Source organism: Monodelphis domestica, chromosome 6 (assembly GCF_027887165.1).
Source record: "Monodelphis domestica isolate mMonDom1 chromosome 6, mMonDom1.pri, whole genome shotgun sequence".
In the NCBI taxonomy this organism is placed as follows: Eukaryota; Metazoa; Chordata; class Mammalia; order Didelphimorphia; family Didelphidae; genus Monodelphis; species Monodelphis domestica.
The window spans coordinates 100,918,646-101,207,003 of NC_077232.1; the positions used below are offsets into that span (position 1 = coordinate 100,918,646).

The 288,358-nt window shown below is 36.0% G+C and overlaps 1 protein-coding gene across 19 annotated transcripts; it reads right to left on the minus strand.

The window, feature by feature from the left end:
- Nucleotides 1-9,102: 9,102 nt before the first annotated feature.
- LCORL (ligand dependent nuclear receptor corepressor like) lies at nucleotides 9,103-163,917 on the minus strand. 19 transcript variants are annotated; one of them, XM_056802456.1, is made up of 12 exons: nucleotides 161,572-162,695; nucleotides 158,255-158,380; nucleotides 156,049-156,289; nucleotides 146,210-146,304; nucleotides 116,924-116,989; nucleotides 104,341-104,420; nucleotides 103,330-103,459; nucleotides 78,506-78,757; nucleotides 51,647-51,740; nucleotides 38,975-43,770; nucleotides 31,317-31,394; nucleotides 13,411-13,561 (listed from the first exon to the last, which is right to left on the minus strand). In XM_056802456.1, exons 6-12 carry the CDS (start codon nucleotides 104,386-104,388, stop codon nucleotides 13,548-13,550), a joined length of 5,412 nt encoding a protein of 1,803 aa, XP_056658434.1. In that variant the 5' UTR covers nucleotides 104,389-104,420; nucleotides 116,924-116,989; nucleotides 146,210-146,304; nucleotides 156,049-156,289; nucleotides 158,255-158,380; nucleotides 161,572-162,695; the 3' UTR covers nucleotides 13,411-13,547. The 19 variants fall into 19 exon arrangements, with proteins under 19 accessions (XP_056658431.1, XP_007496741.1, XP_056658434.1 ...); XM_056802459.1 differs by lacking the exon at nucleotides 146,210-146,304 and adding an exon at nucleotides 157,842-158,092; XM_056802457.1 differs by lacking the exons at nucleotides 146,210-146,304; nucleotides 161,572-162,695 and adding an exon at nucleotides 162,708-162,846.
- Nucleotides 163,918-288,358: the final 124,441 nt, after the last annotated feature.

Below are 288,358 nucleotides of genomic sequence, written 5' to 3' on the forward strand. Positions count from 1 at the left end.
GAGACACCATTGGCACAGTTGAGACACAGGAAGTGAGGTAGAGGACAGCTGAGGAGTTCTGGGGACTTCCTGTGTGGAGGAGAGTGTGGTGATTGGAGCCTGGTGCTTGGAGTGAAGGCCCTCAGACTGTTTCTTCATTTTGGTCACGTGAGTGATAGGGACTGATCTCTTTTCTTTGCCTTGGCTATCCAAGGCCTTGGGCCTTTGGCCCAACCTAACCTTTCTTCCTACTGTTTGTAATTAAAGCTCCATAAAAGGTTGACTGCTGACTTGAATTTTCATTTAGGAATTACATAGCTGAATTCCTTGGCGACCTTAAATTAATATATATCAGTCTTTTAAAGTGATTTCCATATCACATTGTGGCTGACCACATGGAAGTGTAAAGAATTTCTCAAAAAACTTCGGAATTTTCTTGCCTTTTTACTTTACTTTCTCATCACTTAGTCCTTTTTAACAGCTAACTCGGCTTAAAGACACAGCTGCTAGAACAAGTGAGTATAAAAAACTTCTTCTCTCTTCTCTTTTCTCCTTAAGTTAAATTGGAATCAGCAGTTTTTCTTTTTCTTCCTTTTAATCTTAAGGGGCAGCTGGGTGGCTCAGTGGATTGAGAGCCAGGTCTAGAGACAGAAGGTCCTAGGTTCAAATTGGACCTCAGATACTTCCCAACTGTGTGACTCTGATAGTTAGATAGAAAACAGCTGTTTTAAATCTCAGCAACAGGACCCTAAAGTCCTGGCTGGGAGAGCTGTTTCTAAATATCCATTTCCTTAAGGAACAACTTCCTAGATTAGAAAAAAAAATGGTTCTCGTCCAAAAAATACTCAAGGCGCGAATGCCCCTCAGGGGGGTGCCCTTTAGGGGGGTGCCCAAGGAACTTCCCAAACACAGTGAAGGTGTCGGGGGGGGGGGGGGGGGGCTCTGGGGCACAGGAATCAGAGGATACAACCTTTGATTTTCTGGACCCTGATGTCCTACTACCCGTTGTCCCTATCCACTACCCCCCCATACTAATGAACCCCATGTTACTTTAAAGGTGGGTAATACCTATTATGATGGTCTATTAGACAGTGGAGCTTCCTGGTCTGTATTAAAGAGAACACCTGATTTACAATGTTATTCTGTTGGCTCAGAGAATATAATGGGAGTATCAGGAATAACCCAAAGAGTTAAAAGACTTCCTCCTAGAATGTTGTACCCCCTAGAGGTACAACACTCCTTCCTTTTGATGCCTGACTCCCCTTTAAATTTGCTGGGGAGGGACCTTCTATGCAAACTCAGAGCCACAATAACCTGCTCCCCAGATGGCTCCTTATCATTGGAAATACTGGAGGAATCTTTAAATTTACTCTCTGTAATTCTCTTAGAAAGTCAGGAGAAAAAAGGGCATCCCACCTTTGCAATACCTGAAGATATACCGGAGTCTCTTTGGGCCACATCTTCTTCTGATGTAGGATTACTTAAGTCGGCTGTTCCTGTGCAGATAAAAACTAAATCTAGCCCACCACCTTCCATTCCTCAGTATCCCCTCTCAAAAGAGGCAATTGAGGGAATTACCCCAGTAATTAACTCATTAATTGCACAGGGAATAATAATCCCTTGTAAATCTGAATACAATATGCCCATCCTGCCCATTAAATAACCAAAAAGAGGGCCTGATGGCAAACACCTCTATAGATTCCTGCAGGATTTGAGGGCTGTGAATAATCACGTTATAAAGAGACACTCTGTAGTTTCCAATATCGATACTATTTCTTCTATTCTTAGCACAGCTACATACTTTACAGTAGTAGACGTGTGCTCAGCCTTCTTTTCCATACCCATACATGAGAACTTGAGACGTATCTTTGTTTTCACCTGGCAGGGCCATCAATATTGCTGGAGTTGTTTGCCACAAGGTTTCGTAGACAGCCCGAGCTTATTTGAGCAAATTTTGAGCCAAGATACAGATAATATAAAATTTAAAAACAGCAAATTAATCAAGAACGTAGATGACCTACTCTTGGCCTCAACAGATGCAGAAACATGTCAGGAAGATAGCAAGCACCTTCTTTTGGAATTGCACAAAAGAGGTCATAAGATCTTGAAGGATAAGGTTCAGTGGTGCCTCCCTAAAGTAGAATATTTGGGGTTCATCCTGTCTGCAGGTGCCCTCTTGATTTCTCCGAAACGAATTGAGAATATTCAAAATTTAAGTGCTCCTACCACTAAGAAACAGTTGAGAGCAATTTTGGGAGCAACAGGGTTTTGTAGACAATGGATTCCTTGCTATGGGGAAATTACTAAACCCCTTATAGCACTAACAAGGGATTCGGTCCCTGTACCCCTCAAATTAGAACCAGAACACCTGTCAGCTCTATCAGATCTAAAAAAGGCTCTCCTGTCTGCCCCTGCTCTAGGCATCCCAGATTACAACAAGCCATTTACTTTGTATGTACATGAGTGAAGAGAGGTAGCTTTAGGTGTTTTAACTCAGACTTTGGGACCTTCTCAGCGCCCAATTGCCTATTATTCTGCCCAACTGGACCCAGTAGCATCAGGAGCACCACCATGTCTTAGAGGAGTAGCTGCTACAGCCTTACTAGTGACAAAAACTGTTGATCTAATATTGGGATGCCCATTGACAATTATGTGCCCACATGAGGTAGAAGCATTGTTGCTAAGACACGGAACACAGGCATTTTCTGATCAGCGAATTACAAGGTATGAAAAAACCTTGTTAAACAATGAAAACATTACCTTGAAGTGCTGTTCAACTCTTAACCCTGCCACCTTGCTTCCAGATTTACCAACTTCAGGAGAACCATTACATAGTTGTGAAACACTAGTGTCCATGGCAGAAAAGCCTCGAGATGATTTCTTGGACACTCCCTTAAACAACTCAGATCTGGTCTTATTTACTGATGGTTCTTCTTTTATGAGAGATGGCATACGCTACACTGGAGCTGCTGTAGTCACAGAATTCGCCACTGAGTGGTCAGCTTTGCTACCCTCTAATATTAGCACTCAAGGGGCAGAACTCATAGCTCTGAAACATGCCTGTATAATTGCCAAGGGAAAAAAGGCAACAATTTATACGGGTTGTAGATATGCTTTTGGCATTTGTCACTCAGTCGGGATGCTATGGCTCCAGAGAGGATTTTTAACCTCAGCTGGAAAATCCATAGCTAATGCAGAAATTATTAATGAAGTTCTTTCTTCTCTCAAACTGCCTAAAGCCCTAGCTGTAGTTCATTGCTCTGCCCATACAGGTGGCTCTGACCCTGTCTCTAGGGGAAATGACTGAGCAGATGCCGCTGCAAAGCTAGCAGCCATAGAAGGACCTGGATTAATTTTAACATTAACAACCACTGATGATTGAAATTTATCACTTGCCTATAATGAAAAGGAAGTGGAAAAATGGAAACAAAAATTTAAAGCAAAACAGATTAATGGAGTGTGGGTATCATCTGAAGGGAAACCCCTGCTCCCTAGAAGTTTCTATCACCAAATTTGCCAATCTGTGTGTAAAAATGGTCACTTTGGTACCCAGGGCATCGTGGACTCTGTTAAAAGAGTATGGATAGCTCCCGGTATAACTACTGTAGCCTCTAAAGTATGTTCAGCCTGCTCTACCTTCCAGGCATATAACCAACACGCCTTTCATGGCTAAGCTTTCGGTGGGCGTCCTCTGGCTTACACACATTTTGAGGACCTACAGATAGATTTCATAACAATGCCAAAGGCCGGACATTATAAATTTTGTCTAGTCATAGTAGATCAACTGACAGGAAGCATTTCCTGCAACCCGAGCCACGGCGGCTTTTGTTGCTAAGGTGCTTTTAAAAGAAATTATTCCTCGTTTTGGCCTGCCAACACATATTGATTCCGATAGAGGAAGTCATTTTACTGATTCTGTCTTAAACCAAATATATTCTTGCTTGGGGATAACTCCCAAATTCCATGTTCCATATCATTCCCAGAGCTCAGGCCAAATTGAAAGGATGAATAAAGAACTTAAAACTATGATTGGAAAATTATGCACTGAGACCCATTTAAAGTGGCCTGAAATTCTCCCTCTGGCCCTATTTTATCTTAGAAGCAGGCCTAGAGGAGACTTACATATTTCACCATTTGAGATGCTTTTTGGACATCCACCTATACAGGCTAAACCTTTCTCCCCGGCATATACATCACTATTAGGGGAAGATACTACTATTGCTTCCTATATACAGGAATTACAGCATAAACTGCATGAACTTCATGAATCTGGAGCTGCAGTACAAGCCGGACCACTAGACTTTTCACTTCACGACCTGAACCCAGGAGACAAGGTGTATATTAAAAATTTCCTGCGTACTGGAGCAACTCAGCCTTCGTGGGAAGGACCATTCCAAATATTGTTAACTACTCCAACATCTATAAAGGTTGGAGAATAGGACTCTTGGATTCATTGCTCACATGTAAAGAGAGCATTTTCTGCTGAGACTGATTGACTGTATCCTATCACATGCATTGAAGATAATAATCCATTGACAAGTGGATGCTGTTTTTTCAAAAACACATTGAATTCTTGATTTTTTTCTTCTTTTTCCCTTATTTTTTTTATTATTGCTTTTCTTTTGAATATTTGATTTTTTCCCCTTTTCTCATTTCTTGTACAAAAGGTACATACAATTAAATTTTTTTCCTCTCTCTCTGCAGTAATATAAGTTTAAATATACATACCCAAACAGCTTTAGACTGTGGGAACCTGCCATTTATTGATAAAATGTTATGGGACTATGATTAATGTTTGTGTCTGATTCTAGGAAATGGGATAAAAACAAGGAGCACAGACTTTACCTGAATAGTGCCAAAAGAGCACACAGGAAATACTAATGTGGACTCGAAGTTGAGACATTTGACATACCTTAAGTCGTAGGACTTCCTTGTATCTACACTCTTTATGAAGTACTCATACAAGTACAAAAATTTGACTATCATGCTGGGTCCCTATATCCTTGAGAATAAAAAAAGTCAGACCAGGGAATGAATCTTCCCTATCAAAATAAAATTCTAGTTCCTTTCCTTCTTATAATATGACAACTTCCTGTCATCTTGGCTGCAAGTGGGTAAGTGAAATATTACTGCATTCTGTCCTACAGACTTGTGGGATAGAAATTACTGTAAATTGGACCTTTACAAGGGCCCATTATGAAGTTATTCTTGTTTACTCAACATTTTATACATAGATTTTGGTATTTTGATTCTGATTTTGAATTTTTTTCTTCCCTTTCTCCCAAAAGTTTAACTTTCTTCCATATTTTTTCCCTTTATATATTTTTGTTTTTTTGTTTGTTTTGTTTTTATTGTTTTTGGATTCTTTTAATAACTGACTCATATACCCCCATAACTCAATAATGCATCCTGAGCTGAACTGGATTTTTTTTAACACCCACTTCATGGGGGATTGTATTTTAATAAAACTCCAAGATTTTGAAAAGTTTTTTTGTTTGAGAAACATCTTCAAGGAAGAAGCTTGCTAACTCCTAAATCCAGAGAATGAACTTTTGCAGAAAGATGCCAGAAAACCTACATTACATCAAGATCAAGAATGAACCTTGGGGTGTGGTTGCTTGAACTGAAGGTTGATTGAATTTATTTTGAATGTACACTCTTCTGTGAAAGGGGACTGCCCCCTAATTGGCTTTTGTCAATGTGCCCAGCAAAACATTGGTTTTGCTGTCTCTCTCTATCTCTCCTATTTTTCCCTTATCTCTAACTATTGTAATTTCATAGCTAGTATGTTTACAAGACCCATCAGAGAGGTTAGCCTTCCTTGGGCCTCAGGGGGAATTGTGAATTTCAAAACTACTCAACCCTGTTCAAACCATTCTTTAGAGGATGGGATTTGGCTATTTCCTGATCAATAACAATAGAGATACTTGGAATGACAGAATCAGGTCTTAGAAACTACAATCTCCACCCTACTCAGGGTAACAGGATTTAGGAAGGGCTGCAGCAAAGCTCAAGATTTAATTTAATTATTTGAGAATATGGCCTTCAACAGACATGTGCAAAGGGGACAGCTCTCTGGGCGGTCCTGGGTGAAGCTAGAGACACCATTGGCACAGTTGAGACACAGGAAGTGAGGTAGAGGACAGCTGAGGAGTTCTGGGGACTTCCTGTGTGGAGGAGAGTGTGGTGATTGGAGCCTGGTGCTTGGAGTGGAGGCCCTCAGACTGTTTCTTCATTTTGGTCACGTGAGTGATAGGGACTGATCTCTTTTCTTTGCCTTGGCTATCCAAGGCCTTGGGCCTTTGGCCCAGCCTAAGCAGAGTGGGTATTTAAGCCCTATTCCCTTCTCTCCCCTTTCTCTCTCTCTCTCTCTGTCTCTCTCTCTCTGTCTCTCTCTCTGTCTCTCTCTTTCTAATACCTCTCTTCCTACTGTTTGTAATTAAAACTCCATAAAAGGTTGACTGCTGACTTGAGTTTTCATTTAGGAATTACATAGCTGAATTCCTTGGCGACCTTAAATTAATATATATCAGTCTTTTAAAGTGATTTCCATATCACATTACCAAGACTGACTGGTCCTTCCCAACCTGCTTGTAAGCCTGCCCTTCCTGAAGGAGGACTCATGCCTGGCTCAGGGGAAGGACCTTGCCCGTCAGGTGAATAATGGTGGGACGGGGAAAGCTGCTCTGGAATTTGAACACACTTTTCTTGACTCCCAGTCTAGTGTTCTTCACATCATACAATTCCAAACACGTATAAAGATTTTACTAAAATGATCAGGTTTGGAGAAAAAACATAAAGGGAAGTGAGGAAATTTTGAAGAAAGCCGAAAAGGAAGAAGGAGATGATTACCAAAAGAAAGAAAAAAAACCAAAGGTCCATCTCCCTGAAATAACGGGAAGAGCAGTGGATGTGGAGTCAGGTGATTTATCTGAAGCATACCTTTAGGTCATGTGATCTTGGGCAAGTCGCCTAGCAGTCCAAGCTCCATTTCCTTCTTTGTAAAATGCAGGATTGGGTGGCTTGGTAGACAGAGAGTCAAACCTAGACGAGGGAGGTCCCAGCCTCAGAAACTTCCCAGCTGTGTGACCCTGGGCAAGTCACAACCCCCATTGCCTAGCCCTTACCGCTCTTCTGCCTTGGAGCCAATACACAGCATTAATTCTAAGAGGGAAGGGATGCGTTTAAAGCAAATAAACGAAGGACTGGATTGGAGGATCTTAATGTTGTGGGCCAGAGAGGACGCCCTCCCTGAGTCCATAAGAAATGCTCCAAACAAGCCAGTTAGCGATGAAGAAGGATGGGAGGACAACTTTACCCAGTCACTGCCACCCCTCTCCTTACCCACCTTTGGCCCAGGCTCAGGCTAAGGTGTCCTGACGGGCTCTTCTCTAGGATTCCTAAGTCTCCCATTTCCCTAGATTTGCACTACGATCTCTAAGACCTCCGCCCCAGTCCACACCTGAGGACAACGCACGAGGGAGCCTGAGGGCTTAGATGCTGCGGAGCGGGGCAAGCAGGGGCGAAAGCCTAGAAAGCTTCCTGGGCTCGCTCTGGGCTGACCTGGGCTGTCCAGGAGCTGTCTCGGTGGATGGGGAGTCTGCCGGCCAGGGCTTCCCAGGCGGAGGGAAATGGATGGAAGGATAGAAACGAGGCTCCTGTGTGTGTAGGGACGACAGGTGCCGGATTAGGGATCTTTCTACTAGAATGGGGGGCCAGGAAATGTGAGCTGGGGGACGGAGAGCCTTGAATGCCAGACTCAGGAATGAAATTCCAACGTTACAAAATTTAGGAGATCTCTGAAAGTCTCCAAGCTGGGGAATAAGGTGACAAAGAGACTAGTTGAGGGGAAATGGCCTGTCTGAGGTTCCCCATAATTTTCTGTCTCCTGTCTGTACCTAGGCATAGTGTCTCAAACATTTCGGCGCCTTCTACGGGCCCTGCACTTGTCAGGTACTGGGATACCAAAACAAAAACAGAACTCCCTGACCTCAAGAGACTTAGATTCTATTAGGGGAGTTCCTGGCAGTCTTCAGATACATACAGGGTAGAAGATGAGGGAGGGAGGGCATTAGCAGCTAGGGGCAATCCTGGAAGTGGAGCTAGAGCGGAGTCTTGAAGGGAAGAATTCCTTTTATGAGCTAGAGAGGCGGGCGTGCATTCAGGGGGACAGCGAGAAAGGCATTCCCTCCCCACCTGGAAAGCCTAGAGTCGCGCACCTCCTTGCATGAATCGTTCATTTGCTAAGCGGCTACTGCGCACTGAGTGATGCGCTTAGCCCCACGGCTCGGGTCGGACAGTTCCCGCTCTCACCGGATCTACATTCTTAAGGGAGAGAGCCCTCAAAGTAGGCTTGGACGAGCTCGAGCAGGAAAGTCGTCCCTGAGACCCACAGCGAGGGTCGAGGCTTGGTCTCTGCAGGTCCAGTTTTGGGGGCGCATGTGGAGGAGGGGCGGCCGTCACTTAGTCCCTCCTCCCCCGGCATCCCCACCCCCTCCCAGCGTCTTCGATAAACGAGAACAGACATCTCCCGCTTCGAAGAAGGTATCCTTTGTCAAATGGCACTTTGTGCTCATTCATCGCTAACGGACTTCTTTCTACCCGACTCTCCTAGCGAGGAACAGAGCAGACTTCCCCATTAGCCTTTAACCCGCCTTCCCTCCACCCCCCACCCCCACTCCCCAGTCCTTGGAGCGGGTCCTTTAGGACTCCTGCTGTGCCCCTTCAGACTCCTTCCGCTGGCACTCCCAGAAACCTAGATTCTTGCTTCCCGGATTCCCCTCGCCGCCGCCGCCGCTTGATATTTTTTCACGTTTATTGCCCTCAGAACCTTCCTTTCCTATTAGGCCTTCCGACCCTTTTCCGGCCTTCCACAGCTCACATTATTCCTTTCCACCCCAATCCCGGGGCTGATCTAAGGAAGCGTAGATGCGCCTGGTGACGTCCAGTCACACACGCATCCCGGTCTTCCTCGATCCACGCTTTCAGACCTCAAAAAAGGGAAGAGGAATGAACTTTGGAGTGCCCAATCGAGGAAAAGGGAGTTTCTAAAGGGGGCTTTCGATTTTCTCATCGAGGTGTAGGATGAAATCCATTGCTAGTACGCAGGAAGACAACTTGGAGTTCCTATTTGTGCCATGTTTTATTTTACTTTAATGGAATCCCAGTTCCGGCGTCCATGGCTATGGGGCTCTCTCTTCGTGGAGGTGAATGCTCGGCGCCCTGCGCCTGCCAGTGGCTTTGGACTCAGGCTCCATCATGCCGTTGGGGGTGGTTTCTTCCATCTTCCCTCTCGAAATCTGGAAGCCAAAAGGCTTGAAGAGGCTCAGTGACTGAAGTCCATCCTGGAAGGCACAGGATGCAGAGAAGGGCATCTACTGCCTCCAGTGCGGAGAGGAGGAAGGTGAAGCCAGATGGCTGTCTCTGTCTGGAATCTAATAATAACGGACATTTATCTAGAGCGCCGGGCACGGGGCTAAGTACTTTATACAGATTTCATTTAATCCTCACAACCCTGGTAGGTTAGTTGCTATTATTTCTATTTTACACATGAGAAAACTGAGGCAAACCGACTGCCCAAAAAGCTACACAGTGAGCATTGACATGAACTTGTGTCTTCCTCCTGCCAGGTCTCAGAACTTTCCCTTCCTTTCAGCTCTGCCCTCTACTCCTCATGGACATACTTCTGTTTCCTTGAGGCCAGGGACGGACTTGGTTTTCATCTTTGACTCCTCCGCAGCTAGCGCGAAGCTTCCCATCCCATGGACGCTGGGATTTGAGGTCAGACTGGCTATGGAGATAAGAGCCCGTAGCCGAGGCAACGAGGATGGTGCCGTTGCCATGGGGAGACAGAACATCGCTGCATGGCCAATCCTTTGGAGGGATTTGCTACTTCCAGCTCTGCCAAAATGGGATGAAGGAAACGATGGAGGTAAAAAGATGGCCGATTCTCTTGAGTGAAGACGCTGAAGCAGAAGGGCTTCCTCTTTGGGGCAGGAAGATAACCAAATGCCGAATCTGCCACATGAGAATTATTGATCATGAACAATATAGCGGGTTTTGTAATTCGTGCTTTAAAACAAAATCACGTTGGAGACGATGGCAAATGGGAGAAATGGACTTAAAAAGCAATAGAAAACAATAAAATGTTTACACATAAAACGACTACAATGTTTCCATTTGGGAATGCTGCTGTGAGTTTTTAAAGTGCAATATAGAACTATATACATAGTATATAAATTGGTTTCCTCAGAGTTTTGTTCCTTCTTCCCCATGAAAGAATTGTAACTAGGAGACAGCTGGGTGGCTCAGAGGATTGAGAGCCAGGTGTAGAGGTGGAAGGTCCAAGGACAGACACTTCCTAGTTGTGTGACCCTGGACAAGTCACTTAACCCTCGTTGCCTAGCCCTTACCACTCTTTTTCTGCCTTGGAACCAATACATAGTATTAATTCCAAGGCAGAAGGTAAGAAGTTTTTTTGTTTTTTAAAAGAATTGTTAACTATTGTTTTTCTATGAGAAAAATGGGATGAGTCGTATTATTTCTTCTGAAAGGAAATTTCCAAAGCTCAGAGGTGCTGGTCTTAGTCATGGAGTCATTCTCTTCCACTGGAACTTTGGATAAGGACTGAGAAGCACCAGAAAATAAGACAAGAGGTGGCAATGACCTAGTCCCTTATGTGAAAAAATAAATTAATCCTATTATCCCTTTACTGTGGTGCACCATGATAGAGCCGGGCTTTCCATCCACCCGATGCCACTTACTGCCTAAGGTGTAACCATGGGCAAAGCAATCATTTTGCCTTTCAGCTTAAGGGGCTTAGGCAGTTCTTCCGGTTTCTAGGTTGTAGGCAGATTGAACTCTGGGTATGAGGAATTCTCACAGCGGTGAGAGCCTTGATGCTCCTCAGTGCACCGAAGTATTTGTGGCAATTATGACTGAACCAGTTGTTTTTTGAAATTAACCTTCACCTGACTCCAGAAGTTGAGTGCATAAAATTGAAGTCTTTTTTTCTGAAAATATCAAACACTTAAGACAAAAGAAGCCACCAAAGAGTTTTTCCTTATTCCCCCTTTCATCCTCCTCTCCACCCTCCAAATCAACAGATTTCTTAAAAATTTATTCCCAGAACAGAAAATGTGACAGGGAAAATTTCCAACATAATGAACCTTTGTTTCTAGGAAAAATTGTGCATAAAGGATCGGAAGTATGTACACTTTATTTTCAATGGGTTATATTTGTTTAATGTGATGTTTCTGAGGAGAAAAAAAGTACTATAAAGACATCGCGGAAGGAATTGTATTCTAGAAACCAAAGTGTTTGCCATGAACCACCAGATTACTACCTTACAGTCACTAGAGAAACCAGAACCCTTGGGGGTGTCTGAATGGGTGTGAAGCTAAAAGACAGATGATTGTGAGGAGAAAAATTAAAAATTAACAAGATAATTTATTAGTCAGCAAAGAATCGTGGCTTTAGGGCTGGAAGGAACCCACAAGGTCGTCTAGTCTAACCCCTACATTTTTATATAGAAACTGAGGCCCAGGGAGGGCATATAGGTCATATAGTGACTGAGTCTAGACTTGAACTCACATCTTCTGACTTCCCAGTGTATCATCCTCACAGACATGCCTGAAATCCCTTACAGAAATTATTCTAAAGAATAACTACAAATTTCATTCTCATGTATGTTTTATAATTCTTGGGAGGAAAACTAAAGAAGAACCCTTCAGATGTCCCATGACAAAGTGCTTTGATTTAAAAGGCATTGGAGATACTCTATTAAGAAACGTGCTGTTTTTTAGATGTGTGTGGTTTTTTGTTTTACCTCCCAATTACCCAGTTGCCAGATTGTCAAAATGGAAAGAATCCAGCCTTGGATCCAAGAAGCTTTGATCCAAGGCTTCTCCCTGGTCCCAGTCAGTGAGACTTTTGTACACCCAAAGTCAAGCACAAAACCCAAAGTACTTTTATGCTTAACTTATCACAAAACCACTAAGAAACAGCATGGCACAGTGGAGACAGAAGCAGACTTTGAGTCAGGAAGACCTGTGGTTCAAATCCTTCCTCTGACACATACTCGCTATGTGACCATAACTTCTCAGTGTCTGAGGCGACTCTCCTAGATAGAGGTTATTAATCTAAGGACTGGGGATAGATTTCAAGGGACCTAAGAAATTGTACGAAGAAAAAATACATCTTCATTTCAATAGAATTGGTTTCCTTTGTAATCCTATGTATTTTATTTTATGCATTTAGAAACATTATTCACTAGTCTGCCAAAGGTTAAGAACAACAACATTGAGAAGTTAAGAGCGGCTGCTCTGTTAGAAAGTTTGCCCATCTTCATTGGTGAAAGTAGTTTCTACACCCAAAGTTTTGTATATTGATTAAATCTGAGGTCTGGACCAAAATCCAAAACAAAACGACAACAGAACCCAAGCAAATGATCACAGGATGACTGCAGAGGCTGTATTTGGGCTCCAAGAAGAGAGCTAGCAAAAATCATTGCCTTGTTTTAAGAAGACGACTTTTTACATGCTGAAATGAATTTTTCTAACACTGTAAACCAATTGACGTTCTTCATTTAGGACTGATGGAGAACTGTGAAGAAACCATGGGAAATATATCCCTCTAGAGAGTGACAATGATCCATCCACTCACACCAGACTTTGCTGAATGACAACCTTGTAATTAAATCCATGAAAATGTTTTTTCATAGATTTGCCCCCCCAAAACAAAAACTCAAGAGGAAGATGAACTGGCTGAAATCAAATGAATTAAATCCACTTCTAAAAGGAACTATGGGAATGAATGATATATCCTCAATGATTTTCCCATATGTGTAAAATATTTCCTTGGGGAAGACACCTTTTTCTTGCCTTTTACTGCTTTGCTTCGAGGTAGTTGGTAGGTGATCAGATGAAATAATGTATGTAAAGCACTTTGCAAACCTTAAAGCGCTTTATAAATGGAAGTTATTATCATTAACATTATTATCAGGCATCCAACTGCTACAAAATCATGTATGGGTTAGGTCATCAGCACAAACCTTTAAAATATTTGCTCTCCAAGTCACATAATACATTATATATTAAAACTTTGTGCACAAAACAAAACAGAGACAAAATCATATATTTAAACTCAAAAAGACATACAAAAGTCACAAAATACTATTAAAAGAGAAACATCAAGTTCCATTTATACTGCAAAATTCCACGATGGTCAGGTGCAAAACATAGAAAAATATACAAAGAGTAAATCAAATGAATAATGCTAGTGATTTAATATAAAGACAAATCACAAGATCGGAAATATCTCAAGAACAAGAAATGCTTATCATTGGGCAGAAATAATGTCCATGTACAAAAGGGGATAGTGCAAGAATGCTTCTGCGGCCTAGTTCTTCTCCTCACTGGGGAGCTCGTGGTTCGGAGCCGGCCAGCTGGCCCCAGGTGCGGCGGGGAGACTTAGATTCCACTCATTGGGCTGATTAAGGCACATCTTAATGGGCTTCAAAGGACTACTTGCTGTGTTTATGTCAGACAAACCCTGATTTTCATCAGTTTTCATTTGTAGCACGCTGGAAAAAAAAAAAAGTAATGCAATTTAGTTTTATTTTCATTTCAAGGCAAGCAAATCAACTTTCTGGCCAAAACCTGGTTATCTGGCTCTTTTTCTGAACCAACCTAGTGTGGAATAAGTAAAAATGGAAACATTAGCCTCCTAAAATGGCATTTATCTTTCCTGGGCCAGTTGTTTTGTTGAAGTGAAGGAATTTCGATTCTGTGACTGTAATAAACACCTACCCAGTATGGGGGTGGGGGTGAGAGGAGGAGGAATACATAGGTAAAAACTGTAAATCTGCTCTCTGGGAGCTCACATTCTATCTGGGAACAGACCGGCAAAGAGCATACAAAATAGACACTAAATGGCCGGGCCAGGGGCGCGGGGTTCTCCGGAGGATTCGCCGAGGCAGAAGAGAGGAAGGGGCACGGTGGGCGCCCAGGAGGTGGAAGACTGGATGTTTGGATGGAACAGAGGTGGCGTGAAAGAAAAGTGCTGGGGGAGGTCGGGGGAGGCAGGCTCAAACCCGAGGCTTTCACCTCCGGACTGGATGGACTGGGAATCGCCAAATCTTTCTAAGCTACAAGTTTGGGGACTTCTAGATTCCACGTTGACAGTTGCGACATGAAGATTTTGTCGGGAGAAGTCTGTCATTGGGCAGTTGAACTAGATTTCTAAAGTTCCATTTAATGGAGTGATGTTTTCAAGGCGGGCCTCTATCTGCATTTACTGTTCCCAAGAAGGAAGGAAGCAGCTTCTGGCATGGTGGATGACGGAACCTGGGGGAATGGCCCATCACGGCCAGCTGGAACAGGAGGCGGGGCCCGTGGGAGGTGGGACTTGTTGTGGGAGCACTGAGGGAGAGCTAAGGAGAGGGCTCCAGGGGGCCGAACCCTGCGCCTAACCGAAGGGATGCCGGAACTGGCCTGAGGAAGACAACGATGGGGCTCCAGTTAGCGCCCGTTCCAGCTCTGGGCTGAAAAGTGTCAAATGACCCGCCTTAAGGTCGCACCTTCAGGAGGTATGGCCGAAGCTCAATCCAGTATTCTTTCCACTAAGCTACTTTCACGTTGGAAAGAAAACCTTTAAAGCCGGCTCTATGGGTCACGCAAGGGCGGGCCCTGGCTTTCTTCCTCTGTTAGTCCAGGGGAGGGCTGCCTGCGCAGAGGCCCCTTGTAGTCCGCTCATTTTCCTTTAGTCACCCACAATCCTCCGGGCTCGAGAATGGTCACGTGCCCACAGCGGCAGGGTGATATAACAAGCAGTTCAGGCCAAGGCACATTCCGATTTGGGATGCTTCCACGCTTCTGCCCCTAAGCTGTGGCCCATGAGCCCGATAAACTTGATGGGGCGACCTGCGGAATTCCGATGGGAAATCAGACACAGGTCTGAGGAACTTGGACGCTACCATGAAGAGAGCTGCTTCAGAATCGGGTTTTGAATTTTCTGGCGCCGATCATCCGACTGGCCAAGTTTAGGAGTTAGCCAATGAAGGTAGCCATTGGAGGTAGCCAGTGAAGCCCTAAACTGTTGAAACGCTTTTAACCGAGGAAAGATTTTTCTTCAGTGAGGGTCCCCAAGACCTGTACTGCTCGATTTTAATTCGTGCCCACCTCAGCACAGGTTCCCTCAGCTCTCATCTGCACTCCCCTCCCACCTCGAATCCTGGGAGAAGGGGCCCTGGATTCAGGAGGAAGGGAGGGAATAGGCATTTAGCTGGTGCCTACTGTATGCCTGCCACCACCCTGAGTGCCTCTTACAAATCACATTATTTGATCCTTATAATAATCTTTTGAGAGAGTTGCCTTTATTATCCCCATTTTTTTAGTTAAGGAGCTGAGGTGTAAACAGAGGTTAAATGCCTTGAAGTTAAGTTGAATTTAACTCTTATCTTGCCCAGAACCAAGACTTTCTGCCACTTTCTGGCCATCTATATCCCATCCTGTCTTCCCCCTCCTTGCTTCTCCTCTAGATTGACCTTGCCTCATTAGAATGGAAGCCACCAGAGGGCAGGGAGTGGCTTGTCAGCTTCTATTAGTGTCCTCAGCACTTAGCACAGTGACAGGCTAAGTGTTTAACAAGTGCTCTAAAAGCATTCTGACAGTTTTCACTGGATGGGGAGACAATGCTTTATGATTGTGCCGAAATTTACTTCAGGTATGACCAACTATTTCCAGACTGTGACTTAAGATATAAGAATGAGAGACTTCTAGCTATGGAGAGAATACACTTAAGGGCTGGTAAACCTGTTTGTCTGGACTTTGCAAACTGATCCAAAGGGCTTTAAACTGAAAGGGAATGTGGAAAAAGATGCCTTTTGGTGGCTATAAAGCGAGATGACACAAAATGGGACATTGTAATGTAGAAAAGAAATAGGAAAGATAACCATAAAATTGCACAAGACATAATTCAAGATTGGATCCAGCAATAAAATCCATCATCAATATTGAACATCAATATTAAAGAAAACAAATCCAGAGTAACAAGGAAAGTGGACTAGAGATACAAGTAGGCATATTTGGCTTAAAAGGCATCAACTGAAATGGAGTTGAAGGAAATTCAGGACTTAAATATAATCCTGGGAAGGTATATCTTATCAAAAAAGAGCAAGATAGATCAAAGAGGGAGAAGACAATGGAATTCCATTGACAAAACCTACTCACATGTGGAAGTCCACAACCCAGAGTGAATTCCTCAAGGTAGTGAACACTGGGGAAAGACTGGAGGCAGAAACAGAAATGGTAATTTCATTGATGTATATTACAAACTATCTGCACAGAAAGAGGACATAGATGATGTTTTAAAAGGCCGAAAGCCTGAAACAGAGGCATAGTATTGTAGTCATGGGGCATCTCATTCCATAGGTGATCTGGAGATTTCTGCCCCAACCAGGGCAGCTAAGCACTTCTTGACTATGGTGGACAAATGGTGGAGGACAAACACAAAAAAACCACAATCTGTTCTAAGAACAGTGTCATGAGCACTAATGCTTAGAATGAACTGAGGCTAAGCAGGGTTGCTAAAGACAACAAAATCATTTTAGTGGAGAAAAAGATCAAAGAAAGGATGGGACTGCTGCCCAATTGGAATGGATGCCATATCAGGTAACAGAGAGCAGAGCTGCACAATTGCCATTTTGCTTCTGTCTTCTCAAAGAAATTTTTGGATGAAAGGAAAGAACTAAAACAAAAGCAGCTTTCTCAAGTAATACCCAGAAACCTTTAATGATTTTAAGTCACTAGGCCCAGATAAATTATATCCTAGGCCACTGAAGAACTGATGTGTCCATGAAGTCATTATTTGGATAAACGGTGTCCATTTTTTTTTAAACCCTTACCTTCTGTCTTGGAAACAATACTGTGTATTGGTTCCACCCCATTGTTTTTAATGGGGGAAGATGAAATCTTATATTGACTTTGATTCCTTGCAAAATTCTGGAACCTTCTGTTGCAGATACTGTAGATTAGGAGCTGGAAAGGACCTTAAGGGTTATCAAGAGTAACTCCCTCATTTTATAGAAGGAAAATAAAGCTAATAGAAGTCATGTTACCCATAGGTTTTAAATGTCTGACGCTGGATTTGAACTCAGGATTAACTGACTCCAAGCCCGTCATTCTATCCCCTGGATACCAAGCTGCCTGGTAAGTGAATATCTAGAAAAGTACATATTTATTTAAAAAAGTCATTATCATTTTATTAAGAAAAGGTTGTGCCCAATGAACCTTCTATTCTTTCCTGATAGGGCTGCTTGACTTCTGTATCTGGTGAAGGCTCTAGATTTAATTTATTCAGATTTTGATAAAGTCTCTTGTTTTTGCATAAAAGATTTTTTATGTGAGCTCCACAGCAGCACAATTCAGTGGATCAGGCCTAACTAAATAGTCATCAGGGGTTTAAAATCTCCAGTGAAGTGGCTCAGTGATTTGTGCATAAAATTTATCAGTGATTTGGGTAAAGATGTTTATTGGACTTGTATATGGCACAAAGCTGGAAAGGCTAGCCAAAACAATTTCAATAAGTTGTAATCTAATGGGAGGAAATTTAACAGCAATAAATGCATAAACTTTCACAGCTCTGTTCACAAGCACAAGACAGGGGAAATGTGGCCATCACAAAGTTCATCTCAAAAAAAGTTTGCTGATTTTAGTCAATGTGGCAGGCACTGAAGATACAAAGACAGAATAAATAAAATAAACAGCCCCTCCCCTAACAGAATTTACATTCTATGGAGACAGGTGAACATAAGAAGTATATGCAAAATAAGTTTATATAAAATACAATCAAAATAAATACAAGGCTATGTGGGAGGAGAGGCAGCAGGAAATGTCATAACCAGTGACATTTAAGTTGAACTTTTTCTTAAACCCTTACCTTCCATCTTAGAATCAATACTGTGTATGGGTTCCAAGACAGAAGAGTGGTAAGGGCTTGGCAGTGGGTTTTAAGTGACTTGCCCAGGGTCATACAGGTAAGAAATGTCTGAGTTCAGATTAGAACTCACAACCTCCCATCTCCAGGCCTGGCTTTCAACCCACTGAGCCACCTCGACTGCTAAGCTGAGCTTTGAAAGAAACTAGAGAATCAGAGTCAGAAATGAGGGAACACATTTTGGGCATGAGGGACAGGCTGGGGGCAAAGGCACAGGAAATGGAATGAGAACAGTAAAAAAGCACGTTTGGTTAAAATAAAGTACCTCAAAGTGAGGATGTGGGATTAGACTACAAAGATAAGAGTGGAACTAGTTTATAAAAAGTTTTAGGAACAAACAGGAGTTTCTATTTGACCTTAGAAGTAAATCCATTGACTGTTCCCTCAATACGAGACAACAGTAGGGCATGGCTGAAAAAGGTGATGTGATCTTGTGCTACATTGAGAGGCAGATGGTCAAGGTCTAGGGAGGTAATATTTGTTGTATTCTGCCCTAGTCAGATCACATCTGGAATATTGTATTCCATCCTGGGGCTCACTTTTAGAAGGATGATGATGAGTTGAGATACGGAAGAAAATCTGGAAGATGAAAGAGCTCAGAGATCAGGCCATATAAAGATTAGTTGAAAGAACTGGGGATGTTTAGACTGGGCATGGCTTAGGGTGGACATAACTGTCTTTAAGTATTTGAAGGGTGACTATATGGAAGAGGGATTTGATTTGTTCCACTCAATTCAAGAAGGCAGAACTAGCAGCAACTGCAGAAACAGATTTAGGTTTAATGTAAGGAAAAATTGCCTAGTTAGTGCTATCCAAAAATGGAATGAACGCAGGAATTATTGAGTTCTTGAATTCCTTGACAAGAGTTTTTATTGTGGCAAGCACCATACTGGGGAATGAAATTACAAAGTCAAAATCAAAACAGTCCTTTCCATCAAGGATCTTATGGTGAGTGGGGGAGTGGTGATGGTATGACAACATATACATGAATAAATGGAAAATAAAAAGGAGACAAGCTTTTTGAGGGGGAAGGTACTAGCAACTAAAGTAAGAGTTGAGACCCTATTTTTGCATCATGGTCCCCTTTGGTATCCTAGTGAAACCTTCAATTCTAATCTGTGAAAAGGTATTAATCTTGGGAAATATTTTTAAATGCAAAAAATAGGATTTCAAAGGCCAATTATATTGAAATACTTATCAAAAAAATTTTAAATTAAAAAAAAAAAACAACCCTTACCTTACTCTGTATTGATTCCAAAGCATTAGAGTGGTAGGGGATAGGCAATGGGGGTTAAGTGACTTGTTCAGGGTCACATAGTAGCTAGGAAGTATGCGGTCAGATTTGAACCTAGTCTCTAGGCCTGGTTGTCAATCCACTGACATACCCAGTCATCTCCCTCCCCATTTTTTTTTTTAAAGTTCACAATAAACTCTTAAAACTGTATCAGGTAGTATTTAAGTTGAGCTTGGAAGAAAGGTAGGTAGGCATTCTGTGGGTTAATGTGAGAAGGGATGGGAGGGATTCTGTATCTACAAAAAAGCATGGAGATAGGAGATGTAATGTCATGTGTGGAACAGCAAACAGTTGGGCTTGGTTGGAATATAAAGAGGGTACTGTGCAACAGGCTTGGAAAGGAAGGGTGAAGCCAGACTATGAAAGGCCATGACCATGAAACCAGAGGAATTTGTGTGTTATCCTAGAGACCAGAGGGAGTGACTAGAGGCTCTTGAACAGGAAGGAGAGGCTCATGGCAAACCTGTGCCTGACAGCTATGCAGGAAAAGAGTCTGAAGACCAAATAAAGATATCTTGACAGTCCAGGTGAGAGGTGAGGAAGCTCTGACCTGGGATGTGTGAGACAGGGATGCCCGTGACATCACAGAGGTAGAACTGGATGAGACTTGGCAAGTGATTAGACTTGAAGGTTGTAAGAGAGAAGGAATTCAAGGCTTGACTCCTAGATTGCAAAGGCTAAGGGTTGTAGAGGGATTTCTTGCTTCACGTATGGGTTGGATCAGGCCGTCTCTCTGAAGTGGGGCACTTCTGGATCCTAAAATACTCCTTTTATTGTTGGGGCAGCATTGAAAGGTGGAAAGGAATCTGGGGTTCAGTTCCCCACTCTATCATTTTGTGATTGTGGACAAATTTCAAGCCCTTGGGGACTGTTTCATTATCCACAAAAGTATGGAGTAGACTGGATGGCCTCTGAGGAGGCCTTCTACTTATTTCCCAAGATACTTACTTCTGCTTTCATGGCATCATTCTCTACTCAGTCTCCTCCGGTTTGACCACTCCTTGGTCTCCTTTGAAGGATCTTCATCCACATGAGGCCCGATAACCCTGGGAGGTCCTCAAGATTTTGTTCTAGGTCCTCTTCTCTCATTCATTTGGTGATTTCATCAGCTCCCATTCTTTCAAGTGACTGATCTATGCAGGTGACTCAGTTCATGCAGGTGACTCAGACCTAAACTTTCTCCCAACCTCCAGTCTTACAATTCCAACAGTCTCTTACATAGACCAAACCTAAATACTGTCTCCTTTCCTCCTCCAAACTCTACTTATCCATCAAAACCCACATTTTCTTCTCTTTTTCAGAAGCTTTCCTAGTAACCCAGCACTTCTATTTATGCCAAACATTAATCACAATTATAATTAAATGTTATCAGATTTATTTCCAACTAGCACTCTGAATAAAGGGACTGTCTCCTTGACAGTGGAAGTTATATGGGACAGAAGAAGCCTTGGTCTAGTCCTACTTCTCCCACTTAGTGACCTGTGTCTTTGGACCAGCCTCAAAAACTCTCTGAACCAGTTTATCTGTAACAATAGTTGCCCTGTTTATCATACCCAACTGTTGTCAAGAGAAAGATAAAGTATTTCATAAAATATAAAGGAGAATACAGTATTTTCCCCACTAGACCTATGATTTCATTGGTGGACATTACACTTTCCAACTACGCAGAGTAACAACTCATTTATAATGGAGTCTTAGTTGCTTGGGGCACTAAGAAATTAAGAGATTTTCCCAAGGTCTCACAGGTATTCCTCTCAAAGTTAGAACTAGAACCGAGTGCTAGGAACTGTACTCAGCTTAGGGGTACAAAGACAGAACTGTCCCTTCCCTGAGAGGGAGTTTACTCACTAATGGGGAAGATAACAGGGAAGCAAACAGTCACTTCCAGTGTAGGAGAAAGGTAACCTTATAGGGAGTCTCAAGTAGAAGAAAAAATTGGGAGATTCCTACCAAAGGTGGCATTGGAGCTAAATCTTGATGAAAGCCAGAAATGCCAAGAGGAGGGGTGGGTGGGTGGAAGTTATCACCGTCAAAGAGAGCAGCAAAGACAAAGATAAGGAAATGAGAAGAATGTCGTGTATAAGGACAGCACGTCACCCAGTACAACAGGATAGTGGCCACGGTGGAGTGAAATGTAAAGAGACAAGAAGAGTAGAAAAGGGTCACAACATGAAGAGCTGATGAAGATGCTGATAGGCTTTCTATGAGATCCTGGAGACAAGAAGAAAGGCTGATATTGTCTTCCCATATTTACTGAGAATATTTGTAAAGTGTGACACACATCTTTGGAAGGCCAGAGTACAATCCTCCAACAGACTCCAGAAAAAGATCAATAATGATCAGTGTTTAATTTGGCTACAGAAAAGTTTATTGAGTTTTCTAATAGTATATATATGAAGACACATACCTGTATGTATACAGATATGTATATTACATACCATCAGAGAACAAAATAAAAGTTGTTTGTTCTAGGATGTCAGAAATTTGATTTTTAATCTATATGACAAGAATATGCAGTTTTTCACATTATATAGCTGCCTGAATTACTAAGTAAGAATATCTTACTTGATAAAAGTACTAAGGCTCCCATTAGTCCTGATGAAATTCTCATAATGTTCCCATGTTTTCTTATTGGTTCTAAAAAGCAGTTAAAATTTAAACTGTGAAATAGAAAGGAAATTATTTCTGGCAATTTAAAAATTAATTACTGATTGCCTACATAGAAAATGGCCATGGGAACTCTTAGATGCACAATTACTGGAATTCGCTGAGTTTGGATGGCATATATCTATCTACAAATTAGTCTTCATGTAGAAGCTCCATAAATAAATGAAGCTCTTTTACTTCTGGCTGAATGTATGGTACTCAATTCAATTACCACTTGTATCATGCTGCTGTGTAAAGCGCAATTTGCCTTTATCATATTTGTTCCAATGCTTTTGCTGGACTTTAACTGAAATGGGGTAGGGAGAGCAAAGTTTTCAAGTTGTGAGGGGCAGGTAGATGGCTTTGTGGATAGAGAACTGGGCCTAGAGATGGGTGGTTCTGATCTCAAATCTGGCCTCTTTACAAGCTGTGTAGCATTGGGCAAGTCACTTAACCCCAGTTGCCTAGCTCTTACTACTTGATATACTCTGAATGGATTCTAGGACAGAAGGTAAGAATTAAAAAAAAAAAAGTTTTCAAGTTGTGTAGGTACGAAAGGTAAAGTTTGATTTTTAGGTTGACATAAGGCAGTTTCACTGGCTTGATGTAACGGTTTCTAGGTATTTCAGTATTATCCACTCAATTAAAACCAGTCATTTAAATACATTAATTTTCATTTTATTGGTTGAAAATTATATATATAGTGAACTGTCACTAGTTTGAAATAGAGCAATTCAGAATTTGTAATAACAGCATTGGGTATGACTTTTGAGTAAATATTTGGGCAACATTTCTTGAAATTAGGGAGATCTGGGTTAAAAATATAGACTGACAATAGATATATGACCCATGGCGTGTTGGTTAACCTTATATGCACCTTAGGCAGCTCCTTAAGACATAAGTCAGGTTGCATTTCAGAAATAGTATTTACAGTGTTCAATGTAATTGTGATTAGCAACTTATTTGCTGACATCCATATCTTTATTTGTAATGTCTACTCCATCTGAAAATGACACAGAATTTTAAAAATTAAGCTATAACTCATGAAGTCAGACAAGCTACTCCATTTCCCACCATTAGTGTGAATTTAGTGAATTTTTATCCCATGCATTATCAGCTCTCTAAGCCAAGGTTGTTCTTAAAACACTACGCCTACATTTGTTTTAAAAAATATTTTAAATTATTATTTTAACATAACTGGTCTCCTTTGTAACCTATGCATCTTATTTTATACATTCCAAAACATGATTCTGAGAAAGAGTTCATAGGAATCACCAGACTGCCACAGGTGTCCATGCCGCAAGAAAAAGTTCAGAAATTATTCTAATATCCATGTCATCCTATATAAGTTTATGTTTTTGGTGAAAGGAAAAATCAAAGAAATTAAAATATTATCAAGTTTCATCATGTGTAGGGAAGTTATAAATTTTAAGCTTGTCTTGGGGAACTAGTGGTCACTGATTTAATCATATCCTGCAAATGTGAAATTCCTAGTGGTAGGGATAGAGGCTGAGGCTTGTGATTTCTTTGGCATAAAGACTTCTTTGGATAATGAAACTCCTTATAGCAGTGCAGTTCTATATCCTTCTTGTTAGTTACCTAGAGCATTAAAAGTTGGAAGACTAATTTCAGAGAAAACATTTGAACTCTTCACTTTTTGATTCCAGGGCCAGATCTCTACCATACCACTCTGCCTTTCCTTTTCTTTTCAGCTAGGTAGTACAGTACAGAGTATTGGACTTGAGGTTGGACCACCTGAGTTTAAGCCCTGGCTCTATTTATTATGTATGGTCTTGGGCAACTAATTAGTTTTGGTTGTTGCTCTACTTGGGAAACGATATTCTAAGAACCAAGAGTTTTTTGAGCCCCTTTCGCAATTTATAAAATGGAGATATAACCTAGATTATTATGACAAATGCTTCATAAAGCGAAATAGGTCTAGTATACAGTTGTAAAGTAGAAATATTCTGATGATAGCATGTTCACAAAATCTGGATTTGGAATTGATGCTTAGAAGGTGGAAAAAGTTTATGTATACACTCTGACACTTCACCGTGGTATCAAATGACCCAAGGTACTTTAAGGCTATACCTTTGACTGCACAAGCTTTGGCAGGGACCAGACTAGTTAAGTTTGGAGAGACTCATCACCATCATGGCCACCTTCAATGATTTTTTTGGCCACAGGAAATCTAGAAAACCATCCCCCAAGATATAGTATTTCTATAGTCGGCATTGGTGGAGGAATTACCCATACTGAAAAAATTAGAGACCCTTAGACTAAATGTATCCACCCATTTATGTACATATGAGATATCTGTAAAATACTTAACGTACAGTATCTGGCACATAGTAGACTCTTTAAAAAATGCCTGTTTCCTTCACTTCCCTTATGTTTAGTAGGTTTAGTCAGTTATGTCCAGACACCTAAGTGTCAGTGCCTAAGTGGTGCTGAGTTCTAAAAGGCCCTGCCAGTAGAACTTAGCTCTGTTATGTCCTATCAAATTGAGAAAGGCTTAAAGTTTTGGGATTCAGTGACAGTGTTGTTCAAGGAAGAGCCTAGTTGGTTCAGAGAAGCTTAACATCAGGTTGGCCACAAAGTGATGAATTTTTCAACCAGAGTAACTCTTGAAGAACATCTACGAAGTTGTACTGGGGTGTCAAGCTTAATTGGTGGAAGATGCACCCAAATGGATGAAAGAATAGATCTCTGAAATAATGAAGTACATTTTATTTTAAATGTATATACACGTAAAAGACAAATACAATCTAAAGAGAATGTGCCATAGCTTGAGGATTCAGTCTAAGGAAACTTTTGTTTCAAATTTAACTAGTTTTGTTTGTTGCTCTATTTGGGAAGTGAAATTCCATGAACCAAGTAATAACCAAATATCCTATAATTTGAGAGGGAAGAGAGGCTACCTTATATAACACTAGTTTAAATAACTTAAAAGATTTTTTTTTCTAAAACTCAGTCAAGTAATATGTTATTATCCTGATGTGCAAATATTTGACACACATTTGTGTTCTGCTTATTCAGTAAAACCTTTCAAGTAAAACATACTATTTTTTGACTGATAAGAATAAGTTCTCATATTTCTAAGGGAGCTTGGGGAAATCTAGCTGCTTAACAATAAGACTGATTCTCTGGATATATTCATGATGGCTAGTACTAGTAGTTCTTAAGATATTTTGGTGTTGAAGAGCATGACACCATCACAAAGAGTCATACTGTTCTCACTACTTGCAATACTTGATATATCCTTAAAGCAATGCTTAGATCCTTCCTTGTACCCAAGAGATTAGCAAAATTGTGGGGTGGGGGGGTGGGGTAGAGAAATGACAGAGTTGGAGGGCTGTGTTCATTAAACTGCAAATGAATTGATCCAGTAACATTACTAGTAGAATTATAAACTTATAGAAATCAAAAACAAGAAAGGCCTCGTACAAACAAAAATATTTTAAGTAAATACTCTGGTAGTGGTGAAGAACTGGACACTAAAAGGATACCCAACAATTTAAGAATGACAGATCAAATTGCACTACGTGAATATAAAGGAGCAGTATTGGGCCATTTAAAAAATGATCAAAGGGACTCAGAGAAACCTGGGGAACATTTGTATGACGTCATTTAGAATGAAGTGAGGAGAATAAGAACAATTTAAGCAACAAATAAAGATAAATAACTTTGAAATCCCTGAGAATTCTCTATTCTCAATGCCTTGCATATAGAAGGGGCTACATATTTATAACTGGATTGAGCAAGATTAAGCAGAGAAAAGCTGTTAGAATATAGGGCTAGATTTGAATTCCTGGTAGCAGTCTAATTCCTAATAGTGTTTTATGAAACTGGAAAGAAGACCAAATGGTAGTTAGACTTTTAGACATAAAGATATCTCTAAGGGCTTTAGAGATGGCCCTGATCTTGATTAAACGTTGATTCTCAGTCCCTTATTTCCAAAGGGCTGTGATGGAGGACTTCTGTGGCCAAGTGCTTGAGTATGAAAGTATGCTTGACTTGAGAGGCAACAACCTTGCTTTATTCATCAAATATAGAGTATATAATATAGAAATTCTTAACCTGGGATCCTCGGACCATTTGAAGAACAATGAATTGGAGAGCAAAAGCTTTGATGAATGTATTTTGATCTAGTTTCTTTAGTAATCCTAGGTATCTTAAGCATTTATGAATTATTCTGAGGTCTGTGGGTTTTACCAAACAGTTAAAGGGGTCCATGACACAAAAAGGATGAAAAAACCTTGGTATATTGGAAAGAATATTGTACCATGAATCAGAAAACCTAGACTCAAGTCTAAGATCCATTACTTATTAGCTGGGTGAAATTGAGTAAATAGTAAAGTGTGTTGACAATGGAGTCAGAAGACCTTTGATCAAATCCTGCCATTTTGTTATCTATATCACTTTGGGCAAATTATGCAATCTCCCTGGGCCTCAGTTTTCTCATCTGTAAAAGGGAGATGGCCAAAATGGCCATTAAGCTCCCTTCTCGTTCTAAATATATGATACTATGATTAACTGTATGATAGAAAGTGAACTTGGGGGGCAGCTGGGTAGCTCAGTGGATTGAGAGTGTAAACCTCAAAATTTCTTAGACTTATAAATGTTGGAAATTTCACCATTGGGATATTTCATACTTGGAAAATTTCTTACTGATAGTCTATTGGAATGGGAACCCCATTGGCATGGGAGGTTCCTTCTCTTCCCTTCTTAAGATTACTTTAGGACAGAAACCTTTTGCTGAACAATGGAAAGGACTTTGACCTATGCTTAAGCATAGAACAAGAATTTCTTTGAGTCATGATTGATTTTAGAATTGATACAATGGAGATACTTGGAATCAATCTCCACCCTACTCAGTCCTAACAGGATTGAGTAAGGGCTGCAGCCTAGATCAAAATTTAATTATTCCAATCTCTACCCTACTCAGGTTAACAGGATTTAGAAAGGGCTGTAGCAAAGGAGCAAAGATTTAATCATTTGAAAATATGACCTTCAACAGACATGTGCAAAGCCTCTGGGCGGTCCTGGGTTAAGCTAGAGCCTCCATTGGCACAGGGAAATTGATGGACAGTGATTGGTAGATGTGAGAACTGAGGGGAGGGAACTTGGATGGTTTCCTTAAAGATCAGGGGGGGTCTGAAGACTCGGGGTGGTTGAGGAGTTTGTCTGAGTGGTGGTGTGTGCTCTGAGAAGCTTGCTCTGAAGGAAGCTGAAGGTGGGGGCCTCTGAGACTGTTTCTCCATTTTGGTCATGTGAGTAATAGGGACTGATCTCTTTTCTTTGCCCCAGCTATCTAAGGGCTTGGGCCTTTTGGCCCAGCCTAAACAGAAGGGGTATTTAAGCCCTATTCCCTTCTCTCCCTTTTTCTCTCTCTCTATCTCTAATTCCTTTCTTCCTCCTATTGTAATTAAACTCCATAAAAGACTGACTGCAGACTTGAGTTTTCATTAAGGAATTACATAGCTGAATTCCTTGGCGACCTTAAATTAATATTTATTAGCCTTTTAAAGTGATTCCCTTGTAACATGAGCCAGGCCTAGAGATGGGAGGTCCTAGGTTCAAATCTGGCCTCAGATACTTCCCAGTTGTGTGTGACCCTGGGCAAGTCACTTGACCCCCATTGCCTCGCCCATACCACTCTTCTGCCTTGGAACCCATACACACTATTGATTCCAAGACAGAAGGTGAGGGTTTAAAAAAAAAAAAGTGAACTTGGAGGAGCCCTGGGCTCATATTCCATACTCCCATCCTAATTATTTATGTGATTGGGCAAGTCAATTAACCTAAACCTTATTTTCCTCATCTATGACATGGCACTGTTAACACTCACACTATTAAAAAGATAAAACACTTATACAGTTACCTCCCTCACAGGGCAGTGGGCATGTTTTGTAACAACCTAGTAGAGAGGTGGTGGTATGCATTATTGCAAGATGAACGAGGCTTAAGAACAAAATCTGGTGTGGGCCAGAATCTATGTTCACGAATCAATGTGAAGAAAGTTAGTATGGGACAGTCACCAGTGCAAAATAATATGGGAATTCAGAAATGGAAAAGATTGTAATGATCCATAAAGTGAAGGGCATCTTAAAGTAAGTCTTAAATGGCATGGCTTCAAGAGCTGAGATGGAGGGTATTTTAAGCAGAGGCAATAGTCAGAGCAAAGAAAAGAATGCATAACATCTTCAGGAAATATTAAATGATCTAATGTGACTAGAGCCCAGGTGAGAATAATGGAAAATTGGAAGTATATATTTAGAGGTGGGGAGCTCTCAGAGGCCTAGTCTAATATTCCACCTCCACCCATTTTAATAGGCAGATAGGGAAACCAAGGCTGAGGGAGGACAAGTAGCTTATGATCAGTGTCACTGGGAGAATTTGAAACCAAGTTCTTTGATTACCCCCTGGAAGTAGGCTCTTTCCTCCATATTATGTCACCTCAGATCACTGGGGACCTTTCAGTCAGCTAAAAAGGTACAGAGAAATAGAATGCTAAAAGATATCTCTTAGTCTGATTTTCTCACTCTGTAAATTTAGAAAATGAGGTGAATTCTGGGCTCAAGACCTCACACTGTAAGTGGCAGAGCCCCTCAAACAAAAACCTTCTGACATAAGTCCTTCCCTCACCATACAACACTGCTTTGGACTTTACTCAGTCAATGGAGAGGGTTCAGTTAATCTGAAAGCAATGGAAGCTGGACCAGAAAGCAGAACAATGGGAAGGAACACTGGTCAGACCGCTGCGACAGAGGAGAAAGGGACTAGCGGATGCAGTGCAGCAGCCAGAACGAAACCACCGGCGACTTGCAACAAGGCAAGGGACAGGAGGGGGCGGAGGAACATGGTCCAGGTTTTGAGGTTCGTCGCTAGGAGAGACCAGGGATGTCCTTAACTGAAACGTTTGGAGTCAAGGCCAGTTAGCTATTTGGGAAGAAGGGCAGTAAGCTGGATTATGGCACTCAGAAAACCTCAGAGCACTATACGAATGTGAATTGTTACCTCTGTCATCACTAGTCATGTGGCATTACTGTTTGAAGCATCTGGGAGAATAATGGCTATTAAAGTATTCTAGGGATTGGTGCTAACACATACTCAGCTAAATAGTCGTTGGGTTTAACAGGGGACAGGGTGCATGAAGGCAACGACTTCATATTCTCACCTTCTTGGATGGTGATGATATCCTCAAAGTAGTGGACTGAATTCTGGGTAAATGAATTTCTTTGGCTGGCCAGTTATATGAAGTTCTGGGCTATGGGGCTGAAAGTACATTTCATTCAGTCACTTCTCAGTTGTATTGGACTCTTTGTGATGGGTTGTCATTTCCTTCTTCAGCTCATTTTACAGATGAGGAACCAGGGTACACCGGTAGAAGTGACTTGCCCAGGGTCACACAACTAGTAAGTGTATGAGGCCTCATTTGAACTTGGGAAGATGAGTCTTTTTAACTCGAGGCTCAGCACTCTACCTGCTGAGCCATTCAGTTACCCTTGCACTTGGTTTGCACATTTTGCCCCAAATTTACTGGTTTTGACCAATTCCATCTTTGGTAAAGGATTGGTTAGAAATTTGGGGAGCTACTTGAAACTTAGGCTCTCAGTAAGTCATAGGTTTGAGGGTTCTATTCCTATGACTTGTCTTTCATGAATTTATTGTTTATGTAGAGATTGGACAGGACTTTGTCATAAAGCAGAGTCATTAGTGCTAAGTTCTGTGATGACAGGCCAAAAAATGGTTTATAAAAATGAAAGTGAAAGCTTCTGGATTCCGACATGGTTCAGCTGCCTGATGTAAAGGCACCCATTCTTTGGGTCAAGGCTGTCAGCCCAAGTTAGTGCTAAAAGCATTTATTAAACATCTACAATGTGCCAGGAACTGGTTAGGTGCTTTACAAATACATGCCATCCTCATGACAACTCTGATAGTATCACCCCCATTTTACATTTGAGGAAACTGAGGTAAACGGAAGTGATTGGTCAAGGCCACACAGGTAGTGGCCAAGCTATTTTTGAACCCAGGTCTTCCTGATTCCAGCCTTAGCACCATTGTGCCACCGAGCTGCCCCTAGAGGGATACAATCTCGAATCATTTTTGACATTAGATGATTGAGAACAATAGAGGTGATGAAAGTAAAAGTCTTATATTTCTTTAATCTTGGAATCCTTAAAACATATGGCTCTCCAAAAAAGGCCTTTAAGTTTCTTGGGCAAGGCTTAGGTTCCAAATACCTTTATATTAGAATGAGTAGAGAGGCAATGGAATGAGGCAAGGGAGCTTAAATGAAAATTCTTCTGGCAAATATTAAAAAAGAATTTGATAGTAAAGATTCAAAACTTACGGGGGGTGGGGGGGTTGGGGGAGGGGAAGCTTTTAATCATACCTCTCTAGAGCCAGACTACCTAGAGAAAAATGGTATAGATTCTGATAAACTTGGAAGACATTTGAAAGTTGGGGTTTAGAAGCCCAAATTCCCTATATTGCATTCCAAAAACTTTCACTTCAATACCAATGGTTTCTGTTTGTCTTGATCTATTTTCTTCTTGCTAAGTGAATTTATAAAGGCTAATTCTGCTAACTTGGAGAAATCAACGACGAAACTAGAACTGGGTCAGTAAATACTGTTTGTTAAACAGTTCTGGGTCCCCCTGCCCCATTCCTAGATAGGAGGTATGAAATACTAATAAGACTTCAGTACTTTTAATTCCAGTGACTGACATTTAAATCAAATTTTCTTCAAGTTCAACTTAAAGAAATTAATATGAAATTTAAGATAGTACAAGAGGAGGCAGCTGGGTGGCTCAGTGGATTGAGAGTCAGGCCTAGAGACGGGAGGTCCTAGGTTCAAATCTTGCCTCAGACACTTCCCAGCTGTGTGACCCTGGGCAAGTCACTTGACCCCCATTGCCTAGTCCTTACCACTTTTCTGCCTTGGAGCCAATACACAGTATTGACTCCAAGACGGAAGGTAAGGGTTTAAAAAAAAAAAATTGTACAAGAAATGAATTTTTCTAATTTTCAGATTGCTTCGGTTTGGAGCAGTGAGGAATGGGAAGAGTAAGAAAAAGAGGAAAACAATGTCATGCCATTCCATCTTACTCCACTCCCCACCAAGGTGCAAATAGTTTAACCTTTTATTTCTGTGGACAAGACAAAACCAAGTCCTCTTATAGGAAAAAAAATGGGAGATTTTAGCATCTGGAAGAGTGAATTTTGGTAGCTTTTCATTACTAAATCAAAATAAAAGAAAGTAAACTTGTACCTCCAGGTCAGGCATTTGAACACTAAGAGAACTAGGAAATTTAAAGTTCCATAATGAATCAGGAGAAATGGGGAAAAAAAAAAGAAAAAGTTGGCCAAGGTAACTAGGTAACCTCTAGTTACTTACCTGAGAAAAGGCTGATTTGGAGTCTCCAGGGAGAAAGTGGAACTGGAGAATAGCACTCATAGGGCTTCCAATAGCAATCTATGGGGTAGGGGCAGTGGCAATAGGTCAGTTCCTATGTAGGCCAGGTCCTAAATTCTCACAATGCAAAAAAAAAGTTTTCTAGAGTTTTAGATGAAGCCTTGTTGACAGGGATCAAGCTAAACCACTGACTTTTATTCTAACAATAAAAAAACTGACTTGAAAATACCTCTGAAATTCATATACAATAGCATGGATTATTCCATCAAATTGTCTGCAGGGTGTATTGATCATGTGTTAAAATGATCACAACTTCTCCAAAAAAAACTCTTTTTGGCCAAAGATACCTATACTTTAAGTAATAATTATACTTTTAGAATGTTGATAAAGTTTTCTTAAATTAATTATGAGGTCTATATTTTTTCTATTTAAGTATATTTTATGGATGGCAACTTATATTTCTGGACTGGTCCTTACCAAAGCTATACCCATACAAAGTAACTGCATTTTAAAGGTTAAATTGATAAAAACTAGAACTGGCTTATAAATCAGTGGATTACTTGAATGACAAAAAGAGTTAATCTTTCTTAGAACAGTAAACTTTTGTAAAGCATTTGAAATTTAATTGGAATTTCACAAATTTGATTTAGGTGCAACTCATTAGGATCACAACTATTTGATAAAGATACATACTGATATTGCACTTTACTTCGATATAAACCCAGAATCTTTATCTTGCTGTTTGAAAATACTAGAGGTGTCTAAGGACCATGTGCAACAAAAGACTTTTTGTTTCCATGGATAGTTATCTCCTAGAGAAGTTACTTATTTATTTTAAAGGAGGAAAAAAGTAACTCAGGACACCAAGAATGAAAAAATCATTAAATGTTATTGATCTAAAAAACAAATAAAAAACTGGCCCCAAAATACACTTCAAATAATGAGTATGTTAAGTAGTATAATTTAAAGAGTTGGGGTTTAAAATCTGTTTAAAAAAAAAGCGGTTTAAATTAAATTAAAGAAATGCACTGTTATTTTTTTTTAATATTCTCTAGGGGTGAAAACAAAAGCTGATTACCATTCTGACTATGTGGTCATTATATACACGAGTGAAGCCCAAATTGTGAAAAGAAACTTATACACAAACGTGTATAAACAAACACATACCTAGGTATTCTGGGAGGCTGAAAATGAAGAAATAGTAGTGCTAGATACATTGTTCCTTAGTTGGCCAGATGAAAAATATATATGACATGAAGGGGGCAAAGCAGATGGAATGCTAGGCCTGCGGAGTCAGAAAGACCCGAGTTCAAATTCTGCCACTTCTTTAGGTGGATTACCCAGAGTAAGTCACTTAGCCTCTGTCTACCTATCTGAGCTTCCTCATCTATCTCCCAGGTTAATTGTGAGATCAAATGAGATAATTATAAGGGGCTTAGCCTAGTGTCTAGCACATAGTAAGCACTATATATTAGTTATCATAAGAATCAAATTCTATACACTCTACCTCCATGAATTCATTTGAAAATTTAATTCAGTCTGTTAACCTGAATTTTTAAAATCCATAATGAAATGGATGATAGGTTCCATTTACTAGTTTCACAGACACAGGAAAATCGCCACCTCTAAATTCCTTATACAATTCCCTAGGATTGTAATTAATTATACTGGAGATGGGTTGCAGTGAGTTGACGAAAGAAGTTTTCATTTTGGGAAGTCCCTATGTAGAAGTCACAGAGCACCTGGGTAAAACAATGTCTTATATTTAATTTCTAAATCAAGGGCAGAGTCTTTTGCTTTTTGTTTTTGCGTAGCTATATTAAAAAAAAAACAACAACTCCCAAAGACCCAGGACTTTTCCTGGGCAGGATGAGACAATGATAGGATCACAGACTTAAGAATTGGAAGAAACCTTCCTTTATAGATGAGGAAACCGAGGCTTACGTCAGGTGATGTCTAAGTGACTAAGCAAGATTTGAACCGACATTGATTCCAAAAGCAGCACTCTTTTCTTGACTGAGATAATTAGAAATGAGATGAGGAAGAACTATTAAGTTCTTTATTTTGCTTTTGATCTCTCTGTTAAGGAGAATGATCCTTGGGCTTAAAAGGACAACAAAAATGTTAGCAGGGAAGTGAAATCCAAGGTAATTAAGGAGAGAGTAGCTCCTCCCAATGAATTCAAGTCCCCAGCCCCAAATGCTCTACATTCCAGGGTACTGAAACAGAAGGAACTGCTAAATGTGATTATTGAGCGACTGTGCGATATTTGAAAAGTCACAGAGAATGAGAATTATTCCTGGCCAAATTCCTAGAATGACATAAGATCTTTTTTTAATATTTGAAAAGGGAAAAGGTTATTATGACGAGCTGGCATATCTTTATCAAGAACAGGGGATATCAGACTAACTTCATTTCTTTTGACTGGTTTACCAGATTGGTAAGAAATGTTAATATAAACAATTAGCTGAGCATGAAATAAATTTTTGCATGATATTTTATGAGCAAGAGGAAGCATATTACGAATTATGAAGACTTGGACACTCTATGAGTAACTGCCTTACTCCAAAAGTAGTCATTATAATGGATCATAGTAGAATTTCCAGGGATCTGTGGTTAGTCCTTTGCTCTTTCTTTTTTTTAAAAAGCATTTTTATCAAAGACTTGTGAAGAAAAGTATCAATGCCAATCTTATCAAACAGGAACAAATGATTAAAATGTTATGTATGACAGGCAAGATCCTAAAAGATTTCCAAACTCTGTAGACTAAGAACAGTATGCCAAATGAAAAATATGAAGCCTGGTACTTCACACATTAACTTGAAAGTAAAAGATGCAGAAAGCATGATTAGGCATTTTATCTGAAAAAGATTTAGGGGTTTTAGTGAATTACAAGTTTTCCCTGAGTCAACATTGTGCATTAAAGCAAAGAATAAGGTTGCATTAAAAGACACTATTGAGAACTAGGGTTCTGAATCTGGGATTCATGGACTTGTTTTAAAAAATATTTTGATAACTACATTTCAATGAAATTATTTTTCTTTATAGTTTTATATATTTTATTTTATACACTTAAAAACATCTTTTTGAGGAGTCTGAGATTTTTACCACACTGCTCTAGGGATCTATCATGCAAAAATGAATCAAGAACTTCTGATTTCCAGAATAACCAGGAAAAGGGGGAAGATAGGTGTCTCAGTGGATAGAGAGCCAGGCCTAGAAATAGGAGGTCTTGGGCTCAGATCTGGCCTCTGACACATCCTAGATATATGATGACTCTGGGCAAATCACTAAACCCCACTGCTTACTTCATATCGCTCTTCTGCTTTGGAACTAATATACAGTATTGATTCCAAGATGGAAGGCAAGGGTTTGGGAGGGAAAAAAAGAATAACCAGGATAGAGGTCCTCCATACTATGAGTATATTATATGAATTCCCCTCCCCCTTTACACCTTTACCTTCTGTCTTAGAACTGTGCATTAGTTAGGCAATGGGGGTTAAGTGACTTGCCCAGGGTCCCACAGCTAGGAAGTGTTTGAGGCCATATTGGAACCCAGATCTTCCCATCTCCAGGCCTGGCTCTCAATCCATTCAAGCACCCAGCTGTCCCCCTTTTAAATTCTGATAAACAAGATGCTTCATTTGGACAAGGCTTAGAGGGACATAACTGTTTTGTGAGAATGCAATAACAGAATCAGGTTGCTCCTCTCTCCCTTGAATCAAGCTAGCCTCTCAGGAGGCCAAGTATAATAAGATTGGTCTACAAAAATCAACTTTAGAAGTAAAGGCAGGGAGGTAAAAAAATTATGTTTATTTAAAATAAAGGGGCTTGGGTAAACCACAAACTTGCTCTAACTCAAGTGTGATGTAGCACTCATAAAAGTCCCAACAAGGAGAAATGAGAATAAGTGGCAAAGGGGCAAATTTAGACTTGTTCTAAAGAAATACTTCCTTATTAAATTAGGATTATTTAAAAAGTGGAATAGACTGTTTTAGAAAGTGGTAGATTCTCAGCTATCAAAGCCATTCCAGTGAACAATCTGGATGACAGGTTGTCTCTAAATGAAATCCTTCTTTAGAGAAACCATCTCTAACTACACTTGGAACAAGTTAAGCACCTCCCTTCTCGGTACCACAGAGACAAAGACCAAAATTTAACTGCACTTGCCCTTAAGGAGCTTCCATTCTATTTAGGGAAACAGAGTTGGGTGTGTGTAAATGCACACATATATACACAAAGTGACTCCAAAGTAGCCTCCTGGAGGTCATGTTTAACTAAGGATCCTAAGAAACAAAGAATGAGAAGGGAATTCATGGCAGGTAGAGTCTCTGCAAGGCAAAGAAACAGCAGCTGCAGAGCCAGGTGACAAGGATTACTTTTGATTCTAGGAGTAATAGGGAGCTACTGCAATTCAAGAAAACTATAGAATACCCCCCTGGTACTTGAAACCTAGTCTAATTGATTCTACATTCTCCCCCTCCATTCCCTGGCCTAACCCAGTCACTCCCCACCCGTCTGTATTCTTGGGTTTATTTCTGGATAGGAGAAGTTAGCAAAAGGCAATTATCAAGATCGATTGTGTAACCTACTTCATCCTTTTCTCTGCTGCCACCTTGGTACAAGCTTTTCTTACCATGGCGGTTGGAGCTTTTGACAGGTCTCCCTCCTTGCTCCTCTCCTCCACCACTGTTCGAGGACCATAACCCCAACCAACTCCACCTGGATCTGCAGTTCAGCCTGGCTTCAAATCCAGGGAGGCTCATCCCTCCTCCTCTCCTCACCCCTCCCCGACTTTGTCCTCCTCTGCACTGGGCCCGGGGCCAGCCCCAGCAGAGGGGAGCTTGGGGGGCCTCTGGCTGCCCCTGCATCTGTGCAGCCTCAACTCAAGCTGCCCTTCGGGAGGGACACACCCTTTCTGGCTTTCCCGTTAGTGGCAGCGCCTGGCATTCTCTTTCTTACTTGTAAGAGTGCTCAGCACATAGTAGGTGCTCGTCAGACCCAGCACAATCCATCCCCCCCCCCCAATTTCCCAGGGTTGCAGCATCTCTTCATTTCTGACTGTGCCTTGTGCTTCCATCCTTCCATCCATCCTTTATTCAGACTATTTCTAATCTCTGGAATGCCTTTGCTCCTCATTCCTGTGTATTGTCTAAAACCCAATTCAAATACTGCCTTAACAAGATCCTCATGCTAATAAAGAACTTCCTAACTGGGACTTCAGAGAACTTTCTCTCACTGCTTTTGAATCAATTTTTCATGTAACATGTGATTATCTGTACTTCGTTTTTATTCTCTTATTGCTGACAGACTAAAGCAGAGACCATTTTTATTTACCTCTAGACTTTGTCAGAAAGCATCATAAGGATCTAAATAAATGTTGAATAAAAAATACATTACAGAGATCATTCTTTTGAATTCAGAAATCCTGTCTATACCATTTAATTGGTACTTCATCATATGCCAATGTCTTACATGATTACTTACCTTCTTTTCATTATATATTTTCTCTCAATAGGATTATACATTTCTTTGCATCTCTCAAAGATGAACTAAAATATCTGCTGAGTCCTATGACTATTTCCTTTCCTATATGTGTATTTTAACATTTGGTCTATACAAATATGAAAAAGCATATTAAAAGAAATCAATTTTACAAAACTAAGACATCTCATAAAAATTCAAAACCAACAAAAAACTCAAATTCCTGAACAAACATTTCATCAACAGGTTTCCTTAACTGATCACACGCAAACCCTCAATTTTTCTGACAAAGTTGTGGGGTTAAATATTTTCCCCAAGGTTGGTCACTTACTATGCTATGGAAAAGAGCAATGAAAACAAATCTAACAATGAGATTGAAAATAATTTCAAAGAGAATAGAAAAAGGATGGGAAAGCAATCTAAAATAATGAAGTTTAAGAAAACACTTAAAAATCAGATATTAATGTAAAAAATGTTATTTAAAAAATAAAACACGACTAAAAATCTTCAAAAAAAAGGAAGGAAAGTTATCAGCAAAAGGTAAATAAAAATCTAAGCATAACAGGAAATTCTGGAAAGAGAAATGACTTATTTAAAAATGGGAAAACAGCATAAGGAACAATTCTAGTAATACACCCCCCCCCGTTTTTTTTTTTTAAAAAGCTGAAATGCAAAAGCTCTTCCTAGATTCATTAAAAAGGCACTGTTAACATTTTTCAATTTTTTTTTCCTGCAATGATTTCACATGCTTTTTGCTTGAGAGCATAAGATAAACTTTAAGAAGCAAACATAGTATTACATTAAAACTTTATGCAGAATATTTTACTTTTGGAAACTGTAACTTTATGAAATGAGTATGATATATTGGAGGTTGGGGGAAGGAAAATTAAGTTTCACATATTAATTGCTCAATTTCTTTATAGATTTCCATTTTCTTGTTAATTATAAAAACTAAATTGTTTGTTCATAATTACTGGGTATTTTTAAATTTTCTCCCCAAAGTTATTTACTGTCTGGCCTTGTCTATGCTAAAAAGCAAAAGCACATTTTAAGTTCAATTTCTTTATTACAATAGTGGAAATATTATTTATTAAATATTTCAATTTAATTTGAATGTTAGCATATTGTTAAAATTACTATTTTAAAATGCTTATTTCTGAAGAGTTAACTGTCCCATTTCATCATGTTAAAAGTCCCAAAACTAACCACATTACCTTTCATGTTTTCTTTTAATTATATATTATGTCTGTTTAATTAGTTTTTTAAGTTCTTAGTCTTAAATTTTATAGCATGATACATAATATTTAACTCATTCATTTCCAAATACAAAATTACACCCTTTCTTGTCAATGAATCAGCAGGAATCACACCAAAATGTCTTGACTGCTTGGCTTCAATGTGTAAACCAAAGCAAGGTTTGCCAGCTGTTAGACCAATACAGGAAATCAAATTTCAGCCAAAAAGCAGCCTGCTGGTTTGGAGTAGAGTCTCTGAAAGGCACCAATACTGAGTTTTCTTACAACTGATATGGTTTTTAACAGCTTGATTCTGTTTATGAGTAGAAGCAATAAAAGAAGTGAGAAGACTCTAAACTGAAAAAACTACTGCTCATTCTCTAATCCTTAAGTAAAATAGGACCTAATCTAATTCTCATGAGGGATACAGGAATAAGGAATGACAATGTAAATGAGATTCACACCCAAAATAATTGTGATGCCTTATCATCTGTAGCTATCAGCATTGCACTGGCACTCCACCTATGTGTGTTAAGTGAAATACATCTAAAACCCTAATGATGAAAAAGGGTTAATTTCTTTAGTCAGCTAATCAGGTAAATGTTTGTGGAAATGACTAGGAAACTGAAAAAATCATCTATTGAAAAAGATGGGACTTAAAAAAATTAGTCTAATTCATTCCTCTCCTACTAGGTTAACATGTTTATATCTCTTCTGTTTAATTCTTATTGACATTCTGAAAATTTGAAGACATAGGGAAAGGCTTATTTGGAATCTGATACCTCACATTCAGAAGTGTAGCTTAATTTTACAAATTTTTTTTGGGAGCCCCCACCCCTGCAAATAAGGCGTTCTTTACCTATTATACTTTGCTCATGGAGCCTACAATGAAATTTTATAATCAGGGAGAGAAAAACTTACCTAGTTGGTATTTTGAATAATAGTTTGCCATTTGTCCACTGTTACAAGATTGTCGTTTATGTCTTTTTGTTGACATTTCAGTGTTCTTCCATGAGGGTCTTTTTCTTTTGTTTAATTTACTAAGAACTTCAGAACTATCAGGAGCATTCTTATCAAACTTAATATGCTTGTCTAATTTATTGCCATCAAGTTGGCTAGCAAATGTGTCAGGCGAGGAATTGTTTGCTTTAGATTTTTCTATTGCTTCAGACTGCCTTTTAAGAGAATTTTGCCTGGCCGAATGGGATCTTAAGTTACAGGGCTTTGCCTCTTCAACATAAGTCTGATGATTACTTCCACTCTCAACAGATTCGGGAGAGTAAATGATTGTATTTAGCTGAAATTGATTTCTTTGTTCAATATGATTGATTTTCCTCAAAAATATCCTACAGTCTTTAAAGGTTTTTGACCTCCAAGAACCTGAACACACTTTTCCTTGTCTTGACACTTTCCCAAAATCTTTATGGCTGTAATTTGTTTCATTCTCTTTAGCATGTAATTTAAAAATGCTTTCTAAGCTAGCATGTGTGTTGTAGTCAGGCAATTCTACCTTCTGTTGCAAAAAAGCATCCCTGATTTCAGGTGCTAAGACTAACTGCTGGTTTTCTGCTTTGCTCTTCCCTTGAAGTGTGATGTCAGCATTTGTCCCCCCTGTAGTCTTATTTAAAAACTGGTTCTGGCAGAAAAATCTTAAATTTCTTCTTTTAGATTTCCAATCAACAGTTCCATGATTGTGAAGTTTTTTTACTTGTCTCCATCTTTCATGCTGTAGTCTCTTAAATTCAGTTCTCCTCAATCTGGCTAGTGTGAAATTACTTTTCACATTTAAGACTGGAGATCTAACAATTTTACGCAATATCTGTAATTTCCCTGCTGATTTTGAAGGAGAGGATAGTGCAAATTTTTTAAAGTGCTTTCTGAAAAGGCTAGTATTATGATCAGATTGTTTGTTTCCAACTTTGATTCCTCTGGTATTAATTACTTCCAAAGGATTTCGAGCATTTGCTTTTCTAACTAGTGAAAGAGATTGTGTTTCTGTTGTTTGCATAAACCAGGTACACAGCTCATTCATATCACACTTTTTCTGAAAAAGCATTTTTACAGGTGAGACTTTAAGTTCTAAAAGGCAGGTTTCCAAAGGGCTTGGCACTTTAAAACTACTATCTTCTTCTAAGTGGCCTCTTGCTTCATGAAGACAATTATCTGTTTCATTTCCACTGACTTGCACCCAAGCATTAGTTATCTGCTCAAATCTATTATTTAGCTCCTCTAACAAGGAAGCATTTGAAGTAGTAGTTGCCCACCACCTGAGAGAGGGGCTTGATGAGAAAATAGGATCCAATGACACTTCTTCATTGATAGTTGTGAATTTAGCATCATCAGAATTCTTTTTTGCATTACCTGAATTTCTGGTTCCTGAATTATCTTTGGAAGCTGATTTTGGATTTGAGTATTTGCATTTTTCTTTTTTATCTTTAGTTTTTTGGAAATGTAGTTTATATGACTTCCGTAGCAAGTTGTTTCTGTAAGCAAAGGAATTAGAAGATGCTAGGGAATGTAAAAAATGTAGTGATGGCTTTCTGTCCCTAACAGACTGTCTCAAAGGTACTGGAGAGGCCATGTTCTTTGATCTCTCCTCAAACAAATTCACTTGAGTGCTTTTTGCTTTATCCATTTTATTGCACTGGTGTTCATGCTTCTCTTCTGTTAAGCTTTTTTCTAATATACTGTCTTGATCTAAAGGAGGCAAGCAGCTGCTTATCCATACTTTTCTTTCTTGAGGTGAAACTCTATTAATAGTCACAGATATACCAGAGATTTTAACTTTTGCAGGTCTACCAGGTTTCCTAATTACTGTCAAAGGCTTCTGGCTTGTCCGGATAATATTGCTGTAAGGATGAGGTAACACAGATTTATTCTTGATAGGTCTGATGTGTTCATAGCCAGTAGTTAAACTTGGTACAGTACTCATTCTTTCATCCAAGCCCATCTCTGTTCCTTTATGTTTCAGCCCATTGTATTCATGCAAAAAATCAGCACTACTATTATTTAAAGTTAAAGCACTGCCAAAGCTACCTTCGGATACCTGTCTTTTAATTCTTCTTGACCTTCCATAAACAACAGTTACTGTGATACTTTTTCTACTAATACCCTCATTTAAACCTGACACTAGAGAGTCTGTGTTTTTCTTCCCCAAACTGTTGATATGCTCACTTCTTCTTATAGTGCTCTCTAGCTTATCAGTTTTGGGTTTTGGAGGCCTTCCAATTGGTCGCTTAACTTGTTTTACTACTTGAGGACCTATTTTTTTAGGCCTACCCGGTTTCCTTTTAAAAGATGACTCACTAGCACTGTTTGATTTATCTAGACATTCTTCTGGCTGCTTAGAACTATTTATGTCAGTTACATTTATTGAATAGGATTCTATAGGTTCCTTTACACAATTGGATTGTTCTTGTTCCCCTTGTGAAGTGTCACTTTCTGTATTACGATAATCTCCAAAATATGCACTTGGAATGCTCTTGCTTTTTTCAGCTTCTTTTCCTACTGATGAGCTAGTTGTACGTTTTTCAAAAGAACAGAGGTTTGCATTAGAAGTACTGACAGAAGTTAAAGTATATTTGACTCCTTCACTACTATTAACCTCTGAGAGAAACATGAGTTTAATAGGACTAGAGTAACTGGAAAAAGAATTCTCTACAACTTCAGACTTTGTCTTTGAAGTCAAACTACCCAAATCTAAGGGTTTTTTTTTGAGGCTATCAAGTCTTTGATTCATTACATCATTATGTTCTACTGCCACATGACAATTGCTTTTATTACTGTTGCTGGATGGCACTTTAGAATGTGATAAGAAACTCTGTTCTTTACATGTTTCATTCGCACAAAGGTTCAAATTTCCAGAAATATTTTGGTCTTTATAATTAACATCGTCTTTCAGTTTCTTAGTTATTTTATATCCTTCTGATAATGGCTGATTATCCAATGTATTTTTGGCTATGTTTATAGTATCTTCTAAACGCTCCACAACAACTTGCAAATTTGTATTCCTTGCAATTTCATTTATGTCTATGCTATTTGCTCTATCACCTTGAAGATCTTTCATCATATCTTTTTCGGTAGACTTCTTGGTCTTAGGAGATTTTTTAAATACAAAATTATTTGTTACATATACAGAATACCATCCAGGAGGCACAATATTTCGCCTACTTCTACTTAGAAGTCCAGTAATATCATCCTTCAGGGGAATATGATTCTTTTCTAATCTAGGATTTTCTCGATGATTTTGCATTTTCTTTTCGGCTACAAATTCTTTCTGTGGTTTTGTTTTTTCTGGTGGTGTAGCTGTAAAGCTTTCTGAAATTGTGTCAAAACTAGAGTTCATTTCCAAAGTATTAAGAGGTAGTTGCAATGATTGTATTTCATATACTGGCAAAAATGTAGATGCTTCTTCATGATGTGAATTTGGAATGATTTGGGGATTTTGGAAAGCAGAGTCTTCTAAAATGTATGATTCTTTGTCTGTTGATACTTTCTCATCATTGCGTATCAATTTCTTTGAAAATTTTTCAGAGGATGACTTTTTTCTTGCAAAATTTTGATCAAGGCTAGCAATTTCTCTCTTTATTTGTAAAGACTGCCTTCTAAACAAAGGTGAATCAGGCGAGTTATGCATTGCAAACAAGGTTTCCTGACGCTTTCGGAATCTTGTCTGTATAATTTTATTTTCTACTTTTTTATCATGTTGACTCAATAGCTCCATAAAACTATAATCACTAGCCTTTGCATTATGCAAAAGAGAAGTTATTAAATCACCTAATCTTAGATTATCATTTTCAGTATTACTATCACTACTAGATACTTTAACAAGGTTCGTTATATCTGTGGTTTCAATTGATTTTAATTTTTCATTAATCCGATCCATTAAATCTTGAAAAATTGTAGTACTTTCACCTTTTTCATGATTTATAAAATGGCTGCTTTCTTCAGCTATGAGCAAAGAAGAGTCATCTGAGTTATCAGATATGTTTGCTTTGCGTATTTTACCTTCATGTTCACAACTGCTATTGTTGTCTTCTGCTGGTATAAGAGATGGAGGCTGATTGATAGTTGCTTCAAGTTTGTTGTTTTCAAAAGCTGAAAAGCCTGAGATTGAATCTTTAAGTTTTTCAAATCCTTCAGTCTGTATGGGAGATAATGGTGGTGGTGAAGGACTCCGAGATCTGTTAGTATCTTTAACATTGATTGATAGATCACATACTTCAGGTAAGGAAAGAGAAGTACAAAAGGTTGATCTTGTAGAGTGATTGTTACAGTTTTGTAATAGCCTAGAACAGCACCTGTGGGAATTGTAATTGTTGGCAATTTCTCTATTAACTACTGTCTTAATGTGTTCAATAGCTACAGTTTGGCAAGATAAGCAATGAAAATCTTTAATACACATTGAAAGGGGTGATAAGCCAGGGCTTTGTCTTTCATTTTGTAAACACCCTCTTTCTGTCAGCCTATATTCACCACAACTACAGAATAGACCATGCAAATCATCTTCAGTGAGGGATTTTTGAGATTCTGAAGACAGAGCATGTGATGAATTGCAACTGCAAAGTGAAGAAGCATTTTGCTCTTGAATTAAAAATTTCAACATAGTCAAAATCTGTCGCTGATGATATGTGCACAATGATTCCAAAACTTTGTTTAATGTTGATTTTCCTTTTTCCATTTTAGTAGCTTCCTCTGATTTTGCATCAAGAGTTGAACTAAAAATAAAAATCAAACAAAAATAATAAATGACAGTAAAAGTACCAAAGGTATATGGGGCTATATAATTTAATGTTAAGAATGAAAAATCTTTGAATTTTTGGGGTTTCAAAACCCCAATACTATAAGATTTGCAATAACACTTTATTACTTAGAGAAATATATCAGTGTAAATAAAAGTTGATAATAAAGAAGTAATATGGCAAGAAATTATTCAATGTAAAAATCCCATTTTAAAAGAAAAATTAATAATAGTACATTAATATTATTTGAAAAATATTTAATTTCTCAAACATATACTTTTATAGACCTTAATGGTAAAAACTTTATCATGACTTTAGAAAATTTTGTGAGGTAGACATTTAAAAATTATTTTAATCATCTATTATTGGGCCATATTCTTTTGGTACAAATAAGGAAAGATATATAGAAGTAGGATCTTATCTTTCTTTTAAAAAAAAGAACTGTAACATTAATAGAATGTTAATGGAAATAGAAGTTTGCAAGAAAATATTTGTGTAATTTGGATCTTATAGAACTCAGATAGTTTTACCTATGGTTAAATCAAGATATTCTTATCTAATACAAATTTTGAAGGTATTTAAAATATTTTTATTAAACAACTTTTTGAACTGAAAGAAAGTTACTTATAACTAACTATATTACTTACCTATATAATTACTTAATTAGAAATGCTGGAAAAATGTTCATGGTAGAAACTAATGAAAATCTATCTTCATAAGTATAAGATCCAGTGTTGTATAGCAACTAACAGAGATATCTATGTGTATAATTTTTCACCCGGTACCCGTAGCAAGAAGAACAAAATATGTTAAAAGAATTCTGTTTCAGAAAAGTATGTATTTATGTTAAACATATCACCAAACTCTGAACATGAAACTAGCCTTTCACATACTAGATGTCTTATTTTTTCTTTATTTTTAAAGTCCATTTTATGGAACTTCTGAATTAAAATGTAGATATGCTGATAAATTAAAATATATCCTTAAGTTTAATATTTAGGTATATATTTCTATTGAGGGATATTATGAATATATTTAAGTATAATTACACATGTTTATTAAAATAACATTAATGTAAACATGTATTATTTGCCCGCTATAAATACCCACAGTATGCCTAATAGAGACGTCGATTAGAAGGTTCCATCTACATACATTTTATTTTTATTATAAATGTAACAAAGATGCTTCAACAAATATTAGGAAATATCTTAAAAATAAATAAATAAATGAACTTTTAGTACTCACTAAATTCCTTTCCATGTTGGTGTGAATTTAGTACTTATGACAAACTAATATACAAGTAGAGAGAATTGCTTCAAAAATAAGCAAATACATCTAATCTGTCAACTTCCTTGTGGGAAATAATTTGATACTGGGAAACCTAACCTGTTTAAAAATAATTAAAGCTAAACATCAATCTGTGGAGTTTGTAATAGTGGCACTGTCACCCAAGTTTTATTACAGACAACTATATATAAATATACATATAGGATAAAAAGAGCAGAAATTTAAAATATTAATTCTGGACATGTGTATTCTAATATTTTTCTATGCTTTAAGTGGCTTTAAATTTCACAAATTAACAAAAATAAATGTAGAAATATCTTATTTCATACAGTTTAATATTATTTGTATAAATATGTAAGAATTGTGTATGCATATGAGAATTATAATTTACTAAATATAATCAAATATAGTGAACTGATGAAGATAGATCTGATTATAGTGTTTTCCATGAAAATGTGTTCAATTAGATAGACTTCAGTGAATTTATTTAATGTCTTTAGGAGTACTAGTTTTTGAAATGGTCAGAAATCTGCTATTAAAATTCAAGTAGCAGATAAAAATAACTAAAGTTTTTGTATAAAAAGGAGCATAAAATATTTCAAGATGTTCATGTATGTCCTTTTTTCAGCTTTTCAAAAGCAGACTACACAGTTAAAAATGGGATGCTTTCTTAGCTTCTCTTTAAAAACACACTTTCTTAAAATATATGGAATCATACAAATTGATAATTTATCTACAGTATCTTTTTTTTACAGTTTCTTTGATATTGGAATCTCCAAGAAGAAACTAGTATGAGAAACATGAAAACTCAAAGTAAAGAACTTATTCTTTAGATGATATAAAAAAACTACCAAATATTTTCCCATACAAACACCTTCTATATTAGTATTTTAGAGGGAGTTTCTTTTGATAATGAAATTTTTACTAGAAGTACTCTTTTTGACTTAATGAATAAAATATTTAAAAACTTTTTATTTACTGTTACTATTTATTCTGTATACTATAAGTTCTTATTTTTATTTAGCTTTAGAGTAATTGTTTCCCTAGAAGTGAGTCAAATACAACAATGTAGTCATTTTTCTCTTCTTTTTTACTGAATGAGCAAATCAATCACACACCAGTGTTGTAAATTTATGTGCAAAAGCATTGAAGTGCTTTACTACAAATTACAACCTAGAAACACGTTAACTGAACAATTAAAATTCATACAATCAGATTTAGGTATATAACAACACAAAGAAGGAACAGAATTACAGTACATTTACAACACAAGACAGATACATGGAATTCATTAGAAAATATTGTAATAAATAATTCATGAATTATAGTGCAATTGATTTATGCATAAATATAACTAATTGCCTAAAAATCAGTTTATATTAACAAAATCTGTCAAAATCAAGGCAGCCACAGAGTTTTACTAAATTACTGCGACAATGGAAATACTGCAATTAAAAAACAAATACAAGTATTTGTACTGTAAACAACTAAAAAAATCAGTCTCACTAAAGTTAGTATACAATTTAATATAAAATTGTCATTAGCTACCAGAAATGGTTTAAACAACTTTACTGAGCAGTAGTTCTAAAAACAGAGGCACTGTTTTTTGTTTTTGTTTTTTTCTTTTTTAATATAAAATACTTGAGAAACATTCAAATAAGTAGAAAGCACAGAGGGGTTGCTTTCACCTTCATTTAAAAGTCTGCTGAAACTGGATTTTTCAGAAAATTGTCAATTAATAAGTAGTGACTGGTAACTGAATTATAAAGTAGTTCAAAAGTATAACATAAAGAACATTTTAATGGAATACACTAGGGAGAAGGGGAACCCATAAATTTCCCTGCCTTTCCTTGTTTGTAAAATCAGAGGTTAGCCCAATAATTAGAAACAAACACATTTTGCTTCTTTTAAAACGGTTATGGGTTGATCATTATCTATAGACTATCAAAAAATATTTTAATATACTATTTCTGACCAAAAATAAATAATGCAAGTACTAAAATGCTGCAAATTAATTCTAATATTACCTATAAAACTACTGATCACTGTGAAGTCAATAGTAAAATGATCCCTGATTTTATGAATCCTGTCAATTTTTGGTCAGGTCATCTTTTAAATGATATAAAAAGTGTACTGCATCTCTTCCCTTTACTATAAACTTCTCAATCAATTTATTTAATGTAAATATAGTGTGAGGAATAAAAAAGGTCAGTACAATATAAATATTAGGCAACGCATTCAAGTCCCCAAAGTTTTGCAAGTAAAATTCTATATAAAGAGGTCACAAAATTGAAACTTTTATTTTACTTTCAACTTGTTTTTGCAATGGGGGGGGATATAGTAAATAATCGATCATCGTTCTGGCCCTCACAAAATATGGCTTAATTCTTTAAAAAGAAAGATGACCCTGACATCTGCTGTTTTGTAATCTATTAGGTATAGCATTTCCTTTAAAAAAGTATGTGAGGATTCATATCCTATTACCTATCCAATAGGTAACAATAGTTGAAGAGGGTTCAATATAGACCTAAGAGACCGAATAACTAACAACTTGATTGTGCCATTTATTTTCTCATTTTTGTCACTTTAAAATATATGAGCAGTTTTTAAGGTTAATGACTGACTACTCAAGTATTATCATACACGTGAGCATTAACTTTCACAAACACAAGGGTAAAAAACCCAAGTATTTGAGTCGGTAGATATATTTTTTTAAAGTCACTTAAAAGCCCTGCTTTTGGACTTAGGAAAACTGTATTAGAAAAGTCATCTAAACCTGAATCTTAACAAAGAAGGACATTAGTTCAGGACTGAAGTTATATAAGGAAATCTCTACCCTTTTCATGTAGGGATTTGCTTTTACAACACTACCTAAACTGCATATTCCTTTAAATTCAACATGGATACTTTTTTAAAAAAACTGCTATATGAAGGTAACTGGTCTCTTCTAGTATCTAATAAAAGTTAAAATGTACTACCCAACTTCTAACTACCCAATTAGAGGTTTACATTAATGAAAGTTCAAAACAGCTTCAGTGTTTATATTTGTAATTCTATTCAAGACCCTGAACAAACTGCAAATTTGGTTATTAGCAAAATGAAATATCGCCCACCAAAATGAAAATCTGTTATTCATTTTGATAAACTGAAAATGTTTTGAAATGTCACAGCAGCAAATACGTTTAAAGTTACAGTGAGGTTTCAATAGCAGGAGTGTGACACAATCCTTAAATTAAATTTAAAAGTAGTCATAACATCAACTAACCAGCACGTTTAAACCAAAAATTACCATTCTCAAACTTTTTCTCTGCACATTATAAACATGCTCTAAGTTGCATTCAACCTTTCTTCTCTAACCTTACAAGTTAGCTTATTTTTTCAAACTAAAAAAGAAAATTAAGTCATTTTAATAATTAAATTATTATATGTTCTTTGTATTCCATCTTATAATATAAGGATTCTAGAACTTCTTGGGGTTAACTATTCTTGTCAGTTCTTTTAAGCATATATTTTGTAAACCCCAATTTCTTGCTAAACCAACAGTAAATTATAAATGTCCTGTTTTGCCTATTAAAACATACATTAAAATTTTATATTAATGGATGCTTTTAATGTATTTTGTGTTCTACAGAATATACTGTAGTATACTAATACTGCATGCATCCATTTTCCTTGTATGGATAGAAGTTTATTTTCTTTTTAAAAATTTTCCTTTGATTTACTTGAGGTGCTTACAATAACTGTAAATATTGTAATGTAAAATGTTTAAAAACCATTAATCATTTATTTCCATAATAAGATGGTTTAACTGAATGGCTGGGGTGGTCCTTCACCAATAAAAAATAATGCTTCACATGACATTTACTTGTTTTCCACAACATTTTATGCTATTGACTACTAAAGAAAACCTGAATTTTTTTCACCTATTTATACAAGGATTAAATAGAAACTATCAGAATTAAGTGAGGAACTCTATAATTCTGTCCACAGTGAAAACCCTGAATAAAACTTTTTTTCAAAAAGGCATGTATGTGGTTTTTGAACTGTAAAATTTCATGTCTCCTGTCAAAGTGAGCATATGTAATTCCCACACATGTATACAGACATACACATACATCCCAGTGCGCACACGCACACACACACGCACACTCACACATATACAAACAAACACACATCATTTTGCTAACAAGTAATCTACACAGGCTTGCTGCTATTTTTGCAGCTGCCAGTCCCTGAATCTGTCATATTAAATAACCCAGTGTCCGGTAATCGGAGTTTCTTCTTCGGCGGAGTCTTCAGTGTTCCAGATCTTTCCTTTACCTTGTATTCTAAAGTGCTGTGAGGTACCCCATAAATTCCTTGTGCTTTGGAAACACTCATTTTTCCACTCATTACCATTGCAATGGCCTCTTCCATTATTTCATGATCATACTGCCGATAGCGGCCACGTTTTTTCCTAGGCTGCTTATTATCTTTGCGATCCAATCCATCTTCTGTATTTTCAGAGGTTCCATCAACTGTTCCATTTTTAGAATTAAGACACAAAGGAGAGAGGTCCCCATGTAGAAAGTAAGAGTCAACATTTGAGTGAGTTACAGGCCCAGAACATTCTATTTTGTTCTGTTTAGGGAGTATATTTTTCAGTTTTTGAAGAGCTGATCCTTCTAAGACTGAAGAGGTTTTGGAAACTTGATACATAACATCCAGAAGACCAGAACCATCAGGTTGTGGTTTTGAAACAGAACTTACTCGTAGCTGAGGAATTTTTAACTGTACAGTAGGGCTTGAAGTTTCATATTGAAGGCTTTCATTTTTTTCTTTAAATTGAGTGACCATTCTCTGTAGAGTTAACTGGTGGAGGTAACTGGAAGCTGTTGGGAATTTTAATTCTGAGGTTTCAAGTAGATTGAGTTTACTTTTTTCTGTGCGCTCTGCTTGAGCTCTTGCCCATAAGGCTACTTTTTGCAGCACTGCACAAGTTTCTTTACTGTCTTTATATGAGTAACTATCATTGAAATCTCGAGTTTTGTTTTTAAAAGATGCAGGCTTTCCTGCTGGTAAGGCTTCTAAGTGGAGAAGTAAAGTTTTTTGAGGTATGCCATAAAGTATGCCTGCTTTATTTATGTCCAGTGCTCCAGACTGAATGTCTTTCAAAGCTTTTGAGAGCAAACCATCTGCAAACTCAGCACTTCTTTCCACATAGTCCTCTCTGTCTCTGTGTAGTCTCCTGGATGGATGGAATGAAACGATGGTAAACTGATGCATGAGAGACTCTCACACAGCTATGGAAGGGGAGGGTCCACTCCTTTATTATACTCCTTGCTTAGGTAACATCACTGCTTCTGACACTTTAAAGTCTTTGAGACGTGGTAGTTACTCCTTATCATAACAAATGCTATAGTCCTGGTAGGACAATGTGTCAATCATACGGTGGTCTCTACGGGCAGACCTTCCAAGAACTTAAAGTCCTAACTCAGTAATGCATAATATTCTCATGTTGTTGCTATTCCCTCTGATAGATGCTTGCAGAGCAACACTGATATAATTTATACAATTAGTGTTCCATTATTAAAATACCCAAATCCTAAAGGAGTTTTTGTTAGTAGAAACGTGACGTTACCGCTAAACAAGTAATAAAAGAGTCAACCCCTTTATAGGAAATTTATAGGAACATTACCAAACACAAACATCCCACACTTCCACAAGACTAAGTTTTCTATATCTAAAAACTTAAAATCTGATACTTAACTATAACCATATACCTGGATAAAACCCAGTTTTAGATATTTTAATATCTATTTATTATTTTTTTTGCTAACTAATATATAGCATTGTAAAATTTCCAACTCATACAAAAGGTTTAATGAATCTTATGACTCAGAAATGCTTGATATTCTTAGGTGGAACAAATTGTTCTCTAATATGTATCGGTGACAAAAGGGTCCTGCCATAGCTAGTAAGATGGGAAGATACCCGAACTGTAACAAAATCTAAAAGAACAGCATTTCGGTCTGGTTATTTATTTAATTTAACGGTAGCTTTTACCACATTAAATAAGTTTTTATGGTAACTGCTGAGTACATATACCAAGCAGTTTGCCACCATCATATACCTAAGAATAAAAATCAGTACTATGAGTTATTTTTTCATTAAGAATTATTAAATACAGTACTTTTAAAACTTGTTCATGTTATTTAAAAAATTTAAGTATTGAAGTTAAATGTTCAGCTCAAAATGTTTCCTACATAAATTTTTGAAGTAACTGAAATTATCTTTTGTAGTCCTGCTTCTTGGTTTGCATTCTGTGATTAAGCTTGCATTTTAGCAACATGAACTAAAGTTTGGTGATTGTTCTGATAACTTTTCTTTAACAGAAAGAGTAAAAAAAAGAAAGAAAGAAAAAAGACAAATGAAAGGTGTGATATAGACATTTATGAGTGGCAAAATTCTGAAGAAAAACAATGTATAATGTGTATTAAGTATATTCAATATATCATATAAACTCTGTCTTCGAAGATGCATTTTTGAATCAACTAATAATTATTTCCTAGATGTGGCTTACCCAGACATAGAATTTTCAGAAGATGGATCACATGTTGAGGACTCTTCAGATCTTGTGCTGGTTTTCTTTGTAGAGAGATCTAATACTCCATCCCCTATAATTTCAGAAATAAAAGGTTTTATAACAATTTTAAAATGCAGATTTTTATATTTTACATTTTTGTCACTCCATTTATTCAACTACATATAACTCTCTTATTTCTACTTCTTGCTTTTTTCTAACCTATCACTTATTAGCTTCCATAGCACAGAGACAACTGTTAGAAAAAGGCAATAATTCAGAAGCAAGAGGAGAAAAAAGGAGAAAGTTCTACTAGTAGGTACTATAAAATTCTGAGACAATGAGGATGGAGGATTGCATAAAAGTAAAACAGGCACATTTTACATACCAGTTCAATGATACTGCCTATTACAAAAAACATTATTACATAAAATCAATGTTCAGCTCTTCCTAACTTATTTGCTTATTCAAGCAGCCTTTTATATGCACTGTTTTTTTTTTTTAATGTAGTTGATTTTGGGGAGAAGGAAAGAGGAGAGTTGTGTTTAGGGTCAGAGATGTAAGGGGCAGGGAAAAAAAAGTAAAGAAATTTCAGACGAATAAGAGAAAAACATTTGAGGAAAGCTTTCCAAACTTTCACAATTTAAAGTCCTTAGTAAGATAAATTTTTAAGATACAATGATTATTTTTCTTTGTCAGAAGAGTGAGAGAACAATATAAATATAGTTCAAATGTCTATGGAATGATTTTGGAGTATTTGTTCGTGTTACCAAAAAATATATGGAGAAAAAGGAAGCATTAATTTCCAACTATTACTGAGATTTTTTAAAAAAGATAATAATCATGAGATTGTTATGTCTAGATTATTATTAGTCTTTGAAGAGTCTAAATTTAAAATAGCAGAGTTCTATTATCTCTCTATATATGGTACATTATTTTTATTGAAACCCATAATAAAGTGGTGGTTGTTAAGTGGAAAATAAGAATGGTTCTTTTCCTACACATGATAAACTTCTTGTCTGCCAGTTATGGGGACGGGGAGGAATAGATGTTTGATAGACCACCTCTTAATTATCTATCTACCAATTAGAGATGTCTTGGGATGTTCAAGGAATAGGTTGTATAATGAGTTCCTAAAACTTTATTAAGCTGTCTGACCCAGCTTTTGGGTTGGTAGGGCCATTGAACTTTATGTCACTTTATCAGTTATGATGCTGGCCTAAACAATAAATGGATATATATTCATCAATACTTATATTCTTGCCCCTAAGCCAATCTCTCTAATTTTACTCATAACAAGAAATAATTCTATTACTTTGAATTGTTCAGGGTTTGAAATTGCTTTTCCTCTTCTACATACTGTTGACTATGTCAGCCATTTGATATGTGTCCTTCAAGTCAGAAAAACAAACATCTCCCCACTCTCCTTCACCCCCCTCAAATTATAATAGTTTCTATTGGAAAACAGAATCTACTTTACAATACTGTTATCTGAAGCATATTAAGATGAAAACTGAGAATTGTGCGTTAAAATGTAGTTAACATACCACTCCATCATTTTGCTTCATGCAAATAAAATTTCAGTGTTGATCTAATGAAAAAGGGCCAGATTTTAAAATGGAAAACTGCTTAACTTATACAGAAGTAAAATAACAAACTGCTTTTAGCACATGAAGGGAAAATTTTAAACTTATTCATTATGTAATAGTGAATTATAAAAATCTATTATTTCTTAGAAAGATATATGTGCTAATTATAATGCTATCATCTAAGAAAATATTAAAAACCTAAGACAATGTATAGGATTTCATGGTTACAAGTATTATTTCAGTACCTATGATTATTACAAGAAAGCACTAAAGACATGCATATTATCATAACATTTAACAACCAAATTTAAAAGACTAGACTATATAAACTCTGAAGTAGTATAATAAAATACATTTCGAATCAGAAAGCCTGTGTCTGCTTTGACTCAATAGGTAGCAGTATGACTAAGGAAGTCAACAACCTCTATAAATACATGCTTCCTTTGATTCTAAAATAGGAATAATGAAATTTGTACTACCTATTTTAATGGTTATGAGGAAAGCATTAAAGAAATGTGGTTTATTTTTTAGATACACCAAGTATTCCAAAAGTCATAGTGCTGTTTAAGACTTCAATAGCTGAAAAGGAGTAGCAGTTTAGCCAAGTAAACTTTAGAACTGCACTAAAACTTTTGGGACACTTTGTATACATGCATATGTATAACTGAAACCCATGAATGTTCTACATAGTCAAATCTTCAGGATAGCTAAATGGTTTAATTCTTTAAGTTTACATTTTTTCCTTAGACTAGTGTACCAAAATTAGCTGAGATGCTAAAAGTTATCTAGTCATGGGTTCATAGTTCAACCCATTCCTTTTACAGATGAAAAAATTGGAGTCTGAGTCTAGAGATATTAGGTGATACATTTTCTGATAAAAGTCTCATATTGACACTATTTCAAATGTATAAAAAGCCATTTCCCCAAAAGATAAATGTTTAAAGGGTATGGAAATAAGTAGTTTTCAAATGGAAAGATCAAAACTATCAAAAATTATGTGAAAAAATGCTCTAATCAAAAAAACTCCATTTCTAGCTCACACCAATCAGATTGGAGGAGTTAAACAAAAAATTAACACATTTCAGAAGCTAATTCTAAAAGATCTTTGTAATTGTGTCAAAACTAACAGAGGTTAAATTTAAACTCTGGATACAATATTTCAAGGACTGAGAATTTGGAAGAACCTTTAAATTATGCCATTACAAGTACTGCTTGAGGGAAATGGGGATATTTAGCTAGGAAAAGAAAATGCTTAAGGGAGAAACTGTAGCTGTCTTTAAATATTTTAATAGTTGTCAAGTCAAAGGGGGTTTATATTTGTTCTTCTTGGCTCCAGGGGGCATAAAGAGGAAAATGGAAATTACAGAAAAGATAATGAATGCTGAATATAAGTACAAATCTAGAGGTAACCAAGAATGCAACAGGCTTTAGAAGTAACAGATTTTCCCTCACTTAATATGGTATGTAAAGACTAGATTGATTCCTGGCAGGGATACCATCAGAGAGATTCTTAGTCAGGTATGCGACAGACAATATGGTATCTCAGGTTCACCCCCAATTCTTGATGCAAATGAAGATCAGTAATGATTATGCAGTAGTAAAGTTATATCCTTGATTCATTTAAATAAATAGAGCTGTTTGACCCCAGTGTGAAGTCTCAGGATTCTTAGAGTACATTTTTTTTCTTTGGCCTCCTCTATATAACCTTTCTTCCTCTTCTTTTGTTGTAAATGTGGTCATTCTACCTACCATTGTGAAATATTCCCTTCTTTTAATTTGCTGCTTTGAGTCTATTCTAGCCAAGTAAGAGTATCTAGATTTTAGTACTTCCCTGTTCCTAGCTGTGTTCTAGGCGGGCACAGCATTAAAGATATGAACTATTCTATTTGTGTGCCAAATGGTCTTCATAAAATTTAAATTGTAGGCCATCATAAAATTGATAAAAGTTAAAAAAAAAACCCTGAATACACAGTCTGTTCCTTTTCTTTGAGATAAGACTGTAAAAAAGACAGGTTACATTTATTTAGAAATTTTCAGAAAAAGTCAACTATTTCTAAGTATGTTATTCTATGGTACCACAAGTCTGAATGTGTCCTTGACACTGTCTTCATATGCAGAACTTATTGCTATCAACTGTTAGAGATAAACAACATAATCCCTGCTATAATGGAGTTTTCTGTTCAAAAGGAGGTTGACATTCATAACACTGTACATGCATTAATGTTGCAAAAAAAAAAAAAGCACTATGTATGGTAAAAACAGAGCATATTCATATAAGGCTTAAGGTTTGCCAAGTGCTTTACACAGATGACATACACATTGTGCTTCAAAAGAACCCAGTGAGGCAAAACATAGGCCAAAATATCCAAGAGTAATCATTTCAGAATGTATACAACATTCTGTGAGAACCTCTTTATCTGTTCTTTGGAATCACTTCTGTTTAATTGTTTTTTTAATTGGTATTTTATTTTCGTATTACTTACATTTTCAATATTAGTTTTTCAATTTTAATAATCTTTTCACTTAAATTGCCATAAACTAAACTCTTCTGAAGTGCTACGGATTCTTATGAGCAAGTTTGGAAAATAACAACAACAAAAAAGGGTATTATTGGAAGGAATGTTTGTTTTGGAGTCAATGGATGATCTAGGGTCAAATCTTAGTTCTGGCTTAATCTCATTGGGTTTTAATTTCTTTGTTTATAAAATGTGGGAGCTGGACTAAATGACATATATATACACATATATATGCATATATATATAGATATAGATATAGTGTGTGTGTGTATGTGTGTGAGCTACAATGTCCTCTGCAAAACGGAATATCATTAATAGATATTCAGCATTAATAGAACCATTGTTTGTCTTTTGCACAGAACTCTAAGCCTAGCTTTTTTTATAACCTACTAGATTTCAGGATGTGGAGAATCACTGAAAAGCATCTCTACAGTTGCATTAATTATACAATCTATTGTTTTCCCCAAATTATGAAATGTAGTATGCAAATGTCGCTTTTAATTAAATGAAAAAATAGCTGGCAGGTCTTTGTAAATAGTTTTCAGCAACTTTAGATTCATTCTGGGCTTTTGCCAGCCTATAACATTTGCATTGGCTCCAGTCACATTCTCTAACTTCACTAAATGCCAGTAAATATCTAAACTCAAATCTACATAACAAAAGCCAAAGTTTGCCACTATCTTTAAGGCTAGTCTCTTATAAACAAAAAATCTTATTTTTATTGATAATTATTTTTATTATTTTTTGTTTTTTAAGATAGCCCATCTCCTTCCCAATAAGTCATTTTCTATAACCAAGATTTTTAATAAGACAAAAAATTAGGACACCATAAAGAATCTCATATTTAAAAAAGTTTCAATATTCCCTACATGTCGCTTAGTTATATGAACATAAACATGGAAAATTGCCTATGAATGCTTGCTGTTCCTTACCTACAGCTTTGCTGAGGATACTTTTCAGTATGTGCACAGGCTATCCTTGTTGGGTTTTACAAAGAGATGATAAAATGGGTAGGTAGCAGATGGTGATGTCTGTTTGAATATTCTTATTGTGCAGATATATAGACCATGAGCTTTCTCATTCTTTCAAATTTTTCTCCTTTCTGAAATTATCTCAACAATCTTTGAGTGTCCTTAAAATTATGTCAATTCCAGCCTAAAATTTTTAATTTTATACTTGGTTAGGTCTAGTCGCTCTTCCAAATGCATGTACCCATGTCAATCATGAAGTAAAGTTAATGGCTATTCTAAAAGTGCAAGAGAAAATAGGTTTCATTTCTCACTCAAGTGCTGTTCTCCTGGTCACATTTTATAAATATGTTCAGTAGGATCATCTGGTTTATCTGGATCGACATGTTTTGGAATGACAAGTTTTGGCATGTTCATTTTCTCATTATGAATATTATATATATATAGCTATTTTTCAAACAATACTGCTTGTAGTCATCCAGTATTTTCCTCCATAATGTTTTGCAGCTTGGCCAGTATTTGAACCCGGTGTGTGTTGGTTGACTTTTCTTGCTTGCTATAGATCAAAGTTTGCAGGCTAAATTTTTAGTGAGTTTCTATGTTGTTTTCACAGCTACTGATCTACATCTACATCTACATCTACTTCTTTAGTTAACAGTAAAAGTCACCCACTAAGTTGTACCACCCCTGGCAAGTCAATTAACCTCCTAGTGTCTCCAGGCAACTTTATAACTTCAAAGTGCAAGGCAAAATAAGCACTGGAAGAGGGAATTCATTCATTAGAAGGTCCACATATACAATGCAAAAAGGTTTTTCAAGGAAATAAAGATGAAATAAATTATTACTTTAAGAATAATTACTTTTATTAATGGCATAGAAAGACTTTTATGCTTCATTCTGTGACTGGTATGCTATCTCCAACTCTTATATCTAGAAAGTACATATAGTCCATATACAGTCTTTTTCTTCTAAATACAGCAGAAGCACCACTTTCTCTAGAAAGCTTTCCTGATCCTCTCATCTGCTAGCCCTCACCTTTTCAAAGGTCTAACTAAAATTCATTTTATTTCAATGCATATTTACAAAGGCTGTTGTAGTTGAAAAGATATCTCAAAAAGGTAGAGATCCAAATGGAAGATGTAAAATGGTAGCTTGTTTACTAAATAATGTTACTTATTTTTCAATCCTGTCCATCTCATCTACATAAAGGTTTCTGCTGAAATTCAGTTATTAAATTCTACCTTTCCTGATTTCTGGGAGATTCAGGTGAGGTATATATGGTTTCTGGAAGTCAGGTGCCAAAGTCAAGAGGGCAATTGTTCCAGTAATACGGTACAAAAAGTGCTGCTTTTCGAGTCAGAGCGCCTGGGTTTGAGATGACATCCAATATTTTACTTATGATCTTTCCGTATAGCTGAACCTTCACTTTTATGACCATTCTACCTTTCCATATTGGTTCTCCTCCATTCTCTCACCAAATCCTTAAATTTTCCAAGCTATAATTTTTCAAGTCCATTTTCCTCCCCTGTGATATGTAGTTGCTTTGTGAGCCTATCACTGGGACTATTTTTCCTTCTCCTTTTTCACATTCTTGGTCACCTTATGCCTTTATAAGCTAAGGCTTCTGGAAAAAAACAAAACAAAACAAGAGGAGGAAACAATCTCAAAAAGTGTCTCATATATAAAAACTCAATCTTCAAACTTAATGTAAATTGTAATCTAAGATGAAAAATAATTACGTTTAGAATGAAAAAGTTTAAATATACTTATGCTCATTAACTTCAACTAGGCCCTTACTATTGCACATAACATTTCTTTTTTTTCTTCCCTTACTGATCCTACCCCACACATTCCATATTGGCTAATACAGGCATTGTGACACAGTACCATGAGTTAATGGAAATCCTGAATTATATCTTTAAAGAAATGCATCTAAATAATCCAAAGTAAAAAATAAATTTAAATAGGCATTTGCTTTAAAATTATTTGCTTTCAATCACTTTTTTGCATTCCCCCCTTATACCTGAACTATTAAAAACTGTTTACATTCTAATCTGTCAAATTATCACAATACTCAACTTCTAAAAATGAAACCAACAAGGCTTTATTATTTAAGAACTATTTCATGCAATTAACTTTTAATTGACTGTTCATGTGACAAAGACTGCCTTCCTCTGTTGCCTTTTCAGTTTGCCAATGTTCTTCCTTAAGCCACAGTAATTAGAATAGAACACAATTCTCCAAGTGAAATCTGACAAGGGCAGTTTGTAGGAACATTACTTTCCTATCCTTAGTAATAATGCTCTTCTTAATTGCAGTCTTAAGATCAATTTAGCTTTTGGCTGCTACAGTACACTGATGATTCATACTGACCTTGAAGTCCACTAAAACCACCAGATCTTTTTCTGAACTGCTACTTATCTTTGTCTTATCCATTTTATCCTTTTTTTGGATCCAAGTGAAAACTTTAGCTTTATTCCCACTTAATTTATAAGATTTAAGTTTAAGGTATAGTCTGTTGATATCCTTTTAGATCCTGTCACTCTATGTTTTAGCTATGCCTCACAACTTTGTATCACCTACAAATTTGATAATTTATTTTATATACTGGAGATGCTGATAAAAACGTTAAACTGAAACAGGGCCAAGCATAGATTCCTAGAATATTCTGTCATAGATTTTCAGTAATGCTTACTCAAGTTCTGAGTCCATTGGATTCTTTTTTGTCTAATCCATAACTTTCCCAACTTCTCTACAAGAATGCTTTGAAATATTTCATCAAAAAGTTATGCTAAAAAAACTCCCCCATATCTATTAGTTTAGTAATTCTTTCAAAAGAGACGTAAATTTGGTATGACTTATTTTTGATGAAGCCATACTAACTCTTTTAATCACAACTTCCCTATCTTCTGACACTCTTTAGTGTCTTCTTTCCTGGGCCAAAAATTTCTTTCTCATCAAAAATGCCAATGCTAGGGTTTATATAGGACCATTTCCCTTCTTTTCTTTACACACTTTATACATTCTTCTAAGCAACTCCCATGAGTGTACTATTTTAACATAGAAAACTTCCAAAGTCACTTATCCAGGACAAATCTCTAACCTGAACTTTCATTCTACATCAACTTTGGATGTAGATAGGATGGTTCAGCTTTACTGGAAACCGAGATTGTGAGCTACCAAAGGAGATTCATTTCCCCTCCATTAAATTTCCCTGTTTTTCTTGAGGGCTCCCTCAAGAAACCCACCATTCTTCTAGTCACTCAAGGTTTGTGCTCTCAGGGCTCTTACTTTTCCTTTACCATCCCACTTCTCCAGTCTTCCCTTTCATATAGTTACTGCTATAATTCAGTTGCTCACAATCTCTGACCTTTTGATCACTGCAAAAATTATTAATTGTTCTTCTAGTTTCAATCTCTCTTACAAAGTGTTACCAAATCAATATTCCTAAAACACAGGTGGAATCATGCCATTCCCCTGCACAAAAATAGCTCAGTGGTGCTCTACTGACTAAAGAATGAAATATATAAATTTCCCCAGTCTGGTTATAACACACTTTTCCAGAATTATTTCAAATTATTTTTCTTGGCTGTTTCTTCTCTATGACATTCTTCTCATTTATCTTCACACATTCCAATCCTTACTTAGACATCAAGATTTCCTTCAAAACTCAAGACTAAAATCTTTCCCTAATCTAAAAAACTGAGAGAAATACATATTACAGAACTCTAAGATTCTATTTCATACTCTTCAGATTGGCAAAGTTGATCAAAAGAAAAATGAAGATTGCTGAAAGGGTTACTAGAAAATTGATATACAAAATTACTATTAGTGGAATCAGTACAGTCATTTTAGAAAGCAAACTGGAATTATGTGCAAAACTCCCAACTATCCAAAGAGGCCTATAACCTGAAAAATATGAGTGAAGAAAGAAGGAAAAGAGTCATATGTACAAAAATATTTATAGTAGTAATTTTTCTAATACAAATAAAGACATAAGTAGGTATTAAAGCAACCACAGCTCCAAAAAAACAATGGAGCAGCATGCTACATGACAAAGTTCAGTGCATTGAGACACACCTTTTTGGACATGTGAACATTTGTTTTGTTTTGCTTAACTTTGCTAATTTGTTACAATTTTCTTTTTTAACTTAATGGAGGGGGTTTCAGGGAGAGGAAAAATTACAAGGCTAAAAACAAAGGGTCATTATTATAGCATTTAAAAAAAACAAAATAGGAGGTTTGGAAGGAGTCCCAACTAGTATAGCATCAAAACTAATGTGTTTATTATATAAATATAAACATGAAATCAAAGATATATAATACAGATGCAGGGTTTCGTATTCATAATCCTTTCTATTTTATAATAAATGAAAAGGTTCATGTTTTCAATGCTTTCCAAGTTCAGAAAAAATGACTAGAATACAGCTTATTAATTTAATATTTGGGTTTCTCATTAACAGTATGGAGTGTATTAACCTTAGTTCTTAGAGAAAAGATTCACATAATTATTTAGAGTATGAAAACTTTTAAAGAGATCACTTAGAGAACAATTATGTTAAACATTTTCTTTGGCACATTATATTCAAAAGGAGCTTTAATCTTAGTTTCAATGTATCCTATTTGATTCTTGCCCATGTCCTCAGTTCACCCCATGGAACTATGCCACTTGCTGAAGGCTTCCTCAATTTCTTCTAATATCTCATAGATACCAGCAGATCATAAGGCCTATGACATATCTCTTGCCTAGCCTTGTTCTTTCCCTTCATTTACCTGTAGATGTCCGGTTCCTCTTAAGAGTTCTTCAAAGGAGCTATGTTATACTCTTATTATCACTATGTCCCTATTGCCCTTTGGGTAAAATCCTTTTAAAAATCTTCCAACTTTTGTATGTCTTGGCTAACAACCATACAATAACAGGAAGCAAGCATTCTGGTATTATGTGAAGCAAAAGAGCTATGTGAGAGTTAAAGGACTTTCATAATTTGCTCAGGGAAGATCAGCATTTCTTCTTCCATCTTTTAAGTCTGAGGTCTAACTTTCATTTTTGCTGTTTGTCTGAGCCAAGTTTCATTGTATCTCCATCCAAGTGCATGACATAATTTGGTCAGCAGTCTTTGTTTAACTACTTGGTCTTTTTTAATTAAAAAATTTTTTATTTGGTCTTTCTTATGTGTATTGTTAGATCCTGTTACTTTAGTTGGTTGCACATCCCTTTTAGGGAGTCTTGCAAAATTTCCAGAATTTGATGTGCCAACAGAATATTATATAAAAATAACAGCATCAGGAGGAACTCAAAGCCCAGAGAGAAGCCCTCTCTAACTTGGGACTCCTATGCTGACAATCTCCTCCATCCATGAATATAATATGCCTCTTTGTTTTTTACCTAGACAGGTCAAAGGATCCTTGAATATTATTTCTGTTAACTTATCTTTAAAGGAATCATGAGTGATTTTGATGTAAGGACAGCAACACCTTGTTGGAAAAGTGCATTGGCATTTGGCTCTTTCTAATCAAATAATAAAGAACAGAAAATAGTTATACTGGAATTTAAAATTCTTTACATATTTCAATTAGTTCATTCAGTCTTGGATAGCCAATGGTTAATGAGGCATAAGACCTAAAGATAAAATAATTAATTGAACTTTAAGTATCATTCCCTAAAAACAATCACAAATATATGCAATCTGAGCCAGAGAATCACAACTGGAAAATCAAAAACTTTCAGGTAGACCCCCCCCCCCCAAGTCACCTCTAGCTATGATAGATGCAAAAATTCTGAACGTGACTCACCAGGGAAAAAAATTAAAATATCTATTTTATACATATAATAAATCCTTAACATAAGAAATCTTTGAAGAGAATGAAAATGGAAATAAATGAAGTCTTGAAATTTCTTTACATCATCTATAGTTTTACCTGACAAATGGTGCTGACTGGGGGGGGGGGGGCCTGGAAGCATATTGAGGGATTGCAGGTAAGGAGAACCTCCCCCCCCCCAATAGGGGTATTATTCATAGAGCAGGATAGGCATACCAGGCGAGTTGGACCTCCACCCTGGTGGCAGGGGAATTAAAATAAGAGTACAGGGAGGAATATCAGGAGTAAAATAGGGGGCAAGCTAATGTGTGTCTGTATATATATGTTTAGAAAGAGAGAATTGTTTTTGCAAGTAAATTCTAAAGATAAGTCTGTTCTTGGTCCTGACACAAATCTTATCAAGAATTTTTCTATGATTACATTTATAACTGAATTCCTCTAAATGTTCCTTTAAAGTGAGCACAGAACATGTAATTTCAATCACATTAACTGCTATCCATACTACTTACTCTAAGATCATAGATCACTTCCTTATTTCATCTTGATAAGGGATTGAATATCAACTTTTACTTCATTTAATCATTTAAATACATGGTAAAATGATACTTCTGTTCTGGCATAAACTTTTTTAGACTTTATCTTTTTTTCATTTAGAGGTAGAAACAATTTTTAACAATAGTTTTCTGACATTTTGTAATTCAAATTCTCCTCTTCCTTCCCTCCCACACAAGTTGTAAATGGCCTGTTACAAGTTATACCAATGGTTTCATGCAATACATATTTCCATATTCTCCATGCCATGACAGAAACACATTTCACACATAAAATAAAAAATTCACAAAGGAAATAAGGTGAAAGATGTTCTGCTTTGATCTGCAATCAGATTATAACACTTACTACTGGGGCTGTGGGCAGCATTTTTTATCATGAGTTCTTTGGATTTTTGGGGACCTTGTTTTGCTGATAATAAATTAATCCTTTATAGCTGATCACTGCACAATATTTTTGTTACCATATATACTATTCTCCTGGTTGAGCTCACTTCAGTATGCATCAGTTTATATAAGTTTTTCTGAACTTATTCTGTCCATCATTTCTTATGGTATAATAGTTTTCTATTATAGCCATATATCACAACTTGTTTATCCAGTCCCCAATTGATGGGCACCACTCCCACTTTCTGATTCTAGCATATCTCTCCCCCCAAATGCCTTCTGTCTTAGAATCAATACCAGGTATTGGTTCTAAGGCAGAAGAACAATGAGGTTTAGGCAATGGAGGTTATATGACTTGCTTAGGGTCACACAGCTAGGAAGTGTCAGAGGTCAGATTTGAACCTAGGATTTCTTGTCTCTAGACCTGGCATTCAATTTACTGAGCCACCTAGCTGCTCCTTCCTTGTCATAAACTTTTAAAAGGAAGGCATGAGCTGTTCTAGTTTCTAGGGCCCAGTTTACATGTTTTTGGTGAAAAAATTAAATTCAGAATATAGGCAGGACAGGAGAAAATTCTGATAGGAACAATGTGTCCATGGAATTTGAGCAACTGAATTGATACTGAGAAATGTCATTATATATAATTGTTCCTCACTATATCGTGGTTCACTTATCATGGTTTCACTGTATCGCAGGATTTAAAAATATTTATCTAATTCTGTATTGTGGGATTTTGCAGATGAATACCGTATTGTACACAATGAAAACGCAGTATGGCACACTATTGGCTGATGGAATGAAAGGTGACTAACCATAGCACTATGTTCTATATCTTGGGTGCTGACTGGCTCAGTGACTCATAGCATCAGTCTGTTTGCTCTCCTGCTACTTCATGGAGGTCTCTGGAATATAACTCCTGCAATAGGTGAGGGATCATGGTACTTTCATTATCTATAAATCTTATTGGATTTATAGAACCCAAACCTGCTTAGGCTTTATAAGTGGAAAACCCTTATACCACTCTCTACCACCCCTACCCTGCTAAGTGCAAATGGAAATATTATGAACTAAGGCTGAAAAGGTAAGGCCGGAGTGCAATTGCATAATAAATCTTAAAATGCCAGCCTGAGTTTTATATTTTATTTTCCTATAGACAATATGAAACAAGTGAAGATTTTTTTTTAAATGAAGGGAATATCAAATTCAATCATGAGCCGTATGCCTTAAATTATATTGGCAACTTTGTAGAACATGATTACAAAGGGGACAGATAAAGTAGGAAGACCAATAAGGAGGTTATTTTAGTATTCCAAATAAATAGTCCAATTTGACTGGACTGTAGCATCCAATGAAAGTAGTAATAATGAAACAATGCTAGAAAAGTCATGTGGTAGTAAATGGTTCAGGGAGTTTCGACTTTATATATAATAGGGAATAGGCAGTCACTGACAATGCTTGACTAGAAAACTAAGGTATTCAAAACTATGTATAAATAATTATTTGGGAAGCAATATGAAGGATGAATTGGAGAGAGAAAGAAGAGTTGGTAAAACCTGTTAGGAGACTACTGAAGTAGTTCACAGAAGTGGTAATTAAGAATTTTCACTAAATTAGCAGGGGAGCTACAGCAAAGGGGACTTATGCCAGAGATGTTCTAGAAGTAGAAGTAACAATACAGAAATGGGAATAGAAAAAAAATCCTAATATTTTGATTATGTGAAAACAAGGTAAAGTATAGTAACACAGAAATAGGTACAGGTGGAGATAGGTAGTTGGAATTCCAGGTGTGAGGTTCTGAATTGAGGTCAAGACTGGAGATACAGATCTCCCATAGAGCATATACACATAGTGACAGCAGTTGAAATGAATAAGATTTCTAAAAGAAAACATGTATAGTGAGGAAAAGCAAAGTGTCAGACCTTTGGACAACCCCTATCTGAGAGGTTGCCAAGGTGGGAGGCAACAAAGACAGAAGTAGTCACCAAAGTAGAAGTATGGCATATGTGGTATTTCTAAAATCAAAGGAGGAAAGAATATGAGGACAGAAAAATTGCATTGGTATCCTTTGAGAAGTGTTAGGAGAGTAGTGAAGGCTGTAACTGGATTGTAAAGGTTTGAGGAATATATATATTCCTCAAACCTTTGCTATATATATATAGTATATTGTCTCTATTTCTTTATGTATGTGTATATATATAATAAAAATGATTCGATACTCATGAGCTATCATTTTAGTAATAAATTCTATGCTTTTCCCAGGGACCAAAGTCCCTTTTCTTTTTACTTAAGAATTTTGATCATTATGATGACTAAATGCTATTCCAGGTCAATGATGAATTATGCTACCTATTCGCCTGACAGATGAAGGATTTTCACCATGCAGTATAGGACCAAGACATACTTTTTCTTTTTTATATGGCCCATGCAAGTATTTTACTTGGTTATATACCTCTGTTATAAGAGTTTTATTTTCCTTTTCTTTCTCCCTCCATTCCCAAGTATTTTTTTTTTTGGGGGGGGGGGGTGGAAGGGTAGAACTGGTTAGTGGGAAGGAGAGAAAACAAATTTTTAATGTCAAATAAATATTAAGTTGAAATTAAAAAAAATTATATTATCTTCCTTTCTTAAATAATGTACAAAACTCTTTTGACAGTGTCCTAATGATTGAACATGAAGAAAGCTAGCTTTTTCCTTTATAGGGTTTCAATTCTTTGATAAACCATTATATATTATTCAGTTTATGATCATCTATCCATGGTACAAAAAGCAAAAGTAAAATAGATAAATACTTCTGCCTTTTTAAGCAACTGTCTTTTTAATCCCTTCTTTGATTTTCCTCTTGTCTCCAACATAACTTTTTTCATTTTTCTTGGTATTTTAAAAATTTTATTTTTTCCCAATAAAAAAACATCTTTTCTTTGCTCCCAAAGTGGGCAGAATGGGGGGAAGTGAACCCCTGTAATAGGATATGCACAATCAAGAAATACGCATTCACTGGCCATGTCCAAAAATGTTTCTCAATATGCTTCCTGAGTCCGTCACCTGTCAGGAGATGGAGGACACGCTTTATTGTTGGTTCGATGTAAACAATCATGGTTGGTCAGTATTTAGTCAGAGTTCTTTGAAAGATGCTTGTCTTTACAATGTTGTTGTATTGTAGAAATTATTTTAGTCATTTTACTCTGTCAATTATTTCCAGACTTCTCCGAAACCACATTTAGTACTGAGTACAGATTAAAGCCTTTTCATTTTCACTCATTCTCTCTCTCTTTTCCTGTGTTTTCTTTTGCAAAATGGCAAATATGGAAAACTGGCAAGAAATGGGATAAAGAGAATTTGGAACTCAAAGTTTTAAAAAATGAATGTTTGGGGCAGGTAGAGAGCATAGTACATAGTGTCAGGCTAGAGTCAGATACTTCCTAACTGTGTGACTCTAGGATAAGATACTCAACCTGGTTTGTCTAACCCTTGACTATTTATCTTAAGAGTTGTTACTGACAGAAAGTAATGTTTAACCAAGAATTTTATATTTAAGAATGTTAAGCATTTTTAATGCAATTGGTAAATATTTTAATGGAATAAATATGTATTTTAAAAGGGTACTTTTATAATTTCTTTTGACACCATAGTTTTCCAAAACATTTATGTTATCATATATTTATCATATATCATAATTTACTCAACCATTCCTTAACTGATAGGCACCCCCTCTAGTTTCTAGTCTTTTACCATGACAAAAGAGCTGCCATGTTTGTATTTGATCTTTGATCTTTTGTGGGTATAGGCCTAGTAATGTTACATCTAGATCACATGTATAGTTTAGTATCTTGGGGATAAAGGTTCTTAGTTGCCCTGCAGAATGGCTACACTAATTCATAGCTTAAATCATTTTATTGTTTTGTAGCTCTTCCAAAATTGGTCATTTTCATTTTTTGCCAACGTTGTCAATTTAATGGGTGTATTCAATAGTAGTTTGAGGCATTTTTTCATATGTCTATTGATATTGAGGATTTCTTCCTTTGCAACCTGCCTATTCATATTTTTGACCACTTTACCAGGAAATATCTCTTCTTATAAGAAAATATGAATCAAATTCTTCTACATTTTGGAAATAATAGATGATGTTTCTATAGCATTTTAAGGTTTCAAAGCACTACAGTTTATTTGATCTTCATAATAATTCTGTGAGGTAGCTAGGTGTTAGGTTATCCCTGTTTAACAGATGAGTAAATTGAGGCTGGGAGGTCACTCTGCCAATGCGTATCTAAGGCAGGATTTGATCTCAGGTCCTGCTGATTCCAAGTCCTGTGTTCTAGCTACCTAATGAGATCTTTATCAGAGAAACTCACTGCAGAGATTTTGCTCCTTCTTTGATTTTTGTTGAGAGCTTCTGCTCCTAATTGATTTCATCACTGCTGACAATGGGGTACTTTCTATTCCAATTATTTGCTTTTGCTACAATCTTCCATACATGCAGCAAACTTTTTAAATTTGGTTGAGAACCTATTCACAGCCTCTTTAGTCAGACGTCTCCTTTCTTAACTTAATTACAACTGTTTAAATGGTAGAAATTTTGTTTTGAGAGTATCTTATTCTTGTAAAATCTATCTCACTATTGAATTTTGGGCTATAAGTATTCTCCCTTTGTTTGAAGTGGAATCTAGTCTCAGGTTTTAAGTTCTATTCCAATCCAACCCTAGGCAAGCTGTGCACCCCTCTTTTAGTGTTCCAGGCAATTCAACTGAGGATATGAGTTGTGGAGCAATGAAGGCTATGCACTGATAGAGTGTATCCTCATTACAATAAAATCATAGGACTGAATCAAAATAGTTAACAAACAAAACCCAAAGCAAGGCCAACTTTTATCTATCATGAACTCAAATTCGCCTAGCTTTGATCTTCTAAAATTCTTATCAAGAGACAAAATGGTTGAGTAGAAAGATTAATCGCCTTATAAACACCAGATTGTAAATTTTAGTCCTGGATCATCTACTTACTAGCTATGCAACCTTGCCCAAACTTTAGGGACATGCTTTAAGAAATGTTCATTATGGGGGCAGCTGGGTGGCTCAGTGGATTGAGAGAGCCAGGCCTAGAGATGAGAGGTCACTTAACCCCTCACTGCCTAGCCCGTACCACTCTTCTGCCTTGGAACTATCTTTAGAAGAATGAACTTGTTATTAAAGACAAGTAAAAAATTACCACTTGGTCTAATTTTAGAGGAGAAAGAGATCTAGTAGATAACTGGATAACTGAAATTCTCGATGATTACTGTTTAATATCTCCATGCCAGGTTTGTGATTTTAATTTACTCTTTATGGCTAGGTAATTGGTGGAACACAGCTCCCATGCAATATTGCTTGTTTTTTCCCTTCACAAATTTCCTCTACTCCATCCATCCATCATACTTCCTAGCACCAGTACATGGGACTAAGAGAAGTTTATCTTTTAAATATGATTCTATGCCCATACTCATTTTATTGAAATCATACTTTTTGAATCAGGAATTCCATGATAATGTAACATCTAAGTTATAATTCATATTCTTCCAAGTCTCAATCTATAAAGTTAAATTTATTTCCTTGTATAAAGGTTATTTAATTTCATCTTGCACTAGTGTGTAACACTGTATGTTTTATGAGTGTTGTATTTTCCTTCCTGGAATGTAAACTCCTTGAGGGTATATGATCTGAATCTTAATTATCTTTTTATTAGTCCCAGCAGGCTACATTTAATTAGTGGCTTGTAAATGAATATACTGCATGGAGAAACAGAAGTGTACTGAAACCTAGCATTAAACACATTTTCAAAGCTTTATGCTTTAAAAAACTTGTTTCATACATCTCTTTAAAATAGGCACACAAGTGAGCTTTCCTACATGCTCAACTGGAACAAAGAAAAATATTTTAAAGGCTAAAGTAAATGAGACCAAGAACAAATTATATGAAAATGAGAGAAAAATGACTCCTTAAAGTTTTAATTATTACAATTAAAGTGAGAGGTTCTACATGTGTTAGTTGTCTCTGAACCCAAGAAAGATGAAAAAAAAAGGTGAAAAGTCTAGCATTAGTCCTAAATGAATTATTCACTGATTAAAAGATTTTTAAAAAATGTTTTGTAAACAGAGAGGGAAATATGTAACACCTTAATTGCTTTTTGGTTTGTCTTGTCTCTTTGGTTATGTATGGTATCTTCTTATGACAAAATATGAATTCATTATGAAATGAAACTCTACTTTGCCACAATATAAAGAGTGCTATAAAAAGTTTCAGAAATCTAGTTAAAAATTCTGAATTATCCTTGCTTGACCTTGAGTAAATTACTTAACTTTTCTGAATCTCAGTGTTTTCATTTGCAAAATGAGATTAATACTCCAATGCCTGCCTTACTGTGTATATATGAGGAAAAGGTCTTTGTAAACTATTAAGAACTCTAAATTAATATATCAGCATCATAGAAAAATAAAAAAATTCCATAGCATTTAAAAAAGTATACAATAAATTTACTGCATCTAATTATGGCCTTAACAAAAATGTTCACTATTTACTCATTAGGATTAGGGTGGCCATCCTGCAGAAAGAATATATTAAAGACTATTTATGAATCTGCCAAACATTCAAGTGATTAATAATATTGTTATTGTATTCATCTTTTAATATGAAAGAAATGGCCATGTCTTCCTAACTCATTTATTCTCATTGGCTCTTAGGTTTTTTTATCTGGAAAATGAGGGCACTGAACTGTCATTTCTAATGCTCTTTCAAGTTCTAAAATTCTGATTCATTTAGATAGTTCTAAGTACTTGTTACTGATAGGAAAAGGCTCCATTGCTAAAATCCTAGAAGCAGTAGACTAAGATCATTAAGAAAATACATTAAGAAAACACAAAGGAATAAACCTGAGAAGTGAAACATTAGAGAATCTGGCCTACAGTTTTGTACATGGAACCTGGAGCCTTTCTTCATTCCAAAATACTTGGAGTTCTTACTTTGAAGAACTATTCCTTATATGTTTCCAAAACCCTATAGTGTTCAGCAAACTTTTCCCAACCATTAGTGGAATGTTCCTAAAACTTTTTGGATAGTTTAAATGATACACATAGGATTGTTATAAATGAAGAACACAATAAGACAAAAAATACTTAGTTTTCCAATCTAGGCATTTTAAAGTTAACAACAGGATAGTGACCAAATCAGAATATGACCCAAAGTTAGTAAGAGATGATTACATATAAAAAGGAACTCAAAGGGACCTTGATGGGTTTTTTTGAAGATCCACAAACAATAGAAAACATTTTTATAATTATTAAGTGGAAAGGAATTTGATTTAATAATTGGTCATTTAAATATGGAGGAGACCTCAAAGGTCATAGTGAACCACAAATAAAAATATTAAAAGTAGCATACTACTACTAATTTGAAAAGTCAACATAATACTGCATTGAGTCTATGAACAAATTGTAGCTTAGTTCTCTGGTACTTGGGTATCTGGCAACATCAACAAAATGAAACACTTATCAAATACCCAGAAATTTAAAAAGCATCTGGTAGTCAAAAGAGATATTACAAAATTAATGAATATAACAAACTTTAGTCATCAAGTCCCTTAGGCCCTCAATGAGAATTTATATTCTTCTTATTTTACACACAATTCTACTAAGTTTGAATATCTGATCCCTCATACAACCATAAATTAGGAAGCGGCAAATCAGAAGTACAACAGGACAATTCTGCCAGTAGCAGGAAAAGGACACAACAGTACCGACTAATGGTTTGGTAGACAGATATTGGTGTCAGGAACATCTGAAATCAAATCTTGCCTCAGACACTTACTAGCTGTGTGACACAATAGAGAGCTTAAGAGACTTGCTTGATCTTCTCTACCATTAAAATCTATGGCTCTATGATCTGATAGTGATAAACAGCACAATACCTCATATTATTATACATATATAATACAAATATTATTATGATAATCCTTAATTATAAGAATTTAAGGGGAAAATTTTAATTTTAAATGAATAAAATAAATGCAAAATTTTTAAGGCATAAAAGGATAAACATCTTCAGATATTTGAAAAACTAAGCTATCTACCACTCATTCACTTGTTCTTACTGTAGTTTATGGCCATAACTATAAGACATTCAGTATTCACTGTTGATAAGGTAAATTTAAAATATGGTTTTACTCATTTATATACATAAAATTTTATTAAATCTATTTTTCCCTCTACAAAAATAGCATTTGCATTCTTTGATAAATAAAACTCAGATTAATCAAGTTTTTTGGGGGGGAACGTAAATGAATATATTTTAAAATAGTGCTTAATGCTTTATTTTAATTTTTTTAGAATTAAGCAACCTCTTCCCCATGCCTCTCCCTGCCAAATCCCTGAATTATGACTTGTAAGTATATAGTTCACTATATTTCTGGTTCATACCTCAGTTTAGTTCAAGGTAATGATTTAAAGCAACTTAACCACAAAAGAGTAACTAGATACAAGTTTGTGATATGGGGAGGAGAAACAAGACTATATATATATATACATATATATGAAGTGGTAAAAGAATACTATTGTACACATAAAATAAAGTGCTGGATTCTGTTGGACAGATTATAAATATGACTAGACTCTGGTCTTGAAATGATGTTTGCTGTTGATGTTAACTAACATTGGGGAAATCAATGCTCTGATCCAAATTTCCATTTTCTTTAAAACTGTCCCTTGCCTATATTTTATGTATAAACTAGTGAATTTATATGCTATTTTTCTATATGAAAAATTCTTCTAATAATTCTTTTACTATTTCCCTCTGGTTACATTGCTTTTAATTTTCTTTAAAATTCTCATATATACTTTCTTTCCTTAAGAAACTCATCAATGGGAAATCTCTTCATGCTGCAAGTTTGAATCTGCCCAGTACCTCTCTCTATTGTACTCTTTGCCCTCTACCTGGAAAAGCCTTGGGCTCCAAGACTGGACTTGGCATAGTACTCTTTCCCCATCTCCCACTAGCTACAGTGCTTTGAGGGACTTATCTGGAGCTTTTCAACATGTCCCCTTTACCAGGAACATCCACTACTTTTCAGTTTCCTTTTGTATGCTGTCTTCACCCATTAGATTGTAAGTTCCTTTAGGGCGGGGACTGTCTTTGTTTTTAGTTGTATTCTTAGCACTCAGCACAGTGCCTGGCACATAGGGGGCACTTAATGTTTACTAACTACTGACTCATTATGAGTAATGGAAAAATATGTGCCAGAAATTCTTTTAGCAGTATAGTTGAGGAAGAAACAATGGACCAGGAATTAGGAAATCTGGGTTGTAGTTTCAGGTTCACCACTGCTTAGTTGTGAGAGCTTAGTCATCACAACCTGTACCTTAGCTATGACAAGTGTAAAATGAGGATACTGGACACTCTAGTCCTTTCTTCGCAAAGACTGTTGCTGTAATTTTGTTTTATAGAATGAAGACCATTATATATTTAAGTATGTGTTTAACACTATCGCTTAAGATTGGTACCTATTCTTCACTGCTTCTGTAAAAGTAAATACAAATCCTCATAAATATTGGAGTTAACAGAAACTTTTAGTTTGGTCACAATTTGAATACTGTGATATTTCTTTGGCTTGGACATTCTATTACTGGTTGCAAGTATTTCTTAGCTTGATTTGGTTCTATGACACAAAATCATACAAGTTAACAATACAAGGTCTGGAGAGTAGGAAGGTTTGGAACTAATATTGCCAAAATGAGAAAATGAAAGCCCTTACATTTGTGAGAGGAGGAAGCTTCTTGCTGGAAAGTAGTAAAAAAAAAAAGAAAGAAGAAAGAAAAAGAAAACAAGGTTTATGAAGTACCACATGAGGCAAGATATAAACTATATTTTATCTAGGGAAGAATTAACTAATTTGTAAGGGATCCTTTATATGGCACGTTACCATATAAAGGAATAGTTTAGGGGAAGTGGGATGTGTTGCTTTAAAGAATTCTTTTTTTTTTTTAAACCCTTACCTTCCATCTTGGAGTCAATACTGTATATTGGCTCCAAGGCAGAAGAGTGGTAAGGGCTGGGCAATGGGGGTTAAGTGACTTGCCCAGGGTCACACAGCTAGGAAGTGTCTGAGGCCAGATTTGAACCTAGGACCTCCTGTCTCTAGGCCTGGCTCTCAATCCACTGAGCTACCCAGCTGCCCCTGAAGTTAATTCTTAACAGGGAAATGGTGGCTGACTTCATTATCAGAAGGACTACTATATAAAAGAGGAAGTAGGCTTGCTCTGTATGGTTCTGAGGTTAGAACAAAGACTCTTGGGTAGACATTACAAGAAAGTAGACTTCATCTCAGTGTATGTTGGCACATTTCTCATTTCAATCAGGAGAATTATTCAACAATGAAAGAGTGTATAAGAAAATTGTAAACTCCCCTACTAGAATCTAAATAACAATTTCTGGTCTAGGATGCTCTGCAGCCTAATGTAGGGCAGAGGAGTTAAAAACATGCAGCCTCCTAGCTACATAAGCCCACACAACTCCTGAGTTTGGTGTGAACAAGATTAAAATTTAATTGGAAAATGTTTTACAAAATAAATAAAAATAAACCAAGCATAGAAAATACTGCATTTTAAAGCTAACTTAATGAGGCCCACAGGGATCCTTCGGTAAGGTTTAGTCCCCCCCACCCCCCCCCCCGCCCCATTTCTATTTGAGTTTGCTACCAACGGTATAGTGGATAGTGCTAGACTTAAGATCTAATTAAACATGGTTTGAATCTTGTTTCATATACTTGTGCTAAATCACTTAAATTCTTTTAGTCTCAGCTGTAAAAAAGCTGGGGATAATAATTAAGTACCTACCTCAAGATTATTGCAAGAGTCACAAAATGAAGCCATAAAAGCACTTTACAAAACTTAAAAAAGTATTATATATATAAGCTTTACTGTAAGTTGCATTACATCTTGTCAGCTTTATTAGATGAAGGAAAAGCAAATGAATGTAAGAAGACAATAATTTGGCAAAATCTAAAATTATTTGAAAATGGCTGATGGATCAAAAGTATTTACCCTAGAATAATACAGCTACATAGCCCTAATTCAATTAAGTACATGATCAGTTGTTTTTTATAAAATGCCAATGTTCCCATCCATGACAATGACAACTCAATTGATTATATGTTCTATAAACTATACTGAAATTGAAACCAGAAAATCTGAATGTGAGTTCTAGCTCTGCTACTTATTGAACAAATTTATAAGAACAAACCAGCATAGCCAAGTATAGAAAGGCTTAGATAAGCACCAGGGGGACCCAGGATGATAAATATTTTTGGTGCAGAAGAGCTCCAATTTACAGCAACAGAAGGAATACCTACAAGTAACAAAATTTTAGCTTTCCAAAGTAATGAGTTAAGTATGTACACACTTAACGTCAACAAGTAGATGTATAAGGACACTGACAAAACTCTTTGAAATCAAACATTAGGTTTCCTTTCCAACTCTTTCCATCTTTTGGCTCTTACTGAAACCTGGCTCCTTCCTAATCACAACAACCCTCCCTGGTTGCTCTTGTATAAGAGTTGGAATACTCATTACTCAAAAAATGGACACTTCTAGGTTCTTCTTCTACCTCTATCATTTAGTGCCTTCTTCTTTGAAGGTTCATTCAATCAGTATCTACCACCAAATCAAAATTCTGGTAATTATCTAATGACTTTCAAGACATTTCCCCTCTTTCCTCAATGATTTTAGTGCTAGATGCAGTCTCTTTCCAACCTAATTCTTACCCTGATAACCAGGATAATATACTGAAATTTCCTCAAACCCCTTAAACTTTCTTCCTTAATTAACTTAGTCATCTCCAATGACCTCCTTTCTCTAGCCAAGTCAGCTTTACCCAGAAATGGTCATACCATTGGATCTGCCATCATCCATAAAGTCTACCATTTTCTACATTCATGAACTATGAAATTTTCTTCTCTGATTACTATAGGTTGTCATTCCTTTGCTGGAAGTCTTCATCCTCATTATGATCTCGCATTCTTCAACTCCCTTCCTAGATTATGGGTCCGCTCCTATACAGGTTACACTGTTCTTCTTTCCCCATCTTGACCCCTTATTGAATTAGTTCAATCCTACATTGTTCTCTTCTCTTGAGTCCATTGCCCCCTTAATCTTATTACTGATCTTGCTCTGCCAAATCTCTGGCTTTGATCATTCCCAAATTTGCTGCCTTTGTCCTTACTTGTATTCTGCTGAACAAAATCATGAAACTGCTGAATGGGTCCAATACAATTATTTTACATGGCTTGAATTGGGCCCTTACAGCAGCCAAGGCAATTCTTTTTTACTCCCTAATTAATTTATTATCCCATTTACCACCTCAGTTAATGAAAACTTTTTGCTCTTCATTAAAATTCCCATGGCTCCTCCTCCCTTCATTTTCTCAGTTGAAAACCTAGCATCATATTTCACTGAAAAAACTAAGGCCATTTGCCAAGAGCTCCCACTTCTTCACTTTATCACTCAGATTGGCTTCTGTCTTTATTTCCTCCTTTACTACTTTCTCACAGAAAGTGCCCCTTTTTGCCAAGGCAAATTCAAAATCAAAGACAAATGATCTCATTTCATCCTGTCTTCTCTAACAGATTGCATTTTTCCACTCATTCATTTGCCTTCAATCTCTCTTCTATTGTGTGCTTCTTTACTCCCACAAACATGCCCAATGTTTCCCTCATTCTTAATATAGCCTCACTTGATCTGTCCATTCCTGCTACATATTTTTCCTCCATTTGTAGCTTCACTCGTTGAAAAGGCCATCAATAATTGACACTTCCACACCTGTCTCACTCTTAACTCTCAAAAGTCTAACCTTTGTTTACTAATATTGCTCTCTCCAAAGCAACCAATGAACTCCTAATTGCCAAACTGAATAGCCTTTTCTCAGTCTTCTGCATTTTAAACTTCTCTACAGCCTTGCTTGAAATCACTCTATTCTCCTTAGTTTCTGTGACTTTTCTCTACCCTGGTTTTACTACTAATCTAACTACTCCTCAGCCTTCTCTGCTGGGTATTTATCTAAGGTGTGACTTCTAACAGTGGAGCATCTGGCAGAGCTTGGTTCTGAATGCTCTTCTCTTCCCTGTTAATCTTGTCAGCTACCATACTAAGAATTCTCAGAACTCCTACCTATATCCCAGAGCTGCAACAGTACAAGAGCTATCTGAAAGGATTAATATCCTTCTTTCTTAGGATCTAACTTACCATGAGAACTACCCCTCTATCATTCTACTATAGCTGTACTGTCTTCTGTGTTACTCAGATGTTTGGAATATTGTATCCAATTATAGATATATTTTAAGTGGCATATTAATAAATACAGAGTATATAAATATGACCAGAATAGTGAAAGGTCTGAAAACTGTGAGATATAAGAAATGACTGAAGGAAATGGGGATTACTAGATTTTACAGAAAGGAAAGTTAAAGTTAAAGTAAAACTAAAGAGTATTAACTATTTTCCATTACTGAAAAGCATATTATTATGACTTTATACATCTGGTGAGGGGGAATATGATGGTCTCTTACTCTTTACTAAACATTTACAGAAAGTGCTTTTTGTACTGTAACCCTATATAAAAGGGTCATATTTTAGTGTCTCCTCTCTCTCCACAGGTAGTTTGGACAAGCAAATGGTCTTGGCTCTAAAAAATTTTTGCTTGTCTCAGCTTTCAGTAATGAGTTGAGGAAGGCCCATAATAAGAGTGGGGGGTAGAGTATTCTTTCCAATTTCCCTACTTTCTCTTCATAATTTTTTAGTTGAAGTCATCCTTGTTTTTTTCCTGTTCTGTATTTCATGAGTCCAATATGTTCAACTGTATTTCTGAGCTTCTTTAAAAAACATTTCAAAAGGGCAAAAACGCAACTACCATCACCTATATGCCTCATGTCTGAAATTATTTGAATACCCTTTGTTTCTATCTTCTCCCAACTCGATCTCAACCATAAAATCCAACCGTGGGAAAAAAACCTTTCTTGATAATCTTCTATAAGAGTCTTTTAAAATCCCTAGAATTTCTGGAACAAAGTAAAAAAAAGTAGTTCCCAAGGCTTTTAACAAAAATTTTTTTCTTCCTGAATATTCTAATTTCCTTCTCTATGATTGTGTACTTTCTGATCCAGCTAAAGAGAATTATTTGTTATCTATAACACATCTGGAATGCTCTACCTTTTCATGACAAACTTTCTGCAATGAGGTAGAATGAAAGGAATAATGGATCTATGGTTACAAGGACTGATGTTTAAATCTTGGATCAGTCAGTGGGCTTCACTGGACTTCAGTAGTTCTCTCATCTTTTAAAAGGGAAAACTAGGTCAGAAAATCTCTACTGCCCCTTCAATTTAGAAATCTGTGATTATCCCTTCCTGTAAACACTGTTAGGCCTTCCTGCCACATCACTCAGGATTCTTATTGATTTCTCTCTTAGTAGCTGAGTTTGTAATTTTTAATTGATGTTTTTTCCCTATTTTCTTAACTATTTTATACAAATAGACAGGGGACATGGCTTTTACATTTTTTCTAAATTCCAAATTAGTAGAAACTAAAATAGTACATGTACATGCTGAAGACTCAATATCAGGTATGCTAATTATTTATGCCGTTTCTTGTTTTCCAAACAGTTACTTGTTTTGGGTCACATTTCTTCTTAACATAGCACTTCCTTTCTCTGATCATAATGATAAAAAATGAAGTGATGAAAAATGAAATGATATTTAATACAATTAATTTTGACACTGGTTAGAATCTCTGGGAAAGAGACCACCATTATTTTATCAAATTAACAGTTAAAAGGGCTTTGGCATTATCTTTATAGTTGCATTTCTCTCTACTATGTACTATGGAAGATAAGAGTTGGCCATATATTAAACGCTTTATCTATAAACAAGTAAAGGAATGTAAGTCATTTATTGTAGTTTTTTTTAAAATGTAGGTTCCAAAAATAATTATATGCTAATATGTGGTACATTACAAAAATCTTACCTTGTTGGGTATTTTGTTCTTGAGTTCGATTCACAGTGAGGTCTAGGGGGCCTTCCTGTTCTTCCTGAAGGGAGTTTTCTATTTGATTCATTTGGATACCTTTACATATTAGACTTGGTCCAACTGAACCATTTCTATTCTCTTGAATTTTACCACTTTTTGAAATGTATTCAATTGCAAACTGACGTATCATCTTTTTCATTAATTCCTGAGCAACTAGGGGAATGTTAGGATCACAGTTCTGAGGAAGATCTAGGAAAAAGAAAATACATATAAAAAGCATTAGGAAGTAGAATTTTCAAATACATGTGTTTGTATTTATAGATTTTTAAAATTATAAATCATGAATAAGAAAAACTTTTTAGAATTAATTCATGGTTGTCAATGGTTTCAGAGGTTTTCTAATATGAATTTTCAAGTCAGGTAAAATTAATTTATTTTAACATATTAACCCAAACCTGGAATATCATCATTATCACCACCAACACCATCATCATCAACATCTTCAACAACCTTTGGAAACAAGTGCTCATCACTCTTTAAAGGTTAAAGGAAGAAAACAACTCAGAAGTAATAGAAGAGACTGTTTAAAATCTTTTAAAAATTTCAGTACATTTCCCAATAGAATTGGCCAATAATGTGATTTCTATTAAAGGCTTTTAAAAAAGTAATTCTAAGACTTCCCAGCAAGTATACTGTATGAATAAAAATTTTAAAAATCAGAAATATAAAAAGAAATTACAAAAATTTCCAAATTTACTCCAAACATTAGTGTAAAAAAATCAGAATACAGTATCTTCATTGAAAACCTAATGGTAGAAATATCCATGGAAATGCTCCAAATAATTTTAACTAAGTTACTTAGTAGTAATATTCTCACTAAACTAGCCAAGAAAAATTTGAAGTTATTAGATGTTTTTCTATTATATAGTTCTAGTATGTAGGCTCCTGCTAAAGTTAGTTATCAATAAGAAAACCAAATTAGTAACAAATTAATATTACATAAAACTATTAATCAGCTTCTTATAATCTTAGAGTTTTTATGCCACTAATATAATAACTGATAAAAAGTAATATATTAAATTTAATCTTTTGTATTACTTTATAAAATTGTTGGTTATTTCTAATCCAAAATTCATCATCATTTTACCCAAGAAAAATCCCCAACCATTCCTCCTGAAATGACACTAGTAGCAAAATTTTAAACTAATTTTTGGAGGGTTGTTTTCCTCTTATGAATTGCCCTTGGCAGGAAAAACGTCTATTTATAAATACTATAAACTGAGGAAACCACTCTGATGTTTTTCTTATCCAAGATCCCAATCTAATGTTTCAAAGGTAAAAGGGTAAATGAAAGAATACTGATTCTTTATTTAAACAATCTATATAAAAGCTTTATTTAAAAAAGCACCTGAATATATTCTGCCCCAATTTAAAAAGCATTTCAACTAGACAAAACTGCAACTACATTTCAACAATGGCTTAAGAATTCTTTCCTTGAACCATTATAATGGGAGTAATAGCTAGGAGAAGACCTAGGAGAAATAATTGGTAAAACAAGACTTACTATAGGTATTTGTTTGGTCACAGTGGTGGTAAATGGATTAAATATGATAAGTGAAATATCACTTCAAAAACAGTTTAATTAACAAAATGGAGAAAGTGAAAAGGAAAAAATAAAGTCTGTAAACAAATTTTTAATAGTTCTCCCCCATTTCCCATTACTAATTAAAGTTAAAGGACAAAAAAACAATAAAAACCTGTCTTTTAAATATTTTCATGCTGTTGGTCAAAAGAAGGCAATTCACTATAGGTACATAGCTTTAAAAATTCACTTTCCTAAGAATCATATTCTTGTCAATTTAGAAAGGTCCCTAGCATAGTCTATCTCAGTAAGAATAATTTACTGATTAGTAGTATTTTAAGACTTCTTTGTACATTCCCTACTCTCCAATCTACTACTCAACTGGTTTAATTCTTGATTATATGGCAATGAGATCTCACCTTCAAGTTATTTGGTCAATTTCCTTAGAAGATAATATTGAGAGGTCAACACAAAGTTAAATTTTTGAATAGGTAAAAAGCTGTATTGCTATTGAAACTAAATAGTAAATCTGTAGGGCACATTTCTGTATCTCTAACATCTAGTATAATGCCTAAAACATTTTACTAATTTTATATATACATTTTATGCATATGTAATATATATACACACATATGTATCACACTCATATGGGTGTTCTGGAACACAGTCAATGAGAAACATCAAAGTATAGTAGTAAAGGATAGCATGAAACATTTTATAAAGGAAAGAGAAGATGGGCTAGTTACATGATGAAAATGAGGACAGGCAAATATAGTGAGAGTACAATAGTGGTGCCCTCATAATGTCAGAAGAAAGTGAGCAAAACTTAAGGCATACTGGATGGTCCTTCCCCTACCCCCCATTTTGAACTTTGGGAAAACATGGACAAGAATTGCATAGGATGGGTAGATAAAATATAAACTATTGTTGGAAAGATCTCCTAAATTCATGAGACCAAAGATCCATTTGAGTATCTGTTTTTTTTTTTTTTTCAGATTAAGGAGCAATTTGGGATTACTGAAAGCATAAAACAGCATCCAGAATAAAATCTAGCCTCCTAACCCAAAGAACTGTCTAACGGAATGCTAGTTCTTGAGTCCAAACTCTTATACTTACTAGATTCTATTATTATTAGTGTAATATTTAAAATAGTTGCTGCCATAAACGGGTCACCATAAACTGTAAGATTTAAAAGAATGGGAGCCATAAACTGTAAGAGTTAAAATGGTTGGGTGTATAAACTGTAGTGATTAAAATAGTGGAAGACTTAATTTGTGGCCACTAAAAGAATGGATGAGTAAGTTGTGACCGCTGAAAATATGTTTTCACTACAGTGTCTTGTTTCAAATCAAATATAAGGTGGTTGCCAGGGAAATATTCCCAATTATGAATATATACCCAAGTCAGCTGGGTTTTATAGAGATTTTAATTAATACAAATGAGGAATTAAAGAAAAGGAGAGAAAGAGAGAAAAAGGGGAATAATGAGAAAAGGATAAGCCGGCCCGGCCAGTCCTGGCCAACTCAGGCCTAAGCCCTAAGAGAAAAGATCAGTCAGTCCTTAATCACTCACCACAAGATCTGTCCAAGCAAGGATTCTAGTGACACCAGGCCAGCTGACTTCACCAGCTCAATCCTCAATCTGAATTGTCCCCGAGAGAGTCTCGAGAGAGACCCTTCAAGGCAGCCTTTCCCAGCTGACTCTTTTCAGAGAGCTTTTTGTCTCCTTTTAAAGGGCATTTTCTCCTTTGTCACCTCCCCTAAATTCTTACATCTACCAATCGCAGTAGACGTTTTTCAAAGGACAAACCATTCTTAGTTCACACCTAAAAAGGTGTGAACTTTTAAGTAACTCACACCAGGAAAGCTCTGAGTAAGTTTCTCAGCTTTTTGTTCCTTGTAAATTCACAAGTTGCTTGACCTTTATAGGTACTTAGCACCCCCTTTGTATTAGTTCTAAAAATAGGCATGGCTTAAGTATGGGTTTAAGTATTTTTCATTGTTCAGCAAGGAGTTTTCTCCCCTAAAGCAGGCTTAAGTATGGGTGGAGTAGAGGTCTTCACATTTTTGATCTAAGTAGGGTTCACTGCCCAAATGGGGAATGGTCTTAATCCAATCTTATGAAGTAGGGTCTGGGAATTTTTAAGGTTCACATTAGAAAGTGAAGGGCAAACTAGAGATAGTGATGAACTTTGTTCATGAGTATAAAGGTAAAGTGAGAGAATCCCATTAGGATGGAGTATATTGCTTAGTTGACACTATCTAGTTTTAAATGGTTTTAAGCAGTACCAATACATATGCTCAAACAAAGGACTTTATAATTAAATTATTGTTACTTTGGTAGTCCCTCCTTTCCAATGTTAGATTTACTTCATTGCATATTCATATTGCCTATCCAAGATGCATACATATCTTTTTGGACAAGCTCCACAGGGTGTCTATTCAGATACACATTGTAATTTGGACAACATGCATACAATTCAGTCTTTTCTGTGTGGATGGCTGAATATGACCTGATTATTATTACCTGTGTGACCCTAGGCATGTCACAAAACCCCATAACCTAACTTTTCTCATCTCTAAAACACAAATTAGATTAGATGTATCATTTTCCTTCTAGAAGCTTTAGATCTAGGATTCTAAGAACTATTATAAATACCCATGTTATAGAGGTCCAAATGAAAAGTATGGGGAAGAGGAATATATTGGATGGGGAAGGGAACGGAAGGATAATAATAAAGGTACATGACAGTCTAGAAAAGATGTGATAAGAATCTAAACTAATGTGGAAGTAATTTTAACAGGGAAGTAGAAGGATACAAGAGATGTGGAGAAACACATGAACTGGATATTTGGGGTGACTTAGAGGAACTGAGAACAACATGGAGGTTATGAACCTGGATGACTAGACAGATGGTAGCAGATATGGCAGAAAGATAAATTCAAAGTAGGATAAGGAAAATGAATTCTGTTATATATGATTTTGAGATACCCATGGTATAACAATTTAAAATACTTAATAGTCAGCAAATGATGTATAACTTGAGCTGAGAAGAGACATAAAAACTGGATATATAAACATGGGAATCAACAGAATAGTATTAAACCAACATTAATTATCCCAACAAAGCCAACATCAATGTAATTTTGAAGACACAAAAACAATATTAAAAAACTAGAATGGGTATGCAGAGGATCTTAAAGAAAGCTCAGTCTAAGGGCTATTTTTATGAAAATACTGGCTGTATTTAATACAGTAAAATGCAAAGTAAAGAAGAGGATCTTAGGCCAGAGAGAATAATTTAGAGATGCAGGATCCATTCATAAATGCATGCATGGCAAAACTTTCATTTTCCAATTTTTTCTAATATTGAAAATTTGATTCCTACTAATGCTTCATCTTATGTGATTATGTATGGAGAAAAAGAATTACTTTAGAACGCATGAGAAATCTAGAGAATCATAAATAATTATTTTCAACAAAAAATATGATTTTCCAAAGAATTTTAATTGTCTACTTTAATGATTATAATGAAAATTATTGTGCCATAAGAAATGACAAACAAGATTATTAAAATTATTAAAAAAAAAAGGTTTATATGAAGTGATGCAAAGTGAGCAGAACCAGAAGACCATTGTACACAGTAATAGCAATAATGTACAGTGATCAACTGTGGCTGACTTACTATCATCAATGCAAGGATCCAAAACAATTCCAAGGGACTCATGACAAAAAAGGCTATCTATTGCCACAGAAGGAACTGATGGAGTCTAAATGCAGATTGAAGCAAATGATTTTTCACTTTATTTCCTCCATGAGTTTTTTCTTATGTAAATAGTACGTGTCTTCATTTACAAGATAAACATGGAATTATGTAGTGCATGACAGTACATATAAAAATTATATCATTGCCTGCTGTCTTGGGGAGGGAGGAATGGAAAGAGAGAACTACGTGTAATTTGAAAAACATAACAAAAAAATTTTAATTGTATACATCAAGACTCAAAAACAACAAACTTATTTGTATCAATACAAACTTATCCTGGGGCAAAATCTATACACTGGAGTTTAGTGGAGTTCCATCTCTTCTACTGGCTACAGAAAACATCATGTCAGCAATTCAAACTAAGTAAAAATAACAATTCAGGCTTCAGTACTTTTCTAAATGTAGGAACATTTCCATGGCCTTTCAAGAGTTGCAGTCAGCAAATATACTAAAGTAACAGTATCCCTCTGGAACTCACCATTCACTACATTCCTTTCTGCAAAGTTCAGTTTTGTAAAAAACTCCTGTGAGAGACTGATCTTAATGCCTAGTCTTTTGCTCCTTCAGGAAAAATACTGTGCTATTCAATAATAATTATTTGACTTGTGCAGAAAACTGTTGATTGGTAAATGCTCATCTCTATAAGTTAAGTAAGGGCAAGAGCACAGAAACCATACTGATGGGTTGATGGCTGAAAAGAGCTCAGTTATCTGGCCACTCTGATGCTCTAAGCAATTCTGCTAGTCAACTGATGGATTCAGAAGCACCCTATAAAAGAAAGAACTAATTCTGCACAGTAGATAATGCTTGCAAATATCATTTAAAATTATTGTGATATTCAGACAACATTGTAAAGATATGTTTTCTATTGCTAAAAACATAACTGATTTTATTAAATATTAATTCTTGATGTAGGCACATAATTAGAATCAATTCTTCCCTTTGTAATTCAAGCTTAGACAACACTGAATTTTTAGGTAATAAAATATCAGAGAAAAACATAGTATTAGGTTAGGCTTGCTAGCTAACTAGAAATTCTCAATTTGATGATCTGCTCAATATGCTGATAAACAGTACTACATATTGTTTCCTTTTCTGGTTCTTTTTAATTGTTATGACCAAATAATTATGAAAGTGAATTTTGGTATGTGCCAGATAGAAGAGCTCAGATATATATTTAAACTGACTAAAATTTTAAAATTTCATTTAGTTTCTCCCCTCCGTTCAGGCTCCAGAGGTAATAGAACATTTACTCCCAAAAGGCAAAAAAGACTAGTTGATAAAAGAGTAATGCTGTGTAAACACACCTTTCAGGAAAGTCTTTAAAAATAACCAGGGTAAAGTGATATTGTACTACATTCTCTTCCCACACCCTTGCTGCCTTGTTGAGATAGGCAAAAGCACTTCATATGTGTTTAAATGGATTACATTTTCTGAAGATTTAGATGATCTTTCAATGTCACTTCCAGTCCCGAATTTAATGTTTTTGCCTCCTCTCCCTTTGACCCCACTCCCAATTAATTTTAATTCTTCAAAAGCTATCTCAAAGTGATCTGAGCTTTCTCCTCTCCCACTTCCTATACCACCCAATGCAATTATTCCTCTTCTCTATTGCCCATCTTACAGACAAATTTCTCTAGATCTCACTTACAGTACAATTGCAGAGTCAGCACTGTCTTTGATAATAATTATTCTTTATAACATTCAGGTTCCTTACAATAAACAAAAGTATGTAAAAACAAGAATACAAACCTTCTGCTATTGTTATACTTTGTATTATTCAATAAAATTCACCAACAACTAAATATTCCCCTTCACCAATTTCAGGTGCAAATAGAAAAATCAATGAATATGGGCCTTTGGCATAGTGGTAATTTTTAACTTAAATCTTAGCTTGTATTAGGGAACAGCAAACTATATTTTAAATCCCTAACTAGACAATACATTCTCATGGTCATGGATCTCAAGTCATGGATCACATTTGTATCTCAAGGGACCTACTACAATATATACTTAACTCAATTATAATTCTACTGTATAAGATTATAAATATTTCCCCCCAAAAATTCCAACAAGACAATTTTGTGGGAACAGCAACTAGTAGGAATAGTACTCTTAGTCACTATTTGAAACTTGAAAGCTGGAGACAGAATGAGATTTTGATTGATTTTTTAAAGGAAGATAGAACGATTATTATTAATAGCAAGAAATGGGTATACAGAACTTTTTTAATTAAAATTTTTTCATTTAATTTTATTTATTTTAAAATATTATTACATGGTTACATGATTTTCTCTCTTTCCCCTCTTCCTTCCCCCCTCCTAGAGAAGACAAGAAATTTCATTGGATTGTACAAATGTTGTCACTTGATACCTATTTCCATATTATTCACTTTTGCTACCAAGCAATTTTTTTAAAGGCCTAAACCCCAAATATATATGTGATAAGTGATTACATGTTTTTCTTTTGCATTTCTACTCCCACAGTTCTTTCTCTCAATGTGGATAGCATTATTTTACATAATTTCTTTAAAATTGTCCTGGTAGCAAAGTCCATTACATTGGATTGTTCCATAAAGTTTTACTTTCTGTGTACAATGTTCTTCTGGTTCTGCTCATTTCACTCTGCATCAGTTCGTTGAGGTTCTCCCAATTCATATAGAAATCCTCCAGATTGTAATTCCTTACAGCCTAATAGTATTCCATCACCATCAGATACCACAATTTGTTTAGCCATTCCTTAATCGATGGACAGCCCCCCATTTTCCAGTTTTTTGCCAACACAAAGAGAACGGCTATGAATATTTTTACACACGTATTTTTCTTTATTATCTCTTTGAGGTACAAGCCTAGTAGTTGTATAGCTGGATCAAAGGGTATGCATTCTTTTAAAGCCCTTTGTGCATAATTCCACCAGCAATGCATTAGTGTCTTAATTTTGTCACATCCCCTTCAACATTTATTATTTTCCTTTACTGTTATATTAGCCAATCTGCTTGGTGTACTGCTAAGTGGTACCTCAGCGTTGTTTTCTCATGTGCTTATTGATAGTTTTGATTTCTTTGTCTGAAAATTGTCTATTCATGTCCCTTGAACATTTGTCAATTGGGGAATGGCTTGATTTTTTTGGTACAATTGACTTAGCTCCTTATAAAAATATGAGAAATTGGACCTGTCAGGTTTTTGTTATAAAAATTCCCCCCCCCCCAATTTGTTTTCATTTCTAATTTTGGTTGCATTGGTTTTGTTTGTTCAGAAACTTTATCAAAATTATTCATTTTATATTTTGTATGTTTATCTCCGCTTGGTCTTAAATTCCTTCCTTTCCCATAGATTTGGCTGGTATACTATTCTATGTTCACCTAATTTGTTTATGGTTTTCCTCTTTATATTTAAGTCATTTACCCACTCTGAATTAATCTTGGTATAGGGTGTAAGATGTTGACCTAAGCCTAATTTCTCCCATACTGTTTTTCAATTCTCCCAGAAGTTTCTGTCAAATAGTGAGTTCTTTTCCCAAAAGCTGGGATCTTTGACTTTATCGAACACTATCTTGCTAATGTCATTTACTCCAAGTCTATTTCATTGATCCACCCTTCTATCTCTTAAGACAGTACCATATAGTTTTGATGATTACTGCTTTATAGCATATTTTGAGATCTGGTACTGCAAGGTCTCCATTCTTCACATTTTTGTTGTTGCTGTTGCTATTATTTCCCTTGATATTCTTGATCTTTCTGTCCTTCCAAATAAACTTTGTAATAATTTTTTCTAATTCTATAAAAAAGTGTTTTGGTAGTTTGATAGATATAGCACTGGATAAGTAAATTAATTTAGGTAGGATTTTTTTTTCATTTTTACTATATTAGCTCATCCTACCCATGAGCAATTGATATTTTTTCAATTGTTTAGATCTAGTTTTATTTGTGTGAAGAGTGTTTTGTATTTATATTCATATACTTCCTGAATTTGTCTTGGCAAGTAGATTCCCAGGTATTTTATCTTGTCTAGAGTAACTCTTGCTGCTGGGTTTTGTTGGAAATATATAGGAATGTTGATGACTTATGTGGGTTTATTTTGGACTTTCAACTTTGCTAAAGTTATTGTTTCTAATAGTTTTTAGTTGATTTTCTTGGATTCTCTAGGTATACCATCATGCCATCTGCAAAGAATAATCATTTAATTTCCTCTTTGCCCATTTTGATCCCTTCAAAATTTCTTTTTCTTCTCTAATTGGTACTGCTAGCATTTCTAGTACAATATTAAATCTTTTATTTTAAACACCTACCTTCTGCTTTAGAACTAATGGTTCTGAGGCAGAAGAGTGGTAAGGGCTAGGCAGTACGGGTTAATTGACTTGCCTGGGGTCACACAACTGGAAAGTGTCTATATGAGGTCAGATTTGAATGTAGGACTTCCAGTTCCTAGGCCTGGCTCTCAATCTACTGAGCCACCCAGCTACACCTTACACAGAACTTCCAAGAGACTGGTTTAATCCTTTTTGGGGTAAATAAGATATCTTTCTTTTACATATAAGGAAAGGAAAGAAAATAACCATCATAATTAATTAGCAAAATCCTAAATTTGGTATCTCTAAGATCGGTATGCATTTCCTACTATACCACATAATGCTTCTAATTAGAAAATTTCTCTTTCAATTTTATATGCAACTAAGATTTAGAGAATAACATTTTATCAATAGAACCCATATGTTTAAGGTTCTCTATCACAACACATACCCCTCCTCCTTAAAGCATACTTGATATGCCTGTTTTTGTACCTATGTTTATATACTCTGTTGCCAGACAGAAAAGCACACTCTAAAAGAAAACTCAAGTTCTTACTGGGTTATGAAGCTGTACTGTTATAAAAACCATATTAGTACTATTACCTATTGTAATAGATGATAATGAGAGGGTATATTTTATGGGTAATTGATAGCTAACAGATCAGGCAGTTATCCTATTTCTTCTGTCCCCTCCTCTCTCTATACCTCCCTTCCTCCCCTCTCTCCCAGCCTCCCTCTTCAGCCTGTTCAGCTTCCCTCCCCTTTGCCTTCTTCTTCTGCTTACTAAATCACTCAGGGTGAGTTGGTGGTGTCTTAAATGAAAACACTTTATCTTCTTTTATATTAAGTAAGGATTTATTTGGGGAAGACAGGAAAATATGGAGAATGGAGGTGAGAGGGTTAAGGATTTCCCTAAACTACAGGCTGGCCCTTAGGGATAGAGTTCAAATTGAGAGGAATGATTGCTAGGTCTGGCTTTCAGTCACTATCACCAATAGAGCAAGTCAGAGAGATTATTCTAAGGCCAAGAGATAAATCAGCTCCTCCTTCCCTGGTATATGACAACCATCAGAAGTCAGGTCCTCAGGTCCAGCCACAGTTGGCTTTTCCCTTCAATTGTTTCCCGGTAACATTCCAAATGGAACCTTAGTTTGATTGACAGGTCACCACTCAGCCACTGCTTCTTGTCTTGCTGCATTGCCTTTCCCAATTCCTCTTTCACACTATTATACTCTAAGTCCATCACTACCAAGTTAGGGACCCCTCAGGGCTATTCTAATCTTATCACAAAAACTGATATGCCAAAAAAAAATTCAGCCTCTCAGATGAGATGACTACCTATCCACAACACTTATGATGCTGGTCTAATTTTCCCTTTATTCTAGCTTGTGGTTTTATATATATATATAAGTCTTTTAACTTACTTGGCTATGCACATACTTTAAAATCACTAAATCCAATTCTTAGTGGCTCAAACCTAAGCTCTAAGATGAATTATTTATGAATAAAAATATGCATACATCTTATTTTTTTCACTATTCCTCTTCAAAGACCAATTCAAGGGCTACCACTTATATCAAGATTTTCTTGAAGACATCCTATTTTCCTCTCTTCCCCCTAACTCACAAAAGTGATCACTCCCTCCTCATATTTCTTATGGGAACTTTGCTTTATAATTTACTTCTATCCCTTCTGGTATCACAGTTATTTGCTTACAAGGCTTTTCTTTCTCTGTGAACAAAGTCACTTATCTACCATTGTATCCTAAAGCTTCTTTGGACTCAAAAGTCAAACAATCTCTGAAATGTGTTTCAGGATTATTAATCTCACATCATATGAGATTTGTATGTTCTATGCACTTAGCACAGCAGTCAATAAACATTTATTGAATGCTTACTATATGCCAGGAAATGAAAAGATGTCAAACACAGCTTCTACCCTAAAGTAACTCACAATCTAAGGGAGAGGTGACAAGAAAATAAATATGTACAAATAAGCTATATTTAGTATAAATGGGAAGTAAATGAGAGAGAGAAGGCACAGAATTAAGAAGAATTAGAAAAGGCTTCTTGTAAAAGATGAGATTTTAGTTTGAAGCCAAGGATGTAAGAACACAGGAAAAGGAAGGGAGAGTATTTCAGAAAAAGAGAAAAAACCCTGAGCAGAGAGATGAAACATCTTCGTTGTAGAACAGCAAAGAAAACAGTGTCATTGGATCAGAGTACATTTTGAAGAGTAAGGTATAAAAAGTATGTAAAGGTAGGAATAGATTAGATTACAAAGGGTTTTGAATGCCAAACAGAGAATTTTCTATATGATCCTCGAGGTGACACAGAACTGCTGGCCTTTCCTGACTGACCAGTAAGATATGTAGGACTAGCAAAACTAACAGGATAAATCCTACTTCCATTATAAATAGCAATTTATACAGCACAGTTTCCCAATCTGTATTTGGGGAATATGCATTTCACCACAATATTTCTATCCTCATGGAATTTCTCTAAAAAATATTACATTTAAAACCATTCACATGTGAAAAGAAAAAAGGTTTGGATTTATGTAGACTTGAGGTATATCTGTGTGCTATAATACTCTGAAAGGATTATCTAAGTAATAAGTACCAACCCAGGGCTGCAAGAGAAGGCATAGATTGATGATGGTGAGTTAATTTACAAACACACAGATGCTTGCCAGAGTTGGGGTGGGGTGGGGGTGGTGTGTAAGCACGAGGGAGTGGACGAAAATTTTTTTTACTCTTTACTTCTTAAAAAAACTAACTTCAACCACCAAGTCAAATAAGTCTAATTTCTTATCCACATTACATGCATTCTTCAAATCCTTGAAACTGGCAACCATATACCTTAAGAATCTAACATTTCACAGACTAATTCTCCCATGGCACAATCTCAATTCTAACTACTTCACTATCCTGGTATCCTACCTCTCTAACTTACCAATGTCCCTCTTACATTGTAATGTTCAGAATGGAATGATTCTCCAAATGTAGTCAGGACAGAAGGGGCTATAATCTCTCTGGTCCTGGGTATTATGCCTCTCAAAGCAAACCAAGATCACATTAGCTTTTTTTTTTGGCTGCTATATACCTGTCCTCCTACAAGAAGCTTGTGATTCACAAAAATTCCTGGATTTTTTTTCAGATGAAATGTTATGAAATCATGTACCCTTCCTCTGTCAAGTTGATTTCTGAATCTTTCCTTTCCCTATTCCTTGTAAAAAGGAACAAAGATGAAAAAGCAGTTTAACATAACTATAACCAATACATTAACTATTTAACAGAACATGCAATTTTCTACACGTCTGAAAAGAAAAGATATGCTTTCGCAACTCTTCCCTGGAGGCAAGGTTGGTCATTAATTACAGTGTCCAGTTTTGTTCTTTCCAGGTACACTGGCCTAGTTATTATGTGGCTCTGATTATATGAAGCTGATTTTCTGAAATAAAGATTTTAAACATATCTCTATTAAATTTCATCTTATTGTTGAAATCTTTTTGGATCCTCAACTTAGGTTATCTAGGTGGACTCTTTATAGTTCTACATCGGATACTCTTTTAAGCTATGTCCAATGCAAAGAAGTTACAAGAACCAATTTTTGGCTCAATTATAACAAAGACTTTGCCAATAATTGGAGATTTTCTAAAAGGGAACAGAATGGCTCCTGAGATAAAAGTCAGAGATGTTCTGGGCCTGGATTACAACCTGATAGTGATAATGATCTTTAAGATACTTTATAGTTCTAACAATCTAGTCTACTTGAACTTCAAATGATGTAAAGAGAAATACACAGAATAAGGAAAAATATACACAATGCTGTAACAGGAAATATAAAGAAATAAAATGGAATAATGTACAATTATAATGTACCAAGTCTGGCCCTATGAAGATTAGAAAAATTAAATAACTATCATTTATATAGCATTTTCAAGTTTGGGCAAAGTACCTTCCAAATATCTCATCTGATTTGCATAACAACCACAGGAGGTAAGTGTTATTATTCCTATTTTACAAAGGAGGGAACTGAGATAGACAAAAATTGTCAAAGTGATTTCCCCAGAGCCATACTGCTTAATTAGTGTCTGAGGTTGGGTTTGAACTTCTATTGTCCTGACCCCAAGTTTGGTGTTCTACCTACTGCACCTGTATTCACTGCTCAGGAAACTCTTGGGTGAGGAAACTCCCTGTGTAGTGTGGCATCTGCTCTGAAATTCACAACCTTAAAGAGCTGACTAGAGTAGTTGAGAGGTTAAGGGCCCTCACAAGTAAAGTTAAAGGCATTACTAGAATCTAGATCTTCTTTACTTTGAGGCCAGATATCTCATACTCTACAACAAAATATTTTTTACAAAGGTACAAATATATGATTAACTGAATTTTTTCATGCCAATGAAAAGCATCAATGGCATGAATGATTTGGTCTGAAAATGTTTTGAAATGCAATTCTATATTTTAATATATTTCCAAATGTCTGGAAATTCAGAATATTTTATTCAAAATAAATATTTGACAGCTTTACTCAGGAGGATCAGAAGAGCATTCCCTATTCCATATAATGCCTTCTTAATAACTGGAAATATCACTTTTTCAGAATTTTATAGTTTATCAAAAGCTATTCTCTTAGTGCCTGCTAAGTTTCTGACATACATTTCCTTCCCAGGAAAACTGTATAATGGGGGAGCAATAGGTCAACCTTCCTTTTTCTTGAAGGCAGGAAACTATGGAAAAGCCTTTAGTCAAAGTAACAGCTGGCAAAGCTATTCACCTTAATCAATTGCCTGCAACAACTGTTTCAATTTTCCATTGCTTAAGGACAGCTCTGTATATACCTGATTCCCAATGAAGATTCAAAGGTTTCTAAGGAATTAAAGACTATGGAAGTGAACAGTTAACTGGAGATAATGCCTAGAAAATAAGAGTACAGACCATGAAATGATTCCCATCACCCATGGAGGCCTTGTTCCTGGAGTTCTGAGTCCTGTCTCTGCTGTTTAGTGTGTGACCTCAGGCAAATAATTGATGGCTCTAGGCCTTACTTTTCTTCATCTGAGCGTTATATTAGATGGTCTTGCAAAACTTCTTTTGGCCCTAACACTTGATGAGTAATCTCAAACCTATATTGAATAGTATTCTCTGAAATCTACCTATAAAAAACTCACTGAATCCAAGATATTCTATTCAGTATTTATTACTTAGTGCTTGTTTACTACACTGATTATTTGTTAAGAGTATATTGTCTAATATATGCAAAAGGACTATCTTAGACAAAGAAAAGATAAAAGGAATAAAACAAAATCTATCATATAGCTTATGATATAACAGTGGGGAAAATATACAAATATATATGCAAACATAAAATGATACAATAAATAAGATATATAAAAGAAAACAAAAAACTGAAGAAATAAAATGCAAGGTAATTTTTTTTTAAAAAGGAAAAAATCTATACCAATCACCACTTTCTGCCTCTCTATTAAATCTAATAAAGTAGGGATGAGAAAAGGAACCTCTCTGTCTCTCCCTACTTTAAGTGTTATTCTATAGCCCGAGTTTTTGTATTTTCTTCAGTTATTAGCTGGATATGACACCCAATTTTTTTTACCAACTTTCATTTAAAAAAATAGAGATAAATTACATAATCCAATAGCTACCAATATGTTGTTTCTACTTCCATAACATATCTTGTTTATTGTTCTATTCATTTCAGATGATGAACTTCTAGCCTAGATAACTGCAAAGTCTCCTTAGCTTTAAAAAAAAAAAGGCTCAAATCAACCTTCTTCTATCCATCCTTTGCAGAGCTTCCATAATAATTTTATAAAGTACAGATCTTACCAAATAATGCCCTTTTCAAGAACATTCCATAGTTCTCAAATACCTCATTAAATAAAATATAAACTCCTTAAAGCTTGGCCTTTAAAGTCTTTCATTATCTGGCTCCCCCATTATACAGTTTACTTTCCTAAACTTATTTTACTTCACCACCTTTTAGATTCTATGCATAGGTCAAACTGACCCAAATGCCTTAGGCCTTGAACTTGGCATTCCACTTCTTTCTCATTTTGTCTTTACAATAAATTCTTCTTCAGCTGCCTGGAAAATGCTCCCTTCTCACCTCTTCCTCTTTAAATCTCTACTTTCTTTAAAAGCCCTCCTATGAGAAGTCTTTCCTAATTCCCTTAGTGCTTTCTCCCTTAACAATATATCAGGTAAACAATTATCTATTTAAACATTTTATTCCTGACGAGATCATATCCTCCTTGAGTTCAAGGCCTATTTAAAAATTTGACTTTCTTTGTATCCTTAGCAAACAGTAAAATTTGCACAGATCAAGGACTTTATAAATGCTTGTTAGATTAGACTGAATTTGCTGCATCTTGAAAAGCTTCTTAGTTGTTTAGTAAAGTTCCAAAGGATATTATGATTCTAGTCTTATCAAGTTTTATTATATTCAGGATCACTTTTGTATGCTTATGGTTATTGCTTATTTGAGATGATAGAAGTAGCGTTTACTTTTAAAAAATAACTTGAAACATTAAAAACTTCTTTTGGACAATATCTCACCATGAAAAAATTGAGGAAATTTGTTTTATATATGCCATAAGTTGCCATAGCACATACTTTAAAGCTGCCTACCATCTATAGAATTTCACATATTACAACTGACAACTTCTACAGAGTTTGTTTACTATTCAGTAATTCTATTACAAACTAGATTGCTATCAGTGTATATAAACTTTTGTTGTTCTGTTTTTCTATCCATCTGTAAGTCCTACAAAGATAGTACATCTCTGATTCTTCCTCACACAGATCTCATTATTTCTTTGCATTTCAATTCTAAAAGAAGGATGTTAAAAAAAAGAGATAAAATGGCATAATTATCTCAGTAGTGTAAAAAAATGTGTAACAACAGCTTTGAATATTTTCTCCAGTCTTTCCAACTTTGTTAATACTTCTTATTGCACACAGTCATTAACTTCTATTTGGTCCATTCTGATTTTCAAGTTATCTGTTGGTTGGGCAATTTTTTTGGGTATCTCTTGTGACAACTGTTAATTTTTTTGTCCCGGAGTCTAAAATTTGCTTTTGGGCAATGTTAATTTTCAGTTTTAGGTAATAGTAGTATGGAAGATTATGTTATTCTTATGAGAACTGACAATTTTCCCCCCTGACTGTCATAGCTGCAAATTAAGTTCATTTCATAAGTTTTAGAAATTGTTTGAAGGTAATACAAGATAGACCACACTATCTCACCAGAAAACAATGTGACATGACAGAAAGAAATACTGGCTTATGAGTACAAAGTTCTATATCTGTGCTGGCAAACCTATGGCATACATGCTGCTCCTGTCCCCCTCTCCATGTATGCCTGAGGACATTTCTCACATGACCTGCTTGCTCTCTGCCCAGCAGCCAAATGGGAGCACTTTCTCCCTCCCCTGTCTGGAGTAAGGTGGGAGGGTCACATGTGTTGTAAGGGTTACAGTTTGGGTACTGGGTCTTTAAGATCTCTAAAAGGTTCGCCATCACTATTCTAGATGGTAGTTCTGGTTCTGTCACTAACTATACAATCTTATATGAATCACTGTACTTTGATTTCATCTCAGACTAGGTATGGCCATTCTTTAAAAAAAAAAAAGGGTAGAATTTTAAACGTTTTTTTTTCCTGGGGGAAGAGGAGGGAGAATTTATAATGGCCTTCATTGTGGCTAAAGCACACGCATTAAGTTTTTCAAAACTAGTAGGCTATTATTACACATGAATAATTTTTATTGAAATCTTTATAACAGTCATAATATAATCACAAAAAATCCAAAATATAATTTATTCTCTTGAAATGATTAGGAGCTGTTATGGGTGAAAGGTATTCATGGGAGTTTGATGAAATTGTGGAGATCAGTTTGATATGCTACTGACACTCTTTATTCTATGAGAGTTTAGGATAGGAAATAGGAGAGTTTCTTATAACTATGCCTAATTCAAACCCTAATCTAAAAACCTTCTTGCCTGACAAAGCAGGCTTAACTAAACCTACTCTGACCAAGATAAAAAATTTCTATCTAACTTTCCTTTTCTAATTGATGGACATTGATCTCCGACTCCTCCTTAAAGTTGATCTCCCTCAACTGTAATGGTGAAACTGCCTGTCATAGGGCAGTGCTCCTCTCTAAAAGTACTTTTTAAAAATCACCCTCTGGTTTTAAATAGAACATACTTAATATACAAGTAGATTTAAACATCCTCCATTTTAAAGTAAGGGTGAAAAGAAGTGAATTTACCCAAGGGTATACCTGAAATGAGAAATGAAACCAAAAAGAAAATTTAAAAAACCTTAAATCAGGTCAAAACTTTTAAGATGGCTGTGTTTCTTTCTTAACTGAAAGTAGAGTCACAATATATTAGTATGAAAAGGGATTTCTTTAGTCACTGGATTCCATACATATACCTGAAAGGGAGCTCAGAAGTCATCTACTCAAATCTCTCTTTTTTTTTTAACACTGAAGAAATTGAAGTTCGGGTGAGAGTTGATCAAAGCCAAAAAGTGAACAAGACTGAATTTGAACCTTGGTTCCCTGACCCCAAATCTAGTCCTCTTCTCCCTCTATAACATCCTTGACATTAGGTCATCCATAATCATAGACTGACCTGGGTACATTCTGAGACAGCCTTGTTATGAATTTATATTCTAATTTTGCTGAAATATGCTTTTTTTATACTAACCTTATATCTGTTCTCTAAGACCAAGCAAAATAAGTCCTTTCCCAAATATGGCCATTTCAAATACTTAAAAAATAGTATTATTCCCCAAGTTCAAGCTCAAATTCTCTTCAAATTAACCACTCAATTCTCAATTTAAACTATATATGGAGTAGTTTCTATAATGTTTCCATGATCCTGCCTCTTATTCTCTGAGTCAATTCCAGGGCAATGCTCTTCTTTAAGTGTAGTGCCCAGAAATGAATACTACTATATAACATTACAATTTACCTTTGGAGTTACAGCATTCTTCATCGTGAACTCATGCTTCCATTAACAGACTAAGAGTATAATAAATTCTTTTTGGCTGCCACCTAACACTACTGATACTGATCAAAGTCCACCAAAATAGCCATAATCTTTTGACTAAAGCTTTCCTATTTCATTGTCATTTCTGAGTAATGAATTGACATGTCACTAGTTCTCACTAATATAAACAAGATTATATTTATCAACTTTGCTGGTGATTCTCAAACTTATCATTCTTGAAACTGTCCACTGACCTCACTCCAATGGCCTTTCAGATATCTCAAACTGTAAGTCCAAAAATGTGTGTCTCTTTTTGCCCTTTGATTCATCATCTCTCTTAGGTCTTTAAAATGAGAAACTAAGTCCTTAAGAGACCAGTCTACTGGTCAAGACTTTGGTACAGAGTTCTTAAATCATTTAGAATTCTTCCCCCACCCCCAAAATGTTATCACATTGTATAAAATTGTTTTCTTGGTTCTGTTCACAGCATCATTTAATATTTTCCATGACTCTAAAATTATCTCATCTTTTTTGTCACAGTGATATTCCAATTATATACCAAATTTTCTTTAGTCATTCCTCAAGTGATGGAAATTTCCTTAGATCTAGTTCTTAGTTTTCCTTTCTTTTTGTCCCTTTGTTTGCTTACAACTAGATGTCCCAAAAATCTTAGTGCATTTTGGAGCTTTAATAGCTTAAGTATAAAGCAAAACCAATCCTTCATGCCCCCATATTCCATAAATTATCACTTTTATCAAGTCTATTTTTACATGATCTGAGATCCTGATTACCAGACTTTTTTTGTTTATATGAAGCATATTTTGAAAAGAGGCTTTGTAAACAATATATTCTTGAATTATGCTTTCTAATCCATTCTGACATCTTCTTGTTTTTTATTTTCTTTTATGGGAGCGTCATTCTCATTCATGGTTTTATGACAAATAATTATGATATTCTCCCTTGTTCATTCCCCTTTCCTCTCTCACAGTTCCCTGATGAGTTGAACTTATTTCTATACCAAACTCTAATGAGTATATGCTCTACCTTCCAGTTTGGAGGAAAAGTGAGATTTGAGTGACTTTTCTTCCATGTTTGGTTCTCAATATTTCCTAGAGTAATTGTTTAAGAGAACTAAGGTTGTACTACCTTTCACTCACTTTGCCCTCTTGTCAGTTCTCCAAAGTTGCAATCTCTTTTCCTGTCTTAATAAAACAATAGGTTTAATTTAGAGTGGTCAAACATTTTGAAAGCATTTTAGAATTATTTGTATTTTCATCTCTTTGTGGATGGTTTCTAATATTTTTCTGAATTTTGAGATCTTTCCCATTGCCTTCCAGGGATAACTATTTCCAAAAGAGATAGCAGCTTTTACTCTGATTTTAAAGTTCAATTCTATTAGAAGTGTAAACTGATAATCAAAGAAAGGGTTTTCTTATCTCTCTTTGAATGACTATGCCTTTAAAACATTTTTATTTTTTAAAAAACTCTTTTAACATAAAGTTCTTCAATCTAAGAGTAATTTTTATATGTCATATCCAATGCAAGTAACTAATTGCTAGTGATTAATAATTTCAATAAATCTGCATCAAGCAGAGGCCTAACTAGTTTTCTCCTTCGTTTACATATTTTCAAGGTTTTAATATTCTTACTGTAGTTAGCAAAATCATATCCAAATAATATCTCTAAAATCCGTTTATACTGCTATGTGAATTGTTTTTATGGAAGCAACACAAAAAGCTTTCAAGTTCCTGGGACACAAAAGATGTCTAGACTAGTCACAAATGTACAAACTGAATAGGAAATACATGAGGCCAAAGTAGCTGATCATATATTAAATATAAAACTGACTAAAAAAATTGCAATTAAGGAAACAAATACCCTTTCTGTTGTTGCTATTACTGATATGACAGATAGACGTGCCACCAGCATTACCATCTGCTTCTTTATGGCTAAGAGCCTTAACAAGGGCCACAAACAAAGTGGCCAAGAACATGAGAAAGCTGGCATGCTGCTACCCACCCCCCCCCCCAGGCAAATGATCAAGTACACCAAGTCTATGTGAGATATAATCTAGGAGGTATATTTTTTGCTTATTAGAGGTTTGCCATGGAATTATTAAATCTCTCAAAGAATAAGAAGGAAAGGAAGGAAAAAGAAGAAAGGAAGAAAAGGAGAGGAGGGAGGGAGGGAGAGAGAAAGGGAAGAAGAGAGCTAATATTAGACCAAGAAGAAAAGCTCAGTAATAAGCTGGTTAACATGAAGAAGACTTTGGCCAAGAAGGATTAATACTCTTAATTACTCTTTTAAAGAATTGATAAATGATAATAAAAAAGTTCATGTAATTTCAAAGACTCTAGTACTATCTAATTTTCAAAAAATCTCAGCATCATACATATGGTATTATATTGATCACCCTAATCTGAGCAAGTATAGAAGGAAAAAGCCAAAGAAAAAGTATAGAACATTTTCCCTATCGATTAATTTGTAAGACAATAAAGGAGAGGATCAGCACAACTGTTTATTGTGCTTTTTTTTTTTTCAAATGGGAGATTTCAACTATGAATTTCAACATATTCGTTTTGATATAGATAAAAGGTAATAATAACAGAAAGCTAAAAAAAAGAAACTAAATTAATTCTAAACAAAGTACCTACATTAACATATGATACTGTTATGCAAAAAAAAATACCAAAAACTAAGGAAGTATTTGGAAAGGGAAATATAATACATTTTAGTGAGGGTATGCTTTCTTTTATTACTACCAATTAACAATTCATTTCAATCTCTATTAGTATACCAATTCAAAACAAAAAGTATTTCTAAAATCCAAAACTGCCAAGCAATATTATCTTGAGTAAAATCCAGTGAGCTGTATGCACTGTCTTAATCAATAGACCAGTGAATCTTGAACTATAAACTGTAGCAATTCAAATAATATCTCACTGGCCAGGCTACAAGCAAGGCAATGTTACATACATATTAAACTTGGGTTCCTTTATCTATAAAACAAAGATAACATTAACCTTATGTTAAAATTGTCTTGGGCTTAATAAATGACACCACATTGGACAACTAGACAAGGTGAGCTACATATACAAGCTAAATATCTTTTTTTTTTTAATACATGAAATTCTAATAATTTAAATATTCAGGGAAGCAGAGAAATGATTAAAATGTTTATCATCTTTCTTGAGTGTATTATTATTCTATATGTTACCAATTTAATGTGCCCACTAATAATACTCGTGCCCAAGAAAAGAGTACCTACACATTTTCCCTCAGCACACAAATTTTTATAACAAACTAAATACCTATCTTCCTACCAATAAGCCTAATTACTCTTAAGTTAACAAAAACTGGTTCTGTTTTTGGTGAATTCTGATACATATCACTTTAGTCATACTTAGTGATGGTGATATGTAAACTTCCTTTCTCGAAGAAATCTGAGATCAAAGGAATTTGTTTTTTAGTTGTAAACCTATCAGAGAATAGTATAAGAAGGAATTAAATCTATTCACTGTTAACAGTCCACATCATAAGAAAAGATGCAAAGCTGGAAAAATTTTTGGGAAAGGAATCTTGAATTTCCAAGGATTCAGTTTCCACCTTCACTGCTGGATTGGTATTGTATTCCCTTCTCTTATTGTTTGGGTATACAGACTTATGTAGACAAGCACTATTTCACTTTCATCTCTGTAACCACCACTTAGTACTATGTCTGACACATAGTAGATACTTAAATTAAGTGCTAATTAATTTCTTGGTTGATACAATAGAGCTCAGAAACTTTGGCAGTTAAGTACAATAGTAAGAAATATCTTTTCTCAGTATTAATAGAACTGCCTTAATCTAGACCAATCGTTGCCCAACTAAAATCTAGGTCACATGGATATCTAACCTCTTATGTTTCTCAAGTCTACTTGAGAATTTTTTATTATATATACTTATATATGTGCAGAATATTTATTCAGTTTTATAAAAAAGCCTGCTGCTACATATAGATTACAAGTTAGTGACAGTAATTATAATATTTACATCCTAAAATTTAGGCCTAGATTAATTTTGAGATATGAAAATGGACCAAATTTTTTGATGTTAACAAGTCCAATTCATCATTAACTATATTTTCTTGGAGAAACTTTAATGTAAGGACCAGGACAGTCTGTGCCTCAAGGATTTCCAAGTATCTTCAAGCTTAGCCAATTTGTCTGGTATCATAATGATTATATGGGAAGCCATATAAAAACTTACTATTCAGGATACAAAGGAAGTCTCTGAAATTAAAGGATATTTCCTGCCTTTCATTCAGGGCTAAAGTTCAACACATAGAAATCAGTGTTTTTAAATTATCAAGAACATGTTTGATGTCCCTAATAAGTTTCTATTCTAACAATGCTAAAAGGGAAAATAAGACATTATACATTAAAAGTACAGATGGCATACAAATGAAAGGATAAAGACCCAAGATGTCAAAAATGTGGAAGAACCCTGAAAAGTCCTTCTAAGAAAAGACTGTTAAGAAAAAAACAGTAAACAGTCAAATGGATAGAGGCCACTGAATATCCATGAACACTCACCCAACCAATGGTAGAAGACCTCTTGTAGAGCCAGATGCTTGAAACAGCTGAAATGTCATTAAGTTTTTATTGATTATTCTTAAAAGGATTCTAGACCCTGGATCAATGCCATACTACAAGAAAATAAACATTAACTGCTACTATTGATAAATAGCTGTTACTCCTACAAATATCTAATATCAAGAGGGTATAGTAATGACTATTTCTAAATCAATCAAAAATCCTTGCAATAAGGATTTGTTTTAGCTAGTATTCCCCTAACGGAATTTTGTCAATCATTGAAAATCTTTAAATCATAACATTAAGTGTATAATTTTGTCTATAGGATTGGTTCAAATTTGTGATGATTATCAATAATGAATAAGTTATACTTTTGTTTTCCCTTTTTATATGTTAACTTCTAACCTTAAGCTTTTTAATTAAACTAATACTACTTCTAATAGAGAATCATTTGCAAGGCTCCTATAGGTAGACAATATAGATCCCCTTTCCAAAGTTATGTTCCGAAAGAATTCAGAAGTAGAAATTAAAGTCTAAAGTGTATTGGTGCTTTCCAAAGTGTTAAACGTGTTTGATAGTGGCTAATAATATGAGACAAGTAAGCTCAAAACCTAGATGATAATCAAAGGAATTTTTCTCAGTTCTAGAACTTAAGGCAAGATGTGCTTTTCCAAAAAGAGAGATTTATTTAAAGGGTCCACCTTGTAAAAACTGAAGTCTTGAGCAAGATACCTTTGAAAATGACTCAAACATATTACATGTTTAAAAAGAAAAACAAGCTGAATATAATACAGGTTTGCAATTTCCTGTATGCTCTTCATTATCTATTCTATTTTGTATACAAAAGTAATGTTTATAAAGTTCAGAATAAAAAAAATTTCAACTGAAATTTAGCTTTTCATCAAATGCTTATATGGGCAAGAAAAACAAGGGAGATTCTAGATTACTACAATTTATTCCCACTAATTTAAAAGAAATCTAACTGGCTTCTTCTACGTGGCAAAATCTAAGAAATGATCTAGTATGCCAAATCTTGCTTAGTTTGACTATTTCAGTTAGGTAGGAATCAAATGAAACACTTCTTTTAAATACTAGTTATCATATAAATACTACCACTTTAGTATTGTAATAGCAAAAAAGCATATGTCCAAACCTGACTGGTAGATGACTTGAGTGGAAGGCTGCTAAAGATAGCTGTAGCAACCAAATATATTCATCACTTACTGAGCTTGAAGAAATGTTTGAGGTCTTGAAATCAGCAACAAAATAAGGACAAAAAGCATATACATATTAGTAAGAGTTGTCTGTGGTAGGAGAAGAAAAAGTATGATAAAGTAAGTTTAGGAAGATGTTTGGAAGTCAAATTGAGCAAGGAGTTGCCTACTAAAGGTAAAATACTAGAAAAAGATTCTCAATCTGCTGCTGTCCCTAAAATTAGAAAAAGGAACATGAAAAAAGACATAATGGGAAAAAAGTCATTAAGAAAAAACTTCAAGTTTATATATGGTTAATCTTTTCATTAGAAAAAATGTGATTATTCTAGGCCTTTACTGTAGTTTATGTTTTTAAAAATCGTTCTTATTATATTACCTTTCTTTCGAAAGAGTGCATTTAGATAATTTTCTGCTTGGCATTCAATCTTATCAGTGTTGGACTGGCCCTGAGATGATAGTTCCTCTGTAGGCGTTGACTGTGAAGAACCAAGAGTTGGTGTACAATCCTAGAAAATAAACAATAATGCATGCTAAATTAAAAAAAAAAGACCACCTTACATACTGATGTACAGAATGAATCCTCTCCATAAAAGGTTATAGATAATTAAGTTTTCAATGTATCTATTTGAACAGAAATCATAATGGAGGTTAAAAAACTGGCAAAAAGGAAGTAGACCAGGCAGCTATGCCCCAAAGTATCTTATTCTTCAGTAAGACTGGGAAAACAAGTAGATTAGGGCAGTCAGTAGAATTAACAATGTCAACAAATATTTGTACATTTGCTGTTGGTCTGATTAACATCATGAGATCTGACTATAAACCACAAGAACATAAATCAAGTCCTGAAAGAAATCTTAAAAGACCGTCTGGTACAATCCTTTCATTTGCTGATAACTAAGACCCACTGAGTGAACTGCTCAAAAGAACCCAAGTATAATGTGGCTGAGCTGGAATATGAACTTAGATCTCTAACTCCAAAATCAAGCATTCTTCTCTGAATTCTCCTCCTTCCCAAGTCATAGAAAATCTGGCTAATTTAGGTGTGTGACATTTAGATGTCAAGATTTGCTTTAGTGTGGCCCAAGCAATTGCTCTATATCCACCCAATATGTTTCTGAAAACCTGAATGGAATCATCTTTATCAACCAAGGAGCAAAAGAGGAGGAAAAAAAAAGAAAGGAAGGTGTAAGTTGGCATTTATTGGTCTTTTCATCTCCTGGTATGGTATGATGCCAGACTTCTAAAAAACATTTGTCTTGACTAAATTAAATACCTGTTATATATTCATTGTACAAATATTCCCTGACTTGAATTAAGCACACTAAAGTAATAAATTAGTTACATTGTGTAAATAGTTTAGAAATAATGTCACAATATTCAAACTTACACTGACTGCTTCTTTCTGTAGGTTACAAAATGAACATTTTTCATCCATAGACCAGTCAGTCAGCTCTTCTGGTTCACAGTCTTAAGAGGGAAAAAATATTCATTAAACTCACTGACTTAAAATGTTCTAATACACAACTCTGCATAGCAGTAGTTTAAATTAGTATAAAATCAGCTACCAGAAATCTTTTTTAAAAAAGCATAAACTCCTTGGTTAGCTGTAACCACTAGATATAGCGAAAGAGGGAAAAAATTGTTAACAATGGGAGTAGTATGAATAAATTAAAACAATAATACAAGTTACAGTTTAGAATGTAAGATACTATGAAAGTAATGGAAGTAACAGAAATTAATCAAACCACCATAAACACAATTTAACTCAATTGTCTTACATAAGTTAAGAAGTACAAAATGCAAAACACTTATGAGTTGTACATGCCTACATCACACTATAACATCCCTTTTCCAGAAATCTTAGAGATTACTAGTCAGAATTACTACCAAGAAACTTATGGCATAAAATACACATATATAGTGCAGAAAGAAATACAATGTGAAAAGAGCCTCTAACAATGCAAGGTTCACTATATTCCGAATCAAATGGTATCTACTATGAAAATGATCAGAGAACAGATTGCCATAAATGTTTGATTTTGGAGGAATTAAGATCAACGCATCAGATGATCTGTTATCATTATTTTTAACTATTTACTTGAAAAAGTTTGTCTAATGCAGGCACTCAATAATTAGAGAGGATTCTGATCAAAAACCCACTAGTGGAAGTTGATAACAATTTGTAAAATGCCAAGTGTAATCCTAAGAAGCAAATTCTAGACAGTCATAAAAATTTTTTAAAGATTTTGTAGTAAGGTATATAATAACACAACGTTGATAGGTAGCAACCTAGGATAATTTTCAAGGCTTTTGATTTTTTTTTACTTAATTATAAGTACTCAATAAAATTTAATTTGTATTCCTCCTAGATCCTCAGTATATGTATGTGTATTTACTCACTTGGGTACATGTTATTTTCCTGAAGGAGAATTATAGTCCCAGACCCCTTGAAGGTGGGGATTGTTTTTGTTTGTTTGCCTCTATATCTATATCTAGGTGAGCCCAATGCCTGGCAAATACAGAAGTTACTATTTTAATAAACACCTGCTAAACCAAACTAAATGTTAGAAGCTACATAAACAGGAAATATATGATCTTAAAAAGAGGTAAGTAATTTATGTAATGAGCATAAAGAATTAATTTTTTTCCAAGAGCAGCTGAAACGAGACCCACAAACTATTAAAAAGACATAAAAGATAATATTTGCTGTGTTTGGAACAGATTCTTCTATGGAAGGATATGAATGGTGCATGATCTGTAACACTGGAAGAAATACCTACCATCAAATAGATTATTAGGTTCAATGAAATATTAAACATGAATTCTAACTGAAGGAGATTGATCTAACTTGATCAGAACTATAATTATACTAAGAAGCAATAAATAAATATAAACTAACAAATTAAATAAAAATTTGAAAGGAGATGATATGCCCAACAATTAGTGTGCAATCTCTCTGTCTTACAAACTACTATGCTTATCATTTTGCTTTGGAAAAGTTTAAAGCAGAATCTATCACATTTTGAGTAAAGATTTCAATTTAGTTGCCATAATTTTCATAATCAGTTTTTTTTCTGTTTTGTAAAGAAAATGTTAAATTAAAAGAACATAAAAAAGTTTATTAAATTCCCAATATCGATCGACTATCTCACTAAATTTCATTTTGATTCTTAGATACTGGATAATTCTTTTTGTCCAATAGTTACTGAGGGTTATGTAATAATCATAAGGCCCAAATCTATAAATGATGAAAGGATGTACCTACTGTAGTGGTTTCACCACAACCTGCTATATAAAGAGCATAAGATACCTATCCATATTACTGTCAGCTAATTTGAACCAAAGCAGATTTTTGTTAGTTAAAGTAAAGGTTGCACAGCTAGATTTAGGAAACCAATAAAATGTAGTAGGACTCTATATACTATGCTGGACTAAACAGCAGTCTATGATTGGTGATTGACTATCTGTCTCTTGTGAAGCCTGCTTCTTCAAAATGAATATTGTTGAAAAAAAAAAAAGAAGATACCTTTCAATTCTTTCCTAGTCATAAATTTTCTTAAAAAATATTTTAAATTCTACAAGCATCTATCCACCATATACGAAGTATTGTACTCATTAGTGGGGATAAAAAGACAAAGAAAAATTGTCTCTATCTTGAAGACTTTACATTTGATTAAAAGAAATACAACATTAACACAGATCAATCATTATGAGTATTTGAGGAGGGAGAGCATATTAACAACCTAGGATTGGCAGGAGAAAGTAGAATTCAGGAAAGCTTTCTCGAAATGGCCTAGTTGAACCTTGAAGGAAATAAGCTAAGGCCCTAAAGTAACTTATTCAGCATACGTGTACTATACAACTTGAAAACCAAACTAAAAAGACTTAACAACTATAGCAACTAGGATTCTAGTTATTTCCAGCTAAAAATTTGGAGGTGGTAAGGTTTAGTTTCTATGTAACTGTTGTAACCTGAAATCTTAATGTGGATGAACAGTTTGGTCAAGAAATTATTTATACATGTTTTGGAGGAATAAATTTACTCTACCTGTGTCATGCCAGGAGAAACACAAAGGCTGTTCATTTTACCTATGGTAACTAGGATCCAATAGCCAACATTTCAAACATGACTTCAAATCCAAAGAGAACACCATTCCTTCTTCTCTTGACCTTGCCTTCTCCAACCCCTTGCCAATATCTTAGGTGGAAGAGTGCAAGCCAGAATTAGCAGCAAGTGTGTTAGATATAGAACTTGTAGGAGAGGAATTCAAATCTCAGCTCTCTCTCAATACCACGTGAGCAAGTCACCTAACCTCTCTGAGTATTAGTGAAGATACTGGTAAAATGTAGAGACAGGATTGGATGATCTTTGTAGTTCCTTTTCATGTTAAACCTAATCTTATGACCCTTCAATTAAGCTTATATTTTTCTTCCACTTGTGTGACTCTTGGGAGCTAAAAGCTTATTTTTTCTAACATAGCAGTTAAGCAAACTTTTTCCCCCCTAATGTACCTTATAAGGTAAAGAGATAAAACTACTGGAGGAGACAGATTAATTGTGTACTTGCCAAGTATGTCTTCTCATGTTGTTTTTTATCTTATTATATGCTGTATTTTTTAGAAAGGCAATCTTGCTAAGGGACAACCCTGCTATAGTGGATAGAGGCTTGTCCCTGGAATCAGGAAGACATGGTCCAGGTTCTGTCTCTGTCCCTTCCTGATAGGACAACAGATAAATCTCCTTAACTTCACAGTTCTCTAAGCAATTCCTTAACTTATAGAAGAGTCATCAATTTACATAGGTGACAAAAGTTTTTTCTGCTTTTGAAATCACAGGTTCAAACCCCAAAAAAGGTAAAAAAAAATTTGTAGTTAAATTTGCTCCTTTATTTTGGTCTATCCCAATGGTCTTGCTCTCTGGTCTTCTTGTCTCAAGCATCCCCCTTTTGCCATTCCTCCTTCACACAGTTGGCTAAAGTTATCTGATCAGATTACTCCCCTAATCAAATAAACTACAATGGCTTCTTAATGCCTCTATAAACTTTTCTGTCTAGCTTTAAGACCCTTCACAACTTGGTCCTAACCTGTTCTTCTAGTCTCATATACAGTTTCTTTTCCTCTATTCTATAATAAAGCCAAACCAATATTTTCCCCTGTTGCTCACACATTGTATCCTATCACCCATCTTGTGTCTTTGCACTATCCATTTCCCATGCCTAGAATGTACTCCCTCCTCTATCTTACCTATCCGTACCTCTATCTCATAGAATCTCTCACTTTAATTTAAGATGTACAATTTAAAGCATAATTTTCTATAAGATGATATGCCTTTCCTAATATCCAATTTTTACTTTTTTGGTATTTATTTTCAAATATGTATATATTATTTTCCCTGACAGAATGTCAATAGTAGTAAATAAAGATTTATTAAATGTCTACTCTATGCCAGTCATTGTTAGAAATTCAAGAGCTTTCTTCTTTTTTGTATCCTCAGAATAGAGCATATAGTGGGTATTTAATAAATGACTTACTGATTCACTGCTGACTGTAAGCAGAGATGCTAGTTTATTAGGTATTATTTGGCTATGTAAATGGACAAAATTGCATAACCGATTAAACTTGATGAGTACTTTAAAAAGTTGTGGTGACTATACTTTTATTTAATGGACTATTGAATTCTTTCATCAAACTCAATCTTAGGGAATAATTTCAGAATATTGAACAATAGTAGAATTAATGGACAACCGTAACTTTCAGTCCTATTAACAGAACTGAAACTATTAGTTACAAAGACATATGGCTAAACCAAAGTATATTTGTGAAATTCAAAATGTCTTGTGTAGGCTACTGGTTTAGGATGATCCGTGCCATCACTTGCCTCCACTAATAAGAAAATAGCATTTCAGAAACCTTAAAAGTACTATAATTATTAGTACAATCGGCTGTTTTTCAATTTAAGTGTGACACTGAAATTTGATATCACTCCAAATTTTACCTACTGCAAAAACATTAAGATGTGCTATCTGGTATAATAGAAATATGCTAGATTTGGGGTCAGAAAACCCAAGTCTGAATTCTCTCACAGCGTAAACTTTGACATTATCTAATCTCCCTAAATCTCATTTTTCTTACCCATAAAATGAGGGTAGGACCAAAGAAGGATCCTATTAGATTCCTTTTCCCAGTTCCTAATCCAAAATCCTGCAACAAATTTAACATAAAAGTACAACACAGATAGCAATAGCAAATAGTAAAACACTTAAAATGAAGTCATACTAAAAAAAAATATTGTTTTAATGAATTATCAATGATTAAGTGAAGAATAGGTGAAACCATGTAAGGAAACTATGGATGTGGTCTGCAAACAAATACTTTTTAATAAGTCCTTAAGAGTCTTCAAGTCATCATTTCAATAAAGTTTCTTATTATGAAGTAGTAATAAATTATTTCATTGACAAAGAAAAAAACTCCATGAGAAAATCATTAGCAATCTGTTTTTGTAAAAAACAAAACTTATAAATTTATATGCAGTGACTCCAGAATATATTTCACTTATCTGCCTACACTACATAAAAGCATACAATTATTATATATAATGCATAAAATCTTACTTACATAGAAAAGAGCATTAGGTCCAGAGTCATAGGGCTTGAGTTCAAAATTACTTATCACTCACTGTGTTACCTGTGTTACCTGGAGTAAGTTGCTTAATATATTTGGAACACATCTGCAAAACTGAACCAAACAGCAGTCTCTCATCCCTTTCTAATTTGAGATCTATGATCCTATAACATATTCACATTATTCAATATTTCTTAATCTATTGCATTTTACTGTGTTTTCAGAGCAACATGCTAAAGGAATACAAAAATGCATCCCTAGTAAATTGTTTCAAGAATTTCTAAAGTTTAATCTCCAAGGAAATCAAGAGGAAAAAATTCAAGTATATTAAATTTCTCGTTTTTGTGTGTATTTCTTTCATAACCTACCCATATGGGCTAGTGCTAGCTTTTATGGATGATAATGAAATAATACACATTTTTATTATTGCAATAAAATGAAAAACTAGTTTTGTAAACAGAAGGTTTGGTTTCAACGTCTGGCTTGGACACTAATTAGTTGTGTGACTAAAGGCAATTGACTGTACTTAAGCAATTGTTACAACCCCCCTTTTAAAGTTGTGTAACAATTGGCTATCTAGTTTCATGGGATTCTTAAGAGAATGTCATAAATTCTAAAGTGTGACTTTAGTACAAGATTAAAGAGTACTAATTAATGTCTTTTATCTATTGTTATTCTATCAACCTGAATAAAAGCAGGTTTTGTTCCTTCCAACAAGATAGTTTTAGCAGCTGAAAAAATTTTATCTTTAAAGTTTTATGATTTATAGTTAATAGGGTGATTCTTTCTCCTTTAAAATTAAATAAAAATTAAAATAAAACAACAAACCCAAAACAACAAAATTGAAATAGCAAATGGAAAAAGAAAGCTTATACTGCTTTTCTCCTTTATTAGGAACTTAAAGATGTAAGAAGACCACCAGGCTAGAGTTTTATGAACTACCAGACTTAATGATTAAGGTTAACAGTAGTAAAACAAAAACAAACAAACACAAACACTTTAGAAATCCAACATCAAGACAAATATACCAAATGGTTAAATGATGTATTCTTCCCAACTCCCAAGTCCCCAAATTTAGGGGAAGAGAAATTTGGTTCAGTAAGTAAGGATGAAGGCACTATTATGTGAAGTGAGGAAGATATAGGTAAAACTTCACTTAAAATTTTGCCTGGATTTTTACTGTAACTGCCTTGTAACTGGTACCACTTTCCACATATCTCCCAAGGTAACATTACTAAAGCATGAATGAGTCTGACCATGTCACTTTCCTGCTAAAGAAACTCCAGTGGCTTCTAGGATCAGATATAATTCCACTGTTTGGTATTTAAAGCCTTCACAATGTCTCTAGGCCTATCTACATAGCAAACATAACTTTCCTTCGTGATTTCAATGATCTAACCAAACTGGCCAATTGCTGCTAGTTCATGGTCTCCATGACCTTGCTGTGATGCCACCATGGTTGGAATATATTTCCTCTTCATCTCTCACTCTCAAAATCAGAATCGTTAGCTATCCATCAATCAACAAACACATTAATTAAGCACCCATGTCAATATTTTGCACACAGACAAAAATCAGTTTCTACCCCATAAGAGATTTACATTCTATCAGGGAAGATATGTGCACGTGCACACATGTGTGTATTAGAGTGTGCAAGGTAAATTATGAGGAGCTAGGAGCACAGTGCTAGGCTTGGAGTCAGGAAGACCTGAGTTCAAATATAGCCTCAGATACTTACTAGTTGTGTGACCTTGAGCAAGTTTGCCTCAGTTTCCTCATGTAAAATGAGCTAGAGAGGGAAATGGCAAGCCACTCTAGTCACAAAGAGTAGAGAATAACTGAAAAGGACTAAACAAAATTTTGGAGAGGGAAGGCCATAGGTAAGCTGGGGCAGGGAAGGAGAAGGAAATTGCCATTTAAAAGGTGATACTTGAGTTGGGTTTTGAAAGAAATTACAGTTTCTAAGACAGTGGTTCTCAACATGTGGGTCGTGACCCCAGCAGGGGTCGAACGATCAAAACACGGGGATCGCCTAAAGCCATCGGAAAATACATATTTCCGATGGCTTTAGCTGCTGAGAAATTGCGCTACTTTACAGCAAGATCTTGGAAAGAACGGGAACCCTGATGCCCGCACACTGTACTAATATTAGTTACCTATCAGCAGCCCTCCCCCTATGAGGGGTGATGGATTTACCCTGTTGCCTGGAGACCGGACTCAAACAGAGACCCAGAGAGAGCACCCAGGCGCTGGCTCTGGAGGGGTTAAGGACGAGTCTTGGATCAGGTAACTCCTGGAGCGGATAATGGAGCCAAGTAACCCTAGCAAAGTGAAGCCTCAGCTCAAGCTGGAGAGAGACGACAGGAAGAAGAAGGCAGCGTCTGCAGACCCCCTCCCCAGGCAGGACTTACCTCCCGCCCCAGTGCTCAGACTACCTCCTGCTGGATTAAAATTTCTCAACATTTATTAAATATTGTTTTTGTGATTAATTACTATGCTTAAATTATGCTTGATTTGTAGCAATGAGAATACATAATGCATATCAGGTATTTACATTCCAAATCATAACTGTAGGAAAATTACAGTTTTGAAGTAGCCACCAAAATAATTTTTTGGTTTGGGGTCACTGCAACATGAGGAACTGTATTGCGGGGTCACAGCATTAGAAAGGTTGAGAACCACTGTTCTAAGAGGAGAGGTTGAGGAGGGAGGTGCCTCCTTTAAAATTATGGGAGGATTTTCCTCATCTTTTCAAAATACACAGTATTTATTTTACACATTTTGCATCTACTTGTAGAGATAAAAACCGTTTCCCTCAAATAAAATATAAGCTCATTGAGTACAAGAACTGTTCTTTGAGGCCACAAAGGAACAGTGATCATGACATAGTAATTGCTTAATAAATGCTTATTGATTAAAAATACTTTGTATTATGTGGAGAATTTCTGGAGCTATGTGTGAACAACTAGGTCAATATTTACTTGCAGGGTTTTTTTTGGAGGTTATCTTTTGGGGTTTGTTTTCTAAGTCTAAATCAAGCTAAAAACTCCTGTTACTGGAAATGGAAAGGCTCTTGAGAATTACCTAGATTCAGAGAGGTTTCATACTACTCACAAATGGAAGACAGGCTAAAAACACAAATAAAGAAAACAAGTTGCAACAGGGCAAGGGTGTTTGTGAACAGAAAGAAAAACTTCTAAAACAATAAAGAGAAATATGTATCTTAGGTTAAAAGTTTAAAACTCAAAAGGCGTTTTTGAGAGTTACTCAATCCAGCAACAACTCTTTGTCCCATGTATTCTAGAGAAGTCCCAAACTTAAAACAGATTTTCTTGTTAAGAGCTAGTTTGTACATCTCTTGTTTGGAATCTGGAACACATTTTCCTATGGAAACAAAGTTATTAAAAGTGGTGACTAGGTCCCAAGCTTGCCTACAAAAGCCTATTTAATGCAAATGTAACAAATGATGTGTATTACAAATAAAGAGAATGAAATAATGTTTTAAGGAAAATTAAATAGCTTTCCCTCAATGTGAATGAATGCTGGTTATTGGGGGAAAGTAGTTTTAGGAGGCAAGAAAATATATAATTACAGTTGTATTGATTTAGAATCTTGAAATAATACTTGGAGTAATAAATATTAATTTTAATCTTTACACAGTTATCAGATATTTATGAGTCCTTTCAATAGTTTTACCTCTAAACTTAATGGCTTTTTAAAAAAATTGAGATATATCCTAAGTATTTCTTGTGGTAAAAATTAAGGTCTTTCAAACTGATAAAAGGGAATGAAAGGTGTATGAGGCAGAAAAGGGACAAAATCAGAGGACTTCAGATATCCAAGAGCCCTCAGAAATCTCCTAGTCCACTCCCCTCATTTTAGTGGTGAGGAAACTGATTAGAAACTGAATGTTTCCTTAAACTATGTCTTCTCATGTGTAAAGTATTAAAAAGAAAAGGCAGGTGCCTATATATGCAGAAAGTCCGAGAAAGAATTAAGCTATACAAGGTGAGAGGAATATGTAACAATACAATTAAAACTTTCATTATAACTCTTTATAGTTAAATAAATTAATAATTCAAATCTCAAAATGTATAACTAAATTAAAACATTTTAGTTTTCTTTCTTTGGTCATAATAAGAGTATATTATTTTTCTGGTACTTGTTTTTTGTTGTTATTGGTCTACATTATTTAGTAATGGATTTGCCTTATTTTCTTACATTCCTCATACTTTTATATTATAATTGCCTTACACTATTTTATCAGATAATTTATCATAGAGAGGCTGTATGACATACAATATACAAGATATAAAGCTGGCTTTGGGGTCAAGAAGACTGGGTTCAAGTTCTACCACTGACACCTACTGGTCCTGTGACCCTGGGTAGGCTATTTAATTTCCTGTCCCAGGCAATTATCTCATATTATAAATTATTGAAATGTTCCCTGTTACCAATCACCATTGACTTTGCTTCACCAGAAATCCTCATGATCAATGAAGTCAAAAATTCAAACAAAAAAAGTTTTACATTAAATTTATTCAATCACTGCCCCTTGTTGGGAATTTAGATTTTTTAGGGTTTTTTTTTTTTTTAGAGTGGAAAGGAACATATAAATAATTCGACTACTAAAAGCTTTAAAGAGAGAACTTTGCCTTTTTAAAATGTCACTTTTAGATTATATTCCAAACAACAGAATTATTGGATTAAATAACATGATTTAACTTTTACTGCTTAGTATGGATTTTAATGTGAATAAGATATTGGTTGAAAAACTGGTTTTGATAAAGATGAGAAAGGAACAGTCTCTAAAGATTAGAGACTAAGAAAAGACTAGGAAATACATTTTCCTGTACCAGAAACCCACTTTGGGGCTAATTGGTTCAGGAATTTTGGGGATTGGCCCAAGAGACATGAGGAGGCTCACTCATCTCCCTCCTGTTATTTACTACTATCTCTGTGACTTTGAGCCAGTGCCTTAATTTGACTTAAATATTGGAACTCAATTTTCTTCATCTTCAAATGAGGGAGTAGGGCCTCTGGAAATCCTTCCAAATTTAGATATGTGATCCTATGAATGTTCAATAAAGTCCTTGTTGAAAAATACCCAAATAAACTATTCCCGAAGGGTGTTAAATGACTGCCTGCGAGGAAAAATTGTAGGAGTAGAAACCCAGAAGAAAAACAACTGCTTGAATACATGGGTTGTGGGGATATAGCTGGGGATGTAGACTCTAAATGAACATCCTAATGCAAACACAACAACATGGAAATAGGTTCTGATCAAGGACACAAGTAATAACCAATGAAATTGCATGGCTGTGGGAGGGTAGGTGAGGGGAGGGAGGGAAATAATGTAATTATTGTAACCAAGGAACAATGTTCTAAAATGACTAAATAAATTAATTCAAATCCTTAAAAAAAAAAAGACTGCCTGCCCTTTGATCCATTCATACTATTTCTGGGTCTATAGCCCAAAGAGATAATAAGGAAAACGAATTTTACAAAAATATTTATAGCCATGCTATTTGTGGTGGCAAAAATTAGTTGAACAAATTGTGAGATTTGTTGGTGATGGAATACTATTGTGCTAAAAGAAATAATGAACTGGAGGAATTCCATTATACACAGAGACTGATACACTGTGACACAAATAAAATAGACTTCTCTACTAGCAGCAATGCAATGACCCAGGACACTTCTGAGGGACTTATGAGAAAGATGCTATCCACATCCAGGGAAAGAACTGTGGGAGTAGAAACACAGAAGAAAAGCAACTGCTTGTTCACTTGGTTCTATGGGGATATTATTGGGGATATAGACTCTAAACGATCACCCTAGTGCAAATATCAATAATATGGAAATAGGTCTTGATCAATGACATGTAAAACATGTTGGCTCTAGGAAGGGGGTGGGAGTAGGGGAGGGAAATAACATGATTATTGTAACTGTGGAAAAATACCCTAAATTAATTAATTAAATAAATGAACTTGAAAAAAGAAGAAGAAAAAAAGAACTTAAAAATGCAACGTGGGGTTTGGTTTTATGAGATTATTCACTTATAAAAATGAGTAATAAAGAATTATGTTTTGAGTGATAATAGATGTATCATCCAGTGGAACTGCTTGTCAAATTCATAAGGGGATAGGGAAGAAGGCAGGGAGAAAATATGAATCACATAGCTTTGGAAAACTTCTGTGTAAATTTGCTACTGAAATAAAATTAAGATAAAATTTTTTAAAATACCCAAACTCTCTCTCAGGGTAAAGTCTACTTATTTAATAAGGTTTAGCCAACTAATTCTGTTTTCTATTGTTTGAAGAGCTTAAGTGACTATCTGAATAATCAGCCATAACAGCACAGAGTAGTCAAACTAATTGCAGTAGACATTAAAGGGAAACATTTTGTTTCCTACTCCTTTCAAATTAATAATATTTTTAAAAATTATTAGAAGATAAGATCATATTATTAATAGATATTCAAGTGTTTATAAATGTCTTTTTATGAAATAAACGAGACTAAGGATGAATTCTAGTTTAAAAAGTAAAGAATAGTGATTATACAACTAATCTTAAACTATAATTACCACCATATCAAGTCTTTTTTTAATAGAGAGTAAGAAAAATCTTTTAACTTTCCAGTGAGATAGGGTAGGTTAGGAAAACAAAGTTTAAAAAATATTTAAATACCAATTATCAAAGATTATAGACTGAATTAATAGGGGAAATAGCAATAGAAAAACTGCATTTTCTTAATTCTAATCTAAAGCTCTTTCTTTTCTTTTCCTTTAAAAAAAAAATCCTTACCTTCTATAGTTTACTATCAATTTTAAGGCAGAAAAGTGTTGTAAGGACTAGGCAATTGGAGTGAAGGGTCACAAAGCTAGGCAGGGTTTGAAGCCAGATTAGTGCTCTTTCTATAAAAGTAGTGCTAGTAAGATTAATGAAGACTTTAATTCTGATATAGAGAATCTTTTTAAAAACAGACTTGAGCAGTAGTTATTGAGATGATGAATTTAGAGAACTTCCAAAAATTTAATAACCATCAGCAGAATAAGCTGCTGAGTATAGAAGAGTTTTTACACACAGAGAGTAATAGAAAAACTAATAGGGAAAAGTCATATCCAGAAATTATAATTTCCTTGGAGTCTGCTACTTAAAAGTTTAGTTAAATTAGTCAACATACAACTTAGGAACAAGTTTCCATTTGGTTCTGCCCAATTTTGCAGTACAATAGAATGAGAAACAAACCATAATGGGAGTATGGAACAGGGAAAAGCAAAGCAAAAAGAACACTCATTTATACATTATTTTAGTTAGAAATATTAAAGGAAATGAAGAAAAATATTACCTTCAAATAAACTGAGGTCTCTTCGTAGCCTTGGTCCATAAAGCCCTTCTAAAATACTTTCAAAACCTATTTTTTTTAAAGAAAAAAAGAGTACATTAACTGCTAGAAATACTTAATTTTTTAAAAGTCAACAAAACTTACAAGAATTTTTTAGTACAGAAACAATAAAATAGCTATTGGTTAGCATGAATTATTCTTTCTCTTAGAATGAAATAATTTATAACTATTCGCATTTATGAAATCATCTTATGACCTATGCTACTAAATACTACTTAGGCTATCCCAGGGGTTCCATGGACTCCAGGGGAGTCTATGAAATTGGATGAGAAAAAAAAAATTACCTCTTTATTTTCACTAACATCTAAGTGAAATTTAGCATTTCCTTTAATTATTTAAAAATATTTTTTTCTGAAAAAGGGTCCACAGATTTGCCAAAATGCTAAAGGGGGCTATGACCAAAAAAAGGTTAAGAGCCCTCTCTGGTCTATAAACTGACAAGTCAAAAGAGAGGCAACTTATTTTAAAAAAACCAAAAAGTGAATCTTTCAACCATACCACAGTAAGCTGACAAAATATCTGTAAAAAATTTTTATAAGAAGTTAAAAAACATATATATGCATCAGTACTAAAATATTGTTTGTAGATTTGTACAAACTTGTAGCAGGGACGAATTGGAAAAGATATAATTCCACATGCCTTTATTATGAAGGATAATCACTTTATCAAAAGGCCTCTAAACCCTAATTATAGAAACAGAACAGTAAGTGACTTGTCTGAATCCATACTGTGAATTTGGAACCCACTTTTTAGGAAATTTAAACAAGTTTTCCATAGCCACTTAAAACCTTAGAGTAAAATATCATAATTAAAACAAATTATTTTAGTAAGAATAATCTTAACTTAGGAACTTAGTCATTTATGTTCAAAAAACTACTGCACTGTGTTCATTTCTGGATACTATATTTTGAAAGTGACAAAGTTAAGATTCCACCCCAGACTATACACTAGAAAATGAAGATTATCTAAATTCTTTATTGAATCCTATTCTACTCTTTTAATTTTAACAGAGCAACTCAGTGGTTCAAGGATAAAGGATTTGCAATTGAGGACTAGGGAACAAAGAAGTGGTAACAGGAAGAATAGAACTCATAAGAGTCTGTTTAAATTTATAGATTTTATTAGAAGTTTATGATCTGGTAAAAATTTTCGATGGACCAAATTATGAGCCAGTAGTTGGAAAACAGTGAACTAAATTGCACATCCGAAAAAGGCAGGCAAGATGAGGGACACATAGAGAGTAACAAAGAACTGGGAATGCTTAAGCTAGAAAAGAGAAGACCAAGAGGAAAATATAAGTTATCATCTAAATTTTGATCACCTACCAATGGATTTGTTCTGTTACTGCCAAAGGAACAAAAAGGAGAAGCCACGAATAAGAAAGTTACAAGGAGCTGGTTTTAGATGATTGTTAAAATGCTCTAATGAAAGGTGCCCTGTAAGTGAGCATTCAAAAGTAGGGGCTGAATAAGCAAACAGTCATGGTGTTAAATGAAAAAGGGACTTTTGAATAGGGTAGGAATTTGGCTTATAAGATCTACTTTGCTATGACCAATGCTCATTAGCAGTGTGACAGCACAGTAACAACATCATCTGGGATTTCTGTGATAGCTCAGACAAGACAATTTACAACCTGTCATAAAAAAAGACCCATGAACTTAAGTTCTGAAACATTCTTGGCTCCCTTAAGACCAACGAAAAGAGAAGACAGAAAAGAATGGTTAGTCGATTACTCTCAATTTTGCAGTAGAATACAGTCTCCTTGAAAGCATGGGATTGATTCCAATATCATTTTTTTTTTAAACCCTTACCTTCCATCTTGGAGTCAATACTGTGTATTGGCTCCAAGGCAAAACAGTAGTAAGGGCTAGGCAATGGGGGTTAAGTGACTTGCCCAGGGTCACATAGCTGGGAAGTATCTGAGGCCAGATTTGAACCTAGGACCTCCCATCTCTGGGCCTGGCTCTCAATCCACTGAGCCACCCAGCTGCCCCCTCCAAGCTCATTTCTGAATATAATTAAAAACCTAATCTCTTGCAATCAATCTAGAAGGCAATCAAGAAATTAACATATTCTGTCTGATGTGGGGACAAACAGGAGTGGAAGCAAAACAGTACAGTTAAGGTACCAATCAAATATTCAACACTAAAAATGCGCATCATATGTTAATTAAAAGCCAAATAAATTCCTTTTCCTCAAAAAGCTCAATCTCATAAGGTAGAGAAATCCAATATGTCAATCAAAGAAAAATATAGACAACCAACTAAATTATTCAAGCTAATAGGGAGAAGAATGTGGCATAGATCATTAAAAAGAAATACTTTCCTCATATAGTCCTAATAAACACTGGTATTTAGTTTTGGAATATATTAATTTTTTTGGCATCCTAATAGCACCCAGCATAAGAGTTATGGCATAACGTATTTATCTAATTTGTATGTGGGTATATCAGATGTTCTGGCAATTAAAAAAAACTTGTGTGATTTCATCATTTTGTCATAAGAACTAAGGCCAAGGAGTGGGCAGGAGCTTCCTTTAAGTTAAAACCCCATATTGCCATGCTTAAGATGTTAAGAATCATAGTGTCACTCCAGACTAGAGTGAAACAAGCCTAAAATATAAGCAGATCATCTCTTTTACATGTTTTACCAGAAACCATAAAAAGACGTTGTCAAACAAGGAATTTCATCTCCATCTATTTAAATTAATTTTAATAAGAACACAGAAACCAAATTTAACACAGTTTCTCCCCTGTGGACAAGATTTGTTTCTAATTATAAAATTATACATATAAGAAATGAATGATCTGAGAAATTTCAGTGCTTCCTAATATGCCTCTATTCTTGTCTTCTGTACCTATCTTGTTAAGTTGTGAGTGCTGAATTAGTTTTTAATTCCCTTCATATGATATAACTCCCATAGTCCAAATTACACAATACTTGTTGAAAAACGTAGCTCAAAACTCATGCCTTTGAGGTGCTTCCTATGATCAATCCTATCCTGATCACATCTATCACACTACCACTGTATTTATGCATATAAGCTTAAACACATACACACACGTAGCTAGCAAGAGGGAGAAAAGGGTCTGTTTACAATCATGATTTTTCGTTAAATGAAAGTGATATTAGCAGTTGAATAGTATACTATACATGGAAAGGAGAGAAGTAAAGGGAGAGGCAAAGGGCCTAAGAAAATGATGATAATGATGGCAGCTCACATTTAAATATCACTTTATGGTTTGGAAAGCACTAAGCATAAATTATCTCAATAACTTTGTGAGATAGGTGGTGTTATTGCCACATTTTAAGGATGAGGAAACTGAGGGTGAAAGAGATTTAAGTGATTTGCCACCGATCATACAGCTAGTAAGGTCTGAGTTGGAACTCAAACCCAGATCTTCCTACTCTTCCTACTCCAAGCCCATTGTTTTATTCCACTCCTACCACACTCATCACTTACATATTAATGGGAGAAGGGCATATGATGATCACAGGCTCATAGACTTAAGAGATGGAAGGCTAGCTTCAGTTCATTTGGCCTAATCTCTTCATTTTACAAATGATGAAACTGAAGTCCTGAAAGGCAGAATGGATTTATGATCACATTATAGTAAAAAATATGAGCTCAGGTCCCTTTCTTGCAATTTTCCCTTTGATTCTATCACATAATGAAGATGGCAATTTGGGAATAGGATGGAAAAAAAAAGAAACTAGTTTACTCATTATCCAAAGAAAGAAGCTAACTTTGTCTATTTAACTTATAGAGATGACAGGTCTAAACAGAGGAAAAAATAATTCAGTATGTTAATTGTTTTTTTTAATCAATGATAGACTAAAGGTCCAGATATGCTTATCAAATTTCATGAAATATGGAAGAACAGAATATAGTCATAATCCAAAATAACCCCAACAAAGTAGAACTTTGGGATGAATCTAATGAAAGAAAATTTAATAAGGATGAATGTGAAGTTTTCACCTCAGGTTTATAAAAATCAGTGTCATTAGTACAAAATAAGAGAGGGATGGCTAGATAAGCAGTCTGTCCAAAACAAATCCAGGGGTTTTAGTGACCTGTAATGGGAGGCAAAGCTTCTAAAGATAAGATGATAGTCCCACTGTTCAAGTGCCCTGGCCATTCTACATCTGAAGTACTGTGTTCAAATTCTGGGTTCTACATTTTAGGAAGGATAGTGAAAAGTTGGGAACATCTAATGGAAGGAGAACAGAATAGTGAAGGGTTCTGAGATTTTACCACATAGGGACCAGCTGATAGAACTAGGGATATTTAAGTCTGGAGAAAAGAAGATATAATAGTAATGTAACTAACTGCCTTTTAAGTATCTGGAGGGCTTACAAATAAGAGATTAGAAAATATGATTTGCCACACTTGGCCCAGAGAATAGAAATGGGGGGAAAAATGGGTGCAAGTTGCAGATGGATAAATTTAGCTTTCCTATATGGAAAAATCTTCTTAACAATTAGTTATTTTAAAACCCTTATCTTTTATCTTAGAATCAATACTAAGTATCAATTCCAAGGCAGAAGAGTGGCAAGGGCTATGCAATTGGGGTTAAGTGACTTGTTCAGGATTGCACCAGTATCTGAGTCCAGATCTGAGCCCAGGACAACTCCCAACTCCACGCCTGGCTATCTTATCCACTGAATCACCTAGCTACCCCTAGAGTTATTATAAAAGAAAAATGGGCTTCTTCAGAAAAATGATTACAACTGATACTTATATAGAACTTTAAGGTCTACAGGGTAGGCACTAGGGGTCTTTAGGAAATGATGTTATTCAATGAGGTAATGTAAAAAAATTTTAATCAGATACAGGTTGGGCTAGATGACCTATAAGATTCCTTCCAACTGGCATCTAGACCATCACCTTGTTAAAAAAAAAACAACTCAATATTACAACTAAATTATTAGAAAGGGCAATAGAGGGGACTTACTGTGGGGTAATTACAGCAACCCCAAAACATTCTGAAAAGTCTCTCGACTCTGAAAACGATGGAAAATAGATGATTAAAGATACTGATTCCTCTCTCTCTCTCTCTCTCTCTCTCTCTCTCTCTCTCTCTCTCTCTCTCTCTCTCTCTCTCTCTCTCTCTCTCTCACACACACACACACACACACACACACACAAAACAAATGTAATACGGCTGGAGAAATCTGGAAATCAATTCAGTTAACAAGTTTCTTATTTCCTAGCCAAATATTTGAGTACAAGCTCATTTGCTAACAGAAGAAATCCTATGAGGAAGGTGAGAAATCAGAGATCAAGTTTATAAGACTCAGAAAGGAAGACAATAAAATAGTAAAAATCATAGGTGGAATTCCTCCCCCCCTCCAAAAGTGAATGAGTAAACTGAGAGAGTAAGAGAGTAAGAGAACAAGGAGAGAAGGAAAGGGAAAAAAGGGAAAGAGAGAAATGGAAGAGTTGGGAGAGAAAAGTAGAGAGAGTGGGGGAAGGGGGAAGAAGAAATGTAAAGATTAAAATTAATATACAATAAATATATTTTATAAAGTTTTATTAATTATAATTAAAGCAAAAGAACTGCCTTGAATTCAGCTGGGTCAGAGGTCAAAAAAGAGCACAAGGGAGGAGCATACATCCATCTAAATACCAATGATGTGATCTTGACAACATGGAGACGCAGGAGAGATTATAGGGAATTTTGGGAAATACTAAAGACTTCTGGGGAATGAAGTCAAAGGTTCAAAATCTCCATTAATTCAGAGGGGAAGGAGAGAAGAAGAGAGGGTAAGGTTAGGGAAAAGGAACAGAAAAGGGGAAAATATGAGGAAGAGTTAGTAAAAGGGGAAAGGAGAGACAAGAAAGAATGGATAGAGACATTTATCTGATAAGCACTGCTTATGAACAAGAAGCTAGATTTGAGAAATTGCATAGTGCTTTTAATAATCCCAAACTACTCTCATTTAAAAAAAAAACAAAACAATATTCCCCTGTAATGCTGAAAATCATTGAACAAAATATTTCCACAAAATCAGAATTGTAAGTGGCCTAAAAACCAATTTAGAGATATGTGGTGGTATGCTGTCCGATTCCCAGGCAAGAATTTGCATGAAACATAATCAAGAAAATATATAATTAAAAAGGATCAAGGTTCACAGATCTAGTGCTGAATGGGACCCTGGAGATCATCAAAGTCCATTCCCATTTTATTAATGAGGAAACTAAGGCCTATAGAAGTGAAGTTACTTGCTCAAGGTCACAGCAGATGAGAGCTGAAATTCAAAATCAGATCCTGTTTGCTCATGTTTAGTTTTCTTTCTACTGTTCCAACTATGTGTTAATTTGGAAATAAATCTGTTCAAGTAGTTTAACAGGATATAAAAAATATTAAAATCTCTAGTAAAATATCTCCATCTTGTAAGAGGCCTTAAAGAATGAGAGGGAAAAGAATCACACCTGAAGGGAAAACATAGTAAGTTCTAATTTGTATCATCAGAGGGAATACTTATAATAATGAGCTAACAGATTTGAAGTACTATTTATCTATTCAATTACTTATCTATTATCTTTAGTTTTTGAAGAAGAAAACAAAAATGGTGTTGAAATCCAATACAAAGTGAAAAAATGGCAAGAGATGACTTAGATACCATGAGGTTCAAATCACCAGACCAGCAAAAAGGTTTTGGCTTCAGGGAACAGAATCAGCACAATAGATCAAAGTCACAAAGAAGCAAATTTAGGATTGATGGGGGTGGGTTTGGGTTAAACTCTTAATAATTAGAGATATACAAATGTAGAATGAACTCCTTTGGGAGTAGTGAGTTCCCCCCTCCATTGGAAGTCTTCCAGCAAAGGTTAGATTAGAAAATAACCCCACAGTTATCTGGGAGAGAACAATTATTTAAATATGAATTGAATTAAACAGCCCCTAAGGTTTTTTTCAACCATAAAGTTCTGTGACTGTGACAAAATACATACAGCCTAGAATACTGAAAAAACTGTACTACTGTGCTATCATAGGAAGAAACTCAAAAAGAACAATATGGTTCTAGAGATTTTTTTGAATTTGATTCTCATCAGAACTGTAGTATGTACTACAAAGAACATTCACTCTCAAAAGTTTTTTGTTGAACAAAAAGACCATGCCCTTTAAGTTTGGCAGGATATTCTTCAATGATTAAAGGGAAAATGTACTAGTATTTAAAAAAGGAAGCTGTGATAACTAAGAATCAGTGGGAGTCTTTAATGGGAAGAGTCTATAGTAGTCCAGGACAAGTGGAAAGGGGAAAAGAGGGAGTTAATCCCTTTCCTCCCAAATGATGTGAGATAAGAAGCTATGGAAAAGACAAGGGAGAGTATGAGTTAACTTTGAGCCCAGGTAGACTGATTTAAGCATAGCTATGAGTCTTTTGAGCAAGAATATAAAAGTAATTTTTAGGGATTTGTCAGACAACTCTTGAAACTAAACTTTTTAATGGCTTAAAGTTCAATGAATTAATAGCATAACATGGCAACCAAAAAGAAAAAAAGTTCATCTTGTATTTCATACTTAAACTATGACAATGGATCTACAAACACTTTTAAATTTATTGAACTTAATATTCATTTTATATTTCATATTGTTCTTCATCGCTGTTCATTCATAAATTCTTCTCCTATCCAAAACTCTGATAGGTAATATATCCTATGTTTTCTTAATTTATTTAGATCTCCCTTATGTCTAGGTCATGTATCTATTTTGACATGTACATGTGTATTTAAGCACACACATACACAAAAGCCATAAGATACTAGTCTATATCTAGTTTCTGCCAGGTTGCTTTCCAGTATTCCCAACAATTTTAAACATAATAAATTCTCTAAAAAGCTTAAATCTTTACATTTCTCTAACACAAGGTTACTACAATCCTGTATTGTATAAATACTGTATACTCCACTGAGTCACTGATATTCTTGACCTTTTTTGCTCTTCCAAATGAATTTATTTTTTTCTAGCTCAATAAAATAATTTTTGGAAATTTAAATGGAATGGCCTGAATAAGTACATTAAATAGAATTGGTTTTTTAATTGGTTCTACACACTTATGAACAATTAATATTTTCTCAATTATTTAAATCTGATTTTTAAAATGTTTTATTATAATTATGTCCATATAGTTCCTAGGTTTGTCATGGCAAATATACTCTCAGGTATATTGTCTATAGCAATTTTAAATGAAACATCTCTTACCATCTCTACTTGTAGGGCTTTGTTGGTGATATATAGAAATGCTGATGATTATGTGGGGATTTTATCCTGCTACTTTGCTAAAATTACTATTTCAACTAGTTTTTTAGTTGAATCTCTAGGATTTTCCAAGAACGTCATATACAAAAAGAGATAGTTTTATTACCTTATTACGCATCTTAATTCTTTCAATTTCTTTTTCTTCTCTTATTGCTATTGCTAGCATTTCTAACACAATACTGAATAATAGTGATGATGGGGGGTGGGGAGGTGAACAGGACAATCCTCTGTTTCACTCCTGATCTTACTGGCCAGGCTTTCAGCTTATCCTGTTATATGCTTGTTGATGGTTTTAGGTAGATACTTACCATTTTAAAGAAAAATCCACTTACACCTTCAATTGTTTTTAAATAGAAATGAATGTATTCTGTCAAAAACTTTTTCTACATCTATTGATATAATCATGATTTTTGTTACTGATATATCAATTATATTGAAGTTTTCCTTGAATTATTAAACCATTCCTGCATTGCTGGTATAAATTCCATTTGGTCACAATGTATAATCTTTGTGACATATTGTTATAGTCTCTTAGCTAGTATTTTATTTAGGAATTTTGCATGAATATTCATTAATATAATTGTTCTATAATTTTCTCTCTCTGGTTTTGTTCTTCTTGGTTTAGGTGTCAGTACTTTGTTTCCTAAAAGAAATTTGGTGGAAGGAACTCCTTTGCCTATTATTCCCAAACAATTTCTAAAATAGCTTTATTTGGAGATTCGATTTCCTCTTCTGTTAATCTGGGAAGTTTGTATTTTTATAAATATTCTTTCATTTCACTTACATGACTAAATTTATTAGCATGTAATTAGGCAAAATAATTTCTTATAATTGCTTTAATTTCATCTTCATTAGTGGTATGGTCACCCTTTTCATTTTTGATATTAGCGAGTTGATTTTCTTCTCTTTTAATGCCTACCCCTTACCACACTTCTGTATTAGAACCAATATGAAGACCAATGGTAAGGTTTAAAAAAAAAAAAAAAAATATATATATATATATATATATACACATATATACACATACATATATTAACAAGGTTCACTTATTTTATTATTTTTTAAAAATAAAACCAACTTCTAATTTTATTGATTAATTCAATGGTTTTCTTATATTAAATTTTATTCATCTTTAATTTGTAGGATTTCTAATTTGGTGTTTAGTTGGGGATTTTTCTATTTTTTTCCTGTTTTTTAGATAGCATATCCAAATTAATTTATCTGTTCATTTTCTAGTTTGTTGATTTAAGCATTACAGATAATTTTCCAGATTACTGCTTTTGCCACTGGCATCTCATTATTATCAATGTCTTCAATAAAATAATTTATTTCATAGAAACATTGTTTCTGTGACTTGTTCTTTAACCCACTCATTCTTCTCCATCTTTTTTTTTTAATTAATAGAATATATTTCCAAGATCTCAGTCCCAACCTCTCCTTCCTGCACCACAGAAGGCATCAACTGGCAAACAAATATGTATGTATAACATGTCTTTTCTGTTTCAATTTTTCAGTTCATTCTCTGGAGGTGAACACCTACAAGTTTCCTTCAAGTATTAAATCTGCAGCTATATATAACGTTCTCTTGGTTCTATACTCATTTGCTGTTCATTATCTTCTGTTATTCTTTCCAAGTTTTAAAAAATTAGCCTCTTCATAGTTTCTTAGGGCACAATAGTACTCCCAACATAATCACACACAATATATTTAGCCATTCTCATTGAATGGGCATATCTTCAACTTCCAATTCTTTGCCACTATGTGTGTGTGTGTGTGTGTGTGTACACGTACACATACACAAATACTTTTTAATATATAGGTTCTTTTCCTTTTTCCTTGGCCTCCTTAGAAAACAGACCCAGGAATGAATGGTATTGTTGGGCCTAAGGTATACATAGTTTTATAATTCTCTGGGTGTATTCTAAATAGCTCTCCAAAATGGTTATATCAGTTCACATTCTGGCCAACAGTGTATTAGTGTTCTCAAGTTTCCACATCTCCCATAACATTTGTAATTTGCCTTTTGTCATTTTAACCCATTCATTCTTAAATATTAGGTTAGTCACCAATTAAATTTTAATGTTTCTGTGGACCTTTACTAAGTGTGTTTTTCATTACATTATGATCTGAAAAGGATACATTTACTATTTTTGCATTTAACTATGTTTTTTATGAACTAATATATGGTCAGTTTTTGCTATGGTAGCATGTATCACTAAGTGTGTAATTAGAATCTGTTACCCTAAAAAACCCGTACAATTCCCAGCACCCCACTCTCTTCCTGTTATGTTCTGATGTAGACAGGATATAAATTCTGTGGAGTTCCTTGTCTCACTCTTTTGTCTTACCTGTCACAGCTTTGATGGAGTGGGCTTTTTGAGCAGGTAGAAAAACTTAAGATGTGGTTCTATTTAGTTAGATAATAAACTTTATAAAAATATAATACTTGAAGTATTGGACATTAATTTAAATCTCATGAGAAAAATATCTTTCTATTTCCCTTCAATTCTCTCCAAATGTCAACAATATTTATTTTGCCTAAAATTCTATTAATTTCCTTGACTTCTTATAGTTTTGCTATGTATTTCCACCTGTAATTATTTATCTTTTCCTATAAAAACTTGGATGCTAGAGAATTTGGTGCATATGTTTAGTACTGATATTATTTACGGTATAACAATGTAGTTTCCCTGCTTATCTCTTTTCATTAAATATATTTTAACTTTAACTTTGTCTGAATTCATGATTATTACATCTCCTTTTTATATATCAGCTGAAGCACAATATATTCTATCAGCTCTTTACTTTTATTCTATGTATATCTCTCAATTTTAAATGTGTTTCATGTAAATAACATTCTGATTTTTGATCCATTCTTCTGTCTTTTTTATTGGTGAGGTTCACCCTTATACATAACTATAATGTGTATTTACCTCAATCTATTTTTTCCTCAATGTTTTTCCTTCTTTCTTTTTACCATATTTGTCCTGATAAGTCTAATTTACTTCTGATCGCGGCCTCTCCAATTCACATACTTTTCTAAGAGTCACTTCCTTATCTTGAGTTTTGCCCTTCTATTTCTCTATACGTTAAGAATACTTTTATACCATATGAGACATTCTTTTTTAACCCAGTTCCAATGAGAATAAGGTTCCTGCACTATAACAATTATTCCATTTGTCTCTTTTCTATGAGAATTTGCTCTATTTAACCTCTCTCTACCCATTTTCTTTTTCAGGATCATCCCACCATAATTCAATCCTAAGCTTTCTATCTATCTATCTATCTATCTATCTATCTATCTATCTATCTATCTATCTATCTATCTATCTATCTATCTTCTACTGAATTATCCTAGTAATAATAATTTGTTAAGAATTTCAAATATTTTCCCATATAAGTAAAACAGTTTAATCGAATGAAATCCTTTAAAATTAGTTTCAGGGGTAGCTGGGTGGCTCATTGGGTTGAACGTCAGGCCCAGAGATGGGAAGTCCTGGGTTCAAATCTGGCCTCAGACACTTACTAGCTGTGTGACCCTGGGCAACTCACTTAAACTCCATTGTCTAGCTCTTACTGCTCTTCTGCCTTACAACCACCCAGTATTGATTCTAAGATGGAAGGAAAGGGTTTCAAGTAAACAAATAATAAAAAATAAAATTAGTCTTTCATGGTTATTACTTTCTTAAGTTTCTCTTAAGATTTATAGATCAGATTTTCTATTAAGTTATGGTCTATTTCTTAGGAGTACCTGAAAGCCCCTTAAGTTTGTTGAATATTCACTTTTGCCCTTACAGAAATACATTTAGCTTAGCTAAGTAGTTTATTCTGGTTGCAAATCCAGCTTCTTTGCTCTTTGGAATATCACATTCCATGCTCTTTCATCTTTTAAGTTAGAAGCCACTAAATCTTGTGTTATTCTGACTGTGACACTTATAATATTTAAATTATTTCTTTCTAGTTACTTATATTTTCTTCTTGGCCTGGGAGCTTTGAAACTTAGCTATAATCTTCTTGTGAGTTCCCATGGGGTAATGGACAGATTTTTTGAAAATTTCTATTTTACTCCCTAATTTTAAAACTTTGGGCAATTTTTCTTAAAAATTTCTTGAAATATAGCATCTGGACTCTTTTTAAAAACCATCTTTCAGATAGTTAAAAATTTTTTTGATTATATTTCCTCAATCTGTTTTTCCTGGTCAATTGTTATTCTAATGAGAATGTTTCACATTTTCTTCTATTTTTTCATCCTTTTTATTTATTCTTTAAGCTCTTCTAAGAATTCCTTTTTGGGCCTGTGACCATTTCATACATTTCTTTGAAGTTTTACAAGAAGCTGTTTTGATTTCCCTGTCTACTTCTGAGTGCTGTTGAATTATTATTATTTTAAATTGCAAAGTTTAAATTCCTTTTGAGAGTAATTTTAGGTTAAGAAACATGCTACTTCTCCGAATCCAGAAAGTGAACTGTTTGAAAAACGCCCCATGAAGATGCCTCCACAGACCACAAGCTGCACCAGAAGATCCAGAGTGAACTTTGGGATGTGGTGATTTGAACTGTGTGGGGTCTGAATGCATTTGTTTTGTATGTATACTCATATGCCAAAGGGGACTGCCCCCTAAATGGCTTTTTGTCAATGTGACTCGCAATTATTAGTTTTGTTCTCTTTTCCTCTCATCCTCAAATTATTGTAATTTCATAGCTGGTATGTTTACAAGACCCACTGGAGAGACTAATCTTCCGTGGGTCCCAGGGGGGAGTGTATAAATGGAGATTTTGAACCTTAGACTTCATTCCCCAGAAGTCCTTGATTTCCCAGAATTCCCTATAATCTCTCCTGAGTCTCCATGTTGGTGAGATCATGTTATTGGTATTTAACTGGCAGTGATGCCTCCCACATTCTTTTCCTTTGCAATGAGGCAGCAAGTATAGTGGTAAGCCAAGTGCAGGGATTTTAAATGGGCTAATCAGCCATGGGCACATGGTTTCTATTTTGTATCCTCTTTATTCCTTGATTTCTAATAATAAATAATATAAAATAATAAAAATATAATTTTATTATTAGAGATATAATTTAATTTTTACAGATTGAACTCTGATCTTCTCTATTACTATAGTAGCCATCCATGGTCTGGTTCTTTCTGCTGTTTGCATGTTAAAAAACAAACAAACAAAAAATAAAATGGCCTACTTCTTGGCTGTTAACTTCATGTTAGTGTTGGGCATTGCTCCTTGGGATGTGAGGATTAATGTTTCAGGCCACAGATATTTTGTGCTCTTCATTCCGAGCTATATCTGGGTTTATTTGATTTTTTGGTTTTTCCAATGTTCTATTGTCATTGATTCTGTCTAGGTCTTTGAGGATCAAATAGCCAGGAAATATCTGAAGCTAGACTGGAACCCAGGACCTCCCATCTCTAGGTCTGGTTCTCAATCCACTGAGCCACCTAGTCCCAGCTAGATTTTAAAGTTTGTTCTTTCTTTTTTAAATTCAGCAGTTAGGTAGATATTCAATGTGTTGTTTGCTTTTAATTTTGTCATCTCTTCTTTCATAGAATTTCTATTTTGGAGCTAGTGTTTTTCTGTTTTAATTGTTTTTAGTTGTATCTATGTCTTCTCTCAATGCCACCCAAACTGTTTTGGGGGGTATAAATTTTCCCCATAAGGACTGCTTTGGCTATATTCCCAAAATTCTGTTATGTTGTCATTAGCTTTGATCAAAGGATCTATTGTTCCTATGGTTTTCTCTTTGACCCAACAGTTTTTCAAGATTAAGTTCTTTGGTCTCCGATTAATTTTTAAGTAAATTTTTAATGACAAAAATATTTTTTTAACACCACAATATTTTCATTAATCCATCCCTTTCCCTTTCCAAGAGCCATAAAATATAATGAATGGTATTTTTAAAGGCAAAAGAAGAAGAAAAAATGGGTGGTGGTATACTAATCAACATATTTTTAAAAGTCCAAAAATGTATGTGATATGCAACACATGTGAGCCTCCACTTCTATAATTTTAATCCTTTCTTCAGTGGCTCATTATTAAATATTATTTTAATTATGTTGTATTCAGTAAAGGGCATGTTTGATAGTTTTCTAAATTTGTTTTTGAGATTTTAAAGCAACAACATATGATCAATTTTTATAAATGTGCCATGTAGTCTTGAGCTTTATGTATATTCTTTTCTATTTCCATTCAGTAATCACTTGCTCTCATATTTTACTTTTCTAAACTTTGCTTAGACTCTTAATATCTTTTGTATAGATTTTTAAAAGTACTACTGAAATCCTTAACCATTATAGTTTTTACTATTTCTCTATGTAAAATCTTTCAAGAATTTAGGTGCTCTGATAATTCATTAAGAATAATATAGTTTCTCTCTATCACTTTTGATTAATTCTATTTTTACTCTTCCTGGGTCTGCTTATCCTAACTCCTGCCCTCTCTCAAATTTATTCTGGCACATTTTTTAAAAACTTTGTGTGAATTTTACATTTCAAGTATGTTTATTGTAAACATGTTTCTACTTTTAATTAATTTTATTTCCTCCCACTTTGAGTTCATCACATCTTTGTTAATTTTTTAATGTTATTAAGTTTGCATTTTCCTTCATCCTACTCTCTAATGCTTTCCCCCTTCATTCCATTAGCACTAGTGATCCATACTTTAGCTCCTCAGATCCTTCTCTATTTCCTAGCAGCCAAACCCCCAAAGCAAACTGACACTTTCTTTTTTCCCTCTTAAAATCTATTTCATGATTTATTCTCATGATTCAATTCAATGAGATGAGTTTGTTTGAATATTAACCCTAAATTCTTCCTGAAATCTATTATCCTATCCTCCCTTTCATCCTCTTCTGCATTTGCCGTTTCCCTCCTGAGTTGAATGCATTTCTACACTAAACTCTGTCAATGTGTGTTCTACCTGCCTTTGGTTCAGATAAAAATATAGTTCAAGTCATGAATATTTCTCTGCACTCCTTTTTCAGTGTCTCTGTGTGTATACACACACACACACACATATGTGTGTATATACATATATAGGTATATGTATGTGTAAAAAAAAGTGTCTTTTTTTCAGATCCTGATTATGTGAAATTTTCATTTTATCTTCTTTATTTCCTATGTAGATTTTAATTTTTTTCTTTATGATCATCAAAACCTAAAATAAATAAATAAAAACCCCAGATCTTCATCTTATTTGACTTCCACTTCTTGATAATATTAAGGATTCTGAGAGAACACTAGTTGCTTTTCTTTATTAACATGAAAATACTTCATTCTTTTGTAGTCTCCTCCAAAGGTAAATTTGTATTTACCTTTCTATGCTTTTCCTGTGCTTGTATTTCAAAGTGTCTACTAAATTCTGGCCTTTTCATCAGGGACATTAAAGATCCATTTCCCCCCTCCTCCCCATACTCCTATATTCAATTTTCTCAGGTAGGTAATTTTTTGTTGTAAATCATTTTCTTTTTCTCTCTTAAAATGTCATATTCAAAGCTCTCTTTATCCTTTGAAGAGACAACTTCATCTGATATGATCCTAAATGGTTCCTTTGGTATTTGAACTCTTTAGTGATTGCTTGCTATACTTTTATTTGCTCTAGAATCTCTGGATTTTCATAATAAAGTTACTGGGAGTTTTTATTTTGGAGTTTCTCTCAGGAGATATTTCTTATTTTTTAAAGTCTTAATGAAATCTGGTTAATTTTCATTCATAATTTCTTTAAATGTGGTTGTCAGATTTTTGGGGTGGGTGGGTTATTTTTTAGCTAGTCCAATGATTCTTAGATTTTTCTCTTGATGATCTGTTTTTCCAAACAGTTGTTTTTAATAGGTGATACTTTGCATTTTCTTCTATTTTTTTTCCTAACCTTGATTTTGTTCCAGTATTTCTTGTTGAATGGTATCATAAACTTGTTTGATACATTCTAATTTTCATTTAGTTTGTTTTACTTCAAATGGTTTTGCCTTTCTTGGACTAAACTGTTTTAGCCTCCTTACAAGTCTCTTTCCTTCCAGTGCTCTCATTTAATTTACAGTGTTCCTCCCCTACCCTTTAAAATCTTGCTTTATAACTTCTCCCCAAAATTTGAGTTCATCTTATGGATAAATTTACCTTTTTTGTTTTTTATTTGAGAGTATGCTTATAAATAATGTGGAGTTAATTCTCTTTTGAGTATTGGAAATCCTTGGATATGTGTCAGAGGCAGACTGCACGACTCTGGAGGGAATGGTGGTGCTTTGGTTGATGTTAATCTGTATAGTTTGGGGTTTGTCACTCCCTGTTCCAGGTATATAGTTCTGTTCTGAGGCTAAAGGTCTTCCTCAATGGACCACATTCCCAGGGTCCAAAGGCTTTGTGCTGACATGAGCAGGAGAAAGGTACCCCTTTTAGTCTCTCTTTTTCCATTTCCATTCAGAGAAAAAGAGTTGGATTGGATGGCTTTTTCTCACTTAGTCAGCTCCTACTGGAAATTTCTTTAAGACAAAAATCAAGTCACTTATATCAACTAATGCAGTACCCTTCATATAACAATTGTTTAAAAAAATACAATACAAGTAGGAAAGACTTAGTTTTGTACTTATCTTGAATGCTGGTCTGTGGCTAAACAAAAGTACTGCTCATTATGACATGGAAGTTCTAGCTTCTCAAAAAACTTCTAGTGACAGGTCAAAGGATGCTTCCCCAAGGAAATCCATTTGACTTTTCAGAGTTATAATGGCTATGAAATTTTTCTTTAAGTTGAGTTAAATTTTCCTTCTACAATTATACACGTCACTCTTAATTCCATTCTTGGAGGCCAAGCAGAAAAAGTTTAATTCCTCTTCCATACAAAAGTCTTCCAAATACTATTACTCCTAAATCAGTGAAAAGTCCCTGTTGCTTCAACCAAATCACATAGGATACAATTTCAGAATTCTCTCAGTTTTCCAGTCAAAGTCTTCTGGATGTGTACAGTATGTTTATGCCCCTTCTCAAAGGTTTTAATTGCAATAATGCTTTAAAAAAAAAAAAACTTAAAAAAATTTAAATTGATAATAGGTATCTGTTCCTAAGGAAAATAGGAGTAAGGGATAGGCAATGGAGGTTAAATGACTTTCCCAGGGTCATGTAGCTAAGAAGGGTCTGATGCCAAATTTCGATGCAGGACTCCACTGTATCTAGGCCTAGCTTTCTATACAATCAGCTAGCTACCTAGCTGCCCCCAACAGTACTACTGATGTGCTCTTACGAAAGTAAAGCAGGACCATTTATATAATCCCTCATTCTACATACTCAGAGAATATCAGAGTGTAGGAATTGGAAAGGAACATCAGCAGCACCTGGTTCAACCAATTCATAAAAGGAATCTCCCTCATAAATTATCTATCAAGTGATAAACATCTGTGAATTCAGTTCAAGACTTTTTTTCTTTCTTTCTGGTAGTTATGGCTAAGTGCTGACTCAAATAACTTGTGTTAAAATTCCCTTGCCTTTTTAAAAAACAAAATAATACAAAAAATTTCTAAAAACAAAAGATCTTGGATTTAGACTTCAGGAATCCAGCCCAATTACTTCACTTTATATGTAAGGAAAAATAATCTGCCCCAAAGCAGTAAGAAGCATATTTAGCCATGCCTCCCACATTCTGTATTTTTATAGTTGATAGTAATAATTAAACTTATCAAATCATTATAGCTAAAAGGACCTTTTGGGATCCTTATTTTCTCATTCAAGTTGTTAACTATCCCTTGTACTATTGTGTCATCTGTATATCTGATATACATGTAATATGCCATTATCCAAGTAATTGATAAAAATGATTTAACAGAATAGCATTTGGGGCCCTGGGCCCCTATGGGTCTCAATCCATTAAATTACTCATTTCTTCAAACTAATCATTCATTAAAATTTGAACTTACCTAGCTGAGCTATAATCTAACCCATCTCTTTCCATCTTTCCTACAAAGACAGCAAGACAAATTACTAATAATATGCTTAAATCCAGGCATAGCTATAGTCATTCTCTCCTGGATTCTCATCTCTTCTCCCTCTAGACTACTTTACTTGATCTCATCAGCTACCATACCACCTTCAATGATCATCTCTATACTGATGATTCTCAGATATATTTATCTGGCCTTAACCTCTCTACTGACCTCCAATTTTACATCTCCAATTGAACATCCAATGCCATCTTTAAATTCAATACATCTAAAACTAAATTCAGTATCACCTGCAATTCTCCCCTCTTCCCAACTATTATTATTAATATAATTCTTCACTCTCACCCTCCATATATCTAGTATGTTCCTATGGTCTGTTGATTTTACCATAGTAACATTTCTTGTTATATAGATATGTTCTACCTCATCCTTTGATATGGCCACAATTCTAATGCAGTCCCTCAGCAACTTAAATATAGATTATTTCAATAGTCTGCTGGTTGTTCTCCCTCCTTCAAGATGTCTCTCCTCATTCCAGTCCATCCTCCACTGAGCTATCAAAAGTGATCTCCCTAAAGAACAGGTCTGACCATTTCACCTCCACAGTCAGTAGACTTCATTAGCTCCCCAGTACTTTTAGGATCTAATACAAAATCTTTTTGGCTGCTAAAACTCTTCATAACCCAGTCCTCCCTTTTCTACTTTCCTAGTTATATCTTACTCCGCCGCCCCCCCCCCAAGTATGCTATGATCCAGTGATATTGGCCTTCTTTTGCTTTTCCTCAGAAAAGGTAGCCAAGTGGTACAGAGTACAGAACAGTGGATCTGGAGTCAGAAAGATCTGAGATCCAATCCAGTCTCAGACACTTACTAGCTGTGTAAAAAGTAAGAATAACAGCAGTTATCTCCAAAGATTGTAAGGATGAGATAATATTTATAAAGCACTTACCACAGTGCATGGCATATGGTTGGTGCTATATAAATGCTTATTCCCTCCCTTCCCCTCCTCCTTTTCTTCCTCAAACAAGACACTCCACTTGACTCCAGGAATTTTCACTGGCCTAGAGATTTTCTCACTCATCTTTCTATCCTGGCCTACCTCTCAAACCTCAGCTAAATTTCATCTTCTATAAAACTCTTTCTTAGTCACCCTTTCCCTCTATGATTCTATCAAACGTATCCTGCATATATCTTTTGGAGCATAGTTATCTACATGTTATTCACCCATTAGACAGTGAGCCCCTTGAGAACAGGGACTATTTTCCCCTTGTTTTGTATCCCATCTGTAGCACAATGCCTAGCACATAGCAGGCACATAATAAATGCCTATTGAGGGATTGGGTGACAGTGGCTGAGACAAAAGGAAGGAACTGCTGAAAGAAGGGAAGGAGTTACTGAAGGGAGTTTGTTAAACATTTTTTTTCCTTTTCTTTTCTGCAAATAGGGCAGGGGGAGGTAGAAGAGAGAAAATGGAGTTTAATTTAAAACAAAAATGAAAGAAGGAGGAACAAAGGAAGGAAAGGATGGAGGGAGAGAAGCAAAGTACTATCATACCTTCTTATGCTTTTCATTTTCACATCTCAGTTCTACCTCAATTCTTTTTTTAATAGGAAGGGAGGTTCTATCTTCCCTTTACTGTTTAATGGAATATCAGATAATTTGAAAAAGCCCTTACCATGGCTGAAAATAGTTAAGAGCATTGGTTGTGCTATCTTGCACAGTGGGTAGAAATATTGGGCTAGTCAACCTCAGGCACTTAATAGCTTTGTGACCCTAGGCAAGTAATAAAATCTGTTTATGGAGATAATGACACCTACCTTACATGATTGTGAGAGATCAAATGAAATCCTGTTTGTAAAGAACTCAGTTCCTGTTTACTCCCTTTCCCATCCCCAGGTATATATACCTATATCAAGTAATTACTAGCGCCCTTCATATTGACACCTGGGTGAACCACTTCAACTCTATACTGTCCTCTTGAGTCCATGGGCCTCCACTTGTGCCCTACCAAACCTTGGATTACTTCCATTCTCTACTGCCTCTGCTACTACACGTGTTGCCGAGCAAAGGTGGAGAAAATCACACAAAGTTCTGACTAGGTTCATTACAAGTTTATGTTACCCAAAGTCAACTGGGCCCTCACTGCTGTTAGTCACTCCTTATGTGCCTTCTTTATCAACTTGTTATCCCATTTCCCTCAGGGGTTCTTCCAACTTTTTAATTCCTCCTCAGACTTCCCATGGTTTCTCTCTCAAACACTTTCAGCTAAGAACTTTTATCTACTTTACTTTAAAAAAAAATGAAGCCTTTCTCTGGGAGCTCCTTCTACTCCTTTCCTCATCTCCTGTTCCTCAGATGTTTTTTGTCACCATTTCCAGCTTCATCCCTATATCACACAAAGAAGTAGTCTTAGTTCTTGCAAAGGCAGACACAAAAGATCCCATTACAATCTGACTTTTTCAACAGATTGCTCCTCTGTCAACCCTACTTACTTACCTTCAATCTCCTCATCTACTAGCTCCAGCACTACCACCTACAAATATGCCTATGTCTACCCTCCCGTCCTCAAAATGTCCTCACCTGATCATTCCATCCTAAATAACGATTATTCTATCTTTTCTGCTCTTTGTGGTTAAACTTGTGAAAGCTATTTCCAATAAGTACTTGTATATTAGTCTGCTCCTCTCCCTCTCTAACTCCCTATAATCTGGCTTGACCTCATCATTCCACCATAACTGCTCTTTCTCTCTCAGGTTAATAATTCCTTTTTTAAAAGAAGAATTTATTTCTTAAACCCTTACTTTCTGTTTTAGAATCAATACTAAGAGCAATGAGGATCAGGCAATTGAGGTATTCTATTATCTATAGAAAATTATTTTGGGAACACATTTTCTTCTGCTTCTTTTCCTACTTAACTGATTCTTCTTTCTCAAGTTTCCTTTTCTGGATCCTCATTCAGATCATGCCCACTTACTTATGGGTATCCCACAGGATCTGTCCTGGATACTTTTCTCTCCCCTCTAACATCACTTGGTAATCTCAAAAGCTGCCATAAATATAATTAACATCTCTCTAAGCTGATGATTTTTAAAAGTCCAACATCTCCAATAGCCTTTCAAACATCTCAAACTGGATATTCACTAAACATCTAAAGTCAACTCATTTATCCCCCCCCCCCCAACCCTCCCATCCTCCAAATTTCTCTATTACTATATCAAGGGATCTATCATCCTCCTAGTCCCCCTAGGCTGGCAACCTGAGGGTAAGAAGTTGAAGATGATAACTGGGTGTCATCTGACTTTACTATCTCTTACCCCATATCCAATCTTGGATTGCCAAGGCCTATCAATTTCACCTTTACACCATCTCTCAAATACACCCTCTTCTCTCCTCTGAAAACTATCACCAACCTGGTACAAGCCCTCATTACCTCATGCCTGATCTACTGCAATAACCTGCTGGTTGATCTGTCTGCCACAAGTTCTGACTGTTCAATGAACAACTATCTTTCTGCTCTTGGTATTTTCTCTGGCTATCCTCTATGTTTGGAATGCTCTTCCTCCTCAACTTTCTACCTCCTAATTTCCCTGGTTTCTTCTAAGTTCCACCTCTAGTCCATCTTCTACAGGATTCCTTTCCCAAATCCACTTAATCTCCTCTGTCAATTATTCCCCATGTATCCTGTATATAGGTTTGGCTGTTTATATTTGTTGCTTATTATCTTCCTATTAGACTGTGAGCTCCATGAGGGCAAGGTCTATCTTTTGCCTTTCTTTACATTTCAAGACTAGCACTTCAGTGGCTTAATAAATGCTTACTGGCTGACTAATCAGAAAACACTAAGTTTTTTTTTTGTTTTAAACCCTTACCTTCCATCTTGGAGTCAATACTGTGCATTGGCTCCAAGGCAGAAGAGTGGTAAGGGCTAGGCAATGGGGGCCAAGTGACTTGCCCAGGGTCACACAGCTGGGAAGTGTCTGAGGCCAGATTTGAACCTAGGACCTCCCGTCTCTAGGCCTGGCTCTCAATCCACTGAGCTACCCAGCTGCCCCCCAGACACTAAGTTTTAAAGTGAAATCACTAAAAGAATTAGTATCTTTCATTTCTTTGGTCTCTACCTATCCACTAATAATAAGTAAAAATTCACATTAATATTTACCTTTACATTTAGTACTCTTGCAGCTATTTATATTCATTGACTCAGTAACCCTATTATAAGGTACAGAGTTCAAGAAAGTCAATAACAAAAATAACGATACTATGTATATCTAATAATTCCTATATATGGTAATAAAATATGTAAACAAAGTAGATGTATATCAATTGGGTACTAAAGAAATTTTGGTATATGAATATAATAAAATATTATTTTCTATAAGAAACAATAAAAATAAAGAATTCAGGGAAATATGGTAACATTTATGTGAACTAATAATGCAGAGTAAAAAAAGGAATCAAGTGATTAAGAATCTATGTGGTAGGTGCTTGGGATACGAGTACAAAGAATGAAATAATCTTTCCTCAAAAAATTATATTCCAATGAGAAAGCCAGCACGCCTATATAAAACATGTATAACAAAAATAGTTAAATACAAGGTAGTCTTGGAAAAGTTTTATGAGCTCCCCATTAAAAGGAAGGATATCAGAACATATACAATAACCATAGTAAGGAAAACAACACTAAAAGGAAGTCAAATTCAGATTATCTGGAAGAAAGATAATAACACTCATATGGTTGCATTACTAATACATTTTAACTGCTTTTCTTTGGGCAGGTTCAATTGGATGGGGGAGGGGGGGAAGAGATGAATATTAGAAAATGATGGATTCCATCAAGAAGAAGTATGGCAGGTATGGCCTGTGATCACATATGCCAGAGATAAAGGGAACTATGAGCAAATTTTGCTATGTTGTAAGATCAGTTCTTTTTGTTAGCTGATTTTGTTGAACATTTTCTTTTGTTAAAGAGGGGAAGAGAGAAAATGAATCATGGAAACACAGAAAAGTATTTAAAAATTAAAATAAAAAAAATCAATGCAAACGTGCAAATGTTAGAAGTAAATGTGGTAAACAAAAAGACCAACTAAAAAATTTTAAAATACTTGTACAGCTATCAATAGTTGTATAATCACTACTGACTACAGAAATGCAAATTAAAACAATTCTGAGATACTATCTCACACCTATTAGACTAGCTAACATGACAGAAAAGGAAAATGACAAATTCTGGAAGGGACATGGAAAAATTGGGACACTAATGCACCACTGGTAGAACTGTGAACTAGTCTAACCATTCTAGAGAACAATTTGTAACTGTGCCCAAAAAGTAACTATGCATAACTAGGTCTGTAAACCAAAGAATCAAAGAAACAAGAATAGGATCTATTTATACAAAAATACTATAGTTCTTATTTGTGGTGGCAAAGAATTGGAAATCAAGAGGATGCCCACCAACTGAAGATTGGCTGAACTAGTTTTGATATTACATATTGTGATGGAATACTACTGTGCTGTCTATATAAATGACAAGCAGGATGGTTTCAGGAAAATTAAGAAACACTTATATGAACTCATGCAAAGTGAAGTGAGTAAAACCAGGAGAATATTATAGACATCTAAAGCAATACTGTAAGGATGATCAACTATGAAAGACTTAGCTACTTTTATCAAGACAATTCCAAAGGACCCATGATTAAAAAAAAAAAAAGCTATCTACCTCCAGTTCCAGAGAACTGATAAACCCTGAATGCAGACTGAAGCATACTTTTAAAAAAACATTATTTTTTTTTCCTTTGCAACATGGTTAATATGGCATGACTTCATATGTATAATTGAAATCAAAGTTCTTGCCTTCTCAAGGAGGGGGTAGAAGGAGAGAGAGAATTCTGGACTCAAACTTTAAGAAAATGATTGTTAAAAATTACTTCACATGTAATTGGAAATATTCAATCAAATAAATATAATGAAATTTTTTACATATATGATCTCCTTTGATCTTCACAACCACCTAATTAAAAAATAGGTAGTAGAAATATAATTTCACTTAAAAATAAAGAAACTGAGGCTCAGAGAGATTAAATGACTTGACCAAGTTGGTATGTGGAAGAACTGGAACTCTAACACTATTCTATGTTGTGTTCCCGTGCTCTTTCAAGCATCTCAGCATAAAATCTGAAAATAATCTTAGGTGATACAATTATTTCTTTGTAGGGTTACTGTGACAATATTATTTTCGACTATTTTTCATTATCTTATAGAATATTTTCAAATACAGGTTAGCCTGGAAACCAGCTCACTTACTTATATAGCATTGTGTTGTTTCTGTGAGAATTATAAAAACTTATTTACAAATCAACTTTTCAAAAAACACCTGTAGGCAAACTGGGGCCTTCCTATAAGTAAAATTTCTCAAGTCCAGATAACTTTCTAGGATTGGCAAAATGTCTCTTATTATTTCTATTTTCTTTTCATCTCTGAACCATCTCATTTGAGCACTATCAGCCTCCTCTCCATGCCTACTTTGCATTAACAGATTTCTTCAATTCCCTGTAGATTCTCTTCCAAGTTCCCTAAGACACACTCTTTTTCCCTGTGTCCTATAACTAGATGCTGGAGGACATAAATGCATTTTGATAATGCTCCTCCCATTTCTCAAAAATGGTTTCACAGGTACAAGCAGAAATCTAGTTTCATTTCCTTATTTTTATTTTATTTATTTTCTCTTTACTTATATCTGGGGCAGTCAGGTGGTATAGTGGAAAGAGTGCTAGGTCTGGAATCAGAATGACCCGATTTCAAATCTGACCAAAGATACTCACTACCTGCATGACCCAGGGCAAATCACTTAACCCTGTTTGCCTTAGTTCCCTCATCTATAAAATAGAGAAGGAAATGGCAAACTGCTCCAGTGTCTTTGCCAAGAAAACCTCAATGCAGTCACAAAAAGTTGGACATGATTGAACAAGTTACTTATATATTCAGGCTTTAACCACTAGCTGTTCCGGGTTTTGTTTTGTTTTCCTTTAGTTGATCATAATAGGTAAATAGCATTTCAGCTCTACAACTTTACAATATATATTTTTAATGAGTTGCCCAGGATCATATATAGCCACCAGTCAATTTCAGAGCCTGAACTTGAATTCAAGTCTTCATGATTCCAGGGTCAGTTTTGTATCTATTACAAAAAATTGCCATTGCCTCTTAGTTGATTAGTAATACTTTATTATTAAAAAATACAAGCCAAAGTTTCTAATGCATATTACAGAGAAACAAAAAAATCATATTAATGTTGACTTATAAATTCAAGAAAAAAGTTATATATTTCACTTATAAGATTCACATATATAAAAAGCCTGACATCCAGGTAAAATTATAATTCTGAAAGTAAGCTGTATAGGACTATATAAAGTAATTGGTACTTTAAGGATATTTAGGAAAATTCACAGAAGAGGAATAAAATGTTTGTCTGGCTAAAGAAAGGAGTACTAAATAAAATGGAAAATGGCATTTTCAAGCATTAAAAATGTCTATTTGTAAAAAAAAAAACCAAAAAAAAACCAAAAGGGCCTGTGTCCCCCTCAAGCAATCATCTGCTTTGCTTACTTCCCAGCTCTCTTCATAGTCTTGAACAAATTTAAAGCAGTTGATGTGAAGGGGAAATTTTTTTTTTGAGGTAAGTTTAATGACAACTCTTAGTTACTAAGTACATAGAATAAATAGAAAATTAAAGCACAAGAATATTAAAAACAAAGCATTCTAAAGAAGCCAGACCCATGCAAAAAAGTTCTGGAAGCACTGGAATATTAAGTTATATAATAATGTTGATAATGGCCCCAAGTCAATAATTAATAAGTCTAGAAATATATTATCTTATATAGCTAAACCCCTATGCTTTTCATCCCACTTCCACCTGAAGCTTTAGCATCTAAATCCTGGTTATCTAGAAAATTCTTGTCAAACACCTTTTTCTCAGGACATCAGATAAAAAAGCATTGGTGCAATAAAATCTAACAAGACCAACATAAATTAAGCACATTATTTATTGTGTGCAGAATATTACATTCTAGGCTTAGGAAAGATATAAAGATCTTCATTCTGTCATTTTTCAGTAGTGTCTGACTCGTCATGACTCCATTTGGGATTTTCTTGGCAATCATTTGGTTTGCTGGTTCTTTCTCAGGCTCATTTGACAGATGAGGAAACTGAGGCAAATTGGGTTAAGTAACTTGCCCAAGGTCATACAACTAAGTAAGTATCTGAGGTCATATTTGAATTCAGGAAGATAAGCTTTCCTGACGCCAGGCTCAACATTCTATCCTCGGTGCTAACTCAGAGCTGCCCTAGGCAATTTTAAGAGAAGAGATTATTTGGAGGAAGTTGAAGAGATACAATCAATAGGATCTGATAAGCAGTTAGATATGAGATAAGGGATTCCAAAGTAATATATAGAAAGGTAATGCTATTTATTAATGAATGGCACCATAGGCAGAAAAAAAATGAAGCTAGGAGAAGGAACAGGTGTAGAGGTTAAAAACAACGGTTTAATTTTAGACACACTGTATCTGAGGTGGGAAGGAGTAGGCACCTAAATGAAGCTGTGCAAGAATAAACAAGATTGGGAAGTAAGAACATAAGGCACCAGCTAAGGAGAAAAAGACAGACCAGCTAGAGGCAGAAGAATAAGCAGAATATAGATCTTCAAAAGCTAAGAGAAGTCAAATCAAGAAGCATTTATTAAGAACCCACTATGTGGAAGGCACTGTGCTATAAATAATAGGATTTCAAAGAAAGGTAAAACAACAACAAAATGATACCTTCTGTGAAGAAACTCATTCTAATGAAGAAAACAATATGCAAAAAGCTTTGATATATATAAAATAAAGATATAATCTGGGAGAGCCAATATTTCCAGGAGGAAAGGGGTAGTCTTTAACCTTCAAGGATCAAGGAAGAAAAGGATTTAGTGGTGACCTCTAAGAGAATAGTTCTAATAGAATGATGAGGGCATGAGCTAGATTCCAAAGTAAGGACATTAGGTATAGACAATTTAAGAAGCTTAGTCAAGGGAAAGAAAGATATAAAATAAAAAGGGAATAGGGAAGGGCTTAAAAAAAAAAGACTGATTTGAACTTTTTAATTTGGTAGTTAAATGTGAAACCAGTGCGAGAGGCAGATTAAGCCTTCATGAAAGAGAAACATTGCCTACTATTCGATTTTACAGTAATAAAATCAAGGACAAAGAGAGAAGATGAGCATCGCTGACTAGATAAGGGAGCTCTTTTTTTTCTGGGACCAGATAGAAAATGCTAAGATCAAGTGATGTCAGAGGTTCCATGAAGTGAGATGAGTTGATAAAGTTCTTACCTGCATGGCTTCAATATTCTTCTTAAAGCAGGATGAGTCTTTATGCCTATACAATAAGGTCCTGGTATTCACAGGGGATACATTCAAGTCCTACCTCAGATGTCTGAAGTCACAGAGAAAAACCTACATGTGCCTTTCTCTCTCTACTTCTGCTCCTTAGGTTAGGTACTCCACAGTCTCTCATCCTGTTGTTGCAGAAGAATTTCTGGTGCTTCATAGGAGGGATTTCAGCACTTTGTGTTGACCGTGGATAACTGAAGTTCGGGCACATTAAATCTCAGGTAAGGGGACTCTATATAAATAAAATATTCTATGTCTAGAAGTATAGGTAGCTATTAGTGGCAAGTGTTTAGGAAAAAAATATAGCTACCCTGTAAAATGAGATAAGGGATCAATAAAGGTACAATAAAAGGACAGTAAGAACAACAAGCATCAAGAATACAGGAAACATGGAGAAGGGTCCACAAATGAATTTTTATTTAATGTCCAAGAATATTACAAGGCCTTTAGGTCATCATTCTCACCACTAAGTCTCACTGTGCAATAACAAGATAGTAAATGAATGGATACTGATTCTAAAGTGGGAAACATAACAAGAACATGAACTACAATGACAACAGAAGAAATAAAGAATGTAATGGATGCCCAGGGATTATAGAGAGAATCTCCATTACTTAATGCCTGAATATATGTAAAGGGTTAAGGAGAAAAAGAAAAATTAATATTAAAGAGAACAAAATCTGAGCCTGGTTGCCTGGGAATATGGTATTAAGCTACTCTGTGGAATATCAGGTGAATCTAGAGCAAAAGGTTATCTCCCCCATCAGGTTTCCAGAATCCCAAATACAATTTGCAATTGCAGAATATAATTGGAATAAATATGCAACCTAGTAAAACAACCACTTTGATGGCAACAATATTCATTTGGATTTGGAGGCATTAAGTTCTCCTTCAAGCTTAGGAAACTATATTAGAAAGAACACACACACACACACACACACACACACACACGAGGTAAGAAACAAAAATATAAAGCCTTCTTTGGCTCTTAGGGCACACCAATCTACAAACATCCAGCCCTAAATAAAAAAGTACAAATTATATATATAGTATGATTGACCTTTTTAACAGACATTAGGCAGCTATAGCAACCCTTTCTTTCTGTAAGATACAACCTTTCCAAGAGAAAAGTTAATAGTATGAGAGAAGTCACAAAAGATAAGAGTCAATGAATAAGAGACACAAAAAATAACTCAGATCAAGAATGATGATAGCAATAACTTTAACTGTTAATAGATATTTTATAAAGTAATTTATAGTTTATAAATTTTCCTCACAGTCTTGTATATAAAGGCAGAACGGTATAATAGAAAAAATATATTAAGCTTGGACTCAGAAGACCAGGGCTTACATCAAGCCTCTGGATCTTATAAGTTATCTATCTATCTATCTATCTATCTATCTATCTATCTATCTATCTATCTATCTATCTATCTCCCTTTCCCTTTCTTGGGTTTTGTTTGCTACTCTAAAATGGAAATAATAATATTTGTACCACCTATCTTATAGTGTTGTATTTCAAGGCAGGGAAGTGTTTAATAAATCACAAAGCATCACATAAATTAGAGCTGACATGAACACTTTTTAAATTTATAAGGTAACAGAGGCTCACAGAGGTTAAATGATTTTTTTCAGTCTCAGATAGCTGGTAAGTGAAAGAGCCAGAATTCATATCCACGTTTTCTGGGTGTAGGTCCAGAGCGCTTTCTAAAAGGCAGAAAGAGAAAATACTATAGCAAAAACAAATAGATGGCAAAGAAGAACATAAATTCTCTTAAGTATGGAATGTAAATACCCATTTATAGCAATACTGTAAACAAAGAAAACATAAGACGTACGTGTGTGTGTGTATATGTATGCGTATGTGTTGAGGCCAAAGACAATTACCATATATGTTCTACCTCAAGTCCTTGGAGGAAAGGGAGAAAAGAAGCATTTAATATGTTCTACAAACTTTTCTCATCACATTATGAGTAAAATAAATGTTAGCATGTATTCCCAACGTACATATATTTATTATAGACATGAATATCATAACTGAAAGGTTACCTCACAAATGCATATTTCCAAACACAAAAAGTACATCACTATCCATGTTTCGTTTTAAAAACTAAATTGTGTTCTTCATTCTGCAGCAATTTAGTTAGAAAACCTCTATAATGTCTTCTATAACTTCCATAATGTTAATCAGTTATTCTTGCAAGTTAATCCAAAGATGCTTTATTTTTATATTTAACAAATGGGATGCCAAAGTCACTAAATTCTCTATTTGAAAATTTTTAAAAGAAATTAAAAAATAATGTTTACAAGGTTAAAAAACAAAAAAGTTAGTATAGATAGTAATTTGGCAGCTAGGTGGCGCAGTGGATAGTCACAGGTCTAAATTCAGGAAGACTCATCCTAGTGGGTTCAAATCTGGCCTCAGACACTTATGGGGTCTCAGAGTCAGGTAGGACTGAACAACAACAACAAAAGACAGGAATTGTTTTATACCCAGCACATCACTGTCAGCAATAAAATAACGTAATTATAGGAATGTTTCCAAGCATTTTTTTTTCAAAACACTGCCTTAAGAATTAGTTTATTTTTAAAAAGTTACTTTCTCATTGTTAAAGTAGTACCTTTGGCTCATATCAAAACTGTAAGATATTAACACAAATATTTAACACCAAAAGCCATTCCTCCATTGGAGAACTAGGCAAAGGATATTTTTTTAAATGGTTCTCAAATAAAAACACTGTAATTATCAATAGCCATATGAAGGATTTCTTTAAAATCACTAATATTAGGTAAAACATAAATAAAAGCGTTTTACCTTATACCTAAGCAAACTAGCAAAGTTGACAGAAGATGGAAATGAATAGTAATAAAGAGGCTGAGGTAAAACAGGGATACCAATGATATTGTAAGTGGAGCTATGAATTGATCTAACCATTCTAAAAAGCAATCTAACACTGCTAAAAAAGATACTAAGGGCAATCATCCTACTTTGACTCAGAGATTTCACTGTTAAGTACATATCCCAAGGATATTCAAGATAGAAAGAACAGTCCATTACACACATGGCAGCTCTTTTTTTGTAGACACAAAGGTCTGGAAATAAAGTCATACATAAATGGGACTATTTCTGTGCCATAAAAAAATTAATATGAAGAACAAAGGGAAGCAGGGGACACCTAAGCAGAACCAGGAAAAAAGTACACAACGACAACAAAGTAAATGAAAAAATTGAATGCTGTGAAATTATGACCAAACTTGTCTTGAGGATATGAGAATATAGCTCCTCTTATTTGAACAACGTAAGTGACTATGGTTATAGCATACTGCATATGCTGAACCTGAAAGTATTTCTGAAGAACATCTTTTCCCTTTTTCCTTTTATTTTTTATTATAAGGGAGAACCCCTTAGTGGGGGGGGGGGGGGGGGGGCTATACTGGGAAATAAATGTATCATTAACAACAAAAGCTATAAATAAATAAATATATATGTATATGTATGTATGTATGTGTGTGTATATATATATATATATATAATCACCCTTATCTAGAAGGGACAGATTATAAAGGTTTATTTTATTTTTAAAAATATTGCTAAGTGGCATATTCTTAATAATCACAGTACAGAAAACTTCAGCAAATCTGAGATGCTTCTATTTTCTTTAGAAAAAGAAAAAAACAAATCTTTAAGTCTGACAATTCTTTTAAAGCACTTTGCTGGGAAATAACTGGTCAATCTCTGTGTAGAAAACATCAAAGAGGGAGAAACTAGAACATGTTGGCTATGAGGGGTAAGGGAGGCTGGGAAGTTGAGTATGATTTCTAGGTCATGTTCCTTGGTGACTAGAAAGATATTTGGTGGTGTCAACAGAATAGCAAAGTTCAAAAGAAGAGTGACCTGGGGAGGGAAGGAAGATGATAATTAGATCTGTGATAAAGATTGCAATATATCCATGTCTACGCATCCTGAGCTCACTCCATTTCACTAATAAGGAGAGGTGAAGAGGGGAGAAGTAAGGGGAAACTCTTATTCACTGGCCACTGCTCAGGAACCCTGGGCCAGTAAGGAGAGCCTCAGGTAGCTACAAAAAGAGGGCAGAGAGTGGGTACAATGGGGAAAGAAAAGGTCTCCAAGGTATCTATTGGGTACCAGTGGCTGGAAACAAATGAATCACAAGTTAGGTTGTGCAGCCAGGCACAGAAAAGCAAGGTAAATTCTTTTCCTAAGAGTTCATGGTAGTTCAGATTTTACTTTTCTGCTCTTTGAAAATCCTACAATGATTTCCTTACCTACAAACACACGAGGGTGCTCTAGTCAACCACTAATGGAAAGAAGTTTTCAGAAAAAATTTTCTCTTCCTCATGATTGTTGAGATTCTTTATTGAAAACATAAAATTCTAGCACCTACCCTTTTAACAGGCTGAGTAAAATAATGACTCTTGATATTAGTTACCTACTCTAATAAACTACAATATTTAACTGCTTTTACTAAATTCCTTCAAAAGAAAATGAAATAATGTACCCAGATCTGATTCATAGAGACATTAAATAAAAAAGAAAGGAAAATAAAATTTGGCAATATATTTTAATGAAAGAAAGTGGTGATATAGAAATGGCTTTTTAAATGTTTTTTGAATTCTAATTAAGCTTAAGGTTACTATGCATGGTGCAAGTACCCACAAAAATAGTCTCTACCCTTTGAGAAGCTTATAATTTCATCATAAGAAAACATGTAACATGTATACAAGTAATAAGGGAGGATAGTGGTAAGAAGAGCACTTGTGAATCAGAAGATCTAGGTTTATATCTCAGTTTTTCTTCTGCTACTTGTGTGAGAAAGGTGAACAAGTCATCCAACTTTTAAGATCCTCAAATTTTCTCATTTTCCACCAGGTCACACTCCTCCTGACTTCTCCATCATGCCCCCGCAACTTCTTCATCCTCAAAGGTCACATCAGCCCTGGTACTCATACTTAGAAGGAGCTTACATCCCTGGGGCCCCTCTCTGACTGGACTGACGCATTAGTATGATGGGATTAGACCAGATGACCTTCTGCTTCCAAATTTATGATCCTTTGAAACATAATATATGGCAAGAAAAGGAATTGTTATTAGGAAATACCAATAAAGTGCACAGGCAAGAAATATAATGTGGTAGCATTCTTTCTACCATGTTATAGTTCTAGTCAAGAAACTAGTTCAAAGTTCAGGGCTACTATTTCCAAACTACCTGAACACAGATGAATCCTTGACCTAATTGGGCCTCAGTTTTTTACTATGTAAAATAGGGAGAAAATAACTGCCTCATAGGCATATGCCATAGAAAGAAAATCCAGTAAGTCCCCAGCACATAGCATTAATATACTTTGCACACCGTAGGTATTTAATGTTAACTGAATTCTAGCAAGAGAAAAGAGTGACAATAGAGAAGTATTTATGTAGATAGAAATGAGGTAATGGAAAGGACAGGGGCAGAAAGAGTTTAGGTGTAAGGAAAAGCATAAACAAAGATATGGATACAAGAAAATAAAGGCTATCAGGAATTATGATGTTGTCCAGTTATGCCAGAGTATAGGTTATTATGAAAAGCCATTAGTGTACAACAACAAAGTCAGAGAAAAAGGATATATGTATAAATATATATGGTCAGATCATCAAAAACGTGTTATAGAAACAAGGAGATGCAATATGATAAAATACAGTTAAGTAAAATAGTTCACAGAGAGCAAGGAACTATGTAGAGAGAAAAGGACAAAAGATAAGATTATATGAAGGTAGAAAAAACCATCTGGGGTGTATAAATGGAGATTTTGAACCCTAGACTTCATTCCCCAGAAGTCCTTGGCATTTCCCAGAATTTCCTATAATCTCTCCTGAGTCTCCACGTTGGCGAGATCATGTTATTGGTATTTAACTGGCAGTAAAGCCTCCCATGCTCTCTTCCTTTGCAAATGATGTAGCAAGTATAGTGGTAAGCTAAGTGCAGGGATTTTAAATGGGCTAATCAGCCATGGGCACATGGCTTTTATTTTGCATTTTCTTTATTCCTTGACTTCTAATGATCCTTAATAAACATCATAAAATATAATATTTTTATTATTAGAGATATAAATATGTTTTATTATTAGAGATTTAAACTTAATTTTTACAGGGGCAAGGAAGGAAAAGGGAAACATGAAAGGTTAAAGTTTTGATGCAGTGTGACACTACAAGAAAGAAGTGACTATTTACAAAAGATTTGTCTGTAAACAAAGCAGATTTTGGAGAAGAGAAGATGACAAACTGAAAAGAGACAACACTTTTACTTTAAAGGTTCTTATAAGATAGCCAAGTAGAAATGTAGGCCTGAAGTTGAGGAGAGGTCACAGCTAGATATTAGAACTGGATGTCATACACACAGAAGTGATAGCAAATGATAATATCACCAACGATCAGTAAGTTGGCTAAAGATTCTTTTCTGAGGACAGAACTTTGAGGATTACTTTGGAGATAGAGCTAGGAAAGGTACAGAATGAATTCTCAGAGGAATGATGAGAACCAGGAATATAGTACCTAAGAAGCTAAGAAAGTAAGTTTCAGGAATGAGGAATCAACACTGTCAAATGCTTTAAAGAGTATTGATTATAGATCTGGAAATTCATAACAGTTAAAATGAATAATGACAAATGGAAAATTTAAAGAGGAATGTATAAACTTTATCTTCTTCAGAACACTGACCTATCCTGACAGTCTGCTAGAGAACAAAAAAGCTAAAGTTGTGTGGCTATGTAAAAATTACATATATTTCCTTCTCAAACATAGACCACCCGGATTCTTTGTATTCCCATATAGTCTATGTCCCTTCCAGCTCTAAGATTCCATATTCCTTGAGTAATGGAGGAGAGGATGACAGGTGGAGATTTTTTAAATTAATTTTTCTTTGTTTAGTGAGGAGTTAGAGGGAGCTGCCAATTCTAGTTACCTGCAACCTATGGGATACACAGACAGACCCATATACACCCAAAAATATAGATGTCTATAGCCAACCCAAATACAGATATGTATTTGTGGATATAGAGATATTATCTATCTACTCACACACATATCCACATATTCTACTATTGCTATGTAACTGACATGTGGGAAAGGTGAAGGCCAAGTAGTTAATTATAATCACAAAAAAATCACTAAGGAGTTTTTTAAAAAGCCTGTTTCCTTGATGCATTTAAATGTTACCTTATAAATCATTAACTATGGTTAATATGAGGAAGGTAATGCATAAAACTCAAGTATTAGCCCACAGTAGAAGTTCAATCAAATCCAAAAAAAGTACCTTTAAAATTGCTGAGAACATATTTACTTGAATATACCTATATCCTCCTTAGCCAGGAAAGTGAAATTAAGAAAAATTGTATCCTCTCTAATATCATTCCTATTTAGAATTGGGGATAGAATTGCATAGCAACAACCCTAATCCTAACCCATACTACACTTGCAGATCAGCAACTATTCTTTAACTTGCCTTAATGACTTACCTATTCACATATCCATCATGTAGACCTCCTGACTTCAGACCAACCATAGGATTTCTAGCCCTTATGTAGTACTGTGTGTCCCCCTGTAGCTTTAAGAAAACAAAATGCTACACAGCTTCTTCCCCTTTTGGTTTCCTCCACAGAAAGACATTTTTCTTACCAAATAAGATCTCTTTAATACCATTTTTTTGTTCATTTTCTGACTGGTACTATGTAGTTATTTTTTTTTTGTTTTCTTAATTTTTTTATATACTCCCCATGCCCCATAAGAATTTAAGTTCCTTAGGTACAGGATTTTGTCATCAATTTTTGCATCAAACAGTATCTTGCACATAGTAAGCACAAACCATGAAGTCTTAAGAAAGCTCTCATATTTCCAGTAAAGGAATATTAACTGATGACCTCTGATATCATCTCTCTTTTTAAAAAACCCTTACCTTCTGTCCTAGAATCAATACCAAGCATCAGGGCCCAAGGCAGAAGACGGTTAAGGGCTAGGCAAATGGGATTAAATGACTTGCCTAAGGTCATACAGCTAGGAATTGTCTGAGGCCAGATTTAAACCTCCATCTCTAGATCTGGCTCTCTATCTACACCAAGCCACCTAGTTGGCTGCTGATACTCACTTACGAGATAAATTTCCAATCGTGTAGTAATAAGCTCCTTTTGATTTCCCCCAAATCTTGTAAATTCTTATGAGACAAAAAGTACAAGTAATTGATAGTTCTAGATAAGACAAGAAGCAGATAGCTAGTTCCCTTTCCTACTGGTAATTCCTATGAGACAGGGGAATGGAGAAAAGGAAAGCTCAGGGGAGACAAGCAACTTTGAGACAAAGTATAAGGTTTTATGAACTGTCAAGTAGATGGAGAACAAGTCTCTAGATACAGCCCATAACCAAACTCAATATGCAGCTAAAAATAGGACATTGTAATCATCTCAAATTATAAGAGTAATTTGAAATCATAATATTAAAATACTCAAGCCTTTTAAAGATACTAGAGTACAACTCTAAATCTATAGAGTATGTGAAACAATACACTTGTATAGAATTATCAGAAAATATTTCACAAAAACTCCCTCTAAGGGGCTAATATTTAATACTTGGTAATAAGAAAAATTCTTGGCTGTTTTAAAAATCAGCTAAAAGCGTATGTGTATGTATACATGCACATGCACACACAAAAATCAACCAAGCAAATATATACCAAGGAATTTTAAACACGAAACTCTGAGAGGAACAAGAAACAAAAAATGGAAGATTTTTTAAATTATAATAAAGATTTTTCACTATTAAGAATGATGGAGCTATACATTTGAATTCCAATATTAGTCCAAAATAGCTCCAAGAAAAGATGGGAAAAGCAGCTGGACTATGTAATTTACACAAAAGTGGAAACATGAAGATGTTCTGGAGTGAACATTACTGTAAGAGAGAACATTGAGAAAACTGTCAAACTTCTCAAAAAGGGAGAAGATAGCATGGAAAATATATTTAGCCTTTTATTACCAGAAAAAGGATATCAAGGAAATATCAATAACACCAATTTAAATGCTTCCAACTATACAATATCTAAGAAATATCTACACATTGATGGAAGGAATCCTTGAAGGCTGGAGAAGAATCCTTCACAAAAGATTTTTTACAGCAGACCACGTTTTTTCCAGTCAAACAACTGGCTGTAAATAGATAATATAAAAGGTTACCATGCTTAGCAGTTGCTAGCGCGCGCGCTCTCTCGCTCTCTCTCTCTCTCTCTCTCTCTCTCTCTCTCTCTCTCTCTGTATGTGTGTATATATATAAAGTATTTAAATTAGTAGAGGAAAATGCTACTTTAAAGATTCTTCTCCAAGAAGATATCTTCCATGTATATGGAATAAAAATCATACAAGATTCTGTGTAAAATATAACCTTGTTTGAAAGCCCTCTTGATTAATATAAAGTGAAGCACAAAACAAAGACATATATACTTTTCAAGGGTGTTTGTCACAATCAAGGATGATCTCTAACATGAAGACCAAATGAAAAAGGTGGTAAGGCCTTCCAAATGATCCAGCTTGCAGAAGACATTATGATGATTACATCATGGCCAAGACATTTCAATATCTAAATAACTGTAATCACTCACAAAGGTTCAGCCTAACTATCCATACACAAAACCAATTAATGAATGATAAATAATCTAGACTACAATGATTGGACAACTTAGAAAGGTTGTCTGCTCTTACATATTATCTTGGACAGGTAATGCAAATGATATAATGAACTGGGCTCAGAATTAAAGGGGAGAAGAGGAATGAATGACTTCTGGAAACAGTTCAAATAGTTCTTTTGACCATTCCAAGCTTCTCTTTGAAAGGAGCTCAACCTTTTAAAACCAATACCAGCTGTAACTACTGTTGTTGAAGAAAAAAAGCTGATGCTCACCCAAAGGGCAATGAAGAGTGCATAATAGGCACAAGTGGTTGAAATGTATTACAAATGAAGAATTATGCAAGAATGACAATGTAAAGGTTGTTTATGAAATATTCAAGATTTTAAAAAAAGACAGACTAGTCACATAGCAATATAGTGATAAGTGGGTGTTAACTTAAACACTTACACCTCATCTTCACCTAATATATCAAGAGAATGAGATAGGCCCTAATCACGTTGAGTGAAGTCCCCAAAGGATTTAAAAGAAGAACATGGTCAAGAATGGCATAAGATGGCTAGACAGGAACATCTTATAATATGTATCATTTGAAGGAGTGTTCAAATCAAAGAAATAATAGACCTTTTGCTAAACATACACAGAATGCTCAAATATGCACACTAAGAACAGAGATAAATATAATAACCAGTCTATTATATATGGTATATTACAAATGGCATGGTTTATTATATGTGGTATATGAAATAACTAAAGTAAAATATTTGAAGGAAAATAATAATTTTTAGTTGAGTTTTAAAGGGTAGAAATGGTTACTAAGAAAAAGGAACTGGCAAAATGGCTTCATTAATTTGGGAAGTCTTATAAAAAGATAAAAGGCAAGAAATGCCTTTTATGAAAAGTGGCATCATCTTGAACAAACAGAAGGAGGAGGCTAGAGGAAGATAAGAAGCGCCATAGAGTGGCGCTACCAATAGAATGAATTAAAGACAATACTAAAAGTTTTCACTCAATTTAAAAGTCACAAGGGTGATACCTTAGGGATTTAAACTATGTAAGAAAACTGATTGTTGAGAATGTCTATTTATATAGGATTTAAAATAAGCAGAAATCTGGACAAAGACACTGCAGTAAGCAACATGGGAGAATATCAGGATCTGTACAAAGGCTTCAGTCTAAAAAAAAAGTATTGAAGAGGAAAAACTGTTAATCTACCAAGGGAATGAATGGAAAAAGAAGACAGCAAGAAATTTTAAGTGACTAAAATTCCAAGTGGGATTAGGAGAGGAAACTGAGACTGAATGATTCCCAATCATGTTCTTGTTTATTTTTAGTTGGGGTAGTGAAGGTAAGAGAATATTAAACAAACCCCCCACTATGTCCAAATATCTCAGATTGATATAAAATTCGCAACTAAAAATTTTCCAAATTTAATTTTTAACAATATTATTTACCATGCATATACAAAAGTTCGCCCAACTAACCCATCACTCTTATTTATCTAGTAATAGGTTCATAGTGGCCTTCCTTATATTGTCTTTCTCACAACTTAAAAATTTGTTGTTATGAATACAGATATAGCCACAAAACAGAAAAAATCTAAATGATTTACCAGGGAACTGAAATGGTGTTATTTGCACTATACTCTAATCATAGTACATAAATTTATGCCTCACAGCGCTAAAAATAAGCACTATTTAAAAAAAAAAAGGTGCTAGGATGTATCAATTAAGTGGGAATCACTACAGTAGAAGATCGAAAAGTTACATATCCAAAATCCACATACCTTTGCTGTTCCTCCCAGGATTGCACTGTGGTGGAAGAAGCGAAGGCCAGGGCTGGAAGTCAGACAAGTCAGAGGAACGTAGGGGGGCACAGGAACAGCCGCTTATCTCGTGCACAGCCAATCAGGGCGGGGTGCGCACGTGCGGCCAGCCAAGGAAAGTAGCGTGGGCAAGGAGGGGACGGCACCACGCAGAAATCAGGCTATGATATGTTCAGACCAGTCTGTAGCCCATATCTAACATCTGCAAAAATACAAAATTCGCACACTGCTTGGTCCCAAGGATGGCAGATTTTTGATCTTCTACTGTATAAAATGATCCAGAATACAGTATCTCAAAATTTGCATGCAAAAATTCCTCAGTATTTTCCCTCCTCCCCCCTCCTTTAAAAAAAAAAACAACAAAAAACTGAGGCACATAAAAAAGACAAATTAGTCCTGCCTAAACCACCAAAAAAAAAAAATCTCCTGACATGATAATGGATTTCAAGTTACCTAATAAGAGTATCAATGATGCCTCAATTTACCTATTTCTAGCATGGGTACAACACAGTGCCAGAGCTTGAATTCAAGAAACAGCAAAGGAGTCAAGAGCCAATTTTCATCAGAATGGACTTTTAAACAAAAAAATCCTTGAACAGTTACCCCATCCCAAATTCCTGGTCTTGCTGACAGCAGTTAAGAGTAATCCCTACCATATCTCTAACCTTTAGCCCTACATGTCTTCTTTTCATAGTCAGACTTCTAGAAAAAGCTGCCTATACTTCTTGCCTCCAGATCCTCAACTCCCATTCTCAACTCCATTTAATTTAGCTTCCTAATCACAAGGCTTTGGTCTTCTTGACCCTTTTGCTGACCACCCAAATAACATTCCTTCCCCTTCTGGAAATTCTTTCTATCCAATAGTTTCATAGCACCATTCTCTTCCTAGTTCCTCTGACTTTTCCTTCTCAGTCTTGCATTCCTTACAACATGGCTCTTGTCGTGGGTCCTCTTCTCTTTCTTCCTTACATTCAATGCCAAAGACCTCATCAAAATCAGCATAGGAACAGCTGAGTGGCTTAGTAGATTGAGAGCCAGGCCCAGACACAGGAGGTCCTAGGTTCAAATCTGGCCTCAGACACTTCCTAGCTGTGTGTCCCTGGGCAAGTCACTTAACCCCCATTGCCTAGCTCTTACTACTCTTCTGCTTTAGAACCAAAACAGAGTACTGATTCTAAGAAAGAAGGTAAGGGTTAAAAAACAACAACAAAAAAAACTGCACAGAGGAGTCTCAGACTCTCATCCAGCCCTCCTCTGGCTTCTGAGCTTATTCACCTAGATTGCTACAGGCACCCCAAAATCAACATATTCAAAACAAAGTCTAACTTTACCCTTAAATGCATTCCTTTCTCCAATTTCCCTATTCTAGGAAAGGACACCCATCTTTTCAATGAATTAATGGTTTGCAATGTTAAGAGTAATCCTCTGGTCTTCCTGCCACCTTACTCCACATATCCCATCAGTTGCCAAGTCTCATCTCTTCTCCCTCTGCAACATCTTTCATATCCATTCCCTTTTCTTCACTCATGTGATCATTCACTCATGTGATCATAACCCTAGTTCTGGGTCTCATCTTTTGCCTCCTAATTGATCTTTATGCTTTCAGGTTGTTGACAAATTAATATGCACAAGTGCAAGTTTGTCCAAGTTATTTTCCCTGCTCAATAAGCTTCAGTGGCTTCTTATTGCTTCTGATAAAATACAAACTCATCTGTTTGGCATTTAAATCTCTTCACAATCTGACTCAAACCTACCTTTGCAGACTGATTTCATACTACTTGTCCTCTGCTTCTTGTAATTCCTAGACCTCTTGATGGCTTTCAAGGATATCTCTACAAGAATTCTTCTCCACTTTGAAATTATTTGACATATAGTTTTATTTACTTATCTGAGTAAATGCTGTTTCCTCCTAATAGAATATAAACTCCAAGAAGACAGGAACATTTTTTTCCTATATGTGTATCCCCAGCACCTGGCACATAGTAATATTTGTATTGAACTGAATCTAGATAAGAAATAGTAAGATAATAGGTTCGAAGGTAGAAGTTAGCACAATCTAGATAGTTATATACTTGAATTTGTATAATTCTAAATTAATCTGAATATTAGATTTCACTACAACTGCCCTACAGGACATCAGAAGAGAATACTCAATTTATTCTCATACCTCTGCCCTGATAAACTCATAGTGCTGATTGTAGCGGGACAGTCTGGTTAGATGAGTGGCCACTTTACAAACAGAGGCAGTAGTGAGCAGCTCGGGGGAAGTGATAAAGTTCATGGGAAGAGTAGGCTGGAATGATAAGAAAACAGAGAAAGATTAACTATAGGAGATTTAGAGTGGCTCACATCTGGTACTGAATTTTTTTAGTGGTTGTAACTACTTATTGTAATATTATATGCCCTTGGGATGCAGTGAGATATGAGTGTCCAGGTTTCCTCATCTCTAAAATGACAGGTTGAATGAATAAAGGTCTAACTCTAAAATTCTACGATCTTATGAAATAGTCCACTTATTTATCTAAGACATAGATTATTTGATCCCTTGTTTCCTCCTCCTCTTCTTTTACTTATTTACACCTCTAGAGTAGTCCAAGGGGAAAAAAGTCAAACCAGTCAGTCAATTTGATGCCCATTTGTACCTATCATAAAAGGACAGACAAGAGAAGAAACTGAAACTAAGAGCTAAAATTAGGTTGGAGATATGTCATAATTTGACATAACTGTCATTTGTTAAAAGTTAGTTGGAGTCAGAGACCTGGTTTCTAGTTACATTTTCACGAGTTTATTATATAAGCCTTTGTACAAATTACAACCTTTGAGGGTTTCAGTCTCCTCCGCTATATACTACCTGTGCGTCTTATATCACAAGATTACCATAAAGACCGAATGAGATATTCACTGTAAAAGTATTTTGCAAAGGAAAAAAACAAACAAGAAATGTAGTTAAAAGAACACTAGATGTGAAATCAGAAGTTCAAATCCCAGTTTTGTTTCTTATTACCTATGTGACCATGGGCAAGTCATTTCCCTTTCTAGATCTAAATTTGCACAGTTGTAAAATTAGGGGGTTGGGTAAGAATATCTTCAAGTTCCCTTACAGTTCTAAATCCTATTATCCTATTAAAAAAAAACAACATTATCATTTATAGACTCAAAAAGAGAAGTGGAGTACCTTGGGTTATTTAGCATTTACTTTATATTGGGCTTTCTTCTGTTTTTAGTTTTCAGAGCTTAAACAAAGAACAATTAAGAGTGAGTTCTTAAGAACAAGGAACTGTCTTGCTTTTCTGTATCTTCAACCTCCCTCCCCTCCCCCTTTTAGAGTTGGTACACTAATGAACATACAGTTGATATTCAATTAAGTGTTTGTTGAAGAGATGAATGTACACAAGTGACTGAACAGTGAAGGCAAAATACAGAGGGGGAAAATGAAATTACATCATCTCCCTAGTTCTGGTTATAATGTTCTACAGAGGGAGACAAGGCCTTAGATTGCAAAGGGGAAACCAAAAAGGTGGCACAGATTATAGACAATATAATCATAAACTAAAAGCTATTCCAATACTTCTCAAAGTTAAAACTTCCTTTTCCAAATCCAAGATAAAATTTTTAGTTGTCTCAGATAATTATGAAATGTAATGATCAACAAATTAAACTTACAACAAAATAAGCTTATTGCCCTGACTTGATTCCTTAACTGAGAATATTATAAAAGTTACAAAAGAATAAGTCAAATTATTTCAATAAGCTAAACTAAGGACGGATTCAGAAATAAAGCAATTTTTTTTTCGTTTCACTGCATAAAGACTATTGTTCAGTATTATTCTTCCTTTAAAAACAGCCTTTTTAGATTATCTTCAAAGTCCAAGAAAAAGTTCTTTTCCAACACTGAAACAAGGTACTAAACTATTCAATAATCAGATATGGAAAGTAGGGAAAGAAGGAAAAGATAAAAGTAGATGGCTTTAATTTGGCAAATGAATTCAGAATATAATTTATTTAAACATGACTACAGTGAAAGAAAACTAAATATAAATATATTGTTATATTCAGTCCCAATTAGTGGTTTTGGGGGATTGTCATATAGTTTAATAATATAATGTATACATTGTATTTTAAAGTGTACTTAAAAAAAATAAAAAGCATGAACTGGCCGGACTGTTAAAACTTCTATAAACTATGGCTGGGTTTGAAATGGTTTTCAAAAAATAGAGCCAACATTTACATAGGCTTATGTGCTAGGCATTTTGCAAAGCATTTTGTAATTATTATCTCATTTTATTCTCACAACAATCCTAGGTAGGTGCTATTATGTTTCCCACTTTAGAGATGAGGAAATTGAGGCAAACAAGTTTGTGTCTTGCCCAGGGTCATACAGCTATTAAGTGTCTGAAGCCAAACTTGAACTCCAGTCCTTCCTGACTCCAGATCCAGCCCTCAGCTCTATCCAGGCCAAGAAAAAAAAAAACAACCCCAAACCTTTTACATTCACCCAGAGCTCACCTACACTGCTAAAAGATAATGTTAAAAACACATCATCGATAACTTTTTTCCAACAAGTTCCAATTCTATTTGAATACCTAGTAAGGTAGGGCAAAAAGTTGTTCCCTTATTTCATAAATAGTTTTGTTTTTAAATGTCCTTAAAATTAGAAGACTTTGAAAAAGGAGGGCTGGTGGCATCATTTCAGAGTTTCCTAAGGACATATCTACCCACATCGTTGTACTTAATAGAAGGATATGAATGGAAAAACTAAACACCTTTTCCTCATCTTTCTTTTTTTTTTTACATTAAAACCACTCCAATCTGTCTTGTTCTAAAAGTACAGTGAAAGCGGCCCGGTCAGACTTAAACCTGCTTCAGTTAGAATCAGAATTAACCATTTTAAGAGTCTTTAGCTAAAAGTGAAAATAGGTTTCCCCCATCTGAGTTAATTACATAAACGCACTTGATGCAGTATTCAAGCAGCACAAGAAACTTTTTGCCATTCTCCATTAGTATTTCTTTAATAACTAAAATATTAAAACAATCAAATTTGACGATTGACCAAAACCTACCATCTGCCAACTTTTCATCCTCTGGACACCCCATTAATAATACAGTCTAAATGCAGCAATATCAAATTATACAAATGCTATATATAAATCGCTAATTAGAAAAATCTCCCCCAATCTAATTTCCTGTATCGATGGTGTCCAGTAACACAACGCACACACATTTCACTCATGAAAATGAGATATTCTTTCCTAAAGACTCTAAACAAATAATTGGGGTGAGCAAGAGGGCACAAGAACAGATGGAAACAAGCAAGAGACTTGTTTTTCTATCGTATTTAAGATTATCCTCCAAAGCGAAGCAAGCAACTAGACAATACAACCTTTCCCCGCCCCAACTCCTGACACCCCCCCCCCTCCTCGCAGACACCACCACACCGCCCCTTACAAAATAATCCATTCTCTTTCCCTCGAATAGGAAACCAACCTGCTGAACTCCAAACACTCGTCTTACAGCGGAGAAGCGGCAAAAGCAAGGTGGGAAAGCTCTCCCTCTCTGGAGGGAGCAGCCCCATGGAAAGGGCCCCCCAATACGCAAAAGTTTGAAGGGAACCGGGGGCGAGTCCTACAAACTGGGTGAGCACAAGAAGGAAAAGGTGGGGCTTTGGGGGGGGTTGGGAATGATTTGGGGGGAGTAGGGGGAAAGAGTAGTATGTGGAGACCGTCACATGACACCAAAGGAGACCAGAGCCGTTGGGGCGTCCGCAGGGGAAAGGGGGGGCGCCGTTGTCATAGCAACACCCCCCTCCCCATCCGTCCAGACTTCCAAAGAGGGAGGAAGAACTTCAAATCCCAACCGTCAGCGCACGAGCGGCTCCTTCTTAAAGAGGTACACACACCCCTACCCGCCCCGCCGCCGCTGCCTCCCGCAGCACAGAGCTCAAGTGCCCCCGCCAAGCCTCAGAGCCGCAGATCCCAGGGAGGAGGGCAGAGCTCCCACCTCCGTCCGGCGCCCCCCACCCCCAAGACTTTATTCTCCTTGACATTCGCTGCCTTCCAAGCCCCATCCCTTCAAGCGCCCCGAGGAGCTTCCTTCCCTCCACCCCACCCCCCTCCGCTTCTTCCTTGAACTCAGCCGAGTCCTCCCGGCCGCCCCTCCACACCCCGCCCTGGGCACAGGCAGGCGACGAGCCCCTCTCGCTGTCGACCCAAATCCCGGAGTTTCCTCTTGGCCGGCTGGCTGACCGGCCCTCCTACCCTCTCCGCCAAGAGCCGCGTCCTCCGCTCCCCAGCGCTGACAGGAGGAGGAGCAGAAGCAAGAAGCGGAGTTTCGCTGGGGGAACGATCCCCTCACTTGTGAGGGGGGGGGCGGTGAAGAAAGGGGGGGGCAGTTCCGAACTAACAGTCTCTGGGAGACAACAAGGTGAGAAGACAACGATTGCGGACGGAGCCCGTCGAGCCGGGCCCCCCAGACAAAAGGAAGACCAAGAGCCGCCGCCTCCCCTCTCCCCCATTGAACTGACCCGAAACCGGGGAAATATCAACTCAAAACCCTCTCAGCTCAAACTCCTCGAGGCAGCCGCCGCGCGGAGACCGGGGGAAACCGGCCTGTGTCTCTCTTACCTACACAGTGCATGAGGCGGTGGCGCCAAGAATCGAGTTCCCGCCGGAATCCTCTCCTCTCCGCCGCGCACCGAGGGCTCCGGCACTGAGCGGCGGCGGCAGCGGCGGCGGCGGCAGCAGCGGCCATTCTCCCTCTTCCCTTGTCCATCTGCGTCCCGCGTCACGCGCCCTCATTTACATACGGGCGGCGCAGGCACGAGGCGGGGGCGCGGGCCCTCGGCGCGAGCCCCAGAGCGCGCGCCACTCTCTCGCTCCCTCCACCTCCTCTGCCTGCCTCCTCTGCCTTCTCCAGCTGCCAAAAGGGGAGGGGGGAGGGGAGGTCAGGAGGAGGGTTGATTGACACGTGTCACTACCTTCTCCCTCCATTCTCTATGGGTGTACAGCCGGAGGCGGGGACAGAGAGGAGGAGGAAAACAATTGCTCTCCAAACCCCACCCCCTCTAGTTCCCTGGAGTTGACTGAGCTCTGGACAGAAACCTCCGGTTGAAGAAAACCCCTGCTCCCCGGACTAGGAACCGGCGCACTCCAATGGAGTGGATTCACGAAGCCTTCTCCCGCTGCAACCCCTCGGAGACTTCACTTCCCAGTCTTCCGTGCGCCAGAAGCCTGAGGAGCAGCTCCGCTTTCGGGCTCACTGCATGCTGGACCCTGTAGTCTGCCTTGGGGTGGGGTGGGGGGAATCACTGGGGCTACCTTTGTATTGCTCTGGAGCTGCCCCTTACGGTTCCCCGGCCTCTTCCTCTTCAACTCGGCGGATTTAGCGTCTGCGTGGAGCGGGAGTCTTTTCTATTCAGGGATTAGGAATTGAGCTGCTTCTTAGGCGGCAATAAACGAGCTGGCTATGCTGCCCACCGAGTCGACACCGAGAGTGGGCTATTGCCGTCCACTCTTTGTTTTTAAGTGATAGGTATCGCTATTATTATCATCCCCTTACTTTATAGAGAGGATAACGACTGTTGGGGAGGGAGAAGGGGACCATTCAGCTGTCAATAAATTCGACCCCTCACACACACTTAAAGGTTTTTATTAATAATGCCGGGGTGTAGTCTTTGGAAAATCTGGATTATGTGTGAAAATGTACATAAATTTTTCAAAAAAAGGTTGGAGTTTGGGAATCATTTGCCGGCAAATAAGTTAGGGGAAGTCTGTTGCTGAAGGTCTGTACTTCCAACAAAAGGGTAGGCTCATAAATAAAGAGAAAATAAAAACCACAAAACATTTGTGGAAGAACCTTTTGATTATTAACGCCAATTGCATTTTTGAAACTAAGTAATTTTGGGGAGAAAACATGTTACCCCAAATTTACAAGTAAATACAAGTGAGAATACAAGAGTAAATACAAGTAAACAAATGAGTACATTAATAAGGTCTTGGAAAAGGGTAACACAGTCATGTAAAAAAAAAGATGAAGGGTGCAGAAAAACATTGAGAATATCTTAGGATGGTTAGGAGCACAATTTTATATTCCTGGATGCTAAATTAGCTAGTTGTGGTGCTGAGTAAAATTTTTAGGGAATAGTCCCTAAAGTTTTATTTCCAAGTTTGGGAAAAATATCCATTGTCTCAGTAGTCAGAGAAATCACTAGATTTGGAATCAGAAGCCTTGGGGTTCAAGTTCTGACATTCTCACATAATAACTATGTAATGTAAGTCCCATATTCTTTATGTCTAAAATAGGGATAGCATTATAGGTATCCCTTGCTCACCTTGGGAGTGGACCTGCACCTGTCAAGATCTGGAAAATTCAAGTAAAAATTTTTGTCCCTCCTTATCAGAGAAGAGATCTGAATTTTTTCTTTTTCTTTTATGGGGATATTTATACACATTTATGAGTTATTAAACTTTTTAAGATAGTTCTATATTTCTAGCCTTTGTGTATCTCTGCTGGTTTTCCTGTTCTTTTTAAAAAACTTTAACTTTTTAATTTAATTTAAATTGGAAAAAGAAATTGTGTATGTTTATGATATATACTTTACCTGTATTTTATGCATTTCTGAGTTTCTAAATTTCTGTTTTGTCTACCAGCTTTCTCATATCTTCAACTCTTCAAAACTCCCCCAAAATTCCCATTTGATTTCTCATGTTGACCTTTGATATATCAAAACCCCATGGGAAAAGTCAAAATGTGGAAGGGATATCTGTACTTTCCTTGCTTACCTCACAGTTATTGTGAGGAAACCACTTTATATACTTCGTCACCATATAAATGTGAACTGTTATTTCCTCAGAATCCTATGAATTCTAATTATTATACTGTCATTTTTGACAGCTTATTTTTTAGATATCTATGCTCTTTACTTCTATTTACAGTGATTTATTATTTATTAACAATTAAAAAGGAAATATAGGGAAATGAAATTTAAAACAATCTTTTAGTAGAAATTTTCAAATGTTTTTGAAACAAATGATATGGCAGGTGAAACATCTGACTTCAGTATCTTTAAAAACTGAATTTCAGTTAACCATTTCTTCTCTTGTCATTGGTACTGACCCTTAAGAGTTGGAACATTCCCAACCACTTTTGGGATCCATCCAAAAAAACTGGGAGAAGGAAAAGTCTAAGTGGAAAATGGTAAAATATTTTCCTGTTAGCATGTAGAGTACCATCATCCTCTCACTTGTCCAGGCTCAAAACTTCAATGTTACCCAGTGTGATCCTCAATTCTGACTTGCTCTCATGACCTGTATCCAGTCTGACATCAAATCATTTATGTTTCTTCCTTCACAACATCTCTCATGTATGTTCCCTTCACTTCATTCACCTAAGGACAAGCCTAGTGTAGGCCCTTATCACCTCTCACCTGGGCTATTGCAGTAGTTATCTAATTGGTCCCTCCTTATTCCAATCCATCCTCTTCTCAGCTGCCAAAATGATTTTCCCAAAGCAAGAGTGTGGTCTTGCCATCAAACATGCATACACTCTTTCAATCAACCCTAGTGACTCCCTGTTGTCTCCAAAACTGAACATTAAGTCATCTGTCTTACCTTAAAGCCTTTCACAGCCTGATCCTTTTGCACTTTTCCCCTTTCTTAATACTGGTTTCTTAAGCCAGGCAATCTCTATTCCAGTTGCCTTGACTTGCTGTTCCACACAGAACACACTTTCATGCCTGACTTCATGTCTTTGCCCTGGCTCTCCCCCACAAACATGATGCTCTCTCCCTTTCTGCCTGTTTTTTAGAATCTTTGGTTTCTAAGACTGTTCAAATGCTACTTTCTACAGAAAGACTTTTCCAGGCTCCCCACCCCCAAATGCTCTTTTTAATTTTTCTGTCCTTTGCATGTTTGTCCATGCCACTTTATCCAATTTAAACTGTCCCTTTAAAGGCAAAGCTCAAGCCTCATTCTAATAGAAATATTTAAATAATGCCTTAAAATTTGCAAAGTGCTTTATACAAACAGGGTACCCCTAAAGTCTTAGAGCTGTCCTAAGCTTTAAATAGCTTAAATTTATTTTCAATTTTAATACCTTAGAATAGCTCTAAGACTTTTTGGGATATCCTGTGTTATTTTTCTTTATAACAATCTCTGAAATAGATACTTCCCCCTCCCCACCATCCCTCCTCCAATCTGGACCTGTGATTTTATTCTCATAGACAACTCTCCTAAGGAATTTCCCTCTCCACATAAAGATCTGCAAATATACTACAGCTTCATCTTAGACTTGCCTGGGGCCCTGAGAGATCTAGGTCTTGACCTAACCAAGTCACACAGCTAACATGTGTCACTGCAGGGACTGGCACCCAAGTGTCCCGACTCTGAGGTTAGCCCCCTCTCCTGATTAGAAATAAAGAAACCAAAGCTCCCAAAAGTGAAATGGCTTGTCTTTGGACGTGCATAATAAAAAGATGGCTAGACTTGGGATCAGGAGGACTCCCCATTGACTGTATGCTGCTCGACAAGGCTCATACTTCTCTGCTTTGGGTTTTTCATGTCTGTCTCAAATGGGAAAAGCTTCAGGTGAGATAATGAAGTCAAGCCATTAGCCTTGGGAGTGTAGGCAAACAGACCACCAAGGAGATAACTGCGTTTTAGCCTACAGCACTGGTGGCTGAAGATAAAGCATTGATATTCTAAAAAAGACCTGGAGAAGAGCTTTCAACCTCAGGGACATAGAGTTTGATATTCATTGATTTCACTTGAGAGGTGAGCAAGGGGAGATAATGAAAAATGGGTGGGGAAATGTGGGATGTGATTAAGAAATGAAAAAGGCCCAGGGATTATAGCCAGGAGAAAGTGGCTCCCAGGGTCCTTTCAGCTTCTAGCCCCTGTGATCCCATGAGCCATCTCAGCAAGGACATGGGGCACAAAGTCCAAGGATAGGTCAAATTGAAATAGATATGAATCCTTGCTGGAACCTATCCACTTGGGAAATCATAAATTAGGGGGCAGCTAGGTGGCTCAGGGGATAGAGTGCCAGACCTAGAGATGGGAGGTCTGGAGTTCAAATGTGCCCTTAGATACTTCCTGGGTGATCCTGGACAAGTTACTTATGCCCAGTTACCTTCCCCTTTACTGCTTTTCTGCCTTAGAACCAATAAACTTAGTGTCTATTCTAAGACAGAAGCTAAGAGTTTTAAAAAAGAAAAGAAAATTTCAAATGAGCACTGTATGTATTGTACTGTATTTTTATTTCTTTAGTTAAACCTTTTCCCATTTATATCTTAATCTGGTTTGCCCAGCATTGACTCTAGGGATATGAGTTTGTCACGTTTAGTGTAGTAGATAGAATGCTAGTTAGAAATACCTGAGATGAAATTGTGACTCGGATACTCATTGGCAGTGTGGCCCTGGGCAAGTCATATAACCTTTCTCTGACTCAGTTTCCTCATCTGTAAAATGGGAACAATAATTGCACCTAGGAGGACCAAAAGAGGTAGTATAAGTAAACTGCTTTGCAAACCTTGTGTGCTACATAAATATTATTGTTTCTAGGGAAAGAAATTACATACAGATGATATCATTGACTAGCAAGCCAATTTCATATTTATTTTCTAATCTTTGTTACAAGGAAGATCCTTTTGGGTGATAGTAATAATAAGAGCAGGCATTTATATGGCACTTTAGTTTCCAAAGCACTTTACAAATGTTAAGTTACCCTCACAATAGCCTTGGTAATATTATTATCTCAATTTTACAGATGGGGAAACTGAGGTAGGAAGCAGATGCGTGGCCTAGATCCTGCTGCCCCTAAATGTGTGAAGGTAGATTTGAGAATATCTGAGGATGGGTTTGAATTGAACTCAGGTATTCCTGACTCCAGGTCACATAATCTATCCACTATTATTACCTTTTCTGCCTAGGGGAAGATGGGACCATATTCAGGAATGAGGATGACATAAAAGTGAAAGAGGTCAATAGGAATAGAAAAGGAGTGATATAATGCATTCCATTGTAGATGTGTTGATTAATTGATCTTTGAAAATTATATAATTTATTTTGAGCAATTTGAGAAGTGTTAACTATTAAAAATACAGCATTTGGATAAATTTCTGATTCTACATTAGAAAAATCTAAGAGCACAGGAAGAACATGACTTGTTGCAGGACTTTTAAGGTCACTAAGCCAGTATGGAAGTCATCTTTTGACTTGATGTTCAACCAACTGCTCCAGTATGCTAATAAGATGTCAAAATAACTATTCATATTCCAAACTGTCAACATGTTACACACAAATAATGTGCATTTTCTGATTTAATAAAGTAAAACATATTTCTATACAGTAGAGATATGCATGTATACATTACATGAAGATTTAATTCATCATTAAAAGCTTTAAAGTACAGAAAAATATGTATACTTTTGGTAAACTTTTATAGATGATTAAAAATATACATCATGCTTCAGGGCATTTCCTTTAGCTCTGAACTGTAGTTGTTCTCCACTAATAAAAGAAAGAACTGAAATAGAGGGAAATCTGATTAACCAATTGTTTTTTGGGCATGGAACACAGATCCTCTTCAGAATATTTCTAATCAGTCATATAATCATATTATGGTAAGTCATTGTGCAAGTACCTTGAATCATTCTTAGTTCATATGCCAAAGGTTCCTCAGCATTTTTTTAATAGTGGAATTTAGACTTCAAGGATCCTTATCATATCAGATATAGAATTGGATGCAATGGCACTTTCATAGTGCAGTTAAGCAATTTGGAAACACCTAGATAATTTGGGCTTCTTTATATGGTTCCACTGCATGCCATAAAATGGTATTTTTATGTTTGCCAGGAAGTGCATGGAAAAGCATTGAGGGAAATCTGCTTAGAATAACAAAATTCACATATTTGGAAGCAATACTAAAAAAATCAAAGTTGTAATCATGGTGCAATTTGGCTGTCAGGACATGATGCCAATTAATCTTTATATCTTCTTTTTTAAGCTTGACTCTAGTGCACCCTAATAGTGGCATTTAATTTTTTTTTTAGTCATAAAAATATGTCCTGGTCAGGCACCTGCATCAGAAGGAAATCTCAGCAATTTTTCTATATGCCCTTCACTTAATTCAGGTGTTGGACATTTAGAATACTCTATTTAGGATAAAAGAGATGTTTATCTACATTCAAGTTACAACTTGCAGATTTATTTTAAATTATATAGTTGAAAGTGATTTATTTTGTAACTCATTTAAAAAGATCCAGACCATGGATCTTTCTTTACTATATTGTCAGTATGACTACCAAGTTAAGGGAAGTACATTTATTTAGTTAAAAAAAATACCCCAAATTCCAAAGTCCACAAAATTTTGATACTACACTGTTTAGTCCATTCTCCCTCCATTTCTGTCTTCTTCTAAAACACTGCAAAGGATAAATAGGACATGGCTTGTCACTGACCTCTTTGTGTCCACTTGAAATCATTCTTCAAGCCAGATACACTATTATCATTTTCATTTTCTGTTTCTACCCAATTCAAAATTTATTATATCTTCAATGAAGATAATGTGATCCCATTTAGTCCAAATTGAACGGGTCAGTCTCAAAGTCAAGTTGAAAAATGTCATCTATACTACTTCCTTATCTTCTAATTTTATCAAAATGAGATTATTAGGGTTTCTTTTTCCTTGTAAACTTATTTTAACCTAACCTTTCCATTCTTGAAAAGACCTGTCAACTCTGGTTCATATATTTTCTTTTGATACTTTTTCTCTTGTATCAATCAGTAATTTCTAGGATAGTTTTAGAATATCAATTACATGTTTTTCTATACCTTCTGAAAAATTAACTACAAATAAAGTACTCTCTTATCCACAAAATGTTTCAGATTATTTTTTTCCTTGTATATTTGTTTTAACATAATTATTTCTAAAAGATGGTGAAGAATAATAATAAAATAATAATAAATAAATAAGAGAAAAGAAAAGAAATAAATAAAAAATAAAAAATAATAAAAAGGATCATAGAATAAATCTAAATTAGTCCTATGCTGAATTATATAAGGCCACTTATTTGTTGTGGGTTGAAAGGTAAAAACAAAACAAAACAAAAACCCCTTCCTTGCTTACAATTATTTTCCTCAAAGTCTTGTCATAGTGCCTTCAATTATCAACATTTGAATGATTTCTTTCATCCTCAGAAGAAGTAATATATTAAGCACACTTTAGAAGGAGATTCAATTTCCTGATTAACTAGTAGTGGTTAGAGAATTGAAGAAATAGGGCTGGGAAGAGGTAAATTTTATTGGAGGTGAGCTAAAGGTAAGAAAGAAAAATCTACATCACAGGCAGGAGGAAAACCCTGGAAATCTTGAGATGAATGGCTTAGTTGACAGAGAGCCAGACCTAGACACTGGAGGTCCTGGTTTCAAATTTGACCTCAAACATTTCCTAACTGTGTGATCCTGAGTAAATCACTTAACCCCAGTTGCCTAGCCCTTACATCTCTTCTGCCTTGGAACTGATGCCTAATATCTAAGACAGAAGGTAAAGGTTTTTTTTTTTGTTGTTTTGTTTTTTTAAAGAGGAAATGCTGAAAGGAAAACACTTGTGGGACTTTATAGATGAAGACCACAAAAGTCCTGGGGGTCTTTATCTCAACTCCTACTCTCATGAGCTCTCTCATATAAAATCCAACTCAAATTGGATTAAGAGAGTTCTGTGAGTAGCCTTGAGAGTTTGTGTGTGTGTGTGTGTGTGTGTGTGTGTGTGTGTGTGTTTGTGGGAAGGTTATTTTTCTAATGTTATCAGTTCAAGCCCCCATTCCTTAGTATTTTTCTTAGTATCAATCACCAATGATTAATACCCTGGTATCATTTAACTAACAAGATAAATAAGATATTTAATGAGGAGCAAGGAAAAAAAAGCAAGTGAGTCAGCTTGTGGCTAAAGACTGTAGAAGTAGGAAGGAGCCAGGTTTTGAAGGGCTTTAAATGCCAAATGGTGGGTTGTATTTGATCCTGAAAGAAAAGGAAGACTATGGAGTTTATAGAATTGGGGAACAAGAGGGGGCAGGAGTGTAGAGATAGCAAGGCAATACCTATACTTTAGGAAAAACCCATTGGCAGTTGAGTGGATAATGGATAATATTTGGGAGATACTTAAGGCAGTGAAACAGACCAGCCAGAAACCTGTTGCAATTGTCTAAGTGTGAGATAGAGAGTGGAGAGAGAGGGACATTTATGAAGAAATATTGTAAAGGAAAGCTTGGTGGGGCAATAGATAAAGCTCCCCATCTGGAGTCAGGAAGAGCTGAGTTCAAACAGAGCCTCAGACACTTACTACCTGTGTGACCCCAGTCAAGTTCCTTAACCCTGTTCATCTCTCCATTTCCTCATCTGTCAAATGAGCTGGAGAAGGAAATGGCAAACCAGTCTAACATTTTTGCCAAGAAAAGCCTAAAAGGGGTCATGAAGAGTTGAATATGACTGAACAACAAATTGGAAAGGGGAAGGAAAGAGACTTGACAAAAGGTTGCATAGATGAGGTAAATGTAAGTGAGAAATTGAGGATAACGTCAAGACTGAGGTAAATGAGAGATGGTGGAACCCTCCAAAATAGGAAAACTGGAAAGAGGAGAGGATTTTGAACCTAAAAATGCTAAGTTAAAAGTCTTCAGGAGCTAGGGAAATGCCTTATTTCCCTTCCTCAAAACAACATAGATTACCAAAAATAAATTACCTTAATTGAAATTTACTAATATAAGGTAGAAAAGTAAACTAAAGATCCAACATTTCTTTAAGGTTTAAAAGCTTAGGAATTAAGAGAACTTTAAAAAGCAATTTCAAATAGTCCTGAATTGGACATAAATTATCTTGAGATGTAATTTCCCCCCTAAGGCAAGATTACTTTCAAAATAATTAAAAAAAAAAACACCTCTGGAAAGGGGGCTTACATTCTAGCATATGATAGCTCAGATATCTGGGAAGTTCTTAAATCTAACCCAAATCTCTCCTGCTGTAATTTAAGCCATTTTCCTTTGTCTTGTCCTTAGCAGGAATTGAACAGCTGCTCTCAGTTACTGGTATGTAGCTTCACCCTACTTTCTGCCAGGAGCATAAGGGGATATTGCTTTGGCAGCAGCACTGTTGCCTACAGCCTAATTTCCCCCCTGGTGGGCTACTGTAGCTCTCCTATTCAGATTCTCATAAGCAGAGCCTTCCAAGGTTTGATAAGAGTAGCTGAATTGCTGTAAACAGTGTTTAATGTTCCATTTATTCCTGAAGGGCCTTTCTGGGTTCTCATTAAGACCCAACTAGACCCAAACTCTGAATTTGAAAGAGAAAAAAAAAACAACTAGAAATTGTATGTTGGTAGTAGAATCTTGGAGTATGAGGACTGAAGGGTGAACACCGTTAAGAACAATGGAATCAATAATGTGTCTGCGTTCGCTTTCATATCTCTGCATGCACCTATGTATGTTGTTTTTGCTACTCTCCAGAGTCAATTAGGAAAGCTGGCTAAACGACACTACCCTGGCTCTGAACAAAAAAAAATGATATCCCATGCAGATGAAAAATGGTCATAAATAGCGACAGGCTGGCATGTATGAATTTAAATTCTTTATTTCTTCAAAGAATATCCACTCATAATAAGGGACAATAAAAAATATTGGGGGGGGAAGAACCTGGCTTATTTTTAATCCCCAACTTTCTACCAAGACTATTTATTCTCCCCAAATAAGCATTTATATAAAATACTTAACAAATCTTCCATTTTATCTCCTTATAGCTAGTTCATCTCTGACTACTGAAGTTTCCCCTGCTTGAAGAGTAGGGGCCCTTTATTCATTGCCACACAAGAGACCTCCCACCAAACTCCCTCTCTTAATACCTGCTTATCCTATTCAAACTATAATCCCCTTCTCAATTAGCAGGCAGGAAAATGGGTTAAAATATTACAGGCATGGCCTCAGAATGTTTAAAAGGAAGGGAAAAAATGGACCATTCACATCTCTTTTTCTACTTTTCATCTAGGAACAGGATCTAAAATTAATTGGCAAACCACATTGAAGTTCTGATTCTGTGGGAATTGAAGCAAAATGAGATGGATCAAATATTTATGGTGATGACTAACATTTCTCAAAATGAAAAAGATGAGTTTGTTCTCATACTATTTACTCATAGTTTTCAAGATAGCTTCTATAAAGAGGAGAAAAGTAATACGTATCAGGCGACCTTTAAAAGTACAGCTAATGAAATGATTGCATCATGATGTTGAGGGATCTAATTTGCTTTGCCCCCATGCTTGTTGGTGCACCAGCATTCTGTAAAGAGGTTTGGTTTCCTCCTTTTTGGGTTGTTAATTTTTAAAAATATACATAATATACCTAAAGTGTTTTTTAAAAAAGTTAAAAAAACTGGACTTTCCCCACTAAAATCTTATTTCTAGGATTTTATTTTGGCATCCTGAGGATAATACAATATTTATCACAGATATGCATTTTTCATTTAAAGTGCTAGTTTTTAATCACATATAGGAGTTGGAAAGGACCTGAGAGACCATCTAGTCCAACCCCCTCATTTAACAGATGAAGAAGCTGAGCCCACAGAGATTAAATAAATTGTCAAAGGTCACACAGTTAAGTGACTACAGATGCTTTGATTCTAAATTCATTCTTTTTTTTTTCTTACTAAAACTTACTGTATCATCTTTCTTCACTTTCTATTTCTTGACTCATACTCATTTTTTGTCTTTTGTTTTTACTGGGTAACTAAAGGGAATGTCTTCACCAATGCAGATTGTTAACTTGTCTCTAATGTAGAGAGTTGCCTAGGATGCTTAAATGTTAATTGACTTACCTATGGTCACATAGCTAGTATGTGTTAAAAGAAGGACTTGACTCTAGGTTTCTCAGACCCAAGGAGAGAACTCTATCCACTATAACTCTTTCTTCTGTTTTAAATTTTGCATATTTTAAATGGCACAAGTCATGCTATGATTACTGTTTAATACTGAAACAGTGATTTAGATAAAGGCAGTGATAACATATTTATCAAATTTGTACATGACACAAAGCTGGGCAGGATGGTTGGTATGTGGATGACAGAGTCAGACTCCAAAAAGATAAAGACTGTTATAGTTCTATTCAAGGAATTAAATTTTCTCCAACCCTTATCCCTGTACTTAAAAATGATAGAATCACTGAAAAACAGAATCAGACCATCTTGTACATGTGACTGAATTTAATAATATGAAATGTAATTGGAATAAATATAAAGTCTTATATTTGGCTTCAAAAATCAACTTCAGAAATACAAAAAAGGAGAGGTGTGACTAATTAGTTTCTTGAGGGCAAGGACTGTCTTTTGCCTCTTTCTATCTCTCTAGTGTTTGATGTAATGTCTGGCACATGCACATAGTAGGGTTTTACTAAATATTATTGGTTGATTTGTATGAAAAATATCTGGTAACCTGGGAGTTTGGGTGGATTTGCAGGATAAAGATAAGTAAATAATGTTATAGTTTTAAAAATTAGTTAAAAATCTAATTAAGAGGAATAATGTCCAGATTTAGGGAGCTGAGAGTCCCACTATCCCCTGCTCAGACTACATCTAAATATTGAATTTAGTTTTACATTCCACATTTTCAGAAGAAAAAGAGATAAACACAATGATGAATGTGAAGAGCACTGGAATATTTGGAGCTAGTAGAGTAGCTAAGGATGATTATGATAGAGAAGAGAAGGTTTGAGAGGATTTGGGGTTTGGCAAAGAGCATGATAGTTTGTCTTTAGTTATTTGAAGTGCCCAAGGGAGGGATTGGATTTGTTCTGCTCTGACCTCACAGGGCAGGACTAGTGGGTTGAAGTTTCAAAGAAGCAGATTTAGTCTTGATTTAAGGCAAACTCCTTAACAATTCTAGCTATCTGAAATGGCCTAGATTTCCTTAGAAGCCACTTTTTGAACAGAATTATGAAAATAAACTAGTGTGATTAAAGATATCATTACAGGGAGAAGCAAGCACTAAAGTAAAAGGCAAGACTCCTGGATGCTACTTTGCTCTTTTACTTCCTTATGAGGTAATTGTAGGTAAGTAAGCCATTTATTTTTCTCAGCTTATTTTCTTCATCTGTAAAATGAGCAAAAGTCATTTAAGTTTGCAACCCAGTGTTACATATTCAAAAGAAAGTATAATCTATTTGTATTATTTGTGTTTTTAGTGGAGGGTTGTGGGGCAGAGCTAAAAGTATCTACTCTAAGAACTGGAACTATTTAAGATAGCAGCAGATGCTGAAGATCAGGGGCACCTTGAAGGCCACTTCTCAAGGAGCCTCTCAAAAGATGGAACTGGATAGACTTGGCAATTGACAAAAGGCACCAGAGTTTACTACAAGATACTGATTCCTGGTATCTAACAGTTTCAACATGTTCAGTGATAAAGAATCTTTAAGCTGGGCAACTTTGAAAAAATGTGTCTGTTAATGATACCTCTCAACACAAATCTTACTGAGAATATGAGAACACCATAAAAAGGATCACTTGGAAGGAGCTGACAGTTCTTTTTAGCCCTTCCCCCACCCCTTCAAGTTGTGACAGTTTCAGAGACATGCATACAAGTGCTCTTCATCTGTTCATTCCTTATTCTGCCATTCATTAAAGCCTTTCATTCATTTGTTCAACTTTTCTTCTTCATTTGGATATCAAGCACCAATTACAAGACACTTATTTTTGCTTTAAAATTCTCTAATTGAGCATAACTTGAACGATAAATTTGATATTTTGTAATATACCCATTTTGGGGATAGTAGTAGAAAATGTTCATGTCATCAAAATACTAAAAAGATCTTTGTGTTAACTATAACATTAAAAAAAAAAAAAACCAAGGTGGACTTAGCTTTGGCTGAACATTTCAGCTACTAAGGTGAAGTTTTTAGACATTTGAATGACCATAGATGCAACTTTGATTAGAAAACAGTTTTACAGATTTGTTAAAGTTACAAAGATAACATTTATGCAAACTTTTCTTCAACCAACTTACCAATTAGGTTAAAAAGAACTAAGGAAGGAAGTCTTCAAAACTCCCAGCAGTAATTAGAAAATTTTATTTTGTTATTTCATTGATTAAGCTTGCCAACCAAGATGAAAAAAAAGCTCTCCTTTTTGGCCACTACTATGGATTCCATTTGAGAAATGAGGATACTAGGTGACCACTTTAATAGCTTTGGTTTGATTCCTGAAAGCCTTCTTATACTAATATGATAAATTCAGCAATTCTGTAATTGCAGCAATGTGAATGGAATTCAGGTTTATATGGCAGTAGTGGTATACCAATTCTAAAATAAATGGCTTCAGTTCACCACAGTGTTTGCTTTGATTTAACTCTCTGTGGAGATCTTTGTTGGAGAACCAACAAGGAGTCTGTTAATATTGTTGCCTAATTATAAAGCATCAGTTTTCAACTGTTAGCACCTTAGAACTACTATAATCAGTTTTTCTTTTTTTAAATCCTTGCATTCTCTCTTAGAATCTATACTAAATATTCATTCCAAGGCAGAAGAGTGGTAAGGGCTAGGCAAAGAGGATTAAGTGACTTGCCCAAGGTCACACAGCTAGGAAGTATCTGAGGACAGATTTGAATACAAGACTTCCTTTCTCTAGGTCTGGCTTTCTATCCACTGAGCCATCTAGCTACCCTGTAATCAGTTTTTCTTCCAGAGTTATCTACAATAGCAGGAAGTGGGAAGATCTCAGAGACCAAAATAAGTTTTCCTTGTCGTCATGGGATATTTCATTATCCCCTAGAGGTTGTTTGATCTCTGGAATTGTTCCTCTAACTCTTCTTTGCCTAAACACATCAGTGGAAGCCCTTACTGTCTAATCTCTTCACTTATTTTAGAGTCAGCTCCATGGCATACATAGTTAGCAGAGGATCATGAAGGCAGGTGCCATGCTTTGTGGGCTGTGTGCTATGGATTGTTAAATGAAGTCATGGGGATGGATTGGTAAGAGGCCAACAATCTGGTTTTGGGAGAATTGAGAGTACCCTGTTTGGATTTGCACCAAACACTGACTTTTCCACATATCTACCAGTAGCTACAGGAGGAGCTAATATGGTTTTTTAAAGCCTGGACTTTCATTTTCAGTTCTTAGAAACTTAAACATTTAATTCAAATGTAAAGCAACAGCACTCCAAATTATTCACCTGATCTTGGTGAGACCACCGGATTTTTATGTGCTTTTAAGAACAATATGAGTTACGTTTAACTGTACTGCCAATTCAACACAAAATTTGAATTTTGTAATCCTGCTAATTCCTTAAAGCTCTTAGAGCTTTGATGTTCACAAACTTGTGCCTATCTGTCTAAAAGAAATAAGGAAAGGAACAAAGAAAAGGAGCCTGTAAGAGTGCTCAAATGTGGCAAGCAGGTTGATATTTGAGCCTTATCACTACTTCCGCTGGCTGGCCCTTTTAGTCTGACCTCCTGTATTTGGGTGTGGTTAAGAATTGTGTTGAACAGGGTAAATATGTGGTGTGTGGGTGGAGTGAAACTATACTTCATCTAGGGAATAGATGGGGATTGGTGGAAGAGAAGGCAAGGACATAAATGAGATTATGCCCTTGCAGAATGATATGGGATATGGAGAAGAAGAAAAAAGAATAATGCACATTTATTTGATATGTTAAAATTTACAAAGTGCAAATCTTAGAGGGAAGTTTAATATGTATTATTATGTCCTTTTGACAAATGAGGAAATGGAGTCTCAGGAAAGAGAAAAAAACTTATCGATGTGTTTATAGAATGAAGGACAGGATACTTGAATGGATATATGTTTATAAAAAGGAAATTTAGAGGGAGTGACAGAAAAAAGGGCTTAAGGGATATAGGCCAGAACCATATCCACTGGGGAAGTGGGAAGTTTGAAGAGTAGAAAGCCATAAGATTACCTAACCTAAGAATTAATATGATACCAGTTCTGTATCTTTGAACTTGGGCTGTTTTATTTTTATTTAGTTTTGTGGATTTTCTAATCTAACTCTACCTACCCAAAATAGTCATAGCCCTCCTTCAAGGATCTTTGTGGGTACACTCAAAATGTTGATTAGGAACTTCTTCTGGTGTTTATCCTGGGTATATGTTGATTACTGGTGCTTACTAGTCCTTCAATCTCTAATGAGTATAACTCTGGGTATGATTTTACTTCTTTATCTTCCTCTGAGCTTTGCTCTTGACTCTCTAGACTTCTTTATCTACCATGCAATTTTTCTCACCCCTATTCATCACTCCTCCCTCTCCATTTTTAGCTTCCTTTTATGTGTTATATTTCCATTAAAATGTAAGCTCCTCAAGGTTTAGAACTATCTTTTTTCTTTTATTTGTATCCCCAGTGTTTAGTATAGTCTCTGGCACATAGTAAGCATTTAATGCATACTTGCTGACTTGTTGACTGATCCTTCATGTGCTGAGTATAGTTCCTTGCTATTATCTTCCTGAATTATCTCTTCAGGGCCACTCAAGCCATTTCAGTTTCAGTCTGCTAGGGTATAGTGACTAGAAACTCTTCCAGATAAGGATATTGATAAAGATGCTGTAGATTAATAGCTGTGAGGTAGCTAGGTGACACAATGGATAGAGTGCTCAACCTAGAATTATACTTACTAGCTGTGTGACTCTGGCAAGTCTCTTCACCCTGCTTGTCTCAGTTTCCTCACCTATATAATGAACTGGAGAAGGAAATGGAAAACCACTCTAGTATCTTTGCCAAGAAAACCTAAAATAGGATCATGAAGGGTCTGACTTTTTCTACTCCTAAATTTGAGTGAACAGCAAAGCTGTCTGTTATAATTATCTAAATTAGTGTTATGTATTTTCATATCTTTCCACATAGCGTAAAAATAAGTTCAAGATAAAACAAAAGGTAAACTAAGGAAGAATTTCTGTTCTTATTAGACATGTTTACTGGTAGCAAAATCTGATTGTTTAGAGTTTCATTTTGACCAGTTAAAATTATAGTCTCCCTATTTTCATATTTGCATTTATTTGTTTTGTGAAATTGGTAAAACGAGCCTGCCCAATTATTAGCAGAGTGGTATGGAAGAGAGGAAAAGTATATATTGATGCTCTGGTGCTATCCTAATTAAACTTAAAGCCCACAGAATCTACTTTCCTGATGAAGGGGCTCAAGTATAACTAGTGATTAATGACCTTGCAGTGTAGACATGATTGGATTCCTAGTTGGTGAATACCTGGAAATACCTGGCACATAGTAGGTACTTAATAAATGGTAGCTTTGGCTAGCCAATTCTTATTTACAATTTAACTTGTATCACCCTTCTCCTGTCCCTGCCCCAGAGGTTCTGTCTTTCTATCTAAGGAAGCTTGAGGTACTTCCTGTAGCCTCTCTCCCTTCTGCTGACACATGACTATGGTAGTAAGTGGCATCTATTATTACCCTTTATAACCCAGTGGGCCAAGTAGATCTCTCCAAATAACACTCAATGTGACTTGATAGAATGACATTTGTAAAGGGCTCTTTCTATCAGTTTTGGGGTCTATACATCATGAGTAAGTGCTGTTTTCTCTCTTTTAGCCTCTCTCCCTTTCTATCCAGGCAACATTGAGTTAAAGATGTCCTGAATAATGCATTCTCTTTTCCATCTATAATTAGTGGAGGTGGTTGAGATTCCAAGGATGTAGTTTGGGGTTAAGGTGTGAATAATTAACCTACAGCAAGCTGAGGGACTAGGTCTCTACAGGAAAGATAAAGGACTTTTAGTTTCAATGCAAGTGCTCATGCTAATAAATGTAGCCTATATGATGGACTTTATTTAACCTGACAAAAGGTGTATAAAAAGACTCATATTAACTCATAAAGAGTCAAAATAACAATTTTCTTTCCCTTTCCTGGAAGTCCTCCTATGTATGCTATTTCCTCTGAGATATGAATTACTTGAGAGCAAGAATGGTTTTAGTTTTCTATTTACATTAATCACAATGTAAGAATTTAATAAATATTTTTTCATTCATTTCCTAGGATGGCAATAATAATTTGATTATGGTTTCAGAACTAGAAAGTTAGAGGAGGGGTACTCACACTGCTGGAGTAAGGAAGGAGTGGAGAAAATGTCTAGGTTGGTTTAGGTATAGTAGGCTGCAGTGAAGCATTCACCAAAGATAATAGGGTTCCAGAGTAAAAGTTCCAGAAAGGATTAAGTTCATCAGGATATCATCACTGGTTTGGGTAGCAATGGAGGTGGAAAAAAAGGTCTGGAATTAAGAAAATACTTGAAAAAAGTATTCAAAGGTGTGTATCTATAAGAAAATCCAAAGCGTCTCAAGTAGTTCATTACATTTCATCAAGATAAAGGTCTTTTGTAGTGTTCCTTAACTGACATTTCTGATTCCCCTTATTGGACCTGCTAAACTTCTCATAACGTTTAGATCTTCTAAATAGCGAGGACATCATTTGGGCTTTTATTTATTTATTTTTAATACCTCTCAGAATATTTTGAACAATGCCCATTTTTTTCCTCTAAGAAATACTTGCTATTGTCAGCTGATGCTAGAATATCAAACTCAGGAACTCTCAAGTCTTATAGTAGTCTCCAAGGCTTTCATCCATTTCTCAGGATCAAGGGGCTCTGGCCTGTACTCAAGGAAAGACATCAGAAGTTAAAGAAGAAGGGGACTCACAATTAAGGCTTATATAGGTCAGTGAATGTTCCTGCCCCCATATGTACTTGTAGCCTCCACTGTTGCTGGGGGTATGGGGTTGGGTGGGCAGCACTGGAAGGAAGCCAAATCTTTTCCCTCAACTTTCCAGAAGCCCAAGGGAGAAGAGCCCATGGAATGCCCCAGGGGTTCAGAAGAGGGGGGGCCATTTCTCTTTGCTCTTTCTGTTAAACACTGAGTGGGTGGATCATTCTGATTTAGTACCTAATCTTTTCTTTTCCTTTCTTTTCCTTTCTTTTCTTTTCTTTTCTTTTCTTTTCTTTTCTTTTCTTTTCTTTTCTTTTCTTTAAACCCTTACCTCCTGTCTTAGAATTGATACTAAGCAGAAAAGTGGCAAGGGCTAGGCAATGGGGGTTAAGTGACTTACCCAGGGTCACACAGCTGGGAAGTGTCTGAGGTCACATTTGAACCCAGGACCTCCTATCTCTGGGCCTGACTCTCAATGCACTGTGCTACTCAGCTGCCCCCAAGAAGAGCACTTTTATGTTCCATTCCTTATCGGTGGGGGCCTGTGCTGAATAATAGAGAGCAGTAAAATGTTACTATTCCTAGATCAAAGTTGGCCATGGCATGCCATAGACTGAGAGTGCAGTACAAAGGGCTCAGAGAGGAGCTTAGAGAGAGCAGTACCTAGAACTATGGTATGGAAAGAGCAAAGAACTGCAGAGAAAATCACCCCCACCTTTCTTCTGGAGAAAAGAGGTGGGTGATGTTCAAAAAAACCAAGAAGGAACCTCAATATTTGGAAATGTGAATGACTTTGGGAATTTATACTGGAGATCTTTGGGACTAATGGCCACTTTGGGGGATTAAGGATTTCTTGTTTTGTTTTTTCTTCTTTCAATAAGACTTTCACTTATATAACAATATGCACTTGTGAACAGGGGAACTAGTTTTGGCTTCCTGGGCCCTTTGAAAAGATTTTGTTGGTTGGGAGCCTATCTTCAAGACAAGTGAAATTCACCAAATTCTATCTATTCGGTGACACTTGAATGTTAGGTATTAAGATGACAGATTCTAATTTTAGACATCACCACTGCGTATTTGTATTTATGTGTATATATATATATATAAATACATTTTATACTTTTAAAATTGACATTATCAGATCTGCTAAACTTTTTGGTAATCACACCAGTCTCTTGTTCCTTCTGTTGTTGATTCATACGCAGCATGAACCACTTTATCATTGCATGTTGTTGGATCTGTTCCCCTCACAAACGTAGTCAGATATGGCTGAGTTCTTACACTTGAATAAACAGTTTTAAAAATAGGCTGTGATTATGTTTGGAATCTTTGGATTTGAGTAATTTTCAGTACTAGAAAGTGTTTTATCTTAGCTGTTGGATAACACAGTGGCATCTATTCTCACAATTTGGTTGTGTTCGCTTAAAAAAATCATCCAGGCTTTTTTCCCATGGTTTTCTGAAAATTCACCAGAGAACTAAAGCTAGTCATGTCTGGTGTGTGTGTGTGTGTGTGTGTGTGTGTGTGTGTGTGTGTGTGTGTGTGTGTGTGTGTGTCCATACTTAATTTTTAATGTGGCTTGATGACTTTAAACCTCTGGGAACAACAGAAAGAACAATAACAAACCTATCACCTTGAAGTCATCTTTTCTAGTTATTATACAAGGCTGTTTCAGATTCTGTGACAGGTATAATTCCTCAGCACATACTTTTCTTGGCTTTCTCCTCTGGGCTCCTGCTTTGCAGGGGTATGCTGGAGCCAGCTTGAACCAGCATGGAAATAAACAAATACTACAAATCATAGCTTGATCAATTATCTTATTGATTGTCTCAAGAAAGAGATGGAAAAACCGTTAATGTAGACTCAAAAGTGTCATGAGTACATGTTTTCTGGAGAGCCAGTTGTTAAAAAATTTACCAATATACCACTGTTTTCCTGCCTTTCTAATTATTGTCATCTTCTCACTTCTCTGCCTTTCTATGTCCTAAATCTCCCTCAAAAAGGGGCTGAAAAGCTTTTTTATCAAACAATCCCTGACCAAATTAGCATCATGGGATTTAGATCTAGAAGAGATGTCATAGATTTTCTCATCCAATGTTAATAATAATAACTAGCACTAACAATAATATAGCACTTTGAGGTTTGCAACATACTTGAAGTTCATTATTTCCTTTCACAGTTGAGAAAACTAAGGATAGGAGAAACAGTTATTTCCCTACCGTCACATAGTAATTCAAATTTAGGTTTTTTTATTCCAAATCTCCTTTCTTATCGATTTTTGTATAGCTTTTTGCTCCATCTTCTCAGCAGTTCATTAATTTCTCACAGCTATTTTAATTTACAGTTTCTTTGTAAATCTCTATGTTCTGATTCTACATTTTTCTTCTCCTTTGTTAATAATAATAACAATAATAGGCATAACACTCTAAGATTTATAAAGTGTTTTACCTACATTATTTCTTTATTCTTATAGTAAACTCTATGCATTAAATACTATTGATATTATGGTTCCCATTTTATATAGGAGGGAATTGAAGCTCAATCAGCCAACAAACCAAAGAGGTCACCTGACTTTTCTAAGGACAGATATCTAATAATGTCTGAGATAAAAATATTAGTGCAAGTTTTTCTGATGAGCATTCTAGTCTCTGAGCTACACTGTCATCATAGGCTTATTAAAGACAAGAACTATGTTTTCTAATTATTTATTTATTTTTTTAAACCCCTACCTTCCATCTTGGAGTCAATACTGTGTATTGGCTCCAAGGCAGAAGAGTGGTAAGGGCTAGGCAATGGGGGTCAAGTGACTTGCCCAGGGTCACACAGCTGGGAAGTGTCTGAGGCCAGATTTGAACCTAGGACCTCCCATCTCTAGGCCTGGCTCTCAATCCACTGAGCTACCCAGCTGCCCCCTTTTCTAATTATTTTGTAACCTTTTAGCTATTAATGCAAAAGAGTTTCAAACTTTATACCTCCGTTCTTTCAAAAACAAAGTGTTTCACTAGTACTGCAAAGATGAGAGGCAACATGAAATAGTGGATAGATAGCTGACCTTGAAGTCAGCAAGACCTCTGACTCCTACTCTCTTTGTGACCCTGGGCAAATTGCTTAATCTCTTAGTCCTAAAGACAATTCTCTAAGAATATATATTGCAGAACACACATAAATCTGCATTGGCTCTTTGAGAGAGTTCCTAACAAGGAGGTACTTGTAACAGTAGTTTTGTCCCTTCAAAAAATGAAGTCTATGAGTTCACTGTATGCTAATTTAAAACAAGTATTATTCATATTTGACAGACGAAAAAAATAGGTATAGTTTAAATACTGGCAGAGCTGGGTCTTAAATCCAAGTTGTCAATTTCTTTGCCTAAGAGTCTTTCACAAAATGGGTGCTACTTCTCCTTCAGGGAACAGAATTCCCAATTATTTTAATTCTTTAATTTAAAGAATTTAATTCTTTCTGTCTTTCTTTCTGTCTTTCTTTCTTTCTTTCTTTCTTTCTTTCTTTCTTTCTTTCTTTCTTTCTTTCTTTCTTTCTTTCTTCCCTCCTTCCTTCCCTCCTTCCTTCCCTCCTTCCTTCCTTCCTTCCTTCCTTCCTTTCTCCTTACCTTCTGTTTTAGAATTAATACTAAGTATTGGTTGCAAAGCAGAAGAATGATAAGAGCTAGGCAATTGGGATTAAGTGACTTGTCCAGGGTCACACAGCTAGGGAGTATCTGAAGCAGATTTGCATCCAGGACCTTTCTTCTCCAGAACTGGCTCTCTATCCACTGAGCCACCTAGCTGCCCTGAAAATCCTTTCTGCTTTTCCCTTTATCAGATGCTTGTAGATCTGCATATGGTGGGTTTACAGAAAGCATTTGAAGGGTAGGGATTAAGTGAACTCTAAAGATCCCTCTGGCTCCATATCCCATGATCCTTTCTGCTGGATCCAAAGAAGGGAACTCTCACTGAATTTGCATAAATAACCAGAACCTCCTTCTCTTGACTCTGTGTGATGTACTTGTTGATTAATTGTGTGCTCCAGGCCCTCCTTGGCTTTCAGGGTCAGCCAGCCAGTCTGCTGTAGTCTGCTTTCACCTTTGTTCTTGTTGTTACTCATAAACCTCTTTTGAGATGCTATTGTTTCATATGAGAAATGATACAGAGAGAAACACTTTATTGTTTGGTAATTTTATACTGGAATTTACTGAAATGTGGTTCTGCTATTGTTTATGAAAAGAATGAAGATATTTCCATCAACTCTTCATTAGAAGAAAGCAAACTTTGAAGTGGGATTTAAATAAACCTCTTGAATTAGACTAAAAAACATCATGGGCTAAAGGGAAAATTTCCCCCATATGAAGGCCAGTTGAATTAAGGAGATAAACCAGGGAAGTGCATTGGAAACAGTAAATTAGCTTCCATTCTCCACCTCAAACAATTGGACCTAGGGAGAGACATGATTACTGTCTTCAAATATCTGAAGGGCTGTCTGTCATGTGGGAGGGAGATGAGGCTTATTTTTCTTAGTCTGGAAGACAAAAACAAGGATAAATGAATAGAAGCTACAAGAAGGTAGTTTTGACTCAGAATAAAGAAGAGCTTTCTTACAATTAAAGCTGTCAGAAAATGGAATGGGATTCCTTTTGTAATAGTGAGTTCTCCATCACTCTAACTCTTTCAAGCATAAATTCTATGACCTTTTCAGATATCTTTACAGTTGGGGTTTCTAGGGAGTCTAACTCAATGAATCCTAAAGGCTTCTCCAACTTTAAGATTCTTCCCTGTCTTATTAGTGCCACCTTGGACTAACCACTGAAATTTTCTGGACTTTGTTTCCTCATCTATAAAATGGAAATAAAGATGCCTTTCTAATTCATCTTTTGGGATTATTAAAAAAATGAAATGAAATAATATATGTAAAGTCCTTTGTAGCCAGAATATGTCATCTCAATGGAAGTCTAGAGACAGGAATTGGGGGAGATGCTCATAGATGTAGGCTTTGCAAAATCTGTAAACATAAGACCACATTTATAATAATATTTTGTTTTAAATTTTTTTAAAATGGGAATGTTCTAACTCTTTAGCAAAATGAGAAAAAGAAGAATGAACATAATTGCAAAAATAATATAGTGAAGAGATCACCGAATCTGGGGTCTTGGGGACCTGGGTTTGAATCCTAACTCTGGCATTTACTGCCTGGGGGATGGTTGTTTCATGTCTCTGGGTCACAGTTTCCTCTTCTTTAAATGAGAGGTTAAACTAGATATGACCTCTTGTTCTCTTCCTCTTCCCCCATCTCCAACACATATAAACACTCACTCTATTTTGTGAATTTACTTCTTATTGGTTAATGAAGAGGTAGTTTATTAGGAGATAAATAACAAGCAGTGTGTACATAACCAGGGAGTTTTTCACTCATGAAATAGTTGAGATCTACTGGGTCTCCTATGGAAGGCTTCAAAATAATTTGGGAACATTTCTGCAATGATGTTTTAAACAACAAAAAATGCAACATACTTTAGTGTCCTTTGAAATAGCTGATGTAAGGCAGTAGTTACTCCCTCCCCCTTTCTCTGGAATTTAAGGAGGCTAGATATGGTGGAGCAGCCTTGGGAAAATGTATGTATATATTAAAAGGAGAAGGAAAGCAGCTGCTGGGGTTGAAAGCCTGGAGATTGGATAATGGACTTTTCAGTGCAGTCAAGACTATGAAGTATTTCAGACTCGCTGAATATTTAATTTGGTTTTTATTCATGTAAGTATGTGTATGTTTGATTTATGTCGGTGAAACTGACCCTTCTTGGTTTTAAAATCTATTCCATTAAACTGTACTGTTTTTGACTAATGCTAAGAAGTAATATTATGAATGGAATTGGGGCCCAATAACTGTATTTCTTTCATAATTGTATTCATTAGACTAAAACTCATTGTCTTAGCTCAACATTATTATTACCTCGTATATATGTGCAAACTGAGTTCAAATCCAAATCCTGGGGTCAGGGGGTAGTGTTGAACTCTGGGGAGTGTGCACAGAGAGAGGCTTCTGTGGCCCTAGATTTTACAACTCTGAACACTGTCTAAAGGCTTCTGCACCTTTGAATACCAATATTCAATCTCTGTGCTTGTACTCCTTACACTGTACCCCCCCAGGGCATGACACACTGGAAATAGAATTTCTTAAAAAAAAAAAAAAAGGTCTTCCCTTCTCCCCGCCTCCCAGCCCTCCATTTGTTAAGGTCCACAGAAAGAGCTGGGCAGGCAAAAAGATTTGGTCAGCATGCCACCGTGTAGAAGGGCTCCATCTCTACCAGGTCTCAGAGCAGCGGCTATGATATATGGATGCAACTTTGGCACTTTGCCTGGCACTGAAGACTTAAGGGCTGAAGAGACCCTAGAGGTCATTTAGTCCAGCCCTCGAACCCACATCTTGAGTTTACAGATGAGGAAGCAGGGGCCTGGAGGAATAAAAGGACTATGGCATGGTCACATGGCTAAACAAGTTCTCTGTGGATCCAGTGGCCTTTGCGCTCTACTCTGATGCTTTTGTGTGGATCCCACTTGATTATGCACGGGCTCTGACCTCCACTTTGCCATTTCTGTTTAATCCTCTGGACTCCTTATGCAGTGAAATTCTCTAGCTTGGCCCAGTAGGCCATTCAGATTATTCTTTCAGATCATGGTTTGGCAAATCTTCATCTCTTTCTTTTTTCTCTCCCTAACAGTGTTTCATTTCTTGTCTTTGTGAGCCTGATAATTATCTTCAGTGACTAATCTGTTTGTCAGTGATAATTTCAAGAAATCTTTTTATATAAAAAAAAATGTCACTCCTGTCCCAGGAGGGGGGAAGGTACCCAACAACATTCTAGACCCCACCCAGAGGGACACTCAGATGCAGAAAAGAGACTGAAGCAATCAGAGGTTTGTATGCAGAAAAACTGCATTCTAGTCTTGTCCATTTCAGTTCTTAGCTTTGTGATCTTAGGCAGGTCTGGGCTTTTTGGCTATGGGCTTTACCATTTGACTCCAACTTACGTTTCTAGCCTTATTTCAAGCTACCCCTCTACAGAAGTTCTACATTCCAGCCATAATGTACTACTTGCCATCCTCTGAACTCAACATGCCAAACTCAACATCCCTCTACCCTGGTGGAACAGGCAGGCTCCTTTCTCATCACCACCTTTCAGCAGCTTTTCCTTTTTTCAAATGATGTCTGTTTGCAGAATGTGAATAGAATCACTTGAAGATTCTGACTGGGAGCTGAGATGAAAAGCAGGATGTTTTTGGTCATGGGTGAGTATATGGGTAATAGAAGAATAGCTGTGTGACATGGCAGTGATATGGTATCTCAAAACTCAAGTCCTAGCACAATATTGGCATTTCTAGAGCCAAAGCTTCATAGATTTCTAGCCTGGTCAAAGGCCCCAGGAGTTCTCCAGCTTCCCCTGAGAAATTTCTGAAGAATTTCTTGAGGTCAATGGCATCCCAACCCAAGTCCCTATCACTGGAGCTGTGAGTTCTAAAGCCACAATGCCCTCCTCCATCATAAAGGTGTAACATTCATTTTTATATGAGATTGTGAGGGGCAGAGGATTATTTTACTCCGTGATTCCCTTTTGTTATTTATACTGTTTTATATCTACTGAAATGTTTTTGCTATTATTATTAATCATGCATGAATTATTGTAGCAAATATTGTATTGATGGGGACTCAGGTTGTGATGTCTGTTAACTGATTACTCCAGATGGCCACACTGTTTGAAAAAATGAAAGGAGCTCCAGAATCAGAGTTCTTAGGATTTTCAGGGGTCTATTTTTTCAAATGGTAGAATTCTGGTGTATACTAGAGAACTCTGTACATGATAAGCACTTAACACATGTTTGTTGAATAAATTAGTGATGCCTGCAAGCTCTCAAAAAACTCTTGAACACTGCCCCCATTTTTGTTCTTCCTGAGCTTCTAGGATCTACTTTGTTTAAATGCTCACCTCCTTTTCCTTGCATTGAAGCCAACAATATATTAGTAAATAAGAGAAAGGTTAAAAAAAACCAAGCAACTACTGAACAACTTTCCCCAACACAATTAAAAAAACATCCCCAAATAATAACCCACAAACTTTCAGAGAATTATAGATTGTAATTTCCAAGCAGCAACCTGCATCTTATATCAATTTTCCCACTCATAACTTTATTAAAACTATAAAGAGTTGTCTTTACTAGGGATATTTGTATTTTAAGGAATTAATCAATACTTGAAGTTAAAGAAATCAAGATCTAATGGTGACATTTCAGGCTTTGAGAGTTCACATACTAAGCACTTAATAAATGCTTCATTCATTCATTCATTCATTCATTCATAGTGGTGAATGGCCTAGGGGATAACCTATTTCAGTTACATCTTTTCTCTGATAGGTAAACTTCAATCTTTAAGTAACTGAGTAGCAATTTTTAAGGTCCATGCTGAAAAAAATTACTTAATTGCTGTGTTATCCATAGAATAGAATGAATCCAGGGTACTGTCTTTAAATGCCTTGAAACTTGTCCATTTAAACTTGGAAATGTTAAATGGGAGAGGAATCTTTATGATTCTACCACTTTTTCTGCTAGTCTTATTAAATGATCTCTTCCACATTTTACAGTTGATAAGACTAAGCCAAAGTCCTCAAGCACAATTAAGAGCTCACATTTTTATAGCACTAAATAGTTTATCTAATGCTTCCTACAGTCCAGTGACGTAGGCAATGTAAATTCTATAGTCCCTATTTGCAAATTAATAAACCCAGGCTCCTAGATGGTAAACAATTTGATTCCACTATAGTTAGCAAATGTCAGAGCTGGTATATGGTACTGTGACTAGAATTTTAGTGGTGTTTATACTTTATCACTAAACCTTTTAGGGGTTCCTCTGCCCTCATTTCTTAGATTTGCTCCTTTTTACTAGTATGCCTCTCATTTGGCATTAATATTTATTTGTATACTTTTAAAAATATTATATAATCTCCTCCTTTTGAGAAAATTTGTTTCTATTACAATAATAACCTTGTTTGCCTAGGCAATGTGCTATATGGATTATGTATCCTGGATTTGTTTGGCCAGGCAAATGGGGCTGACCAAAGCTGCAACAATATCTCTATAGACCTGAAAAAATAGTGCTAGAGTGCTAAAGTCCAGAAAGAGCCAAGGCATGTAAAAATGTGAATGATAAGAAGAAAAATCCTTTTTGGGCAAATTGGCTAGATTTGAATTCAGAGAACATGGGTTTAAATCCTGCTTGTTCCTGTGTATAGCTGTGACCTTGGGCCTCAGTTTCCTCATCTTCTTAATGAAGAGGTTATCTCCAGGGCTGATCTCTAAGGCCTCTTTTAGCTTTAGAGTCCTTTTAGTATAGTAACCCTTTTATGAGATAAGCAACTATTCCCTAATTTATTGTTTTTATAGATATAGCTATGTATATAAATAATAATAAGAGGCAAAATTTATATGATATTTTAAGATTGGCAAAATGCCTTAGCTGCATTATCTCATTAATTCTCACAACTTTTTTTCAGTCAAGTCCAACTCTTTGGAACCCCTTTTGGGGTTTTCTTGGCAATGATACTAGAGTAGCTAGCTATTTCCATTTCCAGCTCATTTTGCTAATGAGGAAGCTGAGGAAAACAGGCTTAAGAGACTTGCCCAGGGTCACACAGGTAGTGTCTGAGGCCATATTAGAGCTCAGATATTCCTGACTCCAGGTCTGACACTCTATCTACCCACCACCTAACTGCACTCCTTATGAAGCAGATAGTATAAATGATCTCTCTCTGTCTGCTTATCCATCCACCCATCTCTTTGTCTATCTGTCTATCCATCCATCTGTCCATCTGTCCAACCATCTAAACATCTATCCTTTTATCCATCTATCCATCTATCCATCCATCTATCTATCTATCTATCTATCTATCTATCTATCTATCTATCTATGTATCTATGTATCTATGTATCTATGTATCTATGTATCTATGTATCTATCTATCTATCTATCTATCTATGTATGTATCTATGTATCTATGTATCTATGTATCTATCTATCTATCTATCTATCTATCTATCTATCTATCTATCTATCTATCTGTCTATCACAAGGCATTTCTGTAGTCGCCAAGGAAACTCTTCCTTGGTAATATAATAAGTCTTTGCACTCAGAAACTCTTTGCTTTCTGCCTAGGCTGCCAAGTCTCTGTGTTAATCTTAAGCAAGGCCATTTTTTCAAAAACAAAAATTAGGTTTTAATAGTATTTCATACCCATCTGCCCCATTCATGAACTGGCTCTTTTTTTTTCTCTTTTTACACTAATATTGACATATTGACAATATTGACCCTAGGATAATATTTTATAATTAAATAATTTTATACACACATGAAACAACTTCAGACTGTAGGCAAAGACATTCCCTACATATGATAGTGCCTAGAAGTATTCATCTTCATTATTACATTTCTCTGAGATAGTCAACTTTGTCTTGCTAACACAATGGTGTAAATTTCTGACTGAGTATACAAAATGCTGTTAGTGGGTTTTATGTCTGGATGTCTGGAGATAAATCATTAATCTATGAGGAGTTTGCATCAAGCATCATCTATAAAATTTGTAGAGTCATATAATGTGGATTGACTTATATTCATTTCTGTGAATAATTTTGTTATTTCTTGAGTCTTTGATCCTTCATCTTTTGTGATTTTTAATGTTTTGTGATGCATATTTTTACTATATAACCCTTGTGACACAAAGAACCTGTATGCTCTTTGAGAGCTTTCTTGTACATTTGGTTGGTCTCTTTGCCTCCTGAACATCTATGAACTTCTAAATCTATGGTACTATATTATCCTACCCATTGTGTTGACATCAGTTCCCCTTTTAAGCATATGACTTATAAAGTCCCAAAGAGGAAAAAACCCAATTTGTTTATAAATTGGAGAAAACAAATATAATGCTTATTGAATTTAGTTGAACTTCTATAAAAGTTTACAAAAAGTAATACTTGATAATGAGTGATTTTTACAGGCATAATATTAGACACTTTCAGTGACTAGGTAGGTTCCCTATTGATATTCCCTCTCAGTGTCTCAGAATGGAACCATTTGCAGTTGCCTGGGATCCCTAGGAGATATTGTTGGCTGTCACTCTTCTTGTAGCTCTCCATAATTCCCACTAGGTGGCATCCATTGCCCTTTAATGATCCTTTCAAAGCTCTGGGACTCCCAAAAGGTGGTATCACTAGACCTATTTCCAAGGAAGATTTCCTTCTTTCATGGCCATTGATACATCAAGGCAATGCTACAGCCCAAACACCAGTTCAGATCAAGGTGACTCTACTCTGATGCCTCTCCCTTGCACTTAAGTTCCCATCATTCACTGTCCGCCTATAAGAGTTTGCCCAGCAGACTGGAGTCAAAACTTCTTTTCTTCAGCAAGTCTTTGTCATGGATGCTGTTGAAACAGGGTAAAATCATAGTCTGAAGTCCTTTCTACCTCCCAGTAACTAGGTTGTGTGATGCCCACTCATGCCATAACTTTTCGTAAGCCTCAAGCTTTTATGAAGAAACACTGAATTCCTTCTATATGTTCCTTCTGCCACACATTATTAATACATGGTTGGTGAAATTGCAAATTGGTCTAGCTCTTCTGAGAAGGAACCTGGAACCATCTCCTCAAAGGCAGTAAAGTATGCACACTCACTGACCGCAAAATAACATTATCAAGCTTATATTCCAAAGGGAATTAAAAAAGGGGGAAAGATCTATATATATCAATAAGTATTTATAACAGTTCTTTATGCTACAGAAATGAACTGGCAACTAAGAAGCTGCTTATCAATTAAAGAAAGGCTAAGTAAATGATGGTACAATATTGTTGTTCAGCCATTTCAGTCATATTTGACTCTTCACGACCCCATTTGGGGTTTTCTTGGCTAAGATATTAGAGTGGTATGCATATATACATGTCATAGAGTATGAAATGACAAAATAGATGATTTCAGGGAAACTTGGGAAGATTTGTATGAACTGATGCAGAATGAAGTAAACACAAGCTAAAAAACAAATTATTCAAAAGCAATTTTGAAAGACTTAAAACTATGATCAATGTAATAACCAAGCAGAGTTCCAGGGGACTAATGATGATGCATTACTACCCACCTACTGACAAACAGAATAAGAAATATATTTCATATGCAGCTAATGTAAGAATTTTTTTTGTTTGATTATGTATATTTGCTGCAAGTGGTTTACTTTTCTTTTTTTCTCCATTGGAGGGAGGGAGGAGATAGGGATGAGATAGGCATAGAGTAGCAAAAAAAGGAAAAAAAAGAAGGAATAAAAGAGGGTCACTAAAATGGCTCAAAAATTCACAGAAGAAAACAAAAGGAAGTCCAGAAAGAATCATAGACAAGTGAGACAGCTTTAAAAAGCCACATGTTGAATTTATTATATATGTAAATGAACATATCCAAAGTCTGAGTACAGCTTAAAGCTAAAGCTTAAAATTGTAATTCTTTCTGACTTCTTTTATTCTATGAATTTTAAAAGCTGCTTCAATGTCCCCCTTTTCTTTTTTCTTTTTTGTTACTCTATCCATGAGATTCCCTCCTCTATTCCCTATCCACTCCCCCAAATCAAAAACAAAACAAAAAAAGCAATAGTGTAGTTTTAAGCTATCATTTTATTAAGTCAAATTAAGCAATCAAAATTTAATTTAAGTTATTTTATATCATACACAAAGCTTTTGGAACAGCCTGCATAATATTGACCCCCAGTTTCATGCAATCTTTGTTTTCTGTTATACTGTGTATATGAAAACACTATTTACCTTGACATTTGTTGAATAAAGAATTTTAAAAAAATGTCCTTCATGCCTCATGGAACTCTCAGGGCTGCTTCTTGAACATCTATAATAGAGAGAAGATTAGAAAAAGCCAAGCCCTCGCTGATGATTTTGTAGAGTAAGAAGAGAAAGTGTATGGCTCTTGTTAAATTGTAATGCTTGTTGATTTGACTAATTGAGTTCCTATTTACCAAAACATTGGAAACTCCATGACATAAAATCAGGGGATTTAGAGCTGAAAGATTCTTTATCTAACCTTGCCACTTAGAATAAAGACACATAAAGAAAAATGAAGTTTAAAGAGATTCAGTAACTTGCTCAGGAAAAAATAAATATAAATGCCAGAAGTAAAATCTGAACCCAGGTCATTTTGACTCCAAATCCAATGCCCTTTCCACTATACCACAATTCAGTGGACAGTTTTTAACATTCACAGAGACAAGTAGACAGAAGCCATTCATTCTGTACTATAAGCATTTGGGATTTTTCTGTTGACAAATAAAAATATAATAAAATTAATTTTTACTTTAAAATTATTCAAATTATTTTTTGCCATTATGAACAAATTCTCATAGCAGGCAAATACATGTGGAAGAATAGACATTTTGTTACACATGTAAGGATGTACCCCTTTCAGACCCTGATTATTCTACTGATTATGAAGAGCAACAACAAAGCAAGTATGAGACATATGCGTGTATTTAAAATACCAAAAACACCAAAAAACAAACAAAAAATAAAGCCAGCAGAGGAAATGCACTTACTCAGGGCAGTGATTACTTCATTTCCTTATTTTCTGCCTGCTCATGTGCTTGTGAACGATAGGAAAATTTGGAAATTGAAATCTGGGGAACCTTAAACTTTAGGACTATTTTGTGATTATTGGAAAAATATACATTGCCTGGTTATATCCTAGTTGGCAGGTGTGAGATTTTGGTAATGTGCTGGTTAATTGCTTTAAGCTCGAGTGAGGTTTCTCATTGGGAAGAGTCAGACCTGAACCACAAAAAAGGTTGTTAAAGAAATGACCTCAGAGCTGTGTGGAAGAAAGGAGAAGCTCTACTTCTCTGCAAAGGCACTTTCTGCTTGGAAGAGTCGGATGGTAAAAGAGGCCATAACTCTCACATTCAGAAATGTGAAATGACCCAGAATATAGCCAAAGGAACAGAGATGGAGAAGCTTCTCCAAATCCTGTAAAAATGGAGATTTTGAAACCTAGATTCCAATTCCCAGAAGTCCTTGGTATTTCCCAGAATTCCCTATAATCTCACCTGAGTCCCCACATAGGCGAGATCACACTTGGTATTTAACTGGCAGTAAAGCCTCCCAGGAGCCTAGGCTAAGAGCCTCTGCCTGTTTCTGAAAGAGAGCAGCATTAAGCCTAGAAGGGAAGAGGCTCATTCCAACAGAGGAGCGGCTTAGCTCAGCAGAAGACTGGCCCAGCACAACAGTATGAGTGACCTAGTCCAAAAATGTGGCAGACAGCCTAGCAGTGGAGCATGCAATTTCTGAACGGTGGAGAGGCAGTATATTAGCTTTAAAGCCTAGCATCTCATCTTAGTAGTAGAGTCATCTGTCCAACATAGATGCCGCACTCATCATTGAACTCTGTAAGCTAGATGGTTTAGAGGATAGACTGCTAGACCTGGAGTTAGGAAATTCTGAGTTCAAATCTAGTCTCTAGCTGTGTGATTCCAGGCAAGTCATTAATCCCCTTCTATGCTAGTTTCCTCATCTATAAAATGCGGATAATAATAGCACCTACCTCTCAGATTTTGAGGATCAAATGAGATTTTATTTGTAAAACACTTCATAAACCTTCAAAATGTTGCATGAATGGTAGGTAGAATGAAGGATTCTTTCCTGAGAAAGAGAAATGATTTTAAGACTCTCAGTTCCAGAGTTGTGAGTTGCCTTGGCCACATTTGCTTCTTATCCATGTGTCTTGCTACCACCATACTTTAAGTTTATGCCCATGTCCCCTACCAATCACAGACTCTGTGCATCGGTGGGAGAATGCATTCCAGGTTTATAAGTAGAACATGTAATAATTGCTAGTCCTTTGCCTGTTGAGTAGTTGCTTTTTGTAAAGTGTTTGAGTCATCTGGATTTATTCATCAAAAGCACTCTGGTGGGGGCTCAGTTACTACAGTAGCAGGATTGTAAACTCCCCCATGGGTTAAACTTATATTTCTGAAAAGTAGTCATTGTAGCAGCCACCACTCTGAGGTACCCCAACCTGACAGCATAAGTGCGAAGTTGGGTGATGGAGCTTGGGGAATAAGGGCAGCCACTTTATCAACAGTTTTTGTGTAATGGTTTTTCCCCAGCCCCTGTATGATGAAGGATGGGTGTATTGAAAATCAAGACTTAAAAAGCTAAGCTGTATGGTCACCATAGTCACAGCCCATCATGTCATTGCAGAGATTTATTCAGAAAACCGGAAGCATTTTTTTCTGAGTTTCCAGGGCATTGATTTTGGTCACTATAATTCATGTTGTTCCTCTTCATTTTTCATTCCAGTCAGACTGGACTACTGCTTACCTGTCCATATCACTTTGCCTTGGCTCTTATTCTCCTTCATTGACTGGAGAGGTTTCGTTCTTCTTTTCCACCTTTTGGATTTTCCTGCTCAGCTCAAGTTCTGTCTACTTTAAGCAGCCTTTCCTGATTTCTCAGTTGTCAGTGGCTCCCTCTAATCACTCAAATAATTTCTCTCTGTTTTGCATATACTTTGTATATGTCGTTTGTCCCCAGTTGAATATAATCTCCTTGAAGACAGAGAATGTTTCATTTTTGTATTTGTATCTTCACATCTTAGTATAGTGTCTGGCACATAGTGGGTGCTTAATAAATACTTGTTGACTTTAATTTAATTTGGAATCATGCCTAATTGATATCCATTACCTGACAGTCTGTTTTGAGATACCAAGATGTGAATATAACCATGAAGATAATTTGTGATAAAGTAAACTTTTTTACACAAATCATATATTTAAAGTTCCATTTATTCCAATAACACTCATTAGACTACCATCTGCTTGCCTTTGATTATCATCCGGACTACTAATAGTTTAATCTGAGTAATTCTATTTGCACATTACTTCTAAATTTAGTGCTTTTCAAAGAAGCCAGTAAGACTAGCCTCCGGGAAATCTCAGCTTTGATGTAGCATCTGGTTTTTAGGCAGGCTTTTTGTAATACCCAACTGGGTGAGTGAGGAGGGGGGACAAAAGAGCCCCATGAAGGTCAAGGGACTTGCCCAGAGTCACATGATCATTTAGCAGATTAACTTGAAAGATTTGTATGATTTCTACTGGTTGTTAAAGCCCCCTGAAAAACCTTCCTTAATTGTAGAAGTCACATAGATACCATTTATATATGATTCTCATAAAACACCTAAGTGTATAAACATACAAGTTTGAAAACTTTGCTTAGATCATATTTATTTACATTTTTTCTCATTGCTTATTCTTACCTCCCTCATATTTTGTAAAGATCAAGGAAAAATGTCTTCCTGAATGTCCCTACCACTTAATTTTCTCCATGGCTTTGAAACAGCAAAGCTATTTTCAGCAAAGACCTCTATCAGTGAGGAGAGAGGCTTCTGCTTGCAGTCAGAAGATGGTTTTAGCTCCAACTGTGCGACTTATTAACTGTGTGACTTTGTCTTCACATCTGTGAAATGGGTATAATTATATCCATCCTGTTTACTCCATAGGGTTGTTGGGAGGATCAAATTTTGTGAAAACATTGTATAATAAAATCCTTGTTACATAGCAGCTATTATGAAGAGTTCCTTTCTTAATTCTTTCTAGTGGGTGGCTTGATATAGAAAGTAGAATTTTGATTTTGAAGTCAGAAAAAATCAGGGATGTGATGGTAAATATTTAATGAGTTCTATAGAAACATGTATACAGGACATACTTTTAAGTTTAATCTACATTTTTAGCATTTTGTAATCCACAAAGCAATAAATCAAGCCCTAGTATATAGTGTTTGACAATTTCCAGAGTAAAACTGAAAGCTTAATAATTGACTCTTTAAAAAAAAGTATTTTAGTTTCCCTCTATTACATGTAAAAACAATTTTTAATATTCATTTAACAAATTTGAGTTCCAAATTCTCTCTTCTTCTGACCTCTCTCTTAAACTCCCTTCCTGCCCTCCTACCTTCCTAAGACCATAAGCAATCATATAGATTTTACATGTGCAATGATGTAAAACATTTTTTCATATTAGCCGTTTTGTGGAAGAGATCTCAAGTGAAGAGAAGGAGAAAAAAGAAAATGAAATATAGTATGTTTCCATCTGCATTCAGACTTCATTATTTTTTTCTTGGAGGGCAGGTGGCATTTTTCATCATGAATCTCTGGGATTGTTGTAGATCACTTCATTACTGAGAATGACTAGGCCATTCACAGTTGTTCATCAAGAAATATTGCTGTCATTATGTACAATGTTCTGATTCTGCTCACTTCACTTCGCATCATTCATATAAGTCTTTCTAGATTTTTCCGAAATCATCCTGCTTATCATTTCTTATAGTACAATGGTATTCCATCTCTACTGTATAACATGTAGAGTTTTCCCCAATTGATGGACAATCCCTCAACTTTTAATTCTGTGCTACCACAAAAAGAGTTGCAATAAATATTTTTATACAAATAGAACCTTTTCTCTCTTTTTTTGATCTTTTTGGGATACAGATTTAGTAGCAGTATCTATGAATCAAAGAGTAGGTACAGATTTAGAGTCCTTTGACTACGGTTTCAAATTATTCTCCAGAAGAGTTGGATCAGATTGCAACTCTACCAACAGTGTATTAGTGTCCCAATTTTCTTGCATCCCCTCCAACATTTATCATTTTCCTTTTCTATCATATTAACTAATCTGATAATTGGGTTCAGAGTTGTTTTATTTTGCATTTCTCTAATCAAGATATTTGGAGAATTTTTTTATATGACTATAGATGGCTTTAATTTCTTCATTTGAAAACTGTTTGTTTATATCATTTGACCATTTATAGATTAGAGAATGATTTTTGTTTTTATAAATTTGACTGAGTTTTCTATACATTTGAGAAATTAGTCCTTTATTAGAAATACTTGATGCAAGATTCCCCCCACCCCTGCTTTTTGCTTTCCTTCTAAACTCAGTTGCATTTGTACAAAACCTTTTAAACTTAATATAATCAAAACTCTTTATTTTACATTTTCTAATGCTTTTTGCCTCTTGTGTCTTCCTAAATTCTTTTCTTATCCACAGGTTTGACAGGCATTCCATGCTCCTGTAATTTGTTTATCTATTACCCTTTATGTTTAGGTCATGTGTCCACATTGACCTTATTTTTCTATAGGGTATGAGGTATTGGTCTATTCTCTGTCTCTGCTATACTATTCTCCAATTTTCCCAATAGTTTTTGTTAAATAGTGAATTCTGGTCCTAAAATGTTAGATCTTTTGATTTATCAAATTCAGAATTACTATGATAATCTATGTTTAGATTTTATGTACCTAATCTATTCCAATGACCCACCTTCTATAGCTTAGCCAGTACTAGATTGTTTGGATGATTGCTGCTTTGTAATACAGTTTGGGATCTGAGTCTCCCAGGCCATCTTCCTTCACATTTTTTTCATTGGTTTCCTTGATATTCTTTAACTTTGGTTCTTCCAGATGAATTTTATTATTCTTTCTAATTAACAATTGACTAATGCAAGCTTAGCATATCCCTGGGAAAAGCTGAGTTTGAATCCTGCCTCTGACCCTTACTATATCCTAGTAATTCTGGGTAAGTCACTTAACCTTTTTTAGCTTCACTTTTTTAATTTATAAGAAGGATAATAATAGAACATAGGGTTGTTGTTGTGATCAAATGAGATAACACAGTACTTGGTAGACCTCAAAGTGTAAGCCTATATAAATGCTGGTTTTTGTTTCTAGGACTAGTTCCCTGGCACATAGTAGGCACTTAACAAATGCTTATTGACTAATTATTGACAGTTGGTTGAAGGGGTGATTACAGGAGTTGTTATAGCTCCTTTTCCCCTACCAAATTACCAGTCTTCCTTCCTTCCTTCTTCCTTCCTTCCTTCCTTCCTTCCTTCCTTCCTTCCTTCCTTCCTTCCTTCCTTCCTTCCTTCCTTCCTTCCTTCCTTCCTTCCTTCCTTCCTTCCTTCCTTCCTTCCTTCCTTCCTTCCTTCCTTCCTTCCTTCCTTCCTTCTTTCCTTTCTTTCCTTCTTTCCTTCTTTCCTTCTTTCCTTCTTTCCTTCTTTCCTTCTTTCCTTCTTTCTTTCTTTCTTTCTTTCTTTCTTTCTTTCTTTCTTTCTTTCTTTCTTTCTTTCTTTCTTTCTTTCTTTCTTTCTTTCTTTCTTTCTTTCTTTCTTTCTTTCTTTCTTTCTTTCTTTCTTTCTTTCTTTCTTTCTTTCTTTTTCTTTCTTAGAAAATTAAGCAGCAATTATAAGGACTTGCCAGTTCAAAGTCTGATAGAGTGTTGGAACAGAGACCTTAGCTGGTGAGCAGGAGGGTGAGGTTCATAGATAAATTGAATGCTTTGGAAGTTCACTTATCTAGTTTGCTTGTATTATAAAAGAGCCTAGTTCCTTAAGGCAAAGGCTCTCTTGGGGTTGAGGGGATGAAGAGGAAGAAAAAGCTGAACCCAGCTATTGCCCTGGAAACTGACAAATGTCCAATTTTGTAGGATGAATAAATCTACTGAGGATTTCCTCCTAATCTAAAACTGGGCATGTGTGGGTCATGCCTCCCCAGAAAGAGATGAAACTTAAGCCTCTGAGCTCTAAACTAAATGTGAGAACATTTTCTTTCTTTTTTGGAGAAGTATCCCCTCAGTGAATATTGCCAACCAAAGTCAGAAACTCCACAATCTTTGGTCCACCAGAGTATACCTAGCATTGGTCTCAAGCCCAGCACTTATGAGCAGCTATTAGACCAAACTGGAGGAGCATCGCTAAGCAGAGATCATCAGAGCACTGGCTACCAGAGACTGTATGCTTGACCGAAATTCTATACTGTGCTGAACCAGGAATGAGCAGGTCCAGTGGGAGCAGAGTGATGACATCACTTGAAGACGCTGGCAGTCAGGCAGTATCAGAAGGATGAGTCACCCCTCCCTGCAGTCTGCATGTGCCCTGGCCATGCATCTTTGTTATTAGGTGTGCCTTGTTCCATGTGTGTTCTTGCCACAGGCATTGCGCATAGGTATACTTCTCCATGCCTGGGCTCTGGGTCTTTCCACTGATGGTAAGTACATTTGTGGAAGAGTTTGCCTCAGATTTATGGGGGAAAGGCTCTGTTGCTACTTATACTATTTCATTTAATGTTTTGCTTTTTGTGTCCTGTGCTTGACTAGCAAAAGGGAAGACATCAATAGGCCTTGGGAGCTATAGTTTTTAAGTAGATGTGCATCCTCAAAGTAACTCAAAAAAGCTACTGAGGATTTTTTCCTTAATCTGAAATTATGATCATGCCTCCTTAAAAGATGATGATGATGATAACAATAGCAAACATTTAGATAGCACTTTTGATGTGCAGGCACTGCTGCTCTAAATCTTTTTACAATTATTATCTCATTTCATCTTCACAGCAACCTTAGGGCATAAATTGTGAATTTTAGATTTTCTATGCCCTGATTAGTTTTAAAAATCCTAACAAACATGAATGTAAATACCCCTACTTAAGGATTAAGTGTTGAGGAAGATGACCTATGACAGACATGTGCTAGCAAGTGACAAATAAGAAACAACTGACAGACCCCCTGGGCTGTCCTAAGTCAAGCTTAAGCTACCATTGGTACATGTGAGACACAGGAAGTGATGTAAAAAAGAGTCTATATATTTCACAGTTCTTTCTCTCTCCGCTCTCTTTTGCTGAGGAGACATGGCTCTTGCTCTTGCTAGGTGGCATGTGGCGTCTTGAGTCTTGGCATTTCGGCGTGCTTGCAGCTCTTGTCTGGGTTTGGCGGTGAGTGTCCTTGGTGAGGTGTCTTCCCTAAGCTCTCTTGGAGTTTAGGCTGATTCCTTTTTTTTTTGTTTTACCTTTCCAAAAACACTATCCTCTTAGGAAGCCAAGTTAGTTTTTTATCTTCTGAGGAGGCCTCGTGCCTGAGTTCTCAGAACTTCCCTTGGCTTAGGCTAGGCCAGAGAAATATTATCCTCCTTTTTATCTCTCTCTCTCCTTCTTAATTCCTTCCATCTATATTAATTAAACCACCATAAAATTCCCAAATTGACTTGAGTGTTTTTATTGGGATCAAATTAATCCCTGGTGACCATTAGTATAATATATTAGTCAAAACCCCAAAATTTACCCCTTACAAAGTGCTATTATTATTTTCATTTTATAGATGTGGAAACTGAGGCAAACAGAGGTTAATTGACTTGCCCAGGGTCCCACAGGTAGTATCAGATGCTGTATTTGAACTCAGATCTTCCTGACTCTAGAACTACTCTATAGGTACTACAGTCCCTAGCTAAAGTGTAAGTCTCTAAACTCTAATCCAAAGAAAGTTTGAAGAACACTCTTTCTTTCATAAGGAAAAGGTATTGCCTTAGCTAAGAATGTTAGCTAAACCTCAGTTACTTTGGGATGGTTTTTCTTTTCTTTAATTCAAAGATATTTTATTTTCTCAATTACATGTAATAACAATTTTCAACATATGTTTTCCAAAATTATAAAATCCAAATTGTCTCCCTTCTTCATTTCCTTTCCCTTTCTCAGAGATGGTAAGCAATTTGATCTGGATTATACATATATTATCATGCAAAACATACTTTAATATTGATCATTGTTGTAAGAAAATACTCATATAAAACCAAAATTCCAAAATAAAGCTTTAAATAAACTAATGTAAAAGATAGTATCTTTTCATCTGCATTCTGACTCTAGCAGCTCTTTCTCTGGAGGTGGATTGTATTCTCTGTCATAATTCCCTCAGAATTATTCCTGATTATTGTGTTGCTGAGAGTAGCTAAGTCTTTTGCAATTGATCATCTCACAATATTGCTGTTACTGTGGTGTTCTTTCAGTTAGACTTATTTTACTCTGCATCAGTTTATGCAGATCTTCCCAGATTTTCCTGAAATTATCCAGTTTATCATCTCTTCTAGCACAATAGTATTCCTTACACAATTTGTTCAGCCATTCCCCAAATGATGGATATCCCCTCAATTTCTAATTCTTTGCCACCACAAAAAGAGCTGCTATAAATATTTTTATACAGGTAGGTTCTTTCCTCTTTTTTTGTGATCTCTTTGGGATATAGACCCAGTAGTGGTATCAAAGGATTAAAGGGTATGCACAGTTTTACAGCACCTTGGGCATAGTTCTACATTGCTCTCCAGAATGATTGATTCAATTTATATCTCTACCAACAATGCATTTGTATTTACGATGTCTTTTCTGAGGGTTCCACATATGAAAAAGGGAATATATAAGGGGGTATGATGTGGATGTATTATAAAGCAGAGGTTAAGTTATAACTGAGGGGTTAATACTTTCAGTATAGAGAGGGGGAAAGAGAGAGAACCCCCCCTTCTCAAAGCAGGGTACAGGAGAGACAGCTGATGTTTAGGGTTGGCTCAGATAGAGGAGAAGGGGTTTGAAGATTTTCCCCCTTCTGCCTTCACTCCTTAGCTAAAACTGCTCTCCCCAATTCACTATTGTCCCTCTTGTCTCTCCTCCACTACTTGAGTCCAAAGGGTCTCCCCTTGATCTGTTCACTCACACTCAGCTTGGGGGATAGATCACTTTTAATGTCAACTCAATCAGGTAATACAAAAGGAATAATGGGCAGGGAAGAATGGGAAAACGAAAGTGGGAAAAGGGGGTCCCTGTCTCTATCTAAACCTTTTCCCCTCCCTCCTCGAGTTTGGGGGGAACTCAGACCTTGGAAGCCTGAGTCACCTGAGAGAAAGTCAGGTTGACTCACCTCTGGGCAATAGGAGCTGAGGTAAAGTCTGCTCAGATTTCTCTTCAGAAAGTCCCTTCAATTGGAAAATGTTGGGGGGAAGGATTTCCAGTCACCAGCAGGAAAAGTGGGTAACCCTCAGGAGAAAGTCTTTTCCCTTCTACTCTCTTCAGCTTCTCAAGACTGAGAGAGCCCAATTCCTCTACCAGCCAGAGTCTTCTCCACCTCAAGATTCCAATCCCTTGGGGCCCCTCCCCCATTGAGATGATCAATTTTACACACTCTTCAGCCTGGAACTTTTTCTTTAGTGCCAGCCTCTGTCACAAATCCTTCATTTCCTGTTGTTCGCATGGTGCCACCCTGGCCCACACCAGTTACTTACCTTCTATGTCTATTCTATCTATGTTACTTATTATTCCCATCTAACCTCCCCCCTCCCAAAATAATAATCTTATCCTAAGATGTCTATTTGCTAATCTAAATTCCTATCTTATGCTAAGACTGAGTTGTGGAAAGAGGGTTAGGATTATGTACCAACAAAATTTTTACAATATCACAATTTCTTAATACAAAGATCATTCTTATTGCAATCAATATAAAATTTAACTCTTAAGTAAAATTAAACTATCTTATTCCTTATGTAATGTTAATTTCAATGTAACAATTCATAACAATTATATGTGTATATATATATATATACTTATTAACTTGTATCTAAATGAAATATGATTTATTCTGTCTCTATGTTAACCTCTCTAATTACAACATTCCCTTTTCCACCCTAAACTACTCTGTACCTATCCATTAATGGTTAGTATGTTAACTCTTTCCTTTTTATCTGTTAGTTGATTAGATCATTATTATGCTACATATATACAAGTCTGTTATTTGTACACATTTACATGTCACATATTATTTATATACATATATACATATATATATGTATATACATCCTCTGATAGTAGAGATTTATTTACAGATATACAATTTATAGGTTGTCCTTATTTATGGCACAGCCCCTAATGTCATTGTGAAATTTGTTTGTGTTCTAGATATGTCTTGGTGGATGTATATTTATTCCAATGTGCATGTGAATGTACTTCCCAATATGTGAAGTTAATGTTATCAGTGATTATTCTTACGTGATCCATTTTCCTGAAGTTCATTCCCCCTAATGTCTTTGATTCAAAGTTTTTTCCAGTTGTCAATGTGTCTTCCATCCTTTGATGTTGCTTGAAGTTTGTCAAAGGTCCAGGGTGCCTTCTCCTTTGTAGGATACATACTTGCCTGTCGTCTCACCTTGAAAGACAATCTCAGGTATCCAGAACTACAGGATCATTTGTGTGTGTGTAAGATTAACATGTGTGTGCATGTAAGAGTGAATATGTTGATGCATGTGAGTGAAATTTATACAGGATGTTTGTGCCATCTTCATGTGTGCAAGTGAGATTTTTTTTTAAATGAATGTAGGGATCTTTATTAATGTGTGATTGTAAGGCAATTATTATATTCCTATGTGGTTGATTGTAGAGGTTAATGATATTTTAGTCTAGGCTTGAGATGGAGATGTGTATATATGTTTACTAATTCTAACGGATTCTAAATCCACCCAAATAAACTCCCAGGTTCTGCAAGGAACCTCTTTTCCCATGTTTCATAGGCTACATTAATCCTCCCTGATCTAACTAACCCAAAATTTATACTATCTGTCTTGGGCATCATTCTGTTTAGGTTTCCTGCAATAATTTTTGTTTGGGTAAGATGCTCCAAAAGCATCTTGGATGTTTCTCATCTACATTTACTGGGGTTCGTGGACTTGTCTCAGTTTTGTTTTTTTTTCCAGCCAGGGATTGTTATTATAGGCATAGGGGTGTTCATGATTTGATTAAGTTTTTTTTTCCTATGTGTCAGATCTTATGCCTAGTACTAGTCTGGGTTCTTATAAGGTTTCATGTTGTTCACTACTCTATGGAACTCAAACTAGTCCTGATACCAAGTCTTCTCAATAGATGGTATCGATTGTGTTATGGGATGCTCAAGGTTGGATAAAGCAGATGTGATAATAGCATTTCATTGCCTATCTCTTCTTCAGTTTGTTCTCTATCATATTACATCCAATTCAGTGTCACTGTCTCCTAAGTCATATTTCTTACAAAATTCTTCATAACTACTGACTCCTGTAATATACAGCAAAGTGTTTCCTATGTTTTCAATTGCTTCATCAGAATCAGAATCAGAAAAAAATTGTTTGTTCTGAATTCAGGTGTTCACTATGCCAATTTGTGTCCCACTCATCTAAATATTTGTTAACTTTATCATAGAGCTTGAAGTATTGATAGGGTTCTTGTTCTTCATCACTGTTTTGGTTAGCTATTATTGTACTATTTGGTACTATATCATCTGGGTCTGAGTTTGACTCTTGGTCACTAATTTTTGTACTCTCCATGTCTTTCACTAGCTTTTGTTCAGTGACATGTTATAATTCTGTGTCAGGTGTTAAATCAGGTTTTGTGTCTTGGTCTGACCCTATTTCAGTGATTTCTATATTTCCCAATTCTTTTTCTAGCTGTTGCCCAGTAATACGCCCTAATTCTGTGTTATGTAGTGACAAATTTTATTCTTGTGGGGTGTCTGTCTATACTATGTGGTTTGTACCAGTTTCTTAACTTCCTCTAATTCTTTCTGCCTTAATATTTCAGAGGTCTCTTGGAGCTTTTTCTTTAAATTGTCTTTTTCTTTTTCCTGATCTACTTTGTTATCATGAAGATAGGTGGCAGTGTCCCTAAGTTCATTAAGTGAGATGGTGTCAAACTTAGGGCAATAGTTCCTGAAGAAATTCCTCAAGTGCTTATCACAGCCCTTGAGAAATTGTCTCCTCACGTGTGCCTCTGATTCTTTGAATCAGGGTTAAAACCTAACAGTCCCTCAGTTTTTTTCAATAAGGCAATCGATAAATGTGCTTGGGTGTTTGTTTTTTTCTTGGAATAATTTGTCAAATTTTCCCCATGCATTGGGTCTTTCTGACAATTGCTTCATTCCCTGCAATAGATCCTCATGGCATTTTCTTAGATAAATCATTGATCTTAGATTAGAAAAATCCAGATCCTCAAAAACTTCTCACCAGCTCATGAGTAAGGAATCTTTTCTAGTATGTTCAATAAAATTTTTATGTTCCTGGGGCATAAAAAGTTCAGATAAAAGAATTTCTATATCTTCAAAATCTGGTTCATAGAGGTGGAATGCTCTTTTTATTCTTTAATTGTGAGATGAAGTTCTAATAAAAACTTAGGCATGTGTTTACGTAAAGACTCTAAGTCATGGGTGGTGAATGACTTATGAACCTTTGCATGTAAAACGCCAGAGTTGTCAGTGACCTTAGCTACATCACGTAAAGGCATAATCTTTTGAGCCTTTGATACATTTGCAAGATTGTTAGCAAATGCATTAGTTGGTGCCTTATTGTTTTGTGCCTGTATGTTATTGGCAAGGTCATTTCCCCCTACTTCCCCTAATAGTGTCCCAGTATTAATTAGTATTAGTAACTACATTGTCCTTATTAGTCTGTTCCATCATGTCTCCAGGCTCCTCATCAGTTCCCTTCCCCATGCCTCATTTTCTCTGCATGTAATCCTGGTATATCTCAGTTATAATAGGGATATGACCAAGCAATGTCTCTAATCTATTATCTACGACTAGAGGGTACATAGTTTTCCTTTGGAAGATCAAGTTGGCACCAGCTTTGATATTCTTTAAGATGTTGGTCACTACCACAAACACAACATAAACTTGGGGTATGATTTGCCAGAGGTAATTTACATCTAGATAATTCATTGGTAACTGTGTCCATCTCATAGTCATATTGGTTAATGTCCCCAGAAGTGTCTATTATAAATGTTACAGTAGCCCCAATAAATTTCAATTATTCCTAATATAGAAGACCACAGTATTAGTTGTAACATGTTTCCCCATTAGATCTTTTTTAGGCTCTCTGCCAGGAGTTAACAGTTAGAAAATGGTTGTTGTCCCCACAAGTTTATTTTTAACCAGGATCTAAGATGGCTAGATCCTATAAGTTGGCAGCCCTAGTACAGCCTCCCTTTTACAATAGACTCTCTTCCTCAGTTTTGTAACTGACCAAAGTGTCAGTTAGTAACTGACTTATTCTCCCTCGAACCAGGAATCAAGATGTTTTTTATCCTGTGTGGAAACTCCTAGGCAGAGCCAGTGACAAAGGCTGCTAGCCTCAAGAGTTGTAATTGACAACAAATTCACAACTGACAGTTGATGACAGTTGGTGACAGTCACTAAAGCTTTTTTTTCTTTAAAAAATGTGATTCTTTTAAATCTGGGGTGCCATCTGTATTGTAAAGGGGAGGTTAAGTTGTAACTGAGGGGTTAAGACTTTAAGAATTGAGGAGGGGAAAGAGAGGAGAACCTTCCTTCTCAAAGTGGGGTTCAGGGGAGACAGCTGATGTTTAAGGTAGGCTCAGAGAGAGGAGAGGGGGGTTTGAAGATTTTACCCCATTCTGCCTTCCCTCCTTAGCTAAAACTGCTCTCCCCAATTCACTCTTGTCCCTCCTCCTTGAGTCCACTACTCAAGACCAAAGGGTTTTCCCTTGATCTGTTCACTCATACTCAGCTTAGGGAATAGATAACTTTTAATGTCAACTCAATCAGGTAATACAAAAGGAATAATGGGCAGGAAAGAATGGAAAAAGGAAAGTGGGGAAAGGGGGTCCCTGTCTCTATCTAAACCTTTTCCCCTCCCTCCTCAAGTTTGGGGGGAACTCAGACCTTGGAAGCCTGAGTCACCTGAGAGAAAGTCAGGTTGACTCACCTCTGGGCAATAGGAGCTGAGGTAAAGTCTGCTTAGGTTTCTCTTCAGAAAGTCCCTTCAATTGGAAAATGTTGGGGGGAAGAATTTCCAGTCACCAGCAGGAAAAGTGGGTAACCCTCAGGAGAAAGTCTTTTCCCGTCTACTCTCTTTGGCTTCTCAAGACTGAGAGAGCCCAATTCCTCTACCAGCCAGAGTCTTCTCCTCCTCAAGATTCCAATCCCTTGGGGCCCCTCCCCCATTGAGATGATCAATTTCACACACTCTTCAGCCTGGCACTTTTCTTTAGTGCCAGCCTCTGTCACATGGATGAATATGCAGGAAATTGGTGTACAATAAAGAGGCAAGATACAAATAGACAGACAATGAGGTCAGAAAAGGGAAATGAAAGTATTGGAAATGGTTGGAGGTTAGATCTCATCAGAAGATCTTCAAGAGACTTGCTAAGAGAAATTAAGTATTTTAAAATAACTATTATTTCATCTGATCAAATACTTTTTTCTTTTAAAAGGTATTTAAATATTATTAATCCTTAAAATTCTTTCCTTATAGCCAAAAATGGACATATATTTCTGCAATCAGTTGCTTTAAATTAAATTAAATTAAAAATTAAATTAAAATGTTTCTTCTTCTGTTTCTATTTTTTAATAGTGGTTTACCCTTGTCTAGTTTCTCTCTCTGATCTTTTACACTGTTTTTTGTCATCTTTCAGTGTCTTTGTGTTCAGAATCATCATTTCTAATTTTTTCACTCTTTCCTTTTAATGAAGATTTATCAAGTTTTTAAAGAATATGATGAAGTTTTTCTTTATGATCACAGGTTTCCTGCTGTTTCTTCCCCAAATCTTTAAAATTTTTCATCATATAATGTCTCTTATCCTATAACTACTTATTTCCCTTGTTATGAGGAACTGAGGTGGCATTGGACTGAGTTGGTGAAGGAGGCAGTGATGTAATGAAACTGCAACAGGGAGCAGTGGTCAGGGTCAAAGTAAAAGGGATATAGGATTCATTATAGTGGCATGGCTCCTTGCAGGGGCTGGCTTCCTATCTCACTCATCTCACTCACTGTGTTATTAGCTAACTAGAGCCAAGTGAAGTCTGAGATCCTCCCAATGACCAGATGACCAAAAGAAGGATGTATTGATCCTTTTGAGTTTTAGTTTACAATGGGTCCTGCATTCTTGCTCTTAGGCTCCAAGAATTGAGCCCCAACTCCAGAATTTCTGCACTGACATCTGATGACCACCAGCCTTGCCATAAATGTGAACTGAACATCCTAAAGGAACTATGAGATGACACTCTTTGGCTGTTCAAGAGTGTACTCAAACAGATTTTCTGGTCCAGAATCATCCTATATCTGGCAGTGTTTGGGGGTGTAGGATAGCAGTGTGATTGCATTAGGTTGGTAGGTATTTTATGATCTATTCTTATGCATTTCTCTGAGTTTTGAAGAATTATTTTGTGATTGACAGATTCTGTGCTAAAAGTAAAGATCTTGAATGAGGTTTAAAAGCACGTGCATCTATCTTTGGGGAGAACCACCTCTAGAATACCACAGTCACATAACTGGTATCCATTGAAGTATGGCACTCTCAGAAGAGGCAGGGGTTTGCTATTAGGTGGGGACTCAGAACTAAATTTTGATCAGGTAGAGTATCGGATTCCCCAGGTATCATTTATTCATGCCACAGCAAACATTTTAGGGTGGATGATATTATCCTCTATTTGACAGATGAGAAAACTGAGGCACAAAATCATTAAGTGGTTACTCAGGTTCATAGAACTTGGTAATAATAAACCTGAATCTTGGGAGATAGTATTCTGTGGATTCAGAAAAATGTGGATTAAATCATTCTGACATTTTCAGTGTAACCTTAGCAAAATAACCACTCTGAGTCTCTGTTTCCTCATCTGCAAAATGTGAATAGTAATACTTATGACAACTACCTCACATGGCTATTGTCGGAAAAACATTCCATAAATCATAGTGCACTATAGAAATGGGGGGTTATTATTATTAATCATTATTATGAAAATGTATCTGCTGTCCAAGGACCCCTGGGGAAATAGGCTAAAACTAGAAAAACAGAAGCATCTTTGAATAGCATATTTTCCATGGTGATACAGACTCTTGTCAGTGCCTAAAGAAATCTTTGGTAATAGTTGGGTGCCTAGTAATATGCCTCATGATAACTCTTTCAGGTGAATGCTGTTATAATGCACCTCAAGGTACTTTGAGGTCAGAAAAAGTCTGTTGTTCTGCATTGAAATTTTGTCAGAGAAGAATGTCACAATTATGTGCTTTTCCCACAACAACATCATGCGGTGGTAGTCTAAATATTGTTACCTCTATTTTACAGAGGAGAAAACTGAGGTTCAGAGAAGTTAAGTCTCTTTGGTACTAAATATTAGGACTTAAATTTGAAACCAGGTCTCCTAATTCCAAATCCAGACCCATGTCACTATACTACACTTGCCCCTTCGGCATAAGGCAGATTACCATCCCTATATTTGAAATTAATTTCTCAGGCTCCGCTATTGAGAGTTGACAGCCTCTGAAATGAAAATTTCTCATCAACACCTGGAAGGGAGCAGATTAAGGAATTTGAATCCTGGCAGGTAATTAAAAGAAAATGCAATTTCACACTAACAATTTTAGATTGTATTCCAAGAGTGCATTTCATTTCAAGTTCTGAGTTCCCCTGATTTTAGGGCTTGAGAGGTGGGAGCTGTATGGCGTTTTTCTTGTTCTCTCCTATGTGCAGTGTGAGGTTTCTTATGCCAGGACTTTCCTCCTGCATCTCAGTATTTTTCTCTGTGAAATAAGTGTAACACTTGTCATCTACTTGACTCACAGTCATGTTGTGAGGATTAATGAATTAAGGCTTGCAAAAAGTCCTCAGCTTCCAAGAGGCGATAAACAGAAAGTGTAATTATTGATATTCCCCCTAGCTTTATTTAGACTAGAAAGGCTTCTTTGGTCACCTTAAGATTTTGACACAAATCAGGAAAAGTGGTGAATTTATTTAATTTCTCTTTATTATTTCTTTCCATTGCAATGACTTTAAAAAAGGAAGATCAGACTCGACCTTTATAGTTGGTCTCTTTAAGAGTTTTAAACTCATTTTATTGTTATTTATATGCATTTTAGTATATGTAACATTATATTAGTAAATGCTAAATACTAACTTAATCTGCAAAATTAATTCAATAAATATCTATTAAGTACTTACCTACTTTATGGTTGGTATAGGAAAGTAGGAATGGGGCTAGATCTGTTGTTTCATTCTTCTGGGGAATTCATGTTATTTATCAACTAATGAACATACACACACTAGTTCTCCACCTCAGTCTTAGAGAGTAGCTTGTGATTTTCCTAGGTCCACACTTTTCAGATGCAGCATCTGAACTTGACTGTCAGAGGAGTTTATATTTTGTTCTAGAGGCAATGGAGTCACCTCTATTTTTTATTGAGTTTAATGAGTGTCATTGTCAGACCTGAACATAAAGAAACTTACTTTGACAAATCAATAGAGGATGAAGTGGAGAAGGGAGAGACTTGATGCAGAGAGACCAGTTAGGAGGACCTGCAATAGTCCAAATGAGAGGTGAAAAGGGCCTAAACCAAGGTTTGTAGTTGTATGAATAGTGAGAAGTAGACAACTGAGAAAGAGAGAAAGGTAGAATTAAGGTGGAAGCAAGATTTGAGAACTGATTTAATATTAATGTGAGGTGAGGGAGAATGAAAAATTGAGGATGATACTGTAGTTATTAGAAGATTAGAAGAATGGTGGCACCCTTAACAGAAATGGGGAAGTGACCTAGAGGGGTGGATTTTTGGAGAAAGCTAGACTTTTATGATGGATATGTTGTGTTTGATATGCCTTCAGAATATTCAGTTTTAAATATCAGATAGGCAGTTGGTGTTGGTACTAGGGCTTAGGAGGGAGATTGGGTTGGACATATGTATATACATATATTTTTTTCATATTATTCTAATATTTTTTATTTGAAAAATTTTATTTAATTGATTAATTTAAAATATTTTTCCATGGTTACATGATTCATGCTCTTTCCCTTCCCTCCTCCCACCCCTCTCCCATAGCCAATGAGCAATTCCACTGGGTTTTCCATGTGCCATTGATCAAGACCCATTTCCATATTATTAATATTTGCATTAGGGTGATTGTTTAGAGTCTACATATCCTGTCATATCCACATTGACCCATGTGATCAAGCAGTTGGGTTTTTTTTTCTGTTTCTACTCCCACAGTTCTTTCCCTGGATGTGGATAGAATCTTTCTCATAAGTCCCTCAGAATTATCTTAGATCATTGCATTGCTGCTAGCAGAGAAGTATATTACATTAGATTGTGCCACAGTGTATCCATCTCTGCATATAAGGTTCTCCTGGTTCTGGGCATGTATATTTGAGAGTCATCTGCAGAAAGAGAATAACTAAATACATTTGAGTTGAAGATGTTTCTAAAAGAGAAAATGCAGAAAGAAGAGGTTCAGGGCAGAGCCTCAGGGACACACTCATATTTAGTGGGAATAATCTGAATGAAGAGAATAAGCAGGAAGATGGGTAGGAGGAGAACCAGAATAGAACAGTGTCATAAAACTTAGAGGACAGAGAATCTAGAAAAAAGAGAGTAATCAATAATACTAAATCCTGGAGAGAAGTTGAGAAAGATTAAGACTGGGAAAAGAACTTTATATATGGGAATTAAGAACTCATTGGTAATTTCTGGGGCAGCAGTTTCAGGTGAGTGATGAGTTTGAAAGGTACATTGTAAAGGATTGAGAAATAAGTGAGAGGAGAAAAGTGGAGACATCACATGTAAATAGCTTTTTAAAAAATGAATTGAGCTGAGAGGGAGGAGAGATATAGGACAATTGTTTCAGGGAACAGCAGTCAAGTGAAAGTTTTCTTTTTTTTTTAAAGATTGAAAGGATTTGAGCATGTTTATAGATAGCCTAGGAATCATGTATTAGAGAAAGAGGGGATGATTGAGGTGGAAATATTCTGGAGAAGATGTTAGGGGAGTAGATCAAGGACACTTATAGAGTAATTGATCTTGGCCAGAAAAAGGACCATTTCATTATTATAGTCTAGAGCAAGGAGAAAGAGTAGGAAATGATGTCAAAGGGTTTTTAGATGAAGAGAAGGAAATAAGCAGTTCACAGACATTGGAGGTGAATCAAAATAGAAAGAGCGTTGAACTAAAGTCAGGAATAGACTTGAATTCAAATCCCACAAACAACACTTAATTAACTTCTCTGGGCTGTAGTTACATCATCTGTAAAGACAGGAGTAATGATGCCTGAGGTACTTCCCTCATGGTATTCTTGTGAAGATCAAATGAGATAATGTATGCAAAGTGCTTTGGAAACCTTAGTAAAATATTAATTTGATTGCTTGTAATTTAAATATAAGCTTTTGGTCCAAAGACCAATGGATTGAAATATTTGTAGAGGAAGTGAACCAGATGGTAAGGCTATTGCTATTATCACTACAAATTAAAGTTTATAATATCACTACAGTATGAAATTTAATAATGAAGAATGTAAGGTTTTGCATTTTGATAAAAAGCTGACTATACAAGGATAGTATGGGAGAAACATGGTTAGAAAGCAGTTTATGTGGAAAAATGTTCATAGTTCTACTGGATTGCAAGTTGAAGATGAATTAGCAGTATGCTTTGGTAGCCAAAGGGACAGCGAGGTAATGCAGTGGATAGAGTCAGGAAGATCTGAGTTTAAACCCAGCCTCAGCCACTTACTGTCTGTGTGACCCAGGAAAGTCACTGAATCCTGGTTGCCTGAGTTTCTTCATTTGTATAACGAGAAGATAAGGACATGGTAAGCCATTCCAGTATTTTTGCCAAGAAAACTCCAAATGGGGTCATAAAGATTCAGACATGGTTGAAACAACTGAACAATAACAACAAGTGGTAGTAACAAATACTAAATGATCTTTGGGAATATTAACTTCAATAAATATTTATTAACATTTGCTGTGTGCAGAGGGATTGTCCTTGCCTTGTATGTTGGGAGAGAGACCAAGGTTAGGTGAGCAAAATCTCTGTCCTAATGTGGCTTATTAACTAATACAAAACGTGCTTATTGGCACATATTTAGGAAGATCATTGACTAGACAGAGTGGATGCATAGGAAGGTAGCCAGGATAGTGTTGGGACTAGAATGATGCTTCCCAAGAATCACCTGAAGGTTCTAGGGATGTTTAGTGTAAAGAAGAGAAGACTTAGGAGAATAATGATAACAGTCTTCAAATATTCAAAGAGTTGTCAAATGAAAAAGTGAACAGACATTTTTTGATTTTTCCTGGAAGGCAGAACTAGGATGAGGTAGGATAGAAGTTATAGGAAGACAGATTTTAGTTTATCTCAAGGAAAAGCTTCCTAATAATTAGAGCTGTCTAAGAGTGGAAGGAATTGCCTTGAGGGGAAGTGAGTGACTTGTCACTGATTGTCTTTAAACAAAGGCTAGATGACAATTTATCAGGATTGCATAGGATTTTTGATTTGTGTTAGAGGATAGACTTGATGACTTGTAAGGTTTCTTATAATTCTAGGCCAATGATCATCAATGAATGTCCACTCTATTCTTGCCTGTCAATTAATAGCAAAACATACTTTCTTTTATAAGTATCCTAACAAGCCCTTATAGACAAAATATCTTACTAATTTTTACTTCATCAAATGTTGCCTATAAATATTTTTATATTTTCTTAGCTGCACTTGCCTTTTCCTCTCAATTAGATTTTATTTAATTTGTACAGGGTATATTATTTTATTCCTTTTGACTCTTCTCTTCTGTATCTAGTACAGGGCTTCATTCAACTAGATGTGCCATATGTGTCTATCAAGTGAAGGATAATGAACAGATCTGGAGTCTTTTTATCAAACATCTTTCAATTGCTTTTTAGGAAATAATGCTCTGACTTGAGGCTATTAAAAGGGTAAGGATTAAAAGAACAAATTCTATTTTCCTCCATGAAAGTCATAACCTGAGCCCTCTTTGTGCTGTGGAAATGACCCTGGGCTCACATAATTTTACCAACAGATTACAAGTTATTATAGAGTCTATTAACCTAGAGAGGATGCAAATACTATCCAGGAAACAGGCTTCTGTTTACTGTTTAAGGAGAAGCCCATTACCAATCAGTTGGTCACTAGGTAATGAATTCTTTGGCTAGGGCAACCCATGAAGCAAAGAAACCTAGAAAATGGTCCTCAGTCCTGCATGACTTCCTTCTACTTAGTGAAGGAGGTGGAATGGTGAGAAAGAATACTGAAGCAGACAAGAATCACAGTTTTCAGATTGTCTATAAATATTAATTTAATTGTTGACAATCTAAATGTATCCCATCCCTATAACCAGTGAGTTGATATATTTCTGAATGAAATGAACCAGATGGTGAGAATATTGATATTATCCCTAGAAATGAAATTAGAAGACCAAAGGAAGTTATAGCTAAATGGAGGGATATAGTAAGTCTTCTTAAAAGAGACAAATAAAGGTATTAGTGGAGTGGACTTTATTATATGTCCAAAGAAGCCAACAAGACACAGAAATATTTGGTGATCTAGTCAGTCCTACAGTGCTTATGATGGGCACAAATAAGAAGATCATTATAAAAATGATTGCAAGTTAAGTGCCAGAGGATGAAAAGGCAGGGATATTCGATGAAGAACTTGATGAGATCCTCAACACCAAATAAATGTATATACTGATATTGGTGATAGAGGGATATATAGAGCATTTTAAAGCACTTATGTACTAGGTAATTTATTGTATTGGTACTTATTGTATAGTGCTGTAATGTACTATATTGCTAGGAATAGAAATATAATTATGAAAGACAATCCTTATCCTCAAAAGCTTACATTATAATGAGGGAAGAAAAAACATAAAAGGGAGCTGATAAGTAGGAGAATGAAGAGAAGGTATCCTCAGGGGGATGAGGTGGAGAAGACCTGAGAATTAGGAATAAAGCCAGGAGAAGATAAAGAAGTTAGCATGGCTGGTTTGTACAGTTCCTCAAATGGAGGTCCAAGGGAGAAGCTTACCAGTTGGAAGAGGGGCTGGAAAGGCAGAGATATCTTTCAGGGTAAGAAGGTCACAGTGGCAGAGTCATCTTCCAGTATTAGAAGGTTTCTGGAGAAATGGTGAGGAATGGATAATTAGAAGAGGAATGAAGGAGAGAAGGTGGCAGGGATGAAGGCAGACTGGTGACTTTAATGAGAAGGTGGACATAGGCAAAGAACTTCCTTCTGCTCTGTTATTAATATCGCTCTCCATCTTTCCACACTCACCACAATTTCAAAAGAAATAAAACCCTTATAACAACTAGATACTATCAAGCAAAATATACCTCCATATTAAGCTCATATTTTAATGTCAATATTCTTATGGCATTGTTTGATGACTTCAGAATACTATATAGTCTTTGAAGAACTAAAATGAAAAATTGTGAGGATCTTTTTTGTTCAGTCATTTTCTAGTTGTGTCTGACTCTTTGGGACCCTATTTGGGGTTTTCCTGGCAAAGATACTGGAGTGCTTTTCCATTTCCTTCTTCAGTTCATGTTACAGGTGCGGTAACCGAAGATACTTTAGAGGGTAATAAAGAGACACATGGACAACACTAGTCATTCTGTATCCTTTCTAGCCATCACCTCCACTCCCTCTCCACCAGAAAACTGGACTCTACTCCTATAATCACCTTGTGCCATGATAGACCAGGTTTGGCCTTATCTTCCTCAGTTTTCAAGCCTGTATTGTACTTTGGGGACATCACCAACCATTTCATTTCCACTCTATCACTTTCACTCCCTCTCTAACAGAAAATTGGATAATTTTCCAAGGAAGTTTCCACTATCCGCACCCCCCCCCAAACACTTACCAGCTTCCCTTTATATGTAGTCTGCTACCATTAGAAAGTAAGCTCCTTGAGGCAGGTGCTATCTAATATACTAGGATATTTGTATCTCTAGCATTTAGCACAGTGCCTGGCACAAAGTAAGAACTTAATAACTGTTATTCTCTGTCTGTCTATCAGTCTGTCTAGGTACCATATTATGAACAATGCATTACGAGAGAGAAGTAGAGCAAAGGATATTATCAAAGAAAGATTGGAGTGATAAAAGATGGGGTAGCCATATCTGAGAGGAAAGGATGAATATTAGAAAGCTCCTGTTCTACACTGGAATCCTTGCAATGTTAAGAGAAAGCAAGGTAGGTCCTAGCAAGTTGGGTGGGAACATTATGATGAATTGATGGGAAGATATGGACAAGAATCGTAAGGGTAGACAAACTTGGAAGGATTGGAGCCAATATCCTGAACTATAATATGAGTAGTGGACAGATCCATTGGAATATTTGTATATGGACAAGAATCACTCAAGATGAGATGATATAGAGCAGTTATGGTCTGCAATGTTGGAATTCTCATATTGATAATCAGGTCTACTGAAATATTTTAATTCCTAGCATATGGGAATTTCTATAAATAGTAATAACCTTTTTTTCACAGGCTGATGAACTGCCTTTGGCACCATTGGTAGAAGACTTTCTTCAAGTCAGACAGTCATTATTGATGATATGAATAAATCTTCCCACAGTTTTAATTTGGAAAATATTCTAGAGATTTAACTGCTTACCTGTAGAGCTAGTCCTGGGCAAAATTGTAGAGTATATGATATTCTGCCTTTGATGTCTTCCTAATTCCCTTGAAGTACACCTTTTCCCAAATCTCATATTTTCTTTCCCTGTTTGCCACTTCAAGACTCTTTTCTTTGTTCCTTTATACAAAATATTAACTGATAAGAGGCATGCTGCTAATAATAGTATTTATATGGTGTTTTAAATTTGGCAACATACTTTATGTATTCTTTCCCATTTGATCCTCATAACAGCCCTGATATGTAGGTGCTGTTATTATCATCCCTATTTTACAGGTAAGGAAAAAGAAAGTTAAGGTAGTTAAAGGGAGTCACACAGCTATAAAGTGATTAGGGAAAGATTTGAAGTCAGAACCCTCTACTTCCTACCACTTAACTGCTTATTTAAGTCCAAAGGATTTTTTTTTGTCATTTGCTCATTTTCTTTTTTTTTACAAAAAATTATTTATTTTAAAATATTTTTTATGGTTACATGATTCATGTTCTTTCCCTTTCTCTTTCCTCCCCACTCTCCGAGCTGACAAGCAATTCCACTGAGTTATACATGTATTATCACTTGATATTTATTTCCATATTATTCATTTTTGTAATATAGCAATCTTTTAAACCAATCCCCCCAGTCATGTACCCATATAAACAAGTGATTAATCATGTGTTTTTCTTCTGTGCTTCTACTCCCACAGTTCTTTCTCTTGATACGGATAGTATTCTTTCTCCTAAGTTCCTCGGAATTGTCTTAGACCATTGCATTGCTACTAGTAGCAAAGGTGATTACATTGGATCGCCCTACCATGTTTCATTTTCTGTGTACAATGTTCTCCTGGTTCTGCTCATTTCACTCTGCATCAGTTCATGGAGGTCTTTCCAGTTCTTATAGAAATCAAGCAGTTCATCATTCCTTAGAGCACAATAGTATTGTATCACTATCCTATACCACAATTTGTTCAGCTATTCTCCAATCAACAGCCACCCCTTGTTTTCCAGTTTTTTGTCACCCCAAAGGAGCACAAGTCCAAAGGATTTTAAAGGCTGAGATAAACTGAATTTGCATTTAAGACTTTTGGAATGCATCATTGCATTGGAAGTTAAAAGACTAGAATATTAATCTCAGTTTTGTTATTGACTACTTGTGTGACTTAGGGCACATATCTAGGCCTGTTTCTTTATCTCTAAAAATAAGAGGATTATCCTGGATGATTATCCAGCTCAAATTCTGTTGATCCTACAATGGCTAAAGTAACAGAGAATGGGATGAATACTTTTGCCCAATGTTCCCTCATGCCATATTGTCACCACATTATGGTTATTCATGATATGGCTCTAATTGTTATTGAAGAGCAGCATTGTTGAGGTGAAACATAACATTTATTTATTTGTCCAAAAATTTTGCTGATATCTTTTATTTTTTTCATGACTTATATTTCTCAATACATTCCTCCCATCCTTCCAGAGCATCTTCTTTTCTTATGTATAATGAATTCAAAATAAAGAGAAAAAAGTTTAGCAAAATTAATCCACACAGCTACCATCTCTGACATCATATGCAATGTCCTATACCCACAGTTTACCATCTTTGCAAAAAAGGAAGATGCATGCTCATTGTCTCTTCTTTCAAACTGAGCTTGGTCAATATGATTTCCCAACATTGTTCTGTTATTCTCTCATTGTCATATTTATAACTATTACTTTTTTTGGTTCTATATACCTCACTTGGTGTCACTTCATATAAATCTTCCCAATGGGATTTGTTTTTAAAAACAAATGTACCCAATTGTCTATAGGAGCAGACATGGTGGCACAATAGGACTGGAGTCAGGAAGAGCTGTGTTTAATTTCTGCCTCAAATACTTTCTAGCTACCTGACTCTGGGCAAGTTTCTTTAATTCTTTAAGCTCCCATTTCTTCTTTGGGTAAGATGGGAATAATCACAGCACCTGACACAGAGTTGTTGTGAGGATTAGATGGTCATAGCATGTGTAAAACAGTTTTTTATCAATATTGAAGTGTTGTATAAATGTAGCATTTGTTATTCGGGGCCCCTGAGATGATGGAATCAGGAAAGCTACCAGTGGAATTTCAGCAAGGTAGAATATACTCAACTAAGTTAGAACTTGGCAAAGGCTTCTGAATTATATGCTTTCTGCTTCTCTAGGATCTTGAATAATCATCACAGGTCTAGATTTCTCCTTTGTAGCACCAGTGATACCATTCCAGGTCAGTGATTCAACACTGACTTCCCCCATTCTGAGCCATCATCACCAGCTGATACGTCAGACAATTATTGACTCATCCTGACATAGATTCCCTGTTTGAAATCAGATAGGACCAGTCCATGTGTGGAATGGGAAATAGAGTGTTATTCAAAATAGGCACATTCTAGACCTACACATCCATTTTATTAAAAGATTGCATGCAATGAAAAAAAAATGAAATCATCCTGGACAATAAAATGAGAGGTGTGTTATGTGGATGATTGCTCTTATTGGAGAATTTGTGACTTTGTGAGGTGGCTGATTTTACTTTCAGAATGAAGACATTCTGAAAATTATCTCTTTTCCCATATGGCAGTTCTAATTCATTTGGCGTTTCATGTAAATGGAAGAATTTCAGAGTAAACATGATCTTCCTTTACCTGACAAATTAAGGTAATTTAAAGCTCAAATCTGACCTAAGTTCAAAGTTGTTAAATACCTTAATTTTCATCTGTGTTTTGTGTCTGAAAATAATTTTAATATTAAAGGACAGCTGTAGACTGCTAATGACTCGAATACAGTTTGACTGTTTTCATGAAGTGCTCTGTGGGATGTCAGAATATTTAATTCAGGATGTTAAAAACATCCCAAAATGTCACAATAATTATATCACAGCAGGCAATTAAAACACTGGAAAATGCCAACTGACTAAGAGTGTGCCTTGTTATTTAGGAAACTATTAAGAGACTGACATATAAAGTAGAAAATACAGATTACAACCTGAGATTTCAATATGTAATGAATATGTTATGTGAAATTGATATTAGATACAATAAGAGTCAGAGCTCAGCTATACTATAAAGTCCCCTTAAAGTGAAAGGTCTCACTTGATCTTAAATATCTGTGTTCACTTTAAAGACATTGTTTGCTTTTCCATATCATGCCATATGTGCTGTAATACCTACACACAATGGTTGTGTTAATTATAATCTTCTGTTGGCAGTTCTAATTGATCTGATTTCACCATCTTAACTACTGAGAAATTAAAATTATTTCCTATTTTCTCAAATGGTTCTTTGACAAAGCCAAATGGATTAACATTAACTGTGGGGCACTGAAGACTTATAAGAGTGCTTAACTTGATTCTTGAGAATTAGAGTACCATCTCCCATCATTTCTTACCAAGTAATCCTTATCCCTGAGGAACCCCCACCAACTAATAGTTGCTCCCTTGCTGGAAATTCTTGGAGAAAGTCTTGTCATTGAGCTGCTTTTGCCCATGACACATGAATGGTATATGACATAATTGTTGATTTATAATCTTTTTCATTCCATTCTCACCCCATCCAACAACTGCTTCACATCTTTTCTTTTTCTTGTCTACTCTCAACCCAAAGCCCAAACTAGCAGTTATAGTTAACATAGGGCAAGACTCACAAAATGCTCCCAGTTTAAGCAGTGAAAAATGTTCCCTCAAATAAAATTTTTTAAGACAAATTCATTTGAAGGATAGATGGGACTAGTGGTGGTCAACAAGGTCTTGAGAAGACTTTGGACTTTTTGGCACAAGGCTGCATGAGGGAAAGTTAGAGATCCTGAGGTATCATGGAAGTATATACTAAGTAGGTCCTTGCATGGGGAGTGAGTAGGGTGAAGCATGTGGGTCAATGGAAGTTTCCCATTTTAAATCATTATTCTTGCTAAGAAATTACTAGGGTCAATTATTGTCACCTACAGGGTAGGTAGTAATATTTACATTTGAAATAGTTGTCATTAACTTCTACATTTTGACAACCTGGGGCAAAATTCAAATGGACCTGTCCTATTTATGACTATGCTGCAACCATTGCTCTACCTTTGAAGACACTTAATAAATATTTATTGATTGCTTGTGGCAGATAACCCAGCTTCTTACTTCACTGAGAAAGCTGAAGATATTCGACATGTTTCTTTAATCTTCTCCCACTACTGGCTCCTTCCCATTTTCTCTCATTACTCTTAAAGTAATAACTGAGATTTTTTTTTTGCACTTTAAGGATTAGATAATGCTTTATATACATATCTTATTATATCCAATGCAGCTGAGGAAGTCTCCAGGTGTAACGATTTTTCATGCCAATGGATCCAGGCTTCCAACACCGAGAGAGTGGGACTGTCTGTGCATCGACTTTTCCACTTAAATCTCCACGCATAAGTGTTTTTGTGCACATTCATCTACATCACTGATGAAAGTGCACAAAGACGATCGTCATCCTCGGTTACTGAGAGACTACTACTATTTATTATATCATCACAACTGCCAAGTAAAGTTAGTACTATTATTACCATTTTACAGATGGAGAAACTTTGGTTCAATTCAATTCAGTGACTTCCCCATGGTCTTCTGACTAGTAAGCATCAGAAATAAGATTTTTATCCAAGTTTCTCCTTATTCTTTTTCTACTTTTCCTCTCATTGGTCACTAAAAATCTCCTAATAATAAAACGAAATAGCCTCCCTTTTTTAGTCTTCTTCCTTGACTTTTCTATAGCTTTCATCACTATTGATTACTCTCACCTGCTTGGCTTCTCCTGATTTTTTTCTTCTCCAAATCTCCCCTTCACTGTCTTTCCATATTCTTCCCTTAATGTGGCTTTTCTTCAAAGGTTTGTCTTTGGTTTTATTTTCTTTCCTTTCCACTTTCTGTTCCTTAACAATCTTGTACTCCCATGATTTCAATAACACTTTTGTGGAGGTGATTCCCAAATATGTCTTTGATTCTGCCTTCCCTTCTGTGCTCTAGACAAGAACTTTCCCAGTTTCTTACATGACACCTTTCCTTAGAAAATATTACCTTCATTACCTTGAATTTGTCCATAAATGATATTATTACATTTTTTCCTAAACCTGCTTCCCCTTCCAACTTCCTTATTTCTATCCATGGCACCACCATTCATCCTGACTTTCTGTTCATTCATCAGTAAGGGTTTATCAATTCCCCCTCTACAATATATCTTACATCTGTCTTTTTCTCTGTTTCCATTGCTTCTACCTTAGGATAGGCTCTCATTATCACTGATATTTCTCATAATAGGCAAAGTACAACCAACTCATGCTACATTGCATCTCTATGACCTCTTAGCCTAATTAGACAATTAGCCTCTTAGTAGGTCTTTTTACCTCCATTCTCTTCTGCCTCTAGCATGTGTTTCACAAGGATGCCAAAACCGTCTTTTTTCTGCCTACACCCTATTCTGTTTCTCCTTTGCCTATAAACCTTCTTGGCTTTTTTTTCCTACCAAGAAAATTTCAGATTTTTTTTTTACCTTCCACCCTATCTCTCCAATCTTGTCTCTTGGCCCCTGAAAATATAGTGTTCTCATACTTGTGTGCATTCACTGATTGTTCCATATGCCTAGAATGTTCTTTTCCCTTCTTTTGAATTTCTACCTATTTTTAAGAGCCTAAGTTATAGGCTAATATCTTCCCTGATCTCTCTATTTGGAGTCATCCAAATGATCCATCCTATCAGAACTCATAAAGCATTATACCTACCAATACACTTAAGTAATATTATAAAATATAGTTATTTGTGTAGGTTTCACATACCACTACTCAATTGCAAGCTCTTCTAGGGCAGGAAAATTGTCTTATATAAATCTTGTTTCTACAAAGAGCATTGCTAATTAATAAATGGTAATACATTTTTATTGAGCACATTCTCAGTGGGAACATCAGAATCTAATTATAATCACACTGAAAGGAGTGTGGATATATAAGCATGGAATATACATATTCCATGTAAGCATGGAACTACCTAAAAGAGTTTATTAACACAATCATTTTTTTTCAGGCAATCAAGAAACTTGTATTAACCCTCCTGAAGGGCTTATGTAAAAGAATGCTATCTACATTGAGAGAAAGAACTATGGGAGTAGAAATGCAAAAGACGAACATATGACATCACTTATCACATGTATATATGGGTATATGATTTGGAGTTTAGGCTTTAGAAGATTACTCTATAGCAAAAATGAATAATATGGAAATAGGTATCAAGTGACAACATTTGTAAAAGTCAGTGGAGTTGCTTGTCAACTCTGGTGGAGTGAGGGGACGAAAGAGGAAAGGGGAAAAATTGAATCATGTAAACATGGAAAAATATTAAAAAAAATAACCATTTAAATAAAAAGAAAGAAGCTTGTATTAAGTTCCTACTATGTGCCAGACACTATGTTAGGGGCTGACATTTAATGGTTACTTTTCATAATGGTACTATTATCTGGATTATAGGTAAACTTTTTTTTTTCTCTTGAGCATCCTTGTAGTGTGGAAAGGCCCCATTAATGCCAAAAAAAAAAAGCCTAAGTGAAGGAGTTATTCTTGCCTGGGAAAGTCCCTGTGTCAGGAACCCATGTCAAAGTGCATAAAGGCCCCAAGTAAAAGATAATATTTAGAAAATGCTTCATCTATATTATTTCAGTTGTTCTTCATAAGAATACTATAAGGTAGGTAGTACAGGTTCCATTTTGTGAATAAGGAAAGTCAGTGCTAAAAAGATTGAGTTACATGGCTAATGTCACAAGCCTTATGAATGGCAGAGCCCATGCCTTCTAACTCTTTCCACTATATCACAATTATTTCACACTTAAGGGTTAATTATTGCCTTTAAATTCCATACTTAACAAATGTTTGTTTTGGTCATTAGACACAGGTTATCAGCTCTGTTGAATAATTTGCTTAAATCAGACTTTTTTTCTTGTACCTCTTGCTTATTATAGTATTACATGATTATATAGTATTATGAAAAGATTAAAGTTCTAGAAGGCAGCCACAACAATTCATTATTGATCCATTAAACAAGCATTGATATTATTTTTCATGACTATGATGAAGGCATCAATTCTTTTTTTTTTAAACCCTTACCTTCCATCTTAGAATTAATACTGTGTATTGTCCAAGGCAGAAGAGTGGTAAGGGCTAGGCAATGGGGGTTAAGTGACTTGCCCATCTTAAAACCCTTACCTTCCATCTTGGAGTCAATACTGTGTATTGGTTCCAAGGCAGAAGAGTGGTAAGGGCTAGGCAATGGGGGGTCAAGTGATTTGCCCAGGGTCATTCAGCTAGGAAGTGTCTGAGGCCATATTTGAACCCAGGATCTCCCATCTCTGGGCCTGACTCTCAATCCACTGAGCCACCTAATGCATCAATTCTTAATCTTTTGCCCATGATTTATTTGGATGCTGGTTGATGGCCCTATAGAATTGTCATTATACTGTTAAGAATTTCTCTGATCTGCTCTAGGGCCTTGTGTGTTTATGGCTTATTACAGTTATATCTTTTGAGAGGCAACTCTCTGGAGAGCCTAACAAGACATTTGGGTCCTTTCAAACTAGAGGGCCCCAATGTCTGGTAAAGTAATCCTTCACTTGTTTGCAGAGATTTCTTCGTGGTATATAGGGATGGCAGGGATGCCATGACATAGAATCTTTGAGTTAGAAGGGAATTAATTCCAAGGCATCAATCACGCCCAGCCACACCTGAGGAAAGTATGGCTCTCCCATCTAGAAGGCTCGCTCAGGGTGCCCAGTGCCTTCATTCTGATTCCTGCTTGTCCCGGATCCCCTACTCTGACCCCATGTCGTTGGAATATTTTTTTGTCCTTTTCCCTTTCCCACTCACGCCTGCCCCGGACTTATTTGTCCTATGTTCTATTTTTGCAACCTTCTTCTAGACCGCTGAGTAGTTAACATGGTAAACTCAATCAGGAGAAGACTGAGAATGACTTAATGTGTTATTCCTTCATCCACCAATAACTCTCAGAAATCACCAAATAGAATGACAGGCATTGTGCTTGGTGTCCTGGGGATAAAAGTGAGGACAATGAGAACTCGGGCCTCTGCTCCAGCTACCCAGACAGCCCTCTGACTCCAAACTCTAGACCTCCCCTACAGTGTCTTTGACAGAGAGGGAGGTCCGGCTCTGGAATGAGATTTCTCCAAAATGTCCAGTGCAGCTCATAAGGCCTAGCTGCCTGGCAGCTCTAGACCAATCTTGTGTTTCTTCTGCTGCCATCTGAATGAATGGGCAATGGCCAAGGACCATGAGGCTTAGTTGTATGACCTTTGGCAAGTCACTTAAGTGCAGGGTCTTAGTCTCCCTGGATATGTAAAATGAGAGGCTCAGAGAGGATATAACTGATAGAAGCTCCTCTTTTCAATGGGAGCTCTTGTGAATAAGGATCCCTTTATTCTTTGTACTTATATCCTCCAGTGTTTAGCATAATACCTGGTACATAATAGGTGCTAAATAAATTCTTGTTGATTGATTAATTAGGGCTCTCAAAGCCTACTGAGAGCTCTGCTAGGTGTTAGGGAAGATTAAAAAGTTTAGATTATACATGATCCCTGCATTCAAGGAGGCCACAAGCTAAGGGGCTATGACATGAACATAGGTAACTCTAATATCAAATACTATATGATGAGTGCATTAAGAGTTATAAAGCACAGGACAATGGGAAGTCTGAATGGGGTAGGTATCACTTTCCTAGAGGAGGTGGCACCTAAATTTGTTCTAAAGGATGGAGATGCATTCAATAGGTAAAAAGAGGAAAGAAGTGTATTCTAGATAGAGTTAATAAAGGAATGGGAATTTGGAAGCAAAATGAGTATTGATGGTGGGGGTAGGAGTAGAGTAGACTATTGCCCATTTTGGCTGGAACATAGAATGGAAGTAAAGAAATAATATGGAAAAGACTATGAAGGTAGGGTAGTGCCTGATGGTAGAGGACCTTGAATGCCAGATAGAGGATTTTGAACTTTATTCAATAGGCAATAGGGAACCATTAAGATTTTCGAGCAGAAAAATGGTGGGATATATTCCATATAGAATAAAGGTTATATCCTTCTGTTTAAAGAATGGAATGGGAGAGCAGAGAGTAGAGAATGGAAAATCTATTAGAGAAAGATTTCTAGAGTATAATCTGGTGATAATGAGGGTGTAGACTAGGAGGGTGCTTTGATACGTCAATGAATCCATTATCTCAATCATGTAAATACTCCCTTCAATAGTTTTGATCATTATCCATCCATACCATCTCATTTTGGGTAATTCTTATCCCTGTCTCCTGTAAATCTTCCACAATGCATCCACCCAATGTCCTGAGAGCCTTCCCCTAGGCCCTTTGACATGTGGATACCAACTGGAAAGTCTGCATCCTCCATTGGTAAGACCATCTCTCATCCTCCTGATAATATTCTTTATACCTTTTCCCTTGGATTCTTCACTCCCATCATGAAACCCTTTGGGTACTCTTCAACTTTAATTCTTTTGGCAATATGACATTCCCAACCAAGCAACATCACTGGCAAAAATATTGCTAAAAAGATAGGATGGTAGTTGCATGAGTATGAAGGAGGAGATAGATTCAAGAAATCAAAAAGATAGACTTGATAAGATTTAGTAAATTGGCTGGATATAAAAAGTGAGGGAGGGGGGAAAGTCAAAGATAAGGTTAAGATTAAGAAACTAGGAGATTGAGTGAATGGACAGAAATAACAGAGTCAAGGAAGGGGAACAGATTTTTGGGAAATCTTCATTTTGGATTTAATTTTAAATTTGTTTGGATTTGAGTTTAAGGTACTGGCAAGACTTCCAGATAGAGATATCTTATAGACAGCTGGAAAAGGTGGCTCTCTGAAAGAAGGGAATAAAGAAAGATATAGAAGTGTGGGAATCATCTGCATAGGAAATTATAAGAGTGAATGAGATCACTGAGGAAGAAGGTGTAGAAAGAAAAGAGAAGAGGGCCAAGGATAGATCCCAGGGGAACATCCATATGCAGAGGTTGAGAAATATATAAGGAGCCAGGGAAGGAGTCCGAGGAAGAACAGATGGAGAGTTTGGAAGAGAATCAGGTGTCCCTGAAGCCAAGTGAGGAAGGGATATGTACTAGAAGGGGTGGCCAACAATGCCTAAAGGTGCAGGGAACTCAAGGAGGGGGGCAACTGAAAAAAAAAGGTGCACTTTATTAGGGGATTAGGAGATTTTAGAAAAATCAGTTTGAGTAGAGAGGACTTTTTATATCGAGTCAATTTACTAGACCTTATCAATTGTCTTTTAAATTTCTTGAATCTATCTCCTTCATACTTACACAGCTACCATCTTATCTTTTTTAGCAATATTTTTCTAGTGATGTTGCATGGCTGTGAATGCCATATTGTCAAAAGAATTAAAGTTGAAGAGACTCAAAGGGGTTCTTGGTGGGAGTGAAGAATTCCAAGAGGAAAATCATAAAGGGTATTATTAGGAGGATGTGTGCCTGGAAAAAAAGGAGGTGGTCTGACCTTTTGGCAAAAGCAAAGGATAACCACTAGAAAGTCTGCATGCTCCATTGGTATCCAGATGGAATTTGCTAGGGTAGTGAAAGGCAGCGATAACTGTTGGTACAAGGTCCTAGTAGTGTCAGGAGACAATAGAATCTGGAGAAGCTTTAGTAATTGATTCCTAGGGATCTCTCCAGTGGGGGATCTCTAATAACTGTTCATGAATAATTTATACTTATGTGGTGTGTGTGTTTGTGCATATATGTGCATATGTGCTGATTTATGGTTTACAAAACACACAAGACTTTTAGCTCTTAAATTCTTTTTTCTATCTTGAGTGACAAAGTGGACCTCCAATAGCATGGCCTAACTTAGCAGTGCTTATCTACTTATAGATTGAGTTACTTTTATCTCTGTCTCCTTTTCTCTTGTAAACAGTTTATATTTACAAAGGGCATATTTGCTTAAGAGACATGAGAAAAATGTGAGCTTTTTATTTTGTAGGCAGATTTTGAGATGTCATCCTGGGCAATTCATATTTTATATATATCTGGAATTTTCCTGTAGATATCCTCATTTGATCCTATAGTTTTAACCATTATATGTATCTATATATCTATATATCTATGTCTATATAATGTTTTTAAGACTCCATGTCTTGTCTCTGTGTCTTGCTCAAGCTGCAACTGGTCAATTCTTGGGGTTCAACCCCATTATTGATTGACACAGGATATTCAATCTGTTTCATTTTCAATATAGACTAGCTTACCTTTCCTTAAGCCACATGGTAGCCCCCTCTATTTCTAGGGGGTTCACTATATTGATATGCAGACTGGATGGGAATACCCACTGCAGTCCAGAATTCCTATACTCAAAAACCTCAGCCACCCCAGGATCAGGGATTATTAAATTGTATGCCACCACAAGTATTTCTAATTACTTTGATATAGTTTTTTTTTACTACTTTGCATGATGATTTAAAAATTCTTTAAAGTAATTTTTCCTAAACGGCCCCCTGAATATTTACAGACTTGGTCTATTCTTCCCACTCAGCCTCATGGATTATTCTTCTTGTGTCTGCAAAAAATCACTTTAAAATATTCCTTCCTCAAATAACCTGGAAAATGTGGTTTTTTCCAGAAATACTGACAATGCATTTCCACGAGCTTATTTGATGTCCTATTGTTAAACTTGTCCCATTATGTTGTATATCCCTTGGGCTATGGTTGTTAAGCATATTACATCCAAGACTTATTCTGAGCAAATAGAAGAAGAACATGGAGATAATTATTTGGAAAATCGGCAAAAATCTTTCCCTTGCAAGCCTATTGACATGTTCAGTTCCTTGGGCAATTGATTCCAAATAGCATTTTCATATGTAATAGTTAGTTTTCTGTTTTGCTCTTTCTGTTTTGACCTGGCTTAAATCCGTTATACTTCACACACTTTACTTAGTTAGCTCATTAGTGAGCGATGAAACTAATGAGAGTGACCTCATTACAGAGGGTGAAATAAAATGGGATCCTTTTCTGAACTCTTATAGACTAATTATAGTTTGTACCCCTCATTTGTTATTTTTCGCATGATGCCTTGAACTGATATTTATTGATTTTTAAGGTCCTGTTTCCCCCAATTAAACTGTGACTGTACTTTCCAACACTTTGCATCCTTAGAATCAATGTTCTTCTATCCATAGCTGGTGCCCAGTAAATAAATCCTTGTTGAACAACCTAAATGGTGTTAGATTGGAAATCATCTAGAAGTGGGCTCTATCATGGTCCTTCCACTAGCTAATAGTATTTCTTTGTCAAAGTATTTCTCTTTTATCTGTGTCAGTTCTTTCATCTCTGAAATGAGAATCTTTAAACCAGGTGACCTGTAAAGAGGTCACTGTGTAAATGTATGTGTTATACATTTAGCTGTATAATATATATTATGTATACATTCATTCATACATACATACATACATAACTGCATAAATCCTGGCTATCTGAGGTGATAATCAAAGGACACGAGTATAAGAGAACATGTCGTGATTCCATCTTTGGAGTCTGTATAAATGATATATGGCCCACCTATTTTCATTTTCTGGCCAGCTGAGTGTTGTTTGATGATTCAGAAAGTTCTTTTTCTATCTCAGACCCAGCTATGCTTTACGTACTACCAAATAGCTAAAAAATGCTTGGATTCCTAGTACTGAGCAGTTAGTTCTAGGAAAAATATATTTCTAGTTGCCTATCACCTTCAACCATGGAAGGAAAATCAAGGCTGACAAGTAGCATGCTCATTAGGCAGCCATTCTGTGTCTCAGTCACAAAGGTATTAGGGAAAGATATTTATAGCTGACCTTTGGAGATTCATAATTCTTGTGAGTTAGAAACTATGATATTCAAAACAAAGTATTTTCTTTTTAAAATTCTTATTTCTGAAGCAAATAAACATTTGGTTATTTGTGAAGTTATATTTATTGATAATTAAATCAAAACATAAACATTTCAAAATGCATAACCATTTCCATCTCCTCAAAAAGATGTGGAGTTAAAACAAATGAAACCCACTCAGTATCTTTCTCCTAAGAAAAATCTAGTGTGTAACATCCTCCAAGGCTTAATGCTTTGTAATTTTCCCCAATTCCCCAGTAGACATAAAAATAGTTATTTTCTTTATTTAAAGTTTATATATGTGCATTGTTCATTTAATCTGCAATACAGAATTGGTGCTTTGAATATATTAACATTCAAAAAAGAGTTATGGCTTTTAAATGCTGTAACATATGGAAAACTAATGTTGCTGCTTTTTTTACCTTTTGTATCTTTATTTTTCTCTTTCCTTTTAAAAAGTATTTCCTTCATCTAGAGAACCTTCTTAGCTTCTCCACATTTATCAAGAATTCTCCTGGAACATTTTATTGTCTAGAAATGGTAAGAACCTGAAGGATCCATTTTATCTCCAAATTAATACATTCTCATTTGTGCCATTTAGGTTGAATATCCTTATATGGTAAGCAATTAAATGTTTCATGCTGTGAATATCAAATGTGCCAATTGTTTTGCCCTGCTCTGAGTGTAGAAAAATTCAACCTTTACAAATCAAGTACCTTGATTGAAAAAAGGCAACCTTTACAAATCAAATACTTACATTTTTTTCTTTTGGTGGGAAAAGAGAGAGGTTGAGAAACACCAAGGCATCTATCTATTCTGTAGGTATGGAAGTTGTGGAAATACTTTGCCTATTTAACAATAGCAATATTGATACTGATTCACAAGGGGACAGCGTTAGCATTTTATGCCTCAGTTTCTTTTTTATATTGGGAATAAAACATTGGACTGAAAATAGTTGAAAAATATTTTAAAGGATTTTCAAATGTAAAAAAGGTTATTTGGTGTAAAAAGGCTATTTGGATGTATTGTTGAGATATGAATTAACCTGATTTATAGACATACTATATATAATAAACAACCAGGCAACAGTCTGCTTCCCATTTTTCTTTGTCATCCTAATCCTGTTCTGGGCAGGAGACAACTTATACTGAGACAAAGACACCACTCAGTAACCAGCCATGGGAACTGACTTACCTAAAATCTCTTTTTTACCATTTCTTTTTTTCCAGTCAGTCACTGAATCATAAAACATTTATTAGCAGTTGCCACGGGTCCTCTGAAACAGAGGAAAGAGTGCTAGATTTGGAGTTAGGAGAGCTTAGCTCCTGATTTTTTATTTAGACAGGCATCCACTGGCTACATAAACCTGGGTAAGTAACAACCTATCTAAGTCTCAAGTTGCTGATCTGTAAAATGAAGAAAATGTTTATGCTATCTTCCTCATAGATTATACAAAAATCTAACCCAGGGAAACACATGTAGCACAAATCCTTTGAACACCGTTCCGTGACACATAGAAAATAGAGACCCCCTTTCCTTTTCCTTTACCGTTTGAATAAGATAGGAAAGTGAAAGTGTACCCTTCTTAAAGAGTATATGGTGTTGAGTTGGGTGGAAGGGGCTGTAACTGAGGAATAGAAATTGTTGGAAGGGAAGAAGAGCTTGTGGAGACAAAGCTGGAGCAACCAGGAGAGGACTCAAGAGATGTTTTTACTTTACCTTTGCTGAGGTGGTGCTGAAAATGTAGGTAGGTCATTCTATGGGAATGGAATGGAAATTAGAACCATTGGAACCATGGAAAATGGTTGGAAGGTGGGGAGGGAGAGAAGAGAGAGAGAGAGACAGAGAGAGAGAGAGAGAGAGAGAGAGAGAGAGAGAGAGAGAGAGAGAGAGAGAGAGAGAGTAAGAGAGAGAGAGATAGACAGACAGAGACAGAGACAGAGACAGAGTGACAGAAAGTGACACAGAGAGAAAGAGAGGGAGAGAGAGGGAGAGGGAGAGAGAAAGAATGAGAGAGAGGCTTAGAGACAGACAGAGACACAGATAGAGACAGAGAGTGACACAGAGAGAAAGAGAGGGACAGAGAAAAAGGGAGAGAGATGATGTTTGTTGTTTGTGTCCTTCCTCTTCAAGTGAGAATGGGGAGTAGGGGAATCTGACAGAACCATGATCTAGTCAAGAAGTGATGAGGGCCTGAACTAGGATGAGGGCCTGATAACTAGCTATATGAGTAGAGAGAAGGGAATATATAAGAGAGATGTATCAAAGGTAATAAAGATTGATAAGTGATTAGATGTGTGAGATAAGTGGGTGAGGAGTCAGGATCTTGGGGGAACCTGACAAAGTGAGTTTGATATAAGGATGATCCTACAAAAAAACTAAGAAGGAATTGGATAGACAAGATAGGCAACATGTTGTAGTGGACAGAGAGATTCCAAATGGACTTGGAGTCCACCTCCTATACTTAACTAGTTATGTGATCTTTGTAAGTTACTTGGTTTCTTTTTGCTTCATTTTTTTCTCAGGGAGCCTCAGATGTAAGACATAATATATGTAAAACTCTTTGTAAAACATTACAGATCTGTATATATGGGAACCATTATTATTAAGAGGAAAAGAAAAGCAGTGCTTTAATGGCAGGAATTGTTAGCCTTCCGAGAGTGGTCATTCAGCACGTTATTCTGACCAATGGACGTCTCCTTTGGGAAGATACAGAGAGATTGATCTCCAGTTGGCCTCAGCATCTCTTCACCAACTGAAGAATTTCCAACCCCTGAGGCTCCATTTGGAGAAAGGACAAGGAGAATGGCAAGAAGGGTACAGTGGCTTCTAACAATAAGTTGCAATAAAATAATTTCAGTCTCCTTTGAGCTGTGTTGACAATTGGAGAGGGATCCCCTGTTGCTCTCCCATCAGAACCCTTCCACAGTCACCATTTCATTGCCTGGAATATTCTTCTGGAGAGACTTCTGTAGGATTAACCCAATACTGGGAGAGGGAAGCTCTTATCTGCTCACAGCCAATAATGAGCTGCTTAGGGTAAATTTTCTAGGCAAAGTGGCTTGTCACATCCCTGATGGTGACCAGGCCTTTACTTTCAAATCTCTTAGTTCTGCTGAGGATAACAGAGGAGCCTTTTAGGATAAGAGGGGAGCTGATGGTCTTATTCAGTCCTGCTATAGTCTCTCAGCTGTTGGGGCCAGGACTCATGCTGATTGTGTTTGGCAAACTCTAGCTCTGGGGTCAACTCACAAATATCATCAGAATTGTAACCTTTGGGCAGACCTGGCAATGGTAGTTGAGTTAGATGAAGTAGATTGACCAAGATAGAGTGAACCCTGGAGCCTGGCTCTATGTGTCAGTGCTTTATCACACAATCTGGGGCCACTGCTGCCTCCATGAAGGAAGCTTGTTTCTCCTGAATATTAGTGGTGATTTCCCCCTCAGGTCCATTATGAACATTTTTCTTATCCTGGCTGTTTGACTCTATAGTGGCAATATTATCTTGAGTCTCTTGCTGCAATTCGACATGCTGGAAAGCAGATGGAGAAGCAGCACTCTAACCACCAGTGAGGATTGTTAATGGTTGATTTGGAACATTCTCTTGAACCTTCTTTCTTTAATTTGATGAGTTTGACTAAGGCTTTGGCTCCAATAAAGTGTTTTTCTGGTTTGTTTTTGGAGAGGATCATAGAATTTATGCTGATCCACAATTTTTTCTTCTAGTTTTTCTTTATATTGTCTGAAGGCATTTAGTTTGTTTATGAACTCTTTCTGCTTCCTCATGGAACTGTTTCTTGTTCCCCATGTTGTTTTTCAGAAGCAGCTGCTTTTGCTGTGTCTGAATCTAGGTCAGGATCTGATGATGGCTCTCTTCTTCCTAGGGAGAAATAGTATAATGGAATGGTGAACAGTGTCAAATACTGTAGAGGGGCAAAAAAGGATGATGATTGAGAAGAGACCAGTATACTTAGCAACAAGGATCATTAGCGATCTTGTGGTGAGTAGTTTCAGATGAGTGAAGAAAGACTTAAAGAAGTCAAGAAGTGAGTGGGAGGTGAGAAAATGGAGGCAGTGAATGTAGACAGCTTTTTCAAGAAATTTAGCTATGAGAAGAGAGAAGGGATATAGGGTAGGAGAGTTAATTGAAGTTTTTTAAGGATAGGGAATATATAATTATGTTTGTAGGAGACATGAAAACAGACAGTGAATAAGGAGAAATTGAAATTAGGGATAAAGAAGTTTTGATTAAAGGGGCAAATACCTAGATGAGATGGGAGGGCTTGGGATCAAGAATTCAGCTACAGGGATTGATTTTTCCAAGTTGAAAAGTTACCTCTTCCTCTGAGAGGGGAGAAAAAAGGAAATGATACTGGAGAGATCTGAGGTATGAAATTTTGGAGAGAAGGAGCTCCCAATGGATGACCTGAGTTTTTCTAGTAAAGTATGAGATGAGTCACTCTGCCGAGATGGAGAGGGAAGGTATATGTATTGAGGAGAAAAGAGAACTTTGCAACAAATGCTAAGGGGAATATAATTCCAGTATCTAAGCTTCTGGGGCGGGGTAGGGCTGGATTGGGTAAATACTAACCCAAAATAGGAGGAGTGAGATGTGAGGAAAGATGAGATATGGGGGAGTGTGGTTAAGGAGAGGAATTTCAGTTATGGATTACAGAGATAAATTACTTGAGGGAATGGTGATATCAACTGTATGAATATCCGTAGAGTGACTGAGTAGAACTGAAAGGGTAAATAATGGGTATTGAGGAACTTGATGAACTAGGAAACAGGATATTCGAGGGAATATCATGTAACTTGTTTCCCAAGGATAAGACCAAGAGTTGGAGTGGAGAGGATGACTGGTATAGAACTTGTGGGCCAAAGTTAACAAGGGGTTGACTCCTTGTTAAAAGAGGGTAAATGACTTGTGACTAGCAGATAATTATCTTCAGGGGCTTGATAGAGGGTATATCTAAATAGAGTGAACCTCAAAGGAAGAAAGGTTGCTCAGTGATGGTAGGGGGAGGTTTGAAATTTATAATGTGGAGGAAAAAGCATTCCTATTCCTTTTTCTGGAAGGGTATGAGAGAAAGAACATTCAGTACTGGAGAGGGTGGCCAGAAACGAAACAAATTCTGGAGGAGCGAGGTTTCTGAGATAAGATGGGAAGAGCTTGAGAAGAAGACATCTAACAGGAAGCACAGTTTGTTAGCAATAGAATGGCTATTGTGTAGGGCAAAAAAGAAGGCAAAGAGAGAATGGTATAGGAACATAGGAGGCTAGTGCTGAAAGAATCGAGGAAGAAAATTTCCACCTGGTCAATCTATGACTGAATCATAAGAATTCTGAGTGGACGAGTGTTTACTAGTTATAGGAGAGTAGACAACCCCATTCCCAATGCCAGTCATGTATCCCAGGCCTCTTCTCAGAGTTTATGATTAGAATTGAGAAAAAATGGTGAATGATGGTGACCAAGTAAGGAGCAGGTGGGAAGAAGCCTGCTTCTAAGTCCTCATTGCTCATGGGGGACCAATGCATAGCTTATTTGACTGCCTTCCATACTTCAATTACTTACACCCCAAGACCCAGCTACACAGACTGAAGAAATTCAGAGAAGGAAGAAATCAATGTGAGTTTGAAGCTAGAGTGCTGGACATAGGGATAATAGCAGGAATTAACAGGAAGACCTGGGTTCAAATCTTGACTGACACTGACCAGCTGGATGACCCTGGTTAAGTTGCTTAATATCTCTGTCCTAGTTTTCTCATTTGTATGTAGCATCTGTACACTTTGGGATGACTTTCCCACCACCCATCCACCCTGATGAACCAGATCCCAAGAACATGGCTACTATATAGCTCCTTAAGGTTCTAGGGATAGCCTTGAGGTATTGGGGGTCAGGTTTTTTTTTTTTAGTACTATAGCATATGAGTCACCACTGCTTTGCTTTCTTCCATAATTTTTGGTTGATATCAATTAGCTAGACTTAATTTTTAGAAATGGATATTTAATGTAGCATAATAAGAACAATCAGCACAAATATTCTCTCCTAAGAGCCTGTGGCATAATTTCCCACAAGTACCTCCAGAAAACAGGGGAAAGTAGACTCAAGCTTAGAGAGCATACGTGGTAAAGGGTAGCTCACAGCTCCTGAAAATCCTCTTTCTGGGGTCTTGAACATATTCTCTATATGTCTAGTTCCCAGCTTTTCTTTTGGATTCTTAGTAGACCTTTGAATCTCTTTCCCCATCTCATCCAGTCTGTTCCTGGCGTCTAATGCAGGCAACCACTTCTTATCCAGGGAACAAGACTAGAATGATCAAGAAAAAGCCCCAATCTTCCCAACCCTGCTAAGCCTTTGGCCAAGGTGAGGCAGAATGGTTAGAGGGGAGAACCTTTAACTATGCTCCTCCCCTCCATTCAGTGTCTTCTCAGGAGTTTCTTTGGCATGTTCTTTTTCTCTGGTTCAAACTAGCTCTCTTGTTTTATATAAGTCTCAAGAGTAGAACTAAGTCCCTCAGCCAATCTCAACAGATTCTGTCACATCGAGGACATGTCCAGACCATGTACACACCAAGTGAATAACTGAGTTGTATTAACTATATCAGGGTGTAGCCACTTAGTGGTGCAGTAGATAGAGGGCTGGTCTTGGAGTGAGGAAGACCTAAGTTCAACTGTGGCTCAGACTTTTTTCTACCTGTGTGACCCTGGACAAGTCAATTAACCTCTGTTTGTCTCAGTTTCTTCATCTGTAAAATAGGGATATTAATAACACCTTCCTCTCAGAGTTTTTGTGAGGATCAAGAGAGATATTAATTATAAAGTGCTTAGTATAGAGCTTGGCATGTTGTGAATGCAATACAAATATTAGCTATTATTATTATATATCTGTAAAATGAGCTGGAGAAGGAAATGGCAAACCATTCCAGTATCTTTACCAAGAAAATCCTAAAAATGGAGTCACAGAGAGTCAGACATGACTGAAAATGACTGAACAATAACAAATTGTTAGCTTTTATCTTATCACTTTAAGTTAGATGAAGATTTTGACTAAGATATTCTCTCTCCTTCCCCCCTCCTTGTTAAAATTAAGGGATCGATCTATTTGTCTTCTAAGGTCCCTTCTATCTCCAAATATAGGAACCTAGGCCCAAAACCTGAAATAGTATTCTTTTTTGTCAGTCAACCTGCATTTATTTATTTTGAATTTATAATCTTAAAATTTTTTTTAATTTAAAAATATTTTTCCATGTTTACATATTTCATTTTCCTTCCCTCCCCCTCCCAGATCCAATAAGCACTTCCACTGGGTTATATAAATTGAACATATTATTCTTACTCTTAAAACCCTACAGGGCTCCCCAGTTAGCTTTAGGATTCCTCAACATAAGATCCTTGATTATCTCATTCTCCCTCCCTACTTTTCTAACTACTCTTCCTTACACCAAAATGTAAGACTTTCTTCATCTCATCCTTCACTTTCTCATCTCTGTATTTGTACAATCATACCTATCTACTGGAATCTTCTTTAAAGTCATTTTTTTCATGAGATAATCATGACTATTTCCAACTAAAAGTGATTAATCTCTCTTTAAAAATTTTTGGCAAATCTTTTCTTAATCTCCCCTTTGCCTTTATACCAAAACTTCCCTAATATCTGTCCTGTTTGTGTGAAAACTTCCCCACCCTATTATATTAGATGAGAGATAGCTAGGTGGTATGTTGACTAGAGTGCTGCCCTTGGAGTCTGGAAGATTTGAGTTTAAACCCTTTCCAATAAATCTACTGGTTGTTTGACTGTAGATAAGTCATATGAGACTTTTCAGCCTCAAATTGCTCAAATGAAAAAATAGGAGGGGTAGTAGTGCAGCCTGCCCAATGATCACAGGGTTTTGTGAGGATTGAATGAGTTAACATATGTCAAATGGTTCGTAAATCTTAGAGAGTTCCATATAAATGGGAACTGTTCTTAGTACTGTAAGCAGGGATTTTTTGGTGGTTTTTAATCATTGTAGTCCCAGCATGCAAAATGGCACCTTGTATACAAATTTCACAAACACCTATCTTCAGTAATATCGAAAAATGTAAGGAGGCCACTGATGCATGATTTATGTGGTGTTTAGTCATGATGGTTGTATTTAGAATGAAGTTGGCCCTTTTTGAATGCCAGGCAAATGTGGTGCTGGCCTCTGCTTAGTAACTGCTAATGATCCTTAATCTTCTGGGAATAAACTCTATTACTACAACCCTTTAGGAACGACAAAATTGTACACTAAAGCATGCTATGGTAGATATAAGACATCCCTTTTGATTATATTTAGCAATGATAATAGTAATAATTCTAATAAACAACAATAAGATTTGAATAAACTCTGAGGCTTGAAAAACACTTTGCATATGTTATCTCACTTGATCCTAAATAACAACCCCAGGAGGTAGGTGCTATTATCATCCCCATTTTATAGTTGAGGAAACTGGCACTGAGCTACATCAGTGCAATGGATCTGTGATCTCATTAATGTGGCTATATATCCACTGATAAATAATAACCCATCTAAGCCTTATCATTTCTAAGGTTCTTACCCATGTTCCTCAGAAGTTCTTCTATGGAGGATCTATCCAATGTGCTGGAGGCTTACTTCTAGGGTTGGTTTTTTTTTATCACGTGTTATGAGTTCATGCTTTGAGCTATCCACTTGTCAGCCCTTCCTCTAGATGCATGGCCAGCCCATGGCCTTTTCCAATGGCTTATTTCCCATATGTCACCCATTATCCCACTTCTCATCTTTTTAAGCATATGTTTAAAAGTCTAAATGCATGAGGGAGAGAGACAGTTTAGTATCTCTAAGTACAGATTATAATTTCTTTTCCTTTGGGCATGGATGATTGAGGGGATCCACCTCCTAAGAGTCTTAGTGTCTGGGTTCCATTGTTACTATGGTAGTATGAATCATTATTATCCTCATCAACTATTTAGTGAATACATATTACATTTAGGGCATGGGCAATACTAGATCCCCTCTCTTGAGAGTCATATAAAGTAACTGGGAGACAGGGCAGACCCATAAAAAAGAAAGATGATTGAAGATAGCAATTAGTAGTATAAACAATAAATGTGTTAGTCTGTCTGGCCATCTGAGCAGTACAGTGGATAGAGCCTTGAGTCTGGAGTCAAGAAGGTCTGTGGTTAAATCTAACCTCAGATATTTCCTAGCTGTGTGACCTTGGGCAAGCCACTTGATAGCTATCTGTCTCAGTTTCCTCTTCTGTACACTGGGAATAATTGTCTCAATATTGTGAGACTTAAAGGAGATAATATTTGTATGTGCTTTAGAAATGCTAGCAATTATTATTATTGGTCTATAAGAGAAGTTGTATGTGAGACAGGGATATAACACAATCTTGTAGAGCTGTTATATGAGAGAAGGATTGGATTTATGGTTTAGAAGAGGACTTTTTTCACATGCCTTAGAAGATGACTAATGGAGATATATTTTATCTTGGTATAAGATAGAACTTGCAATATGGAGCTATTTGGAAATGTAGATAACTTGAAGGGACTTCAAAATATATTTAGTCCAATCTTCTCATTTATTGGTTAAAAAAAAAAACCCAACTACTGAGGTCTGGGTTACTTAAGTGACTCTTCAGAAAGTCACATAGAGATAAGATTTGAACCTAGGTCTTCTGATTTTATCTCTGGTGCTCTTTTTGCTTCATCCCTAAAGTAGATATCTCATAAAAATCACTGGATACATCAAGGCAGAGGCTGTAAGGAGTACTGCATTGGGGGAGAATTTAGAATAGATGAACTCTAGATGAGCAGTATGATTTGTAAGATTCCAAATGCTTTAACAATTCAGAGGAATAAATTTTATGGAGTAGGAGATGATGGTTTCCATACTGTCAAAGGATGCCATAACTCTTTTTTTTAGATGCTCTATTTTTTATTTTTATTTAGAATATTTTTCCATGGTTACACAATTCAAGATTGGCTCACCCTTTCCTCCCCTTCCCAGAGCTAACAAGCAATTCTACTGGGTTATACATGTATCATTGTTCAAATCCTATTTCCATGTTATTCATATTTACAGTAGAGTGATCTTTTAATATCAAAATCCTAATTATACTACATGATCGATTATATGTTTTTCTTCTGTGTTTCTGCTCCCACAGTTTTTAGCCTGGATATAGGAAGTGTTCTTTCTCATAAGTTCCTCTGGATTGTCCTGGATCATTGCATTGCTGCTAGTAGAGAGGTCCATTATGTTTGATTGCCAAGTATATCAGTCTCTGTGTACAGTGTTCTCCTGGCTCTGCTCCTCTCACTCTGCATCAATTCCTGGAGTTCGTTCCAGTTCACACGGAATTCCTCCAGTTCATCATTCCTTTCAGCACAATAGTATTCCATCACCAACATATACCACAATTTGTTCAGCCATTCCCCAATTGAAGGGCATCCCCTCATTTTCCAATTTTTTGCCACCACAAAGAGCACAGCTATGAATATTTTTGTCCACATATTTTTCCTTATTATCTCTTTGGGGTACAAACCCAGCAGTGCTATGGCTGGATCAAAGGGAAGGCAGTCTTTTAAAGCCCTTTGCGCATAGTTCCAAATTGCCCTCCAGAATCGTTGCACCGATTCATAACTCCACCAGCAGTGTATTAGTGTCCCAATTTTACCACATCCCCTCCAACATTTATCACTTTCCTTTGTTGCCATATTGGCCAACAAGATGTGGTACCTCAGAGTTGTTTTAATTTCTATTTCTCTAATCAGGAGGGATTTAGAACACTTTTTCATGTGCTTATTGATAGTTTTGATTTTATCCTGTGAAAACTGCTTATTCATGTCCCTTGACCCTTGGGGAATGGCTTGATTTTTTTTTTTGTAAATTTGACTTATTTCCTTATATATTGGGAAAATTAAACCTTTGTCAGAGAATTTTGTTTGTTGCTTTCCTTCTAATTTTGTTTGCATTGGCTTTGTTTGTACAAAACTTTTAAAGATGTTGATCTAAGCGTAATTTTTCCCATACTGTTTTCCAATTTTTCCAGCAGTTTTTGTCAAACAGTGAGTTCTTGTCCCAAAGGCTGGGATCTTAGGATTTATTGAACACTAGCTTGCTGAGGTCAATTACCCCTAGTCTATTCCATTGATCCACCCTTCTGTCTTTTAGCCAGTACTATATTGTTTTGATGACCACTGCTTTATCGTACAGTTTGAGATCTGGCAATGCTAGGCTCCCATCCTTCACATTTTTTCACTATTTCCCTTGATATTTTTGATTTCTTGTTCTTTCAGATGAACTTTGTTATAATTTTTTCTCATACTATAAAAAAGTTTTTTGGTGGTTTGATTGGTATGGATGCCATAACTCTTATGTTGTATTGGCCATGACATAAAGTAAAGTAGAGAGTATATTAAAGGATGGGGGAATCAGGGAAGGCTCTATGCAGGGGATGGAATTTAAGTTGACTCCCAAGTAAGAGGAGGGTTTAGACTCATGGAGAAAGAGGGAGGTCAGCTCTCTTTATTGAGGCTGGTGAGAGACAAAGTCAAAAAGGTTTATGAAGCTGTCACTATTTGTAATAAGAGCTTACACTAAAACTCACTCTTCCTGAAACAACCCTGTGAAATAGTACAAGTATTATTAATGAAGGCTACATTAATTTGTCCAGTGTCAGATAACTGTTAAATGTCAGAATCTGAATTTGAATTCAGACCTTTAAACCCCGAGTTTGATACTTTTAACTATAGCATTCTATTTTTACTGTGAGTACTTCCTCCATTGACAGTGATAGAAATCTTTTCTTGGACTCATTTTCACAGGACACTCCCTTCATTACAGAATCACAGGGGAAAAGCAAACTCTTCACCTTGACTCCATTTATCTGCCACCCAAAAGGCTTTGGTGCCCTTTGTCAATTTTCGGTGCATTACGATGGCAAGGGCTGCTGGCCATGAATCTCTTGGGTAGTGGTCGAACAATAATGGAGGGTATTATGTGTCTGCATTCTGCTACCATTAAAAATACTTATTCACAACCTTTTAAAGCAAAAAGGAAGCGAAATTGCTTTGGGTTTTTTGTTTTACTTTCTTTTGATTCTAGCAAGTCCATTTTCAAAACTGTGTCTTGGTTACCTAGGGAACCAGCATGCAGCATTACTGATTTTTATGAGATGTGAGTTCAAAGTTGTCAGAATTGTTGGTTGGGTTTCAAGTGGTGACCCTTGTACTGACTGCAAAGTAACATAATTTTTATTTTTTATTAGTGAGAAGGATCAAAGGTGGCCATTTTACAGAGGCCTTTATGATGAAGAGCTTTGGGGAACACAGAAGAAAAAAAAGCTGCTTTTGTGTTGAAGACATTTTGTCTTCTGTCAGCAATTGGAAATAGGACTGTCAAAATATGTATTTCAGATTGTATAATTAATAACACATTTATTTCTGTGTGACAAACAGATGGATAATAGATAAAGCATTTATTAAGTGTTTGCTGTGTGCCAGACCCTGTGCTCAGTGCTGAGAATTCAAATAGAAACAGAAAGAAAGACAGCTGCTGCCCCAAAGGAGCTACCTTCTGGGAGAGAAAGAATGGGGAGAAGGTACCCACACAGGCATAATGGAAAAGAATGGCGGGAACAGTGAGGTGGTTCAGTGAATTAAGAGCACCTGGGTTCAAATCTGGTCTCAGATGCTTCTTACTTGTGAGACCCTAGGAAAGTCTCTTAACCCCTATTGCCTAAACTGTACCACTCTTGCTTAAACACAGTATTGACTCTAAGGAAAAAAAAAAGGAAAAAAGAGAAAAGAATGGAGAATCCAGAGTGGAGCCAGGAAAGGACTGAAGTCTCTGACACATTTGAATACCTTGATATTTTATAAATTTCTTGTTGGATGTTACAGGACCCACTAATAATGATTCCCCCCCCCCCCCATTTTGGTTCTATATTCCCTCCATTAGTGCCAATAGTTAATAATCTCTTAAACTTCAATCTTCTAGATCATAAGGTTCTTGAGAACAGCAGCCTTGTTTTATTTAGTATTCTATCTTCTCCATCACCTTGTGCTTCAAATAATAGGTGATTAATAAATTCTTATTGAATGAATAAATGAATCAGAGTTAGCAGCATTTTCTTTCTTTAAGACTCTTACAGTCTCTTGCTTTTTTTTTTCTGTCTTAAGAAATGTGTCCATAGAGCTGTTTCAATCACTAATCTTTTTTGGCTGTCTTCTATTACCCGGAATATGGTTTGCAGGAGTTTCCAAAATAGTTTCTTTCTTATTAACAATGGATGCGCTGCCTTTAGAGAGATGTCTTTGTGTTGACATAACATTTAAAGGAAGATACACAAATAAAACCTTGGTTCATTTTTTAATTGAATAAACAGAATTCTTATTAAAAGAGGGCTGAACTGCCCTTGATTTGTAGTAGTCTGTTGACTCACTCTGACACCATTTATTTGATCTAGAGTGGGGGTCCCTGGGAGAAAGGTGTCATCAGTTGGGTTAAAGCAAAATTTAGGTAAGGGACCTAGTTCTGAATGACTCAGTGAATTGAGCCTCAACCCTTTCCAGTGGGTAGTGCTAATCATTAAAATATACTTTTTTTTTAACCCTTACTTTTTGTCTTAGTATTTTTCCTAAGACAGAAGAGCTGTAAGGGCTAGGCAATTAGGGTTAAGAGACTTGCCCAACGTCACATAGCTAGGAAGTGTCTGAGGCTATATTGGAACCCAGGTTCTCCTGATTCCCAGCCTGGCACTCTATCTGCTGTGCTACCTAGCTGTTCATTTATTATACTTTTTGCTAAAACTTAAACCAGTGAAAAAGAATCTCTGGCCCCATTAGTTGTGTATAGTAATACAACTAGTATAAGAATGGTAAAATAGATATTTTAGCTCTATGTATATGTCCATTTAAACATCTTTGTGCACAAAGAGATAGCTATACATATGCATGCATGTCTGGAGTGAGTTTTTATTCAATAGAATAATGTAAATACATGTAGATCCATCAGTTAGCATTTATTACGCACCTACTATGTGTCAGGAACTGTGCCAGAAGCTGGGGATACAAATACTAAGAATGGCTCAGTCCTTACTCTTGAGTACTGAATTCACCCAAGTACAAGTTTGATATTAAATTTATAGATGCAAATAGAATCATTTATTCTTACCGACACCTAATTGTATAATGCTTTAACAAATAAGCCAACATATGGACAAAATATTTACAAGATTTTCTCATTCGAAAAGAATGCCTAAGGGTGATTGAATTTGCAGTGCCCTTTCAATAGAAATAGTTTTGCTTTCTTTCTGCTACCAATAAGATTGAATGGAACAGAGGGGACATTAGTAAAATCTAGATTTAGATTTGATGTAGAGCCTAATGTTGTGATGAAAGAAAAGTATTTTGTCAAAGATTGTTTTGAATTTGTTGTAAATTTTCTGGAAGAAGAATAGGACAGAGGACTGGACTTGGAGTTAGAGATATTTGGGTTCAAATCCTGCCTCTGACATTCTAGCTGGGTGTCCTTTAAGTCCTTTAACCTCTCAGTACATTAGACAACTCTTTTTTTTTTAACCCTTACTTTCTGTCTTAGTAACAACTCTAAGACAGAAGAACAAGGACTAGAAAAATGGGGTTAAATGACTTGCCCAAGGTTGCACAGCCAGTAAGTGTCTGAGGTCAGATTTTTTCCTGCCTCCAGCAATGGTGCTCTATCCACACTGTTAACCATCTGCCTCTTCTAGGCAATTCTTTAACACTATAAGTTACAAAGAAAGTGTCAATCTGTATTAGTGGAAAGAATTTTTCATATCTGGGGTTTCCTATACATATGAACCCACAGATTTAGTTCTGATCTTTATCCATATCTTCAGGGCTCAGCACATGGTAGGTAATTAATAATTATATATTGAATTGACCCAGAAGTAAAACAATAAACTATAGTGGAGTCAGAGAAGGAAGAATAAAGGAGAAGCAGAGGGGATTTCAGAAGCAAAAGCACTCCTTTAATATCTTACGTACACATATCTATAGGTACATTCCAAATGGAGCTTTAGGATCATTCAAAGCTGATGCCTTTGGGACAATTGCCCATTTTACTGTATATTATTTTTCCTATATGGACAGGTTTGACCATGTCACTCCTTTGCTCAAGAATCTTCAGTTCCTTATTGCCCCAGACATAGACATATTGCTTTCCAGACACAGACAGTCTTTCCCTTCGTATACTTTCCATTCTATTTTTCTGGATTACTTGCTGCTCCTTAAAGTTGGCACTCCATCTTTTGCTTCTTTGCCCTTCAGTGGGCCATCTCCCTTGCCTAGAGGTCGTTCTCTCTTGCCTCAGCTGCTTAGCATCTTTAGATTCCTTCACTGCTTTTCAGAGATGCTGAGTAAATACTTTTTGGATCAGCACAGTACAGGTGCTGCATTCCCTGGCAAGCCTTTCCTGATACCTCTGGATGCTGGTGATCCCCCCTTAGGTTATCTTTTATTTATTTATTTCTACATTTGTGACCCTCTTTGAGGTCATTTTGATGTGGCCAAAGCCTTCAGCATAGATGTTTCATACATGTTTAGCTGAATTGAAGTCAACTAAGAGGATACTAGATTAGTTGAAAAGCATTTACTATTGATTATGCTATTAACTCATTAAATGAAGCTAGAAGGCTCATTTAACTTATATATCATTTCAATTAAATTCCACTGAAGAAATATTATTAAATGATAACCATTGTGCCAGGTGCTGATACAAATACCCAAATAAAAATACCCTGTTCTGATGAAGGGGTAAGTCAAAAGGGAGAGAGTATTAGCAGCTGTAGGTGGGTGAATCATGGAGGGCTTCCTATATAGGAGGAACAGAGTCTGGAATAATACCATGGATTTTGAGAAGTTGAGGCAAAGTAGGAATACCTTTGAGGTATAGAGGATGGCTGGCACAAATGCATGGAGATAATAGTTGAATTTGATGGGAATAATGAAGGACAGCAATGGAAACTAAAACTTGAAAGGCAAGTTGTCAAATTTTGGAAGACCTTAAATCCTTGGCTGAGTAGTTGGGATTTTATCCCATGGACACATGGAAGCATTGAAAACTTGAGTACTGGATGTCTGATCCCCATCAAACCTGGGGGGGGGGCATGGTTAGATCTATGCTTTAGAAAGATTATTTTGGCCTCTAGGAAGTTTGGAAGTAGGGAGTTTTTATAGGAGTTCAGGCAAGGAGGTGATGGGGGTCTAAAGCAGGGTTTCTAAGCAGAAGGAAAAAGGGATGATGAGTAGAGATGGGCGTGAGATTATATAAGAGGTTGCAGAATGAGAATCAGAGCTTGGAAACATATGTTGGGGTGAGTAAGAGTCAAGGATGAATCTGAGGTTACATCAGTGGGTAACTGGAAAGATGGTAGTGCCCTTGACAGAAATGAGGAAGTGGGTTAAAAGGAAAAATTTAAAGAATGATCAGAAGTTCAATTTTGGACATGTGGTATTTGAGAAATATGCTTCCAGGTAAGAGGTATAAGAGAAATACATCATATCACACTTCTCTTGCCTTTGAAGTTAAGAAACAAGGGAAACTGTAGACTTAATTCCCACTTGAGTAATGGTTTATTCCATTCCATCCTGAGCCAACAAAAGGACTATTTTCAGATAGATTAGTTTCCGAATATTAGTCATAATGAATAGAGAATCATTTAAAAAATAATACATACTTTTTGGTGATAATCATATATTAACATTTAAGGAATGATGGGTAAATAGTTCTGCAGGATAATGAATTACATATAATTTTATTAACTTTTAAAAATGTTTTATTGATGTTTTTCTTTTTTTATTGATTTCTCTTTCCAAAGACTTCCCTTCCCCAAATCCAATAGAATCCATCATCATAACAAAAGAGTACAGTTAGACACAAACATCATATGGGCTAAATCTAAAAATGTCTCGTGATTTGTTTTATATAAAAGTAAAGTGATCCTAAACATCAACTTCATAGTCAAATAATTGGACCTAAAAAGGATAATAGACAATGGGAAAAGGACAGTTTGGAAATATAACATACTGATCATGTCGAGCTAACGTGGCTTATTTTAGTCTTTTGTTATATGATGATGAGATTATTAGTCACCATAAAACTAAATTATCAGCATAGTCAAATTGAAAATAGACTAGAGAGTATCCACTATGGATTTTGGGTAGAACATTTGGTCCAGTGTCTCATACCTTCTTACATTCAAAATGAATTTAGACATTAGCTCTGCCATTTGGAATTAAAGCTCTGGCTTGATAAATGGTGACATTTTAATCTGGTATTGGGCATGCATTAAATCTGCTCTCATGGGATCTTCATTAATTGTCTGGAGAGGAAAGGAAAATAGCATACTAGGGAACTGATAGCAGTAAATTGAGAGTTTGTATAAGAAAACTAAAAGACAGAGGGAAAAGAAATAGGTGATTTGAATTATACTTGGGGAGTTTTAAGCCACATTCGGTTGAATAAACTAAACTTACTTCATGTAGAAAAATGAAAGGGAACCCATTCAAAGAAAAATAGCCTAAAGCATTTAATAGTCCTAAAAACTCAAGTAATAGTGTCCTAGAAAGACTCATGACTGATAGTTCATAGGAAATGAAATTTGGTTCTGTGATACTTTCAGAAACATCATCTATTTCATATGCTAGTATTGACATTTTTATATAGTATTTGTTAATTTTGAAGTAAATAGAGTCATGGAGGAGTGACTTTTCAAAACCTCATAGATAAATTAAACAAGTCAGGAACAGGAACAGAATTTCCTGACTAGATGCAGTCCCTAGTCATTTGGCACAGCATATTCATTTTTAGATACATTAATAAGTGCTGTAAGCTAGAATGTTATATTGAATTTCAGGCATCTTGGTACTTGTAAAATTCTGAACAATCACAGGCAATTATTAGAAGAATTGCAAAAATGAATAAGAGTTTAGAGCAACTGATTTAGGAAATCTTAAGGTAGTTACATTTTAATGATGTTACTTAACTGAGAAAAGAGAGGAATTGTTGAGTAGAGTTAAATATTTAAAGCAAAGTTAAAGACAAATTTAGATAAATATTGAGTATTATTATATTTTTGACATCAGGAAAAGTGGGAAAATTTTCTCTCAAGTCTGTATTTTAAAGATATTTAAACTTAGAATATCCAGAAAAGTAGAAAACTGGCTGTAAGGAATAATTTTATTTTGACAAAAGGTTGAATGAAATGCATCAAGTTTTCTTGCACCTTCCATCTTGGTGATCTGCAAAGGGAAAAAAAAAAGATCTCTTTCTCTCTTTTTTTTTTAAACAAAAGATTGGAAGTTTCTGGGTTAAAGATGCATTGCTAGGGTTTCAAAGAATTCCTGGGAGCATGGCATCAGCTGAGAGGTGAAACACAGGGCTAACATCCTAGGGGGAGGGAGGTGTAAGATTTAAGACCCTGGCAGGGTTGTTGATGGTAGTTAATATCTGTGAAAAGTGACTCACTAAGCAGCTGTAATAATTCCTAGAGAGGGCACATTTACATTGCTTTAGTCGCACAATCTATATAATTATTTATGCCACATAAATCCTCCTTCCATGTACTTACTGAGGTTTGACTTTCACATTTCTCCATAGAATTAATAAACACAAAAAATCAGTTTCTATCTTTCATTTTCTCGCCATTCTCTAATATTCCTTCCTTCCTTCCTTCCTTCCTTCCTTCCTTCCTTCCTTCCTTCCTTCCTTCCTTCCTTCCTTCCTTCCTTCCTTCCTTCCTTCCTTCCTTCCTTCCTTCCTTCCTTCCTTACTTCCTTCCTTCCTTTCTCCCTTCTTTCTTCCCTTCTTTCTTCCCTTTTTCTCTTCCTCCTTTTCCTTTCTTTCTCTTTTCTCTTTTTTCTTTCTCTATTTCTGACTCTCGTTCTCTTTGTTACTGTCTTATCTGTCTTCCTTTCTTTGACCTGAACTATAGTGCCTGTGGCATAAGGAGCTCCTATTGGAAAAGTCTCCTCTACCAGGGCAGAACACTACCTGCCATGTGCCTACCAGTCCTAGAAAAATGCTTAAGCCTCATATGTCAAATGACTTCCAGGGTCTTAAGAAAGCATATGTCAGCAACAGGTCTTAAAGCTTAGGTTTTCCTGATATCAATGTTGAGTCTCTATCCAATACACTATGCTACTTTTCAGGCTTTGATGATTTATTATTATTTAATTTTATTCTATAAATGCTAATGATACCTTCATTTATATTCCACTCATTTTTTTGATGTTTACATCTCATTTAGTCAAATGACTTAAACACTCACAATTTTGCATTATTGCTGATACTAGATAATCCAGTTAATTCTTCAATGGCATTTTTTTGCTTCAAAGATTCTTTCTATATTTATCTGATGAAATAGTTTGAACTTTGTAACCAGCTTATCCTAATGTGACAATTAGGTGGATAGCTTTATACAGGAAGCTCCAAAAATACTGAAAAGATTAAAATAAAATGTTAAATACACAAAGAAAAGTCATTGTCACACTTTGCCCAAGGAACTCCATCCTTTTGACATTTGAGAGTTGTTTAACATTCTTCCCATTAGAAAGTTAACATTTTAAAAATACTTACATGTAGGTGTCGGTCTTGTCACCTTCAAATGTTACACAAAAATAATTTCATGTACTAGATGGGACTCCATGGAAATTGGTGATAATGGTACAGTCAAAACACTGAGTGATCTTGCTCAGAGACTCATTTTAGAAATCATGAAAGGCCTTTCCCTTGTCTGAGAGTAAGTAAGTAAGTAAGTAAGAATTCCATGTGCAATAGACTCTCTAGAAATCATATTACTTTTCTTCTTTAGTGTTACAAAGACAATGTTGCAATAGGCGCTGCATCTATTTTGGACATTATTCTATTTAAGTCAGTCCTGGGAATACCTACTCAAGAGCTGATGTGTACCAGAGGTATTTCCACCTTTTATAGGGTTCTTTTCTGGAAATTATTGACAAGTTGAAAAACAAATCACCAGTAAGTAGCTGGAGACATCTTTCATGTGCAATAAGCTAGTCCTTTTTGACAGAGGGGAAAGACAAATGAGCCAGCTCCTTAATGGTGTAATCAAGAGCAATGAATCATTAGGAGCCATCTGCATATCTTGTGTGCCCCTTTCTGTAAGGCGAATAGGGCTTGTACTATATTAGTGTTTAAAAGCTTCTTTCAACAACTTCAAATCCTTATTTAGGCACAACCCTACAGTGTGGAGAATAAGACAAACCAAAGTATTCATTGCAACTCCTCCTCCCACTTTCTTGTGCATGAAAATTGTAAGCAAAGTTAAAACCAATTTAACATTATTTCATAGTAGAAAATGATTCCTGTGTATTTAGAAAATATGCTGTGGTTGAAGAAGAAAGTAAAGTTGTGGCAGCTGGGACTAAGTTTGCCATGTGCATCCTTCAAGATTCCAGGAGAGCTGATTTTGAACTTCAGCAGAGGTTACACAGCATTCTCATGAACAAATACTAATTATTAAGACTTCAGAATTTTTTTTTCTCCCTTAGGATGAACTTGACTTCTAATCAGATCTTCAATGTGTTTTTCTCATTAGAAAGCAATGGGCAAGTAAGTCTCAAGATGATTTCTTGTAGGTCTGACATAGAGATAAATAACCCTTCCTTCAAAACTACTAATGATAATGAGTTGGCTTACCTAAAATAAAATACTACGTTTATATCATAATCATAGAGCTGCCTAGAGCATGGCTTGAGTGAGGGGGAGTGGGATAGCTCAATACTCTCTGAAGTGAACTTTCCTATTGGCACTGCCCCCAAATAGTCCCTCTTGAGGATTGCCAAGCTAATATACAGGTGGTTTGGGAGGTTGATCATTAGATGGTTACATCATTTAATAAGTCAAATGAAATTATATGAAAACTTTTCATAGACTTTAATATATTATCTAGAGTCAAGATATCATTATTATCTTTATTTATTTCTCCACTAAAGTCTGTAGCTATGTCTGTGGCCGTGCTCTGGATTTTCAAAAGCTACATGAAGGGAATGCTATAATAAAATAAGAAAAATATAATAAATAAAATAAAAGAATACCAATAAAATATAAAATAATAAAAAATACCAATAATACATTATCTGCTTAGAAAAGTTGATGATGAGTTTGAGGAAAGGGTTGAGGAGGGTCTATAGAAAGTCCCAAAGAATGGTATACCAAGAAGGAGGTGTTATAATGTGCACTTGTAGAGAGAGTACCTACACTGATGAAATTGTATCATTTGGAAAATTGAAATTTCATACATGTAATTAATGACTATGCCCAAGGTTTGCCTAGTCTACATCCTTAGAAAAGAAATAGTTGTATCTATTCACATTAATTTTTAAAAAATCTGTAACCATATTTTCTAATTTTATTTCCTGATAGCATTCAATAATTTTGTAACAATTATAGAGAATTCACAATTTTAGAAAGCAGTCTTTTTAGGCTCTTTTCAGAAAATAACTGAATTATAAAGAATTGGGTTGGACACTATCTTAGTATTTAAAGTTCATTTAAAAAACTTTACATCCTTATTGAGACTGAACCCTCCAGCAGAGAGAGTGAGACAAACTACAGTATTCATTGAAACTTTCCTCCCACTTTCTTCCACATAGAAATCATTCTTTTGCATAGAAGGATTGCCCAGAGGGCCACAGAAAGGTGCCTGGTGGGTGTAAGCAGGCTGCTGCTTAATACCAGTTATGATTTGCATATGAGAAATAGCATAAAAATATCATCAGGAAACTTGCATTGTAAATGAACTGCATCAAAAATGAGAAAAAAAGCAGAAAGGAAGCTTGAATATTATACTGATATCCCCTAAATATTAAAAGAACCAGAGGAAAGTCCTAATGGAACAATATGGACAGAAATTGCATGGGCTAAGAAAAAATGGAAAGATTGCTGTTGGTATTGGTAGAGGGGTACCTACACAGATGACATCACAAATCCAGCTAATAATCTATATACCTCTTTGGCAATGGACCCTAGAAATTCCATCCAAGTGAGAATAATTGTGTGCTTTGATAAGTAGTGGAACTTTGGAGATTTTTGGACCAGACCTGGAATTTCATTGATATAGAGAATTTATGAGCAGGATTTCCCCCCCCAAAGCAGATCAGAAATTGCTGTATGACTTAGTCTTAGAGCTTTTCCTGGGGTCCTTCTTTAAGGTCACAATAAGTATGAACTCAGATCTCCCTGATCCCAAGGCCAGGACTCTCTGTTCCCTGTGCTTTTCTTTATGCTGCCAAAATGATTAAGGTCTTGTCTCAAATTTTACTGGTATTTGAACATTTGGAAATAGACTGGTCATCAGATAGTCTGCTTTTGATTAAGGTCAAGGTCAAAAACTATTGTTATTAGGAATGTAGAGTTGGAAAGAGACCTTAGAGGTCACTGAGTCTAAGTTCTTCATTTTATAATTGAGTTCACTGGGTCCCATTAGGGGCAAAGTGGCTTGCCCAAGTTGATTAGTGGAAGAAGCAGTGTTAGGAACTAGATCTTTTGACTCCTAGTCTAGGCTCTCTGCTATACCTTGATTTTGTCACCATCACAGATCAGAACCACTATGAAATTTAGGAAATGGTTTTTGAGTATTTCTGTGGCCAAAAAATTCATCATGTGGCTGTAAGCTTCATTGAATTTAGGCAAGTTTGTCCTCCAATGACAAATATCTATTACCATCTTGTACCTTAAGCTTTGGCAATGCCTTTATGATGGCAGGGTTGCCTGTACCTATGATGATGAGGCATTAGGGTAGGACTGTTGTAAAGAATTATTTTTTTAAACTGGGGCACAGGATCATAGACATAGATCTGGAAGACCATTTTGCTTAATCTTCTCATTTTACAGTTAAGGAAACCAAGGCACAGGGAAGTAAAAAGACTTGCTTAAAGTCATACAGGCAGTAAGTTATAAATGTGGGATTTGAGTACAGGTTCTCTGACTCCATAATCAAAGAATTAGTTCACAGCACTAAGAATAATAAAAAAGAGGGAGATAAGTAGCTGAGAAATTAAAAATAATTCCATTAAGATTCTATGAAAATATGGTAATACACTGAATGGTATTTTGCATAGTAACTAAAAGTTACAGATTTAAGATAAGTTGTAATTAGGACATTCTTGTTTAGGTAAAAGAAGGAAAAAATTTAAATCCTGTTGGAAAATCTCTTGTCTCTTACTTTCTTCTTTAGATAGGAACATGTTGCTTTTGTTCTTGTTTCCTTATTTTTTTTACACATGTATGTAATTCAAAAACCTACCTGTAACTGAGGGAGGAGAAAAATGAACAATGAATTTCTTGGTTCAGGTTGAGAAGGTAAATTCTACAGATGCATTGTCTAGGATGTGCTTAATTGTATAATGCAGAGTCAAGGACACTTAAATGGAAAATTTATTTGCTGATGTCATTTTATACTCTGGAACCATTGACACGAAGATAAACTCATTTATTTTAAAGGGAGGAATGTATGCTTTTTCTCAGATTTGTTTGTTACATGTGAAGATACATATATACATATATATATGGAATATTGTGTTTAACTTCAGAAATGAAAAGAACAGAAGCTTCCCCTTTTCCATTGAAGTTTCCTTGCTCCTGCTACAGAAAAAAGAGTTCCAAAGTGGAGCAAAACTACCCATTTATAAGGCCGCCATAAACAATGGAAGACTACCTCCTTACCCCCTGCAAAACAGATGAACAAAAAAATCCCTTATATTTTATTGCATGAGATTACATGTCTACCATGTCCATGTGTGACCTGTTTGTGTGTGAAAGAAAATGCAAAAAAAAATTCAGATGTGATTTAAGAATATCTAAAATTCTTTTTTTTTTTTAATATATTTTATTTGATCATTTCCAAGCATTATTCGTTAAAGACATAGATCATTTTCTTTTCCTCCCCCCCACCCCCCATAGCCGACACGTAAGTCCACTGGGCATTAGATGTTTTCTTGATTTGAACCCATTGCTTTGTTGATAGTATTTGCATTAGAGTGTTCATTTAAAGTCTATCCTCTGTCATGTCCCCTCAACCTCTGTATTCAGGCAGTTGCTTTTTCTCGGTGTTTCCACTCCCATAGTTTATCCTTTGCTTATGAATGGTGTTTTTTTTCTCCTGGATCCCTGAAAGTTGTTCAGGGACATTACACCGCCCCTAATGGAGAAGTCCATTACGTTCGATTATACCACAGTGTATTAGTCTCTGTGTACAATGTTCTCCTGGTTCTGCTCCTCTCGCTCTGCATCACTTCCTGGAGGTTGTTCCAGTCTCCATGGAACTTCTCCACTTTATTATTCCTTTGAGCACAATAGTATTCCATCACCAACATATACCACAGTTTGTTCAGCCATTCCCCAATTGATGGGCATCCCCTCGTTTTCCAGTTTTGGGCCACCACAAAGAGCGCAGCTATGAATATTTTTGTACAAGTCTTTGTGTCCATTATCTCTTTGGGGTACAGACCCAGCAGTGCTATGGCTGGGTCAAAGGGTAGATATTCTTTTGTCGCCCTTTGGGCATAGTTCCAAATTGCCCTCCAGAATGGTTGGATCAGTTCACAACTCCACCAGCAATGAATTAATGTCCCTACTTTGCCACATCCCCTCCAGCATTCATTACTTTCCTTTGCTGTTATGTTAGCCAATCTGCTAGGTGTGAGGTGATACCTCAGAGTTGTTTTGATTTGCATCTCTCTGATTATAAGAGATGTAGAACACTTCTTCATGTGCTTGTTAATAGTTTTGATTTCTTTATCTGAGAACTGCCTATCCATTTCCCTTGCCCATTTATCAATTGGAGAATGGCTTGATTTTTTGTACAATTGATTTAGCTCATTATAAATATGAGTAATTAAACCTTTGTCAGAGGTTTCTATGAAGATTTTTTCCCAATTTGTTGTTTCCCTTCTGATTTTAGTTATATTGGTTTTGTTTGTACAAAAGCTTTTTAGTTTGATGTAGTCAAAATTATTTATTTTACATTTTGTGATTCTTTCTATATCTTGCTTGGTTTTAAAGCCTTTCCCCTCCCAAAGGTCTGACATGTATACTATTCTGTGTTTACCCAATTTACTTATGGTTTCCTTCTTTATGTTTAAGTCACTCACCCATTTTGAATTTATCTTGGTGTAGGGTGTGAGGTGTTGATCTATTCCTAGTCTCTCCCACACTGTCTTCCAATTTTCCCAGCAGTTTTTATCGAATAGTGGATTTTTGTCCCAAAAGCTGGGATCTTTGGGTTTATCGTATACTGTCTTGCTGAGGTCATTTTCCCCCAGTCTATTCCACTGATCTTCCTTTCTGTTTCTTAGCCAGTACCAAATTGTTTTGATGACTGCTGCTTTGTAATATAGTTTGAGGTCTGGGACTGCAAGGCCCCCATCATATGTGTTTTTTTTCATTATTTCCCTGGATATCCTTGATCTTTTGTTCTTCCAAATGAACTTTGTTATGGTTTTTTCTAAATCAGTGAAGAAGTATTTTGGTAGTTCAATGGGTATGGCACTAAATAGATAAATAAGTTTGGGTAGGATGGTCATTTTTATTATATTGGCTCGTCCTATCCATGAGCAGTTAATGTTTTTCCAATTGTTCAAGTCTAGTTTTAGTTGTGTGGCGAGTGTTTTGTAGTTGTGTTCATATAGTTCCTGTGTTTGTCTTGGGAGATAGATTCCTAGGTATTTTATTTTGTCTAAGGTGATTTTGAATGGGATTTCTCTTTCTAGTTCTTGCTGCTGAGCTGTGTTGGAGATATATAGAAAAGCTGATGATTTATGTGGGTTTATTTTGTATCCTGCAACTTTGCTAAAGTTGTTGATTATTTCAATTAGCTTTTTGGTTGAATCTCTAGGATTCTTTAAGTAGACCATCATGTCATCCGCAAAGAGTGATAACTTGGTCTCCTCCTTGCCTATTCTGATACCTTCAATTTCTTTATCTTCTCTAATTGCTACTGCTAGTGTTTCTAGTACAATGTCAAATAGTAGGGGTGATAATGGGCATCCTTGTTTCACTCCTGATCTTATTGGGAATGCATCTAGTTTATCCCCATTGCAGATGATATTAGCTGTTGGTTTTAGATATATACTGTTTATTATTTTTAGGAATGACCCTTCTATTCCTATGCTTTCTAGTGTTTTTAATAGGAATGGGTATTGTATTTTATCAAAGGCTTTTTCTGCATCTATTGAGATAATCATGTGGTTCTTGCTAGTTTGCTTGTTGATGTGGTCAATTATGTGGATGGTTTTCCTAATGTTGAACCAGCCCTGCATCCCTGGTATGAATCCTACTTGATCATGGTGAATGATCCTTCTGATCACTTGCTGGAGTCTTTTTGCTAGTATCCTATTTAAAATTTTTGCATCTATATTCATTAGGGAGATTGGTCTATAGTTTTCTTTCTCTGTTTTTGACCTGCCTGGTTTTGGAATCAGTACCATGTTTGTGTCGTAAAAGGAGTTTGGTAGAACTCCCTCTTTGCTTATTATGTCAAATAGTTTGTATAGTATTGGGGTTAACTGTTCTCTGAATGTTTGATAGAATTCACAGGTGAATCCATCAGGCCCTGGGGATTTTTTCTTAGGAAGTTCTTTGATGGCTTGATGGATTTCAATTTCTGATATGGGATTATTTAAGAATTCTATTTCCTCTTCTGTTAGTCTAGGCAGTTTGTATTTTTGTATATATTCATCCATTTCTCCTAAATTGGTGTATTTATTGCCATATAATTGGGCAAAGTAATTTCTAATGATTGCCTTAATTTCCTCCTCATTGGAGGTGCTGTCCCCCTTTTCATCTTTAATGCTGTGAATTTGCTTTTCTTCCTTCCTTTTTTTAATTAGATTGACCAGTACTTTGTCTATTTTGTTTGTTTTTTCAAAGTACCAGCTTCTTGTCTTATTTATTAAATCAATAGTTCTATCACTTTCGATTTTATTAATTTCTCCCTTAATTTTTAGGATTTCTAATTTGGTTTTCTGCTGGGGGTTTTTAATTTGATCGCTTTCGAGTTTTTTCAATTGCATTTCCAATTGATTGATCTCTGCTCTCCCTTGTTTGTTAATATGAGCTTTCAGGGATATGAATTTGCCTCTGATTACCGCTTTGGCTGCATCCCAAAAGGTTTGAAAGGATGTTTCGCCATTGTCATTTTCCTTGATGAAATTATTAATTGTTTCTATGATTTCTTCTTTAGCTAAACGGTTTTGGAGTATCATATTGTTTAATTTCCAATTGGTTTTAGATTTGGTTTTCCATGTACCATTACTAATCATTATTTTTATTGCCTTGTGATCTGAGAAGGCTGCATTCATTATTTCTGCTTTTCTGCATTTGTGTGCTATGTTTCTGTGACCTAATGTATGGTCAATTTTTGTGAATGTGCCATGTGGTGCTGAGAAGAAGGTGTATTCCTCTTTATCCCTATTTATTTTTCTCCATATGTCTATTAATTCTAATTTTTCTAAGATTTCATTCACTTCTTTTACCTCTTTCTTATTTATTTTTTGATTTGATTTATCTAAATTTGATAATGGTTGGTTTAAGTCTCCCACTAGTATGGTTTTATTGTCTATTTCTTCCTTCAATTCTCCTAGTTTCTCCATTAGAAATTTGGGTGCTATATTATTTGGTGCATACATGTTGATTAATGATATTTCCTCATTGTCTAGAGTCCCTTTTAACAAAATATAATTACCTTCCCTATCCCTTTTGATCAGGTCTATTTTTGCATTGGCTTTATCAGATATCATGATTACCACTCCTGCCTTCTTTCTATCAGTTGAGGCCCAGAAGGTCTTACTCCATCCTTTAATTCTGACCTTGTGGGTGTCAACCCGCCTCATGTGTGTTTCTTGAAGACAACATATGGTAGGGTTTTGGATTCTAATCCATTCAGCTATTCGTCTACGTTTTATGGGTGAGTTCATCCCATTCACGTTCAAAGTTATGATTGTCATTTGTGGACTCCCTGGCATTTTGATTGCCTTCCCTAATTCTAACCTTTTCTTCTTCGGCTCTACCTTTTAGTCCAGTGATTTACTTTGAATCAGTCCCCCTTGTCCCCTCCCTTGATGTTTCCCTTTTTAGTCCCTCCCTTTTTGTTCCCTCCCCCTCCCCCCTCTCTTTCCCTCCCTTTTTGTTCTCCCTCTCCCCCTCCCCCCCTTGGTTTTCCCTTCTCCTTACCCTTGTTGGGTAAGATAGAATTCAAGATCCCAATGGATCTGGATGTTTTTCCCTCTCAGAGTTGATTTCCCTGAGATTGAGGTTTAAGTAACCCCCCCCCCCTCTCTTCCTCTCCTTCTTATAGGAGTTTTCTTCCCCTCCCCTTCCCCTGTGAATCTTTGTGTGAGAACCATTATTCTATTTGGTCTTTCTTTACCCCCTATTTATACATTACATTTTCCCCACATATTAGTATACATAGGTTGGTATAAATGTAGTCCTTATAGAAGAGAGTTTGAGTAAAAGAAGATAACATTTTTCCCCTTTCCTTAATATTTACCTTTTCAGGTATTCCTTGCTCTTTGATTTTCGGTATCAAACTTTCCACAGAGCTCTGGTCTTTTCTTTGCAAAAAGTTGGAAGTCTTCTATTTTGTTGAATGCCCATACTTTCCCTTGGAAGTATATAGTCAGTTTTGCTGGGTAGCTGATTCTTGGTTGGAGACCCAGCTCTCTGGCCTTTCTGAAGATCATGTTCCATGCCTTACGATCATTCAGAGTAGAACTTGCAAGGTCTTGGGTGACCCTGATTGGCATTCCTTTATATCTAAATTGTCTTTTTCTGGCTTCCTGTAGGATTTTTTCTTTTGTTTGATAGCTTTGGAATTTGGCAATTACATTCCTGGGAGTTGTCTTTTGGGGGTTTAGTGTAGAAGGTGTTCTGTGAGCTCTGTCAGTGGATGTATTGCCCCCTTGTTCTAGAATCTCTGGGCAATTTTCTTTGATTATATCTTGTATCACCATGTCCAGTTTGGTGTTTATTTCTGGCTTTTCTGGGAGTCCAATTATTCTTAAATTTTCTCTTCTCCCCCTGTTTTCCAGATCTATCACCTTGTCGGTGAGATATTTTATGTTCTCTTCTAATTTCTTGGTGTTTTGGCTTTGCTTTATTAGTTCTTGCTTTAAAGCCTGGTTTTCTTTTACAGTTTGGTCAAACTGGTTTTGTAGATGCGTGAATTTCTTTTGCATCATTTCCCACTTTTCCTCCCAGAGGGCTTCCATCTTTTTGGTCCTTTCTGATTCAAATTCTTCATGGGTTTTTGGAGAGTTTCTATTTCCTTTGGAAGATTTTGGAGAATTTTCTTGTATATCTTCTTCTATCTGCTCTGTATTTTGTATTTTGGCTCCATAGAATGTGTCCAGAGTCGCCCCTTTCTTCTTATTTTTCTTGGTATTTTGGGGCTTCGGTGCTTCTGTGGAGTTTGTCATCTCTGAACGTGGAGGATTGGCTTTTCTTGTCTTTGTCTGGTGATCAGAGGCTTTAGTCCTGGGCAGATGTTGGTTCTATGAGCGTTCCCTGGGTTAAACTGAATATGCCTCACTGGAACTGGAATGGAAGGGTTGGACCACGAGGCCACACTCTCCCCCTGGCTCGATTTCCGGAAGTTGCCTTCAGAATCGCTGGCCGTGAGGCTGTTTCGTCGGCCTGCGGGGGGATGGGCTGCCGCTTCCCCAAGCTCCGAGAGCACAGACTTTCACTGAGACTTGGATAGCAGGATCCAGCCCGTGAGGCTGTCTTGCCCGCCCTGAGGGTTGCTGTTGTTTTGACCAGCTCTCTGCAGCGGAGGCCCCAGGCAGTAACTTTCACCCAGACCGACAAGCTCTTTGCAGCGGAGGCCCCAGGCAGTAACTTTCACCCGGACCGACTGGCTCTCTGCAGCGGAAGCTCCAGGCAGTAACTTTCACCCGGACTGGGACTTGGGTAGAAGACCCTGAGGGTTGTTGTTCCTCAGACCCTGCTCTCTGAGCCCGGCGCGGCTGCCGCTTCCGGGAGCCTTGGACTCTGCGCTCCTACCCCTGAGGTCCGAGGGATCTCGGGTTCTGGCTTTTAAGGGGAGCCGTACCTTTTGAACCGGGTCCAGGTCCAGGAGGAGGGTTCCAGGGTCTGTGCTGTTGATCGTTTTGAATTTCGGTGCCTTAGGAGCTTCTAGTTTGAGATCGGTCGGGAAGGGTTTTCCGGAGATCTGAACTTCAGCTTTCTCTAAGCCGCCATCTTAACCGGAAGTCCTCAAGAATATCTAAAATTCTAAGATCATAAGACCATAGCTTTAGAGCTGGACACAGCCTTAGAAGTATCTATTTGGGGGAAGTTAGGTGGCTTAGTGGAAAAAGAACCAAGCCTGGAGGTCCTGAATTCAAATTTGGCCTTAGACACTTCCTAGCTGTGTAACCTTGTCCAAGTCATTTAATTCCCTTTGGCTAGCCCTTACCATTCGTCTTTCTTTGGAATCAATACATAGTATTCTAAGACAGAAAGTAAGGGTTAAGAAAAAGTTGTCTAGTCCCACCCCTTCATTTTATAGGTGTGGAGACTTCTCAGAGTGGTTAAGTAACTTGCCCAAAATCACACAACCAAGAAAAATGTGAGAAATAATTGCATTCAAGCTTAAGACCTCTGATTCCAAATCTATTTCTTTTTCTGCTGCTCCATTCTATAGCTGATTAGTACTAAATATGAAGCAGCTATTGAGGAATATTTTTTGGAGAGCCTCTTAATTCCCTTAATTGCCCAACTTTGGAATCTTGGGAAGTGAGTCAAAATCAGAAGAAAAGTGATAACCTATTTAACTCAATTCCATAACATGAATTGCAAAGAAGAGGAATTCTTAGACAAAAGCTCTTTTTTTAATTGGAAAATTAAATTAAATTAATTAATTTAGAATATTTTCCCATGATTACAAGATTCATGTTCTTTCCTTTTCCTTCCCCCAAACCACTCCCATAGCTGACACACAATTCCACTGGATTTTACATGTGTCACTGATCAAGACCTATTTCCATATTATTGATATTTACACTTGGGTTATAATCTACATCCTCAATCTACATCCTCAATCATATCCCCATCAACCAAGTGATCAAGCAATTGCTTTTCTTCTGTGTTTCTACTCCCACAGTTCTTCCTCTGGAGGTGGATAGCATCTTTCTCATGAGTCCCTCAGAATTATCCTGGATCGTTGCATTGCTGCTGGTAGAGAATAGACAGAAACTCTTAATTAACTCTTATTAGCTTTGAGCCTCTCTTTTTTCTTCCCCATCTCTTTCTTTGGTCACTGCTATTCTCTGGGCAGGATGGTGGTAGGAATAGCCATGTTTTGCTAGTAGCTGCTCTAGTGGTATTTCCAGGGTCCATGTCAGACCTGAGGATCCCAGATATGTTGTACCTTGCCTCAAAAAGAGAAGCTACTAGTTTCCACCACTGTAATCACCTTTATGGACAGAGGTAGAATTAGGATAGGATAAATGGGACTTTGCCTCAGAGTTTCAGTGTCTAGCAGACACACTTCCTCCCAGGGGAAATGTGTTTCCTGATTTCTTCATGGTGATAATTGAACCTCTGCCTTACCTAAAGTTCTCTGGAGGCATGGAGTGCAGTCACTCCTGAAGGATTCTATAAGGGATAGCAGCTCCTCTCCCACCTCCACTCTCAGTCTTCCATTCCAGCTGAATTTTTTGCCTTAGCCATAATTTTGAGTTACTATCATGTAATTGGGCAGCCTTGGATAATTCAGTAGCCACTTGTCCACATATAGGACCACTTGGAGCTGACCTGTCCCATCTGATGAGCTACCATCCATACAGTTGGTGCAAAATGTTTATCTCCAAGAGAGAGACTTCAATAGGAAAGAGGCGTTCCAAATTGTACACTGCCTCTGTCCTTTGTTCATGGTGCACTAGTTATATCATCAGAGACAGAATGTCTCTGTGACTTAATTATGATGAGGATAATAATTGAAAGTAGGTGGTTATATTATGCCAAGGGAGATAATTAAATGGGGAAATTGTGCTATTAACTGGGCTTTTAGTACTGTGTGGTATCCATATGAAAGATAACATTATGCTGGTACTGTAAGTTTTTTAGATTAAAAATATTTACAGAGTCAACACTTCAGAGAACATTAAAATCATAAATTAAATTTAGAAAGCCTACTGAGAAGTGATGAAAATACTTTGGAAATTTTATAATATGCATTAATGAAACTATAGATATGAGTTTGCTGACCTTCCTTTTTCATCACAGGGGAAATGATTTTCTCTTTCATCAGTCTGGGTTACTTATTCTTGCTGCGACCAAATTCTGGGTGAATATAGAACTAGGTCTGATTAAGGAGGGCATTTCTAAGGTCTTGGCTGGATAACTGGCAAATCATTTTGATAACACAGTGAAAAGATCACTAGACTTAGAGTCAGAGGACCTGGGGTTGAAAGCTTTCTACCTGTGTGACCTCAGGGAGGTTGCTTAACCTCTCTGGGTTTTAAATTCCTTATCTGTAAAATAAGAAGATTGGTCTAGATGATCTCCAAGATACTTCTCAGCCCCAAATCTATAATCCTATGAAGTATCCCTGTGGTCTTCTAGGAAATTTGAAAAGGTCTAGTGCATCACTGCATCAGAAATCTAAAATAATAGGATTTTAAAAACCTCAGCAATAAGGAAGGACACTAAAGAGATTGAAATCAGAGGCTCTTATTTAGTACAGGAGGAACCTGGAATCTTAGAGAAATGAAGTACCCAGAAGTAATTCTTGTAGTGCTTTAAGGTTTACAAAGGATTTGCTTGCCAAACATCCGGAAAGGTAGGAGGTGCAAATTTTATGTTCTCATTTTCCAATGGGGACACTGAGGATCATAAATAAGTGCTTTGTCTAATGTCACACCACAAGTTAATGACCTTAAATCTCCTGACTCCTTTCTGTTATCATAGACTGATTCCTATGTAGGCACATGTGAGATATGAACATTTTTCCCTCTGAATTAGAGTTTCAAGAAGCATAAATTTTTAAGAGATATTTTTTACTTTTGTATTTTGGGACTTATAGTCCATAGACTCTAAGCTGCAGGAAAGAAGGAAAAATAACCAATTTTTACATTAGTTTCACATTTCTGCTTTATTTCTAAGAGCCAAATATGTAAGTCCTGCTTTAAATTATGATATAGGGAAAATATAACCTGTTTTGACTCCTGGGTAGGAAATATAGGATATGTTAAACACAAGGTTTGTACTATAGTAAGACATAATTTTTTAGGCAAACAAACAGGACTTTTCTGAGGATTATTCATGAATTTGCTAATTTTTTTTTAGCTAAATGGTTTATTGGAAGGAATTGATTCTAGAATATTTGTGTTTTTCAAAAAGAAAATTCAAAATAGCTACCACAAATTGGCTTGAGAGCACAGATTTTTCAATAGTATCAATTCCCAATGCAAATTTGAAATCAAGCCAAAAATCCAAAAGGAACCTTGGAAATTATGAGAATCATAGAAATCAAGCTAATTAGTGCTCATTTTCTTGACAGGGCTACCCTAATCTTCTGTTTTATTTCAACTTGATTTGTTTCTTGCTACTTTATTTTCTTTTTTCTGGGAGTTAATGCTTCCTGAGGCCATAGGAATAAGGATTTTCTTCCTTATACTTTCTCTTTTTCACCCAAAGTATTAGTTGGGTCAACTGGAAAATAAGCTGGCTATTTCATGGCCTTTTGTTGTCTGCTTACAGAGAGCTCTGTCTTTGTATACATATTTGACCCATGTAGGATGGAAGAGAATTAGGAACAAACTCCTTCCACACTGCTTCAGGGTTCTTGCCAATGAATATATAATGAATATATATCGAGTTTGTCAGAAAATCTCCCCATCTTTCTTCTGACTTGTATCCTCTGTCTTCTGCCTTCTGTCCTAAACCCTACATGATAGTGAGTGAATATATCCTGCTGTTGAAGGAACTCTAATCTTGGCAACTTCTTCTTTCAGGTTCGATGTTGGGATGAAATGAGATCATGAGGAGTCATTAAACAAAGGAGGTTTACTTTGTTTAAATCCAGTAAGGACATACAGGATACAGGGGGTTTTGGCTTCTCTGGATGAGGTCCTCTGCACCTCCATCACCTGGAAACATGTCTGGTCAGTACATCATCAAAGGGACACTGAATCAAGAAAATTCTGGTCCTATCACATCTGTCTTTCTCTTGGGGGACAAGGAAGAAGAGAGAGATGAAGGATGACCTCATTATAGAGTTAAGAGATGGAAGGAACCCTAGAGACCATCTTGTTCAAACACTTCATTTTTATAAATCAGGGAATTTTATGTCTTTAGCATTTAGGGCAGTGCTTTAGTCATAGGAAGAGTCTAATAAATATTGGTTGATTTGGTTTTAATATTTTCTAAAGACTATATTGAACATAACAGATCAGTAAGTTTCTTATATATTGTAGCTTGAAATTTCCTTCTCATTAATTCTGTACCTTAGACTGTGTGGTTTATTTGGTGGATGGAACCCTGGCTTTAGAGTCAGTGGATATTAGTTTAAAACCTGACTCTGTTACTATTTGGGTCTCCTTGGCCAAGTCACTCAATTTAAGTTTCCTTGTTGATTAAATATGATAAGGTTGGAATAAATGATGTTTAAAGTTTCTTTTATTTCAAAAATTCTATGACCTTTCTCTTCCCTCAAGTTTAACTACTTATAGATACTTGGTCTTTATTTCATATTTAACCAATTTTTCTTAGTAATTGTAAACCTTAAAATTTCTTAGACTTATGAATGTTGGAAATTTCCCCATTTCCAACATTAGGTAGGGAGGGTCCTTCTCCTCCCTACCTAAGATTACTTTAGGACAGAAACCTTTTGCTGAACAATGGAAAGGGCTTTGACCTATACTTAAGAATCCACTCCATATTCCTTATTTATTCTTTGTCATTAGCCATGAAGTATATTAACTTTTGGGGGGCTAACTTTTCAAACTGCAATTATACACTTATGTTTTTGGTCCATTCTGGCTAATAGGGATCTTCCATCATTGACTGGATCTATGACTTCCTTTCATCAATGCCAGTTATAACCAAACCATGTATAACCACGCTGTCAGGTTTGTCATTTTCATTTTTGATCACCTTCTGTTCCCTGTATTTTTACTAATTCTGTATGAACAAAACAACTTTCAACTTTATCATAAGCTATCCACATTTAAAAAAATGCATACTAGAATAAGAAATTCCATCCTTGCTCAAAGAACCTTAACCAAAAAAGGAACATAACAGAGCCATTCAGGATGGCTATATTTTCTTTTCTGAGCAGATGCAACATAATTCTCTAAAGTGATGAAAAATAACATAGTACTTCAATTTAAATAGAATTTTTAAAAAATATGAAGCTTTGTGTCTTCAAGGTACATATACACAATGTAATGCTGAGGTTGCTATGGTAACTTTTGAATTGAATGATAGAAGAAACAGTTGCAGAAAACTTGACTAATCCATGGATTTCTGAGAATTTTCAGCTCCCAGTTCATTGTATGCAAAACTTCATACCCAGAAGAGCATTTTATTTGTATATTTGAAAACTTATTTCTATATGTACTGAAGCACATTTCTTTTTGATTAATTTGACCTTTAAGACCTGATTGAATTCTCAAAGCTTTACTTTATGTCACAAAAGTTTCAATTAATTTCTTTAAAAGAAAAAAGATGCCTCACCTTCAAACAAGCAAGAATGAATCATAATTCTTTTAAATTTAATTTATTAATATGAGCCATCCAACATATCTACAAAACTCGGCAGAGACTACTGAACTCTGATAGAAGAGGATTGTGATAACTCTGATGACTGGATTTTCTTCAGTTTAGGACTAAAGCCAGCTTAAAACTGACAGTGGAAATCATAAGACACAAGTTACATTTTTTTCCATCACCTCTCCTGAGAGAGAATTTATTTTTCATGTCAAGTAATGTTAATTCTGCAAGGAGTTTCAAATAGCTTGTATCCAGGTCTAAATCAGAAACAGTTGTTTTGGATAAGATGCTGTGAATGTGATGTAAGGAAGAAAAATTTTTTTCCTTTCATTGAGTTCTTCATAGTCATGACATGAAATTTCAAAACTATTTCTTGCTATAGTCATAAAAATTGGAAGAGAAGACTCTATAATAGTGTTCTGACTCCCTCCAAATGCATTTCACCTTTTAGAAATATATGATTCTATCTATCTATCTATCTATCTATCTATCTATCTATCTATCTATCTATCTATCTATGTGTCTGTCCATCTGTCTGTCTATCTATCTATCTATTATAAGGATAATTTTGTAGTTGTGACTTAAAATCTAAATTAATTATTGGTCATCATGGGATATCCCAAATAATAAAATACCCAAGTCAGCTGGAAATTATGGTGATTTTAATTAATATAGAAAGAAGGAATTAAGGAGAAGAGAGAGAGGAAAAAGTTAATTTAAACTGCTCAGGCTCAGGCTGAGCCAGTCAGGAGTTAAAGGTCTTGGCCAAGGGGCCTCCAATTAGAGCCAAGGGAAAGGTAGTCAGTCTTATCACTCACCACATGACAGTCTCAAGGAAGCTGTTTGAGGGAGCTCCTCCAGGCTCGAGTTCCAGAATCGAACTGGCGACCAGGCCTACTCACAGGAAGTCACCAGCCAGATCCACCTCTCCGGGGAAGGAGAGGGAAGAGAGGAAGTGATGTGCCCCATATAGATGGTTTTATGTCACTTTCCTGTGTCTTATCTGTACCAATGGAGCTTAGCTTGACTTAGGACAGCCCAGGGTCTATCAACTGTTTCTGCGAATGTCTATAAAAGGCCATCCTCCTAGATACTTAATACTTAAGTATGGGTGCAGACACTCCTGACCTTGTTAGACTAAGTAGGATGGAGCAATGTAAAGTTAAAAAGACATTCCTGATTCTGTTAGACCAAGTATCTCCATTGTTACAATCAGGAGATTACAACTTTATCTTCCCCTAGGGTGGAGTAGTTTTAAAGTTCACAATTCTCCTGATGATCATTGGGAGACAAGTCTCCTCATTGATCATTTAACAGAATCATCTTGTAGTCCTAAAGCACTTCTAATTACAGATGTATACAATATTCAATTTCTAAGAGGAAATTACAGTAGTTAGGGAAGAATAGAAAAGAGAGAAAGCAAAACCAATGTTTTGCTAGGTACATTGACAAAAAGCCAAATTAGGGGCAGTCCCCTTTGGCATAAAAGTGTACATTTACAATAAATGTTCAATTAAAATTCAGTTCAATCAACCACACCCAAAGTTCATTCTTGATCTTCTTGATGTAGTGTAGGTTTTCTGGCATCTTTCTGCAACAGTTCATTCTCTGGATTTAGGAATTAGCAAGCTTCTTTTCTTGAAGATCTTTCTCAAACAAAAATTCAAAATCTTGGATTTTTATTAAAATACAATCCCCCCTTGAAGTAGGTGTTAAAAAACCCAACAACATCTAGTTCAGCTCAGGATGCAATGTTGAGTTATGGTGGTGTATGAGTCAATTATCAAAAGAAGAGAAAAACAAAACCAAAAATATAAAGAAAAAAATGGAAGAAAGTTAAACTTTTGGGAGGAAAAAAAATTCAAAATCAGAGTAAAAATACCAAAATCTATGTATATAAAATGTTGAGTAAGAAAGAATAAATTCATAATAGGCCCTTGTACAGGTCTAATTTAAAGTAATTTCTATCCCATGAGTCTGTAGGAACAGAATACATTAATATTTCACTTATCTATTTGCAGCTAAGACTACATATAGCCATACTATAAGAAAGAAAAGGAACTAGAATTTTATTTTGATAGGAAAGTGTCATTCCCTGGTCTGATTTTTTGTCATTCTCAGGGATATGGGGAGCTAGGATGATAGTCAAATTTTGGTATTTGTCTGAGTACTTCACAAAGAGTGTAGATACAAGGTAGTCCTATGACTTACCATATATAAATCGTCACAACCTCGAGTCTCACACTAGTTTTTTCTGTGTGCTCTTTTTGTCACTATTCAGGTTAAGTCTGTTCTCCTTGTTTTTATCCCATTTTCTGGAATCAGACACAAACATTAATTACAGTCCTGTAATATTTTATCAATAAATGGCAGGTTTCCATAGTTTAAAGTTTTTTGAGCATGCCTTGATATTATAGCAAGTATGTATATATTAAACTTACATTTTTGCAGAAAAAATATTAATTGTATGTACCTTTAGTACAAGAAATGAGAAAAAGGGAAAAATAAAATATTATAATCAAAAGAAAAGAAAAGCAATAATAAAAATAAGGGGGAAAGAAAAAAATCATAAATTTAATGTATTCTTGAAAAACAGCATCCACTTGCCAATGGATTATTATCTCCAATGCATGTGATAGGATACAGTCAGTCAGTCTCAACAGAAGATGCTCTCTTTACATGTGATCAATGAATCCAAGAGTCCTTCTCTCCAAAATTTATAGATGTACTTGGAGTAGTTAACAATATTTGGAATGGCCCTTCCCAGGAAGGCTGAGTTGCTCCAGTACACTGGAAATTCTTAACATACACTTTGTCTCCTGGGTTCAGGTCATGAAGAGAAAAGTCTAGTGGTCTGGCTTGTACTGCAGCTTTGGATTCATGAAGTTCACTCAGTTTGTGCTGTTAGTCCTGTATATAGGAAGCAATAGTAGTATCTCCCCCTAATAGTGATGTATATGCAGGGGAGAAAGGCTTAGCCTGTACAGGAGGATGTCCAAAAAAGCATCTCAACTGGTGAGATGTGTAGGTCTCCTCTAGGCCTGCTTCTAAGATAAAATAGGGCTAGAGGGAGAATTTCAGGCCATTTTAAATGGGTCTCAGTGCATAATTTGCCAAACATAGTTTTAAATTCTCTGTTCATTCTTTCAACTTGGCCTGATCTCTGGGGATGATATGGAAAATAGAATTTTAGATTTATCCTCAAGAAACAATATATATGATTTAGGACAGAATCAGTAAAATGACTTCCTCTATCTGAATCAATATGTGCTGGCAGGCCAAAGTGAGGAATAATTTCTTTTAAAAGCATTTTAGCAACAAAAGCCTCTGTGGCTTGGGTTGCAGGAAATGCTTCCGGCCATCTGGTCAGTTGATCTACTATGACTAGACAAAATTTATAATGTCCAGCCTTTGACATTGTTATGAAATATATCTGTAGATGCTCAAAACTTGTGTAAGCCAGAGGATGCCCACCAAAGGCTTTGCCATGAAAGGCATGATGGTTATATGCTTGGCAGGTAGAGCAGGCTGTACACATTTTAGAGGCTATAGTAGTTATACCAGGAGCTATCTATACTCTCTTAACAGAGTCCATGATACCCTGGGTTCCAAAGTGACAATTTTTATGAATAGATTGACAAATTTGGTGATAGAAACTTCTAGGGATCAGGGGTTTTCCTTCAGATGACATCCATACTCCATTAATCTGTTTTGCTTTGAATTTTTGCTTCCATTTTTCCACTTCCTTTTCATTATAGGAAAGTGATAAATTTAAGTCCTCAGTGGTTGTTAATGTTAAAATTAATTCAGACCCTTCTATGGCTGCTAGATTTGCAGCAGCAAATGCTCAATCATTTCCCCTAGAGACAAGGTCAGTGCCACTTGTATGGGCAGAGCAGTGAACTACAGCTAGGGCTTCAGGTAGCTGGAGAGTAGAAAGAACTTCATTAATAATTTCTGCATTAGCTATAGATTTTCCAGCTGAGATTAAAAATCCTCTCTGGAGCCATAGCATCCTGACTGAGTGACAAATGCCAAAAGCATATCTAGAATCCATATAAATTGTTTCCCCATTTATCCTTGGCAATTATACAGGCGTGTTTCAGAGCTATAAGTTCTGTTCCTTGAGCGCTAATATTAGAGGGCAGTGAAGTTGACCACTCAGTGGCAAATTCTGTGACTAAAGCAGCTCCACTGTAGTGTATGCCATCCCTCATAAAAGAGGAACCTTCAGTAAATAAGACCAGATCTGGATTGTCTAAAGGAGTGTCCAAGAGATTATGTTGAGGCTTTTCTGCCATGGACACTAGTGTTTCACAATTGTGTAATGGTTCTCCTGAAATTGGTAAATCTGGTAGCAAGGTGGCAGGGTTAAGAGTTGTACAGTGTTTCAAGGTAATGTTTTTGCTGTTTAACAAGGTTATTTCATACCTTTTAATTTGCTGATCTGAGAATGCCTGTGTTCTATGCCTTAGCAATAATGCTTCTACTTCATGTAGGTACATGATTGTTAATGGGCATCCCAATACTAGATCAACAGTTTTTTTCACTAGTAAGGCTGTAGCAGCTACTCCTCTAAGACATGGTGGTGCTCCTGATGCTTATGGCTCCAATTGGGCAATGTTAAAACACCCAAAGCTACCCCTCTTTGCTCATGTACATACAAAGTAAATGGCTTGTTGTAATCTGAGATACCTAGAGCAGGGACATACAGGATAGCCTGTTTTAGATCTGATAGAGCTGACAAGTGTTCTGACTCTAATTTGATGGGTTCCCTTGTTAGTGCTATAAGGGGATTAGTAATTTCCCCATAGCAAGGAATCTATTGTCTACAAAACCCTGTTGCTCCTAAAATTGCTCTCAACTGTTTCTTAGTGGTAGGAGCACTTAATTTTTGAATATTTTCAATTAGTTTTGGGAGAAATATAGCAGGCACCCACAGTCAGGATGAACCCCAAATATTCTACTTTAGGGAGACACCACTGAAACTTATCCTTCAAGATTTTATGTCCTCTTTTGTGCAATTCCAAAAGAAGATGTTTACTATCTTCCCAAAATGCTTCTGCATATGTTGAAGCCAAGAGTAGATCATCTACTTATTTGATTTATTTGCTATTTTTAAATGTTATATTATCTGTGTCTTGGCTCAAAATTTGTGCAAATAAACTTGGGCTTTCCATGAACCCTTGTGGCAGACAACTCCATGTATAGTGAGAGCCCTTCCAGGTGAAAGCAAAGATATGCCTGGAGTTCTCATGTATGGGTATGGAAAAGAAGGCTGAGCACAAGTCCACTACTGTAAGGCATGTAGCTGTGCTAGGAATAGAGGAAATAATAGTATTTAGGTTGGAAACTACAGAATGTCTCTCTATAATGTGATTGTTCACAGCCCTCAAATTCTGTATGAATCTATAGAGGTACTTGCCATTGGGCCCTCTTTTTGTTTTTTTAACTGGCAGTATGGGTGTATTGTATTCATATTTACAAGGGATTATTATACCCTCATCAATTAATGAGTTCATTACTGGGGTAATACCCTCAATTGCCTCTTTTGATAGGAAATACTGAGGAATTGAAGGATGTGAGCTAGATTTAGTTTTAATCTGCAAAGGAATAGCTGATTTAAGCATGCCTATATCAGAAGAAGATGTGGCCCAAAGATACTCTGGTATATCCATAGGTATTACAAAGGTGGAAGGCTCTTTTGCCTCCTGGGTCTCTGAGAGAAGTACAGGAAGTAATTTTAAAGATTCCTCAGGTACTTCCAATGATAAGGAGCCATCTGGGGCACAAATTATTGTGGCTTGTAGTTTGCATAGTAAATCACTCCCCAGCAAGTTTGTGGGGGGATCCAGGCATTAAAAGAAAAGAATGTTCATCAGTTAGGGGTCCCACTCATACCATGTAAGGAGAAAGTTTTGGGACCTTTAAAGGTTTTCCTGATATACCTACTACATTTAGAGAGCCAATAGAGTAACATTTTGCATCTGGTTTGCTTACCAAAACTGACCTAGACACCCCACTGTTCAAAAGACAATCATAGTATGAATTTCCCACCTTTAAAGTGACATGAGGTTCCTTACTATGTGGGGATGGGGCATGTATAGGGATTGCTGGCATTAAAATATCAGGGCCTGGAAAATCAAAGGTTTCACTTTTGGATTCCAAGGCCCTCACCCCCCCACCCTTCACACCTTCATAAAGGTGCTTGGGCAGTTTTCTGAGATCCCCCAAGCTAATGGGGATTTTCACCCAGAGTATAGTGTGGACAAGCTCCATTTTTTATATATTGTTGTTGGGCATTGTGTTGGGTATTATCATTTTCCTCATTTGGAGCACTGCTGTTATTTTGATTTGCATTACGATTCCTATAGTCATTATTTCTAAAGGTGCTATTATTCCTTTTTTTCCCATAGTGAGCTCCTATAGACCAATTGTTGAATGGCCTCTCTTCCCACAGAAAAGGCCTGTTAATAATTTATCTGTGGATTCCTGCAAAGGGGCTATGGTCTCTCCCTTATTTTTCAATTGTCCCTGTAACATTTTGATTTCTTTTCTTTAAGTCTTCCACTGACATATTGTGTTCCTCAGGTCTTTTTACACAACCCTTATAAACATAGGCTGCTACTCTCCTCAATTCTTTGAGGTCCATAGAGTCCCAATTAGGACAGTAGTTTTAAAGAAGTCTTTTACCACTGAACAACAATTCTCAACAAATTGCCTATGTATTTGTCTAATGTCCCTTTCTCTGGACAATCAAGGTCCATATATGTATTTCCTTTGTCAATAAGTCTGTCCATAAATTGGGAGGGGATATCATCAATTTCTTGTTGGGTTCTTTCAAATTTTGACCACTTTTCATGTCTATGAGAGCAAGCTCTCATGGCTGTCAACAATGCTTCTCTGGCCCAGTTTAGTTTTGTGTGATCCAGTTCAATATTGGAGTTCCAATGTGGATTTTCAGTTGGCCAATAATTTGCTCCTCTACCTCGCTTGAGATTAGCCAGATAGATGACATTATTTTTTTCTCTCTTTGTCAGAAATTTTTCTAATAAATTTTCAACATCCATCCAAGTGGGGTCAAAAGTTCTGAATATGTTCTCCAATCTTTTTATAATTAATATTGGTTCTTCCTCAAATTATGGAAGATCTTCCTTGAATTCATTTAAATCTTCAGGGTTAAAAGGTGTATGGTGTCTTATAGATATCAAGTTCCCATCTTTATTGAACATTGGAACTTCCCTTAAAGGAAATAAACTTCTATATGAATTTTCTCCTGTTTCTGTCTCTAGGCTCCTTGTTCCATTTTCAGTGGGGTAGGTATGAGAAAGGGAAGGGGTGGGCAAGCTGAAGGAGAGGGTTTGTTCTTGTCCCATAATGCCAGAAGGATCAGAGGTAGGAAGGGTATGTGAATTGTATTGGGCAGGGTGGGAAGGAGGGGCAAAGGAAGAAGGTTCAGTAACTGAGGGAAAGGATGCAGAGGGGTTAGGGTAGGAGGCATGGGCAAGGTGTGAACTTAGATGTGAACTTAGTGTGGAAGGGTTTGGGTAGGAAGCATGGGCAGGGTGCAAACTTAGATATGAACATATGGTGGAGGGGGTGGGGTAGGAGGCATGGGCAGGGAGAGGAACATGGGCTGAGGGGGTGGGGCAGGGGGAATGGGCAGGGAAGAAGTGGGTTGGGTATGGGAGGGGAGGTTTGAGAACTAGGAGCCAAATTGTGTAGAGCAGGGTGAGATAGGGATTCTTTTTTTTTTTTTAAACCCTTACCTTCCGTCTTGGAGTCAATACTGTGTATTGGCTCCAAGGCAGAAGAGTGGTAAGAGTGGTAAGGGTAGGCAATGGGGGTCAAGTGACTTGCCCAGGGTCACACAGCTGGGAAGTGTCTGAGGCCAGATTTGAACCTAGGACCTCCCGTCTCTAGGGCTAGCTCTCAATTCACTGAGCTACCCAGCTGCCCCCAGGGATTCTGATAATGATGGAGTATGGAGAGATAAATCACTCCTATTCTGGGATGTTCTTAACTCTCTTTTCATGGTTTTTATAGAAGTTATGACTTCCCCCAAACTTTCCTCTATAAGCTCAAGCCAGGTATTTTGTTCTGTATATTGCTGAATAATAGAAGGAACAATCGGTTGGTTTGGCTGGGAAATAAGTTTTCCAAGGAGATACAATATTACAGCTACAACAATTAAAATCCTAAGGGGGAGTAGTGTGTTGATTAGACTTTGCCATATGTTCCATGGGATGAGCCATTTCAGAGAGACAAGGAATAATATATTTACAAGTCTGGTCATGGAGCTGATAAGTCATTTGTTAAGTAAGTTGTGAACTGGCTGTAACCACATATTTCTAAAGTAAACATGTGGGGAGCAGGACAAGGCCAAAACTTTATCCAGGTTTCTCTCACTCCTAATTAAGAGTAATCTTAGGCAGTTGTTCCCTGAGGGAAAGGAGATTCGTAGCTAAACAACTTCTCCAGTCCTGCCACTTTTGGTTTAAAAAAAAAAAAGGAAAGCAGCTGTATTCTATCTAATTTAAGGAGAGAGGGGGGAAAATCCAAATTTACTTACCTCTACAGCTGATCAAAATAAGCTATTAAAAGCTGAACTTAGGGATAGTCACAGTAAAGAAAAAGTTTAGAAAAGTTAAGAAGATTGAGGGTATTTTGTCACAACTGACATGGTCAGCCAAAACTGTAAGGATAATTTTATAGTTGTGACTTAAAATCTAAATTAATTATTGGTCATCATGGGATATACCAAATAATAAAATACCCAAGTCAGCTGGAAATTATGGTGATTTTAATTAATATAGAAAGAATGAATTAAGGTGAAGAGAGAGAGAGAGAGAGAGAGGAAAGAGCTAATTTAAACTGCTCAGGCTCAGGCTGAGCCAGTCAGGAGTTAAAGGCCTTGGCCAAGGGGCTTCCAATTAGAATCAAGGGAAAGGGAGTCAATCTTATCACTCACCATGTGACCATCTCAAGGAAGCTGCTGAGGGAGCTCCTCCAGGCTTGAGTTCCAGAATCGAATTGGCGACCAGGCCTACTCACAGGAAGTCACCAGCTAGATCCACCTCTCCAGGGAAAGAGAGGGAAGAGAGGATGAGATGTGCCCCATATAGATGGTTTTATGTCACTTTCCTGCGTCTTATCTGTACCAATGGTAGCTTAGCTTGACTTAGGACAGCCCAGGGTCTGTCAGCTGTTTCTGCACATGTCTATCAAAGGCCATCCTCCTAGATACTTAATCCTTAAGTATGGGTGCAGACATTCCTGACCTTGTTAGACTAAGTAGGATGGAGCAATGTAAAGTAAAAAGGCATTCCTGATTCTGTTAGACCAAGTATCTCCATTGTTACAATCAGGAGATTATAATTTATCTTCCCCTAAAGTATGGTCTGAGTAGGGTGGAGTAGTTTTAAAGTTTAGTCTATCTATGTCTATCTATCTATCTATCTATCTATCTATCTATCTATCTATCTATTTATCTATCTATCTATCTGTTTTTCAGCTCATTCATTTATTTGTAAGTTATCCAGTAGAGCTTACTCAGTATAGACCATGCTATAAAACTCATGTCTGGCTATAGGGTGACAATGGTTTAATAAATTATGTTACTTCGAGGAGGGCTAACCTATCAGTTAATGTCTACCAATTATAATTGGTTCTCCTCAAAGGGTTTCTAGCTTGCACCTTGGTTCTGCTTTGACTGACTTTCTGAGATAGAAATGAAAATGTTCTAATTCCAAAATTTCTAAACACAATAATGATTTCCCCCTTGTTTGTTTCAGTTAATATAGTAAATTTCTCATTTGTGAGATCAACAGTTTTGGCTTGTGCATCTTGGGGTGGGAGTGTGGGGGAGAGTATTATGCCAACAGTAAGGGTAAAAAAAAGCATATTTTTCCTTTGCATGAAAATAATGACTAATTCCTTTACATGAGAACTGCCTTTTAGAGATTGTTTTTGAAAATGTATCTCTACTGTCCAAAGACAAAACAAAAACCACAAAATTGGGTAGATTTTCAAGGATGAGAAATAGTCTGGTAGATTTCTAGTCTTTGGGTTACACATTTGAAAAAAAAGCTCCCAGAAAATTTATAATAATCACAGATCTGGAAAGTAGGAAAAGAGTAGTGATTATTTTGTTTTATAAATGTGAATGACAACCTAGAAAGGAGAAAGCTAGTAGAAAATTTATAATATAGCTATCAAGGAAATGAAAAAGAAAAAGAATAGCTGGATTATGTTGGTATACAAGATGCAGTACTTGCTAATTCTATTTGTTCTCATTCTTCTGGAAAGTCAGAACCAGGGTCAGAGGAGAGAAACTAAGGAGGGGCAGATTTAGACTCACCTTTAAGGGAAAACTATCAAAGAATTAGGTTAGATTTATCTAAAAAGGGAGTGGTCTTTCAGCAGATTGTGAGTTCTTTGTCACTGAAGGTATTGACAAATACCATCTAGATGGGGCTAGATGACTACCTCATGTAGAGGTGAATTGATAATTCAGGTAAAATTTACTCTAAATACCTCTGAGGAACTTGCCGTTGATGGAGCTAGGAAGGAGTGAAATGAGTTGCCTCTTTGGTAACATGTGTGCCTTTATCATAGTTGGTCTTCAAACAAAGGCTGGATGAAAACTTGGAGATATAAGAAAGAGAATTAGCATTCAGTTATGGGTTGGACTTTTTAACTTTTGAGGGATTCTCAGCTCTATAATTCTGACTTTGAACCCGTACTGTACTTGATTCTGTAGCAAGAGAAGTTTAAATATGAGGAAGAACTTTTTGACCGAGGTTGAAGAAATGTCATGCCAAATGTCTGGATTTTGAGAGATTAGTTATTAAATTCTTAGAAAATTTATATCCACTGAGGCTCTGTTTTATTAATGAATGAAACTACTTACTTGTTCTTGGCTCAATTAATTCCAAAGAATGTAGATTTGACCAGTTTTTCTGTTTTCCTCTTCATAAATTTTATGGATAAAAAAGTACAATATACTTCTTTACCTCCATTAAAACTATGTTTCTGAAGCTCTTCTCAAAGACTTTCCCCAGGAATACCTCTCTGAGAGTTGTGACACATCCCAACTGGTGTGTGGCAGAGGCAAAGTCCTCTTCAAATTTGGACCATCCACTTCTCCAAACAAAGGAGCCAAGAATGTAACAGAACTGACCTTGTCTCCTGGGTTTTGTGGCCTCCACATCCCTTTCCTGTTCGCTTTCCATATAGAAAAACAAGAGAAACGCATGGTTTAAATGCTGGGGGACCTGAAATCTTCAGAGTATCTGTAATTATTAGACAAATAACCATTATCTGGTTAATAGCTTAGCATTCAGAGGTAATATTTTGGGAAATATATTGAAGAGTCACTGTAAACTGGAGTGAGATTTCTGACCAGCTGGACTAAATCTAGTACTAGGAAGAGGATTATAAAGAAAAGGAAAACAACATTAGCTCTCTAGGACACCCTTCTGATCCTTGTTCTAAAGAGCTTGTAGCACAAGCTTAGGATTTTGACTGAGTCATAAGTTGGAGACCATGGAAAATACAAAAAGGAAGTATGGAGCAGAGCATTGACCTGTGGATATCAGTAGAGCAGCATATATTAATGAATATAAGACTATTATCAGTGAGACACTAATAATGTCTTGATAATGCCATTAGAAAAAGACAAATAGTTTTGTCACATTTCGAGGTACAGATTGTCTCTCTATTCATTTGACTTGGTCAGATATATTTCTTTTATATGTACCTGTTCAAACTATTTTTCTATTTGTACACTTTTTCACATATGTGCCTTTGCCATACATGTTCCTTAATTTTAAAAAATAATGCCTTATGTTATCTGTCTCTTTTCCTTATGCTTATCAATATATGACATGCTATGATTTTTGGTCCCTGCTTTTGAAGTCCAGAAAGGGCAAGCTATAAAGAACAGAGCCATTTGTGGTAGAAAATTTGGATATTTTAGTAGTCAGCCACATAGAGTGGCCTGGAAAACATAGCAATATGTACCACATTGTTTCCATAAAATCTTGGTTGGGCAAGAAGTGGGAGGAATTTAAGAGGAGGCACTAGAGACTAGGTGGTTGAGAGTTGAACATCAAGGAGAGTGTGACAGTGTAGTGGGAGGAGGGATCTCAAGAAATGGGTGATTTGGGAGGTGGAAAAATGTTCTGGAAGGAACATTTAGAAAGTATGGAGTGACATAAGAAGAAAATGTTGAACATCTATCTGGAAGATGTTCCAGGGATGGGTGAAATCTAGTAAAATGTCACATTTGTAGCTTAAGCTCCTAGGGATTATATAATGGAAACATTTCTGTTTTAGATGTTTTGATTTTGTTCTAGAGGCACATTCATTCCCCCCTCCAATGTACAGAGGAAAAAAGAATCATGAGGCAGGCAGGTATCCTAGTTTGTATTATGAAGGTAGGAAGGAAGCAACCATTTATCAAATGCTCACTATGTGCCATGGATGTAAAAATCTTTACAAATATTATTTCATTTTGAGATACTATGAAGTTCAGAGTTAAATAGATATGAAATCTTTTGAGAGACAAGCTTAATATTTAATTACCTTTAGTATTATATTTTGTTATAATGATGATCTTCACCATCAAGGATAGTGGAGCCATAATACTTGGATCTTAACTCACAGTCCCAGGTGTCTTAGAAATGCTACCAAAAAAAATTGCTACTAAAGAAAATAAAGACAAAAGAAGAAGCTGGATTAGAATAGATAAGAGAGGACATAAAATAGAGACTGTGAGAACATTGGGAGATTTATACCCAAAGTGGATCTTAAGGATACTAGAATTGGAGAAAAATATCATCAATTTTATTAATACTGTCTAAAATAATCAAGGGAACATCAGCAGCTATTGACTTATATGCCTACTTTCCAAACTATACAAATTTTTAAATGAGAATCATCTATTTCCTGACCATCTATATCTATACCTCAAGGATACCCTTGATTAGGGCATTAGTAGGTATTATACAGGCTTTTGCAATCTAATGAAGATTAATTAAATTAATTAAAATGTGTAGCAAATAATAATATCTCTTTGTGCTCATTTGTTGATTATGGGAAAAATTGATAAAACAAAATTCTACTTTAAAGGTTTTTTCCCCAACACTCTACTTCTTATTCATACATCAAAAATCATTAGCGATTCCTTGAAAGATATAACAACAGAAATAAACTTGCTCAATGACTCTTTGATCATAATGTTATATAAGGCAGAAAACTGGGAGATGTGTACACAACAAAGGTGACTACTATGTTGATAGATGAGATCCATTTGAATCCAGTTGAATTTCCTGGTGAATAGTGGAGGCCATCCAGATCCTCTTGTTTGCAGATTATGTTGTGCTGGAATATTACAGAACTTCCTGGAAGAGACTCATAACAACTCAGACTTTGGTTTGATCATCCACATAAGAAAGAGCAAGTGGATGAAAAATGTCTGTTGATCATATTATGACATGCATTTGAATAGATAAGCTAAAAAGCTTTTACATATAAATAAGAGAGATAGTGAACTAAGATGTGTTGATTGCAAAGGTGAACAAGAAGAAGAGAGCAGGTTGGATTACTGCAGAAATTTATTTTAATGAGTCTAAACTTCTTCTGAAATCAAAGATCTATCTTTTTATTTCAAAATGACAATAATACAGTGTGTAGCAATCTCCAATGGAATGAGAATGAATCTTATGCCTATCCCCTAGAGCAGTCTTAGAAGAAAATATGAACAAAGGTCACATAAGATGGATAGGCATCTAAAGCAATTGCAATGCTAGAGAAATAGTCATGTTGATGAGATCACAGATGCCACTGGAGAAATTTTAAAATTTAGAGGAATATTCTCTATATGAAAGAATTAAAATTCAAAATCCCACCTGTGGTTCTATTATTGTAGGTAACTCCTGGTGTCACATTTTCTTCCACTTTATTTTGATTGACAACTTTTCTATTGCTCATACTCTTAGAGTGTTACTAGAGGCACCAAGGGCTTATGGGACTACTAGAATATGTCTGAAGTAAGAATTGAAGCTGGGTCTTTCTTACTCCAAGGTTGTCTATCACAGTAAACTCCTCAGAATGCTAAATAATGAATGAAATTAGGAAGGAAGATATAGTGAAAATGAAATATTTTCATTATAAAGAATATTCACACTATATGCCTTGATAATTCTCATTAACACAATTTTCACAATTAGGCAAAGCCACAAATCAATTATCATTGCCTAATTGTGATTAGAAAATGAAATAGACTTTAAGCCATATTTTTCAAATTTCTTTTTACTTTACCTTCAGCATTTCATTTCTTTTTGTCTTTGTGATAATCAAATTCCATTGCTTCTTTGTTCTTTAACTCCTTTTTATTTCTATTTTTTTGTCTCATTTTTTTTCCTGTAAAATAGAATCATGGGTCTAGAAAAAATAAAGAAAAACAACTCATTTTGGTATTTTAGGAAAGAGGTTCTGAATGGATTATACCATATGTATCATGCATGAAACCTGTTTGAACATAGTTGCTTTTTTGTTTTCCAACTAGACTGTCAATTCCTTGAGGGCACTGGCTGTCTGCCTTTTTTTTTTTTGCATTCCTAGAACCTAGCACCCACCTTAATAAAAGTTAGTTGACTTTCCTACTAATTAATGAAAAAGAATATTTTTCTTCTGAAGCCATGAGTGGGGTTAGAATAAATCCTGACACTTAGGAAATTCCCGAGTGTTGTGGAGGAGGGCATGGTATAGGCTCCCCTCTTCTTTCCTTCTTTTCTAGGAATCAGATATCTTAATAGATACCATAACGGATAGTGACCTTAGTATGAAGAATTTATTTGAAAACTTATCTTATAAAAAAGAAATAATAAGATAAATCTAATAAAATAATCTAATAAAAAGATTTGCTGGTGGAATAGAATCTCTTGATTTTTGGTAGAATCTGGGTAAGGGGTGAATAATCTCCCTCAAAAAAAGTAAAATAACAAGTTTACTGAAACAAACAAAAGTAAAAGACTAATTTATTATAAAATATAATACTATATGTAACAACAAGAGACAGGATGTTTCAGTGAAAAGAACATTGGACTGGGTATGAGACGAGTTCTATTCTAGTCCTGTCAATCAATCAATCAATTAACAACCAACCAAGACGCATTAATTGTCAATTATATACTAGGTGCTATTGATTGAAAAAAGTAGGAAAGTCTTTGCCTTCAGGGAACTTCCATTCTATTTAGGAGACAAATCTATGTATGCATAACAATACACAAGATATATAAAGTAAATACAAAGTAACATTTTGGGGAAAGATCCCATCTAACACCTATGTGGATCAGGAAAGGTATCAGATAGAAGGTAACATTTGACCTAAACATTGAAGAAAATGAGGAATTCTCAAAGTTAGTTCCTAGTTCCTACTCAATTCTCCCCATGATTTATGCTATGGTGTATAATTACTTTATATTTGACTGTGTATATCCAATTCTAGATAGATGGAAGTTTGGAGAACCCAATACCTCTGACTTCAGAGCCAATACTTTTTTCACTGTTTATTATTTACTGTTGTTATTAAAGACTACTTATTGTTTTCTTATTTGGAGCACAATAATGAGGTTTTCCCAATTCAGAACACAATTTAATAGTAGCTACATTAGGAAATGAAATTATCACTTTCCAGGTTTTGAGGGTTCATTACTGGATGCTTGGTGTTGTGTGAAAAATGATGTGCTGTTTTCTTTCCCTCCTTCCTTCCTTCCTTCCTTCCTTCCTTCCTTCCTTCCTTCCTTCCTTCCTTCCTTCCTTCCTTCCTTCCTTCCTTCCTTCCTCCCTCCCTCCCTCCCTCCCTCCCTCCCTCCCTCCCTCCCTCCCTCTCTCCCTCTCCTTCTTTCCTTCTTTCTTTCCTTCTTTCTTTCCTTCCTTCTTTCCTTCTTTCCTTCTTTCTTTCTTTCTTTCTTTCTTTCTTTCTTTCTTTCTTTCTTTCTTTCTTTCTTTCTTTCTTTCTTTCTTTCTTTCTTTCTTTCTTTCTTTCTTTCTTTCTTTCTTTCTTTCTTTCTTTCTTTCTTTCTTTCTTTCTTTCTTTCTTTCTTTCTTTCTTTCTTTCTTTCTTTCTTTCTTTCTTTCTTTCTTTCTTTCTTTCTTTCTTTCTCCTCACCTTTTCCCCTTTATGTGATGCATAAATTCTAAAGCAAAAGAGCAGCAAGTTCTAGGCAATCAGGCTTCTATGCCTTGCCCAGGGTCACATAGCTAAGAAGTGTCTGAGGCCAGATTTGAACCCATGTCCTCCTGACTCCAGGTCTAGCACTCTATCCACTGAGCCACCTTGCTGTCCCTGGTGTCCTCTAAGTGGCAAAGACTAGGGGCAACTTGCTTTTCTTCCCTGTAGTCTTAAAAATTCTATATATGCATAAATTATATTTTTGCCTGATTATTGAATATTTCAACTCACCTTGTGTAAGAAAACGATGAGGAGGTTCAAATTGCCAGCAGGCCTGAAACAACATAAATGCTTAGTTAAGAAGCCCTCTTGCTTGTTCCTGTTAGGCAGGTGTAAAATGGTAGGAAAGCTTTTTTAATTAGACTTTTTAAAACATTTCAAATTCCCTCTTAGGTGTAAGTATATTTACAGTATTGCACCATTGAGTAAGGAAAACAGAGGGGGACATTCAGACAGGCACATATGGAGCAGCAATTGTGGAATGAACACGAATACATGTTCGCCTCACAGAGCCGGGTTGGGCAAGATTGTTCCAGCAGAAGTGCTGGATTTTAAATTGCTTAAACTCATCGGAGCACGTAAGACCTCCTTGTACGATTACATTCCAGATGCCTGATTATGGTTTTTTAATATAACAAGTTGCCAATTCCTTTCTCTAGAGAACGATTGACAGATTGTAATGCAAGCTGTTGATGCTCTTGACGGTAACTCTAAGTACGTCACCGTCGCCAGTGCTAAGGAGTTGGAAGTCGGATTATGGAAGCATCGTCTTGTGAAACGTGTGCCAGTGTTTGGTGTTTCAGCATTCTCAATTGGCATCGGAAAATATAAACTCTTTGCAGAAGAGGAGGATCAGGGAGTTTGAAGGGGAAAAAAAAGCAACAGAAGCCCGCTAAGCATATTATAATGAGGAGCCAACAATTAAATTAGAGAACATGTTTCACTGAACAAGATGTCTTCATAAGAGACAAAGGGAAACAGAGAGAAATGATTTGTAGGAGGATTAAAAGACTATAAAACCCCAGTTTGTTGATGTTTCTATCTCCTAAATTTACTTTGTTAGAGTGAGGCAGGGAGGAGGCTTGGGGGGCGGGCAGGATGCTATATTAGTAATTAAACAAAGTTAAATAGGTCACAGGAGAGACAGAGTCAGTAGGTTGATCAAAATGGAAATATAGTACTCTCTACAAGATACCTAGATGGAAAAGAAAAGACCAACTCCAACTTCCATTCCTGTCTTCTTAAAAAGATGATAGTGAGATGTTGCAAGCCATAAGAGATCCATTGATAAAGAGACTCAGAAATAATAGCTAATATTTACATGTCGATTTAATGTTTACCGAAAGTTTTACATAGACTCTCTTATTTTATCCTCACAATAATGGAAGGCATTAGCCACCATTATCATCACTTTTCAAATGAGGAAAGCCAGGTAGGCAGAAGTTCAGTGACTGGCCCAAATTCACATTGCTTGTAAGTATCTGAAGTAGGATTTGAATTCAGGTTGGAGGTTCTAAGTATAGGATTTCTGTATATGGAAAAATTTAGATTTTTAAGAAGTTAGATAAGAACCTTTTGATAAATTGTGTTATTTTTGATAGTACAATTAAAATAATAAATTGAATTGGAAAGTTGATATTTAATATGAGAAACATAATTGAAATAATTTATAGGAACTTGCAGATCAGCTTTTCTCAAGCTAATCTAAAACTTGTTTATCAGACTTTTTTGTATGGCCAGTTTTCAAATGGTACATCAGAGATACCTGAATTCAAACAAGTTTTTATTATTTCCTATCAGAGATTCTATTACCTTAATGTTTTAAAGAAAGACAAGCTATCATTGGGAGGAATATTTCTAAAGTTTTACCAAAAGCCCGGTGTCAAATATTTTATCTTTCCTTTATTGAGAAATCAATGGGAGGAAGAAAGGGGAGGTAAACGTTAAGACAAAACAGACAATTGAATAATCAGATTTCAGAGTCTCTTGGGGAACTTAAAAAGGGTGTGTGTATATGAATGTATCATAGATTTAGGATTGGAAGGCTCTTTGAAGGAACTACTATCTTCTTGATCCTGGGCAAATCACTTAACCTTTCCCTGCCTCAGTTTTATCATCTATGAAATGGGGATAAAAATAATATTCTAATAATATTCCTCATATACTAGGATTGTTGTGAGAATCAAGTTAAATAATAAATGCAAAAAATTTTGCAAACTTCAAAACACTACATAAATGCTAACTAGCTATTATGCAGCACTGACCTAGGTACTCAAAAGGGATATTAAAAAGTATAGAACGTAGTCTACTTCTTCTTGGAACTAACAGTCTAATTTGAGAAAGAAAGCAGATATGCAGAAAACAGTGGTGATGATGCTAGTAAAAGCATCCTTAAAAGTCTGACCCATAATTGAGCTTTGGGTGGGGGGGCAAGGAAGACACCAATTAAGTAAAATAATGACATCCAGTATGATGCACAGCAGGTCTGCGTGCCCTGATAATTCTATAGTAGCTGTGAAGGTCTGGAGCAACCCTGAAGCAATAGCCAATTGGACACTGGTAATAAAAGAGGCTGAATCAATAATCTAGCCCCAGTGATGTTACTTAACATCTTAGTTCCCTAGGTGACTTTCTAAGACTATAAGATACAATCGAGTTGCTTGACTTGAATAGATGGAATGAATTTCCACACCAGAAGTTCCCTGTGCCCTATTTTTTCCAAAACAGCGAGTGACAGAGGAATCTAAAACTGGAACCACCTTTTCCACAGGACTCTAAGAGAAGGAAAAAAACATTGAAACTAGTTTTATCAAAGTTTATGCCTTCACCAAAATTTATCACTTTCTTCTTTCTCAGTTTCCTAACAATGAAAGAAACAGGTAGCAAACGCTAAAGTGGGCAGCAAAGTGATTCTGTGGATAGAGCCTGGACCTGGAGTTAGGAAGACCTGAGTTCAAATGTGACTTCAGACTTTAGTAGGTGTTGCCCTGGACAAGTTGCTTCACCCTGTTTGCCTCAGTTTCATTGTCTGTAAAATGATCTAAAGAAGGAAATGCAAACCTCTCTATTTTATTTGTCAAGAGATTCCCAAATGGGACCACAAAGAGTTGGGCATGATTGAACAACAACAAAGTACCAAATATGTATTGAAAGTGTGAAAATCTATCAAGAAACTTTTCCCAAGAAAACTTTTTATTTTTTAAAGTAGATTCATCCTTGACTCTCACACAACAAAAACTCCCTGATAGAATGACCGAGGGAAGTGAAATGGATTTAACCCTAGCCTACTTATCTAGTTGTGATTTGATTCTCTCTGCTAATAATCAGAAACTTAACAGCCAGTAAGTTTAGGAGCAATGAGACTACAAAGAATTTTTAAATCAAGAAAAGCATTTTGAAACCATCTTTTGCACAAATTTCTTTTGAGTGTAAATGTTCAATTTGAACAGGTTACTCCATGTCCCCTCTCATTTCAACCTTCCATCCCCATTAATTATTAACTGGAGCATCTAAAATAAAAATAACAATTTTTATTGACCTCATATACCTTACCATCTCAGAGAGTCCTACTTCAGCTCTGTGTAGTGGGGCCAAAGTAGAGTACAGATTGGATAGTTTGAAATAATTGAATTGTAAGTCTAGTCAGGCTCAATGAACTGGGCTTCAGAGTAGGGTTTCTGGTTCATATTATCTATTCTGAGAAATAGCATAGCATAGAATGTTCCTCCTACGTTGGTTTGAGGATGAAATGTGCTAATAAATTGCTTAGCACAGTACCTGGCACACAGTAGGCATTCTATAAATGTTGGCTATTATTATTATTAAGGTGAATAGAGAAGTAGCCTTGAATCCAAGGCTTCAAGGGCAATCTTTGACACATACTAGCTTTTCCATCCTTGGCAATTAATTCACTTAAGCCCTCCATATTTTGGGGCTGTTAAGTCTTTAAAGGCAAGTAATGATAGAGGGAATTTTCACATCTGGGAATTCTTGAGATCGATGAAATTGCTGGTCCCAGCCTCTATCTGAATTATCTAAATTTGTCTTCTCTAGCAAACAAGGAAATAACTGGCATTTGTACCATTATCAACTTTATTTTTTTGTGTTGAAATTTTTATTTAGTCAATTTAGAACATTATTCCTTGGTTACAAGAATTATATTCTTTCCCTCCCCTCCCCTACCCCTTCCCTTAACCGAAGTGCAATTCCACTGGGTTTTACATGTGTCCTTGATCAGAACCTATTTCCATGTTGTTGATGTTTGCATCAACTTTATTTTTTGATCAGTGGATATAGGAAAACAGAATGGTTCTATATTATTTTATCTTTTAAAGTTTTGTTGAATCATATAACCATGGAAAAAATCTTCTAAATTATTTAATTAAATAAAAAAATGAAAAAAAATATTAGAATGCAACTTAGCTTGAATTTTGTGATTCTGGTCAGAACCCATTTTTTAGCTTTATTTAAAATAATATCATTCCTTTTTGCATTCTATTTTCTAGCATACCATGAATATTCTCTATTCTGCAGAAGCACTCAATGAGTGAACACATTATTCTTTTGTTATCAATTGATTGTGTAGACTCTGGCTTTTAAACAATAGGTGCTCTTCTTAGAGAAGTACCTGCTCAGTGGTAATTAGGAATAAAAGATTATATCAAATGAAAAATGAAAATAAAATTAAAGTTTTATTGTTTCTCATTTTTACATTGTACTCCCTCCCAACCCACCAAGTAAGCCTTCCCTTGTACCAAAGAAAAACAGTTAAACAAAACCAACCTACACAGCAATTGTGTATGATGGAATATGCCACATTGCACACCCATAGTCCCACACTTTTCCAAAAAAAAGAGGGAGGTGCCACCCCCACCCCCCCATCCCCCCGCATGCCAGATCAGTCCTTATGGTTACACAGTAATCAACCTTTTCTTATTTTTCTCTTTACATTATTGTGACCATTCCATATGTCATTTTGCTGCTCCTGATTACAATTTTCTCTGAATCGTTCATAGCAAAATGTCTATGTTTCTCTGAATTTCTTATGACAATCGCTTCATACATTATAATGATATTCCAGTAAATCAACATACTACAATTTGTTATGTTATCTCCCAATAGATAGGCACGCAATTTACTTTTGATTTTTTTTGCTATCATAGAAAAAGTAGGCAGAGTGATTTTAAAGAAAGGATTAAAGAAATTTAAATGAATTGTTAATGGAAGAGAATACTGGATTTTGAATGACAATCTACTATTTCAGTGATTGAGGCATATTACTGATCAGATTTGATCCTGGATTTTTAAAAGATAGATTCTCTGTAGGCCCAATTATGTGAATTTGGATTCTCTTAA

Coding starts and splice junctions, on each gene's coding strand:
- LCORL (XM_056802451.1), bottom strand. CDS start 162,855: ATGGACAAGGGAAGAGGGAGAATGGCCGCTGCTGCCGCCGCCGCCGCT. Junction 104,421..116,923: donor AGACCTCAGTTTATTTGAAG/GTAATATTTTTC, acceptor TTCCCTCTTAAG/ACTGTGAACCAGAAGAGCTG. Junction 43,771..51,646: donor TCTGAAAATTCTATGTCTGG/GTAAGCCACATC, acceptor TTTTATTTTTAG/TTCAACTCTTGATGCAAAAT.